The sequence below is a fragment of the Atractosteus spatula genome, chromosome 19 (assembly GCF_055471065.1).
Source record: "Atractosteus spatula isolate fAtrSpa1 chromosome 19, fAtrSpa1.hap1, whole genome shotgun sequence".
Classification (NCBI taxonomy): domain Eukaryota; kingdom Metazoa; phylum Chordata; class Actinopteri; order Semionotiformes; family Lepisosteidae; genus Atractosteus; species Atractosteus spatula.
Window position 1 is genome coordinate 17,762,146 of NC_142724.1, and position 288,358 is coordinate 18,050,503.

A 288,358-nucleotide genomic window follows, 5' to 3' on the forward strand; every position below is an offset into this window, starting at 1 on the left:
AGTGAAAAGATTTAATCATTTAATCTCTTTACTGTGCACATTTTAATCCACTTAGTATTGAATATTTATATGGAATTTTACCACTAAAGGGAAATTTTAGTAGCTAAGCATAAAACGCAGAGGAGCATAACGAAGGTCATAAAGGTCATAAACGATATTAATTTAGGAACATAAACATATTATGTAAACTGTATGTTGCTGTTATTGGTATTTTAAAGAAAAAATACACACCAATACTCAATTTCTCCTAAAGTATATTGACATTTTTTATATTTCAAAATAACACATGTTCGTACCGTATGTACAGTACAGAGCAGTACCGCAGGCTGAACTGTAGGGCACAAATCCACCCGAACCCAAAAGCCCAACATATTAATGTGCATTCGCCTGACGCTGCGCGGTTTTCATCACTCTCTGCGGGAGTGCTGGCTGTGACAAATTAAACCGGTTTCACAGGTATTTTCAACCCCAAGCCACTGTTGTTTCATCGGTTGTTATCCTTTAAAGCGCTTTGAGGAGCCACCTTTAAAGGTGCTATATAAAATAAAGTTTTATTGATCTTTTTTTTCCTCCCAGAACTTGTAAATTGTTGTTGTTATTGTTGTTGTTATCCTGTAAAGTGCTTTGAGAAGCATACTGTCCAGCTTGTCAGGTGCATTCTCTTGTAAAATAATAAGTACAGCTTTGGGCTTATTAGTGCTCCACTTACAGCAACCTAATGTTAATACATTTTGTCCAGGGAACTATTTACATGGAAAACGGGTGATCTCCCCAGACTGTATGCCTGTTTCACTGTTACCTGGATACCTCTTGGGGGATATCCTCTATATCCTCTTGGGGGAAATATCCTCTTGGGGGATATTCTAACAACAAGTGATTATAAGACGATCTGTCAAAGTGCAATGAAATACAATATGCTGGACAGTATGCTTCTCAAAGCACTTTACAGGATAACAACAATAACAACAACAACAATAAGAAGAACAATAACAACAATTTTACAAGTCCTGGGAGGAAGAATATCATCACTATTAATAATAATAATAATAAACTTTATTTTATATAGCACCTTTAAAGGTGGGTTTTTTAAAAAAAAAAACTTTTTTTAAATGCATTTACATTTGCACACAGAGCAGTGTTTACTTGAACATGGAGATGCTATACTGAATAATTCCTGCACACAACCATAGCAGCGGAATTTGCATCATTTGGCAGGGCTATGATTCATACAAGTGGTGGTGGATTTGGAGACAAAATGTATTTACATTGGGTTGCTGTAAGTGGAGCACTAATAAGCCCAAAGCTCTACTTATTATTTTACAAAAGAATGCACCTGACAAGCTGGACAGTATGCTTCTCAAAGCGCTTTACAGGATAACAACAACAATAACAACAACAATTTACAAGTTCTGGAAGGAAAAATATTATCAATATTAATAATAATAATAATAATAAACTTTATTTTATATAGTGCCTTTAAAGGTGGCTCCTCAAAGCGCTTTACAGGATAACAACCGATGAAACAACATTGGTTGGGGGTTGAAAATACCTGTGAAACCGGTTTGTTCACAATGTACTGTAGACACAGAGTGTTACACCAACGCATTAGCATGTTAAAGCGATTCCATTGAGGAGCCGGGAGCGATAATTGTTTTGTTCCTTGATACAGTATCTGATCTGCAAGGCCATTTGGCTGCAGCGAATGTGAATTCTGTCTGGCATTACCAGATTGTGAAAAAATAAAAGTATTTTAATCAAGATTCCCTTATAAAATTAACGTGAAACAAAACAAAAACTAAAAATAAGATACAATCTACAGACATTCACAACATAAACATATCTTAAAACATTTACATATATTGTTAAATTATTATTTTAAATATATACTTTAGGTTACTGAAACAGCCAGTTAATAAAATCGTTGCAATTTTGTTCTTGTTTGGAGGTGGGGATATTCTGACAACAATTGATTTAAAGACAATCTGTCAAAGTGCAATGAAATACAATAATTACGCTGGGTGAATGTTCCGAGGTCAAATTCTTCCGCGACAGGGGTACCTTTAAAGCGCAGACGATGGCAACGAAAAATTTTGGCGCGCCCTCTCTTTAAAGCCCTGGCAAAATACGAAGACAGTACATACAGTTACAGATGCAGCCATTCAAAGTGCGCGGCACAGACACATACCCGAGGTAACTGGCTACGGCCTCACGCATCGTGATGCGCGATGGCGCAAAATACCGCGGTACGTCATTGGTTGACCGACAGGGGCACTCGTGGTGCGTTGGTCGGTCGTAGAAAGATTTAAATGTCTTTACTGTGCCTGTTTTAGTATTGAATATTTATATGGAATTTTACCACTGAAGGGAAATCTTAGTAGCTGAGCATAAAAAGAATAGGAGCATACTGTAACACGTGTGAAGGCCATAAACGATATTAATTTTGGAACATAAACATACAGTATATGGCTGGTCTCGGTACTTTAAAGAAAAAATACACACCAGTATTCCATTTCTCCCTAAACATTTTAAACATTGAAGCCTTTAACTAACGTGATACTGGAGTCAACAAGCATACTTTTAGAATTTGATTAAAAGGGAATATAATATGGAATCGCGTATCTAAAGAAATTAATAATGATATAATTATATTCATGTACCGCAACACAAGCCGGAATCCAGCTGGAGCCATGACTTTTTTTTAACAAACATTTCTTTGGGTCAGAGATTAAATAAAACTTCACTCGCACCAAACAAATTTATATTTCTAAATATCACAACATGATCGAAATTAAGTCATTTTAATAACAATGAATAGTCACCTATGCGTTACAATATAAACATTTATATTGATTTAAATCGTGTTTTGATTTAAATCGCAAACGCGTGTTTAAATATATGTGTTTTTTGATTAACAATCAGACAAATGCAACATAAATTGATATCTTTGTCTTCTAAGTATCTTAATAAACATTCAGCATAGCTTTCTCCCTGTTTAGATTTATTTTTCTTGGGATCTTGGAATCAAACGTGGAAAGATTAGATTGTAATTGTTTTTATTTTTTAAATACATTTTAGAAAAGTGTAATCTATACTAAAAAGCTGTACACCACCTGCTATAAAGATACATATTGTAATACTTTTGGGTTCGGATAGGACGGACACAAGAACTCAGACTTGCGTAGTTAAAGCAAGTTAAAGCCTTGATTTTATATATCACCTTTAAAAGTGGCATCTCAAAGCAATACAGTAGATGTAAAAACAGTTAAAAGGACCACAGATTACAAAGTAAATACCCAACACTGATTGTATCCATCTATCATGCTAATAAAGCACCTTGAATTGAATTGAATTGAATTGAATTGGGAGGGTGAGCGAGAGAGCACAGCCAGGACAGGCAAATAACAGACACCCCACAGACATTCACAACAGCGACATATCATAAAACTTTTGCACATATTGTTAAATTATTACTTGTTTTTCAGGAAGTTAAAAAAACACTTGAATTACTTATCCAGTCTCTCGAAATAAAATTATTTTTCAAGCAATGCAACTAACGTCGGGCAACATGTTTTTTTTAATCCAACATTGACAGCCACATCTTAAATCTTGTCAGTCTTGTCAATTGTGGTGATTCAAACAACTTGGGATAATAAGTGGTCTCAAAGTCACCGAGCTCACAGAGCTTCAACAACAGATGACAATTTCCTTAGTTCTTCCTTAGTCTTCCTGAAATTGTCAGATTATGAGTGAATAAAAGCATTTTATTAAAAACACGTTTGCGTTTGTTTGGGAGCTATATTATGTATTTTTCATATGTAAGATATAATGATGTGTTCCTGCTTACACATCGTACGGCATTAAAAGCTAGAAAAACAGGTTTCGATTCACATTATCTGGCGAGCCTTGTTTTGTCAAAGGACAGCACACTCTCTCTCGCTTGCCCTAAACAGACAATACACAGGGGGGAGGGCAAGCGAGAGGGGGGGGGGGTGATATGTGAATATGATAAAAAAAACTTTTTTTTGACAGCTGGTACAGCACCCCACCACACCCACGCGCCAGCATTATATTCTCATGTACGGGTAGAATGTGTTCATTGTCTTCCAATGAAAGACGGGTTCCTTTCGCCGTAGTCGGGAGACATTAGAAGCTTGCCAAGCCCGGACTGTTACACCAATGCATTAGCATGTTAAAGCGATTTCATTGAGGAGCCTAGCTTTCTTGACTAGTAAGTACTGTACTTACTGGGTTTTGGAGGGGGGGAGGTGTCTTTCGCTGGAAATCTCGCCCCCTTCTACTTTGAAAATACCTGTGAAACTGGTTTAATTCGTCACAGCCAGCACTCCCACAGAGAGGGGGGTTGTTCTCGCAGTGCATCAGTATAGATGGGAAAGCCAGAGCCGACCACTACGCCGCCCCCGTGTTTGGGGATGCTTATCATTCTCAGTGCATAACAAGGAAGATTAATAAACATAAACATAATCTCATGGTTAAATAGTCAAGTCTAGCCATGTGTGAGTCTAGTCTCACTGAGCTTCAACAGCAGATGACAACTTGTGAGTTCGATTAAGAATGAATAAAAGCATTTCATTAATAACGCGTTTGCGTTTGTCTGGGTGCTGACAAAGTAAAAAACAATTACTTTTTGACAATGAAGAACTGTGTGTGTGTCTCTCTCTCTCTGCTGGCGTTTGTAATCGTTTTTATTTTTAAATACATTTTAGCAAAGTAATGTACCATAAAAGTATTGTGAGACATATTTGGGTTAACATGTTCAGTGTTCAGTGTGTGGTAATTTGTTTGGTTCGAGTGAAGTTTTATTTAATCTCTGACCCAGGGAAAAGTGTAGTGTGGACAGCTGAGGAGAGAATGTGTCCGTTATTCTTTTTGTCTTCTTCTGGCTTGGTCGGATAGTTTTTGTTTTTGTTTTATCAATAAAGTTTGATAATCGGCCAGTGAAAGCTCTGTTATCCTTCACATGAATGCCTGAAACAGAGTACCGAACCCAGGATTTTACAGTATTTTTTCTTTAAAATACCAATAACAGCAACATACAGTTTACATAATATGTTGATGTTCCAAAATTAATATCGTTTATGACCTTTATGACCTTCGTTATGCTCTTCGTTAATGTCTAAGCCGGAACACATCATTATATCTCATTTTGTATTTCTTTAAAAAAAATCGTTTGCCCAGCCTAACAGTATTGTTGTTATTGTTTTTATCCTGTAAAGCGCTTTGAGGAGCCACCTTTAAAGGCGCCATATACAATAAAGTTAATTATTATTACTACTGTTAATTTGCTGGACAGAGAGGTGAACATTATTACGCAGAAGACAAAGATAGCGATTTACGTTGCATTGTGCATTGTGCTGCTGTAATACAGATTCTTAGGAATCTGGACTGCATTCCTAAGTGTCAGGAGTAAGTGACTCATATCTCACCTTGATCAACCAATCAGGGATTGGTAGGGCCGAGTAACCCACGATGATCTCTGATGCCCATGAACGTTTCAGCCAATGAACAAGCTGAAGTTCCTCCAGGTAAAAACAGGCAACACAGAGAGCCTGGGGAGACTATTCTAAAGAGAATTCTAAGGAGAATTCCAGGGGTGCGAGACAATTCCAGGGCAGGATGGCCCAGGAGCAGAAGGCTCCCAAGGGCAGGACATTCTTGCAGCGCGCCTCCTGAGCATCCTGAGACTCAGCCCGAACAACCACGGAACGGCCAGTGACTCCAAGTGCCAGAACTTTGCTTTGTTCTAAGAGTCGAGAACGGAGGTTGCCAGAGAGTAACCAGAGGATCCACCCGAGGTTAGCATCAGCAGCAAGCCTCGTGAACAGGTCGGAACTGTGGACAACTGAATCAGTATTCAGAACTAGCGCTTCATCAGGAACGAACCAGTCCTCTTCCTGACTTGCTGGGACTCACAGTCATCTTTTCTCCTGTGCACAAACTTTGCTAGTTAAAGCCAACACTAACTAGCCGGTCAGTGAGCATCAGCAGCGCACCGTCGCAAGCCGCACAGCACAGCCTGGCACGGAGCCAGAAAGCCCGCAGGAGATCTGAATCCCCAGAGATTGGATGAGTATTCAACTTCAATGCATTACAGCTCGAGAATTCAATTGTTATCCCAACCAGTTGATATCAATTTAATTCCTAAGAGTTATGTACTTGTTTTGAGTATCCAATGTAGAAGTTATAACCAAATTCATTTACGAAACGGTCTAAATGAATGATATACTGAACGTATGTCCTCTTGATATATGTAACTCTTCGTAACTGACTGAGTATATATCTTTTGTATTCTGATAACTGTCACGATAAGATCTGTTAGGTTTACATGCATATTCTATGTATTAATAAATGTATCCTCGTGTGTTAGTACCTGTGTGTGTGCGTTGTTTGAGTTATATCGCATGGATGGATTCTAAGGCCATTAAAAGAATCGATTTTGTGATTTACTGCTACAATTAATAATTTTCCCAGTAAATGCCCAAACCCCTACAGAACTGGTGCCTCGTGAGAGCACACTACAGTACCGAGACCAGCCATATACTGTATGTTTATGTTCCAAAATTAATATTGTTTATGGCCTTCACACGCGTTACAGTATGCTCCTATTCTTTTTATGCTCAGCTACTAAGATTTCCCTTCAGTGGTAAAATTCCATATAAATATTCAATACTTAAACGGGCACAGTAAAGACATTAAATATACATATACATACTGTATACAGTACAGTTTGCATACAGTAATATGTTTATGTTCCTAAATCAATCTCTTTTATGAGCATGTGAAAGGCATGGTGAATCGGAGATTCTCAAAAATTACTGTACTTTGCATGATTGGAAACAAATGCGTGATTGCGAAATGCTGTGGTGTTACTTTTACAAAAACGGTCAATGAAAAAAAGAATGTGGACCAGGGCAATACTTTGAGTTTACAGCTTGTCCAAGGTCATTCATTATTAATACTATTAGTGATATCTTCGTTAAAGACTTTGATGGCGACAGCTCAAACATGAGAGGTTGAGCTTTATTAGCTCCACCTTGTGGAAATTCCGGATACTATTATTTTACTTGAGGTACTATACTAGAGTTTATGGTAACTCGCAGTAGGCTGCGTCAAGCGCACCACAAAATAATGCGGTATCGCCCGCTTGTTTTAATTGGCTGCATCTGTATAATTCAAACTAAATTAAAAACTACTCCTATTTGGCATTTTAGTTATGGAGGCGGAAAGACGCCCCCCCATCTCTGGGTGCCTGAGTTGTCGCCATCTTTAACCATTCCGTGTCCGAGTCGCAGCAGGTAGAGACACGTTCGAAAAAAAGTTCACCCCAGCTACAATACATTATTTTAAATATTTTTGTGGTAAGAGGGAGCAAAACATCAGTATTTACTGCTACTAATTAGTGTACGATCTATAGTTGAAATCTGAGCCTAAATAAGAAGAAAAAGCATTTTCAGAGAGCAATTACGCTGTGTTTATGTAGAATAAGTGATTAGGTTTATGAGCAATCTAATTACTTATTCGTTTAAAACGCTATATAAAATAAAGTTTATTATTAATTTGCTGGACAGAGTGGTGAACATTATTATGCAGAAGACAAAGATAACAATTTACGTTAAAAGACATTTAATTAAACACGGGTTTGTGATTTAAATGGGAATGGGGGTGACGGAAACTCTTAATCTAAATAAAAATAAAATAAATAAAACAGGTTTCGATAGTTAATAACTACTTTTTATGCACGAAACACGGGTGATTTTTCTTTCTCCTGATCAGTTTAGAAATCTGTGTACACTGTAAGGTTTTTACTTCTTAATTACTTTTAAAATACACGTTTCGAATAGAAAGAAATCCTTTTCCTGGTACAGTATGTAGAGCAGATCAGCAGGTCTTTTTTCTCCAATCAGAGGGGTGTCAGATGGTGTCAGCCAATCACCATTCTGAAGCCCTACCGTAATCTCTGGTATAGGGAGACCCCAGAATTCTGTCCCATAGTTTAGATAGATAGATGATAGATACTTTTATTGATCCCGTGAGGGAAATAAAGTAAATCATTTTCATTTTAGGAAATTATTAAATGCTCAGTTAAAAGCAAAGGAGATTGTCTGTTATAGTGGACATAAAAACGAGTTTGCTGCGACGTTATTGGAAACCCAAATTTAACAAAAAATCGCTGGCATTATATCCCAGAAGACACAGACCGGCGCCAAACCGGGAGAATGCCCGCAGCGTAAAAGAAAATGCCTGATGAACTAGGGATTGGACAGTTTCCAAGTGCTTGTACAATCGATGGAAATGTTCAAATAAATGTGCAAAAGAAATAAACAAAATAATCATTTATTTCTTTATCATATTGGCTAGCTAATGTCCTCTCTTTGCTAGTTAGTGGCTGTGTTTCTGTGTTGGGTAGCAACGGGTGACTATGTTCTCAGGCGGAAGATGTAAACAGCTTAATTTTCGTGTTAAATAATTTTTTTTAATTAAAATTCATTCTATACAGCAATCGCATATTTGGTACCGTTTCATAAAACTTTCATGCTTAAAATGTTTAGGGAGAAATGGAAGACTGGTGTGTATTTTTTCTTTAAACTACCAAGACCAGCCATACACAGTACAGTTTACATACAGTAATGTTTATGTTCCTAAATTAATATAGTTTATGACCTTCAGATGCATTATGCTCCTCTTCTTTTTATGCTCAGCTGCTAAAATTTCTTTCTAGTGGTAAAGTTTCATATAAATATTCAATACTAAGCAGATTAAAATGTGCACAGTAAAGAGAGTTAATGACTAAATCTTTTCACTGCCGACCAATGCACCACGAGTGCCCCTGTCGGTCATTTTGGCCTGCCAATCACTTACCGCGGTGCCCTGCGGTGGCTTGTGAGTAGTTGCCCGTACCACGGGTTTGTACCGTGCATTTTGAATGGCTGCATCTGTAGCATTGTCCTGCCAACAGCCTGATTTGCTGGTCTAACAATGGTTGTGGTGTTCTGAGGTTTATTTGCGATATTACAGCTCAAGTAGGCATTATACACTGTCTTCATTTTCATTAAAAATACTACCAATAATTACTATTTCTCAAATAGTTAACAATTATAACAACTAGGTAAATGCTTGTTTTACAACATAATCACACCCTATTTTTCCAATTAGGTATTAAGTAACTCACGTAATTGTAAGGTTGTTGCATGAATTACATATTTTCTCCGTGAGTCTTTTCCAGACTAAGAATGGCATCAATTAACCCACTTACAAGTGCAGAGATGCTGATTTCCACCGCAGATACTCCAATTATAGAAACAGACTAGTGGTCTCATCCAAAACTCGGTATGTTCTACTGTACCCAATGTAGGGCCACAGCTTGAACCAAGATCCTTTGACATACTCATCACCAGTGCTGGAAAACAACAGATTGACAACAAAGAACAGAAAAGAGACAGAAAAACTGGATTGAATGTTAGATCTGATTTCACCACTGGATTCCTAACATGCCTACACTTATCAGTTATTGGAAACTTAAGGGACATAGGGTAAATTAACCATAAAAAGATATGTAGATATGTAAAAGATATGTAGTATATACTAATATGTGATGGAACTTTGTATTTTCCTTTTTTAAGCCCACCAGGCACAGTTTGTCTCTTATTTACTTTATTTTGATATATGTTTGTTAGGATGCATGTTTGTATCCTTTTTATATTTAGATTAGAGAGCAGGCACAAATGATATTTTATGCAGATATTTAAAACAGAGTTACTTTTCCTTGATTTGCATCAAAGAGTCCCTAAGGATGGTTGTAAAGTGTTGGGCTTTAGGTTGTTAATCAAACTAGAAATATTATTTTTTATATCTTGTGTGCAATTGCCATGTAATAAATACTATTTTAAACTGTGTATTTATCCAACAACAAATTACTTACAAGAGCCAGGGCATGGCCATGACTTATTGACTGGGAGAAGATTATCACCTACTGGCCACCAATGCAACTTACAGCAGCTATGACTGTCCTGAGAGGAAGTATCGCCCAACCCAGTATTAACTGGGCCGAGCCTTGTTCAGCATCTGAGATCTGATGAGACTGGGTACAAAGGCTACCTCTAAACTTCACTGAAAATTGGGGGATCTCTGTGTAAAATTCATTCTTTCTGTTAAGATAGGAACTTATGGGAAGGAACTTATTTTGACGCTTTCAAAATTGCCTGCGGTTTCCAGTTTTCTAAATTTGCTTATACTCAAAGTGTCAGCACCTTTTAGTAGTATTATAATACTATTTCTTATATTGCTGTTAAGACCCCACCTACCTTACACAGCAATATAGTCGTTTTATTTAAAAGTGGGCAGCTCAATGTTTGCTGAATAAAGTGTATTTTGGTGGTGTGAACACAGACAGCATCAAATATCTTATGACATTTGCTTCTTCCATAAAATCTTACTCTTCCCTCCCTGAGTTCATTTATTAAAAAAAACCCTATGATTAATTTATGATTAATTTAAGATATCTGCCAACATACAGTGTGAATGGCTGAGGATCAAACCATTTATTAGTTGAATCTATCCAGTACTGGAGAGGTTTATAAGTTATGTATTTCAACTCGCATTCTCACAATCATGTTCTATGTTTGCTTTAGGCAAACACAAGGGTGAACTGTGTCCAGGTGAGTAAATTAGACTTGTGGGAGATTTACAGATGCAGCCATTCAAAATGGATGGGGTATTTCGCGGTATACCCCGGTGGGCGTGTCACAGTATCACGCAGTATCACGGGGATAATCGCGTCATTTGACGTCATGCCGGAAAGTATCCGGCATCACCTTGTAAAACCGCCAATAAAGCTTAACCTCTCATGTACAGAATTTGAGCTTTTAAATTTAAACTGTGTATTACAGCATGTTAATCATCAGTCATTAAAAAGTTGGTATATTTTATGAAAGCAAGAGTGCTCAGTTGGACAAAAGTACACAACCTACCTTTATCAGAAATATTTTTGCATCAAAGCCTTTACCGAAGACATTACTAATAGTATTAATAATGAATGACTTTGGACAAGCTGTAAACTCAAAGTATAATTTCTTTAGCACATTTGTACAAGCACTTGGAATCTGTCCAAGCCCCACTTTGTCAGGCATTTTCTTTTACTGCAACGGACATAAAAACTCCCTTGCTTTTAACAGAGCGTTTCATAATTTCTGACTACGAAAATTATTTAAACTGCGACACTTATCATTCAACCAGAGCTCAAAATATCACAAGGATCCTCAAGAGCACATCAAAGACTGTATTAAAAGATACTTGTATCAGATACATGAGAATCCAGGCTTTTTTATCAACGCTTTCTTTTCCATATACCAGATATTATGGAACCACTTCAGAAGGGTGTCAGCCAGGCAGATTCCAGGAATCGGTACTTTAAAGAAAAAATACACACCAGTATTCCATTTCTCCCTAAACATCTTAAGCATTGAAGTATTTAACTAACGTGAAATAGCGTGTAAAAAAGTGGTAGTTTTAACCTTTCTGCTAATACAATATGGAATCGCGTATCTAAAGAAATTAATAACGATATGATTATATTTGTGTACTGCGACATTTCTTTGAAAAAATAGAATAGCAATATTATGGACAATTAATTGACTTTTATATTTCTAAATATCACAACATGATCGAATTTAAGTCATTTTAATAACAATGAATAGTCACTTATGCGTTACAATATAAACATTTATATTGATTTAAATCACATTTTGATTTAAATCACAAACGCGTGTTTAAATATATGTGTTTTTTGATTCACAATGAGACAAATGCAACATAAATTGATATCTTTATCTTCTAAGTATCTTAATAAACTTTCAGCATAGCTTTCTCCCCGTTTAGATTTATTTTTCTTGGGATCTTGGGATCAAACGTGGAAAGATTAGATTGTAATCATTTTTATTTTTTAAATACATTTTAGAAAAGTGTAATCTATACTAAAAAGCTGTACAAATAAAGATAGATATTGTAATACTTTCGGGCTTGGATAGGACGGACACAAGAACTCAGACTTGCGGAGTTAAATCTCAACAAAACAACAACAAATCTCAATATCTTGTACGAATTATTCATAATACAAACCAAAAACTCTCTCAAATTCCTCCAATTATCATAATCCCGCCCCCTTATGCAAAACCAAACCCTCCTCCCATGCCAGTTTATCCTCTTTATCATAAACAAAATCCAGCTCAATTTTCAACATAAAGCATTACACAAAATCAATACCTCAACACTCTATACTCAACAACGATAATTCACAAACAGCCAGAACATGTAACTCCACATTCCCAAAGAGACCACATTTCCATAGCCCCGCCCCTTATGCAAAACCAACATCCCTCCCCTGTTTTCTCTCTCCGCTGGCGTTTGTAATCGTTTTTATTTTTAAATACATTTTAGCAAAGTCATGTATTTTAAAAATCTTAAGATATTTATGTCTTTCTTTAGTGGTTTCATTAGTGACAAAGGCTAAACTTTCTTGGAAAAATGTATTTTATGTAAACCATGTTTGCTATTAATTCATTTAGGGCTAGAATATGTTCATTGTCTTCCAATGAAAGAAGGGTTCCTTTCGCCGTAGTCAGGTTGACATTAGAAGCTTGCCACGCCTGGACTGTTACACCAACGCATTAGCATGTTAAAGCGATTTCATTGAGGAGCCTAGCTTTCTTAACTAGTAAGTACTGTACTTTTGGAGGGGGGGAGGTGTCTTTCGCTGGAAATCTTGCCCCCTTCTACTTTGAAAATACCTGTGAAACCGGTTTAATTCGTCACAGCCAGCACTCCCGCACAGTGGGGGGTTGTACTCGTTAATGTCTTAGCCGGGACACATCATTATATCTCATTTTGTATTTCTATAAAAAAATCGTTTGCCCAGCCTAACACTATTGTTGTTATTGTTTTTATCCTGTAAAGCACTTTGAGGAGCACAGCTTTCTCACCACTTAGATTACTTTTTGATACCATCCTTACACAAAGCAGAAACTTCTTGTATTTTCCGATGACATACAAGTGGAAAGATTACAGATTTTAATCGTCTTTTTTCTGAACCAGGGAAAATATGATCATGTTTCTCTATAACAATAATAAAAAACTTTATTTTACATATCACGTTTAAAAGTGGCATCTCAAAGCAATACAGTAGATGTAAACCACAGATTACAAAGTAAATACCCAGATAAATGCAAACGCGTTTTTAATAAAATGCTTTTATTCATTCAGCAGAGAGAGAGTGTAAAACCTGGGCGTAACAGCTGTTCCTTTTTCTGATCACTCGCTCTCTGGATACACGTCTCACCTGTCCTGTTCTTTGTTTTCCTAATTTGCTGATTATGCCTTCTGCGATCCACTCCTGCCCTCACACCTAAAGAAGACTATTTTAAATTTCTTTGCGCGGTCCATTGTGCAATTATCCCTTGTATGTGCTGTCCTTAAGGTGATATCACATAAAGGTGATATGTAAAATAATGTTTTTTATTATTGTTATAGAGAAACATGATCAGATTTTCCCCGGTTCAGAAAAAAAGATCTAAAGTATACTAGTTTGTCACTAGTATACTTTTAATAGAGTCTTTGCTGTGCTCTTGAGGATCCTTATGATATTTTTAGCTCTGGTTGAATGATAAGTGTCGCAGTTTAAGTAATTTTCGTAGTTAGAAATTATGAAACGCTCTTTTAAAAGCAAGGGAGTTTTTATGTCCGTTACATTAAAAGAAAATGCCTGACAAAGTAGGGGTTGGACAGATTCCAAGTGCATTTTTGCAATTTATGTTGCACTGTGCATTGTGCTGCTGTAATACAGTTTAAAATAATTAAAGGTCTAAACAGTATCAGCTTTATTTATGGGTTGCAATTTAAAAAAAATCAAAAACCGCACTCAAAATGCAATTTAGAGCTTTCTGGCAAAAGGAGACAACCAAATTAATAATGTAACATGCCACTGTTTGTGCATGAACAAGGTTATACTGCTATTTCCTTAGATACGCGATTAAAAAAATAATTTTTATTAAGTTTTTAATAAAATGCTTTTATTCACTCAAAATCTGACAATTTCAGGAAGACTAAGAAAGGACTAAGGGAATTGTCATCTGTTGTTGAAGCTCTGTGAGCTCGGTGACTTTGAGACCACTTGTTATCCCAGGTTGTTTGAATCGCCACAATTCAAATAGAGAAAAAAGAGCTGACTGACAAGATTTAAGATGTGGCTGTCAATGTTGGATTAAAAAAAAACACGTTGCCCGACGTTAGTTGCATTGCTTGAAAAATAATTTTATTTCCAGAGACTGGATAAGTAATTCAAGTGTTTTTTTAACTTCCTGAAAAACAAATAATAATTTAACTATATGTGCAAACATTTTATGATATGTCGCTGTTGTGAATGTCTGTGGAGTGTATCTTATTTGCCTGCCTGTCCTGGCTGTGCTCCTTCGCTCGCTCGCCCTCGTCCTCTCTCTCTCTCTCTCTCAATTCAATTCAAGGTGCTTTATTAGCATGACAGATGGGTACAATCATCAGTGTTGGGTATTTACTTTGCTTTGAGATGCCACTTTTAAAGGTGATATATAAAATCAAGGCTTTAACTTGCTTTAACTCCGCAAGTCTGAGTTCTTGTGTCTGTCCTATCCGAACCCAAAAGTATTACAATATGTATCTTTATAGCAGGTGGTGTACAGCTTTTTAGTATAGATTACACTTTTCTAAAATGTATTTAAAAAATAAAAACGATTACAATCTAATCTTTCCACATTTGATCCCAAGATCCCAAGAAAAATAAATCTAAACAGGGAGAAAGCTATGCTGAATGTTTATTAAGATACTTAGAAGACAAAGATATCAATTTATATTGCATTTGTCTGATTGTGAATCAAAAAACACATATATTAAACACGCGTTTGCGATTTAAATCAAAACACAATTTAAATCAATATAAATGTTAATATTGTAACGCATAAGTGACTATTCATTGTTATTAAAATGACTTAAATTCGATGTTGTTATATTTAGAAATATAAATTTTTTTGGTGCGAGTGAGGTTTTATTTAATCTCTAACCCAGGGAAACGTTTTATTTTTTCAAAGAAATGTTTGTTAAAAAAAAAAAGTCATGACTCCAGTGGGATTCAAACACCATTCTATTCTAGTGTGAGGTGAGAGTCAGGAACCTAACCCACAGCACCACCGGCAAGGTCACATGCAGAGTGCTGAAAAAGCACTACAGTAACATTATCAACAGACAATGTACAGCGTGTACTATTCTTGTGTTGCGGTACATGAATATAATTATATCGTTATTAATTTCTTTAGATACGCGATTCCATATTATATTCCCTTTTAATCAAATTCTAAAAGTATGCTTGTTGACTCCGGTATCACATTAGTTAAAGACTTCGAAGCTTAAAATGTTTAGGGAGAAATGGAATACTGGTGTGTATTTTTTATTTAAAGTACCAAGACCAGCCATATACTGTATGTTTATGTTCCAAAATTAATATCGTTTATGACCTTCACAAGCGTTACAGTATGCTCCTATTCTTTTTATGCTCAGGTACTAAGATTTCCCTTCAGTGGTAAAATTCCATATGAATATTCAATGCTAAAATGGGCATAGTAAAGACATTTACTGTAAACTTTCTACGACCGACCAACGGACCACGGTCAACCAATCATGTACCGCGGTATTTTGCGTCATTTTAGCCAATTACCTCCAGTACGTGTCTGTACCGCGCACTTTGAATGGCTGCATCTGTAAACCTTCAACAATGGTTTAAACTGGGTAAACCAAAACTTTTTTTTTTCTCTATAACTTCTCTCTCATACAAATAAAAGAAAACACACAAACTTCCACTGTGTATTCAGTGTATACAGTCCTATACACACATAACACTGGTGTGGCTCTGTTACTGATTTCTTTTAATTTATTTTAATTTTTTTTAAGTTAAAAAGGATACAAAAGGTAGGCTCAAGTAAAAAGAAAGAGACAGAATTCCATCAACTTAACCTCTCCTGCACCAACCAACAATGGTTCAATCACATCATGCATAAATTTGTCTCATCTAAAGAACATCAGAATTCTCAGTCTGTATTGAATCTCCACCTCCATGTCCTCATATGCACCCAGGGCTGAGCCAGCAAGCTGTCCTCCTACCCACCTCATGCTGTGGGGGATAAGTACATTTCTGGCAGCTGTGATTCAAATCTGACAAGCACAACATTATAGGCTTTATATACAGTTAACTCTTAATGTAACAGAAAGGAAGGAAAAATTGTGTCCATTACTGCCAAATGCCGTTAAATTATGAATTACTTTTTTACCCCCAAAACAATTATATGAGAAACTTTATACTATTCACATGCTATATATATATATGTTTTTTTGATTGTTTGATTTTCACAATTGACATCACCACAGTCAGTTGACATTGTTCCTGTGCTTTTATCATAGATATATAAGCTCTTTAATCCATGTATCAGAAATACACTAAAACATCAAAACACAAATACCCATTGTAAGAAACTGACCTACCCCTGTAGAGCACCATTGATATTCCTGAATGTCAGACCTATGTAGTATTTATTTTTACCTTGTTTGATTATTTGTGCATTCCCCAGTTATCATGGGGGAAATCCAATTTTTCTGATTTTGCAGGTAAAATTCCCCTTTAGCAGATTTTTTTTCCCACTAAATGTGAACTCCATAAAAGTAAAGTCCATTAAACAGAGGGTTTACTGTATATACAGTATATGCACATATGCAGTAGTTTGAATATTAATATCTGGTCTGTTTTCAATATCTGGTCTGTGTATTTTGGATGTATCTTAATAACTACTACAGCACTGCAGTGGTGGACACTTTCATTTTCTATACAGTAATTCAATGAGCCCATTTCTAGATTTTTAACAAGAATCTGTAATGTCTGTGTTGGGAGAGCAGGCAAATGAACTCCCCCTCAACCGTGGCATAATTGTTAGCATCGTTGCCTTGCAGCTGCTCTGAGGCCCTGGGCTCAATTCCTGGGGGGCTGTCTGTGTGGAGTTTGTATGTTCTCCCCATGTTTGCATGGGTTTCCTCCAGGTACTTAAGTTTCCACTCACAGTCCAAAGACATATCGATAATGTAATTCCCTTCTGGGAAAATGGGCCATGGTGTGATGTGTCCATTCTGCCTTGCACCCGTTGCTTGTGGGGATAGGGTCCTGCTCCCCCGTGACCCTGTACTGGATAAAGCAGTTAGAAAATGGAGGGATGGATGTAATTTACAGTACATCCAAAAAATATTGATGTTTACCAGTTATTTAGCCTGTGCTGGTGGATTTCCAAGGCATGTTTCAAGTGGGGGATGCATGCAGACTTACATGTTAGCAAGAAATGAGCACACACACCCAAATATCAAATAGTATAACATACAGGTAGGAGGGACCTGTGATGGAAAGTGTTTCCTTTAAAAGAAAAATGAAACCTATCACAATGTTTAATGGTTTGTTTTTAACGAATGATTATTTTGTCCTCATATTTAATTAAACGTAAAATGTTATGTTCAAATTTTATCATTTTATTTTAGATCTTTAGTGTAATTTTAAAAAAACTATTTTATTTAAAACCTTTAAAAAAAGTTCAAAGCTTTAAAGCAAAGTACTTTGCCACTTTCACACAGTTACTTTTTAGTGATATCAATGAGCACATTCTGTATCGTGCATGTTTAAATAATACACTTTTTAAAGCCCTTCAAACTAAATATCTCAAAATGCTTTGTTTTATTGTACACTCTATATGTGTTTTACATATCACATTATTTTCATTGGTCATTTTGTCATATAATAAATGTACCAGCATGTCCAGCATGTGCCATATTTTTTAATTATGTAAAATACTTTTAAAAAAATTATCCTTTATGGTAAGAAACTGTAAATCGCAGGAGGTCTGTGTAAATCCGTACTATGTGAGGTATTTGTATGTGTGGGTGGTCTGAATGAGATAATAGCAGGAGTGGGCTTGCAGAAAACATTTAAAAACATACAGCACCATTCAACAAGAGAAAAAATAGTGTTTCTTTATAAGGAAACACGTGGCTTAGTGGTTCTTATTGGTTTATTAACAAGCTTGCTTTCACTGTCCTTGGGGACAAAGGCGAATGTATTTGATTTTATATGATTTTATCTTTTACATTACATAACTACTATAATAATAATAAAACAGCTTCTAAAAATATTGTGGAAAATCATCCCTTATCCTGAATCAGCAGAGGTTGGCAATAGAGAAGACATTTTGACCTTTTATTTATAAGCTGTGCTAATCAGGTAGAGATAAGGGGAGGGAGAGACTGCAAGTATAGAGAATGGGGGAACAGCTTGCCTTGAGCTTATGGCTTATGGGGGCTGTACTTTGCTTTAAGATTGTTGTTTTGCCTGAACCACTGTCCTGCCGTGTGGGCCTGCTTTGCCATGAAGTGGTATACCAGCTCCTGGCACTTGTAGCTCTGAGGAATATTCTGGGCCTTGGAATTTTTGGTTGAAGTCTGGAGGAGTGTCCAACATCATCTTCAGAGTGGTCTGCAGATCTCATCCCAGCATGAGGAGGGCTAGAGTCCGAGAGGCCAGGAGCGCCACTGGCAGCAGCTGGTTATCCTCCTACTGGTGCTGGTAATCATGAGGGACACTTGAGTTTCTAGCACTCTGTCAAATTACTCCACTGAGCCATTGCCTTGAGGACACAGTGGGGTAGACCAGGTGTTCTTGATCCCCAGGCATTCACACTTGGTTGTGAATGCCCTGGGCATGATGTTCCTGCCCTGGTTGGAATGGATCTACTGACAAATTCCAAACCGAATTCAGAAGAAATAAGTATCACCAGGTGAAGAGTTTGATACCCCTGATTTTAGTGTTTTTTTTACTTTAAACCAACACCAGGAAATAAACTGCTATTTTAATCGTATATATATATAAATTATCTTAAAACACCCATACATAACCTGCAGATTGTTAAAATATATTTTCCACTGGAACAGTGATTTAGAGTCCCTTTACTAACATGGTGCCATACTTCGTCTATGATTATGTGCAGGGGAATGTCTCCCTTATTACTGCATCATACTGGAGAATCAGAGGAAAAAGACTGCAGAAAGAGAAAGACAGCAAACAAAAAAATCCATTAAAAATTACTGGGTTTACTACAAGCCAATCTCGAGACCATAAGAGTACAGCTTTATAAGACATCTAAGAGTTAACTCCTTCATATTAAATATGTTTATAATAGATGTCATACATTCATGGATGATATATTTCAATATCCTGTTTTATTATTATATTCTTATGACATTGCTTTTCATGTTATACTGTCCTTTACTTAGTTGTTTTATTGCTACTGACTTTAAGTTTGAGTAAAGGACATATAAAATGTTTTTTTTTTCTGTTACTTGTTTTCTATTACTTGATTCAGGTTTGTATTGTTCTATGTTTATAACATCTGTCTTTTAGACCTTCGTATAATTAATTTACTGTTAGTTTACACAGAGGAGCAGTATATTGTAACAGCTTTTAAGTCTCAGGTATGTTGATTTTAGTGCAACTATTCAAATGAGGTACAGCAGCAACTTTCAGGTCAGAATGGGCCTTTTGTAAATTGTGTAACTTAACTTTTATGTAGTATGTTTATGCTGTGTGTTGTTTAGTTTGTGATGTGTCATTATTAATAACTATTTTTAACCCACTGTGCCTGCCTTACTATTTAATAATAATTGCCTGGTGCCAGAGCACAAAGAAATCAGGTGCCTCTAATGATAACGATATACTTGTTATATTATATACTTCGGTGTATTCTTGGCAAAATATTTACAAATAGGGAGGGAGTTATTGTTTATTTTACTTATTGACTAACCAGTTGTGTTAATTTCTGTTATTCTTTCTTTTCATAACCTTTTCATAAGGTTATTGTTGACTGATGGATACTTTCTCCCACCTCACAGTGGAATTCCTCACCAGTTTCCTTCTCAGTTTGGAAAGATGGCATAATCTTCTAGACAGTATCTGGGTGGAATGATGAAACTGTCCTTTCTAGATGAGTAGACAGTGCTCACTGGGATTTTCAGAAATGTTGATATTTTTATACCCTTCTCCTGATCTGCGCTTTCGATGACTATATCCCTAACCTGCTTTAAAAAAAGTTCTTCGTCTTGTGGGTTTCACTGTATGAAAAAGGAAGATAAGTATTTTATTTTGAAATCATGAAAGATGGGTGCAGAAGATGGTTCAGCAGAAAACCAGTGCCATTAATTTCAAATTGAATCCAATTACAATGACCAGGTAGAGACTGCCTAGAAGAGAACAATTTAAAAATCCAGTGATATGAAAAAAGAGTTACTTAGTTCACCTCCCAGAGGCTTCAGATTTGAAGCCACCAATCTTCAGAGATGATGACACAGACAAAAGTAGTGCAAAGGAAAGGGAAGACATTAGAGTAACAAGATGGCGAAAGTAGTGCATTGGAATGGGGGGCGGGGGTGTTTATCTGAGTTATACTTTTGTCAGAGATGGTGTTTTTTTCTCTTTTGACTCTGCTTCCCCTCCTTTTAAAATCTTGCTTTTCTACCACAAACATACATATTTTACTTATACGTACAACAGAAAACTATTATTACAGAGTGAGTGACACACTGTTTGCCTGAACTTACCACACAGTCACAGGTGACACATTTGATTGTTGGTGGTGATGAGCAGGCTGAGACCAGACCTGAAACAGAGGGATAGAAAGGAAAGACAAAGCAGAAAGGAGAGAGAGAAGGTACACTGTGACACATGATCATCTGATAATAGTTCCTCAAGTGGCCCCCCGTTCTTTATGATGCCCACCTCACCATCTGATCATTTCTATGCATGTTTTCCCATTTTCCATTGGCAGATTTATACACCACTCCATACAAATGGAAGGATGCATTCGATTACTGGCTCAGGATAGAAAAGGCTGCAAACATAACAATAGAGTGTTTCAAAGCTAAAAAAACCTGAAAACCTGGGTAAACTGTTCATAGTGAACTGGGCCTGATAATCATAAAAATTAATCAGCTACAACGGAGCACAGGAACTCAACAAAACAATATTGTATTTTTTACAATGTTTTAGTTATTAAAATGTGTTTCTTCCTGTTAGACAAGAGACAAGTCTCAACCAAGAACAAAATACTACACTTGACCAATGTAGCACCTTGGAATCAGGTTGCCATGGATCACTACTAGTGGGCTTCTTAGCAAGACACTCCTACCCAGACCATTACTTTCCTTCACTTGGTCTTCCCTATTGTCTGTGCTGTTCTGTATAAATATAACTTTCATTCTGAATGTCTGTGTCACAATCACTGACAGCCATCCTTCAGGGAGGCTCATACAAAACGTTGCTTCATTGCTAAAATGGGTGAGTGCAACTTAAGTATTGTTTTAACATAAACAAAGGTATTGTTCTCATGGTTCCATTCTTTGTTATTTTTATTTTCATCAGGAGTGGAACTAAAAAGTAAAATTAATTTGCTGCACCCAATCAACTCTCAAAGTACCAAGAATGTTTAGCAATTCTGCAACAAAGTGTAATTCATGATTACTTAAGAAAATGTTATTAATTAAAAGGATACCAAAAGGAATATTTCAATTATCTTGTAGTGATGTGCGGATTTACTAGCACAATTAGAAATTATAATAGCAGATTGTGTGTTTTATTAGATATTATGAATCATCAGTATAACAAGCAATCTTTGCACAGAGATTCCAAATATACAATATAATCAAAACCAGATTTGAGTTATTATTTGAACCTTGTTAAGAGAGCTTACCATTTGTTATTTTAGTAATCTCTTATTTGTTGTAGAATCCCTTGATTAAAACCAGCCTTTCCTGATTAGTGGATGCAATTTTAATAATAAAAATTGGTTTCCTATTCACTTTGTAGCATCCAGATTTCTAGAGAGATTGATAGGAAAGTCATATTCTGCAGGTTGGCAGCTTTTGGCCTTTGCAGGCATTATATATGAGTTTAATACTTGGTAACAGCTGGGGCTTTTCTTGTTGATCAGGATGTAGGCCTCTGAGACCCATTTGCATGTAAGATTGTAAATAGCGTAACTGGTATTTTGTACATTTATGCTGTGTGTTGTTTAGTGTGTAATGTCATTATTAATAACTAATTTAACCCAGTATACCTGACTTATTGCTCTTCAACATTACTGTGTCAGAGAGAAAATAACTCAGATGCCTCTAATCATACCAACCACTTGGATATATTCTTGGCAAAATCTTTACAATCTGGGGTGTAACAATGCAGGAGGGGGAGTAGCCGTGGAGAGCACTGGTAAAGTTCACACTCTGTCTGAAGGGGTGGAGGCACTGGTGTGAGGTTAGTGAAAACCAAATAAAAACCCAAAAAGGGGGAAAAAAAACACAAAAGAACAATCCTTCGCTATACAGTGGTATCCAGACTGGACTTACATTATCTAACGGGGTCCAGTCTGGATACCACTGTACACAGCGAAGCATTTTTCTGGGAGCTGGGAGATCAAGGCCAAAACACAAAGAGAACTCTACCTTTTCTGGTGAAATATGCACGGCAGGACAGGGAATGAAAAGGTCAGCCCAGTGGAGATGCATGATAGGACAGGCAAAAAGAAAAAGTAACTGAAACGAAGGAAAAATGATGACCTTACGCTCACGTCACAGTCCCCTCCGGGACTGTCGGTGGATTACTCCTCCCCTTGTGGGGGCCTGCTCATCCCACTGTGAGGTGTTCAGTGTATCTTAAAGTGCCTTCACACTTGCGGCTTTTCATTAATCAGCCAAAAGAGCTGTGGTTGCAAAGACAATGCGTCGCCCTTAATCCAGGGCTCTGCCTCCAAACTGAACATGTCCTCACGTAATGCCATAGGGGGTTATGATTATTTTTATTATTGATTAATCCTCTTGAGCTCTTACACAACCTTAATCGTAATAATATTTTTATCTCTCCATTTTCCCTTCCAGCATGAAGAAGTAATATTTCCTACTACTTAAACCTTCCATTTTAAAACTCTAATAAATCTGTGTAATATGTTAATTCTAAATGGAATTATTAGCTGAAGTTTGGGAGCGATGACAATGACTAGTCAATCTTACAGTACACAGCTGCACCTAATCACCAACATTACCAAACTGGATACTTATACTGAACTCAAACATCTGCTTTCACACTCATCTCAAGCATTCCTCCTCCACCCCATCTCCTTGGCCTTGCAGCTGCCCCTTGGTTCACTCACTTTGAATTTGGTTTAAGCCTCCTTGTCCTGTGGCCAGAAGGCTACCCACTAACCAATCATGCCAAACATTTCTCAACAAGTATTCCAAGCATTCAATCCTTGGGTTGTTGCAAGTGACACATAACATCACTTTATTAACCCTTTACAATTTCTTGCATTAGGAACTATCTTTTCACATACCCCAGCTTGCTCTCCATGAGACACACAGACAGGGAGAGAGCCTGGGGTCAGAGTGCAGGGTCTGCCATTGTACGGCACCCCTGGAGCAGCTGGGGTTAAGGGCCTTGCTCAGGAGCCCAACAGAGTAGGATTCCTCTGCCAGCTGTGGGATTTGAACCACAACCTTCCAGCCACAGCCACCACTCCGCCACAACATGAGATTGTTGTGGTTGCTGAGCAGGCTGAAACCAGACCTGAAACAAAGGGACAAAGAGAAAAGACAGAAGAAGGATTAGTACACTGTGACACTCGGTCATCTGCAAAAAATTCTTCAAGGGCTTTGAAGATAATTCTTTATGATGTCCACCCTACCATCTGATCATCTCTATGCCTGTTTTCCCACCTTCCACTGGCAGAATGTCTACACCACTCTGCCATACAAATAGGAGGATGAATTTGATTACTGGCTTAGGATAGAAAAGGCTGCAGACATTACAATATAGTCAAAAAACTAAAGTTGCAAAGCTAAAGAACCTGAAAACCAAGGGAAGGTGCTCATTGTGAAGTTAGACTGGCCATGATATCCATAAAAATTAAACTGTTACTGTTGGAAAAAGATTCCTGAATATTTTAACTGATTTCAACAGTAACAAGTGCAAATCTTATACAAAATTTAACAGAACAATACAGATATTTGTACAATATTTTTAGTTATTAACAACTACAATTTAGGCATCTCAACAAAGATTTACAATAATTTCAGAATTGTCCAATGTATGAGCATCAAGTGTGAAAACATTTTAATTAATTTAAAAATAAGTGAAAAAATATATTTCTAGAGATGCTACTACCTACAATTACTAACACAGACATTTTTACTGGATCTTGATTTACCAAAAGATGTTTTGATGGATTACACAAGAACCTGATTATATTTTCCATATTTATATGGTTGGGCAATTCTACAGTTTGAGTCAAATTTTTGCCTTTGTGTTAGACAAGGGAAAAGTCACAACCAGGAACAAAAGATAAGATAAATTATTCAATGTGTATGACCAATAAAACATCAGTTTCAAGGAGCTACTTGACGTGCTTTCCTGTAAAGTCAAAAATAATCTGCAGGAAAGCATGTGAGGTCCCTGCACTTGACCAATGTAGCATCTTGGAGTCAGTTTGCCATCAATCACTACTAGTGGGCTTCTTAGCACTAAGGTACTCCTGCCCAAACCATCACTTTCCTACTTTCCTTCACTTGGTCTTCGCTATTGACCGCTTTATTCTACACAAAAATAACTTTCATTCTGAATATCTGTGTCACACTCACTAACAGCCATCCTTCACAGTTGTTCAGCAAAACATTGCTTCATTGCTGAAAAGGGCGAGTCCAGTTGATGTGTTTCAACATAAACAAATGTATTGTTTTTCCTGTTAGACAAGGGACAAGTCTCAACCAGGAACAAAAGATAAGATCAAATTATGCAATTTGTATGAACACTAAACCATCTGTATTAGGTATTACTTGAAATGCTTTGCTGCAGGAAGAGCAGGATAAGAAAAGATTACTTTATTAGATATATACAATTTCTTGCATTAGGAATTCATCTTTTTGCATATGCCAGCTTGCTCTCCATGAGACACACAGACAGGGAGAGAAGCTTTGGGTCAGAGCGCAGGGTCAGCCATTGTAAAGCACCCGTGGAGCAGCTGGGGTTAAGGGCCTTGCTCAGGAGCCCAACAGAGTAGGATTCCTCTGCTGGCCACAGGATTTGAACGGTAACCTTCCAGCCACAGGCGCAGAACCACCTCTGTGCCCCATATGGACATGAGGTTCCTGCACCAATGTAACATCTTAGAGTCGGCTTGCCATCAGTCACTACTAATGGGCTTCTTAGCAATAAGACACTCCTGCCCAGACTATCACTTCCCTTGTGAGACAATGAATGAAACTTTCATTATTAATAACTTTGTTTAACACAATGTAATTGACTTTTTACTCTTTTCCCCAAAGCTGTGCCAGAGAATGAAGAATTAATGTGCCTCTAACAATACCAATTGCTTGTAGGGGTGTTATGTCGCACATATTATCCACTTATGTTTATGAAGCTTTTGTGCTTCTGTTTTGGGTTACTGCATTACAGCACTTAGGTGCCTTGGTGGATTTTTGGCCATTCTCTGGCAGTTACAGGACATGCACAATAAAGAGCAGGCATCTGCAAAACCTGTCCCTCTCAGTCACTGGTTTTCTGCAGAGTAACATGGGAGTGATGAAAATTTTTTATTGACTAATGTTCGTGGTCCTTTAATGATTTTCTTCATGTATGTAACTCACCTTTGTAACAGTATCGTTAATGACTTTTGGAAATTATTTTTATTCTGAGCTACCAACATTTGATGATTCCATATTAATATTCCATATTAGGTAGATTTAAAAAAATACTACAACTTTTTTACAACAATAACAACAGCAAGTATACATAGAAAATATTAAAAACATAATAGCTTTTTATAAAGTATATAAACTTTATATAGGTAGAACGAGCATATCAAAACTTTACCAAAATAACCATAGTAAGTGACCAAGTTAAAGACTTTGATGCAGAAAATGTTTATGAAGACGGTGGAGTACTATTCTGTTGTGTACTTTATTTTGTTCTGCTTCTGTTATTTTTATTGTCAGCTACTAAAATGTCGCTTTAGTTACACAATTCCATATTAATATTCAATATTAAATGCACAGTAGAGAAACAGATTAAATGAAGCCATAATTTCACTAACATCTAACACACCACATGGGCCACCTATCGATTGTCTTTAGCCAGCGAACCACATTGCGAAGTACTTCATGCTGTGCTGTGCTGTTTATGTTCTTACAGTGTCTGAAAGAATTGGTGCAAAATATATCTGTAATTACTGTACATTGAAACTGGAATCCTGCTAGGTGAGCTGATCAGTGTCTTGATCATAATTATTTCTGTTTGTATTTGATAAAATTGTCTGGATAATTTGAGCAATTGTGTTTAATGTAAAATGCTTGGAAAATATATTTAGCCAATCATTAGAAATATGACTGAATTAGGAAACGTAATAGAGACATGAAGGTGATATTGAGCTGGTAGTTTTCTGTCACAGCCTGAGGAACAGTAAGCCTGTTTCTTACTAATGTTTTGTCCTATATGTTGTAGATGAACGTCCTATGATGTTTTTGTCCTGTAAATGTTTGTAGATATTGTGGTGATTTGAATATGCTTTGGCATATGCTGGGCACACTCAGGATAGTTAATAACACCTGCAATTTTCTTTCTTAGTCTGTCCAAGGGAGGTGGGGGTAGGTGTGGGGCTAGCATCTCCTGTCTCTCTTCCTCTGTTTAATATCTGATGCATCCTCAGTACAAATTGTGATGGAATTGGGTTCATAAGCTTAAGCAGTATCCATGAGAGGTCATAGTCTGGTTCTATAGCCCAGCTTTCCTCTGATTGACATTAACCCATATGCCCTAGCAGGCAAAGTAACCAGCCTGCTACTTGGAAATATTAAGATTACTGTAGCTGATACAAGTGCTCCCTTTGGTGACATCTTCAATATATTTAGATCAAGATATTTTAATTCTTAATATTGCAATTTTCTATTACATTGTTAATCACTGCTCAAAACTTTCAATATAATTTTAATGATCGTTTGCAAAACAGTGATATAAAGCATATAGATGAAGGCAGTCTGCAATAATGGCTGCAAAAGGTTATATATAAATATCTGTGGATGTTACTTCATGGAATTCTTTAATTCTTTCAGTTCAGTTAATGTCCTTTTTACTTTGTGGATTTTGTTTGTGTGGTGTCTAGATCTACTTCTAAACCTACCATTTATTTAAACTTAATTTCTGTCCATAAAAAATGTATTTCCAATCTAAACCTGAACCTTAAAGATAAATAGCAGTGGAAGTATCCTCTATCTGGCCATTGTCATTTGGCTGGTCTTGCTCTATTCGTCTTCTTTTTACTGGCGAGCCCATGATCAAGGCTTCTACTTGTGAGAGCTTTCAGTGCACAATAACCATTTAATATGTAACCAAAATAAAAATAAAAATCTTTATCAGTACATGTCTAGGACTCCTCTACTTTTAGATGACTAACCTTTATGCAACTAAATGTTTGTTTCACCAACCTGAAGACAGTCAGAGCCTCACCACAAAACTGTTACTCACTGACACACCTGACAATCCCCTAAGCTGATAATGAGTGCTATCTCCCTGAAACCTGATATAGGAAAACCTGGCTTCACACAGGTGATGCCAATCACTTGATAACCAAAATGTATAAGGCCTTTATCTCGAAGGTGTCTCCACTGCCCCATTGGGTCAAACCATACCTGGCACTCCAGATCCAGCTGCTTTTTACTTTTGGGTATACTGCTTATCAGGGAGGGCCCATTTCCCATGAATTCCTGCAGTCTTGAATCATTAGGGCTTCTCTGTACTCAAAGCCACAGAGAAGCCTTGCTAAAATTCCTTCCCAATACTTCATCCTCCTCCTTCACAGGACATTCAAATATTTATGAATAATAATTTCAAAGATGCACAGCATTTTTACAAACACTGAACATATCTATTTACCATCAGACCATTTCACAATTTTGTGCACACAAATTTGTGCACACAATTTTGTCATCTTAAGCAGGACACAGTAATTGTATTGGACACGGACTGGGATCCGTGTCAGGTCTTGTAGTAGACCCTATGTAATGCAGTAAGAGCTGGAGAAAACAGGAGGCGTGGTAAAAGGAAACACACAGAGGTTTAGTAGTGCACAAAATAATAGTGACAGTCCGAGAGACAGTGAACGGGGGAGACAAAGAACGGCATCCAAATCCAAACGGGTCCAAAGGCAGGTCAGGGCACAGTCCGGGAGTCCAGCGGCGAGTAAACCTGGGACATGGGAACCTCCATCCTGGGACCCGACAAGGTTAAAATCCCCGGGAACGGGGAAAAGCACAAACAGACAAAACACGGAGGTCCAAGGGTGATGGGGCGAGATCCTCCAGACCCAGGGCTCAGAAAGCGGGAGGTGTCGGGGATGAGGCCTATGCCCTCAGGAGATGGACGTAGGGTTTCCTGGTGCTAGTCGGGCCTCGCGACATCCTTACCTTAATGATGAGCCCCGAGGACTGGAGGAGCTAGTCTTTAAATAATACACCTAAGAGGGTACACCTGGAGAGCTTAATCACAAGGACAATAACGGGAGCAGTGGAGCGCCCTCTAGGGAGGGATGTCAGGCATGATAGTAATAACCTGCACCTTAAGAAGGTTTATTGATTTATTACTAAGAAATAAATCAATGTCCATAACAATGCAACACCCAACAAGAAATGAATATTCAATTTCATTCCATTAAAAATTAATAATCAGAACAATCTGCTGATATCCAAGACTGAGAACAAGAATTAGTTACTGTACATAGCTCAAGCTTTTGAGTAAGAGGAGGAAGATGGTTGTTGTGGGAAATCCTTCATCCAAGGAGCAGGACACAGTCTTTGTGGATTCAGTTGTTTTATTGAGCTCAATAATGACATCAACGTGCATTGGGTCTGCCCCGCAGGACAGACAAACTGCAAGGGTTTCCCAGCTCTTATATACAGTATGATCTCAGGAAGTTGTTTTGTTTCACAGCTTCATGTGTATTCGTCTTGCCCTTTGATATGTAGCATGAGTTGACCGGTTGGTCCCGTCTCAAGTCCTGTCCTTTGATGTGTAGCTGTCCTTTGATATGTAGCATGAGATGACCGGTTGGTCCTGTCTCAAGTCCTGTCCTTTGATGTGTAGCTGTAATTGTTGGAGCTGCTTAAGATATGTTAAAACAGCTGACATATTACACAATGCGCCTGAACCAACACTGTAGTGTTGAATACAGATAAATTATATATATATTTTCCATCAATGATATATATATGTAAGTGTTTTTCTACTTCAATGGTTCATAATGACACTGAAGTTCTTCTTTCACACTTTCTTTTGCTTTTATATTTTGTCTTCTGTATCACTTTCTTCAGTATGGTGTTTTATCATTAACAGTGATTTAACTGAAATCATCAGAAACGCCATTTGTTCAACACCTTCAAAACAATGCCCTTTGTTCAATACCTACTGGCCTGGAAATGCAAAAGTGTAGCTATACATTATTTTGCTCCAACACCCGCCATTGTCAAAACATTTCACTTTGATAACAACATTACAAGGCCTGAATGCTTGTAATTACATTAAGATTATGACCTACAGTTAAACTAATCTCTCTATTAATCTGGATGCTACAAAATGAATGGGAAACCTATCTCTATCTTCTTATTCTAAAATTGCATCCTTTACCCAGGAAAGGCTGCCTGTAATCGAGGGATTCTTTATATAACAAATAAGAGTTTCCTAAAAATAACAAATGGAAAGCCCTCTTAACAAGGTAAAATACTTAACTCAAATCTGATTCTGATTATATTGTATACTTGGACTCTTTGCAAAGATTGCATGTTATTGTGATGGATCATGATAGCCAATAGTGCCAATAAATTCTCACATCACTACATTAATTAAATGTTCTTGGCATCATTACTAACTTTTTCATGAGTAATCATGAATGACTGTTGTAGAATTGATAAACATTTCTGGTTCTATGAGAGTGGATTGGATACATGTTGAAACAACACGTCAAGTGGACTTGCCCTTTTTAGCAATGAAGCAGTGAGTGTGACACAGACATTCGGAATGAAAGTTATATTTATACAGATCAGAGCAGTCAATAGGGAAGACCAAGTGATGGGAAGTGATAGTTCAGGCAGGAGTGTTTAATTGCTAAGAAGCCCATTAGTAGTGATTGATGGCAGCTGAAACTTAAAGGAATTGATGGAAGGGCATCATCAGGAGTGAAGCCTGTGGCTGCATGTTAATTTAACACGGGAAACCTCAACCAGCCTGGACACGAAAAGGATTGATAAAATCTTTCTGTGGGTGGTGGCGCATGACCATTCTTAGTTGTTGGAAAGAGTTGTCTGGTTAATTCTGAAAACGAACAAAATTTGGCATGCTATTTACACGGCCCTGTGCATTTGGCATTCAACTTTTTAGATGCACTAGTGGTGTTCAGCCACATAAGATTGAGAATTAGATGACAAATATAAAATCCCAAAGAATCTCCGTTGGCCAACAAAGATTAATAGGTAGAGCATTAGATGTTAGTGAAAACATTTACTTCATTTAATCTGTTGTCCTACTTTTTTTAAATCCACCTAATATACAATATTAATATGGAATTCTGCTACAAAAGGGAAATGTTAATAGCTGAAAATAAAAATCAGTTTTAAGAATATTTTCACAAATACACAAATAGGGGTTATGAAAAAAGTTAGGATCAGAAATGACCAATGTAAATGAATCGAAGAGAGATCACATTGCCTGTCATAAATATACTACACATCAGAAGTGGGAAAAGTTTTAATGTGCTTGTTTTAATTCGATTTTTGTCATTACTGTTGTAATGGAAAATGAGAAATCTGTAGCAAATGAAAAGTTATACTTTTAGTTTTTAATTTAGCTCATCCAAGTACAGATGTTTTGGTTCTGTGTTCGAATTCTTACCATGGTCCAGATTCTGTTCCCAAATACTCTTCCTCTAATCATTAAATATAATAAATAATATGTTTATTGACATTTCTTGCTACGCATTCCACACGCATCTCTGTCCCGTCTCGCATTCCCATGCACGTTGTGTTTAACAAACGCTCACGCCGCAAGTAATATACCTATCACCGTTCACTCCCGTCACTATTTTAGTTCCCTTCTTTCCTCACTTCCCCGCTCACTATTGCGGATTCTCCTAGAGCTCCCAAGTGCACATTTTCATTACTAGTTTGTATTTGGTATCTGACCTTCTAGCTTGCCCCACGTTTTCGATTTCGTTTTGCGTTTTGGATTGTTGCTCTCTCTTAGTCTTTATCGTTTTCTGACCTTCTTGCTTGTTTCCTGGAATACGTTTTTGCTTAGCGATTTGGATTGGTGTTTTCTCTCTCTCTCCTGAGTCCTGCACAGAATCCATACCTCCTGCCTGCACATTTTTATTATTTCACATGTAGCGGCAATGCTTTTTAATAAGACAGAATTAAGCATTGCTGTGCTTTTCTAAATGAGGCCCCATCTCTCTCTTCATCTATTGAAGCTATTCATGCAGGCTGATTTAAGGTGTTCTCTTTTGATAAGGAACAACTCCCAAATGGGGATGCACTTAGCTAAGCCTGGCTATCATGATCAATGGTCATCCCTGGTGCCTATCTGTCTATAGAGTGCCAGAGGACATCTGGACTGCATTCCTAGGTGTCAGAAGTAAGTGACTCGTCTCTCACCTTGGTCAACCAATCAGGGACTGGCAGGGCATGGTAACACCACGTGGGTCTCCAATGCCCACCAAACTCTCAACCAATCAGCACACATCTATGTTTTGGTCAAAAAGGTAGCACACGCTCAGGTCGGGGCTCTCCTTGGCCATTTTCGCGCACCCTCAGAGACAATCACGTGACAAGCGGTGTTGTCTGCACTGAGACTTGGACTTTGTTCTAAGCGCGAGGCCGAGGATCCCGTACATACTCAGAATTCTGCAACGACCAACGTGAATGCTCCGCTTGATCAATGGCAGCCTACAGTTGGACCCTCGTCGACAACCTGAATAGCTTATTCAGAAGCAGCGCTGGACCGGGAACGAACCAGTTTTCAGCCCATGCAAAAGGGTGACTTGCAAGGACCCGCGGTCACACTCTGTGTATAGAGACTTTCTACTAGTCAGCCAGACTACTAGTAGACCCCTGGGAGCAATGACTGCACTGCGCGCCGCAGTTAGATTCCTCCGCCCGTCCTACTTCGAGCCACACCTCGACTGGTTGGCCGGTAGCCAGAGGACACCGAGACTACGCCTATTGGATGACCGCTGGGACAGAGTTTGCAACAGAGCCTGTCAGCTGGTTTGGTGTTCGTGCCGGGAAATCCAAATCCAAATCCATACATAATGGATTAAACCCCATGTAAACCCCATGTTCAACATTGCATCTCGAGAATTTAATTGTTACCTCAACACAACTTGTTATCAATTTAATTCATGAGTAATGTATTTACCTCCGAGTCTAGTGTAACAGTGGGTAATAACACTGATAAGCGATTTGGTATAGCCGAACGGTATATTGAAGTACCGTATATTCTCTGTTGTGTATCTCTTTGTGTTTGTATCTCTTCGAGATTATATACCTTGTATTTTGATAACCCTCACAGTAAGGTCTGCCACCTGTATCCAGGCAGACTGGTATATGTTTGGTGCACAATTTATGTTTAATAAATGTATCTCATGTATTGAATCCGTGTGTGTGCGTTGTTAGTTGTTCTGACGATTGATTGTCTAAAAGCCATAACAAACCACCTCGTGATTACTGCTACAATTAATAATTGGCTCAGTAAAATCACAAAACCCTTACACAAATATTAAAATCATATTATTAATAATAAACAAATAACATGAATGACTTTCAACTGTGAAGAAAGCACAGTTACATGTCCATACTAATCATTAAAGCCACTATGTATAATATATATTTTTTAATTATAATCTAAAACAACAAACAAATAAAGTGGCATTAAAAAGACAATGAAACAACAAAAAATTAAAATTAGTGATATTAAAAATACTGTGTTCATATCTCTCTTAAATTCCCCTCATCTGTCTTCCCCCTTTGATGACAAGGAGGCTGGGACACCTGCAGAGTGAGAAGTGTGTAAAAGTGGAGGATGGGAACGACAAATGAAAGGTGAAAAAATAGGGATTTGATAGAAGCATTCAGTGAGATTGATCACGCTGTAGTATGAGTTATACTTTACCTGACCATCAATACACATGCACTTATTTACACCGTTTAAATTTAAAGACCAGGATTAGTTTCAAGTTGTTCAACAAATAAAACAGTAATGACAGCAGTAGCTGGAGGTAAATTAATTACTGCTCTTTCAGTTTGTGCTTCTTCAGATATTAAGGACAATAAATGGGATGTGGGGAGGGTTTTTTTGGACTGCGAGTTTACATGTAATGCAATGTAAACTATGTAGGTTCACTTTAGGATAAGTTTGTGAGTTCTGCTTTTCACTGTAGCAACAGGAACATGTTTTACCTTAAGCAATCTTTAACCTTTAATCCTTAGATACTGTTGCTAACTTAGTCATGAAAAAAAAAGCAATGGAAAAACTGAACAAAGCATGAATCTCAACCTTTTTTCAGTAATCTGTCATAAATCCATGTGTGGATTAGGTGAATCGTTGTGACTAGACTAATAGTCAATTGTCCAAATTTGCAGCTGTTAAGCAATGTCTTCCGCTCATCCCCCGCCCGGATTTGGACCAGGTTCTAAGCTCCCCTTAGTTCTATCTTTGTAAAAAACTTGGCCTGATTGGCCATCTCCAGATCAGAGGCAGGTTATTTTTTTCAGCCCTCTGTAGTCAGTGCAGGGAGCTGTCCGTTTTCTGAACAAAAAATAATCTATCATTGGCAGGCAATGTACACAAGTGAATAAAGCGTTTCTGAAGGTTTTCCTTAATCTAGTTACTCATGGTCTTTGTCTCAGGTCAGAGGAGTGCGAACAGGCGGCCCCTCGGGGGGGTGGTTCTAGGTAGGAGGTTAATGAGGCAGTCGTGTTACTGTTGCAGCACAAATGTCTGGGCTTTCGTCTTACATAAGATGTTGGTGAAGTTCTGATGTACTGTGGGAGGGATTGGGGTTTCAGGGTCCGAGGCCTCGAGTGGGTGAGTAACAGTGAAGCAATCATCCTGAGAGTCTAGTCTACAGATGACTAATTCCTTCCAGTCCAGTTCAGGTGTGGATTTTGTCTCTGGAGTAATGGGAATCCCAGGCCCTCCTACCCTTTTTCAAGGGGTTTCCTCCAGAGACAGGAGTGCGCGTTTTCAGAGTAGACTAGGAAGACAGAGACTGGGCCAGGGGAGGCCAATGGTGAGGTCTGGGTCCGAAGAGGGGTACGACCTCTGGTCCACACTCACCTCTTTACAGCACAGCCATAGGCAGAGCTCCCAGGCAGAGGCTCAGCGAGCACTGAAACTGGAAACCCGGCAGAGGAAAGACTCCACTGGAAAGTTATAAGTCAGTTTAGGAATGAAGTGCTGTTAATGTCAGTGCCTGATCACTAAAGAGAGTTTTGAGGACGGTTTAAATGCTCCAGAGCACCAACTCTCATGAGAGCTTTCGCCACAGACAGGTGCTCTGCATGTCCTTTCTCCTCATGGATCAGGACGAGCGGAGGCATGGCCACCAGCCCCTGCTGCTACGACACACCCCGCTGTGCTGCAGTAGGGCAAGTATAACACATACAGCTGACTTTGAGAAAAGGTACATATAGTTCATACTGTGTATGGAAACAGAAAGCAGTTGTTTTGGAAGATAATATTTACATGATACAAGAAAATAAGGATAAGACATGAATACTCAAATTGGGGTGATGTAATTCAAAGGGTATCACAGGATCTATATTAGAACCAGTTTTCTTAATTTATATCAGTGATTTTACTGTGGAAATGTAAAATGATTTAAAATTCAAAAAGATTTAGACAATTCATGATTGGGTTAATGGGTGGTATGGTAGCACCTTGCAGCACTGCGCCCTGGATTCAATTTTGGACCTGAGATGCTCTCTGCGAGGAGATTGTATGTTCTTCCTGTGCTCGGGTGGATTTCCTCCAGGCCCGTTGTTTGCTGGGATAGACTTTGACTCCCCAGCCCTGCATTGGAAGAAGTAGTTAGAAAGTGGATGAATGGTTGACTTGAAGTGAAGAGAATCGCTTGCAAGTAAATACATTGAATATACAAACAAAATGGGAAACAGGGAGCTAGAAGACAATGCTTATGAAAAAAGACTGTGTTTATGTTGACACATTGTCACATATTCACATTGTCCAGACAAATTAATTAAAAAAGCACATTGGTAGGATATGTAGTTAAAAGTGTACAACTTGCACTAGTAACATCTCATTTACAATATTGTTAACGATCACGATGTTATAGAAAAAATATTCTGGATTTTATCCACGACAACCAGATACATGCCAGGATTAAGAACATGCCCTACATAAGTCTTAAGGAGCTGAACCTTTTTAGTTTTGAACAGAGAAGACTATGATGGGACCAGATACAAATATTCAGAATCCTCAAATGCACTGACAAAGTCAATTTCTTCAGAATGTTAACAGATGAACCAAGTGAAAATATAAGAAAGTTTTGTTAAAATCATGAACAGGAGACACCTGTTTACCCTAAGGGTAACTAAACTAACAACTATCTACTGGGCTAGAAGGGCCAAAAAAAGGGCCTCCTCTTGTGTATACCTTTTCTCAATGTTATTATATTGTAATATTATGTTGTAATATTCCTAAAACTTTACAGTCTTGTTTTAAAATGTCATTTTTGTCCTGCTCTCAGTAGCACCATGCAGTACATGTTTTATGTCGAATTTCAACAGCAAAACATAAAAGTAACCCTATTTACAAAAGTTGTAGATCTCTTAATTACAATGATGGTATTTGGAATTTAAACATTAGTCTATTCAAAATGCTGTATTAAAATCTGAACCACCTACTAGAAATGTGGAAACAATACAGGAATTTTTATTTTAAAAGAACAGAGTAACTACTTGTATGTCCGCCATCAAAAGGAGTTGCTTAATATAGGACCTGTATGTAGTATCCATCCATCCATTTTCTTAACGCTTTGTCCAATTCGGGGCCAATTCAGGATCCATATCCATCTCTGCAAGAGACAGACAGGAAACACCCTGGACAGTACGCCACTTCATCTCAGGCACACATAGACACATTCACACCAGAGACATTTTTCTCAGTAGCCAGTTAACATATTGTTGTGTGGTTGGACTGTTGAGGAAACCTACACAAACACAGGGAAAACATACAAAATCTACACAGATAACAGCCTGGGAGTTGACACCAGAGCACTGTCAGAAAGCAATGCTGACCAATGCTGACAGGTCTATGAAAACTGTGAAATAATATAATCTATGTGAGTGTCTAGATTTTGATTGTAAAATCAGAAAAAAAAACAATAGAAACAGTACCTACTGTACAACAACTAAAGTTTGTAGGCCTTTCACTTTTGAATCCCCCTAAAACGCAATCCAATATTAGCTGGTTGGGTGTAACAGTGATGAAAAAATATAAGCACAACCATTGCAGCAAGACAGAAACTGTAATCCCAAACCAAAAATTGATGTAGAAACTACTGTCACTTAGATATGCACCTGCACATTGTATATATTACTAAATGCAATACCATGAGTTACTTCAGGTAAACACGCCTATTTTGTTATGTAGAAATGACGTTAATCCTTTGTTTATAAAAGCAAGTATAAGTTTTGCCTTCCCACCTGCTGATTGAGAAAGAGGAGACTTTAGTCTGAAGTCAGACGACAAGTAATGTATTCAATGTCTTATTATTCTTATTATACAGTATATTATTCTATACTGTAACTATTGTTAAGGTCTAACATAAATGATGTTGAAATTGAGGGTTACACTTTTTTTGTCTCTTTGCAGGTACAGCTCTGGAAAAGTGTGATGGCTTCAGCTTTGGCCTGGACTCTTGCAGCATTTTTGCTCACGGACACTATGGCCTTCTTTCCTGTTCCAATCCCACTTGTAGTCAAATCAACAACTCATGCAGACGTCACCCGGAGAGCCATCCTGCGCAAGACAGCTGAGGTCTGCAGGGACCTGGCCCAGGCACAAGGCAGAGACTTCATCCTGATGGTGAGGACACACATTGTTTTTTTTCTGATATATATGATCATCAAGTTTCTTAAAATTTGTGGCGCACTATATGACAGATGTTTTCATAAGTTGAACATTGTTTCTCTAAATACTTCCATCCATCCTTTCTTTTATTTTTAACACGCAGTTTAGGGCGCAGAGGAGCTTGAGCCTATCCCCGCAAGCAATAGTGCAAGCAATAGTCCCTGGACAAGACAGTTCATCACAGGGCAGACACACAGATGCACACTCACACCAGGGCCAATTTTCCTAGAAGCCTATTAACCTACCAATATGTTTCTGACAGTGGGAGGAAACTGAAGCACCTGGCAAAAACCTACAAGATCATGGAGAGAACATATAAACTCCCTGCAGATACTGATGCAGCCATTCAAAACGAGCAGGGTACGCTGCGGTACAACGCGGTGGGCATGTCGCATCATTTCATGTTATTACACATTTTACCGCATGCAAATAGATTATGTTAATAGTATCCAGAATCACCTTTTAAAACTGCCAGGTGGAGCTAATAAAGCTTAACCTCTCATGTACAGCATTTGAGCTGTCACCAGAAAACACTTGGTTTCAAATCCCGATCACTGATGAGGGACAATCTTTATCCAATTATGAATTTAAGTTGTATACTCTTTAGACTTTTTAATTAAAACTGTGTATAACATCATTAAACATTAAAAAGTTGGTTTATTTTATGAAATGTTCGTTGGACAAAAGTATACAACCTACCACCTTTATCATAAATATTATCATAAATATTTTAATTATGCAGAAATATTTTATGCATCAAAGTCTTTACCGAAGATATTACTAATAGTATTAATAATGAATGACCTTGGACAAGCTGTAAACTCAAAGTATTACTCCGGTCCACTGAATCTCCAATTCTCCATGCCTTTAAAATGCTCATAAACGATATTAACTTTGGAACATAAACATAGTAAGTAAACTGTACTGTATATGGCTGGTATAGGTAGTTTAAAGAAAAAATACACACCAGTATCCCATTTCTCCCTAAACATTTTAAACCTCAAAGTTCAAGTTCAAGTTCAAGTTTATTGTCATTACACTCATATACATGATACAGATGCAGCCATTCAAAATGCGCGGTACAAACCCGCGGTACGGTAACCTACCCACAAGCCATCGCAGGGCACCGGAGGGCACCGCGGTAAGTTATTGGCTGGCCAAAATGACCGACAGGGGCACTCGTGGTGCATTGGTTGGTAGTGAAAAGATTTAATCATTTAATGTCTTTACTGTGCACATTTTAATCCACTTAGTTTTGAATATTTATATGGAATTTTACCACTAAAGGGAAATTTTAGTAGCTGAGCATAAAAAGAAGAGGAGCATAACGCATCTGAAGGTCATAAACGATATTAATTTAGGAACATAAACATTACTGTATGTAAACTGTACTGTGTATGGCTGGTCTTGGTAGTTTAAAGAAAAAATACACACCAGTCTTCCATTTCTCCCTAAACATTTTAAGTATGAAAATTTTATGAAACGGTTCCCAAATATGCGATTGCTGTATAGAATGAATTTTAATTTAAAAAAATTATTTAACACGAAAATTAAGCTGTTTACATCTTCCGCCTGAGAACATAGTCACCCGTTGCTACCCAACGCAGAAACACAGCCACTGACTAGCAAAGAGAGGACATTAGCTAGCCAATATGACAAAGAAATTAATGATTATTTTGTTTATTTCTTTTGCACATTTATTTGAATATTTCCATCGATTGTACAAGCACTTGGAAACTGTCCAATCCCTACTTCATCAGGCATTTTCTTTTACGCTGCGGGCATTCTCCCGGTCTGGCACCGGTCTGTGTCTTCTAGGATATAATGCCAGCGATTTTTTGTTAAATTTGGGTTTCCAATAACGCCGCAGCAAACTCTTGTTTTTATGTCCACTATAACAGACAGTCTCCTTTGCTTTTAACCGAGCGTTGAATAATTTCCTAAAATGAAAATGATTTACTTTATTTCACTCATGGGATCAATAAAAGTATCTATCATCTATCTACATAAACTATCGGACAGAATTCTTGGGTCTCCCCATACCAGAGATTATGGTAGGGCTTCAGAATGGTGATTGACTGACACCATCTGACACCCCTCTGATTGGAGAAAAAAGACATGCTGGTTTGCTATAAATACTGTACCAGGAAGAGGATTTTTTTCTATTCGAAACGTGTATTTTAAAAGTTTAATTAAGAAGTAAAAACCTTACAGCGTTCACAGATTTCTAAACTGATCAGGAGGAAGAAAAATCAACCGTGTTGCATGCATAAAAAGTGGTTATTAACTATCGAAACCTGTCTTATTTATTTTATTTTTATTTAGATTCCCGTCACCCCCATTCCCATTTAAATCACAAACCCGTGTTTAATTAAATGTCTTTTAATGTAAATCGTTATCTTTGTCTTATGCATAATAATGTTCACCACTCTGTCCAGCAAATTAATAATAAACTTTATTTTATATAGCATTTTAAACGAATAATTAGATTGCTCATAAACCTAATCACTTATTCTACATAAACACAGCGTAATTGCTCTCTAAAAATGCCTTTTCTTTTTATTTAGGCTCAGATTTCAACTATAGATCGTATTATTAATAGCCATAATAACAACCAAGCAACAAAAACAACCATATAAACATAATACCAACCAAAAACATAGATAACAACCACAATACAAAATCAAATATATCAAACCATTAAACTCTCACAAATTCCTCCAATTATCATAATCCCGCCCCTTATGCAAAACTAAAGCCTCCTCCCATCCCAGTTTATCCTCTTTATCATAAACAAAATCCACCTCAATTTTCAACATAAAGCATTACACAAAATCAATACCTCAACACTCCATACTCAACAACGATAATTCACAAACAGCCAGAACATGTAACTCCACATTCCCAGACAGACCTCATTTCCATAGCCCCGCCCCTCATGCAAAACCAACATCACTCCCCTGTTCTCTCTCTCCCCTGGCGTTTGTAATCGTTTTTATTTTCAGATAAATTTTAGCAAAGTCATGTATTTTAAAAATCTTAAGATTTCTATATTTATGTCTTTATTTAGTGGTTTCATTAGTGACAAAGGCTAAACTTTCTTGGAAAAATGTCTTTTATGTAAACCATGTTTGCTATTAATTCATTTAGGGCTAAAATATTGTAACGCAACGGGGGCTCAGACGGGCGCCCTTGCCGCATCAGGTCGGCCCCGCACCGTCCGGGGCTCGAACCCGGGACTTCCGCATCGCTCAGCAGCGACTCAGCCCGGTGAGCTAAAGAGAGATCTCTCTACAGCCCAGTAGCTGTAGTCCTGCTATCACAGGGAAGGGCGGTGACGTCACCTGCTCTGGTATGCCGGCTCTTACACAGTACCTGTCGGCCGTAAGCATTACAATATGTTCATTGTCTTCCAATGAAAGAAGGGTTCTTTTCGCCGTAGTCGGGTTGACATTAGAAGCATTAGCATGCTACTACACCAATGCATTAGCATGTTAAAGCGATTTCATTGAGGAGCCTAGCTTTCTTAACTAGTAAGTACTGTACTTACTGGGTTTTTGAGGGGGGGAGGTGTCTTTCGCTGGAAATCTCGCCCCCTTCTACTTTGAAAATACCTGTGAAACCGGTTTAATTCGTCACAGCCAGCACTCCCGCAGAGAGGGGGGTTGTACTTGCAGTGTATACAGTAGATGGGAAAGCCAGAGCCTACCTCTACGCCGCCCACGTGTTATGCTCTTCCTTAATGTCTAAGCCGGAACACATCATTATATCTCATTTTGTATTTCTTAAAAAAAAAATCGTTTGCCCAGCCTAACAGTATTGTTGTTATTGTTTTTAACCTGTAAAGCGCTTTGAGGAGCCACCTTTAAAGGCGCCTTATAAAATAAAGTTCATAAATAAAGTTTACTATTGTTAATTTGCTGGACAGAGAGGTGAACATTATTACACAGAAGGCAAAGATAGCGATTTACGTTGCATTGTGCATTGTGCTGCTGTAATACAGTTTTAAATAATTAAAAGTCTAAACAGTATCAGCTTTATTTATGGGTTTTAAATAAAGCCGATTTAAACGCGATTTAAATCAATATAAATGTATATATTGTAACGCATAGATAACTATTCATTGTTATTAAAATGACTTAAATTCGATCATGTGATATTTAGAAATATACATTTGTTTGGTGCGAGTGAAGTTTTATTTAATCTCTGAGCCATACTGATTCTTATGGAAGCCAGTTTCCGCCAGAGAGTAAAAAAAACACACTATGGTATTCTCTCCGATGCAGTGCAGTTAAAAACATATCTCTGATGCTGTTCCTAAATGAATATCGTTTATGACCATCAGATGCTTTATGCTCCTTTTCTTTTTTCCAGTGGATTGAACAGGGAGAGGCATTTCATGATGTACTTTTCACTGATGAAACAACAGTGGCTCTGGAACAGTTTTCAACCATGTCGTTTTATAAAAAGTTGAGATATGTGAACAAGCAAAACCCAAAACAAACATGTATGCCATACGGCGTACGCATTACTGAAGCTAAAAGTTTAGCCTTTGTCACTAATGTAACCACTAAATAAAGACATATAGAAATACCTACATTACAGACTGTTTATGGCTGGAATTGGTAGTTTAAAGAAAAAATACACACCAGTATTCCACTTTCTCCCTAAACATTTTAAGCATCAGAGTCTTACATGTGGTTATTTCGGAAACGTTTGTACGTGCTCCTTCTGACCATGTTACTGTTTACTGTTACTGACCATATTAAGTTTAAGTGCCTGTGGGCACTTTTCCTGTCCGTGGGGGGCGGGGGGTGGACCGTCTTTCATGAGAAGGTTAGTCTCTTCTACTCTGAGAATGTAGAGGGGGTGGAAAGTGCCCGCGGTCATTTAATTAGTATTAAAATTCGCACTGATTCCCTTGCGAAGATACAGACATAGGAATATTCGTGCGTGGTCAAAGAAATGGCATAAAAACGACAAAGTGAAGGCTGTGAAAAGATTCACAATGTACTTTATACACAAAGCAAGTGTTCTCACAACTCTAGGAGGTTTCGTGAAAATGCTACAGGCGTGCTAAAATCGTTTTTTTAAATTCAAGGTGACTTTACCGCGGTTTTCTTTTTCAGATTGTGAATCAAAAAAGGCATTTAATTAAACATGCGATTGCGAATTTAATCAATTACTGTATTGATTGAAACACACATTCTGTACAGATACAGTACAGTCACATTCTCCTGTCGTCCAGTGGTGTAAAACGAATTAGCAGGTGATTGAGATAACAATGCACCGACCACTGAGTGGAATGTTCTCATTTGTTCTAAATTGTAAAAAGAGGTGATAATTCTTAATAATTCCGTGTCGCATTAACTAACCTCTTCAATTTATTCCGCCAGACAGTACATGAATATAATTATATCGTTATTAATTTGTTTAGATACGCAATTCCATATTATATTCCCTGTTAATCAAATTCTAAAAGTATGCATTTGTTAGATAACAAGCGAATTCAAAGAAAAGGTTAAAAGACTATCACTTTTCACAAAGTATATAATCCTAATATAAGTCTAAACAGTATCAGCTTTATTTATGGGTTGTGTAGTGTGCTCTCTGAAGGCACCAGTTCTGTAGGGTTTGGGCATTTACTGGGACAATTATTAATTGTAGCAGTAAATCACAAAATGATTCTTTTGATGGCCTTAGAATCCAACCATGCGATATAACTCAAACAACGCACACACACAGGTACTAATACACGAGGATACATTTATTAATACATAGAATATGCATATAAACCTAACAGATCTTATCGAAAGGGTTATCAGAATACAAAAGGTATATATTCAATCAGTTACGAAGAGTTACATATATCAAGAGGACATACGTTCAGTATATCATTCATTTAGACCGTTTCGTAAATGAACTTGGTTATAACTTCTACATTGGATACTCAAAACAAGTACATAACTCTTAGGAATTAAATTGATATCAACTGGTTGGGATAACAATTGAATTCTCGAGCTGTAATGCATTGAAGTTGAATACTCATCCAATCTCTGGGGATTCAAATCTCCTGCAGGCACAAAGAATCAGCTGCAGGCTTGTTGCTGTCCAATCCGCGCTCTCTGGCTCCGTGCCAGGCTGTGCTGTGCGGCTTGCAACGGTGCGCTGCTGATGCTCACTGACCGGCTAGTTAGTGTTGGCTTTAACTAGCAAAGTTTGTGCACAGGAGAAAAGATAACTGTGGGTCCCAGCAGGTCAGGAAGAGGACCGGTTCATTCCTGATGAAGCGCTAGTTCTGAATAATGATTCAGTTGTCCACAGTTCCGACCTGTTCACGAGGCTTGCTGCTGATGCTAACCTCGGGTGGATCCTCTGGTTAGTCTCTGGCAACCTCCGCTCTAGACACTTAGAACAAAGCAAAGTTCTGGCACTTGGACACACTGGCCGTTCCGTGGTTGTCCGGGCTGAGTCTCAGGATGGTCAGGAGGCGCGCTGTGAGAATGTCCTGCCCTTGGGAGCCTTCTGCTCCCAAGCCGTCCTGGCCTGGAATTCTTCTCACATTCTCCTTTAGAATAGTCTTTCGAAAAAGTTCACAGAATTCTCTCAGGCCCTCTGTGTTGCCTGTTTTTACCTGGAGGAACTTCAGCTCGTTCATTGGCTGAAAGTTCCATGGGCATCAGAGTCCCACGTGGGTTACTCGGCCCTACCAGTCCCTGATTGGTTGATCAAGGTGAGATATGAGTCACTTACTCCTGACACCTAGGAATGCAGTCCAGATGTCCATCTGGCACTCCCTAGACAGATAGGTGCCAATGGATGACCATTGATCATGATAGCCAGGCTTAGCTAAGTGCATCCCCATTTGGGAGCTGTCCCTTATCAAAAGAAAACATCTTTAAATCAGCCTGCATGAATAGTTTCTCTGTGGCTGCACCACAGAGATGAAGGGAGAGATGAGGCCTCATTTGGGAAAGCACAGCAACACTTAATTCTGTCTTATTAGCAAGCATTGCTGCTACAGTTGCAATTTAAAAAAAGTCAAAAACTGGACTCAAAATGCAATTTAGAGCTTTCTGGCAAGAGGAGACACCCACATCAATAATGTAACATGCCACTGTTTGTGCATGAACAAGGTTATACTGCTATTTCCTTAGGTACGCGATTAAAAAAAAAATTTTTGAATCCCCGGCGGAACACATTCCATAAGAATCAGCGCTTTTACAGTATATATCGCCTTTAAAGGTGGCTTCTCAAAACGCTTTACAGGATAAAAACAACAAGAACAGCAACAACAACAATATTGTATTTCATTGCACTTTGAAAACCAAGTAATAACTTAACTATATGTGCAAACGTTTTATGATATGTCGCTGTTGTGAATGTCTGTGGAGTGTATCTTATTTGCCTGTCTGTCCTGGCTGTGCTCTCTTGCTCGCTCGCCCTCGCCCTCTCTCTCTCTCTCTCTCAATCCAATTCAAGGTGCTTTATTAGCATGACAGATGGGTACAATCAGTGTTGGGTATTTTCTTTGCTTTGTGATGCCACTTTTAAAGGTGATGTATAAAATCAAGGCTTTAACTTGCTTTAACTCCTCAAGTCTGAGTTCTTGTGTCTGTCCTATCCGAACCCGAAAGTATTACAATATGTATCTTTATAGCAGGTGGTGTACAGCTTTTTAGTATAGATTACACTTTTCTAAAATGTATTTAAAAAATAAAAACGATTACAATCTAATCTTTCCACGTTTGATTCCAAGATCCCAAGAAAAATAAATCTAAACAGGGAGAAAGCTATGCTGAATGTTTATTAAGATACTTAGAAGACAAAGATATCAATTTATGTTGCATTTGTCTGATTGTGAATCAAAAAACACATAAATTTAAGCCCGCGTTTGCGATTTAAATCAAAACGCGATTTAAATCAATATAAATGTTTATATTGTAACGCCTAGGTGACTATTCATTGTTATTAAAATGACTTAAATTCGATCACGTTGTGATATTTAGAAATATAAATTTGTTTGGTGCGAGTGAGGTTTTATTTAATCTCTGACTCAGGGAAACGTTTTTCAAAGAAATGTTTGTTAAAAAAAATTCATGGCTCCAGCAGGATTCAATCACAGACCATGGGACGTGGGAGTCAGGAACCTAACCCACAGCACCACCGGCAAGGTCACATGCAGAGTTCTGAAAAAGCACTACAGAAACATTATCAACAGACAATGTACAGCGTGTATTATTCTTGTGTTGCAGTACATGAATATAATTATATCATTATTCATTTCTTTAGATACGCGATTCCATATTATATTCCCTTTTAATCAAATTCTAAAAGTATGCTTGTTGGCTCCGGTATCACGTTAGTTAAAGACTTCGATGCTTAAAATGTTTAGGGAGAAATGGAATACTGGTGTGTATGTTTTCTTTGAAGTACCGAGACCAGCCATACACTGTATGTTTAAGCCTGGGGAGCCTTGTATGTTTAGCCTGGGGAGACTATTCTAAAGAGAATTCTAAGGAGAATTCCAGGGGTGCGAGACAATTCCAGGGCAGGATGGCCCAGGAGCAGAAGGCTCCCAAGGGCAGGACATTCTTGCAGCGCGCCTCCTGAGCATCCTGAGACTCAGCCCGGACAACCACGGAACGGCCAGTGTCTCCAAGTGCCAGAACTTTGCTTTGTTCTAAGAGTCGAGAACGGAGATTGCCAGAGAGTAACCAGAGGATCCACCCGAGGTTAGCATCAGCAGCAAGCCTCGTGAACAGGTCGGAACTGTGGACAACTGAATCAGTATTCAGAACTAGCGCTTCATCAGGAACGAACCGGTCCTCTTCCTGACTTGCTGGGACTCACAGTCATCTTTTCTCCTGTGCACAAACTTTGCTAGTTAAAGCCAACACTAACTAGGCGGTCAGTGAACATCAGCAGCGCACCGTCGCAAGCCGCACAGCACAGCCTGGCACCGAGCCAGAAAGCCCGCAGGAGATCTGAATCCCCAGAGATTGGATGAGTATTCAACTTCAATGCATTACAGCTCGAGAATTCAATTGTTATCCCAACCAGTTGATATCAATTTAATTCCTAAGAGTTATGTACTTGTTTTGAGTATCCAATGTAGAAGTTATAACCAAGTTCATTTACGAAACGGTCTAAATGAATGATATACTGAACGTATGTCCTCTTGATATATGTAACTCTTCGTAACTGATTGAATATATATCTTTTGTATTCTGATAACCGTCACGATAAGATCTGTTAGGTTTACATGCATATTCTATGTATAAATAAATGTATCCTCGTGTGTTAGTACCTGTGTGTGTGCGTTGTTTGAGTTATATCGCATGGATGGATTCTAAGGCCATTAAAAGAATCGATTTTGTGATTTACTGCTACAATTAATAATTGTCCCAGTAAATGCCCAAACCCCTACAGAACTGGTGCCTCGTGAGAGCACACTACAGTACCGAGACCAGCCATATACTGTATGTTTATGTTCCAAAATTAATATTGTTTATGGCCTTCACACGCGTTACAGTATGCTCCTATTCTTTTTATGCTCAGCTACTAAGATTTCCCTTCAGTGGTAAAATTCCATATAAATATTCAATACTTAAACGGGCACAGTTAAGACATTAAATATACATATACATACTGTATACAGTACAGTTTGTATACGGTAATATGTTTATGTTCCTAAATCAATCTCTTTTATGAGCATGTGAAAGGCATGGTGAATCGATTCTCAAAAATTAGTGTACTTTGCATGATTGGAAACAAATGCGTGATTGCGAAATGCTGTGGTGTTACTTTTACAAAGACGGTCAATGAAAAAAAGAATGTGGACCAGGGCAATACTTTGAGTTTACAACTTGTCCAAGGTCATTCATTATTAATACTATTAGTAATATCTTTGTTAAAGACTTTGATGGCGACAGCTCAAACATGAGAGGTTGAGCTTTATTAGCTCCACCTTGCGGAAATTGCGGATACTATTATTTTAATTGCGGTATTATAGGAGAATATATCGCCCGCGCATTTTGAATGGCTGCATCTGTATATGGTATAACGAAATGCTATTTAGCTAGCTCTCGGACCATAAGTAGTACAAAGAGAAAAAAAAAACAACAACAACAATACAATTGTGTAACAAAAGAAAGACAGAGACAACAGGCAGTGTGCAAAAAAACAACAACAGATGATGTGCAAAAACAGCAACAGGCAATGTGCAAAACAACAAAAAGGTAATAGGTTATGTGCAAAAATATGCATCAACAGAATAAAATAAAGGGATAGAAATTATGGGGAGTGAGCTTTTGACATGTATGGTAGAGGTAGATTTTCAATGTGTGTTTGGGTTTTTGGTAAGAAAGAAAGGAAGAAGACACTGTGAGGTTCAGATCATAGGTGAGAGGTGAGGTGAGAGTGAGAGAGGCTGGGAGTTTAACAGTTTGATAGTGCGGGGGTAAAAACTGTCTCTGAGTCTGGTAGTCCGGGCTCGAATGCTCTGGTACCGTTTTCCAGATGGTAGCAGATCATAAAGTCTGTAGCTGCGGTGTGTGGGGTCTTTGATTATGCTTAGAGCTTTCCTCAAACACGGTCTGTCATAAATGTCCTGGATAGATGGGAGGGCAGTGATGGACGGGGTAGTTTTCACCACCCGCTGTAGGGCTTTGCGGTCAGCAGCACTGCAGTTGCCATACCACACTGTGATGCAGCCTGTCAGTATGCTTTCTGTAGTGCATCTGTAAAAGTTAGTGAGGATCTGGGGACATATCTTAGCCTTCTTCAACCGTCTTAGGAAGTACAGGTGCTGTTGCGCTTTCTTGATCAGACAGGTGGTGTTGAGAGACCATGTGAGGTCCTCGGTGATATGGACACCAAGGAATTTAAAGTTACTGATCCTTTCCACTTCAGTCCCGTTGATGTGGATAGGGGCATGTCCAGTTTGCAGTTTCCTGAAATCAACGATCAGCTCCTTGGTTTTGCTGACGTTGAGGGTGAGGTTGTTGTCGTCACACCACGTTGTAAGGAGATTGACCTCCTCCCTGTAGGCCCTCTCATCATTGTCTGTGATCAGACCTACAACTGTGGTGTCATCGGCAAACTTGATGATGGAGTTGGTGTTGTGTTTGGCCTTACAGTCGTGGGTATAGAGGGAGTAGAGCAATGGACTAAGCACACACCCCTGGGGAACCCTGAGGAGCCTGAGGTCTGCCTGTCAGAAAGTCCCGAATCCAGTAGCAGAGGGTGGTGTTGAGACCCAGTGCACTGAGTTTCTTGACTAGTTTCTCTGGGATGATAGTGTTAAAAGCTGAAATGAAGTCGATGAATAGAAGTCTTGTGTATGTGTTCTTTTTGCCCAGATGGGATAGGGCCGTGTGTGTGGCAATGGAGATTGCGTCATCTGTGGATCTGTTGGACCGGTAGGCAAACTGGTACGGGTCCACTGTGTTTGGAATGTGCTTCATGACCAGCCTCTCGAAGCACTTCATGATGACAGGTGTTAGTGCCACTGGTCGGTAGTCATTAAGACATGTCACTGTGGTTTTCTTTGGTATTGGGATGATGGTGGTTGTCTTGAAGCAGATGGGGACTATGGCTTGGGCCAGAGACATGTTGAAAATGTCTGTGAGTTGATGTCAGAGGGGTGTTTTTGGCTCGGGCAAGGGCCCTGTCAATAACACTGCTGGGGTATCCTCTGTTGATGAAAAAGGAGTACATTTTGAGGGCTTGGTTCTGGAAGTCGATGTCATCGCTGCATAATCGTCATAGCCAAAGGAACTGCGAAAAAGGAAGAGAGTTTTTAGTGTGTTTGGGGTGAAATGAGCTATACAGGAGATAGCTGTGTGAATCCGTGGGTTTGTAATAAACCGAAGTGGAGAGTCGGGGGTAGTTGATGGAGAAGTTGATGTCTAGAAATGGAAGAGGGGTGGAAGTTAGTGAAATGATGCAGAAAGCACTCAAGCTGGTCGTTGGAGCATGTGGCGGCACCGATGCAGTCATCAATGTATCGCTTGTAGAGGTCACGGACATAGCCAGTGTAGGAAGTGAAGAAGCGTTCTTCTACCCAGCCGACAAAAATATTGGCATAGCTGGGTCTCATTCTGGTGCCCATGGCAACTCCACTCACCTGTTGGTAAGAAAAGGTTATTGAATGAGAATGCATTCAGTGTGAGGACCAATTCTGCAAGGCTACCAGGGTGTGGGTGGGTGGATCAAGCACTGTGCGTTTGTACAGCGTGTGCTTGAGGGCTGTAAGGCCATCATTATGGGGAATGACGGTGTAAAGAGATGTGATGTCCATGGTAAAAATGTAGCATTCGGGGCCATGAAATTGGAAATCATTAAAAAGTTGGAGCGCATGGTTGGTGTCCTTGATGTATGAGGGAAGACCTTCAATCAGCGGTCTCATGAGGCTGTTGAGAAAGGCTGAGATGTAAGTAGTCGGACAGTTGCATCCTGATACGATGGGGCCTCCAGGGGTGTCCGGTTTGTGGATTCTGGGGAGGAGGTAAAACTGAGATACCTGCAGATGTTCAATGATGAGACGGTTCGCCTCCTGGAGGAGCTCCTTACTGCTGATAAGAAGGGAGATGATGGATACCACTTTCTTTTGGTAGTCAGTGGTAGGGTCCTGTTGGAGAGGGAGGTAGGCAGAAGTGTCAGTTAGTTGTCTAGAGACTTCAAAGATATTTAGGTCCTTACGCCACACCATACAACGCCTCCTTTGTCCGCTGGTTTGATGACGATATCATCTCTGTTGCGGAGAGACTGGAGCGCCTGAGTCATTTAGGTCTACCTGTACTCTGTTAATATTTGTATTTATACATTTTAGATGCTCTTATATTTTTCTGTTCACTTGAGTTGCTTCTTGATTTACTTTAATCAAGTCACTAATGTCTAGCCAGTCTGGCTGGCTAAACACATACTCTTATTTTGAAACACGCAGTCACACACTGAGCTCTTTCACCTACACACACGCACACATACACACACATACGCAGGCCGGCACACAAATTAATAAAAACACGTGTACACATCTATAGTGTTTTTGCATTAAATTTGAAAATTGTTGGATCATGTCTTGTATTTCACGAACATTTTAGTTATAATTTTTTATTATACTTTTAGTGTAAGCGCGGTATACATTTTACTTTTACATGTATCTATTTTAACAGCTGTGTAACTTTTAATAAACACAGCATCACGTATTCCATTTAGTTTTTTTTTTTCAACAGGCAATGTTTGTTACTTCCAATCAGGTTGCAATCCATTTTTTTTTACTTATCGTACTTTTGCGCACGTTCTGTGTTATTGTGTGCTGTATTATTCTTTCTCATCTCACCAGGGTTATGCGGTGGAAGGCAGAAGGTTATTCTTCACATTTATAATCCAGTTCTTTCTTCTATCACCCATCCAAACTTATATTTCTGTCCTCTCCACACCTCGCATTCTTCTCCGTCATCGCTACATCTTGCAGCCCGTCACTCCCTGTTTTTTTTACCCTTTTTGTTAGTCGCACAACCCCTTCTTTTAACTTTGCCTTTTTTAAAGTTGTTTGACTTCTTTTCTTGACTTAGCATTGCTAAACAACATTCATATGAATTCCCTTTCCATATTCTCATAACTTAACAACACTACTATTACCATTCTGTTTTATTTCAATCTTAATACACACCTTATTTTTCCATGTTCCCTGTACCATCTTTTCTTTAGTCCTTATAATACTCCTCCTTAAGTGGTCTAGAACCAACCCTGTTTTATCTGGACTAGACACCATCTCCAGATCTATCAGTGCTGCCAGCAGAGCTGCCGGCACACTTTCAAATACCCTTGTGAAGCAGTCAATTAGTGAATATGAGTCTGATGTTAGCATACAGGGCCAACTCCTTGCTTACCACTCAGCTCAGCAGTCACTGGTGATTAAACTGCTAGCACAACTAGTCTATACTCATATTATTAATAATATAAGCCTAATATTATCAACTTTAGCTTCCTTACGGGGGCCTGCCCGGACTCAGAGGGAATCTTGCTGGCACTATACCGTCGCGCAGCTCACCTTGTTCCATTTAGGGACTTTGCCTCGCCCCAGGGGGAAAGTGCCCTGGTTTAGTGGGGGCAGACCCAGCGCGCGTTGTCGGACTTATTGAGCTCAATAAAACTGAATCTGCACAAGACTGTGCCGTGCTCCTCTGACGTAGAATTTCCCACAACAGATGCATTATGCTCCTCTTCTTTTTATGCTCAGCTGCTACAATTTCCCTTTAGTTGTAAAATTCCATATAAATATTCAATACTAAATGGATTAAAATGTGCACAGTAAAGAGATTAAATCTTTTCACTACCAACCACAAGTGCCCCTGTCAGTCATTTTCACCAGCCAATCACGTATTGTGGTATGCCGTGGTGGCTTGTGGGTAGTTGGGTGCGGTACGGGTTTGTACCTCAAAGTTTGAATGGCTGCATCTGTAGCTAACCAAGTCTAGAATTCTAACCAGGACTTCAGCACTGCGAGACAGCAATGCAAACCACAGTGCCACTGTGCTGCCCATCTCAAAACACTTTTACAAGTTTTTCTTTTGTATGCTGCATAACAAAACAATGCAGATTTAGTGCATAACTAACAAGTACTGTAAATTAAAAAATTTAAATAGGCAAACACTTCACTAGGAAAGGAATGTTTAATGTACTTCTTTGTTCCTGGCACAGTGGGATCACAACTTTAGGCATAAATATTTTTTTAAGAAGTACACAAAATACACAGTCTACTGTATAATTTACAAATATTTTGAGTATGTGTGAGTATTTGTGACTAAACTATTAAAAAACCAAGATCTTTTTTTGGGAAAGGAAGTGTCTCCCATTCTCATTTTAAATGCATTTCTGTGTAGTTTTCACTTATTTTCTCTGGTTTGGGTTTTGCTGTTCATTTAGAAAAAGTCCACTATGTTGACTTTGTGAATGCTTTTGAACATTTTAAATTCTATATAAAGTTCCCTTGTAGTCGTCAAGACTAAAAAAGGCCCACCTTCTCATCCTGTCGTGTAGGATATTCCTTTAATTCCTGGAATATGGAAGTAGCCTCTTCTAGTTTAGTGCTCAACTTTTATTTATTTTATTTTTATTTATTTACTTACTTATAGGTAATTTTTACTACCTGCATGCCAACCTCTGCACTTGTTAATTGTACTAATGTAGTATACAGATGCAGCCATTCAAAGTGAGCGGTACAGACACGTACCGGAGGTAATTGGCTACGGTGTCGCACATTGTGACGCACGATGATGCGCGGTACCGCGGTACGTGATTGGTTGACCTCGTGGTCCGTTGGTCTGTCGTAGAAAGATTTACAGTAAACGTCTTTACTGTGCCCGTTGTAGTATTGAATATTTATATGGAATTTTACCACTGAAGGGAAATCTTAGTAGCTGAGCATAAAAAGAATAGGAGCATACTGCAACGCGTGTGAAGGCAATAAACGATATTAATTTTGGAACATAAACATACAGTATATGGCTGGTCTCGGTACTTTAAAGAAAACATACACGAAACATGGTTTCATTATGACCAGAATCGGTCTTGAGATATTTTTAACTTGATTTACAGTATTTGAGAGGTATGTCTTGACACCGATACTACGTAAATACTGCTCACGTATATGTTTCTAGGTTTATATTATGCATTTCATACGGTCAAATTACTTTTGAGCAACTGATAAGAAGCGCGAAACGGTATGCCCAGGGCATTTTAGTTTTCGTTTTGTTTTAATGCAGTGCGGGGACTCTGCTTTAACTATATCGCCATGGATTGATTAGAGATATCAAGTACATACAAGTCATTTTTTAAATGTTGTAGTTCGTCTTGTAAAAATGTTACGTGTACATCATCTGTCAACAATTACACAGGTTCTGTTTCCATATTGCGGATTTTGGTTACATAATATTATTTTCTAATTTCACGTTGTGAATATATGATTTGGGCAAACAGAGCCGCAAAGAAGTACATTATGGGTTGTTTTTTTTTGCAGTTCTATCTAGAACAAGCGATGCTTAAACCTTTGTCTGATTCTTGTGAAACTATCCACACGACAGTTACCTAGGAGTTGACTTCAGTGATGTCACTGATGGGATGTTTCTAAAAATCCTTCCACTGTAAAACGTCTTCTCCAGTTGTCCTGCATATGTATTTGCTAATGAAGCTGTTTGTTCTGAGCCTGGTTTTCTACATTTCTGTATGAACCAGCTTAGAGGGCTAAAGACAGCTTGTGTTTAAATTGAGTGTAAGGTAATTTATGCTTCTGTGTATAATGTTTCTGTAGTGCTTTTTCAGCACTCTCCATGTGACTGCACTGGTGGCGCTGTGGGTTAGGTTCCTGATTCCCATGTCACACGGTCTGTGATCGAATCCCACTGGAACTATGACTTCTTTTCTTAACAAACATTTCTTTGAAAAAATGAAACGTTTCCCTTGGTCAGAGATTAAATAAAACCTCACTCGCACCAAACAAATTTATATTTCTAAATATCACAACATGATCAAATTTAAGTCTTTTTAATATCAATGAATAGTCACCTATGCGTTACAAAATAAACATTTATATTGATTTGAATCACGTTTTGATTTAAATCGTAAACGCGTGTTTAAATATATGTGTTTAAAGGCGATATATAAAAGTGCTGAGGAAAATAGCAGTATAACTTTGTTCATGCACATCATTATACAGTATCTCATTTTGTATTTCTATAAAAAAAAATCGTTTGCCCAGCCACTATTGTTGTTATTGTTTATATCCTGTAAAGCGCTTTGAGGAGCACAGCTTTCTCACCACTTAGATTACTTTTTGACACCATCCTTACACAAAGCAGAAACTTATTGTATTTTCCGATGACATACAACTGGAAAGATTACAGATTTTAATCGTCTTTTTTCTGAACCAGGGAAAATCTGATCATGTTTCTCTATAACAATAATAAAAAACTTTATTTTACATATCACCTTTAAAAGTGGCATCTCAAAACAATACAGTAGATGTAAACCACAGATTACAAAGTAAATACCCAGACAAACGCAAACGCTTTTTTAATAAAATGCTTTCATTCATTCAACAGAGAGAGAGTGTAAAACCTGCGTGTAACAGCTGTTCCTTTTTCTGATCACTCGCTCTCTGGATAAACGTCTCGCCTGTCCTGTTCTTTTTTTTCCTAATTTGCCGATTATGCCTGCTGCGATCCACTCCTACCCTCACACCTAAAGAAGACTATTTTAAATGTCTTTGCGCATCCTTAAGGTGATATCACATAAAGGTGTTATGTAAAATAATGTTTTTTTATTATTGTTATAGAGAAACATGATCAGATTTTCCCCGGTTCAGAAAAAAAGATCTAAAGTATACTAGTTAAGAAAAATAAATCTAAACGGGAAGAAAGCTATGCTGAAAGTTTATTAAGATACTTAGAAGACAAAGATATCAATTTATTTTAGTTAAAATTTTATATATCACCTTTAAAAGTGGAATCTCAAAGCAAAGTAAATACCCAACACTGATTGGACCCACCTGTCATGCTAATAAAACACCTTGAATTGAATTGAACTGAGGGAGAGAGGGGGGGAGGGCGAGCGAGATAACCAGGACAGACAGGCAAATAAGATACACTCCACAGACATTCACAACAGCGACATATGAAACGTTTGCACATATAGTTAAGTTATTACTTGGTTTTCAAAGTGCAATGAAATACAATATTGTTGTTGTTGCTGTTCTTGTTGTTTTTATCCTGTAAAGCGTTTTGAGAAGCCACCTTTAAAGGCGATATATACTGTAAAAGCGCTGATTCTTATGGAATGTGTTCCACCGGGGATTTTTTTTTTTAATCGTGTATCTAAGGAAATCTCAGTATAACTTTGTTCATGCACAAACAGTGGCATGTTACATTATTAATTTGGGTGTCTCCTCTTGCCAGAAAGCTCTAAATTGCATTTTGAGTGCGTTTTTTGACTTTGAAACTGCGACACTTTAAACTGCGACACTTATCATTCAACCAGAGCTCGAAATATCACAAGGACCCTCAAGAGCACAGCAAAGACTGTATTAAAAGAATCGCAGATCTAAAGAAATTAATAAGATATAATTATACTGTATGTTACACCTACAGTAGTTCACTGCTTTAAATACATCGAATTAAGAAAGTTAGGTGTAGCACTTTAGATCTTTTTTTCTGAACCAGGGAAAATCTGATTATGTTTCTCTATAACAATAATAAAAACTTTATTTTACATATCACCTTTAAAAGTGGCATCTCAAAGCAATACAGTAGATGGAAAAACAGTTAAAAGGGACCAAAGTAAATACCAGACAAACACAAACGCGTTTTTAATAAAATGCTTTTATTCATTCAGCAGAGAGTGAGAGGGACATCCAGCAGAGAGAGACACACACACCGGTTTCCATTGACAAAAGTAATTGTTGTTTTTTAATTAGTACTATAGTTTTATATTATATTCCCTATTAATCAAACTCTAAGAGTATGTATCGGCTTGTCCCCTCCTCCCGCCCCTCTCTGTGTACAGTAGAGCCTCCTATCCAGCCAGCACATGTCCACAGACATTCACAACAGCGACATATCATAAAACGTTTGCACATATAGTTAAATTATTAGTTGTTTTTCAGGAAGTTAAAAAAACACTTGAATTACTTATCCAGTCTCTCGAAATAAAGTTATTTTTCAAGCAATGCAACAAACGTCGGGCAATGTGTTTTTTTTAATCCAACATTGACAGCTACATCTTAAATCTTGTCAGTCAGCTCTTTTTTCTCTATTTGAATTGTGGCTTACACATCACACGACTTTAAAAGCTAGAAAGACAGGTTTCGATTTAACATTAGCTGGCGAGCCTTGTTTTGTCAATGGACAGCACAAAAAAACAGACAATACACAAGGAGGGGGAGGTCAAGCGAGAGAGAGAGTTTTTTACCCTCTGTCAAAAAACCCAAATAACCCGGGGCAGAGACTCTGGGGGGATCATTGCGTGGTACAGAGCGGAGCTCAGTCAATTCTTATGGAATGTGTTTTCTTTCTTCTTTTTTTCAGCATGGAATAAACCTTTTCCGGTTTTTGACTTTTTTTAAATTGCATTTTGAGCGCGGACAGCACATACAAGGGTTAATTGCACAATGAACTGCGCCAAGAAATTTAAAATAGTCTTCTTTAGGTGTGAGGGTAGGAGTGGACCACAGCAGGCATAATCAGCAAACCAGGAAAACAAAGAACAGGACAGGTGAGACATGTATCCAGAAAGCGAGCGATCAGAAAAAGGAAATGGTGTTACGCCCAGGTTTTCGACCCAATTGTTTTAACTTGCTAATGTATCAGACACATTTCCTGGTGTATTGTGTTTTAAATAAAATAGGAGTGTCTTTCCCTGGTATTAGCTCATCGGTATGGTGTAAGTTTTATCTGTACCATACCATACAGTATATAGGTACAGAATTCAAGCTGCACCACTGTATCGCTTTGGTAAGGAGACGGACAATGGCCAAAATCACGAAGACTCTCTCACACCAAATAATGAAGATGAAAAGAAACGGGAAGTCAACACGGGACATTGTACAGCAGTTGGCTTCAATGGACATCTTCGTTTCTGAAAGCACAGTGAGATGGCATTATAAAGGGGAGAGGAGGCAAAGAGAATCTAAACCGAGGATGATTCAAAGGTAAATACATTTCTAAAAATACCTTTCTTGCATGTAAATACAACTACACACATTATTTTTAAAACTAACTGTTGATCTCTTTTTTTTCAAGTCCTATTGTGCGAGCTATTGACAAACTGACTGATGAAAATGATGAGCTACCGGTGATGCAAGTCCAAAGACGGCTATGGGCTGACCTCGGTGCGACCGTTAGCCCGACATCGATAAGATGAGTACGCAGGAGGCTTGGATGGAGATACAGAAAAACCAACACATGCCCCATGATAAGGCTAAAAAACAAAGAGGAAAGACTCAAACAAGCACTCCAATGGATTGAACAGGGGGAGGCATTTCAGGATGCACTTTTCACCGACGAAACAACAGTGGCTCTGGAACAGTTTTCAACAATGGCATTTTGCAAAAAGGGGAGATATGTGGACAAGCCAAAGCCCAAACATCCACTGAAGGTTCACGTCTGGGGGGATATATCTAGAAGAGGCCCGGGACCACTTCTTATTTTCGAAGGAATTATGGACCGTGAATTCTTCGAGGAAGTCGTGGTCACACAGCATGCCGCCCCATATATCAGGGAGCAGTTTGGATCAAGGCACCGTCTATTTCAAGACAACGATCCGAAACACACAGCAGCAAGGGCGAGGCCTATAGCAGAAGAAGTGAACTGGGTGAAAACTCCAGCCGAATCCCCAGATCTAAATCCGATAGAGATGGTTTGGCATTCGTTGAAAGACAACGTTCGGAAAACTGCTAAGCCCGTCACAAAGCAGGAACTGATCGATGCGATCTATAAATTCTGGGAGGAAGAACTGACCAAACAAAATTGTAACAATTTTATTAACAGGCTGTTTCATGATCTTCCTAGGATTGTTGACCGGGGCGGGGGACATTCGGGAATGTAAGTCTGAGAAAGACAGTCTCACCTTTGTGGACTTTACAATTTGTTGATAATAGAAATGTTAGGTTCTCTAAAGCTTTGTGATAGCTGACCCACCCAGGCAGCAAAAGATCAGCTGCACTGGTAAGATGCGACACCGAAGATATGATTAATAACCTTTTAAATCTGAAGGGAGATCTGAAGGGATCCCCCCCGCCCCCCACACACACACAATAGAAGCAGGAAGCAGAAGCAGGGACCGTTGTTAGAAGGGAAGAAGGTGACTATTCATTGTTATCAAAAATGACTTAGAATCGATCATGTTGTGATATTTTGAAATATAAAAGTCAATTGATTGTCCATAATATTGCTATTAAATTTTTTCAAAGAAATGTTTGTTAAAAGCACCAGCTGGATTTGAACCCACAACCCATGAGTTGGTAATCGGGCACATAGACCAGTGGGCTACAAGGGAAGTTGCATGAAGAGAGAGGCGAAACAGCCCTACACAGCCCTGTCGCAGTACACGAATATAATCATATTGTTATTAATTTCTTTAGATACGCGATTCCATATTATATTAGCAGAAAAGCTTAAAACTACCACTTTTTCACACGCTATTTCACGTTAGTTAAATACTTGGATGCTTAAAATGTTTAGGGAGAAATGGAATACCGGTGTGTATTTTTCCTTTAAAGTACCGATTCCTGGAATCTGACTGGCTGACACCCTTCTGAAGTGGTTCCATAATATCTGGTATACGGAAAAGAAAGCGTTGATAAAAAAGCCTGGATTCTCATGTATCTCATACAAGTATCTTTTAATACAGTCTTTGCTGTGCTCTTGAGGATCCTTGTGATATTTTGAGCTCTAGTTGAATGATAAGTGTCGCATTTTAAATAATTTTCGTAGTTAGAAATTATGAAACGCCCTGTTAAAAGCAAGGGAGTTTTTATGCCCGTTGAAGTAAAAGAAAATGCCTGACAAAGTAGGGCTTGGACAGATTCCAAGTGCTTGTACAAATGTGCTAAAGAAATTATACTTTGAGTATACAGCTTGTCCAAAGTCATTCATTATTAATACTATTAGTAATATCTTAAGTAAAGGCTTTGATGCATAAATATTTCTGATAAAGGTAGGTTGTGTACTTTTGTCCAATTGAGCAATCTTGCTTTCATAAAATATACCAACATTTTAATGACTGATGATTAACATGCTGTAATACACAGTTCAAATTTAAAAGCTCAAATGCTGTACATGAGAGGTTAAGCTCCCCCTGGCGGTTTTACAAGGTGATGCAAGATACTTTCCTGCATGACGTCAAATGACGCGATTAACCGCGTGATACTGCTTGATACTGCATGATACCGCGACACGCCCACCGGGGTATGCCGCAAAATACCCCACCCATTTTGAATGGCTGCATCTGTAATTGCAAACGTGACTAGTTTACAATCATAAAATCAAGATCATTTATATACATTACATTAGGAAGAGCAGTGGTCCTACTACAGATCCCTGCCATGCTCCACTAATTACATCACCCTGATATGAATATTTACTCCTTATCTATAGTCTTTATTTCCTATAAATTAACCCAATCCCAAACCAATTAGAGAATTTCCCTGAATGTCTGTAATATGATGATTAAGAGGAACTTTATCAAAAGCCTTCTAAAAATCTAAATATATCACATAATTTGCTCTGTGTGTATCCATTGTTGTCATTGCTTATTTAAAGAACTCTAACAAGTTATTTTCAAAATCCATGATGACTGTTCCCTAAGGTGTTATTTTCATATAGGCAATCTTGTAGTTATAATGATTGTTTTTATAACCTTAAATGTAATTCAAGCTACAGTATATATATTTGTCAAATATTGACCTGGTGGGTTTTGTTGCAGATTCATATCAATTCAGAGCTCTTGATTCCAGAATCTGACTGCTATATCTGTTTGATACTGTATATAGTGCTACCCTCGTTCTTTTCTGTCTTTCCTGTTTTCAGAAAACAGCTTGTATTTGCTGATGTTACATGAGTTTCAATTGTTTTCAGTTAGTCATGATTCTGTGATCCCAGTCATTTTATAATTACGTGCTAATTTGGTAGCTTCTTTCTTTTGGAAGGTCTTTGGCTTCTCCCCTTCCTTCCTATGGACTAACCCACAGAATGAGCTTGAGCCTGATTGTGACGTAACTATGTCGTGTACAACACCTTCTCCAAATCATGCAGATGTCCTGTGGAGCAACCCACTTACTACAAATTCAAAATGTGACTATTTGATTTTACTGTCATCTGCGTAATATAGCAACATTGTGAAAAGAAGCACGGAGCCACAGCTATCCAGCTTCTCTGTGTCATTGACCAATCAGTGACAACACATTGAGTCGATGCTCACCACTGGCTGTATTTAGTTTTATAATTCATTTTGTGAATTTGTACCTTGGAATCTATAGCCTCTTATATTGCATTAATTTTCATGGGAAACATTTTAGAATATCGATTAATACAATATTTAAATTTAATTGTGATACACATTATAATACCACCCTGGTTAATGTAAGTCATAGTATTTAATGTTAGGGTGTGGTTTTACTCAGTTCGTGCTAACAAATAAGTCCTCATGCCTGCATCTCTGAAAAATCTGGGATTTGTTATTCCTCGTGGCTCCACAAAGGCTATAACAACTGTGAACCACTCTCTCAAGGAGAGATAAGAGTTGCACAGACACGGCCAGAAAACCATTTGGCCAACATACATTTAAAACATCCATATATATGTAGCGGCAATGCTTGTTAATAAGACAGAATTAATTGTTGCTGTACTTTCCCAAATGAGGCCCCATCTCTCTCTTCATCTCTGTGGTGCAGCCACAGGGAAAGTATTCATGCAGGCTGATTTAAAGATGTTTTCTTTTGATAAGGGACAGATCCCAAATGGGGATGCACTTAGCTAAGCCTGGCTATCAAGATCAATGGTCATCCATTGGCACCTATCTGTCTAGGGAGTGCCAGATGGACATCTGGACTGCATTCCTAGGTGTCAGGAGTAAGTGACTCATATCTCACCTTGATCAACCAATCAGGGACTGGTAGGACCGAGTAACCCATGTGGGACTCTGATGCCCATGGAACTTTCAGCCAATGAATGAGCTGAAGTTCCTCCAGGTAAAAACAGGCAACACAGAGCTCCAAGACTATTCGAAAGACTATTCTGAAATGGGGAATTCTAAAGACTTTTCTAAGGAGAATTCTAAAGGAGAATTCCAGGGCAGGATGGCCCAGGAGCAGAAAGGCTCCCAAGGGCAGGACATTCTCGCAGCGCGCCTCCTGACCATCCTGAGACTCAGCCCGGACAACCACAGAACGGCCAGTGTGTCCGAGTGCCAGAACTTTCCTCTGTTCTAAGAGTCGAGAGCGGAGGTTGCCACGAGTAACCAGAGGATCCACCCGAGGTTAGCACCAGCAGCAAGCCTTGTGAACAGGTCGGAACTGTGGACAGCTGAATCACTATTCAGAACTAGCGCTTCATCAGGAACGAACCGGTCTTCTTCCTGACCTGCTGGGACCCACAGTTATCTTTTCTCCTATGCACAAACTGTGCTAGTTAAAGCCAACACTAACTAGCCGGTCAGTGAGCATCAGCAGCGCACCGTCGCAAGCCGCACAGCACAGCCTGGCACGGAGCCAGAGAGCCCGCAGGAGATCTGAATCCCCAGAGATTGGATGAGTATTCAACTTCAATACATTACAGCTCGAGAATTCAATTGTTATCCCAACCAGTTGATATCAATTTAATTCCTAAGAGTTATGTACTTGTTTTGAGTATCTAATGTTGAAGTTATAACCAAGTTCATTTCCGAAACGGTCTAAATGAATGATATACTGAACGTATGTCCTCTTGATATATGTAACTCTTCGTAACTGATTGAATATATATATATCTTTTGTATTCTGATAACCCTCTCAATAAGATCTGTTAGGTTTACATGCATATTCTATGTATTAATAAATGTATCCTCGTGTATTAGTACCTGTGTGTGTGCGTTGTTTGAGTTATATCGAATGGTTGGATTCTAAGGCCATTAAAAGAATCAATTTTGTGATTTACTGCTACAATTAATAATTGTCCCAGTAAATGCCCAAACCCCAACAGAACTGGTGCCTCTTGAGAGCACACTACATATATATCTTATGTAACACAAACACCATGTTTTGCCACTCTATTGATATTAAATAGAGAAATCACATGGTTATACCAAAAAGAGACATAACCAACTGCATTAAACCTCAAGAAACAAGGGATGTCTGAGCAAATACCCGTAGATATCACTTGTTTGGTCTTAAATTAAAGAACACTTTATAATAAAACAGAGGAAACAGTCAGAATTCTGATTGCAACAAGCATTATTAGAAGGATTCAGAATCAGAAAACACATTATTCTGATCCATCCACATCAGTTGAGGGTCCCACTTAGGAAAATCGAGTCACCCCTCTTAAATGGGCAAAATGGGACACAACCCCCTCCCATTGATTGTGTAGCAAATTAGTATTTTGACTCGAATAAATAGCATCCTTCGTTCCATATTGATAAAAGACTGTATAAAGTACTGGCTGAATTGCCACATCACATATTTCATTCAAATTAAAATACAATATTAGGCATCATAATTATTCCAGGATGAAGTGAACCATGTTTATTTGGTATCAAAAGAATAGGCAGAATTCGAATTATCAAACTTGTAAGTATTACTCAGAAGAAGTTGAGCTTTCCCAAATATTGGACATTTTATAATGTCTCCCCAGATAGAAGCAATAAAAATTCCTGAAGGAGAGATATGCAAGATGCAGATCTGAATTAGCCAACCAGAACCCTGGCAGGCAAGACATTGGAATATCTTTGTCAGAGGCTAATACACAGGGCAAGCCAAGAACCACACCTGGGATGTTAGTCCCAGGAAGTTAGGATCTCTGGATGTTAGGCTCAAGAAGACTAGACATCATGACCCAAGAAAGCCAGTATACATAGGCAACTGGACCAGGTAAGCAATTTAGAATATCAGTAATAGGAACATACCATGGTCTCTCAATTCCACATCTCTTTCCATAAGCCTTTGCTTGTATTAATTTTATTTCTAATAAACTTACCTATTTTAATAAACCTAAGTAGTCCTGATTTGAATTCACACAGATCAACCTCACCACTATCTTGAATTCGGGTTGTTAAGCATTGTGTTAATTATCACAATAATCTGGCCATGTTTTCAGAGGATATGGTTGTAGGCATCCTCTCAAAAGACACCAATAAATGTAGGGGTTTGTGCATTTACTGGGACAATTATTAATTGTAGCAGTAAGTCACAAAATGATTCTTTGATGGCTATTAGAATCAACCTTGCGGGATAACTCAAACAACGCACACACACAGATACTAATACACGAGAATGCATTTATTAATACTGTAAGAGGACCAGAGGGAGGGTCATCCAGGACAGGTATTTTAGGAACGATCTGCTCACTGTACTCGACTTAGACCTGACCAAGATGGCCGCTAAGAGAAACCAGCTGACCCGCAGATGGAAAGGGCTCAGGCTGAAAGACAACGAGACGCAGGTGGGTCTCATCAGGAAACAAAATATATATGCCCCGGAAACAGTGAACAGGCGTGGAAGCCAGTAGGTGAATGCGTGTTGGAGAGGAAAGGGGAGTTTGGTTGGAGTGAATAAAGATTTAAGGACAACGGATTTTCAGAACAAATAAAGGATAACGGTATACGGCTTGTGATTTGGACTCGGCGCGGATTTGTTGGATTTTACGAACTTTTGGAACACGGACTGAACAAGGACAGAGAAAACGGATTGCGGACTGGATTGGAAGACGGACGAACGAAAGAAAAGGAAGAAACCTCACGAATATAAAAGAAGAGTTTGTGGTGTGAGTACTTTCGTACTTATTACATTTATCTATTCCCCCGGAGACACCACAATACATAACGTGCATATAAACATAACAGATCTTATCGTGAGGGTTAGCAGAATACAAAAGGTTACAAAGAGTTAAAGAGTTACAAACCAAGAGGGACATACATTCAGTATACCATTCATTTGTACCATTTCGTAAATGAACTTGGTTACAACTTCTACACTAGATACTCAAAAGCAAGTACATCATTCATAGGAATTAAATTGATATCAACTCAGGTTGAGGTAACAATTGAATTCTCGAGCTGTAATGCAGAAGGTTGAATACTCATCCAATCTGGTGGATTCAGATTTCCCATTGACAGATCTGGCAGCTGGCGGTATGGGAGAGAGAGGGAGAGATTTCTGCTGCGACGCGCTGCTGATGCTCTCTGAAGACCGGCTAGTTACTTCTGGCTTTACTAGCGAGTTTGTGCACAGGAGAAAAGTGACTACGGGTCCAAGCAGGTCACACTCTTTAGACAGGAAGAAGACCGGTTCGTTCCTGATGTAGCGCTAGTCCTGAATACTGATTCAACAGTCCACAGTTCCGACCGTAGTTCACTTGTTGATCAGGTGAGCTTTTGCAGTGGGTTCACAAGGCTTGCTGCTGGGCTAACCTTGGGCGGATCCTTTGGTTACGCACTGGCAACCTCCATTATCAACTCTTAAAAAAAAAAGGAAAATCCTGGCACTCGGACACACTGGCCTTTACGTGAATGTCTGAGCTGAGTCTGAGAATGTCCAGGAGGCTCTCTGAGGAAGCCCTGTGCTGCCTGTTTTACCTGGAGGAACTGCAGTCATTCATTGGTTGAAAGTTTCATGGACATTAAAGACCCATGTGGGGTTAATCTGCCTTACCAGTTCCTGATTGGCTGATGATGAGTAACAATGCACTTTGACCTTAGAGTTGTAAACAACTTGGGATGAGACTCTCCCAGACAGTAAGGTGCCAGAGATGACCATCTATTAGGGTCGCTGGAGAATCTCAGCATTGGGAGTTGTTCCTTATCAGGACACTCTATCAGCTAGAAAAACACCTTAGATGTGAACCAAATGGAATGGCCTCTGTATCCAGCACCACTGAGATGAAGGAGAGAGGGGTTGGCAACGGAGCAGCAAACTTAATTCCTGTACTTTAATAAGCCTTGCCGCTACATAGTCATATAAGGGTTGGTTTGATGATTATCACTAGATTACAGGACCTGTAGAACCTGTTTTATACCTGCTCTTGGTGTTTCAGAATCCCAGGACACATGGGTTCAGAATAATTAGGTGACAATTTTATGTCCTGGGCATGCATAGGAATTTCTAGAACTCACTCTTCTGTTTTTGTTGTGAAGTTACTGTGTTTCATGATGTGCAGCAGCACAAGAATTCAGAAGTTTACAAAAACTTTTTTGTCTTCTTCTGTAGATTAAAGTATTCTCTGTAATAGTGCTACGAAGTAGGTAGTCTGCACAAAGTGGACAGTCTTATATTAATTTCCAGGTTTAGGTTCAACTGGGCATCATTTAACATAAAAAAATAAGTCAGAATATCCCAAGAATAGGCAAGAAATCCAAGTATCTGCAGTAATGGCTTGGCAAAGTATCAATTCTTTACACAAAGAGTTTGATGAGCTCAATGAGCTGCAAGCTTCATGCACAGTAGTTAATGTGATTGATTTACAGTAACTTGAATTCACTGGGTTACACACAAAGCATGTTATTGTTCTAATATGAATGACTACAGACCAGTGGCACTGACATCACACCTAATGAAAACTCTGGAAAGGCTTGTACTGGACCACCTGTGGTGTCGCCGGGGGAAAACAGGTGTAAAAGAGATGTAACTCGCACCACACTGATCTTCTTTGTTCTTCGTCCGTATGTTTCCCAAATCCGTTCCGTAATCCGTTGCCAGTACCCTTAAACGATCCAAATTTCCTAGCCTGTATGTCCACGCTAAACCGCACCGTATCCAAGTCGTAATCCATAAATCTTTGTTATATACTGATCCAATAGTCCGTTATTCTTTAATTCCTTCCAGCACAATCCTAAACCTCTCCTTCCTCCAAAATGCTTTCACCTTATCGGCTTCCGCGCCGGCTCATCGCTTCTGGGGCATTTATATCCTGTTTCCTGATGTAGTTCAGCTGTGTCTCCTTGTTTCGCTGCATAGGCCTTTTCCAATAGCAGGTCAGCTGGTTATCCTGGGTGGCCATCTTGCCCAGGTCTATATCGAGTATTTTCAGTGTTTCGTTCCGGAAACACTGGTTATAAACGACCCTTCCCCGGGTCCTCTTACACACCTCAGAACCCTGGTGAGTACAGCACTGGACTCCCTGCAGTTCGCCTACCGGGCACACTTGAGAGTAGAGGATGCAGTCATCTATCTGCTACACAGAGCTAACTCTCACCTGGAGAAGAAGGGGAGCATTGTGAGAGTTATGTTCTTTGACTTCTCCAGTGCCTTTAACACCATCCATCCACCTTTACTGAGAGATAAGCTAAGGGCAGCACAGGTGGAAACTCCCCTGGTGTCCTGCATTATAGACTATCTGACCTGCAGGCCACAGTATGTACGGCTACAGAGCTGTGCGTCCGAACGGGTTGTTAGCAGTACTGGGGCTCCACAGGGGACTGTCCTTGCTCCATTCCTGTTTACCTCTTACACCTCTGACTTCAGGTACAACTCATGTCATCTGCAGAAGTTTTCAGATGATTCTGCAATTGTGGGGTGTATTAGAGATGGGAGGGAGGAAGAAAATAGGAGCTTGATTACCAACTTTGTGGAGTGGTGTCATCTTAACCATCTCCAGCTAAACAACACCAGCAAGACCAAAGAAATGGTCCTGGACTTTCGAAGGAATAAGTCTCCGCTGAACCCTGTTTCCATCCAGGGTGAGGACATAGAGGGGGTGCAGTCCTACAAGTACTTAGGGGTACACCTGGATGATAAGCTGGAGTGGTCTGGTAACACTAACTCCCTGTACAAGAAAAGTCAAAGCCAACTCTATTTTCTTAGGAGGCTCAGGTCCTTTGGTGTGTGTGGAACACTGCTACACATTTTTATGAATCAGTGGTGGCAGTGACCATCTTCTACGCTGTTGTGTGCTGGGGCAGCAGCATCATGACAAGAGATACAAATAGGCTCAATAAACTTATCAAGAAGGCTGGCTCTGTGTTGGGGATGAGCCTTGACCCCCTGGAGGTGGTGGCTGAGAGGAGAATGCTGCCCAAGCTCACAGCCCTCAAGAACAATGCCTCTCGTCTGCTTCATGGGACTGTTATTGGGCAGCGGAGCAGTTTTAGCAACAGACTGCCCCAGCTACGGTGTTCAAGGGAACATTTCCGCAGGTCTTTCCTCCCGGCGGCTGTCAGGCTGTATAACACTGCCCTAGGCTAGGACTGTTAGCCCTTCATTTGCTCGTCTATGGACAGCATGTTGCTCCATTGTACTTTTTGGACACTCAATCTGTATATACCTATGCACATTTTGCACATATTTTATTGTTTTTACAATGACTATGATCATATTTTGCACCACCTATGTATTTATTTTTATTTATTTATTTTATTTTATAAATAAAGTGTTATCTATCTATCTATATGATATAATGTAAATAGACATTGTAGCATTGTGGTATAGTGGTTGGCATTACTGCCTTGCTACAGAGGGATACTGGGTTCAATTCTGGCCCTGGCGTGTTTTCTGTGTAAAGTTTGTATGTTCTCCCTATCTTTTCATGGGTGTCCTCCCACAGTCCAAAACATCATGGTAGGTTAATTGACTTCTGACATGAGTGTGTGTCTGTGTGTGTGACCTGTGATGGACTGTCATCCCATCCAGGTTGTACTCTGCTTACACCCAATGCTTGTCAAGATATGATCGACACTCCAGCTGAATTAGAAGATGGTGTAAGAAAATGGATGGATAGATCAAGGTTTTGCATCGTTTTACCATATGTGTCATTTATGTTAATCTGATTATTGCAAATATATACGTTTCTTGACTGGCATTTTTTGATTGTCCCAATACCTTCTAAGGACTCTGTATATTAACAATGTTAATTGATAAATTTAACACAGTTGTTAAATTTGCAGATGCTAGAAAATAGGGGGCTAATAAACATATACAGAGGTAAGGGAATTACAATGAAACTTACATACTGGACCAATAAAATTTAGTACAGAATTATTATACCATCACATATACATACTTTATCACTAATATATTCTTGTGTATGTGCATCTATCAGCATTTATATGATGTACTGTATATATGTACAATAATTATATACATATGTTTTTCTATATTTTTTACAAATGCAGATTGATGACAATATCACCCCAAAGCAAGTGATCCAGGCACACTATAACTCGATGAATGAGAAGGTGTCTTCAGAAACATTTGAGGAAGCTATCCAATCGATTGTTTTCAGCAATGCCCGGGTGGATCTGGAGCACGTGTCAAACGAAGAGTATCATTTTGACAATGAGTCCTTTCTGAAGGGAAAAAATCTCATTACTGCTGGGCTAGCCTGTGTGAAAGCCAACATTAGGCAGCAGAACTTCTATACAGCAAGAAAGATTCTGGGGCAAATTTTCCATACTCTGCAGGTGAGTAAAACTTTTCATCTTTGGGTTGAGTCTCTCTTCTTCTGCACCCCTCTTCTATGTGCCTACTAGGTATGTATTGTTGATAAAACAAATACAGAAAGAGGACTTGAAAGAGATGAAAGACTGAAGCTAAAAACATAATCTGAAAAGCTTGTGATCTTTTTGACAGGTGAGGGAAATGGATGGAGAAATGCATGTCTTTGCCAAGTGTCTAAACTGATGCATTTTCTTTCTGATGCACAAGAGAAATGCAACAAAGAAGTATATTGGAATTAATTAAATGGTATTTCAAAATGTATACCATCAAAAATCACACAGAGAGAGAAGAGAAAGAACTGTATAAAGATGGGATTCCACAGAAAACCAGAAAACAAGAAAGATGAAAGAAACACATAGACATCTTCTCTAAGTATATAAAGCAAATAGTCTGCTCGGGTGTTTGTCAGGTTGCTATTAATAAATCATCTCCGGTAGAATAAACAATAGTTGCTCCCTGAGTATTGACATGTTTCTTTGTTATCATTTTCTTCCCAACACGTGTGCTTGTATTTCCTAGGATTTCTACACCCACAGTAATTGGATTGAGCTGGGATACAAGACTCCTTTTTCCAACTTGATCCAACCAAGTGTCTTGATAAAAAATGTTGCAGGTAAGCTACTGCTGGTTCTTTTGTGCAGACACACAGAGTGAAGACTAGTCTTCACTTCTGCTGCTGCAGCACAATGCAGAACCTCCCAGTTTCCAGAAAAGAATCTTGATAAGATATGTAAATCAGTTGGTTGCTTTAAATACAGGCTAAGGCAGGAGATCCTGTTCTTTGCTTTGACTATGCCTTTGTGCCCATTGTGCTTTAAAGCATTGATTTGTTGGCTCTGATCCTGTTTGCTTTATTTTTCAACTATTGTATATCTTTGGATTGCATTTTCTGTTTACTTGTTTGCCATGCCAGCTAGCCTGCTTGCCTCACCTGCTCTTGGTTTCTCGTCACAAGCCTAGGAGGCAGCTTTCATTCAGATATAATGACTGTAGGAATGTAGGAAGTTTAAGAAACTATCTTGTCCATCGCCTTGTGTCCCCTCTCTTGGGGACAGTTTTTATCATTAAGTGTTTGAATAGACCAATTGACTTTTTAAGAGCCTGGATAATATACATACAGTGTATTCAAACATTAATATTATCACATAATGAAAACAAACATAATTTCTTAATTTTAAGAAGATAATCCAGTTTTACCGTGAACATCTTTTTCCAACTCCGATATCTCAAAACACATTATAAAGTACTTGCCTGTCCATCAGATAGGATTGTTTATTGCTATTTGATTGCTTTTTCAAAGTTCAAAGATTGAGCAAAGCAACTGTGGTAAGGTTTGATGTAAAAATTATTTAGAATAAATCCTTAATCTGTTTTGGATTTGTATACAATTTATTGTGATAAAGTAATAATAGCAAGGAACAGTAGCAAGCTTTCAGATTCTTTGTAATTCAAATAAATGCTACTTTCAGATCTTTCCTGTAAAGAGCACTTGATTGCAAATTTGCTTCATCAGGTTGGCTCCTAATCCACTTTTCCTGTTTGGTTAGTGTTTGATTTATTTTTTTAAACCTTTTCTGTCTGACACTTGGACTTGATAATACTTCCAAATCCTTTCAGTTTTGTTTAATGATGCTTGGAGAGATTGTTGATGCAAATTACAATTTGTTCTCGGCAAAGGATTATGTGTACAGAGTGTAGTATGTACCTCCTGTTAAAGGATGCTGAATATAATCAGTTCTATGAGGCACACTTCATTAGCCAGACATTGATTTCTTCATGTCTGTTATCCATCCATCCTTTTTCCTGTTCAGAGTTGTGTGGCAGCTGGAGCCTATCACTGCAAACAATGGGCCTAAGGCAGGGTGCAGCCTAGGACAGGACACCAGTCCATCACAGGTCAGACACACACACACTGACACCTAGGGCAAATTTCCCCAGAAATCAATTAACAGGATCACCCAGAGGAAACCGACACAGACACGGTAACAAACAAGCTCCTTGCAGATAGCACTCCAGGTCTGGAATCGGGGGCCCTAGCACTGTGAGGCAGCAGTGAGAACCATTGTGTCACTATTCCACCCTCGTGCTTGTCATGTTACATTTTACTCTCAGGAGTAATAGAAAACTCTATATAGTAGTATCACCACCTGAACTTTAAACGTGCTTACAAATATGTCACATTTAAAGATTTCCTGCACGACAGCCAGTCATCATATATTGTCTAAAGAATTCACTATGTAATATAAGCATTATGTTTAAATTACAATTTAGATTGTAGTACTGTAGGTTAGGTTTTCATGTTTCCTCAACAGCTTTTCACTACGTTTCCCCAAAGGAAACAGGTAATAGGAGTCTTTTTTTCTGAGAATTATTCAAATGTACAGTAGGTATTAAGAAAAAAAGGATTTTGAGAAATATCCCCAAGAAATAAGACACAGTGCTGTGAAAAAGTATTTGCCCCCTGCCTGATTTCCTCTATTTTTGCATATTTGTAACACTGGATGTTTTCAGATATTTAGACAAAGAGAAGCTGAATGAACAAATAACACTTTTTATTATAACTTCGTTTATTTAAAAAACAAAGTAATCCAACACCATATCCCCTGTGTGAGAAAGTAATTGCCCCCTTAATAATTGGTTATGCCACCTTTAGCTGCAATGACTGCAACCAAATGTTTCCTATACAGATGCAGCCATTCAAAATGGGTGAGGTATTTCGCGGCATACCCCGGTGGGCGTGTCTCAGTATCACGCGGTATGACGCAGTTAACGTGGTGTCACGTGGTTAACTATCCGGCGTCGCCTTGTAAAACCGCCAGGGGGAGCTTAACCTCTCATGTACAGCATTTGAGCCTTTAATTTTGAACTGTGTATTACAGCATGTTAATCATCAGTCATTAAAATGTTGGTATATTTTATGAAAGCAAGATTGCTCAGTTGGACAAAAGTACACAACCTACCTTTATCAGAAATATTTATGCATCAAAGCCTTTACCGAAGATATTACTAATAGTATTAATAATGAATGACTTTGGACAAGCTGTATACTCAAAGTATAATTTCTTTAGCACATTTGTACAAGCACTTGGAATCTGTCCAAGCCATACTTTGTCAGGCATTTTGTTTTACTTCAACGGGCATAAAAACTCCCTTGCTTTTAACAGGGCGTTTCATAATTTCTAAATACGAAAATGATTTAAAATGCGACACCTATCATTCAACTAGAGCTTAAAATATCACAAGGATCCTCAAGAGCACAGCAAAGAGTGTATTAAAAGACACTTGTATTTATCAACGCTTTCTTTTCCGTATACCAGATTTTATGGAACCACTTCAGAGGGGTGTCAGCCAGTCAGATTCCAGGAATCGGCACTTTAAAGGAAAAATACACACCGGTATTCCATTTCTCCCTAACGATTTTAAGCATCGAAGTATTTAACTAGCATGTGAAATAGCGTGTGAAAAAGTGGTAGTTTTAAGCTTTTCTCCTAATATAATATGGAATCGCGTATCTAAAGAATTTAATAACGGTATTCGTGTGCTGCGACAGGGCTGTGTAGGGCTGTTTCGCCTGCCTGTTCATGCGAGCTGTATTGTAGCCGACTGGTCTAGGTGCGTGACTACCAGCTGGCAGGTTGTGTGTTTGAATCCAGCTGGTGCTGGACTTTTCTTTTAACAAACATTTCTTCGAAAAAATAGAATAGCGATATTATGGACCATCAATTGACTTTTATATTTCAAAATATCGCAACATGATCGATATTTGCGATATTTTGAACATATCTTCCCTTCTGACAGCGGTTCCTGCTTCTATTGTGTGTATGTGTGCAACAGAGTAAATTTTTATAGAGAAATGGAGGCTGGACAGTATGCGTTACAATATAAACATTTATATTGATTTAAATCGTGTTCTGATTTAAATCGCAAACGCGTGTTTAATTATATGTGTTTTTTAATCATAATCAGGCTAATGCAACATAAATTGATACAGTATCTTTGTCTTCTAAGTATCTTAATAAACTTTCAGCATAGCTTTCTACCCATCAAGATTTATATTTCTTGGGATTTTGGGATCAAACGTGGAAGGATTAGATTATAATCGTTTTTATTTGTCAAATACGTGATTGTATTTCTGAATGTTATGTGACACCTACAGTAGTTCACTGCTTTAAATACATTGAATTAAGAAAGTTATGTGTAGCACTTTAGAACTTTTTTCTGAACCAGGGAAAATCTGATCATGTTTCTCTATAACAATAATAAAAAACATTATTTTACATATCGCCTTTAAAAGTGGCATCTCAAAGCAATACAGTAGATCGAAAAACAGTTAAAAGGGACCAAATTAAATACCAGACAATCGCAAACGCGTTTTCAATAAAATTATTTTATTCATTCAGCAGTTTGTGAGAGGGACATCCAGCAGGGAGAGACACACACACCGGTTTTCATTGACAAAATTGTTTTTTTTTCAATTCCTCTTGTCTAACAGGAATGTTTTGTTTGTGGACAGACTGTTAGACAAGAGGAAAAGACCGCCTCCTCCTACGAAGCATTAATCGCGTATCTAAGGAAAATTGCAGTATACCTTTGTTCATGCACATCATTATACAGTACAGTATCTCAATTTGTATTTCGATAAAAATCGTTTGCCCAGCCACTACTGTTGTTATTGTTTTTATCCTGTAAAGCGTTTCCTTTTTCTGCGTTTTCCATTTCCTTTTTCTGATCACTCGCTTTCTGGATACACATCTCACCTGTCCTGTTCTTTGTTTTCCTGGTTTGCTGATTATGCCTGCTGCGGTCCACTCCTACCCTCACACCTAAAGAATACTATTTTAAATTTCTTGGCGCAGTTCATTAACCCTTGTATGTGCTGTCCGCACCCAAAATGCAATTAAAAAAAAGTCAAAAACCACGCTCAAAATGCAATTTAGAGCTTAATAAGATACACTCCACAGGCAAAATTAAAGACGATTAAAATCTGTAATCTTTCCACTTGTACTGTGAGTCATCGGACAGTTTCTGCTTTGTGTAAGGATGGTGAGAAAGCTGTGCTCAATGTATTTAAGGGACTTAAAAGTAAAAGGAGATGCTTCATATTGCTTGACTAATTTTAAAAACCAAGTTATAAATGCAGACGCTCCCTCGGTGCCGCGCCGGGTGTAAATATCAAAGTATACATTCCCAACAAGAATTGTACCCATCTGTCATGCAAATAAAACACCTTGAATTGAATTGAGGGAGAGAGGGGGGTAGTGGGACAGAGATACTGTAGACAGACTCAAGGCAAATAAGATACTTATGGGTACGCAGGCATTCACGACAGCAACATACGAAACGTTTGCACGTACTGTATAGTTAAGTTATTACTTGGTTTTCAAAGTGCAACGAAATACAATATTGTTGTTGCTGCTGTTCTGGTTGTTTTTATCCCGTAAAGCGTTTTGAGAAGCCACCTTTAAAGGCGATATATACTGTAAAACCGCTGATTCCTATGGAATGTGTTCCGCAGGAGATTCAAATTTTTATTTATTTTTTAATCGCGTATCTTAGGAAATCTCAGTATAACTTTGTTCATGAACAGTGGCATGTTACATTATCATTCATTTTTTTAACAAGGCTCGCCAGCTAATGTGAATCGAAACCTGTCTTGCTAGCTTTTAAAGTCGTGCATGTGTAAACTGTACTAGAGGGCATGCAAGTTACTCTGCCCCTTTCAGCTGCAGGGAGTCCCTCTGCTGCAACACACAGCAGACAGAACGGGAGACTATTGCCTTTCATATCTGACACCAGTGAAGTAAAAGGGGTGTCTAAAGGGGTGATTTCAGACCACATTTTAGTTACTTTATTTTGTTTACTTTTAACATTTCTGTAATTTACAGTAGATGTCACAATAGAAGCCCAAAGCCTATTATACTCAGTCTAGCCTTGGATCCTCTGAGTCCCATGACTCAGTCTTGTCTGCTTTCCTAGAATAAAACCAGTTAAGTCTTGTGTACTATGCAATTTATATTTTCCGATTCCATGCATTCCCTTAATGTTTAGAGTTTACTATATTCTCCAGACTCAAACACATAAGTACTAATAGCTCTGTCCCTTTAGGAGACTCTTTGCAGTACTGTGTCCCACTACCCCCATGAATTCTTTAGGTTGGGTCTAATATTTTCCAGTAATATACAGAATGGGATACAAAATGCTGTCAGGCAGGTAACAGAAAAGAGAAAAATATAAATATTTCCATTTTACAGACGTTCACACATTTATAACATTTTGGCTCAATAAAAAGCTAACCCAATAATTAAATGTGATAAAGTATAGTTTGGATGTTTATACATTCATGTTAATCGTATTCTTGATTTATTTCAATAAGTGTTCATGTTTCATTTGCTAACTTAGAGCATATTGTGCAATGAAGAATAAAATAGCTGCATGACAAGTGACTTCCTTCTCTCAGTGGAAATTAAAAGGTAGCCTGATAAATTATAATAAGACAGTAAGAAAGGTTCCAATCAGGAGGAGAAAATTCTTTCCATTTTTTTTGTTTGATTGCTGGTAGCAAACTGATCTGAGGATCTACTCCAGCTCTTTCTCTTTTTATCATACAGTAAATCTTATTTTCTTGCTTTCTGAAACACAATATAACAAAAAATAACCTCACAAACTCAAAGAAAAAATCCTTGCTCCCCCCCCTCCCCTTGGCAGTATTTCCTCCCATGCTTTTAACTAAGGGCATCTAAAATACTGTCAAACAGCTACAATGGTATCTCTGTACAAGGCTTTGACTGTGTCAATCACAGCACCTACAGTTCCCTTACCAGCAACAACATGGATTCTAACACTCAGACATTAAAAAAAGTCAGGCCAAGAGAGAAAATACCGAGCTTTACAACATGCGGTACCAGTAACATTTTACCCACAGTAGACTCACCAACCAGATGTGTTTCAGTTTCTGTGATAAGCCTAGATTAATCATATCCTCTCCTCTAGTAGGAGCACCAAGTGTAAACATGTAACGCCCCTATTAAAAATAATGGCAAAACAGAAGTTCATTCTTTCTAGAACATACCTTCCTATGGACACTCCTAAAATGTATAAAATAGTGTCCACAGCATCTCATAATAGAGGCAAATGGGGAACTACAAACTCATTTCATACAATGCCATCCATGAGGGGTTAAATACACCCTGAGAGAAATTAATTTCTGGATAATTCAACGGCTGTGATTTCTGGAATATGTATTATCCCAAATATTTTCAAAAGAAATTGAATCATTTCAATGAATCTGTGCCATTCAAGTACCTGCTCCAGACAGTAACCACTGCTAAGGGTTTATATGAAGCTTGCATTAAAAGACTTTAAAAAAATGTCATGTTCCCATAAAAAAGTCATGCCTTGGAGTATAGACCCCCAAAGGAATGCCATAGACTCAAACTGCAAAATAAACACATACAGAAAGAAAGTATTTGTATTGTAATTGCAAATCCTGGTATGAGTGATTGGTATGACTTTCCTCATTACAAATCTCTTATTAGAATTTAAATTTCTCTGTAACTCCAGGTCAGAACAGAGAAAATATAACTGCCTTAAGGAGTTTACGATTATGAAAAATAGAAGGATAAGCATGATACGTATGTCTTCTGTCATTTTCTAAGTCATGTTACTGAGCACCAAATCTTATTGAGAATATGAATCCATTTAAGGTTTATACCATTAAAGTAAAGGTTTATTCCATGCTGAAAATGTTTGTACCAGACTTTTTTGAGGCCTGTTTAATTGTGTCTGAAGTCTGATGTTGTAAATTTTATTGTTAAAAAGATCCATGAAAATGTCACTACTAAAGTTAGCTGGTACTGTTGGTATTGTAAGTGGCAAGTAGAGCTCATATTTTAGATTTTGTGTAGTTGCTAGCGTTGAACTGTGTGTTGGATGCACATGAATTGAAGGAATGGGCAAACATAGCTGATGCGGATCCACAGAGCCAGCATATTAAGATGTTTATAATTAGAGGCAATTTGTTTAAATAACTAGGTATGGATACTGATGTGCAAGAGAGGTGGAAAGGCTGTTTCCTTAAGCCAGCACTATAAAATGTTTTATTCTCAGTGAGATGCTGCCATTTCATAGTGGGTTTCTAACACTGTGTATAGTTCCATCCACACAGTGCCTTTACTTCCATCCATTTCTAATCTCTTTATCCAGTACAGAGGATTTGGAGCCTATCCCAGTAAGCGACGGACACAAGGCAGAATACACCCTGGACATAGCGCCAGTCCATCACAGGACAGACAGACACAAACACACACACACCAGGGCCAGTTTAAATCTAACCTCAGAACCTTTCTTTTCAGAAGACTTAGTGTCTGTATCTGCTTCATTTTCTAATTTTGGTAGCACCTCTAACTGCTTGTCTTTCTTATATGCATTTACTTTGTAATCTGTGGTCCTTTTATCTGTTTTTACATCTACTGTATTGCTTTGAGATGCCACCTTTAATGGTGATATATCAAATAAAGTTTTTTATTATTGTTATAGGGAAACATGATCAGATTTAAAAAGATCTAAAGTATACTAGTTTGTCACTCTTCTCATTCCCTTTGCTAAATGACTTTTCATACTAATCTGATCAATCTAACTGCCAGTTTTCTGTGCTTTCTCTATCCTGCTAGATTTGCAATTATTCTGAAAATTTTCATCTTGAAATAACTCATTTCTAAATACCTTTTTCACTGTTAACATCTTGCAGCAACTCTGCGACAAAATATACACTGACAGTTCATCCTGCTACCAACATTAAATAAAACAAATCTTAAGATTTCTATATTTATGTCTTTATTTAGTGGTTTCATTAGTGACAAAGGCTAAACTTTCTTGGAAAAATGTTTATGTGTTGCAGAAAAAACTGACTCGCTTTAACAAAATATGTTTACAAATCCTTTCACCTGGCATTTTCGTAGTTAGAAATTATGGAACGCTCTGTTAAAAGCAAGGGAGTTTTTATGTCCGTTGCAGTTCTTTTGCAACATGAATATAATTATATCATTATTAATTTCTTGAGATACGCGATTCCATATTATATTCCCTTTTAATCAAATTCTAAAAGTATGCTTGTTGACTCTGGTATCACGTTATTTAAAGACTTCGATGCTTAAAATGTTTAGGGAGAAATGGAATACTGGTGTGTATGTTTTCTTTAAAGTACCGAGACCAGCCATATACTGTATGTTTAAGTTCCAAAATTAATATCGTTTATGGACTTCACACGCGTTGCAGTATGCTCCTATTCTTTTTATGCTCAGGCACTAAGATCTCCCTTCCGCTTTGTGTAAGGATGGTATCAAAAGCAATCTTAAGTGGTGAGAAAGCTGTGCTCAATGTATTTAAGGGACTTAAAAGTAAAAGGAGATGCTTCATATTGCTTGACTAATTTTAAAAACTAAGTTATAAATGCAGACGCTCCCTCGGTGCGCTGCTCTGGTGCGCCGGCTCTTAAATAGTGCCTGTCTGCCGTAAGCGTTACAATATACATACCCAACACTGCTTGTACCCATCTGTCATGCAAATAAAACACCTTGAATTGAATTGAGGGGAGCGGGGGGGAATACTAAAGCCAATACTGGCTCAATACCCTCAATGGGCTTTGACGTGCTAATGCGTTGGTTTAACAGTCCGTGTGGCAGGCTTCCAATGTCAACTCGACTCGATTGGAAGACAATGAACGTATTTTAGCCCTAAATGAATTAATAGCAAACATGGTTTACATAAAATACATTTTTCCAAGAAAGTTTATAATAATACAATCTATAGTTGAAATCTGAGCCTACTTTAAAAATAAAGGAAAAGCATTTTCAGAGAGCAATCACGCTGTGTTTATGTAGAAAAAGCGATTAGGTTTATGAGCAATCTAATTACCTATTCGCTTAAAACGCTATATAAAATAAAGTTTATTTAGAGATGAATGATCAGTGTCGCAGTTTAAATAATGGGAGTCAGGAAACTAACACACAGCGCCACCGGATTTAATAACACCATAAAAACGCTATAAAATAATGTGACTAGGCACAGAAAAAGTTTACAGCACAGTACAATAATAAATGCTGACCATGACTTTAGAAGCATAAATTACCTTACACTCAATTTAAACACAAGCTGTCTTTCTGTATGAACCTCTAAGCTGGTTCATACAGAAAATGTAGAAATGCATTAGCCTGATTATGATTAAAAAACACATAATTAAACACGCGTTTGCGATTTAAATCAGAACACGATTTAAATCAATATAAATGTTTATATTGTAACACATACTGTCCAGCCTCCATTTCTCTATAAAAAATTTACTCTGTTGCACACACACACACACAATAGAAGCAGGAACCGCTGTCAGAAGGGAAGATATGTTCAAAATATCGCAAATATCGATCATGTTGCGATATTTTGAAATATAAAAGTCAATTGATTGTCCATAATATCGCTATTCTATTTTTTCGAAGAAATGTTTGTTAAAAGAAAAGTCCAGCACCAGCTGGATTTGAACACACAACCTGCCCGTTGGGAGTCATGCACCTAGACCAGTCGGCTACAAGACAGCTCGCATGAACAGGCAGCCGAAACAGCCCTACACAGCCCTGTCGCAGCACACGAATACCGTTATTAAATTCTTTAGATACGCGATTCCATATTATATTCCCTTTTAATCAAATTCTAAAAGTATGCTTGTTGACTCCGGTATCACGTTAGTTAAAGACTTCGAAGCTTAAAATGTTTAGGGAGAAATGGAATACTGGTGTGTATTTTTTTTCTTTAAAGTACCAAGACCAGCTATATACTGTATGTTTATGTTCCAAAATTAATATCGTTTATGGCCTTCACACGCGTTACAGTATGCTCCTATTCTTTTTATGCTCAGCTACTAAGATTTCCCTTCAGTGGTAAAATTCAATATCTACAACGGGCACAGCAAAGACGTTTACTGTAAGTCTTTCTACGACAGACCAACGGACCACGAGTGCCCCTGTCGGTCAACCAATCACGTACTGCGGTGCCACGCGTCATCTTGCGTCACACTGAGCGACGCCACCTGCGGTACGTGTCTGTAACGCGCACTTTGAATGGCTGCATCTGTAATTCAATATCAGTCTTTCACATCACTGTGGAGGAATTTTAGCCCACTCTTCATCGCAGAACTGTTTTAATTCAGAAACATTGGTAGGTTTTCAAGCATGAACTGCTCGTCCAGTTCCCGCCACAGCATCTCTATTGGGTTTAGGTTGGGACTTTGACTAGGCCACTCCAAAACTTTTTTGTTTCTTTTCAGCCATTCTGATGAGGAGTTGTTTTTGTTTTTTGGATCATTGTCTTACTGCATGACCCAACTACGCTTCAGCTTCAGCTCACGGACGAATGACTGGACATTCGCCATAAGAATTTTCTGATACAGAGCAGAATTCAGGGTTCCTTCAATTACGGCAAGTCGTCCAGGTCCTGAGGCAGCAAAGCATCCCCACACCATCACACTACCACCACCATATTTGACTGTTGGTATGATGTTCTTAATGTGGAATGCTGTTTTAGCCTTACGCCAGACATAATGTGACACATGTCGTCCAAAAGGTTTCACTTTTGACTCATCTGTCCATAGAACAAGATGAGTCAAAAGGCTTGGGGATCATCCAGGTGCTTCTTGGCAAATGAGAATGAGCATTTGTGTTCTTCTTGAGTCATGAACACTGATCTTAGCTGAGGCAAGAGAGTTCTTTGGATGTTTTTTAGGATCCTTTGTGACTTCCTGGATGATTTTATGGTGCTACTTGGGAGGAATTCACTACTGTTCCAAGTGTTCTCCATTTGGAGTTTATGGCTCTCACTGTGGTTCAGCGGAGTTCCAGAGCCTTAGAAATGGCTTTGTTACCCTTTCCAGACTGGTAGATATCAAAAGCTTTTTTTCTGATCTCTTCAGGAATTTCCTTTGATCATGGCATAATGTGGTTGTTGAATCTTTGTGCTTTCAACTTGACTCTGATGGTAAGGGTCCAAACACAGTAAGTGCGTTTTATATTGAGCAGGGCTGGCTGTAATCAAGTCTGGCTGTGTTCAATCAGCTGACTAATTATTCCGATTGGGTTGATTTAACTAGGGGGAAATTAATTTTTTGCACAGTGCCAGTAGGTGTTGGATAACTTTGTTAATTAAATAAGTGAAATAAGCAAAAACAAGTGTTATTTGTTCACTCAGATTCCCTTTATCTAATATTAGATTTTTGGTGAACACCTGAAAACGTTTAGTGTAAACAATTTGCAATAATAGAGGAAATCAGGAAGGGGGCAAATATTTTTTTATGGCACTGTATTATACAGTAGGTCTTTGAATCAAAGCTTGAAGACATAAAAAAAGATTATTTAGTAGACTGTAAGATGTATATTATACACTTTTGTTTTACTGTACATACATTTTAGAGCTTATTGTTATGGACAGAATCTGCAGTCCATGTCAGGTTTTGTAGTAGACCCTATGCGATGCGGTAAGAGCTGGAGGAAACAGGAGGCGTGGTACGGGGAAACACACAGGGGTTTAATAGTGCACAAAATAACAGTGACAGTCCGTAAGACAAAGAGTGGCGTCCAAATCCGAGCTGGTCCGAAGGAGGGTCAGAGCACAGTCTTAGAGTCCATTAGCAAAAGATTCATCCTGAGACATGACATGGTTAAAATTCCTGGGAATGGGGAAAACACGAACAGACAACCAACATGGAGATCCTGGGATAATGGGGTGAAGTCCTCCAGACCCTGGGCTCAGAACACGGAGATGTTGGGGATGAGGCCTATGCCCTCAGGAGATGGGCGTACAGATGCAGCCATACAAAACAAGTGGGTTATACCGCGGTAAAACGTGGTGGGCGTTTCTCGGTATAACACGGGTTACCGTATAATACTGCAAAATACCGCAAGTAAGATAATAGTATCCGGAATTACCGCCAGGTGGAGCTCAACCTTTCATGTACAGCGCTTGAGCTGTCGCCATCAAAGTCTTTACCGACGATATTACTAATAGTATTAATAACGAATGACCTTGGACAAGCTGTAAACTCAAAGTATTACCCTGGTCCACATTCTTTGTAACCGTCTTTGTAAACGGAAATACTTTATTTTTTCATTGACAAAAAGTAGCACTACAGCATTTCGTTGATCCAATCACGCATTTGTTTCCAATCATACAAAGTAATTCTTGAGAATCTCCGATTCACTATGCCTTTCACATGCTCATAAAAGATATATTAATTTAGGAACATAAACATATTATTGTATGTAAACTGTACTGTATATGGTTGGTCTTGGTATTTTAAAGAAAAAATACACACCAGTATTTAATTTCTCTCTAAACATTTTAAGCATCAAAGTCTTACATGTGTTTATTTCGGAAACGTTTTTACATGCTCCTTGCTCCTTCTGACCATGTTACTGTACGTGTATACAGTATACAGTACTTTGTGAGAAAAGTGATAGTTTTAAGCTTTTCTGCGAATACGCTCGATATCAGAGTAAACAGAAGCATACTTTTAGAACTTGATTAATAGGGAATATAATATGGACTCACGTATCTAAAGAAATTTGTCACATGACTGCCTTGGTAGCATGACAGCTTAAGTGACTGACTTATAACCCTGAGGTTGAGTGTTTAAACCCAGCTGTTGCCATCAGTTTTCTTTTAACAAATAAAAATTTCTTTGAAAAACTAAAATAGAAAATAGTATTGGCATTATATTGACATTTTTTATATTTCTAAATATCACATGTTCGTACTGTATGTACACATATCTTTCATCTGAAATCCTGCTTGAATCCTGCTAAACTACAAATTAGACACAAGAAGAGAAGAGGCTCTGGTGAAATTTCTCTGTGAACCGAAGAGTTAAAGTGTAAAGTGTCTCCTCCTTTTAACGGGAAGAGACGTGGTTTAAACAAGAGAGTGTGGCGCTACTTTTTGTCAATGAAAGTGTGTGTTTTTTTTTTTACTCCCTGGCGGAAATGGGCTTCTATAAGAATCAGTATACCGTAGCTTCTGGGAAATACATTTTTCCTGCATTAAAGTTTAACCCGTCCAGAGCGCCCTACATTACAAACTCCAAGCGTTTCATTTTGAGCTGAAGACCCTCACATGTGAAGAAGGATTCACAGCCGAAATGTTACAGTATTGTATTGCAGTAAATGTTTATATCATTATATCAAATTTTTTATTTCTTTTTTAAAATTTGACATGCTCTCATTGACAGCTGACACCCCTCCATACACTCAAGTGAAAAATTAATAATGCCAATGTAAACGTCGTATTTACAATTTGTTGATGATAAAAATGTAAAGTTCTCTAAAGCTTTCTCAGTCAAGTATGATCATTTACCTAGGGAGCTGTGTAAGCATGCGTATGCAGCAAAAGATCAGCTAAACTGGGAAGATGCAACTCTGAAGATATTATTAATAACCTTTTAAATCTGAAGGGAGATCTAAAGGGATCCACATGATAGAGGTTCCTGCTACTGGAGCGATTCAGAGGGAAAGATGGTGACTATTCGTTGTTATTAAAAAATGACTTAGATTCGAACATGTGATATTTAGAAATATAAAAAAGTCAATTAATTGTCCATAATATTGCTATTTTAGTTTTTCAAAGAAATGTTTGTTAAAAGAAAACTTGTGGCAATAGCTGGATTTGAATAGCCAACCTCTTGCTTATAAGTCAGGTACTTAAACCATCACACCACTAACACAGTCACATAAGCAGCAGTACATGAATATAATTATACTGTTATTAATTTCTTTAGATATGCGATTCCATATCATATTCCCTATTAATCAATTTCTACTACTCTGGTATCGAGCGTATTCGCAGAAAAGCTTAAAACTATCACTTTTCTCACAAAGTACTGTGTACTGTATAAACGGTACAGTAACATAGTCAGAAGGAGCAAGGAGCACGTAAAAAGTTTCCAAAATAACCACATGTAAGACTTTGATGCTTAAAATGTTTAGGGAGAAATGGAATGTGTATTTTTCTTTTTTCTGTGTATATTTTTCTTTAAAATACTGTATTTTTCCTTTAAAATACCAAGACCAGCAATATACAGTTTACATAATATGTTTATGTTCCTAAATTAACATCGTTTATGACCTTCAGATGCATTATACTCCTATTCTTTATATGCTCAGCTACTAAAAATTCCCTTTAGTGGTAAAATTCCATATAAATATTCAATATTAAGCAATTTAAAACATGCACAGTAAAGACGTTTTATGATTAAATCTTTCCACGACCGACCAACGCACCACGAGTGCCCCTGTCGGTCATTTTGGCCAGCCAATCACGTACCGCGGTATGACGCGTTATGATGTGCTATGATGTAATGATTTGCTCGTGCACTTTGAATGATTGCATCTGTAGGGTATCCTGGTGCTAGGCGGGCCTGGTTACATCTGTGCCCAAATGTTGAGCCCTGAGCCCTGGAGGAGGTAAGAATAAATAGGGGGAGACACAACAAGGCACACCTGGAACACATATGAATGATCACAGGGAACTATTGACAGGAGTAAAATGGAGTGCTCCCTAGGGGAGGGATGTCAACCGTAACATATATTTGTGCATTAATATTCTTTCTCTACCTAATGTCTAATAGATTCACATGTCAGGACTGTGTCATTTTTTCTGAGTTTCTGTGACTGTCATCTGGCTGTTCCACCCATTAGCACTACTTACAAAACTTGTCATCTTTTCCTTCAGCTAAAGGTGAGCCAACATGCAGTGACTGTGCTAAGGGGACATGTCCAACCAACATCCTCGAGAGTATATTACAAAGAAAGAAGCTCACGTCAGGGTATTATGATCTCAATCCTTGGGCATCAAAGCCAAAAGGTATTGTAAACCAGTTACACCTGTTATAATAAACTAAATAAAAATAATTAAACTACAACTATATATTTAATATTATTTGTTGATTCTAGTGCTTTTGTTTCTGTTAAGCTTTCAGTCTTAATATTCCTCAAGTATTTCCTTCATCTTGATAAGGACAGATATTTATTGGCATTCAGTCCAAACAAATTACCATGTCAACCACTATTTTTTCTTATTTCTTGTCCATAAACATCCATCTACTCTTTGTCAAAACACTACATCCAATTTAGAGTTGCAGGGGAGCCAGAGCCTTTTCTGGCAATCAATGAGCACAAGTCAGGATACACCCTGGAGGGGGACACCTGTCCATCACGGGACACACACAGACAAGCACAGACACACACATGGGGCAATGATTTCCAGAAGCCATTTAACTTACTAATACAGTATGTCTTTGGGCTGTGGGAGAAAACCGGGTTGTGTTTATAAAGTTAATGATTGGTATGTCTACACTGAGACTGAACACAAACAGCATGTGACAGATTGCTAGGAATGTTACCATGTCCAGTGAAACATTGCAAAAATATTATCTACTCTCTTACCACAAACTTTAACTATACTTATACAGTGGTGCTAGAAAATTTTTGAACCCTTTAGAATTTTCTGAATTTCTGCGTAATTTTGACCTAAAATGTGATCAGATCTTCATCTAAGTCATAAAAATAGAGAACCCAATAAAACAAATAACACACAAAAGGATATACTTTATCATTCATTTATTGATAAGAATGAAAAGACATTGAATATCTTTGTCGAAAAAAGTATGTGAACCTCTAGGATTGTCAGTGCAGTTAAGGGGATAATTAGAGTCCGGAGTGTCAATCAATGGGATGAGTGAGTTTTGGTGGCCCTGCCCTATTTAGAAGAGAAACATGAGTCATGCCATGCCTTGATCAAAGGAGATTTCTGAGGACCTCAGAAAAAGAGTTGTCGATGCTCATCAGGTTACAAGAAAAGGTTACAGAAAGATTTCTAAAGACTTTGGGCTTCACCAATCCACTGTCAGGCAGATAGTGTACAAATGGAGAAAATTTAACACCATTGTTGGTCTCCCCAGGAGTGGTCGTCCAACAAAAATCACTCCAAGAGCAAGGCATATAATATTCCCGGACATCACATAGAACCCCAGGGTAATGTCTAAGGATCTGCAGGCCTCTCTTGTACTGGCTAATGTCAGTGTTCATGAGGCCACCATCAATCCACCATCAGGCAAGCACTGAACAAGAATAGTGTGCATGGGAGGATAGCAAGGAGGAAGCCACTACTCTGCAAGAAGAACATTGTTGCCTGTTTAAAGTTTGCTAAACACCACCTGGATGAGCCAGAAGACGACTGGAAGAATGTTCTGTGGATGGATGAGTCGAAAATATAACTTTTTCGCTTAAATGAGAAACGTTATGTTTGGCGAAAACTGCTTTCCAACATAAGAACCTCATCCCAGCCGTGAAACACGGTGGTGGCAGTATCATGGTTTGGGGCTGTTTTCTGCCACGAGACCAGGAAGGCTTGCCATCATTATCAGAACTATGAATTCGGGATTGAACCAGCAAATTCTACAGGAGAATGTCACGCTCAACAGTAGGTGGGTCTTGCAGCAAGACATCGACCCTAAACACACAAGTCAGTCTACCAAATAATAGTTGAAGCAGAAGAAATTTAGCCTTTTGAAATGACCAAGTCAAAGTCCAGAGCCTAATCTAATAGAAATGCTGTGGCAGGACCTGAAGTGCAGACTTCAGGCAAGAAAGCCCACCAACATCACTGAGTTGAAGCAGTTTTGTAAGGAGGAATGGACAAAAATTTCTCCAAGCCAATGTGCGGGACTGATCAACAGTTACCGTCAACGTTTGGTTGAAGTCTTTGCTGCTTAAGGGGGTCACACCAGTTACTAAAAGCATAGGTTCACATACTTTTTCCGACAAAGACATTTAATGTTAGATCATTTTGAATGACAAATTATAATCTTTTCTGTGTTATTTGTTTTATTGGGTTCTCTATCTATTTTTATGAATTAGATGAAGGTTTGATCACATTTTAGGTCAAATTTATGCAGAAATTCAGTTAATTCTAAAGGGTTCACAAACTCTCTAGCACCACTGTATATGTAAATATATTGTTTATTCTCTCTCCCTGTTTGTTCCTCTGTCTGTCTTTCCCTCTCTTTCTTACTTTTATACTCTCTATCTCTCCAACTCTAGGGAAGTGTAGCCATGGCGGTTTGTCTGATTTTACTAGCGATGATATCCCCCGTGGAGGTATCAATAAGGATACTTACAGTTCAGATCATGGCACTCTGCATGAAATCGCTGCACAAATAGCCACCACAGCTACTATGGAACTGCTGCAGGACATCCGCAATGCAGCTGGAGATGATGAGTTTCTATGGTATGAACAGTTCTGAACATTCTTATTTTTAACGTGTCATGGTGCCAATCATTCAGGGTGACAATACATCTAATTGAACAATGCTATGTCATATAGGCCATCGAAGTGCAGTTCTGTATATCACTTTCTAAACCCCTACTTTCACTTTTCATTTCTAATGTTTCTCACACATGCCTCTTCCTCTGTCTTTCAGGTTGATGGGAATTTATCGTCCTTTTGTGCTCTGTTTTGTCATTGACACCACAAGCAGTATGTCTGATAACATAGAAGAAGCGAAGAGAAGATTCTTCTCCATTATAGACACAAAACGTGGAACCCCCAGTGAACCCTCTGCTTATATTCTGGTGCCCTTTAATGATCCCGGTGGGTAATGTATGATAATATACTGATACATAAATGCAGCACACAAGTATTATGTATTTAATCAAATTATTTAAACAATTATCAGATACAACCACTAGAAATCATGAATACAAATACACATCAAATAATTATTCAGTATTAGAACTGTCCAAATGAATGTTACAAAGGAAATATCAGGTATTGTATGACCTTGCTCAGCACTGTAGAGTTGATTTGAATTACTGGAACAATTAGTCAGTGGAACATTAAATGGGGGAAGCGTACTTTAAGGGCTACTAGGAATCAATCTGACAAAATGAAAAAACAATTTATGCAGATAAAATCAAAGTTTACAACATACAGTTGACTTCATACATCAATAAATGTGCAAAACATCAATTTAAATCAAGTAGGCAGCTGTGTCAGCATGCGTAGGCTGCAAAGGAACAAGTAAAGGTTTATTCCATGCTGAAAAGAGAAGAAAGAAAACAACGTTTAGGCTGTGGAACCTTCTCGGGTGTCAATTGCAAAAATTATTTGGGTATGCGCCTTTATATTGATACACTCAAAGTATAGTTCTCAAGGTTTATTCTGTGTACACTGAATTTATACTGATCAAAAGCTAAATACTAGCCAAGCTGTTCTAGAGTTCTAGTTTCTAGAGTCCCACAAAGAGATGGAGCTGGATTAGTCACAGCTGTCCAGTCTTTCTTTGCTGATTGCATGCCAATGGTTTTCCCCTCCATGCCAGAAAAGAGGTAGTTTCACTTAGCCTCACACTGAAAGAATTACAGATGCAGCCATTCAAAATGGGTGAGGTATTTCGCGGCATACCCCGGTGGGCGTGTCGCGGTATCACGCGGTGTCACGCAGTGTCACGTGGTTAATCGCGCGTCATTTGACGCTCTGCCGGAAACTATCTGGCGTCACCTTGTAAAACCGCCAGGGGGAGCTTAACCTCTCATATACAGCATTTGAGCCTTTAATTTTGAACTGTGTATTACAGCATGTTAATCTTCAGTCATTAAAATGTTGGTATATTTTATGAAAGCAAGATTGCTCAGTTGGACAAAAGTACACAACCTACCTTTATCAGAAATATTTATGCATCAAAGCCTTTACCGAAGATATTACTAATAGTATTAATAATGGATGACTTTGGACAAGCTGTATACTCAAAGTATAATTTCTTAAGGAACATTTGTACAAGCACTTGGAATCTGTCCAAGCCATACTTTGTCAGGCATTTTGTTTTACTTCAACGGGCATAAAAACTCCCTTGCTTTTAACAGGGCGTTTCATAATTTCTAACTACGAAAATGATTTAAAATGCGACACCTATCATTCAACTAGAGCTCAAAATACCACAAGGATCCTCAAGAGCACAGCAAAGACTGTATTAAAAGATACTTGTATGAGATACATGAGAATCCAGGCTTTTTTTTATCAATGCTTTCTTTTCCGTATACCAGATTTCATGGAACCACTTCAGAAGGGTGTCAGCCAGTCAGATTCCAGGAATCGGTACTTTAAAGGAAAAATACACACCGGTATTCCATTTCTCCCTAACGATTTTAAGCATTGAAGTATTTAACTAGCATGTGAAATAGCGTGTGAAAAAGTGGTAGTTTTAAGCTTTTCTGCTAATATAATATGGAATCGCGTATCTAAAGAATTTAATAACGATATGATTATATTCGTGTACTGCGACAGGGCTGTGTAGGGCTGTTTCGCCTCCCTGTTCATGTGAGTTGTCCTGTAGCCTACTGGTCTACGTGCCTGGCTAACAACTCGCAGGTTGTGTGTTCAAATCCAGCTGGTGCTGGACTTTTCTTTTAACAAACATTTCTTCGAAAAAATAGAATAGCGATATCATGGACAATCATCTGACTTTTATATTTCAAAATATCGCAACATGATCGATTCTAAGTCATTTTTGATAACAATGAATAGTCACCTTCTTCCCTTCTGTCGGCTCTTGTATTTCTGAATGTTATGTTACACCTGCAGTAGTTCACTGTTTTAAATACATCGAATTAAGAATGTTAGGTGTAGCACTTTAGATCTTTTTTTCTGAACCAGGGAAAATCTGATCATGTTTCTCTATAACAATAATAAAAACCTTTATTTTACATATCACCTTTAAAAGTGGTAGTACCTTTTTTAGTACTATATTTTTGTATTATATTCCCTATTAATCAAACTCTAAGAGTATGTATCGGCTTCTCAGTCAGGTCTATTTTCTCTATTTGAAATACTGAGATTTCCTTAGATACGCGATTAAAAAATAAACGTTTCATATGTTGCTGTTGTGAATGCCTGTGGAGTGTCTCCTATTAAGCTCTAAATTGCATTTTGAGCGCGGTTTTTGACTTTTTTTAAATTGCATTTTGGGCACGGACAGCACATACAAGGGTTAATGAACTGCGCCAAGAAATTTAAAATAGTATTCTTTAGGTGTGAGGGTAGGAGTGGACCGCAGCAGGCATAATCAGCAAACCAGGAAAACAAAGAACAGGACAGGTGAGATGTGTATCCAGAAAGCGAGTGATCAGAAAAAGGAAATGGTGTTACGCCCAGGTTTTCGACCCAATTGTTTTAACTTGCTAATGCATCAGACACATTTCCTGGCGTATTGTGTTTTAAATAAAATAGGAGTGTCTTTCCCTGGCATTAGCTCATCGGTATGGTGTAAGGTTTATCTGTACCATACCATACAGTATATAGGTAAAGAATTCAAGCTGCACCACTGTATCGCTTTGGTAAGGAGACGGACAATGGCCAAAATCACGAAGACTCTCTCACACCAAATAATGAAGATGAAAAGAAACGGGAAGTCAACACAGGACATTGTACAGCAGTTGGCTTCGATGGACATCTTCGTTTCTGAAAGCACAGTGAGACGGCATTATAAAGGGGAGAGGAGGCAAAGAGAATCTAAACCGAGGACGATTCAAAGGTAAATAAATTTCTAAAAATACCTTTCTTGCATGTAAATACAACTACGCACATTATTTTTAAAACTAACTGCTGATCTCTTTTTTTCAAGTCCTATTGTGCGAGCTATCGACAAACTGACTGATGAAAATGATGAGCTACCGGCGATGCAAGTCCAAAGACGGCTATGGGCTGACCTCGGTGGGAATATTAGCCCGACATCGATAAGAAGAGTACGCAGGAGGCTTGGATGGAGATACAGAAAAACCAACACATGCCCCATGATAAGGCTAAAAAACAAAGAGGAAAGACTCAAGCAAGCTCTCCAATGGATTGAACAGGGGGAGGCATTTCAGGATGTACTTTTTACCGACGAAACAACAGTGGCTCTGGAACAGTTTTCAACAATGGCATTTTGTAAAAAGGGGAGATATGTGGACAAGCCAAAGCCCAAACATCCACTGAAGGTTCACGTCTGGGGGGGTATATCTAGAAGAGGCCCGGGACCACTTCTTATTTTTGAAGGAATTATGGACCGTGTATTCTTCGAGGACGTCGTGGTCACACAGCATGCTGCCCCATATATCAGGGAGCAGTTTGGATCTAGGCAATGTCTCTTTCAAGACAACGATCCGAAACACACAGCAGCAAGGGCGAGGCTTATAGCAGAAGGAGTGAACTGGGTGAAAACTCCAGCCGTATCCCCAGATCTAAATCCGATAGAGATGGTTTGGCATTCGTTGAAAGACTACGTTCGGAAAACCGCTAAGCCCACCACAAAGCAGGAACTGATCGATGCGATCTATAAATTCTGGGAGGAAGAACTGACTGAACAAAATTGTAACAATTTTATTAACAGGCTGTTTCGTGTTCTTCCTAGGATTGTTGCATTAGCCTGATTATGATTAAAAAACACATATAATTAAACACGCGTTTGCGATTTAAATCAGAACACGATTTAAATCAATATAAATGTTTATATTGTAACGCATACTGTCCAGCCTCCATTTCTCCTATAAAAATTTATTCTGTTGCACACACACAATAGAAGCAGGAAACAGAAGCAGGGACCGTTGTCAGAAGGGAAGAAGGTGACTATTCATTGTTATCAAAAATGACTTAGAATCGATCATGTTGCGATATTTTGAAATATAAAAGTCAGATGATTGTCCATGATATCGCTATTCTATTTTTTCGAAGAAATGTTTGTTAAAAGAAAAGTCCAGCACCAGCTGGATTTGAACACACAACCTGCGAGTTGTTAGCCAAGCACGTAGACCAGTAGGCTACAGGACAACTCACATGAACAGGGAGGCGAAACAGCCCTACACAGCCCTGTCGCAGTACACGAATATAAGCATATCGTTATTAAATTCTTTAGATACGCGATTCCATATTAGCAGAAAAGCTTAAAACTACCACTTTTTCACACGCTATTTTACATGCTAGTTAAATTTAATTTATTTATATATTATATATTTATATCTCTGACCAAGGGAAACGTCTCATTTTTTCAAAGAAATGTTTGTTTGTTTGTTGATTGTTATCAAAAATGACTTAGAATCGATCATGTTGCGATATTTTGAAATATAAACGTCAGTTGATTGTCCATGATATCGCTATTCTATTTTTTCAAAGAAATGTTTGTTAAAAGAAAAGTCCAGCACCAGCTGGATTTGAACACACAACCTGCTAGTTGTTAGCCAGGCACGTAGACCAGTAGGCTACAGGACAACACACATGAACAGGGAGGCGAAACAGCCCTACACAGCCCTGTCGCAGTACACGAATATAATCATACCGTTATTAAATTCTTTAGATACGCGATTCCATATTCTATTCCCTATTAATCAAATTCTAAAAGTATGCTTGTTGACTCCGGTATCACGTTAGTTAAAGACTTCGAAGCTTAAAATGTTTAGGGAGAAATGGAATACTGGTGTGTATTTTTTTCTTTAAAGTACCAAGACCAGCTACTGTATATACTGTATGTTTATGTTCCAAAATTAATATCGTTTATGGCCTTCACACGCGTTACAGTATGCTCCTATTCTTTTTATGCTCAGCTACTAAGATTTCCCTTCAGTGGTAAAATTCAATATCTACAACGGGCACAGCAAAGACGTTTACTGTACGTCTTTCTACGACAGACCAACGGACCACGAGTGCCCCTGTCGGTCAACCAATCACGTACTGCGGTGCCACGCGTCATCTTGCGTCACGCTGCGCGACGCCACCTGCGGTACGTGTCTGTAACGCGCACTTTGAATGGCTGCATCTGTATATAGAGTCATGTTGACGTTGGCTTTCCTAGAATCTGTGCAAAAAATAGACTTGGGTCTAAACTGCAAGTGCAAAATATGTGTGGAGAAAAACAGTTTGATCCTTTTGTTGCAGCTGCTACTCTAAATGAACATTGATATTCAGACTTATCAGCAACAGTCCAACTGTATTAATTTAGTCGATCAGATCAAATTACAATTGCAGTAATTAGTGGCAAAACTTTTAGTGTTGCAGAGAAACTCTTAGGCAGAATACTGTTGACTTAAAGAGTCACTCTCTAAGCCTGGTTCTTTAGCTTGTAAGGTTGCCAGGTTTTGATTAATAGTTACAGTGCGTTTCTATTGCTATGCATTACATTTTAATTATAATAATCACAGATAGTGCTTGGTTGTGACATAATCAAGTGTGGTGTTGTTCCCCGCAAATCAGGGTGCTCATTGGTTGCTCATACTTGCCTGGTTGACAGGTGACTTCCAGCTAGAGTGCCACACCAAATGTTTTCCCCAAGATATTAATAATTGTTACAAATGGGGGGTATATGAAAATGGTGAAAATTAGGATATGACCGAACGGTTTAGTCAATAAGTAAAATAAATATTCATAACTCCCAACTTGTAAGTGATTTCTCCAATATACCAGAGCAGGTATACATTAATTCTTTATTCTCTGGCACAACTTTTCTGGAAAGAGTAATAATCCAGGCACACTTGATTAAAAAAAATATTAATGATGATAATATAGACACTATACTACACACATCAAAACATACAGGTTACTGTATGCATATAGTATTTACAGACAATGTGTTTCAGAGGTCTAACATCCTAATCACCCTGAAAAACCCTAGACTTCTACTAGTATTAAACTCTTATTTTTAAACTATTAATACTTACAGTATTAAAGTCTTAAACTCTTAATGCTTATGGAGGCCAAATTTAGATATAAGCTGCTTTTCTAAATGAATGCAATACACCCTGCAGTTAAATCTCTCTCTCTGCAAACCCATGTGCCACAACATAAATAGGAGCCTATTTCCTTATTCTACAAATGCACCCTAAGCAGGAAACACATCTCTAACCGAGGTATCTTTTAACCAGGAAACCCAAGTTCCCTAAAACACAGAATAGCAAGCTCTCTCTAGCAAGATTGAGATATTTAGCACCATCAAGTTTAATTTGGATGATCATGAGGGGCTCTCATCTGACGCAATCTTTAAGTTCCAACTCCCCTGGTGTGGTCTGACCTTCTTTCTCTCTTTTTTCTTTATCTTCTTCTTATCCTGTCTCTGTGGTCTTATTGTGTTTCTGTACTGCTCATTCACAAACATTAGCCCATGACTTAATTGCCTAGGTATCACAAGGTAAACTTTACAATTGTTTTTGATCAATGTTTTTGATCAATGTTTTTGATCAGGGGATCCCCCATATCTCAGCAAACATCCCCTCTGTCTGGAATCTAGAAGTGTTTACTCTGCCAGGTTGCACAAACTTTATCTAAACTCTTCAAGACTCTTCTTAGTCACCTAAAGTTGTAACATAATATTTCTGAACACTTAATTCTGAGTGTAATAACAAGCCTTGTTGCTACAGCATTAACACTGTGCTGATGCATGGAAATGATTAGCCTTTGATATGCCTCTGTGGGATTGTTCCTCCACACATTCTATACAGCTTTTGTCAGAAGCTGAAAGTTGGCCAATCATGGTTGTCTCCTGGCGATGGTATTGGAAAGCTGATCCTAAAGACATTCTGATCTGAATAAAAGACTGATCATGGCAAGACCGCTACATAGTAATCATAGTAGTGTGCAATCTTGCTTTGTCTGGCTTAAACTCCACCCTTCTGGACTGGCTTTCAGGAATGGGACAAAGGAACTCTGTCAAAGTGACACTGAGGAGGGAGTTTCAATTGCCCTCAATCACCAGTGATAATAAAATATTTTCACTGCATGACTAGATGGCTTAAAATGGTCAACATGATACTCAAAATGCTTAGTGCACAAAAGCAGTCTGGTTTCAGGTCTGATTGTAGAGGCAAAACTGTGATAAATTTTCAGAAAAAATAACACATGAACTTAAGGCTGGTGTTTCCATATTGGGGAAATATGATGACAGCTGCCCTGGTCGACCCTGGTACCCTAGGTCTCCATGCCATTGTATCAAGGCTTCATTTTGTCAGCATACAGTTACAGTTACAGCATTCAAAATGCTCAACGTACACTGCGTTTCAATGCAGTAGGCGTGGCGCATCATACCGCATTATACTGCATGCAAATTAGATTATGATAATAGTATTTAGAAACACCTTGTAAGACCTTGTAAAACCTCCAGGTGGAGCTAATAAAGCTTAACGTCTCATGTACAGCATTTGAGCTGTCGCCAGAAAATGCCCAGTTTCACTACTGAGGCACAATCTTTTTCCAAAAAAGAATTTAAGTTATATACTCTTTAGACTTTTACTGATTTTAAACTGTGTATTAAAGCATGTTAATCATTAAACATTAAAAAGTCGGTATATTTTATAAAAGCAAGATTGCTCAGTAGGACAAAAGTACACAACCTTCCACCTTCATCATAAATATTTTAATTTTGCAGAAATATTTCATGCATCAAAGATGCATCATGCATCTACGGATGATATTACTAATAATGAATGACCTTGGTCAGTTTAAGTGTTGCGACACGAAAAGACTATTTTTTCATTGACAACAGCATTTCGTTGATCAGATCACATATTCGTTTCCAATCATACAAAGTTTTGATAATCTCTGATTCACCATGCCTACAATGGTTTCCCAGAGATTGCTCATAAAAATAATTTAGGAACATAAACATATGATGTAAACTGTATATGGCTGGTATTGGTATTTTAAGAAAAAATACACACCAGTTTTCCACTTTCTTCCTAAACACTTTAAGCATCAAAGTCTTACATGTGGTTATTTTGGAAATGCTTTTACATGCTCCTTCTGACTATATTAAGTTTATATACTTTGTAAAAAGTTATCATGTTTTAACCTTTTCTGCGAATACTTACACTCGTTATTGCAGTAAAAAATGCATACTTTTTAGAATTTGATTAACAGGGAATGTAGTATCCTCTCACAAGGCACCAGTAATGTAGGGGTTGTGCATTTACTGGGACAATTCGTAATTGTAGCAGTAAGTCACAAAATGATTCTTTTGATGGTATTAGAATCCAACCTTGCGGGATAACTCAAACAATGCACACACATGGGTACTAATAGAGATACATAGATAATACTTTATTAATCCCGTAGGGAAATTGATGTGTTACAGCAGTCCAGCCCAAGACAAGCAAAACAGACATCAGAATAGTTATAAAACAAAAGACAAACAAAATAAATAAAAATAAATAAATACATAGGTGTGTGCAAAATGTGCTGATCATAGTCGCTGTAAAAACAATAAAATATGTGCAAAATGTGCATAGGTTTATACAGACTGATTGTCCAAAAAGTACAGTGGAGTAAACATGCTGTCCATAGAGTAGCAAATGAAGGGCTAACAGTCCTAGCCTAGGGCAGCGTTATACACCCTGACAGCGTATAACGCTGCCCTAGGCTAGGACTGTTAGCCCTTCATTATAATATATGAGAATACATTTATTAATACATAAAAGGTGCATATAAACATAAAAGATCTTATAGTGAGGGTTAGCAGAATACAACAGGTATATATTCAATCACGAAGAGTTACAAACCAAGAGGGACATACGTTCAGTATATCATTCATTTAGACCGTTTCGTAAATGAACGTGGTTACAACTTCTACACTAGATACTCAAAACAAGTACATAACGCTTAGGAATTAAATTGATATCAACTGGTTGAGATAACAATTGAATTCTCGAGCAGTAATGCAGAATGTTGAATACTCATCCAATCTGTGTGGATTCAGATCTCCTGCGGACAAAGAAGCAGTGGCAGGCTGTTGCTGGCTCGGTGATGGGAGAGATTCCTGCGATGCGGTGCTGATGCTCTCTGAAAACCAGCTAGTTAGTTCTGGCTTACTAGCAGAGTTTGTGCACAGGAGAAAAAATGACTACGGGTCCCAGCAGGTCAGGAAGAAGACTGGTTCGTTCCTGATGAAGTGCTAGTTCTGAATAGTGATTCAGCTGTCCACAGTTCCGACCTGTTCACGAGGCTTGCTGCTGATGCTAACCTTAGGTGGATCCCTTGGTTACGTGCTGGCAACCTCCGTCCTCCACTCTTAGAACAAAGGAAAGTCGTGCACTCGGACACACTGGCCATTACGTGGTGGTCCGGGCTGAGTCTGAGGATGCTCAGGTGGAGCCCTGAGGCTGAATGTCCTGCGCCCTTGGGAACTGTTCTGCCCTTCGGAACCTGTTCTGCCCTGCGAACCGTGCTATAGGCGCTCGTGTTGCCTGTTTTTACCTAGAGGAACTGCAGGTTGTTCATTGGTTGAAAGTTTAATGGACATCAGAGACCCACGTGGGGTTAACCTGCCCTACCAGTTCCTGATTGGCTGATGATGAGTAACCATGCCCTCTGACCTTAGGGTCGTAAACCAACTTTGAATAACACTTTCCCTTGGAATCTCAGACTTTTAGGCACCGAAATGAGCATTTACTAGGGTGGTTGATGTGTACCAGCTTTTGGGAGTTGCTCCTTATCAGGACACTCTATCAGCTAGAAAAACACCTTAATTTTGAACTGTATCAGGCACCACTGAGATGAAGGAGAGAGGGACTGGCAAGGGAACAGAAAACATAATTCCTGTATTTTAATAAGCCTCGCCGCTACAGGAATATAATATGGAATCGCGTAACTAAAGAAATAAATAATGATATAATTATATTCATATACTGGAGCTCAAATTATCACAGTAGTACTCTTTCTTTGGAAATGTCTGCATCAGTTGAATTCATTCCTACATAATTACATGTGTGGCGTAATGGCTTACGTGAGCCCTTTACATGTCCAAGGGCAGGTGTTCGAGCCCAGCTATCACCATGAGACTTCTTTTAAGAAATAAACATTTCTTTGAAAAACTAAAATAAGCAGGGACGCTATATTGACATTTTTGATATTTCTAAATATCACATGTTCGAAGCTAAGTGATTTATTAATAACAACGAATAATTTCAAACTGCCACTACTGTAGTTATTACTGATCATAAATATTATCGACACTATATTGAATTTGTTGGTATTTCTAAATATCAAGAAATGTTCAAAGTTCACATCCTTGCGAAACAATCATGATGTTCTCATCCAATCTAAGATTTGAGTTTTTTTTTTATTTTGAAACTGTGATCTTGACAAACCCGCTCATAGTGCCCTACAGACGCAGTCATTCAAAATGAGCAGGGTACGCTGCGTTACAATGCGGTGGGCGTATCGCATCAAAACCTGTCATATCGCATCATTTCGTGTCATACCACAAAAGCATACTTTTAGAAATTGATTAATAGGGAATATAATATGGAATCGCGTATCTAAAGAAATTAATAACAATATAATTATATTCATGTACTGTAGCACAAACAGTAGTATAAGACTTTCTATTGATATGTGTGGCTGTTTCAGTGTTTATGCTGTGTCAGGGGTGTGATGGCTTAAGTGACTGACTTATAACCCTGAGGTTGGGTGTTCAAATCCAGTTATTGCCATGAGTTTTTGTTTAAGAAATAAACATTTCTTTGAAAAACGAAAATAGCAAATATTATGGGCACTATATTGACATTTTTTTATATTTCTATGTTTGAAGCTAAGTCATTTATTGATAACAACGGATAATTTCAAACTGTACTGATATTATGACTGACAATAAATATTATAGACACTATATTGAATTTGTTGGTCTTTCTAAATATCACAAAACATTTAAAGTTAAGTGATTACCATTTTCCAGGAATACTTGCGCTCGTTATCACAGTAAAAGAAACTCAAACTTTTCAGACTTTAATTATTATTTTGGAAACATTTTTTACGTGCTCCTTCTGACCATATTGTTTATACACTTTGTGAGAAAAGTAATATTTTAACCTTTTCTGCAAATACGCTCACTATCGGAGTAAACAAAAGCATACTTTTAGAATTTGATTAATAGGGAATATAATATGGAATTGCATTATCTAAAGAGCATGCTTGCCAGCGTGGTGATGTCACCTTATTTCCTTCTGAATAGCTACTAAATAGGCAGTGAAAACATTTGTCTGTCTTTCCGTGGGGGGAAGGGGGACTGTGTTTCATTGGAAAGTATGCCTGTTCTACTCTGAGAATGCCCGTGGTCTTTGCACTGATAAACTTGTGTTAACATAAACTACAGTATGCTTAAGAGTTGTTAAACCGGTTTTTATTTATTTTTCGGCACAGCCAGCCGGCTGTGCCTGCCAGAGCACCACAATTCACACTCAACCACATCACAGATCACAGATCAGTCCCAGTGTGTGAGAAATTGCTGTTTGATCTGTGCTTGATCTTTGATATGAGCTTTAATAGAGAGCTTATCTCTATTAATATAACTATAGAGTGGTATTAAATGCAACTTGTATAGATGACACTTTTCTAAAATGTATTTAAAAATAAAAATGATTACAATTGGCACGCCTGTAGCTTTTTCACAAAACCTCCTAGAGTTACGAAAACACTTGGTGTGTGTACAAAGCACATTGTGACTGTTTTCACAGCCTTCACTATGTCGTTTTTAAGCCATTTTTTTACCACGCTCAAATATTCTTCTGTCCATATCTTTGGAAGGGAAACACAGAAAGCCTTCAAATGAAATGCATTTTAAAGACCACGACTTGTGAAAATTTAGCAGCCTCCAGTGAGCTGTGAGCTGATTCCCTTTTTTCAAACCTCTGGTTTTTCATCAATGCGTAATTACGTACTAAATGGAACCCGGGGGGACCGCTGTGTACACACAATCACAACGCAAGAAATACTGCTCAATACAGCTTTGTGCGAAAAACCCGTATATATCACCATAGGAAGCAGAACAGCGCAGCCTGAAACGACCGAAACGTTGTGTTGTCTTTCTTCTCTTTTCAGCATGGAATAAACCTATTGTTTCTTTGCAGCCTACACATGCTGTACGTGGCTACCCACCTGTATTAAACCTATTTCACTTAGTTTAAACTAAGTGTAAAGTGCTATGAGGAAAAAAGGTCTCCGCAGGAGCACATCTGCAAAAGAAAGCAACCGGTTTGACATGTACAGTAAAATGTGACATCTCTGGAGTGTCGAGTATATATCCAACAGTGTGAGCTCATTTGCAAGGCTATTAAGTTACTGTAACACTCCAGGTGTGGCGAGTTTCTACTGTTGAAAGGAACCTGTCTTTCGTTGGAAGACAATGAACCTATTCTACTCGTACATGAGAATATAATATAAATACAGCAAGGGATTGGGCTGAGTTCATATTACAAAAAAATCCACGAGCATGCACTACAGCAGCCATAGTATGGAGACAAAGACTTTTTACGGGCAGAGACGTGGTGCTTCAGCTGTCTGTGTGCGTTAAACAAGAGAGTGTGGCGTTCATTTTTCTCAATGAAAAAGTGTGTGTGTGTCCCTCTTTCTGCTGGCGCGCGGGCACGGGGTGCTGATGTGCCAGCTGTACTGAAAAATAAAGTGCCGTTTTTCATTCAACGAGTGCCTGAGTCACTGTGTCCGTCCTATAAAATAATGCCACAATATTATAAACACCCTTAGTCTGGGCAATCGAATTTTTTAATTTAAAAAAATAATAAAAAATGAGATGTAATGATGTGGTCCTGCTTAACTTAGAAATTGCATGACTTTAAAAGCGATAAAAACAGGTTTCGATAGTTAATAACCACTTTTTGTGCATGATGCTTCTTCCTTGTCATCAGATCTTTCTTGGAAAAATGTCTTTTATGTGTCGCAAAAAACTGACGTGCTTTAACAAAATATATTTACTAATCTTTTCGCCTGGCAATCTACCTGAATGCCCAACTATCTGAGAAGCACTCCGTGAAACCAAAAGAACCACAACTGAACAAGTTTTGACAATAAGAGAGAGAAGAGAGAAATAATAAGAGAGTCCCCATTAGCCCCATTTTAAATTAAAACATAAACGCGTGATTAATTAAATGCCTTTATTGATTCACAATCTGACAATGCAACGTAAATCATTATCTTTGTCTTCCAAGTATCTTAATCAACTTTAAGCATAGCTTTCTCTCCATTTAGATTTATTTTTCATACCATCGCTAAGCAAAGCAGGAGTGTACTGTGATTCCTCTTGGGATCAAACGTGGAAAGATTAGATTGTAGTCGTTTTTATTTTTTAAATAATTTTTTAGAAAAGTGTAATCTATACTAAAAAGCTGTATTTATTTAATACCACTTGATAGTTATACAGATGCAGCCATTCAAAGTGCGCATTACAGACACGTACTGCAGGTGGCGTCGCGCATTGTGACGCAAGATGACACGCGGCACCGCGGTACGTGATTGGTTGACCGACAGGGGCACTCATGGTCCGTTGGTCTGTTGTAGAAAGACTTACAGTAAACGTCTTTGCTGTGCCCGTTGTAGATATTGAATTTTACCACTGAAGGGAAATCTTAGTAGCTGAGCATAAAAAGAATAGGAGCATACTGTAACGCGTGTGAAGGCCATAAACGATATTAATTTTGGAACATAAACATATAGTATATGGCTGGTCTTGGTACTTTAAAGAAAAAATACACACCAGTATTCCATTTCTCCCTAAACATTTTAAGCATCGAAGTCTTTAACTAAAGAGATACCGGAGTCAACAAGCATACTTTTAGAATTTGATTAAAAGGGAATATAATATTGAATCGCGTATATATTTTATGAAAGCAAGATTGCTCAGCTGGACAAAAGTACACAACCTACCTTTATCAGAAATATTTATGCATCAAAGCCTTTACCGAAGATATTACTAATAGTATTAATAATGAATGACTTTGGACAAGCTGTATACTCAAAGTATAATTTCTTTAGCACATTTGTACAAGCACTTGGAATCTGTCCAAGCCATACTTTGTCAGGCATTTTGTTTTACTTCAACGGGCATAAAAACTCCCTTGCTTTTAACAGGGCGTTTCATAATTTCTAAATACGAAAATGATTTAAAATGCGACACTTATCATTCAACTAGAGCTCAAAATATCACAAGGATCCTCAAGAGCACAGCAAAGACTGTATTAAAAGATACTTGAATGAGATACATGAGAATCCAGGCTTTTTTTATCAATGCTTTCTTTTCCGTATACCAGATTTTATGGAACCACTTCAGAAGGGTGTCAGCCAGTCAGATTCCAGGAATCGGTACTTTAAAGGAAAAATACACACCGGTATTCCATTTCTCCCTAAACATTTCAAGCATCGAAGTATTTAACTAGCATGTGAAATAGCGTGTGAAAAAGTGGTAGTTTTAAGCTTTTCTGCTAATATAATATGGAATCGTGTATCTAAAGAATTTAATAACGTTATGATTATATTCGTGTACTGCGACAGGGCTGTTTCGCCTCTCTCTTCATGCGACTTCCCTTGTAGCCTACTGGTCTACGTGCCCGCTTACCAACTCACCGGTTGTGTGTTCAAATCCAGCTGGTGCTGGACTTTTCTTTTCACAAATATTTCTTCGAAAAAATAGAATAGCTGTATTATGGACAATCAATTGACTTTTATATTTCAAAATATCACAACATGATCGATTCTGTCATTTTTGATAACAATGAATAGTCACCTTCTTCCCTTCTGACAACGGTCCCTGCTTCTGCTTCCTGCTTCTATTGTGTGTGTGTGCAATAGAGTAAATTTTTATAGAGAAATGGAGGCTGGACAGTATGCGTTACAATATAAACATTTATATTGATTTAAATCGTGTTCTGATTTAAATCGCAAACGCGTGTTTAATTATATGTGTTTTTTAATCATAATCAGGCTAATGCAACATAAATTGATACAGTATCTTTGTCTTCTAAGTATCTTAATAAACTTTCAGCATAGCTTTCTACCCGTTAAGAGTTATATTTCTTGGGATTTTGGGATCAAACGTGGAAGGATTAGATTGTAATCGTTTTTATTTGTCAAATACGTGATTGTATTTCTGAATGTTATGTTACACCTACAGTAGTTCACTGCTTTAGATACATCGAATTAAGAAAGTTATGTTTAGCACTTTAGATCTTTTTTTCTGAACCAGGGAAAATCTGATCATGTTTCTCTATAACAATAATAAAAAACTTTATTTTACATATCACCTTTAAAAGTGGCATCTCAAAGCAATACAGTAGATCGAAAAACAGTTAAAAGGGACCAAAGTAAATACCAGACAAATGCAAACGCGTTTTTAATAAAATGCTTTTATTCATTCAGCAGAGAGTGAGAGGGACATCCAGCAGAGAGAGACACACACACCGGTTTCCATTGACAAAATTTTTTTTTTTTCAATTCCTCTTGTCTAACAGGAATGTTTTGTTTTTGGACAGACTGTTAGACTAGAGGAAAAGATCGCCTCCTTCTACGAAGCATTTCGTTGATCCGATCACAAATTCTTTTCCAGTCGCACGAAGTAAGGGTAAACTTACACCATACCGATGAGCTAATACCAGGGAAAGACACCATTTCCTTTTTCTGATCACTCGCTTTCTGGATACACATCTCACCTGGCCTGTTCTTTGTTTTCCTGGTTTGCTGATTATGCCTGCTGCGGTCCACTCCTACCCTCACACTTAAAAAATACTATTTTAAATTTCTTGGCGCAGTTCATTAACCCTTGTATGTGCTGTCCGCGCCCAAAATGCAATTTAAAAAAAGTCAAAAACCGCGCTCAAAACACAATTTAGAGCTTTCTGGCAAGAGGAGACACCCAAATCAATGTAACATGCCACAGTTTGTGCATGAACAGGGTTATACTGCCTATTCCCTTCGATACCCGATTAAAAAAAAAAAAATGTTTTGAATCCCCGGCGGAACTGGGCATCCATATGAATCAAGTAACAGGTTTATTCCATGCTGAAAAAAAGAAGAAAGAAAACACATTACATAAGAATTGATTGAGCTCCGCTCTGTACCACGCAATGATCCCCCCGGAGTCTCTGCCCTGGGTTATTTGGGTTTTTAGACAGAGGGTAAAAAACTCTCTCTCTGGCTTGACCTCCCCCTCCATGGGTATTGTCTGTTTTTTTTTGTTAACAAGGCTCGCCAGCTAATGTGAATCGAAACCTGTCTTTCTAGCTTTTAAAGTCGTGCGATGTGTAAACCACAATTCAAATAGAGAAAAAAGACCTGACTGACAAGACGATACATACTCTTAGAGTTTGATTAATAGGGAATATAATACAAAAATATAGTACTAAAAAAGGTACTACCACTTTTAAAGGTGATATGTAAAATAAAGTTTTTTTATTATTGTTATAGAGAAACATGATCAGATTTTCCCTGGTTCAGAAAAAAAGATCTAAAGTGCTACACATAACTTTCTTAATTCGATGTATTTAAAGCAGTGAACTACTGTAGGTGTCGAGAATCGTTTTGTGGTGTTTGTTTAGATGAAACGTTCCTAAAACGTATAACGTAACAAAATTAAAGACGATTAAAATCTGTAATCTTTCCACTTGTACTGTAAGTCATCGGAAAGTTTCTGCTTTGTGTAAGGATGGTATCAAAAAGCAATCTTAAGTGGTGAGAAAGCTGTGCTCAATGTATTTAAGGGACTTAAAAGTAAAAGGAGATGCTTCATATTGCTTGACTAATTTTAAAAACTAAGTTATAAATGCAGACGCTCCCTCGGTGCCGCGCCGGGTGTAAATATCAAAATATACATACCCAACACTGATTGTACCCATCTGTCATGCAAATAAAACACCTTGAATTGAATTGAATTGAGGGAGAGAGGGAGGAGGGGGAGAGAGATAACCAGGACTCAAGGCAAATAAGACTCCACAGGCATTCACAACAGCAACATATGAAACGTTTGCACGTATAGTTAAGTTATTACTTGGTTTTCAAAGTGCAATGAAATACAATATTGTTGTTGTTGCTGTTCTTGTTGTTTTTATCCTGTAAAGCGTTTTGAGAAGCCACCTTTAAAGGCGATATATACTGTAAAAGCGCTGATTCTTATGGAATGTGTTCCGCCGGGGATTCAAATTTTTTTTATTTTTTTTTAATCGCGTATCTCAGGAAATCTCAGTATAACTTTGTTCATGAACAAACAGTGTCATGTTACATTATTATTAGTTTTTTGGTTAACAAGGCTCGCCAGCTAATGTGAATCGAAACCTGTCTTTCTAGCTTTTAAAGTCGTGCGATGTGTAAACCACAATTCAAATAGAGAAAAAAAGACCTGACTGACAAGATTTAAGATGTGGCTGTCAATGTTGGATTAAAAAAAACACATTGCCCGACGTTTGTTGCATTGCTTGAAAAATAACTTTATTTCAAGAGACTGGATAAGTAATTCAAGTGTTTTTTTAACTTCCTGAAAAACAACTAATAACTTAACTATAAGTGCAAACGTTTTATGATATGTCGCTGTTGTGAATGTCTGTGGACATGTGCTGGCTGGACAGGAGGCTCCACTGTACACAGAGAGGGGCGGGAGGAGGGGACAAGCCGATACATACTCTTAGAGTTTGATTAATAGGGAATATAATACAAAAATATAGTACTAAAATTAAGATACACTCTACAGACATTCACAACGGCGACTGTCAGAAGACAGGACACAGCGGCTCAGGCACCCGCTGAATGGAAAAGGGGCACTTTAATGTTCTGTATGGCTAATACTAAAGCCAATACTGGCTCAATACCCTCAATGGGCTTTGACGTGCTAATGCGTTGGTTTAACAGTCCGGGTGTGGCAAGCTTCCAATGTCAACTCGACTCGATTGGAAGACAATGAACGTATTTTAGCCCTAAATGAATTAATAGCAAACATGGTTTACATAAAATACATTTTTCCAAGAAAGTTTATAATAATACAATCTATAGTTGAATTCTGAGCCTAAAAATAAAGGAAAAGCATTTTCAGAGAGCAATCACGCTGTGTTTATGTAGAAAAAGCGATTAGGTTTATGAGCAATCTAATAACCTATTCGCCTAAAACACTATATAAAATAAAGTTTATTTAGAGATTAATGATCAGTGTCGCAGTTTAATGCAGTTTAATGCAATTTAGAGCTTTCTGGCAAGAGGAGACACCCAAATTATAATGTAACATGCCACTGTTTGTGCATGAACAAAGTTATACTGCAATTTTCCTTAGATACGCGATTAAAAAAAATAAATTTTTTGAATCCCCGGCGGAACACAATCCATAAGAATCAGCGCTTTTATACAGTATATCGCCTTTAAAGACATATATTTAAACACGCGTTTGCGATTTAAATCAAAACGCGATTCAAATCAATATAAATGTCTATTTTGTAACGCATAGGTGACTATTCATTGTTATTAAAAAGACTTAAATTCGATCATGTGATATTTAGAAATATACATTTGTTTGGTGCGAGTGAGGTTTTATTTAATCTCTGACCAAGGGAAACGTTTCATTTTTTCAAAGAAATGTTTGTTAAAAAATAAAGTCATACTGTAGAGTAGTTCCATGGGATTCAATCACAGACCATGTGACATGGGAGTCAGGAAACTAACACACAGCGCCACCAGATTTGATAACACTATAAAAACGCTATAAAATAATGTGACTAGGCACCGAACAAGTTTACAGCACAGTACAATAATAAATGCTGACCATGACTTTAGAAGCATAAATTACCTTACACTCAATTTAAACACAAGCTGTCTTTAGCCCTCTAAGCTGGTTCATACAGAAATGTAGAGATCCAGGCTCAGAACACACAGCTTCATTAGCGAATACATATGCAGGACAACTAGAGAAGACGTTTTACAGAGGATGGATTTTTAGAAACATCCCATCAGTGACATCACTGAAGTCAACTCCTACTGTGGGTAACTGTCGTGTGGATAGTTTCACAAGAATCAGACAAAGGTTTAAGCATCGCTTGTTCTAGATAAAACTGCAAAAAAAAAACAACAACCCATAATGTACTTCTTTGCGGCTCTGTTTGCCCAAATCATATATTCACAACGTTAAATTAGAAAATAATATTACGTCACCAAAATCCGCAATATGGAAACAGAACCTGTGTAATTGTTGACAGATGATGTTCTCGTAACATTTTTACAAGACAAACTACAACATTTAAAAAATGACTTGTATGTACTTGATATCTCTAATCAATCCACGGCGATATAGTTAAAGCAGTCCCCGCACAAAACGAAACTAAAATGCCCTGGGCATACCGTTTCGCGCTTCTTATCAGTTGCTCAAAAGTAATTTGACCGTATGAAATGCATAATATAAACCTAGAAACATATACAGTATGTGAGCAGTACTTACGTAGTATCTGTGTCAAGACATACCTCTCAAATACTGTAAATCAAGTTAAAAATATCTCAAGACCGATTCTGGTCATAATGAAACCATGTTTCGTGTATGTTTTCTTTAAAGTACCGAGACCAGCCATATACTGTATGTTTATGTTCCAAAATTAATATCGTTTATGGCCTTCACACGCGTTGCAGTATGCTCCTATTCTTTTTATGCTCAGGCACTAACATTTCCCTTCAGTGGTAAAATTCCATATAAATATTCAATACTTAAACGGGCACAGTTAAGACATTAAATATACATATACATACTGTATACAGTACAGTTTGCATACGGTAATATGTTTATGTTCCTAAATCAATCTCTTTTATGAGCATGTGTAAGGCATGGTGAATCGATTCTCAAAAATTACTGTACTTTGCATGATTGGAAAAAAATGCGTGATTGCGAAATGCTGTGGTGTTACTTTTACAAAGACGGTCAATGAAAAAAAGAATGTGGACCAGGGCAATACTTTACAGCTTGTCCAAGGTCATTTATTATTAATACTATTAGTAATATCTTCGTTAAAGACTTTGATGGCTACAGCTCAAACATGAGAGGTTGAGCTTTATTAGCTCCACCTTGCGGAAATTCCGGATACTATTATTTTGCTAGCGGTATTTACCGGTAACTTGCGGTAGACTGCGTACAGCGTACCGGAAAATAATGCGGTATCGCCCGTGCATTTTGAATGGCTGCATCTGTATTAATAGAGATAAGAATTCAGGTTGATACTGTTTAGACTTTTAATCAGATTAAACTGTATTACAGCATCTTACACATCAAACATGAAAAAGTCGGTATATTTTATAAAAGCAAGATTGCTCAGGTGAACAGTATAAAGCAAGTATGTTTTTTAATGTTTTGTAATCGCTATTCTTGCAAGTACAAACACAACATTAACTGTAATGCTACAGAACCCTAAACAGGTAAACACACTAGCCAAATATACAGTAGCTGTGTCAGTCTTCTGTGTAAAAAAATCACGGACATCATGATTTGAACATTATTGGGTGCTGTTTTGAAAAAGATGTTGAGTAAAGAATATGAATTTTCATGTGTGTACGTTCTGAGTTTCACTTTGTTTCTTTCTCATACGCTGCGATTTGGGCACAGAAGGATTAAAAAGGAAGTCAGACAGGCAGGGGGAAGGGTGAGTTGTGAAAGTGTTACCTGTCCTGGATAAAGTGGTTAGAAAATAGGTGGATTTACACCTCTGAAAGCGTTCCAATTTTAATGCGATATGGAAGACATTATTCATAAAAAATTATCTTGTATGGTCTGTAAACTGAAAATTTATGAAGGAGACACGTTGAGTATCGCCACTTTTTAAACTTGGAAGAACATTCCAATGTTAATGCAACACTGAAGATATTACTAATAACCTTTTAAATCTGAAGGGAGATCTAAAGGGATCCACACAGTACAGATTCCTGCCAGCTATTCAGAGGAAAAGATGGTGACGTCACCGCACAGGTGAGCAGACACACCCTCTAATGTCAGGCGTATGCGTTAAATATATTTAGATCTTTGAATTAATATCGTTATTGATTTCTTTAGCCTCACAGCATTGTCCAATAATACTCTTCTAGTGTTTAATTTTCAGTTAAGCAGGATTTGAGCTACAGACCATAAAAAAACAGGATTCACTTTTTTCACATATTGATGATAATGATATCAGTAGCAGTTTGAAACTATTCATTGTTATTAATATATAATAAATGACTTAGATTCGAACTTGTTGTGCTATTTAGAAATATAAAAAAGTCAATAGAGTGTCCATAATATTGCTATTTTAGTTTTTCAAAGAAATGTTTATTTGTTAAAAGAAAACTCATGGTGATGCTAGATTTGAACACCCAACCTCAGCATTATAAGTCAGTTACTTAAGCTATCACACCACTGACACAGTCGCATAACAATTACTGAAACAGCCATACACATATCAATAGAAAGTCTTATACTACTGTTTGTGCTACAGTACATGAATATAATTATATCGTTATTAATTTCTTTAGATATGTGATTCCATATTATATTCCCTATTAATCAAATTCTGAACGTATGCTTTTGTTTACTCCGATATCGAGCGTATTTGCAGAAAAGCTTAAAACTATCACTTTTCTCACAAAGTACTGTATATAAACATACAGTAACATGGTCAGAAGGAGCAAGTAAAAACGTTTCTGAAATAACCACATGTAAGACTTTGATGCTTAAAATGTTTAGGGAGAAATGGAATACTGGTGTGTATTTTTTTCTTTAAACTACCAATACCAGCAATGTACAGTTTACATAATATGTTTATGTTCCTAAATTAATATCGTTTATGACCTTCAGATGTGTTATGCTCCTATTCTTTTTATGCTCAGCTACTAAAATGTCCCTTTAGTTCTAAAATTCCAACAGTTAAAACAACTGTTCAATACTAATTAGATTAAAACATGCACAGTAAAGAGATTAAATGATTAAATCTTTTCACTACCGACCAATGCACCATGAGTGCCCCTGTTGGTCATTTTGGCCAGCCAATCATGTACTGTGGTATGGCGTGGTGACTCGTGTGTAGTTGTGTACGGTATGGGTTTTTGCCGCGAACTTTGAATGGCTGCATCTGTACGCTTTAAAAACAGCACCCAATGATGTTCAAATCATGATGTCTGTGATTTTTTTACACAGAAGACTGACACAGCTATATTTGGCTAGTGTGTATTGTAGGTTTAGGGTTCTCTAGCATTCCAGTTTATGTTGTGTTTGTACTTGCAAGAATAGTGATTACAAATATTAAAAAACATACTTGCTTTATACTGTCCAACTGACCAATCGTGCTTTTATAAAATATACTGACTTTTTCATGTTTAATGTGTAAGATGCTGTTGTAACAGAAAGAATAAGGTTCTGGATCCCGAGATGAAGTTAAACAGATGAGTTTATTGCATGCAAGGGACAATAAAACCAAAGTCTTGTTTCCTGCAAGAAACAACAAAACCGAAGTATTGTTCAAAGTACCGGTAAAAACTTTCAGTTTATATAGGGTTTTTCTGCCGCTTCTGACGTCGCTCTGTTCTATGGTAATGGGGAGTGGTCACAGTGTTTGGACAGTTTACAGCCTTTTGGCCAAATGGTCAGGGTTTTAGATTACCTTCCCTCTGGCATCTGGAATCCTTATCAGTTCTCCCTTTCCTGCCATAAACTCTATAGCTTGTTGCTTAGAAAGAAGTCAGTTAACCCCTCTTCACATCTTGTATCTTTCTTCATGCTGTAATACAGTTTAAACTGATTAAAAGTCTAAACAGTATCAAATTGAATTCTTATCTCTATTAATATAACTATCAAGTGGTATTAATAAATACAACTTTTTAATATAGATTACAATTTTCTAAAATGTATTTAAAAAATAAAAAACTATTACAATCTAATCTTTCCACGTTTGGTCCCATGAGGAAATACAATACGCTCCTGCTTTGTTTAACAATGGTATGAAAAATAAATGTAAATGGTGAGAAAGCTATGCTTAAAGTTAATTAAGATACTTAGAAGACAACGATAACAATTTACGTTGCATTGTCAGATTGTAAATCAATAAAGGCATTTAATTAAACACGTATTTGCAATTTGAATCAAAATTGAGGTAATGGGGTTAGACCATTAGACATGCAATACACTTCCTTGTGATCATCTTAGAATCTTTGAGATTCTAAGTGAAACAGACGTACACATATCAATAGAAAGTCTTATACTACTGTTTGTGCTACAGTATATGAATATAATTATATCATTTTTAATTTCTTTAGATATGTGATTCCATATTATATTCCCTATTAATCAAATTCTAAAAGTATACTTTTGTTTACTCCGATAACGAGCATATTCGCAGAAAAGGTTAATACATTATCACCTTTCACAAAGTATATAAACTTAATATGGTCAGAAGGAGCACGTAAAAACATTTCCGAAATAACCACCTGTAAGACTTTGATACTTAAAATGTTTAGGGAGAAAGAGAAATGCTGTTGTGTATTTTTTCTTTAAACTACCAATACCAGCCATATACAGTTTACATGATATGTTTATGTTCCTAAATTAATATCGTTTATGATCATCAGACGCATAATGCTCCTCTTCTTTTTATGCTCAGCTACTAAAACTTCCCTTTAGTTGTAAAATTCCATATAAATATTCAATACTAAGCAGATTAAAATGTGCTCAGTAAAGAGATTAAATGATTAAATCTTTTCACTACCGACCAATGCACCACATGTGCCCTTTTCAGTCATTTTGGCCAATCACATACCGTGGTACGCCGCAGTGGCTTGTGGGTAGTGGCATGCGGTACAGGTTTGTACCGTGCATTTTGAATGGCTGCATCTGTACCGCATGCTTTTTAAATAGGATAATAGTATCTGGAAGTACCTTGTAAAACAGCCAGGTGGCACTAAGAAAGCTTAACTTCTCATGTGCAGTGTTTGAGCTGTGGTTTCGAATCCCAGTCACTGCTGAGGGAGAATCTTTTTCCAATTACAGAATTTAAGTATACTGTATAGACTTTTAACAATTTTGACTGTGAATTATAGCACGTTGAACATTAAACTGATTATTATATATTTTATAAAAGGAAGATTGCTTAGTTGGACAAAAGTACTTCCACCTTCATAAATATTTTAATTATTCATAAATATTTTATTCATCAATGTCTTTAATTTGGTAACTTACAGTGGGTCGTGGTTTAATATCACTTGATAGTAATATTAATATGGAATCCTGTAACCAAACAGCTAAAACATAAAACAAAACAAAACAAAAGTTTTATTGTCATTATATAAAAGTGGGTAATAGACTGTAATGTAGCACAATGTAACGTAGGCAGTTCAAAGCCTGATCAGAAAATTACTTTTGGTTTGTTTCTTACATAGCCGAATACACAAACATAGTCCATTATTATTCATGTAGCTGTACATATACATGTTGTTCGCTCTGGTATGAGTGTGTGTATCTGGATGAATTATTATAAGTGATGGCTTTGTGATTATGGAAGTAATTTTTTGCAATTACCAACAACTGTTGAAACCCATATCATGACAGTGAAGACAGATGTGTTACAACGTGACCCACACATTGTTGTTTACTATGTTGTGACAATGTTGTGTGGCTCTGCGGGAATTATTCTGTAAACTGAAGATTTCTAGATGAGAAACATCTTGTATTGCCTCTTTTTATATTTTGTAAAAATGTTCTAATACGGAGTGTATTATTAATAATATCAATAATGAATGACCATGGAGGACCTGTAAACTGAGAAGTTACAGAGAAGACACATTAAGTCTTGTCAGCTTGGAATTTAAGTTAAGTTCACTTTATTGGCCATATACGTTTTTTTTGTATTAGGAATTTGTCTTTTCACATACCTCAACTTGCTCTCCATGAGACACATAGACAGGGAGAGAAGCTTTGGGTCAGAGTGCAGGGTCAGCCATTTATACAGCATCCCTGGAGCAGTTGGGGTGAAGTTCCTTGCCGAGGGGCTCAACAGAGTAGGACTCCTCCGCGAGTTGCAAGATTTAAACCAGCAACCTTCCAGCCACAAGCGTAGATCCTTAGACACAGAGCCACCACACCTTTACAGCAATCCTTTTGGCTATATTTTTACATAGCCGGATGTGTAAAATTAGATTGGATTAATAAATTGAATAAAATATGTCACATATACTTTGTCTGGAGACAATATGGTATCTAACTGTACATACAGTAAATTTACACAGTATATGATTACTCTGCCGTGTGCACTACTGTTTCAGTATATCTGTGGATCTAAAGAATTTAAAATCTATCTGACTGTACTTTGGATCTTGTGTAACTGAGCAGACATTTACCTCGCTCTCACAAGCGGCTCTGTTAGAGTTTGTGTTAATGCACTCCATCCTTTTGAATGGATTTTTATTGCCTTTATCCCCTTTGTCTGTGGGGGTGAAGGTTGAATGCCTTCCTCAGTTTAACATGTGATATGTCCCCAGTAAACCAAAACTTAAACTCACTGTCTGCTTTGCAACATTTCTCAGACAGTTCCAAAGTCCAGCACAGAATAAAATACACTAAACTCAAAGCCATGATGGACACCACAATTACCCATAATACAAACTACAGTACCGCAATACCTGTAGTACAAAGACTGCTAAAACCAGCAGCATTGGTTCACATTCAACCAGTTTGAATCAAAGGAAATATACTGACTCCGCAAAACAAATCAAAGATCCTGAAAAAGCCCCCAAATATGCTCCATTCCCGCTATAGTTACGGTAAGGTGAAAGTGGGAAGCTGATTTTTTAAACATTTTAAGAAAATCAAAAATAAGAAACAATGGCATGTTCCTGCCTAACTTAGACATTGCATGCCTTTAAAAGCTTAAACTTTAAACAGTAGAACCTAAATTACGTCATTGTATTTCCAGTTACAACAGATACAGATCTTAACATAAATCCAAAACCTTTTAAAACAGAAGCTGTTAACTCTACTTCATATGTGCATGTCACCCAGCAGCTCTTTTGTTTGTATTATACTACGAATAAATCCCTAGGGCATACCATCCAAGGTTTTGAAATTTAAAAAAAAAATCAGACCTTTGTTTGGATGAGAGAAACAGGTACATTATCTTTTGAGAAGTCGTGTACTGATTGCAAAGAATCTGATTTTGACAAACCTTAAAGAACTAATTATACTTGAAGAATGTAAAATCTGTCTACCTCACTGTATTGAAGTTTTATTTCGTTGAACTGTTCCAACACCTACGGAGATACCCAATCTAAATTTAAGGTCTGCTTCTTTTATGGTTTTGTTATACAACTTGTTTTGCACGTTACACTCCGAGATACTGCTTGATTTGACTTTATATTTGCCCCATTAAGCTGAAACAGAAAAAGAAGACGTTCTGTAGTTAATTTTTTTGGAATTCAATTTGTTATATTATTTGGTTAATTAGTATTATTGTTAATAAATAGTATTATGTTATTTATTATAAAACCACTGACACCGACACAGGTTGCTGATGCTTTTCATAGGCTCTGAGTAATTTAAGATGAACTCTGCCAGACACTTTTAACATCTCAGTACCTTGCTATGAGAACCATTCCCATCCCACAAGCATGTTCTACTCTACATACACAACGGGGTTTTGTGACAACAGGGAGTTTCACAAATTAACCCTAACCCACTCATGTTGATCTAATTTAACTTTGAACACATTGTGATATTTAGAAATACCAAACAAATCAATACAGTAACAAGTAATAGGTTTATTCCATGCTGAAAATAGAAGAAAGAAAATTTCGGCTATGGAGCCTTCTTCAGGTGTGGAGACCTGAAGAAGGTGAAGAACGACACCTTCCACACCCAAAGAAGGCTCCACACCCGAAACGTTGTGTTGTCTTTCTTCTCTTTTCAGCATGGAATAAACCTATTACATGTTTCTTTGAAGTCTATGCATGCTGACACAGCTACCCACCTGAACTAAATCAATATAGTGTCCGTAATATTTGCTATTTGAGTTTTAAAAAATATTTATTTGTTAAAGGAAGACTTGTGTCGTGAGCAGTAACAGAACCTTGGCTTCCAAAATGCCAATGATGCACTGAAGGCATTGTGCCACCTGACAGCTTAAGCTGTAGTTGTAAAGGACAGGCAAAATGTTTCCAAGTAATCATGAGTGAATGAGTCAAATTGCTGCAGATGTTAACAAAGAAAGTGGACTACGGTAATACAGTTCTTAAAGCTATATATTTAGATCCTTAAATTAATATCATTATTAATCTCTTTAGATACGCGAGCAGATTGTAAAATGTTCATGTTTTTTACCACGATAACAAACACAAGTATTCATTGAAAACTTAATACATTTTAACTTTTTATTAAGTATTGTTGTAACAGAAAAATAAGTCCTGGATCCCGAGATGAAGTTAAACAGATTACTTTTATTGCATGCAAGGAACAATAAAACCGAAGTCTTGTTCCTGCAAGGAACAACAAAACCAAAGTATTGTTCAAAGTGCCAGTACAAAACTTTCAGTTTGTATAGCCCTTTCCAGCCGCTTCTGACGTAGCTCATTATTATAGTAATGGGGGAGAGGTCATGGTATTTGGACAGTTCACAGACTTTTGGCCAAATGGTCAGGGTTTTAGGTTACCCTCCCTGGGGGTTTCCTTGCTGGCATCTGGAATCCTTATCAGTTATCCCCCTTCCCTGCCATAACTCTAGCCTGTTACTTAGAAGTCCAGTCCTCATGCAGAAAGGAATCAGTTAACCCCTTCTTCACATCTTGTATCTTTCTTCAGTATATAAACTTAATATAATCAAAACGAGCACGTCAAAACTTTTCTAAAATAACCACAGTAGGTGAAGGACTGATGCATAAAATGTTTATGAAGAAAGTGGAATACTGTTGTCCATTTATTTAAACTACCACTACCAGCCTTGACATTCAGAGCCGTTATGCTCCTCTTATTTTTATCCTCCACCACCAACCCTTTAGTTGTAAATCACCATGATTGAATAGTGCAGTACACCACCTGGTAATTCTCAAGAGTGTTTGGATTTCGTAGTGACTATTGGGTGCAATCATCTTTGACCATAATGGACAGTCAATGACTGAACATTTACTTGAAAACGCACAAGCAACAGAAAGACATGGTCATGATATGTTAATGTTTTTAATTAATACAAAAGAGCAGTTTTGGAAAGCCTGCTAAAATTGGTAACTGCCAAGACATCCTTTGCAACAGTGTGCTGTACTTCTTATGACACAATCCAGCTACACCTGACACTTGAGACAGAAACTTAAACTAAAGAGCCAAATGTGACCTTATGATGTTGTTCTTACAAGTGTACAGGTGTACAGGTATTTTGTGTCAGAATTCAAGACGTTTAAGTTAAATTTAGGCTCCTTTGTAGACATACAGTATAGTAGATTGTGATGTAGTAAGTACTAATACATCCAATTTATTATAGTGAGGCTTTATGGCTGTATTACTTTAGAAGTTTTTTACCATATATGTAGTACTGTAATGACTTTCCAACTTTCATTTTCACTTAGACATAACTGTTCCTCACTGCATTGTATGGACCCTGCCATTCACCCATTCATTTCCAGATTATGCCCTGCAGTCCTTGTACCTGCAAATTTCTGTGACTGACACTAAATGTGCTGAAGTAAATTTCCTCTGTAGTATTCAGCTGTACATGGCTAAAATTTAGACATAATGTATTACTTTATTAATGCATAGGTATGTTTGCATTTTGGCTTTAGCTTGGCTAGATTTAAAACTGGTTGAGACTACCCTGAATGCTTAGAAGATTAGAACATTTTTAAATGACCAATTAATTATTTCTGTAGATCTGTAGACTTTTTTAAATTGTTAGAAAATAATGTTTGACTGATATTAATTCTGTGTTGTGTAGGTTATGGACCAGTGACAAGAACGAAGGACCCAGAAGTTTTTAAAAAGAAGATAAATGCTCTTAGTGCCAGGGGAGGAGGTGATGAGCCAGAGATGTGTCTGTCTGCCCTTCAGGTGACTATATATTGGAGTTCTCACAGACTCAGCAAAAAGCAGAATACAACATGTTCTCTCCCAGTCAAAAAGCCCATGAAGGTATGGCATAGTAACCAATGGCATAACACAATGTGAAACAACAAAGCATAACTCTAAACAAAGACATTATAAATTAGTAAGGAACAGAACACGTAAGATACTAAACCATAGGATTCTAACCTATGGAACTGTGACAATAAGAGACAAAATAAAAAAGAATAACCAAGCATTACATGAGCAACAAAGTATCACATTTAAACAACTTTAGCCATGCATGGAGCATATACCAGCAGTTGAAAGCAGACTTGTGCTTTCAATGTTATTTTTATCCTGTTTTACTAATATTTCATTAAATAATAAAATGAACAATTGTGAACCTCTGTTATATCCTTCCTTCCTATCCTTCCTTCAAAGTCTTTACAACTGCATTTTAACTAATTCCACCTTCACTGTTCAAGGATTACCAAGACTCCTATACACGTGTCACATGTGGCATTTTGGTAACGCATCAACTCCAGATCTTCAGGACAGTATGAAGAGACTTGTGTGTAATTGAATTTAAAGTGTAGTTCATCAAGGGGTAAGCTCAGAAGTGCAGCAGAAAATAACTACATGTAGTAAATAACAGCATATGTTATTAATTGCTTTTACATTGACATTTTGAATCAATTCAATTCAATTTATATTTATATAGTGTCTTTCACAACAAGGTTGCCCCAAGGCACTTAACAAAGCTGTGTGACAGTACATGACATTATAATACAGGAAGAGAAAAAGCCAGGAGACAACAGAGGAGAGAACCCAAAAACTCCTCTGTAAGGAGACAAAAAACCTCTAGGGGTCCAATGTCAACGGGCTGCCCAACCCCTCTGGGCATGCTAAGATTATACAATTCTAAAAAAGTACTAAATGTGGAGTGTTGTCTTCCATCATGTCCTTCTGTGTGCCAGTACTCCATGCAGTTCTCTGTAGACCAGCAAATCCTCCTAAATCATAACTGTATTTGCGATGTCCCTCTTGGATCCATAGCATGCAGTATCCAACTCAGATGGTGCCCAGCTCGGGCACCATCCAGACATGTGGGGAGGAGAATAGGATAGTTTGGTCAGAACAGATGTATCTACAGATGCAGCCATTCAAAACGAGTGAGGTACACCAAGGTACAATGTGGTGGGCGTGTCGCATCGTAACGCAGTATGACGCAGTGTAACGCGTCATATGGCGTCATATCGGAAAGTATCCGGAATCACCTTGTAAAACCGCCAGGAAGAGCCAATAAAGCTTAACCTCTCATGTACAGTATTTCAGCTTTTAAATTTAAACTGTGTATTACAGCATGTTAATCATCAGTCATTAAAAAGTTGGTATATTTTATGAAAGCAAGATTGCTCAGTTGGGCAAAAGTACACAACCTACCTTTATCATAAATATTTTAATTATCCAGAAATATTTTATGCATCAAAGCCTTTACTGAAGATATTACTAATAGTATTAATAATGAATGACCTTGCACAAGCTGTAAACTCAAAGTATTACGCTGGTCCACATTATTTGTAACCATCATTTTAAATGAAAAGACTTTATTTTTTCATCGACAAAAACTAACACCACAGCATTTCGTTGATCTCACTAACAAGGACGGGACATTAGCTAGCCAATATGATAAAGGAATAAATTACTTTTTTTATTTCTTTAGCACAATTATTTGAACATTTCCATCGATTGTACAAGCACTGAAAAACTGTCCAATCCCTAGTTCGTCGGGCATTTTCTTTTAGTATAACAGACATAAAAACTCCCTTGCTTTTAACAGAGCGTTTCATAATTTCTAACAAGGAAAATTATTTAAACTGTGACACTTATCATTCAACCAGAGCTCAAAATATCACAAGGATGCTTAAGAGCACAACAAAGACTGTATTAAAAGATACTTGTATCAGATACATGAGAATCCAAGCTTTTTTATCTACGCTTTCTTATCTACGCTAAGAAGTAGTCTTTAAAATCTATCACACAGTAAAAAGTCAAATTTCCGGGGTGTCCGTATACCAGAGATTATGGTACCGCTTCAGAAGGGTGTCAGCCAGTCAGATTCCAGGACCGGAATTATCTGTTTTATGATCGAGAATATAATATGTAATCATGTATCTAAATAAATTAATAATTATATTAATTTAAGGATCTAAATATCTAAATCTATGTATCTATATAGCTGGTAGTTTTACTGTATTTCACTTTCTTTGTAAACACGTTTTGTTAACACCCGAATCGCAGGTGGATTCTGTTTCTTGGTCTGTTATGGTCTGTAGCTCAAATCCTGCTTAACTAAAAATTAGACACAAGAAGAGTATTATTGGACAATGTTGTGAGGCTCTGGCGGAATTTCTCTGTAAACTGAAGAGTTATAGAGGAGACAGGTTGTGTATCGCTTCTTTGACACTTGTAAAAAAACATTCCAATGTTAATGCGACACGGAAGATAATGTGGTGTATTGGTTGTTAGTGAAAAGATTTAATCAATTAATCTCTTTACTGTGCACATTTTAATCTGTTTAGTATTGAATATTTATATGGAATTTTACCACTAAAGGGAAATTTTAGTAGCTAAGCATAAAACGCAGAGGAGCATAAGGACCATATTACTGTAATATCTGTATTGCTGTTTCAGTGTGTGTTATATGACTTGCCTTGGTGGAGTCATGGCTTAAGTGACTGATTTACAGTATTGTATAAACATGAGGATGAGTGTTCAAATCCAGCAATTGCTGAGTTTTCTTTTAACAGAAACACTTCTTTGAAAAACTAAAATAGCAAATATTATGGACACTACAGTATATTGATTTTTTTTTATATTTCAAAATAACACATGTTCGTACTGTATGTACAGTACACAGGGGTACCGCAGGTTGAACTGTAGGGCGCAAATCCACCTGAGCCCAAAAGCCCAACATATTAATGTGCATTTGCCTGGCGCTGTACGGTTTTCATCACTCTCTGCGGGAGTGCTGGCTGTGACGCATTAAACCGGTTTCACAGGTATTTTACCTGTGTAAGTAGAAGGTGGCGTGTCTTCCAGCGAAAGACACCTCAGGATAACAACAACAACAATTTTACAAGTCCTGGGAGGAAGAATATCATCAATATTAATAATAATAATAAACTTTATTTTATATAGCGCCTTTAAAGGTGGCTTTTTAAAAAAAAAACTTTTTTTAAATGCATTTTCATTTGCACACAGAGCAGTGTTTACCTGAACATGGAGATGCCATACTGAATAATTCCTGCACACAACCATTGCAGCTGAATTTGAATCATTTGGCAGGGCTATGATTCATACAAGTGGTGGTGGATTTGGAGACAAAATGTATTTACATTACACAGAGACTCAGTAGCAATAGCAATTAGCAATATCAAAATAGCAATATTATGGACACACAATTGACTTTTAAAAAAAAAAACTTTTTTTTGACAGCTGGTACAGCACCCCACCGTGCTCGCTCGCCAGCATTATATTCTCATGTACGGTTAGAATGTGTTCATTGTCTTCCAATGAAAGACGGGTTCCTTTCACCGAAGTCGGGAAACATTAGAAGCTTGCCACACCTGGACTGTTACACCAACGCATTAGCATGTTAAAGCAATTCCATTGAGACAAAGATAACGATTTACGTTGCATTGCCAGATTGTGAATCAATAAAAATATTTAATTAAACACGGGTTTGCGATTTAAATGGAAATGGGGGTGAAGGGAACTCTTAATCTAAATAAAAATATAATAAATAAAACAGGTTTCGATAGTTAATAACCACTTTTTATGCACGAAACACAGGTGATTTTTCTTCCTCCTGATCAGTTTAGAAATCTGTGTACGCAGTAAGGTTTTTACTTCCTAATTAAACTTTTTAAATACGCGTTTCGAATAGAAGCAGCATATGCTGTTGTCTTCCTGCTATGTAGAACAGATCAGCAAGTTTTTTTTCTCCAATCAGAGGGGTGTCAGATGGTGTCAGCCAATCACCATTCTGTAGCCTACCGTAATCTCTGGTATAGGGACACCCCAGAATTCTGTCACATTTTCATTTTAGGAAATTATGAAATGCTTGGTTAAAAGCAAGGGAGATTGTCCATTATAGTGGACATAAAAACAAGAGTTTGCTGTGGCGTTATTGGAAACCCAATTTTAACACAAATCGCCGGCATTATATCCTAGAAGACACAGACTGGCGCCAGACCAGGAGAATGCCTGGAGCATAAAAGAAAATGCAGACGAACTAGGGATTGGACAGTTTCCAAGTGCTTGTACAATCGATGGAAATGTTCAAATAAATGTGCAAAAGAAATAAAAAAATCATTTATTCCTTTATCATATTGGCTAGCTAATGTCCTCTCTTTGCTAGTTACCTGTGGCTGTGTTTCTGCGTTGCGTAGCAACGAGTGACTATATTCTCAGGCGGAGGAATGTAAACAGCTTAATTTTTGTGTTAATTTTTTTAAATCAAAATTCATTCTATACAGCAATCGCATATTTGGGGACCGTTTCATAAAACTTTAAAGCTTAAAATGTTTAGAGAGAAATGGAAGACTGGTGTGTACTTTTTCTTTAAACTACAAAGACCAGCCATATACAGTACAGTTTACATACAGTAATGTTTATGTTCCTAAATTAATATCGTTTATGACCTTCAGATGCATTATGCTCCTCTTCTTTTTATGCTCAGCTACTTAAATTTCCCTTTAGTGGTAAAATTCCATATAAATATTCAATACTAAGCGGATTAAAACGTGCACAGTAAAGAGATTAAATGATTAAATCTTCTCACTACCGACCAATGCACCACGAGTGCCCCTGTCGGTTATTTTGGCCAGCCAATCACTTACCGCGGTAGACTGCGGTGGCTTGTGGGTAGTTGCATGCGGTACGGGTTTGTACCGTGCATTTTGAATGGCTGCATCTGTACCTGGAAGGCCAACACTAAGACACACAATGTTATGTACAGCAGCACCAGCAGCCATAATTACAACAAGCTATGATGTAAGGTGTGAGTAGGCTGGTTTAACTAATAGGTTTTCAGTTTGGATTTAAATCCTGAGATTGACTCAGTTGAATCACCTGTGTATGTACCTGCATTTCATTATTCCAGAAACCCACGTTCACTGAGGGAAGATAGTAGCTATCTGCCAATCAGATATCACTTCCCTCCTGGTGAAAGAATGAGTGTTTATGATAGGTCAAAAGTGTGACATTGAGTGGTTCAAGGACCCAGTCACAGTAAGGCTGAATTTCAAATATATGTTTGGATAAGTTACAGATACAGATGTCATATAGAAAAGTAGGGCACATAATATAATTATGCTTTCACTGATGTGCACTTCTACCCCCTCTAGGAATTAGCAATGTGTGGAATGTGTAAACCACATTCACAATCCAGTGAAAATGGTGACTTTTCTGTGGGGTGTAAGCCAGCACCCAGGGATAATAAAAGACGAGTGGGTGGTCAGAAAGGCATGTTACTCAAGTCAGGTCTATCTAACAGCACCAGACCGATAATGAGCTTCAATCAAAATTGAAAAACCTTGGGGTTATATTCGATTCTGGCTTAACATTCGACCCACATGTACAGCATACTGTCAAAACATCTTTTTTTCACCTTAGAAATATCGCAAGACTACGCCCTATGCTATCATTAACTGTGGCTGAAAAGCTGATCAACATATTTGTATTCTCTTGAATTGACTACTGCAATGCTCTACTCCCTGGGGTATCTAAATCTACTCTGAACAAGCTGCAGTATGTCCAAAATTCAGCAGCCAGAATCCTGACCAGGTCTAGTGCAAGTGTTCACATTACTCCTATCCTGGAGTCCTTGCACTGGCTTCCGGTCAAATTCTGCGTAGACTTTAAAATCCTCATGCTCACCTATAAGGCTTTACATGGCTTGGCACCTCAATACCTGTCTGAACTTTTATCGCCCTACTCCCCACCTCGCAACCTCCGCTCTTCAAATTCTGCCCTCCTTACTGTCCCCCAAGCCCGTCTACATTGTATGGGTGACAGGGCCTTCTCCTGCTATGCCCCCAAGCTCTGGAACTCTTTGCCCAAGGATATTAGAGAGTCATCTTCTCTAAACTCCTTCAAATCCAGACTCAAAACCTTCTTCTTCAGAAAAGCCTTTACTTAACTGGTTCCATTCTTCACCCCTCTGCTCTTCTTAATACCACCTTCCACGGTCTCCTCTATTGTTATTGTTGTATTGTTGTAATTATAATTGTGTCCTATCTTGTGAAAACTTCGTATTTATTGTTGTAGTCTTCTTATTTATTGTTATTGTCATCCTGTAAAGCGCTTTGAGAAGCCACCTTTAAAGGCGCTATATAAAATAAAGTTTATTATTATTATTATTATTGCACTTTGTTCAGACACATGGGTTGGGCCATAATTACACTCTATATGATTTACTGGGGAAATGTAGACAATCATTCAAACATCATAAGCATATGGAGATTAATATCATTTTCCAGAAACAACAGCAAGCGAAAACATTGTCTGGATATACAGAAAACGGAGATCCACTATTTAGTGATATTCTAATGGATCTAAAAAAGAGAACAACAGACCTGAGCTCATTTTTTGATAAAAGATAGTGTATGAGCTTCAACAACATGGCAGAGCAGCTTGTTCCATACTCCCACAACCCTTTGTGTAAAATTGTGAAACTTGCATTTCCTTATATTAATTCCCTCTACTTGCCTTGGTTCATGTTTTACTGTTGATTCTGAAGAAGTCTGTGATTCTTCATACTGTTCATAAAATTTTCTTTATTCTGCCTGTGTATGGTTCTCAGCTGGCCCTCACCAGTGCCCCCCCTTCCTCAGAGATCTACGTGTTCACTGATGCCTCAGCTAAGGACTCCTACCTGAAGAGCACCATCATTGCACTGATTGAGAGCACCAAATCTGTGGTCAGTAGTTCTAAATGTGTGTCCTGATTAAGGAAAACAGATATCCTTTGCAGATGTATGTGTGAGGCCAATAGTCCAATGGGTGCTAATGCCTTGATTGAACTAACTAGGTTCACAGTTATTAGGAGTAAGGTTAAGTAGATCAATATTGCCAATAATACTGACTAGATTCTTTGCTTTGCTTCTAATATCTGATGAGATCAAAGTGGTAATATTGCTGTAAATAATAATTATTACTATTGTAACTTTAAACTACCACCACACCCCCTGGCAACACAGCAACGCCAGCAAAATCCTAACTGCTTGCAGTTATGGAAGGCTTTCAGTGAAAGATTTACCTCTCCTTCAATTAGCAGTGATCTTTGGGCGGTGTTGTCTGGGATGAGTCAATACACAAACAGTTTGAAGGTGGGCGTGAGTCTATCAAAATTTCCTCATTCTCTCTTGTGTGTCACAGGGGTTGGAGCTGAGAGTTGAGACATAAAAAACATATAATTGGTATTTCTAAGTGTTTATCAACTTAATGTTGATGGCAATAATCATGCTGTTGTCAGACACACAACCAGCCATAGTTTAAGACAAAAATAAAAACTTCTCAGGATAAATGAAGCCAGATCATGAATCAAATTCATTTTATTCAGCATACTAAACTCTCATTTCTTTCTGCTTATCTAGAATGATTAACTTTGAAGTACATTGTAAGATAATCAATAAGCTCCAATGTCTTATTCTTTGTAGAAGAGGAATTGACCATATAAACAGTAGTTCAAGTAGCTACATGAAGTAGAACTCCATGTAGCTACTTGAAGTACACCCAAAGAAGGCTCCATAGCTGAAATGTTTTGTTTCTTTTTTCTCTTTCCAATATGGAAAAAACCTTTACTTGTTCATAGAAACAGTATTTATTAACAAGACTATTGTGTAGAGACAACATGGTGTCTGAAATAGATCTGCTGTGTAATGGCAATTTCTGTTTCCTTTTGTGCAAAATATCAAGACAACTATCATACTATCTAGCACAATTCAAACCACATACAGATCCAGCCATTCAGAATGCACATCAAATAATGCAGCAGATTGTGGTTTAAACACCACACCACACTTTTTAAAAAATATTCTGTTGAGGGACTGCATTATTTTGTAAAACCACAAGGTGGCGCCGTTGAATGCTTAATGTGGTGTGTGGAAGCCAGAAAAAGCCTGGTTTTGAATCAATGCCTAGTTTCTTGGGACAATCCTTTATCCAATTATAGAATTTAAGTTGTATGGTTTTTAGACTTTTATTAATTTTATATTGCATCTTACAGTATGTAAAATATTAAATTGATTTTCAAAAAGTAGGGTTATTATACAATAACAAAATTGTTAGATATATAAAAATAGTTTATTATTATAGCTTGTGAATGTGTTGTGATGTGCATTTTTCAGGATTACATCTGCATTTAAATAATCTATATTTTGTTTTAATTAAAGAAAAAAGCAAACAGGAACCAATTTTAAAGTTTAAATTTTTATTATAAAAAAATATATTTCACACCTACTATACTCTAGTGGCTTTAAAACCATAAAGAATCATACTGTATATACAGTATGTTTATACAGTATACCAATCACACTACAGTTCAGTGACATGCACACTACTATTTTGGCATATCTGTGGATTTGAATGTGTTTTGAACTAAATTACATGCTGTTTACCCCCCACTGCAAGTTGTGAGAAAGCACTTTAACAATTTAAAAAATCCTGATTGGGAGAAAAAAGCCCTGTGTATGACTTTTTTTCCGCATTGCAGTATATTGTATAACAGTGTGACTTTACAATATGCAAGACAAACTATTCCACGAATAAATAAAAATGCGTTATTCGATTTATTGTAAAACCACTAACACTAGCACATGCATATTTTTTTCAATGTGAGAACATTAAGATTGAACCTGTGAGTAACCCCAACAGCTACATCTCTTGTACAACACACATGTATAACAAATTGCAATATTATATATAAAGGTAGTAGAACCACAATAATATTCACCATTGTATGAACAGTTACAACAGATACAAAACAAATCTGAAACCTTTTCAAACAAACCTTGGGGATGCAATACACTTTCTCAGTGGTCACTATTGCAGTTTTAGTTTAGGAACTCCAATTCCCATGGACCCCATAGGACTACTTTCTGGCAGTGTCTACATCTCCTGGTTACTAAGTAATTCCTAGATTTAATCTGGCCTTTTAAATCAGAATCTTTTTTAGGTAATTATATTTAATATATTTCTACAATTATTAACAATATATTCACAGTCTTGTGAAAATGTTTATAGCAGTATTGGGGATGTAACAGATGCTCCCTAGACAGACTAAGAAAGGTGTAATATCCAGTTAAAAGGTTGTAGTGTCGCAAGGTTCAGTGCATTTGCAAGTTTATGAGAGGCTATGGACTGCAGAGCCACAAGTCCTGTTTCTGTGTGTTACAATGCGTTAATCAGGACCCTATGCAGACGGCAGAATCTGGATGGGGGTAAAAGACACCATGAGGAACTGGGCTGGTAGCCGAACATGGGAGTGTGACGACAATGCACAGGTGCTCGGTGGGGGGGCGTTGTCCAGGTGAACAAGTCCAAGCTAGAGTATAGCAAGAGTCCAGAGCCGGGTGATCTGTCCAGGACAAAACAAGACAAAGTTAAAAACCGGATCCGGTGCAGGGAGATGGATTAAAAATTGGAATAATGGGAGCAGGCACTCTGAGCCCCGGACTCAGCTAGGTTGGGACGCTGGTAGGAGGCCTATGCCCTCAAGCTGCTGGTGTAGGGCAACTTGGTGGTAGGCCTCCAGGCATCTGTCTTCCAATGCAGAGCGTGGAATAGAGTGAGCGTCTGGCTCTTAAGAAGGGGCTGGATTGGAGACAGGTGCACATTATCAACTAAAATGTGAAAGAGCCGGACCGCCCTTAAGAGGATGGATTACAATACTGACACTATGCCTAGGTTATACTCACGATGGCAAGCATGCTGGTCATACCAGAGTTTTTGAGCACGCTGTAACTTAGCTTGGTTTTCTCTAGCCTCTTCTCGATATTTCTCCAGGCAGTTTCTCATTGCCAGTACATACTGCACAATCCCCTCTCCAGATGTTGTAGGTGAAGTTGCCTCCCAGGTGGTTCCCAGCAAATCTAACCGCTCTTGAACAGCTCTTCCATATAGCAGCTCAAATGGAGAGAATCTGGTTGAAGCTTGTGGGACCTCTCGATATGCAAAGAGAAGAAAAGGTAACCATCTATCCCAATCCTTTCCAGTATCAGACACAAATTTCTTTAGCATGTTCTTAAGAGTCTGACTGAACCTTTCCACAAGTCCGCCTGTCTGTGGATAATAGGGACTGGTCTTTATCGCTGTAATACCTAACTGTTGATGGAGTTGTTTCATCAGTCGGGAAGTAAAGTTAGTTCCCTGATCAGTCAGGATTTCTTTTGGAATTCCCACCCTAGAAAATAGTTGCACAAATGCACTGATAACTATTGGTGTTGTTATTGAGCGAAGTGGAAATGCTTCAAGAAAACAGGTTGCATAGAGTTGCATAGATAACTAATATATATTGGTATCCTGTACTACTTTTCTCCAAAGGTCCAACTATATCCATAGCTATTATTTGAAATGGGGTGGAAATTATTGGCAACAGTTGAAGAGGAGCTCGATTAGATCTATATACTGATTTTCTGGCACTTGGGGCATGTTTGACAATATGTTTGCACATCTTTGTAGTGTTGGCCATTAAAAGCGTGAGCTCATACTCAAGTATGTTTTTTGATGTACTAAATGTCCTGCCCATGGAATTGTATGTGCAAGGTGTAAAATCATTGACTTACAACTACTGGGTACGACCAAGTGCTTGTCAGTTTTCCTGGCAATATATAACACATCATCTTCTACAATATACTTCTCCCCTTCACACATTTTCATCTCATCCCCATAAGCTTTCTTAAATAAAGGAACAAGAGATGGATCTTCCTTCCATAATTTCCTGATGTCATTTGGGATTTCCCATTGCCCTGGACTCAGCTCAGATCCATCTACTTTAGGTATAGGGCTACCTAGCTGTTTTGGTCCTTTGGTTCCTCCCTCACACAAACTATCACACAAGTTTGGCAGAGGTTGTAAACCAGCTTTTGCTTGAGCCCTCTTGACTACTGGAAATGAAACTTGATTTTGTTAAACTCTCTACATTGGCATTTTTTTGTAGAAAGTCATTTAACACTGGTAAATCTCTGCCTAAAGTCATGCCACCTGGTAAATGTTCCACTACACCCACTGTCATCAAATACTTTTGATCTTCTACCACCATTGTCAGTTCTGCCATGGGGTAGTGCTTCTGATCACCATGTCTTTTAGGTTTCTCAAAGGACACACTGATGCTTTGTGCCCTGGCTTTTGACAATAGAAACATATAAAGCCCTTGTCATACAGTCTGCATTGTCCTTTTCTTCTCCTTTGGATGCCTTCCAGACTCCGACCCCCCCAGAGGTACTTACAATGTTCTGGCCATCTTTAGTGTTTTTAGATCCTCTGGGTATAGTCTGCTGGAGTCTTGATGGCCCCCCTCATCGTGCGTTAAGGTACTAGGTACTATGGGGCTAATTTTGTTGGTGTTAACCCATCCTCCGATTCATGTCCCTTGGCCCAGGTCCTGACGTCATGAGGAAGGATTCGAAGCAGCTGCTCAAGAATAATTGCTTCTCCTATTTCTTCCTTTTTTGATTTTTGATCAGGACGAATCCAGCGCCGGTATAATCCTTTGAGATGGTCGTATGTCTCAGTTGGGATTTCTTCTGGTGGTGTTGTGACAGCCCTCAATCGCTGTCTATAAGTCTCAGGTGAAATATCAAATTTAGCCAAGAGAGTATCCTTAAGGTCGTTGTAGACATTGTATACATCCTCATTCATTGCTGAGTATGCTTCCAAGGCCTATCCCATAAGCAGAGGAACAAGGAGACACAGGAAGCCCTGTGACTCCCTTCCATGGAAGTGTCCAGTTGCGCTTGCTCCACATGACCGATGAGGAGCTGGAGTGGGGAGCTGTAGTCTTGGGCTTGGTCCAGTATCACTAGCTGTGTCTGCAGCAGGTGCAAGAGACAACACTGACCTTACGTCACACAGTTCCTTTAGAAACCCTTCATCTCGCTTTTGATGTCCTGTCAAAAAATCTTGGAAAAAAGATACCAGTTTTGTTTCCTCCATCTGCTCCAACATTCCTGGTTGCATTTAGGGCATTGCCTGCCTCCTTATTTGGGTTCTCCTCTGAACCATCTGAATCAACAGTATCCTAGGCCTCCATCTCTTCCTTGATCGGGATTTTTGAGAGCGCAGTTCAGGCCTCCCTCTTTGGGAACATAGCACTCTGTGGATTGCCACCCCACTGCTACCACCATAAATGTCACAGTCTCCTCCTTGAAAAGTTTAGAGGCGTAGATGGAATGTAACAATAACGATGGCACAGCCACAATTGCAAAGACGTGCAATGGTGTTTATTAAGAGGAACTGTGTTCCCAAAGTGAAAAACACAACTAGGAAAAAAACCCACAAAGCTATTGTACATTAATTGGTGTAAAAAATAGATTGTTGTAGGCAGCTCCTATTCTACCCCACAACCAACTTTCTCCTATCTCCCCCTCCTAACTTGAAGAGCTCCTTTTCTAGGTTAAACTCATCCCCCTAGAACATTCCACTATAAAGCAAAACATAATTTTGCAAAATAATAATCAGAATTCTGATATACACCATTAAGGAACAAGTAATAGGTTTATTCCATGCTGAAAAAAAAGGGAGAAAGAAAACACAATGTTTCAGCCGTGAAGCCTTTTTCAGGTGTGAGGGTCCTGAAGAAAACACAACATTTAAATACACAACACTATTCCTTTGCGGCCTACCTTTGCTGACGCAGCTATCTACTTGAACTACTTATGTATAATATATTTATATTCCTAAATAAACATTGTTTATGACTTTGAGAGATGTTATGCCTCTGTTATTTTTATTGTCAGATACCAAAATTTCACTTCAGTTACAAAATCCCATATTAATATTCAATAATATGTGGATTTAAAGATGATAAACAGTAGGGAAACAGATTAAATGAAGCAATTGTTTCATTAACATCTAACACACCACTAGTACCACCTATCGATTGTCTTTGGGCAGTGAAACTTTACAGGTGGTGCCTTATTAACAAATGACTCTTGTTCTGAGTAAATGAGATTTATTGCATCTGAACTTTCCAGGATGGTAAAGTAGTCAGATGTATCAAAAATAAACTCCAGGTCCATCTATCCATTTTCTAACCACTTGTTTCAATTCAACCTATCACAGCAAGCAACTGGCACAAGGCAGAGTACAAGCTGGATGGGGTCCATCACATGGCAGACAGACACAAAGACAGATGTGCACACAATGATGCCAGGGCCAGTTTTCTCAAGAGCCCATTAGTCTAACAGTATGTTTTTGGACTGTGGTAGGAAACTTGAGCACCCAGAGGGAACCCTTGTGAACTCAGAGAGAACATACAAACACCACACAGCACATCAGGTCCAGTATTGAAGCCAGGTCCCAACTGCTGCAAGGCAGCATTGCTAACCACTGCGCCACCATGCTGCTCCAAAAAAGATATACAATACTGTAGAGGATTTCTTTTCTAACAACTGTCTAGTAACACACACATTTGTGGGGTACTTGAAAGTAAGATTACCCTCTGACCTTGATTGTTTATGATACTTTCCCTCTGGAAGAACAGTGGGTAAATGCAAAAAATATTTTAAAAAGACTAATGCAGGATGAAAGTTATCTAGTTATCAGCTAGGTTTGCAATTACCTAGCTGTAATAATCACATGAAATGAAATGTTTTCTATTTATAAGATGTACTCTGTGTCCCACTTCCATATCTTCCTACATCATATCTTACTACATTTATTTCTCATAGGTTTCATTTTTAATAAGCTTTAAGAATTCATATGTTCTTTCCTGAAAATAAATATTTGGAATTCCTATACAATTATAAAGTCATACCGCGGTATTTCAGCAGGTCCCCAATAGCTCTCCCAATTCTGTTTTTCTTTAAAAAATTTAAAAGACAAGACTGATAGTGTCATTCCTTATGATATAAGTGCTCTTTCAAACTGAGTACAGGAAGCAGGTCACGGTCATGTCTACATTTTATTTTGGGGTGCTGAAATCCCTTATGAGGTTTCCTAATCTTTTTTGAGGCAAATTTAAATCTCATATTAAAACCTTTTTTCCTATCTACATCCTTGATTTCATTATTTAAGAGTGCATTTTAATTACTATCTGAATTTGGTTGTCAACAGTATACTCATAAAGCTTTTACATTTAAAGTATTAATCATAATCAGTGTCTTGCAATAGTATTCACACTCTTGCATAAATTTCACATTTTGTGGTTTTAAAGCCTGAAGCCATGATACCAGTAGCAATTAATGTTTGGTGTATGCACAACCTAATGCTCATATTCAAAGACATATACAAGAAATACGTAAATGCCAAATCAATATGACTCCATCTCTGAATTTCCAGTAAGAAATTCTGTCTCTGCCATCTTCCTTATTTCTTCAGAATGATAAGTTAATTCTATAGCAATCCCTATCATGTTGTTATTTTTTAGAGATTTCAGTTACATTGTAATCACCTACTAAATGCAGTTGCTTCATTCTTTTGCATTTTGTTTCTAATACTCTTTGTATTTAGCAATGTACAACTAATTATCTGATGCATTTTACTTCTCTCTTGGGTTCTTTGTACCCCCACTCTCTTTTTTTTCCTTTAAAACAGAGGGTGTAGGCTTTATTTGGATACCCACTCCATCTCATTAATAAAATGTATTTGTATCCAGTATGAAACAAAGATATTGAAAACGAATCTAATTTTCCTTTAATTCAGCTGTGTTGGTTGGTAGTCCAGACTACCCTTTTCTCTTTAAAGAGTAATCGATAGATTGAGAAATGTTGATGAAAACAATGTGTGAAACAAATAGTATTACTTCAAAATAACACCAACTTTTGCAGTTGCAGTATTATAGTATTTTTTTTTCAAAGGAGTGACAAATGTAGACTTGCTTGAACTCCACATGAAAATCATGGAATAAACAACAGAGCAATTAATAACCATTACATTGTACTCTATAATAAACATAATAACTCCTTACACTTATATAAAATGTTCTAGATATTTAACTTAAAGAATTTTAAATTAATAGTTATCAATGAGATTAGGTTTCTAGTTTACTTGGGGTTCTATAATAACCCTCTGCTGTTATTACTATCCCCAACCCTCTCTCTGCTTTACACTCCAGGTCAGCTTCTTGCTCACAGCCAGCCTGTCTCGGCGGCGACAGAGGAGCAGCAGTGGTCAGGAACACAGGCAGCTGATTGCTGGTCGAACCTCTCAAGATGCAGCCCTGCTGTACCAGGACCTGGCACAGACATCAGGGGGGCAGGCAGTACGCGTCAGCAAAGTTCACGGTCGGATGTCAGAGGCCTCTGCTATCATTTCCTCCAGTGCTGCTATGGTAAAACATGCTTTCAGTGTTGGATCTCAGTTGATTAAAATTTGCAATTTGTTTTCTATATACAGTACCTTAGTCTCATAGTCCTGACTGTCGTTGTGTGTGCTGATAGTATACTTATGTTCCAAAATGTTTGTTCCTTATTTTTCTGCTTTTTCTTGAAGTATTTAATGAATGGATTATTTTTGTCTTTAGGAAGTTTATCTACAGGGATATTTCTTCTCTGTGCTGATTTTTTGGATTAGTGATTATTACCAGTAAGATCCAAAAGAAAGCCCATTCAGATTTTTCTCAACTTACATTAATACATGGTGTCAAGATCAATGTTATTGTGACTGTCCTATTATAAAAATGTGTTGCACATGAAGAGAATAATTGGAAAAGTAATAAGATGTGGAAACATAACATCAGTCTCAAGAACAAATGCAGATATTTAGTACATTCATTCCTCCTTATATACTGGGGAATATGTGAATATTAGGGAATTGAGTAGAGTGCCTGTTGCCTGTGTGGAGCAGAGAGCTAGTTTTGCTAGGGGAATTAGAGTGCAGAGTCAGAGGGCAGAAGTGGAAAACAAAAAAAGACAAGTGCAAGCAGACACTGGTGAGAATCAAAGTCCACACATATAAGTAGTGCAAGTGGTAACTGCTAAGGACAGTCATTTTTATTACTTTTTTAAGTTTTGTGTGTCTAGAGCTATGTCACACTGATTAGCTGTAATAAAGATAAACAAAGCTTTCCTTGCTTGTTTACTTTAATGTAAGTACAAATTATACGTCTCCTGAGATGTGTATGCTTTCTAGTGAAATGGTTAACTGATATCAAATTTTGGTCATTTTCATTTTATGGTATTCATCCACTTAAACATTTATTGCTCTTTGATTCTAGGTGACACTGTTCCAGTCTGTGAGTGATCCAGGAAAAACAGAGGAAGTATTTTCATTCTATGTTGACCCCTCGGTCAGTAACCTCACTCTCTACATCACAGGAAGCTTCCTCAACTTCAAACTGCACAGCCCTGCAGGTAAAAATAAAACTAGCATTTCATCTCTGCCCTGTACAAAAGGCACCAGCTAAATTCTGATCTCTACAAAGATGGGGATTATTAAGAGGCCATGATTGGTAAAGGCTAGGCCAGGGAGAAATTTGACCAGGACCAGGATAAGACATCTACTCTTTTTGAGAAAGTAGCTGAGAATATTTTATGACCATGGAGAGTCAGGACCTTGGTTTTACATCTCATTCAAAGGACCACACAATTTTTCACTACAGTTTCCCTGTCACTCGGGCATTAGTACAGACCATAAGATGAGGGCTTCCTTCTAGTCCCACTAACACCCCTTCCAGCAGCAGCCTTAGCTTTCCTGGGAAATTTTCAATCCAGGTACTGACCAGGCTCACACCTGCTTAGTTTAAATAATGTTATGGTTCCACCATCTTGCCACCAGAGGGCACCCCAACCTATAGTGCCTGCTCTAACTGTGCAGCAGAGGTCCAGAGCAAGCAAATGTCAGTAACTAATCCTTGCTTGCCTAGTGCATACCCTCAGTATGACTTGGTGACCCTAACTCACCATTCCTCCCATCATAAAGCCTACTTAAATCCTGCTCATGGTTCAAACAGTGCTTAGTATTGTTGTCATTACTCTGAGCTCTAGATCTAGCCTTTGCTACATTCTTCTCTTGTTCCTGCATTTGTCTTCTACTCCTGTTTACTTCCCTGTTTATCGTTTGCCTTATCTTTGTCCTGAGATTTGTCTGCTTGTTCTTCCTGGACTCCTAACCTGTTTTTTTTTATGATTTTGGCCTGTTTCTTGACTTTGACTATTGGATTGTGTTCCTGGACCTTGACTCTAGACTCTCATTCTGGCTCTGGATTCTTGTTCACCTCTAGACCCTGGCCTTGGATTTCCCTCATTCACTGTCTTGGAGTTTTGTGACCTTTGTGAACAATCTAGAATGTGTGTCAAGACTTGTCTTAGTTTTAAGCAATGTGAGGTAAATTGTGGTATGTTTCTGCATGCTGCATTTAGTGCTTCACTGTCCAAAGGTCAATAGGTGGCAACTGTGGTGCGTTGGATGTTAGTGAGAAGGCAGATTCATTTAAGCTGCTTTAATATGGAATATTAATAATATTAATGTTGACTTGGGTAATGGGAAATTAAAATAACTGGAAAATAATATTCCCAAATGTTATTTATGATATTAATGTATTAATATCAATAAAATATATTTGTAGCTGGTAGGTGGAGCTAAAAAGAAATGCTTTAATGAGCTCTTGCTGTGTAGTTGATTTCACATCTTTCAAAACACTATCTTTGAAGGAGTGCCATCATATCAGGAGATTCTGCTAGTGTTTTCACCCAGTTTACTACCTCTGATTTAATAAAAAAAGATTGATATATTTGACATTTTAGATTTTAATTGAAAAATATATTTATATTTAAGATATTATCAGTAATACATGTAAAAATATCAATTGTGATGTCTGTTTAAGGACATCTTTAAATTCCCTTACCCTTTCCAAGTATCCCAAAGATTGTAGGTCTGGTGGTCAAGTAGTCTGGTGGTCAAGTAGTTTTCTTTACCTTCCCTGTAGGAAGTTTCATTTGTTTCCTTTTTTTCCCTACAGCCTGTATCTAATTTTTTACAAAAGACTACAAAATAGTTATTGCGTTAAATTAAATAAAATTATATTTAATTATTAAAGCCAATTACAATTTTGATTCATCGAATGATTCCATTCCTGTTTGGTCCTGAAGAAGACCAAGATTTTGTCCAAGTAGACCACTACAAACTTCTATATGAAATCCCTGAATCAGATGCGGGAAAATGCCCAGGGCATTGCACAGACTGAAGAGCATCACCCAGTACTTAGGATGCAGCCCAAGTTGTACACTTCCACAGACAAGTTTGTAAAAATGCAAGCTTGGCTGGTCTTCTCCAGCAGTGAAAGAATGAGCAACATTTATACCGATTCTTTCAGAACAAAGAAGAAACCAGCTCCTTCAGGAGACATTGATAGCCAGATGAATCCCGATTTCAGATTTTCCTGGATGTATTCTTTCAGGAGAAAACTTGGCAAAGAGACACGATGTTTCCCAGTAGCTGTCTTTGTTATTACTGTTTTGCCCCAGTCAAGTGACAGCCAGTGGTGTGGTGAGGAATGTTTGCGTGAAACAGCCTGGTTTATTGTGGATATGGAAATGGAAATACAAAGAAGATAGATGCAACTGAAGAGATTTGATTAGACACAGGATCCAAAGTTGCTTGGAGATGCAGACAGGCACAGCTGGAGTCGTTCTAATGAGTGTCTGGAGGATGAAGTGACATAGAACAGGGTTGCCAGCAGCAGGATGAGAAGCAGGACAGGACTGGAAACTTTAAAGTTAACAGGTGGCAGGTGGCTGAGAGAGCTAGTGTGTGTAGCACCAGGCAGGGTTAAGCTCCTTGTGTGAATTCAAATGGTCTCCGATGAGACTGAGGGCTGAGAGCTCGGATCCACTCGGGCATAACAGAGTCTTTAATATCTCAAAAGGGCAATTTGTGAAAGAAAGTACAGCTTGTGCATTGGTCAGAAATCGGACCCAGGCCTCTTGTGTGGCAGATGAGAATTATACCACTGAACTACCAAAGTGTCACTCTGATTGAATGATTGTGTGGGATACTGGGAAATGTAGTTTGTTACCTCATTTATTTAGTGTCACAAGCTAAATTAAAACTACCAGTGTGGGTTTATTAGTTTATTCATCAGAACTGTCTTTCCATTACACTGAAAAGAAATAATATATAATAAATATATAATATATAATATACAAGGGAGTTACCACAATGGTGAAAATCAACAACAGGCTGAGTGGGTTAATCAATATGTAAATTACCCCCAAATAACCACCAAATTGAAAATGTTTTGCCAACAAAATACTCACGTTGTAGGTAGAATTAGATTCAGCTTTGGTTAAAAGAGTAATGAAATGCGATGAAACGGCGGCAGGAAAAATGGCGGCCTCTGTACGTAATTTGTATCTTTGTTTTGCTCTTTTGTCCTTGTTATTCGTTAGGAAGATATTATGCATTCTGAAATATGATCGCATGGAATTGCTATCCATCAGAGAAGCATTAAAAGGTAACGAATTAAACACCTTCTCCTTTCCCAAAGAACTAATAACAAACAACATTCCAGGCCTCTTATTACCTGTTGCTGGGGCTACATTGGAGCACAGAACAGTTAGCAGGCTTGCTGGAGCGCTATCCAGGTTCAGGAAGTGTCCGTACCGACCCTCTTTGCCTGCACTGCTACTATCAAATGTCCGCTTTCTAAGGAATAAAATTGACAACCTTCTGCTTCTTATATCTGCTTCTTATACTAACCAATTGGAACTATCGTGCTAACTGGAATCAATCGTGCTAACTGGCGTTTACATTCAACCTCAAACAAATGCTAGTAGAGCCGTATGTGAACTAGCACAACATATTGCTGCTGTGGAAAGGTCCAATCCAGACTGCACAGTTACAGATGCAGCCATTCAAAGTGAGCGGTACAGACACGTACCGCAGGTAAGATGACACGGGGTACCGCGGTGCGTGATTGGTTGACCGACAGGGGCACTCGTGGTCCGTTGGTCTGTCGTAGAAAGACTTACTGTAAATGTCTTTACTGTGCCCGTTGTAGATATTGAATTTTACCACTGAAGGGAAATCTTAGTAGCTGAGCATAAAAAGAATAGGAGCATACTGTAACGCGTGTGAAGGCCATAAACGATATTAATTTTGGAACGTAAACATACAGTATATAGCTGGTCTTGGTACTTTAAAGAAAAAAATACACACCAGTATTCCATTTCTCCCTAAACATTGTAAGCTTCGAAGTCTTTAACTAACGTGATACCGGAGTCAACAAGCATACTTTTAGAATTTGATTAAAAGGGAATATAATATGGAATCGCGTATCTCAAGAAATTAATAACGGTATGATTATATCCGTGTACTGCGGCAGGGCTGTGTAGGGCTGTTTCGCCTGCCTGTTCATGCGAGCTGTCTTGTAGCTTACTGGTCTAGGTGCGTGACTACCAACTGGCAGGTTGTGTGTTCAAATCCAGCTGGTGCTGGACCTTCCAGTTTTATTTATTTATTTTTTAATCACGTAACATAAACATATTACCGTATGCAAACTGTACTGTATACAATATGTATATGTATATTTAATGTCTTAACTGTGCCCGTTTAAGTATTGAATATTCATATCTAATTTTACCACTGAAGGGAAATCTTAACATAAACATACAGTATATGGCTGGTCTCGGTACTTTAAAGAAAAAAATACACACCAGTATTCCATTTCTCCCTAAACATTGTAAGCTTCGAAGTCTTTAACTAACGTGATACCGGAGTCAACAAGCATACTTTTAGAATTTGATTAAAAGGGAATATAATATGGAATCGCGTATCTCAAGAAATTAATAACGATATAATTATATTCATGTTGCAAAAGAACTGCAACGGACATAAAAACTCCCTTGCTTTTAACAGAGCGTTCCATAATTTCTAACTACGAAAATGCCAGGTGAAAGGATTTGTAAACATATTTTGTTAAAGCAAGTCAGTTTTTTCTGCAACACATAAAATACATTTTTCCAAGAAAGTTTAGCCTTTGTCACTAATGAAACCACTAAATAAAGACATAAATATAGAAATCTTAAGATTTGTTTTATTTAATGTTGGTAGCAGGATGAACTGTCAGAGTGTATATTTTGTCGCAAAGTTGCTGCAAGATGTTAACAGTGAAAAAGGTATTTAGAAATGAGTTATTTCAAGATGAAAAAGAAAACATACACGAAACATGGTTTCATTACGACCAGAATCGGTCTTGAGATATTTTTAACTTGATTTACAGTATTTGAGAGGTATGTCTTAACACCGATACTACAGTGCTTAAGTCCTGCTCACGTATATGTTTCTAGGTTTATATTATGCATTTCATACGGTCAAATTACTTTTGAGCAACTAATAAGAAGCGCGAAACGGTATGCGTTTTACTTTCGTTTTGTGCTGGGACCCGTGGATTGATTAGAGATATCAAGTACATACAAGTCATTTTTTAAATGTTGTAGTTCGTCTTGAAAAAATGTTACGAGTACATCATCTATCAACAATCACACAGGTTCTGTTTCCATATTGCGGATTTTGGTTAGGTATTATCAAATCCAGTGGCGCTGTTAGTTTACTGAGTCCCATGTCACATGGTCTGTGATTGAAACCTGTAAAACCGGTTTAATTCGTCACAGCCAGCACTCTTCAGGTGTGAGGGTCTTCTGCTCAGAATGAAACGCTAAAATGTTTGTGTATGTTCTAATGGTAGTGGGGGCAGGGTGTGTGGGAACAGGTTTGGTTGAAATTGCATTGGAGATCTATGTTCTTCACACCTGAAACATTTTCTCTGAAAGCATTTTCTTCGCAGTTTAACCGATCTTGTTACAGCATGTTACAGTTTACTATTATTAACCATATTAATTTTAAGTGCTTAATGTAAAATCTTGTAAAAATATATTTTCATTGTTCAAATATACATTAAGTCTGACTATCATATAATAAGTTAAATACAAAACTAAAGAAAAAATAGGGTTAAATATAATTCAAAATATTTTGCTAACAATGTTAACTGTTTATGAATAATAAAATGTATTAACTAAGGAGTAGGATGGCACAGTTGTTAGTATGTTTTTTGTTTTGTTTCTTTTTCATAAATACAACAGTAGTACCTGATGTCTCAGTGGTTTTCAAAATTAAATTATGCATGCAAACCTGTGAACTAGAAAGATAACTAAGATATCCATCCATTATATTCCATAATATCCATGAAATATATGGCGCTGAAATACAGTATGTGTGACGCAGTGGTGGCCTGACACGGTGAGGTGCCCTGGCAGCTGTGTGATGCAGTGGTGGTCGGGTATGTAGAGGTGCACTGGCAGCTGTGTGTTGTGACGCAGTGGTGGCCTGGCACGGTGAGGTGCGCTGGCAGCTGTGTGATGCAGTGTTGGTCGGGTATGTAGAGGTGCACTGGCAACTGTGTGTTGTGACGCAGTGGTGGCCTGGCACGGTGAGGTGCGCTGGCAGCTGTGTGGTGTGACGCAGTGGTGGCCTGGCACGGTGAGGTGCGCTGGCAGCTGTGTGATGCAGTGGTGGTCGGGTATGTAGAGGTGCACGCAGCTGTGTGTTGTGACGCAGTGGTGGCCTGGCACGGTGAGGTGCGCTGGCAGCTGTGTGGTGTGACGCAGTGGTGGAAATGTTCACCATGTTTCACCATGCTGAAAATGTTTGTACCAGACTTTTTTGAGGCCTGTTTAATTGTGTCTGAAGTCTGATGTTGTAAATTTTATTGTTAAAAAGATCCATGAAAATGTCACTACTAAAGTTAGCTGGTACTGTTGGTATTGTAAGTGGCAAGTAGAGCTCATATTTTAGATTTTGTGTAGTTGCTAGCGTTGAACTGTGTGTTGGATGCACATGATTATATTCATTATATGCCAGCGCACCTCACCATGCCAGGCCATCACTGCGTCACACCACACAGCTGCCAGCGCATGTAACTGTGCCAGGCCACCACAGCGTCACACCACACAGCTGCCAGCGCACCTCACTGTACCAGGCCACCACTGCGTCAAACCACACAGCTGCCAGCGCACCTCACCGTGCCAGGCCACCACTGCGTCACAACACACAGCTGCCAGTGCACCTCTACATACCCGACCACCACTGCATCACACAGCTGCCAGCGCACCTCACCGTGCCAGGCCACCACTGCGTCACATAGCTGCAAGCGCACCTCACCGTGCCAGGCCACCACTGCATCATACAGCTGCCAGGGCACCTCACCGTGTCAGGCCACCACAGCGTCACACCACACAGCTGCCAGCGCACCTCACTGTACCAGGCCACCACTGCGTCACACCACACAGCTGCCAGCGCACCTCACCGTGCCAGGCCACCACTGCGTCACAACACACAGCTGCGTGCACCTCTACATACCCGACCACCACTGCATCACACAGCTGCCAGCGCACCTCACCGTGCCAGGCCACCACTGCGTCACACCACACAGCTGCCAGCGCACCTCACCGTGCCAGGCCACCACTGCGTCACAACACACAGCTGCCAGTGCACCTCTACATACCCGACCACCACTGCATCACACAGCTGCCAGGGCACCTCACCGTGTCAGGCCACCACTGCGTCACACATACTGTATTTCAGCGCCATATATTTCATGGATATTATGGAATATAATGGATGGATATCTTAGTTATCTTTCTAGTTCACAGGTTTGCATGCATAATTTAATTTTGAAAACCACTGAGACATCAGGTACTACTGTTGTATTTATGAAAAAGAAACAAAACAAAAAACATACTAACAACTGTGCCATCCTACTCCTTAGTTAATACATTTTATTATTCATAAACAGTTAACATTGTTAGCAAAATATTTTGAATTATATTTAACCCTATTTTTTCTTTAGTTTTGTATTTAACTTATTATATGATAGTCAGACTTAATGTATATTTGAACAATGAAAATATATTTTTACAAGATTTTACATTAAGCACTTAAAATTAATATGGTTAATAATAGTAAACTGTAACATGCTGTAACAAGATCGGTTAAACTGCGAAGAAAATGCTTTCAGAGAAAATGTTTCAGGTGTGAAGAACATAGATCTCCAATGCAATTTCAACCAAACCTGTTCCCACACACCCTGCCCCCACTACCATTAGAACATACACAAACATTTTAGCGTTTCATTCTGAGCAGAAGACCCTCACACCTGAAGAGTGCTGGCTGTGACGAATTAAACCGGTTTTACAGGTTTCAATCACAGACCATGTGACATGGGACTCAGTAAACTAACAGCGCCACTGGATTTGATAATACCTAACCAAAATCCGCAATATGGAAACAGAACCTGTGTGATTGTTGATAGATGATGTACTCGTAACATTTTTTCAAGACGAACTACAACATTTAAAAAATGACTTGTATGTACTTGATATCTCTAATCAATCCACGGGTCCCAGCACAAAACGAAAGTAAAACGCATACCGTTTCGCGCTTCTTATTAGTTGCTCAAAAGTAATTTGACCGTATGAAATGCATAATATAAACCTAGAAACATATACGTGAGCAGGACTTAAGCACTGTAGTATCGGTGTTAAGACATACCTCTCAAATACTGTAAATCAAGTTAAAAATATCTCAAGACCGATTCTGGTCGTAATGAAACCATGTTTCGTGTATGTTTTCTTTTTCATCTTGAAATAACTCATTTCTAAATACCTTTTTCACTGTTAACATCTTGCAGCAACTTTGCGACAAAATATACACTCTGACAGTTCATCCTGCTACCAACATTAAATAAAACAAATCTTAAGATTTCTATATTTATGTCTTTATTTAGTGGTTTCATTAGTGACAAAGGCTAAACTTTCTTGGAAAAATGTATTTTATGTGTTGCAGAAAAAACTGACTTGCTTTAACAAAATATGTTTACAAATCCTTTCACCTGGCATTTTCGTAGTTAGAAATTATGGAACGCTCTGTTAAAAGCAAGGGAGTTTTTATGTCCGTTGCAGTTCTTTTGCAACATGAATATAATTATATCGTTATTAATTTCTTGAGATACGCGATTCCATATTATATTCCCTTTTAATCAAATTCTAAAAGTATGCTTGTTGACTCCGGTATCACGTTAGTTAAAGACTTCGAAGCTTACAATGTTTAGGGAGAAATGGAATACTGGTGTGTATTTTTTTCTTTAAAGTACCGAGACCAGCCATATACTGTATGTTTATGTTAAGATTTCCCTTCAGTGGTAAAAATAGATATGAATATTCAATACTTAAACAGGCACAGTTAAGACATTAAATATACATATACATATTGTATACAGTACAGTTTGCATACGGTAATATGTTTATGTTACGTGATTAAAAAATAAATAAATAAAACTGGAAGGTCCAGCACCAGCTGGATTTGAACACACAACCTGCCAGTTGGTAGTCACACACCTAGACCAGTAGGCTACAAGACAGCTCGCATGAACAGGCAGGCGAAACAGCCCTACACAGCCCTGCCGCAGTACACGGATATAATCATACCGTAATTAATTTCTTGAGATACGCGATTCCATATTATATTCCCTTTCAATCAAATTCTAAAAGTATGCTTGTTGACTCCGGTATCACGTTAGTTAAAGACTTCGAAGCTTACAATGTTTAGGGAGAAATGGAATACCGGTGTGTATTTTTCCTTGTGATATTTTAAGCTCTAGTTGAATGATAGGTGTCGCATTTTAAATCATTTTCGTAGCTAGAAATTATGAAACGCCCTGTTAAAAGCAAGGACGTTTTTATGCCCGTTGAAGTAAAACAAAATGCCTGACAAAGTATGGCTTGGACAGATTCCAAGTGCTTGTACAAATGTGCTAAAGAAATTATACTTTGAGTATACAGCTTGTCCAAAGTCACCATTATTAATACTATTAGTAATATCTTCAGTAAAGGCTTTGATGCATAAATATTTCTGATAAAGGTAGGTTGTGTACTTTTGTCCAACTGAGCAATCTTGCTTTCATAAAATATACCAACATTTTAATGACTGATGATTAACATTCTGTAATACACAGTTCAAAATTAAAGGCTCAAATGCTGTACATGAGAGGTTAAGCTCCCCCTGGCGGTTTTACAAGGCGACGCCGGATAGTTAACCACGTGACACCACGTTAACTGCGTCATACCGCGTGATACTGCGACACGCCCACCGGGGTATGCCGCGAAATACCTCACCCATTTTGAATGGCTGCATCTGTATAGTCCTGGGTAACAATAACAACTCAGGAACAGTTTGGAGGAAAATTCAGGAAATTACCAACTACAGGGAAATAAACTCAATCACCTTACCAGATGAAGACCCTGTTATATTCTTTATTTGTGTTCTTATCGGCAGTCATTAACCACACAGGTTTTTGAATGATGAACATGCACTTTATTAACACAGTGCTCTTTAACTCTTACAACACTAACTCAGTAGATGCATTACCAACTGCCCCTCAATCTATTACTCTCTATATATACACACAATATTTACATCTGTGCAGTACAGCAACCCGTAAGGATCACACTCTACCAATATCTTTACAGACCCAGTCTCCCAGATAAACTCAACCAGTTTTATGCTCACTTTGAAAAATCTGACGTGAAGGCCTCCTCATTGCCTTCTACCCCTTTGCCTCCCCCATTCTCCATCCATATGGACGAAGTAAGAGCACTCTTCAAAAAACAAAATAAAAGAAAAGCCACAGGCCCAGACAATTTGTCAGCTGCAGCCCTCAGCTATTTTGCTGATCAACTACCTCCTGTGTTTACCAACATTTATAATACTTCACTTCTTCAGCAGCAAGTCCTTCACAGTTTTAAAATATCCACTATAGTTGTATTGTCTCTTAACAAGGTTCAATACTTCACTCCAGTCTGGTCTTTTTGGATGATACACCTTCTGTCTTCCTCTCCTGTCCTTCTCTGTGTCTTTCTGCCCCTCCATTCTGTACCTGCCTTTTTTATGCTGCCTTCCTAGATTTTTGATGACAATTTATGATTTGATTAACTAAAGTAACTGTATGATTGCTTTGATCACTGAATCTCAGCAAATGTCCCCTTGATTTGAAACTGGAAATGTTGACACTAACCAGGTGTTGTACCAGTTTGTGTAATTAAAAGTAGTTTTTTGTGCTGCTTTTATTACCTAGATATAGCACCTTTATTGACTTTCAATAATATTTAGAATTTGGGGGGGGGGGGGGATTTCATTCCAGGTCCAGTCTTCACAAATTTCCCAAATTTTTATCCAAGCTAGTAGACTAGGGCATTTTCATCTATTTATCTTTGAAGACAGGAAACAAATTTTGCCTGCTGTTTTTTTCTGTAGATTTTTGTCTGCTGAATGGACACATTAAGAGATAAAAGAAATGTGATTATTTATACTTAATGTCAAGGGGGTTTGCTTCAATTTAAGACTTGAACCAGGCCTCTGCTATATTCTGCTGCAGAGATATAACAACATGTTTAAGGGGTGAAAATTCCAGGCGGAAACAGGCTCTGGGGGCCAGTTACAGTAAGGTGTAATCCTCTTCAAACCACTCCAATCTGGTTTTCCAACAGCTTCACAGCACAAAAACTGCCTGGTTAAAGTCACTTACAATCTTCTAATTGCTTCTGATTGTAGTCCTCTCTGTATCCTTATTCTTCTTGATCTCAGTGCTGCTTTCGATGTTGTTAACCATGGTATCACACTGAAGCTCTGGAACTCATTAACAATGAGATGGTTATTTAATTGACATGTAACAGCACATTCTAGAATTTCTGCAAGAAAGGGTAAGTTGAAAATGTGGTGAAAATTGTTTAGATTGTCCAGAGCCATTTTTGTTTGTTTTTTGGCAGAAGGATAATAGATGCAGTTTTGAGGACCGTTGGTACAACACCAGTGCTCAAGGATTCATTTATTAGATTAAGGACAACAGAGCAGAGAGAAGTGAAACAGGACTGAAATGGGATCTAATAGGCTGGGGGTGGTGTCACCGGGAGGGCAGGAGGGGTGCCCAAGTGAGTCCTTTTTAAAACAGAATGATGGCTCAGCCACAATTGCACTTAGGTGCAAAGATGATGGTATATTATGACAATGCTTCCCACAAACAATTATATATATAGTAAAACAAAAAAAAAACAACAAAATTGAACTAGTACACACACAAAAAAACAAACCCTTTCTCTAAGAAAGAGATCAGGAGTTCTACCACACTTAGGTCCTATCAGCTCCACACTATAGCGATAGCAAGACTAAGCCCAGTTAGATCTCTCTCCCCTTCCTAAATAGGTACCATATAGCCCTGCCCCTTTGGACTGTACCACTGTTACAAAATTATGGAGCTGCATTTCAACCCAGATAAACTAATTTCCCTAACATGGGAATTCCTTCTTTCTTTTAAAGAATATTGTAAACAGAAAGAAAAACACCAACCCTGTATACATTTAACTTATTTTTAACCTCATGTAAAAGGAATGGTACTTCCTTTACTGGAAGATGTGCACATGCACCTCTCCATCTTGACATTATAAAGCCAGGCTGAAAACGGGTATCGGGTTTGGACCCATGAGGCCTCCATACCCGGAAGTCGGACAGCCACACGGAAGAGACAAACAAACAGACAGAGCGCTCTCTCACACAGATAAGTACAAATAAAGAGAAACAGAGTTTGTGTTTGTGTCTCTTCAGGTAACAGAAACTGATTTTGAAATAAGAGGTGATAATGTATTGCGTGTATGAAAATAGGAAACTGCTAGCCAAGCCCCGAGTATGCACCCTCATGAGCTAGCTAGCCGACAGGAAAGTGTATGCGAGATCTTGTGTAACTTAAGATGGATAATGATAATGTGTCTTGTAATGTACTGTCTGCGGATTGTGACAGAGATCCCTCTGTCACAGGTGGATTTCATATGTGAAACCAGTTTACTAATGGATGCAGTGTCAAGAAGAGAGAAGATAGAGAGAAGGGAACCAGTTAAGCTAGGCAAGCAGGAAGGAGGTGTGGTGGTACAATGCATTGTGGAGAGAATGTGATTCTGGATGTTGTTGATCTTGGAGCTAAAGAATTAAAAAAATATGTTGCAAAGTTGCAGTGAGGCAGGTAATGTGGTGGGGCAGTTTGGCTGGGTTGTTATGGTTATTTTCAATGACGTAAGAGAAGTTTCTGGATCTAGCAGACTCTATTGTATCCTTATTTTCAGACAGTGTGTTTGTTCCAAGCCTGATAATGTATGGTTGTATGCAAAAATTTTGCACCTCTGGCCAGATAACATGTCTTGTTGGTTTTCTAAGTGAAAAGAAGTTAATGCAAACTCTGCCAAAGGAGGTGTTACTAAGTACTGCCCAAACTTTTGCACATACCACATTCACTGTTTTCAATCTGTTAAATTCAGCAAATAAATAGTAACTGTGCATTAAAATTTGCAGAAATATGTCAAGTTTAATTTTGTTCGCTGCAGAGGTTGTGTTAACTTCTTTTCACTTAGAAAATCAACAAAATCTGTAGTTTGGCCAGGGGTGCCCAAACCTTTGCAACTGTATGTGTATGCCAGAAACACACCACCTACATTCAAGTTTCTGGGAAACCGGGGTACCGGGGACAGAGTGAGAAAAAGAGATGGTTCGAGTTTTTAAAGGAGCTAAGGTTTCCTTCTTCTACACTGTGTCTTGCAAAAGAAATCAGCCCCTTCCAGCAGTGTCTTATTTTGGTGACTTAGAAATGATCTAAGAAAAACATTTAAGCAGGTATTTAATCAAAACTTAAAAGCTCAAACTAAACATTTTTTTGGTGTCAGCAGAAACTACAATGAAAAATATAAAACTAATATTTTCTTACATAAAAAGGAATTCAACTCACATTTCCTTTATAAAAATCATTTCTGTCCTCTGGGAACAAACACTATCACCATCCTAATACAACAGGCAAATAACATCTCTGTTATTTTTTTGCCTTTCCATTGTGAACTGTTACAATGAGTAAAGCACTCTATTCCACGCAAGTTTTAACAAACCACTGGTGGCACCACAAGTAATGTCTGATGTCAGTTCTCTACTACAGTCAAAATTCTTCACCTCTAAAATTTATCAGCAAAAGCACCTCATAGCTGATATACAAAATGTTATCGCTGTTCTGTACAGCAGACAATACATAACATCTCTATAATGACACACTTTCCCTCTGTCCTGTACAACTCAAAACAATAGTGTTGTGTTTATTGTAATGTGACTCCTGCAGGTTTATCTCAGAACAGTTCTGTGATAGAAGGACCTTTAGGCAGGCTGCATGCTGTGGGGAATTTATACACTGTGTACCTGGAGAACCAGACTGGACTGTGGGAGATCAGTATCACATGTTCAAGGCCCTGCACCATCAAAGTCACAGGTGAGCTGTCGCACAGTCTATGTACTGATTGCTAGCTTTAATGAAGTCTGTGTTTTTGATCATGAATGCAGTTTTACATCTTTTGAATTAAGGATAGTATGTTGTGTATAATACAGCTTGCATTATTTGTAGAAGTTGATAATGTTGCTGGGGCTTTTTTTCATGGCATCACTACACATTTCTGAGTAGTAATTATTTTCATTGGCTTACTGTTTTTTTTCTTGTTTAAGAATTCTCTTTTCTCTTTTCTATAATATTTTTTCTGAAATTGTTCCTATGGATCAGTTCCTGTGCATCTTCACATTCACTAAGTTTCTTTTAGGATTACAGACTGTTAACAGAGATGATTTTGTGTTGTTAAGTTCTTCAAAGTAGAACTAGGTTAAGTGTGTATGGTAGCGCAGTGGTTACCATTGCTGCCTTACAGCTACAGGGCCCCTTGGTTCCATTTCTGGGTGTTATAGCCAGTGCTGCCCCCCAGAAATTTAGGTGCTACAGACCCAATAGCTAGGCTTCTGGCTCACACCACAGGCACAAGACAATCTGGCACCAAGCCAGCCCGAGGCAACACTGTTCGCTTGTGTCCACAGCTGGAGTCCAGAAGCAAGGACTGCAGGGTGTTGCTCTTATTAGATTTGCAGAGGATTACTGCAGCCAGTCTTCTGAGGAAAAAAGGCCATGCAGGATGGAGGACATCCTGCTGGAGTCGCCCAGGGTGAAATTATGCGGATTGACTGACTGGAGAGCTGGAAGAGCAGTCCAGAGCTGTGCTTCATATAGAAAGCATTGCAGGGACGAGGAGTCTAATTTTCCTGGCTGGCAGGAAACACCCAATAGGGGAGTCTTATCCACAGACCAGGCCACATTTGCACTGTCAGCCTGGTCTCCTGGAAGACAGTCCTCAGGGGAAGCACTGTCTGGAAAAGGACAGAACCAGATTTCCAGGCACCATCAGGACTGGGCAAGGAGACATCTGCTGAGCTTCTCTCTCAACCACTGGAATCCTCCAGGCAGCACAGCCACAGGCAGAGCTACCGCCGAAGCCCCAGGGAACTAGAAACCAGGAACATGAAGGGCTCCACTTGGACACTGGAAGGTGGCTTAGGATTAAAGTGAAAAGGAGTCATCAATCACCAAGGAGAGATAGTGCAGGGTTTAAATACTCTCAGAGCACCTGCTGCAGTAAGAGCTCTTACTACAACCAGGTGCCCTGCATTGTTACACTGGCCCGTGGATTAATAACACAGCGAATAATAATTATCGGAGTTGGTTCAGTGGTGAAAGGTTTATGGTTTTATTGGAAGATTAATGAATTGATAATAGAAATAAGAGTGGGAGTCGTGGGAGGAGTTTGAGGAGGAGTCCTGGGAGAGTTCCTGGGAGAAAAGTAGCTACAAACTCCTAATGTCTCAATGTCTCAGGGCTTAAATAGTGTTTGAGGTTCCCTTAACGATGCTGATAGGCCTGGCCTGATCTCATTAAGGATGGCCCTGATAAACTCCTTCCACATGTGGAATGTGAAGCAGCTGCCCTGGAGCTCATCAGGCCATCACACCTGGGGCAGAGGTGGCCCCTGATCTGGAGCCTGGGGTGCAGGTGGCTCCTGACCTAGAGCCCAAGGCACAGGTGGCCACTGACCCGGGACTTGGAACTGAATCCTGAATCCGGTTGCAGAGGTTTGGTGCTGTCTCTATGGCCCAGGGTCCTGCAGTCTTCAGCCACTGAACTCCAATGTGTAGAGTCTCAGATGTTCTGTAACGCTGGCCCCATGGATAGAAAGGAGCTCGTCCGACACCGTGGAGGAACATTTACTGGGGCTTGATGGTATTTTCCCTGTCATACTTAAGAAAATGAGAAATGTTTTTCCTGTGCTCCTTGCTAGAATTTCAATTTTATATTTCAGCCCTCACTTAGAATGGGAGAGTATCCAAAAATTGGAAAATTCAATCTATATCACTCCACCATAAGAGGTGTAAAACAGAACTGGAAGACTATTATTGATAATGTAATGGAAATGATTGTTAAGGATAAATTAGAAGAATACATAGATATAGAAAACACAAGTAGACAGGATTAAACTAAGGGAGTGTTACACACTCAGTAATGACACACAGGGAGCTGGGGCTACAATTGGAAATGTTAGGTAAATTAATTTAGACCAGAAAATGGGAAATAATTGTTTACTCAGCTAGTAGTAGATATATGAAACAGGCTTCCCATAATAGAAGTGCCAGATACTCACAGCATGCTGCAGTATATTCCATGCCAGAAAATAATTTAAAAATAATAACAGAGCTGTGTGACACATGTTTTCTGGACTTAAATTAAGATATTAAGCATAAGATACCATACAACATTTTTAGAATTATTTGAGTACAATTTGGCGGTCCCCCTGTTTGCAGATGTTTCCAAACTGCAGCTCATAGCAGACTGATAATAAGACTGACACTGAGCTCTGTGAGTAGGAGTCTTATCAGTTAAGACTGGATGGATATCAGGATTGGTTAATGTGTGTGAAAATCCTGAAGAGAAACAAGGAGCCATTGTTAGAGGCCCCAAATTCCAGATTTCCCATTCCTGACTAGGTCACAATTTGAGGCATTCCAGGAATTGCATAAGTTGTTGCTGTACTCATGTATACAATATGGGTCCCCTTTGTCTAATTAGAGGATAGTCCTTCTTGCCTTATGCCTTTCCCACTTCAGGTTAGGGATGGCAGTGACTTATCATGCTGTGTCAGAGATTCCTGGGACTGATGGCTGACTAGTTATACCTGCTCTGAGCCTTTATCTATCTTCATCTCTTGCTGAGAAGCCTTCCCTGCGTAAAGGGATCCCACCAGTCTCTCTGTTTCCATAGAAAATTTGTAAACACACAGGATAGGATTCCACAATCGGTTGGAAAGTCTTCCCCAATGGAAGTCAGTGCACTCAGGTGCTCTGGAGCTCAGAGTAGTTTTTATCCCTTCAGCACACCCTTCCTTTGTTTCAGTAATGGCATGTACACGTTTTCTTTACATTGGCCCATTTGATAAGAACTGTAAAAATGGAATTTAATCATTTATATGATGACGGAAGATGATAACATGACATGATTGTTTTACATTAGGATAACATATTGTAAAATTTGTAATGTGTCAGTAATGTTCTACATTATAGTGCAATATGGAAAACAAGATCTAGTAATTAGTACTGCTTAAGTATTATATGGGTAGGAAGTCTAATGAGCATTACCTTTCCATGCAATCAGGGATGTTATTCGCAGACGTCTAGCCAAGATATGTCAACTCTTTGTTGGAATGGGAGCACACATTAACTTGATACAAAATACCAATGTATAAAAGGGGAGAGAGTGAAAAAAGGCTACAAAAACGAAAAGATCTCAGGTCATTGTCATGAGGAAAGCTCTTCAGTCTAATACAAAGAAGATTAAGAGATTTGGTTTGACTGGTTTGAACAATTTCAACACAATTGTTCCCACTAAGCTGGTCCTGAAACTTTAGAATCTGGACTTGTGCAATTCCATCTGCAACTGGATACTGGAGTTTCTGATGGGTAGACCACAGGTACAAGAATGTACGGCTTGTTCATCTATGACTGTACAGCCATTTACAACAGCAACCACATTATTAAGTTTGCTGATGACACCACAGTTATTGGGCTGATCACAATGATGAGTCTAGATACAGTAGTAAGGTGGAGCACCTAATAAGGATTAACAAGACAAAAGACTCATTGTGGACTTCAGGAGACCCAGAGGCAGTCTCGCCCCAATCAGTATTGAGGGCAAACTGCCAACTGCTTCAGATTCCTCGGACTGCAGAACTCCGCCAGCTTGGCTTAGCCTCACAACACAAAAGCCAATCTGAAAAGGCCCAACAGCGCCTCCACCTTCTGCGGTGCCTAAAGGAATGCGGTATGGGGAAGCAGCTACTCTTGAACTTTTATTGCAGTACCATAGAAAGTGCCCTTATTGGTGGAAAGCTTTTTTGAAATTATAAATATAAAAAATGAAAGCTGTATTTATCAATTTCTATTACAGTAACTGCCAACAAATGAAGGGTTTTTGAAAGTTTTCAGATCCTGATAATTCGATTGAAGACTTTGCATCACATTTATTTGGGCTGATGACTGTGTCTGTTCACAGGTCAGAGTGTCATCGGTTTCCTGTATTCCTTTGTGCAGCTCTTTCAGGGACCTCACCCTGGCTTGGCATTGATAGAGGGGCGCCCCCAAGTTGGTAAGATAGGAAAGTCAGTTGTTTCAAGTGAAAATGGGTACATAATAAGTGAAATGCTGATGGTGGCATGTGGTTGCTTTAATGTTCTATTAAGTTTCTTTTTTTTGTATTGACACACAGTTTACCTGTATCAATTTCTCTCATCTCTGTTTCTCTTTCATCTTAATTTCTAAAAATATTTGGATATTTTTCCTATTTTTTTCAGATTTGTGTCTGAATTTGAATGTATTATCCTGCTTTATAAAACAGTGCTGCAAAAGAAAAATCATATATTTCTTCTAGAGAGACAACATTTTCTTATCTAGACATGACTAAGCAGAGAACGTAAATCTCCAAGTAGATTCTCAAATTTAAAACTCCTTTTTTCAGGATTTAGGGCTTCATTAACTCAACTGCAGTAGTACTAGTTCATGCATGTATTAAATTTGATTAAATATAACAATACATCATACAGCAACGTTCCCAAGGTACAATATGGAATATAGCGTGAACAGAAAAAATGATATTTAGTACAATATGTGAATAATTTAAATACATCGAAATTTTTCAATTATGATTTCTGGAAATGTGTGCAATATCTGGATGTCATTATCCTCATTGTCACCTATAATCTAGCTCTCAGCCTTTCTCATTGTTTTTTTTCCACAGGCAAGAATGCCACTCTGTTAGTGTCAGTAACGGGCTCTGAGTCTCTGAGAGTGACAGAGGTCTCTCTAGTGTCGGCTTCTGGTTCAAGAGTGCAGAGGGGCAGTGTTACTCCACTGGACAGGAATGACAGGAGAGAATATCTGGTGTCAGTACCCAGTGTACCTGCAGGGCAGTTCAGTGTCTTACTGATTGGGGTGGACAATACTTCATCCACACCCTTCCAGAGGCAATCCAACACTCAATTTACATCCACCAGCATTGAGGTCAAGGCAAGTAAACACTCTTACCAGCAGTTTGGTGGGTAAGGTTGGGTAAACAAATGTTCAACTGAAATGTGTCTATTTATAATTGGTTTAAACATGACAGATACAGATACTGTCTTTTATTTTCATTCTTTATATATTTTTTTTTCCTTTGACCTCATAAAGCTAAAATTAAGAGAAAAGAAGTCTGATGTCCTAAGCATGCAATAAACAATATCCTAAGCAGTTGAGAGTAACTATAGTGCTGGTATGATTGTGTTACTTTGTGGGTCGATTCACTGGTGAAATAACGTAGACTGTTTACCTCACAGGCTCAGGCCAACACAACTCTGGAGCCTGGGAAAGATTTCATCATCCCCTTCACTGTAGCGACCAATGGGATGGGAGAAACATACACCATCAATGCACGAGATGACAAGGGATTCGTCAAAGCATTCACAGACAAGTGAGTACAACAAAAAAAAAAAACAGAGGAAGAGAAACAAACAAATAAGAAGTCATATTACTTTTCTTCTGACATAAATAGTTTAAAATAAATTACGCAATAGATGCGTCAGTAATATTGCCCCAACCCCCGGAGCACTGGATTATTGTTAATAAAAGTCTTGGTACTTAATAGAGTTTAATTTAGTTTTGATTCTTTTCCAAACTTTGCATATTAGAGGGAGCCTATTTCCTCTGTCACCTGGGTCATGCATGACAATTTTAATGTCAGCAGCTCCACTATAAAGTAATTCTGGAAGACAAAAGTGAGAAATTGCCTCACCAGTTGAATTAAGGGGAAACCTTTGGGAGGCCAGAAAGTCCAATTGTATAGATAAATTTAACAGGGGTTATTTGTGGAGGATTTTCTTGTCCACAGGGAAATGTGACACTTTACTGTATTGTAAGCACTACTGCAGTAAACTGGATTTGCTTTGTTGACTCCAGTACTAGCACATACCTTAACCTGCTTAGCTTTTGTGATCTGAAAGGGTACAATAATGCTATTCTGCATTGCAAACATGAAAATGTAAATATATAATAAAATAGTAGCTAAATATAGCCAAGTAGTTTTTGAGATTACAAGCTATGGAGAAGAGCTTATTCTTATTAAACATGTCTTTATTACTCCAATGTATTTAGCTACAGTACTACATAATTACATCTTAATGTCATGATGCTGGTGTCTCGGGGTTACACAAAAAATAAAAAACTACACAAAGTAAACAAAATTTGAAGTTTTTTTAACTGGAAAGTTCACACGGTAGAACAGAAATATATGAATGGTTACAAACAGCAGGAGGCCATTTGAGCCATTTTTCCATTGGATAGTTAGTATTCAGGGTTAGTAACATCTTAACAAAAAGAACCATGTTCAATCACCATGGTTTGACATCAGGATTTTCAGATCCACGAATGCTCACGAAGAGTGACTTGTATCTGGTTACATACAGATGCAGCCATTCAAAACGAGCAGGGTACGCTGCGGTAAAATGGGGTGGGCGTGTCGCATCACAATGCGTCATAACGGGTCATATCGCATCATACTGTATAATACCGCAGTTATGATATTAGTATCCGGAATCACCACCAGGTGGAGCTAATAAAGCTTAACCTCTCATGTACAGATGCAGCCATTCAAAATGCGTGAGGTATTTCGCGGCATACCCCGGTGGGCGTGTCACAGTATCACGCGGTATGACGCAGTTAACGTGGTGTCACGTGGTTAACTATCCGGCGTCGCCTTGTAAAACCGCCAGGGGGAGCTTAACCTCTCATGTACAGCATTTGAGCCTTTAATTTTGAACTGTGTATTACAGCATGTTAATCATCAGTCATTAAAATGTTGGTATATTTTATGAAAGCAAGATTGCTCAGTTGGACAAAAGTACACAACCTACCTTTATCAGAAATATCAAAGCCTTTACTGAAGATATTACTAATAGTATTAATAATGGATGACTTTGGACAAGCTGTATACTCAAAGTATAATTTCTTTAGCACATTTGTACAAGCACTTGGAATCTGTCCAAGCCATACTTTGTCAGGCATTTTGTTTTACTTCAACGGGCATAAAAACGTCCTTGCTTTTAACAGGGCGTTTCATAATTTCTAGCTACGAAAATGATTTAAAATGCGACACCTATCATTCAACTAGAGCTTAAAATATCACAAGGAAAAATACACACCGTTATTCCATTTCTCCCTAAACATTGTAAGCTTCGAAGTCTTTAACTAACGTGATACCGGAGTCAACAAGCATACTTTTAGAATTTGATTAAAAGGGAATATAATATGGAATCGCGTATCTCAAGAAATTAATAACGGTATGATTATATCCGTGTACTGCGGCAGGGCTGTGTAGGGCTGTTTCGCCTGCTTGTTCATGCAAGCTGTCTTGTAGCCTACTGGTCTAGGTGCGTGACTACCAACTGGTAGGTTGTGTGTTCAAATCCAGCTGGTGCTGGACCTTCCAGTTTTATTTATTTATTTTTTAATCACGTAACATAAACATATTACCGTATGCAAACTGTACTGTATACAATATGTATATGTATATTTAATGTCTTAACTGTGCCCGTTTAAGTATTGAATATTCATATCTAATTTTACCACTGAAGGGAAATCTTAACATAAACATACAGTATATGGCTGGTCTCGGTACTTTAAAGAAAAAAATACACACCAGTATTCCATTTCTCCCTAAACATTGTAAGCTTCGAAGTCTTTAACTAACGTGATACCGGAGTCAACAAGCATACTTTTAGAATTTGATTAAAAGGGAATATAATATGGAATCGCGTATCTCAAGAAATTAATAACGATATAATTATATTCATGTTGCAAAAGAACTGCAACGGACATAAAAACTCCCTTGCTTTTAACAGAGCGTTCCATAATTTCTAACTACGAAAATGCCAGGTGAAAGGATTTGTAAACATATTTTGTTAAAGCAAGTCAGTTTTTTCTGCAACACATAAAATACATTTTTCCAAGAAAGTTTAGCCTTTGTCACTAATGAAACCACTAAATAAAGACATAAATATAGAAATCTTAAGATTTGTTTTATTTAATGTTGGTAGCAGGATGAACTGTCAGAGTGTATATTTTGTCGCAAAGTTGCTGCAAGATGTTAACAGTGAAAAAGGTATTTGGAAATGAGTTATTTCAAGATGAAAAAGAAAACATACACGAAACATGGTTTCATTATGACCAGAATCGGTCTTGAGATATTTTTAACTTGATTTACAGTATTTGAGAGGTATGTCTTAACACCGATACTACAGTGCTTAAGTCCTGCTCACGTATATGTTTCTAGGTTTATATTATGCATTTCATACGGTCAAATTACTTTTGAGCAACTAATAAGAAGCGCGAAACGGTATGCGTTTTACTTTCGTTTTGTGCTGGGACCCGTGGATTGATTAGAGATATCAAGTACATACAAGTCATTTTTTAAATGTTGTAGTTCGTCTTGAAAAAATGTTACGAGTACATCATCTATCAACAATCACACAGGTTCTGTTTCCATATTGCGGATTTTGGTTAGGTATTATCAAATCCAGTGGCGCTGTTAGTTTACTGAGTCCCATGTCACATGGTCTGTGATTGAAACCGGAAAAAACGGTTTAATTCGTCACAGCCAGCACTCTTCAGGTGTGAGGGTCTTCTGCTCAGAATGAAACGCTAAAATGTTTGTGTATATTCTAATGGTAGTGGGGGCAGGGTGTGTGGGAACAGGTTTGGTTGAAATTGCATTGGAGATCTATGTTCTTCACACCTGAAACATTTTCTCTGAAAGCATTTTCTTCGCAGTTTAACCGATCTTGTTACAGCATGTTACAGTTTACTATTATTAACCATATTAATTTTAAGTGCTTAATGTAAAATCTTGTAAAAATATATTTTCATTGTTCAAATATACATTAAGTCTGACTATCATATAATAAGTTAAATACAAAACTAAAGAAAAAAATAGGGTTAAATATAATTCAAAATATTTTGCTAACAATGTTAACTGTTTATGAATAATAAAATGTATTAACTAAGGAGTAGGATGGCACAGTTGTTAGTATGTTTTTTGTTTTGTTTCTTTTTCATAAATACAACAGTAGTACCTGATGTCTCAGTGGCTTTCAAAATTAAATTATTTCTCCCTAAACATTTTAAGCATCGAAGTCTTTAACTAACGCGATACCGGAGTCAACAAGCATACTTTTAGAATTTGATTAAAAGGGAATATAATATGGAATCGCGTATCTCCAGAATTTAAAGACCAGACAATCGCAAACTCGTTTTCAATAAAATTATTTTATTCATTCAGCAGTTTTCATTGACAACATTGTTTTTTTTTCAATTCCTCTTGTCTAACAGGAATGTTTTGTTTGTGGACAGACTGTTAGACAAGAGGAAATTTGTCTAACAAATTAAAAAACTCCATCCCGGCCTCTCAGTTCACCACCGCGCAGGACTCTGTTGATGCTGTCCCCGCCGGCTATCTCCCCCCAGGAAGCACAGCGGAATTCACAGATGCCAGTGGGACGAATAATTCTCCCAGATGTCCAACTGCTACCCATCACCCAGGAGATGGAGGGGGGGTTGTACTTGCAGTGCATCGGCATAGACGGGAAAGCAAGAGCCGACCGCTACGCCGCCCTCGTGTTTCGAAATCTTGTGACTTTTGAAATTTACTGGGGGTGGACCACGTCTGTAAATTTCGATGGGTCCAGAGGCAAAAGTGCCTTGCCTTGCAATCTCCGGGAAACCATTAGTACGATGGTGAATCGGAGATTCTCAACCCTTGCTGCGTACGACTGGAAAAGAATTCGTGATCGGATCAACGAAATGCTTCGTAGGAGGAGGCGGTCTTTTCCTCTTGTCTAACAGTCTGTCCACAAACAAAACATTCCTGTTAGACAAGAGGAATTGAAAAAAAAACAATGTTGTCAATGAAAACCGGTGTGTGTGTCTCTCCCTGCTGGATGTCCCTCTCACAAACTGCTGAATGAATAAAATAATTTTATTGAAAACGAGTTTGCGATTGTCTGGTCTTTAAATTCTGGAGATACGCGATTCCATATGATATTCCCTTTTAATCAAATTCTAAAAGTATGCTTGTTGACTCCGGTATCGCGTTAGTTAAAGACTTCGATGCTTAAAATGTTTAGGGAGAAATGGAATACTGGTGTGTATGTTTTCTTTAAAGTACCGAGACCAGCCATATACTGTATGTTTAAGTTCCAAAATTAATATCGTTTATGGGCTTCACACGCGTTGCAGTATGCTCAGGCACTAAGTAAAAGGAGATGCTTCGTATTGCTTGACTAATTTTAAAAACTAAGTTATAAATGCAGGCGCTGCTCTGGTGCGTCGGCTCCTACACAGTGCCTGTCTGCTGTAAGCGTTACAATATACATACCCAACACTGCTTGTACCCATCTGTCATGCAAATAAAACACCTTGAATTGAATTGAATTGAGGGGAGAAGGGGGGGATACTAAAGCCAATACTGGCTCAATGGGCTTTGACGTGCTAATGCGTTGGTTTAACAGTCCGGGTGTGGCAGGCTTCCAATGTCAACTCGACTCGATTGGAAGACAATGAACGTATTTTAGCCCTAAATGAATTAATAGCAAACATGGTTTACATAAAATACATTTTTCCAAGAAAGTTTATAATAATACGATCTATAGTTGAAATCTGAGCCTACTTTAAAAATAAAGGAAAAGCATTTTCAGAGAGCAATCACGCTGTGTTTATGTAGAAAAAGCGATTAGGTTTATGAGCAATCTAATTACCTAATCACTTAAAACGCTATATAAAATAAAGTTTATTTAGAGATGAATGATCAGTGTGGTAGTTTAAATAATGTGAGTCAGGAAACTAACACAGCGCCACCGGATTTAATAACGCAATAAAAACGCTATAAAATAATGTGACACAGTACAGCACAGTACAATAATACTGACCATGACTTTAGAAGCATAAATTACCTTACACTCAATTTAAACACAAGCTGTCTTTCTGTATGAACCTCTAAGCTGGTTCATACAGAAAATGTAGAAATGCATTAGCCTGATTATGATTAAAAACACATAATTAAACACGCGTTTGCGATTTAAATCAGAACACGATTTAAATCAATATAAATGTTTATATTGTAACGCATACTGTCCAGCCTCCATTTCTCTATAAAAATTTACTGTTGCACACACACACACAATAGAAGCAGGAACCGCTGTCAGAAGGGAAGATATGTTCAAAATATCGCAAATATCGATCATGTTGCGATATTTTGAAATATAAAAGTCAACTGATTGTCCATAATATCGCTTACCTATTTTTTCGAAGAAATGTTTGTTAAAATAAAAGTCCAGCACCAGCTGGATTCGAACACACAACCTGCCAGTTGGTAGTCACGCACCTAGACCAGTAGGCTACAAGAGAGCTCGCATGATCAGGCAGACGAAACAGCCCTACACAGCCCTGCCGCAGTACACGGATATAATCATACCGTTATTAAATTCTTGAGATACGCGATTCCATATTATATTCCCTTTTAATCAAATTCTAAAAGTATGCTTGTTGACTCCGGTATCACGTTAGTTAAAGACTTCGAAGCTTACAATGTTTAGGGAGAAATGGAATACCGGTGTGTATTTTTTTCTTTAAAGTACCAAGACCAGCTATATACTGTATGTTTATGTTCCAAAATTAATATCGTTTATGGCCTTCACACGCGTTACAGTATGCTCCTATTCTTTTTATGCTCAGCTACTAAGATTTCCCTTCAGTGGTAAAATTCAATATCTACAACGGGCACAGTAAAGACGTTTACAGTAAGTCTTTCTACGACAGACCAACGGACCACGAGTGCCCCTGTCGGTCAACCAATCATGCACCGCGGTATCCCGTGTCATCATACCTGCGGTATCTGTACCGCAGTGTCTGTACCGCGCACTTTGAATGGCTGCATCTGTACAGCATGAGAAAGTGCCATGTGTTTTCTGTCACCAGAAAATGCATAGTTTCAAATCCCAGTCACTGCTGAAGGACAATCTTTTTCCAATAAAGAATTTAAGTTGTGTACTCTTTAGACGTTTAAGAATTTTAAACCGTGTATTACAGCATGTTAATCATTAAACATTAAAAAGTCGGTATATTTTATAAAAGCAAGATTGCTCAGTTGGACAAAAGTACACAACCTACCACCTTTATCATAAATATTTTAATTATGCAGAAATATTTTATGCATCAAAATCTTTACAGAAGATATTACTAATAGCATTAATAATGAATGACCTTGGACAGGCAGTAAGCTCAAAGTATTGCTGTAGTCCACTTTCTTTGTAGCCTTTCACATGCTCATAAACAATATTAATTTAGGAACATAAACATATTATGTAAACTGTATATGGCTGGTATTGGTAGTTTAAAGAAAAACTACATACCAGTATTCCACTTTCTTCTTAAACATTTTAAGCATCAAAGTCTTACATGTGGTTATTTTGGAAATGTTTTTACATACTCCTTCTGACCATATTAAGTTTATATACTTCATAACATCACTTTATTAGCCCTATACAATTTCTTGCATTAGGAATTCATCTTTTTGCATACCCCACCATGCTCTCCATGAGACGCAGACACGCAGTCATTGTACAGCGCACCTGGAGCAGTTGGGGTTAAGGACCTTGCTCAAGGGCCCAACGGAGTAGGATTCCTCTGCCAGCTGCAGGATTTAAACCAGCAACCTTGCAGCCACAGGGGCAGGTATTTAGCCACAGAGCCACTGCCACAATGTTTTAACGCTCGTTATTGGAGTAAACAAAAGCATAGTTTTAGAATGTGATTAATAGGGAATATAATATAGAATCGCGTATCTAAAGAAATTAATATCAATATAATTATTTTCTGTACTGTAGCTCAAATAGTAGTATAATACACTTTCTATGGATATGTGTGCTTCAGTTTCACTCCTTCCCATGTGATTATGTCTGTGGTGTGATGGCTTAAGTGTGTGCCTTGTAAGCCTGAGGTCTGGCATTCGGACCCAGTTGTCGCCATGGGTTTTCTTTTAACAAATAAACATTGCTTTGTAAAACTAAAATAGCAAATATTATGCACATTATATTGGCATTTTTTATATTTCTAAATATCACAACATGTTTGAAGCTAAGTCATTTATTAATAAAAACGAATAATTTGAAGCTGCTACTACTGTCATTCTTACTGATAAAAAATATTATCAACGCTATATTGAATTTGTTGGTATTTCTAAATATTACACAATGTTCAAAGTTAAGTGAGTTAAATGATTACCACTTTCTATCAATACTTTCTCTCCTTATCACAGTAAAAGAAACTCATACTTTTCAGAATTTAATTATTAGGGAATATAATATGGAATCACACATCTAAAGAAATTATAACTGTATATGTATTTATATAGCTGGTAGTATTACTGTATTCCACTTTTTTTGTAAACACGCTTTATTAACACCTGAATCGCAGTGGGTGAGAAAGAGACAGAAAAAAAGTGAATCCTGTTTTTGTTTAATGGTCTGTAGCTCAAATCCTGCTTAAAATTAGACACAAGAAGAGTATTATTGGACAATGTTTTGAGGCTAAAGAAATTAATAACGATATTAATTTAAAGATCTAAATATAGTGAAACGCATACGGCCAACATTACAGTTGTGCAACCCGGCTTGCCAGCGCAGTGACGTCACACAACCTGTCCTGAGGCTAGCTGGTGTCTGTGTGGCTCGGGCCACACATACCTCAGGATGATGATGTCACTGCCTTTCATATGAATCCTTTCATATGGAAACATTTTGACACTGCGCTCAACAATCTTAGGAAGAACACGAAACACCTGGTATTAGATTAATTAAAAAAACTTTTTTTGTAAAAACTGCACCAGGTAGTAGAACTTGTTTATAGGTCTGAAGTAGAGTTAACAGCTTCAGATTTTAAAGGTTAATAATAATATCTTCAGTGTCGCATTAACATTGCAATGTTCTTCCAAGTGTAAAAAGAGGTGGTACACAACATGTCTCCTCTATAAAGTTTCAGTTTACAGTTTAAAGACTGTCCAAGATAATGTATTATGAATAATATCTTACGTATCACATTAAAATTGGAACGCTTTTCATAGGCGTAAATCCACCTATTTCCTAACCGCTTTATCCAGGACAGGTAACAGTTTCACCCCTTCCCTCTGCCTGTCTGATCTCTTTTTAACCTTTCTGTGCCTGAATCGCAGCGGGTGAGAAAATAGAAAAAAGTGAATCCTGTTTTTTTTTTATGGTCTGTAGCTCAAATGATCTCTAGGAAAGGCTGTGCTCCCACTACCAGTAGGCTGAGTGAATGATTTTTTTTAATTTTTAAAAAATAAATAAAAAATTAGATATAATGATGTTGTGAGGGTCTGGTGGAATTTCTTTGTAAACTGAAGAGTTTACGTATCGCCTCTTTTTACACTTGTAAAAAAGAACATGCATTGTTAACTATATCACCTGCTACTTCATTTTACACCACGGGAAGACAGGAGAATGTGATTGTACTGTATCTGTACAAAATGTGTGTTGCGTTTAGAAAATTAAAATGTTTAATTAAAAGGTAAAAAAAAACTTACAGCTTACACTAAGTTTCTATGATGATCAAAAGGAAGTGTACTGCATGTCTAATGGTCTAACCAAATTACCCCCATTTTGATTAAAATCGCAAACGCATGCTTGATTAAATGCCTTATTGATTCACAATCTGACAATGCAATGTAAATCGTTATCTTTATCTTCTAAGTCCCTTAATTAACTTTAAACATAGCTTTCCCACCATTTAGATTTACTTTTCATACCATCGTTAAACAAAGCAGGAGCAAATTGTAGTTCCTCATGGGATCGCACGTGGAAAGATTTGATTGTAATCATTTTTTAAATAAATTTTAGAAAAGTGTCATCTATACAAAAAAGTTGTATTTGTTTAATACCACTTGATAGTTATATTATTAGATATAAGAATTCAAGTTGTATACTGTTTAGACTTTTAATCATTTTAAACTGTATTACAGTTCGAGGTGTATTTATATAGCTGGTAGTATTACTGTATTAAAATATATATATAAATATAAATATAGTTGACCCTTACCTGAATAAAAACAGGACATAAATAAAGGGTTTCAGAAATAAAGCACAGCTTAATTCCCATGCTTACAGTCTGGGTAATTGGAGTGAAGGCCGTGAAAACATTTGTTAGTCTGTCTGTGGGGGGAAGGGGGACTTCGCCTATTCTGCTCTGAGAATGTAGAGGGGGAGGAAAAGTGCCCGCGGTCATTTTTTTTCGCTGACAAAGCTGAGTTGTGTTAACAAAAACTACAGTATACTTAACAGCTGTTCAATCGGTTTAATTCAAAACACTTTATTCAGTGGGACAATGTAAAAGATGCCTCAAGCCTTAAAAGGAAATCATACATATTGTAATTGGAATCAAGAATAACAAAGCGGTATTAAAAATACCACTGAAACAATAATAATGTGTCTGGTCATTCTTAACAGTAACTTAACTGTCTTGCATTGTCAGATTGTGAATAAATAAAAGCATTTTATTAAACACGTGTTTGAAATTTTAATCAAGATGGGGGTACTGGGGACTCTCTATTATATTGTAGCGCATTCACCTTGCACTGTGGCTGAAGAGAGCCCGGCTAAAGTACGCACCTTAGGGGCAACACGGGAGTAGTAGTGGTCGTGGCAGGAACTAGGAAAGGCGCTGATCAGTGCAGCTGACCCATTGCAAAACAGACGTACAGTTTGGTGAGATCGCCCAGATTCTTTTAAATAGTTCCCTGGTTTCACATCCCTGTTAGTACGCAATTGCCACCCTATCCCTGTGTAGCTACCTGAATAGACCCCTGTGTGTGGCTGGCTGTGCTGGCTATGCCGAAAAATAAAGAGACGTTTTTCATTCAACAAGTGTCTGAGTCACTGTGTCCGTCCTCGCCAAACCCGAAAATACCACAATATAATAAATGCCCTTAGGCTGGGCAAAAATTAGATATAATGATGTGTTCCTGCTTAACTTAGATATTGCATGATTTTAAAAGCTATAAAAACAGGTGGCTATTATGCACTTAAAAACAGGTGATCTTTCTTCTTCGTGATCAGCTTAGAATCTTTGTGTACACCGTAAGTTTTTTTCTTCTCAGTTAAATGTTTATTTAGTGGTTACATTAGTGGCAAATGCTAAACTTTCAGCTTCAGTAACACGTACGCCGTATGGCCGACATTACATACGTGTTTGTAATGACAATATAGAGTGGATTATATTTATTAGCAGTAATAATATCAGTGGCAGTTTAAAATTATTTGTTGTTATTAATAAATGACTAAGCTTCGAACATGTTGTGATATTTAGAAATATAAAAAATGTTAATATAGTGTCAATAATATTTGCTATTTTAGTCTTTCAAAGAAATGTTTATTTGTTAAAAGAAAATGCATGGTGACAGCAGGGCTAGAACCGCAGACCTCAGGCATATAAGGCACACACTTAAGCCATCATGCCACAGACATAATCATGTGGAAAGGAGTGAAACTGAAGCACAGATATCCATACAAAGTGTATTATACCACTATTTGAGCTACAGTACATGAATACAATTATATCGTTATTGATTTCTTTAGATACGTGATTCAATATTATATTCCCTATTAATCAAATTCTAAAAGTATGCTTTTGTTTACGCCGATAACAAGTGTATTCGCAGAAAAGGTTAAAACATTGACAAAGTATATAAACTTAATATGATCAGAAGGAGCACGTAAAAACGTTTCCAAAACAACCACATGTAAGACTTTGATGCTTAAAATGTTTAGGAAGAAAGTGAAATACTGGTGTGCATTTTTTCAGGATATTTGAGGCATAAACCATCATTTTCTATGACACCATAAAGTAATGCTAAACTTGTTAAGAGTGTTGAGACGAATTAGCTATCAGTTCCAAAGATCTGCAGAAAGGATGAGAGCAGAATGGGAAAGGAGAGTTTAGATGGATTATGCATTTGAAGCCCCTGGAATGACTAAAAAAATTGGAATATTGCTTAGAATAGGGGGTGAAAAAAACACATAGTGAGCAAGAAGTTCACTAAATAGATAGGCTGAAGGAGATTACTTAGTGTAATAGTACAGTATGGAATGAAACACTTCCTTGCTGGACATCCACAGAAAGACTCATTTGCTTTATTATGATGAAGCTGAGTAAATGGCTGACTAAATTTGTAACATTTCTTGTTCTTTGTTAGTCACAGTGAGTTACAGTACTGTACAGGGGTGCGTTTCCCAAAAACAATGAATCTTAGAGATTAACGAGCAACTTTATGATGTATGTATGTAACATACGTGCTACTTTTTCAAGCCTTTCTCAAAACCTCTCTTAATCGGTCATTTTATGAGCGAGTATAAAGTACTTCTTTGTTATCCCCGCCTCTGAAGTCGCTTAGCAAAAAAGCATCACAAGTCGATTGAAAAACAATTGATTGACAATACTTTCATTACATGGTGTCGTTTTTGGTCATTCAGTGGAATGAAATAAAGTTCTGAAAAGGAATAAGAAGTAAACATGACATCATAATTTAACAACAAATTTAGCGAAAGCATATAGATAGGCACAAAAGCGGACACCTATTGTTTCTAAGAGAAAATAAAATAAATGATTGACATGCCGTAAAAGAAAATTAAGATTGGCTGCATGGACAGTGTATGCATCCTGCACAGCGTCTTTGATTTAAAGCAAGAATTTTTTTGGCGCACTGCCATTGTTAAGAATCAGTGTTTCATGAGAAAATACTGCTGTTATTGGGTTGAAGAAACATTAAAATGACAAAATTCAGATGTTGGTGAAAGAAGAGCTGTTTATTCGCACACACACGGGAGAGCAGCTTGCAAAAGATAGTCTCTCCGAAAGACATTGCTCAGCACTTTTTATACACAGTAACAGACAAGCTTGCTACTTTTGACATAGATTACCTAATCCCTAAAATGAACCATCAGTTTTCAGTCCAACTCAGGTAGAAAAATAACTCCTTATTAAGACTTCAGTTATTGCTTACAGTTGCAGAACAGGACATTCGACTTCACTTTTAATGCATTTAAGACATGAGCTGTATTTTTCCACTGACCTATAGATACCCCCTGGTATGTTTCCACTTGCCAGGGTTCTAAGCAGTTAGGAAGATAAAAGACAAGCAGGTTGTTAGCTTTTATAAAATTTATAACATTCCTTCAGTGTGTATTGAAACCACATTTTAAGGTCTTATTAACATGACATCTGGAAAAATTAACTACTAAGCTTGGCATGTGTCACTCAACAAATACAGGACCTATAATCAAATTTAAAAACAAGTAGGTCTAAGTATAAATCTTAGCATTTTTTTAAAATGAAATGTATTGTAACGGATTGGGGCTCTCTGGGCATGTGCCCTCGCTGCAGTTCGTCCCACCTCCGCATGGGATTGAAGTTGAACCGAAGTCTCCGGCGTCATGCAACAGGAAACTTGCCAGGCATATTCATTACAATATAACAAATTTACAAATGCAAGTAGAGGAGAAAATACAGATAAAAGAAAGAAAACATAAACAGAACAAAAAAGCAATTAACTGCCAGCAGTAATGATGTAAATAATTGTGTAACCAAGTTATATTTTTACATATATCAAATGTTTTCCTTGCTTTAGCATTTTTCACCTCCTTTATAGAATTTAAATAAAATTTCAACTCCACCTCAAAAGTACTAAAAGAGGGAGTATTATTGGACCATTTGACTTATGAATTGAAATTTACCCAGGATGACTAACAAATTAATTACTGTATAAATAAATGTTCTTTTTCCAAATTTCCTCTTACATAGTACAACAAAATATCAAAATCCTTCATATAAAATTTTACTATTCTAAATTTCAAAAGAATTGTCATGACGTGAACTTAATGTGCTCTGTCTGGCAATCTCTGTCACTAAGATTGGCGCAAGAGGTAGCCAGTTTAAGAAACACTTAGTGATTAACGAGTGGGTCGGGGGTGTGTAGATTTCGAAGGATTTAACATGCTACTTTAGTTACGATGATTTTGGTGAACACTGGTAAATTAACGATCGATCTTAAGATCGAGTTTACGATGTTCTTAGTGCTACGATACTTTCGGGAAACTCACCCCTGTACAGTTAAGAGGTTAAATTAGCAAAAAAATTTGGCTAATTGTCTATTTACTTAGACACTCTTCTCTTTCCCAGGTTTTTAAATTGTTAAGAATTGTTGAGACCCCCTTCTTTCTGGATGCTTCTCTTTATACTGTAATTGACCTTCCAATTCTCATAAGGACCTAGCAATTTAGGAACGTACATTCCACTGTAGGAACAAGAAAGAGTACCCCATCTCCTGGTTTATTGATCTGGTGTTTTACTTGTACCTGTCTTAGTTGCTCTCTGACAATAAGTATTTTTCTATATTGTTGTCTTCCAGTCTAAATCTGACCAATGGGGGCAGTGCTGAGGGCTCAGTGACACTCGTAGCACCAAATGGCACAGAATCTGGAACAGACGTGTCACTCACCATTGAGGTGGCATCTTCATCCACTGGCGATTTTAACTACATTGTTCTGCGTATCACTGTTGCCAGTAAGGTAAGCCTAAAAGATTAAATATATAAAGCTTGTCTGGTCTTAGTTTAAAATTCAACAGAAAGACTATTGCTGTGCTGCACCCAAAACAAAGTGTGCCATTTGCAGATAGTATTGTTGTCTGAAAGAGTTAGCGTTTAATTGTACTACACTATTCTAATACATTCATATCAGCATGATTCAGGACCGTTGTATAGGCATTTTCCATAATGTCCATAATGAAGGACAGTAGATATACAGTAATATTGTGACAATAATATTTTCAAAATGAGTGAGATTTGTATTGTGTTGTCTTGCAAGGAAAATTAAGCGTTTTTTCACCGTTGCCCATTCAGGTGACAGACTTCCGCCCGCCAGTTTGCAACATAACTTCGGTGACAGCAAACTGTACAGAGGACTGCAGCCTAAAAAACTGGGAACTCTCAGCCAACCTGAGTGACGGGAGAGGGTCAGGAATCCAGAGTGTTTACTCCCGCCTGGGCAATGGCTCACTCAGTATCACACGATCACTGAACACAGAGGGCATCAATGTCACTGTGGCCACCTACAGTGCCACCTGTTGCTCCCCAGATGTAGAAATTATTGCAGTGGATGCTGTGGGCAATGTGGGTACCTGCAGACACTATATCAGGACCTCAGAAATATCAACTACTCGTCCCTCCTCCCCCACCACTACTACCACCACCAGATTCTACTCCACTAACACCACTATCTCTGTCTCAAGTTCTACTCTGTCTATCTCTTCCACAACTGGGGGCTTCTCCTTCACTCTCAAACTGTGCTTAATGCTCTTCCTCACCATCACACTGTCACCTTGAGCTTTTAGCTCATGAACAGATAAAAAGCAGTATGTTACATACACACATGAGAGAACACTATGTACATTTTAAATTCTTTATAGAAAAATACATTGAAAAATAAATATAAAGAATAAAGCATTACAGCAATACAGCATTACATAAAGCATAAGCATGTAATCTTAAAATAAAAAAAGTAAAAATAAAAAGAATGAAGCATCAGCAATCTGTGCAGTTCTGTTGTGCCTCTGTTCCTTATAGTGTGCCTTTGTGTTTGGAGAACTGGACAAAACTAGATGGTATCTGTCTGTGTTTCTGTCTGTTTGGATGCTGGCAGTGTTGGCTGCAGAGAAAGCTTGAATGTTTAGCTGAGGAGATGGTGATATGTGTTTCAAGCAAGCCTTTTGGATTCCTTTTCTCTGATCATTAAGAATTAGATAAGATAACTGATATTATTACAACCAGTGGGTTACAAAAAAAGTGAATAGCAGAAATTGACCAAGCGGATAAATCAATAAGTTTATTAAATAAATAATCATAACTCCTGACTTGTAAATGATTTTGCCAATAATATACCCTTAGGTTGGATACTGAGTTTGTTTCCTGGCACAGCTTTGGTAAAAATTGAAAAGTAATTATTCAGGCACACTGGGTTAAACATTTGTTTATTAACAATGACAGTACTCACACTAAACAAAACACAACATAAACACTGTACAACACACAACTTATAATATTTACAAATTTTCAAATAAGGCACCCCAAAGTCTTAATGTCCTAACTACACAGAAAAAGTCCATACTGCTACAAAGTATTTGATTCTTATATAACACCTACAAAGGCCAAAAGAAAAGAAAAGCTGCCTTCTAAACTAAACAGAATACAACCTGCAGTTAAATTTCTCTCTACACACCTGAATGCTACAAAATGAATTAACCTATCTCTCCATTCAAAAAGTCTACCCACTAAGCAGGAGAGGCTGTTTTTAACTAAGGGATTCTTTACACAGGAAATCAACGTTCAATGTTTTCGGTAACAACAGAATAGCAAGCTCTCTTAACAAGGTTAAAATATTTGACTCCAATCTGGTCTTTCTGGATGATAAGGACAAGGAGCTCTTGCCACCTGTCTTCCTCTCCGGTCTCGTACTGTCTCATCTTGTTTTTCTTTTTTCCTGTTTGTATCTGCTTGTTTTCATGCTCTGTTTTTGGACTCTTGATTGACAAGAATCATCTTTATCTAAGGTAAACCAAGGTATACTTTACAATTGCTTTGATCACTGAATCTGGACCCCCTACATCTCAGCAAACATCCCTTTGTTTTGAAGGTAGAAATGTTGACACTAGCCAGGTGTTGCCCTAGATTCTTAAAAACACTTCAGGACAATATTTTAAAGCTGAACTAATAGGAAGGATGTCAGAGTGCTATTTTTTTATTATTTTTTTAAATTGTGCGTATATAGCACATGCTGATCCAGCCATTCAAAAAGCATCAAAATGCGGTAGGCGTGGGGCATCACAATGCATCATACCACATGTTATGATAATATTATCCGGAATCACCTTGTAAAACCCCCAGTTGGAGCTAATAAAGCTTAACGTCACATGTAAAGCATTTAAACTGTCGCTAGAAAATGCCTGGTTTTGAATCCCGATCACTGCTAAGGGACAATCTTTTTCCAATTAAGAATTTAAGTTGTATACTCTTTAGACTTTTAATAATTTTAAACTGTGTAATACAGCATGTTAATCATTAAACATTAAAAATTATATTTTATAAAATCAAGATTGGTCAATTGGACAAAAGTACACAACCTTTCACCTTCATCATATATATTTTAATTATGCATAAATATTTTATGCATCAAAATTTTTATGGAGATATTACTAATAATATTAATAATGAATGACCTTGGATAGGCTGTAAGCTCAAAGTATTATAGTGGTTCACTTTCTTTGTAACCGTCTGCATCAGTTTAACTGTTGTCACATGAAAAGACTATGTGTTCATTGACAAAATGTAACACCACACTCTCTTGTTTAAACGGATTGTTTTGTTGCTGCACAGACTGTTAAACAAAAAGAAAAGAGCGCCTCTTTCTTCGAAGCATTTTGTTGATCCGATCACGTATTAGTTTCCAATCATACAAAGTAAGTTTTGAGAATCTCTGATTCACCATGCATATGTTGTAACAGAAAGAATAAGGTTCTGGATCCCGAGATGAAGTAAAACAGATGAGTTTATTGCATGCAAGGAACAATAAAGCCGAAGTCTTGTTTCCCGCAAGAAACAACATGTGCCGGTACAAACTTTTAGGTTATATAGTCCTTCCTTGTTGCTTCGGACGTCATTCGGTGTTATGGGGGGGGGGGGGGTCATGGTATTTGGCCAGTTAAGAGGCCCTGGCCAAATGGTCAGTTTAAGATTACGCCCCCAGGGGGTTCCTAGCTCCCATCTGGAATCCTTATCAGTTAACCCCCTTTCCTGCCATAAACCCCTGTTGCTTAGAAGTCTAATTTTCATGCAGAACTGACTTAAGTTAACCCTTTTTATATCTTGTGTCTTACTTCACATATAATGCAGACATTGCTCATTAATTTAGGAACATAAACATACTATGTAAACTGTATATGGCTGGTATTGGTAGTTTAAATAAAAAATACACACCAGTATTCCACTTTCTTCCTAAACATTTTAAGCATCAAAGTCATTCGGTTACATACTGTGGTTATTTTGGAAAAGTTTTTACGTGCTCCATCTGACTATGTTAAGTTTATATATTTTGTAAAAAGTTATAATGTTTAAACCTTTTCTGTGAATACTTACGCTCGTTATCACAGTAAAAAAAATGCATACTTTTTACAGAACTAAAATAATGTTTTCTCCAGGTGTTAAGCAGATCAACAGGTTGCTGACAAAATATTGCACCATCCACCACTGCCCAGTGATATAACTTTAATATAAACAAGATCTTGTACCTGGTGAAGTTTTTCTTAATTCTTAATTATTTTGAATTAGTCGAATCCCAGGTGTGAGTTCATAAAGCCAGAATTACGTACTATCCCTAGGTCTGTGAAACACCTAATCATCTACTGTAAGACTTTCAGTGCTTTGTTTGTGTATATTCTAATCGCAGTGGGGGCAGGGTGTGTGGGGAAAGGTTTAGGCTGCAATTGAATTGGGGCTCTGTATTCTTCAGACCTGAAACATTGTTTTCTCTGAAAGTGTTTTCTTCCCTGTTTAGCTGATCTTTTGCTGCCTACATACACAGCTCCCTGGGTGAATTCTAGTACTTGACTGAGAAAGATTTATAGAACTTTACATTTTGATTTTTGAACAAATTAGTAAATATGACGTTTACATTGGTGTTTCAATTAATTTTTCACTTAAGCACATGGAGGAGTGTCAGTTGTCAAGGAGAGCACCCCACCCCCCCTAGGCTGGGCAAATGATTTTTTTTTAATTTTTAAAAAAGAAATAAAAAATAAGATACAATGATGTGTTCCTGCTTAACTAAGACATTGCATTTCTTTAAAAGCTATAAAAACAGGTTTAAATAGTTAATCATGATTTTTCTTCCTCGTGATCAGCTTAGAATCTTTGTGTACGCTGTAAGTTTTTTACTATTAGTAATAAAAAATATTAAACTTAGCACTGTAATAAATTGTTGCACTTTTCCCTGCCTCTTGTAAAAATATATTTTTATTGTTTGAATATACATTATATCTGACTATTAGAAAGTAAGTTAAATACAAAATTAAAGAAAAAATAGGGTAAAATATAATATAACAAAATATTTTGCTAACAATGTTAACTGTTTATAAAAATAAAATGCATTAACTGTTATGTCATACAAAGTTCAGGTGTCTGTGAAGCAGAAGTCTCTTTATTTTATATGCATATGGAAGTCCACCAGACTTAAAAATAAGTAGCTGAGAATGGTCCTTTATACCTTAAAACAAACCAGTTACTATGACACATTCTAAACAAATGATAAGACAGCAACACATGCCAATTAATTATATCTAAGCTGCGTACTAGACAACAGTTAGTTCTTTTCACATTCTGGGCATACAGCCAGCTTACCAAATACATGCCCTTTATCTTAGTGACCAAGGACAGGCAGCATCTTTATATATTTGGGCGCAAAGTCAACTTCAAGCCACCAGACTGCATAGTTTGCTAAAATATTAAAACAGGAAATTATATTATTATCTCACTTCCCAGGTGTCTCTCTTATCTCTTCATAACTAAGGAATAGGATTGCACAGTTGTTAGCATGCTTTTTGTAGGTTTTTTTTCCAAAATACAACAATAGTACCAGATGTCTCAGTGGTTTTCAAAATTAAATTATACATGCAAACCTGTGAACTAGAAAGATAACTAAACAATCCATCCATTTCTAATGGTGGTGAAGTGGTTAGCGTTGCTATCCCTGGGCCCTAGGTTCAATTCCTGCCGTCCTCTGTGTGTGGAGTTTGCATGTTCTCTCTGAGTTCTGTGGGTTTTCTCCATGTGATAAAATTTCCTCTCGCAGTCCAAAACATCTGGTAGGTTAATTGGCTTATGGGAAAACTGGCCTTGGTGTGTGTGTGTTTGTGTCTGTTTGTCTGTCCTGTGATGGACTGGCGCTATGTCCAGGGTGTATTCTGCCTTGTGTCCGTTGCTTGTTGGGATAGGATTCAAATCCTCTGTACTGGATAAAGAGATTAGAAAATGGATGGAAGTAAAGGCACTGTGTAGATGGAATTATACACAATGTTAGAAACCCACTATGAGATGGCAGAATCTCACTGAGGATAATTTATTTTATAGTGCTGGCTTAAGGAAACAGCCATTCCACCTCTCTTGCACATCAGTATCCATACCTAGTTAGTTATTTAAACAAATTGCCTCTAAATATACTGTGCCTCAGTGGATCAGCATCAGCTATGTTTGCCCATTCCTTCAATTCATGCAATGCTAGCAGCTACACAAAATCTAGAATACAATCCTCAATTAAATTCCTCAATTCCTCATTGCAGTATCTATGTAAATATACATTCTGTAAACTTCATCATCTTCCTCTGCAGTCTATAACATCTACTGTCATTTTGGCCAAAGTATGCCTAACCCTATTAGGAAGTGATCTTGTTATCAGTGTATTCCTCAACTTTCCCCAAATTATCTTTTTCCTACCTACATCTCTAGTCTTACGTCCTACAATAACTCAGCCAACACTTAAATCCTCAAAAACTGTGTTAATTTGTTCAAATCACAAAATATCATATGTAAATACTGGCCATGTAGTACTCTGCATTGTGGAATAATAGTTTCTTTTAAAGGGAACTAGAGAAAGGCTTTTTTTCTAGAATTAATAAATGCACATCCTGTTCACTGGGGTTATTAAATCCACATTGACGAATTTCCAATATGTTCAGAATTTGACAGCCAGAATCCTAATCAGGTTGCATTACGCCTGTCTTCAATTCCTTGCACTGGCTTCCTATCAGGTTTCAGACCTTCTCTAGCTGCACCCCAGAGCTCTTGATTTGTATCCCCAGTGATATCAGAGTCACCTACCCTGAGTGCATTTAAATCTAACCTCAAAACCTTTCTTTTCAGGAGACTTAGTGTCTGTATCTGCTTCATTTTTCTAATTTCTGAAGCACTTCTAACTGCTTGTCTTTCTTATATGTATTAACTTTGTAATCTGTGGTCCTTATAACTGTTTTTACACCTACTGTATTGCTTTGAGATGCTACTTTTAAAGGTGCTTTATAAAATAAAGTTTTTTATTATTGTTACAGAGAAACATGTTCAGATTTTCCCTGGTTCAGAAAAAAAATCTAAAGTATACTAGTTTGTCACTTTTCTCACATCCTCTTTGCTAAATGGCTTTGCATACTAATCTGATCAATCTAACTACCTAGGATACCTCTATCCTGCTAGATTGATAATTATTCTGAAAATCTTCTTGAAATGAGTCATTTCTAAATACCTAAATTTCTAAATGTTAACATCTTGCAGCAACTCTGCAACAAAATATACACTTAGCTCAAGCTGACAGTTCATCCTGCTACCAACATTGAATAAAAAATGTTAAGATTTCTATATGTCTTTATTTAGTGGTTTTATTAGTGACAAAGGCTAAACTTTCTTGGAAAAATGTCTTTTATGTGTTGCAAAAAAACTGACTTGCTTTAACAAAATATATTACCTGAATGCAAACTATCAGAGAAGCCCTCCATGAAACCATGTTTGCTATTAATTCATATAAGGCTCTCTGCCAGAATTACTGTTTTTTATGTGTGCTAATTTTCTGACTCTATCCCATCAAACCTTCATACTCTCCCTGCCAGAAATGCACCTGATTATTCAAGTCCCTCACTGTCTTCCAAATCTATTTCATTTTTGCATGTTCTTTTGTAACACACACCTTTCTGTGATTTTTTTGTACATCTAAGCTTTTGCAAGTGTTTCTGCATCCCTCTTCTGCAATATGTCTAGTCATGACTTTTTTTGTTTGCTTATTTCAAAGTAACACCTGCTCCATTTCTAAAACTTTTTGCTCATGTGTATTTTTGTATTTTTAGATGTATTTACACCTCTAACACTTTAACATCTTAAATTTTCATTTGCCTTAATTTGTAGACTGAATTTTTGGTTTTAGCCTTAAAAAGCTTAAGTTTTCTCTATCTTTTGTTTCTTGTCCTACAACTGTTATTATTGATTACCGGATAATTGCACTTGAAATGATGTCTTTCATTCACCTTTTCCTGAACGTCTTTGACAAGCAGAGATAATGCTGTCTCTGGTGCGATCTTTTGCAGCTGAAATTTCACTGTTTAAACGAATAAGAAATTAGATATTTAATTAGATAATAAATCACTTTTGAACGTTTGCCCAGCGTACGAGTCCCATTTCCCCCCGTGGACAGACTGACAAAGCAATTGAGAAATGTTAACTGTCCAGCCACAAATAAATACAAAATTAACTTTTCTTTCTCCTGATGGTAACTGTAACAAATTGTCACGTTTCACATCCTTGTGAAACAATCATGACGTTCTCATCCAATCAAAGGTTTGATGTTTTTTTATTTTGAAACCGTGATCTTGGCATGCAGGTGTGAAGCAGAGTTAACAGCTTCAGATTTAAAAGGTTATTGTGATGCATATGGCCGACATTACAGGTTGTGCGAGCCGTGTCGCATTAATATTGGAATTTTCTTTTTTACAATTGTAAAAAGAGGTGATACACAACATGTCTCCTCTATAACACTTCAGTTTACAGAGAAATTCTGCCAGAGCCTCACAACATTGTCCAATAATGCTAAGCACATTGTTTAATGGTGATGACATCACCCACGTCTACATCACTGTACAAGACTTGTTTGAGTCGGAGTGTCTGTTAATAAAACAGAGTGCCTTGCAATACATATACAGTGGATATAAAAAGTCTACACACCCTTATTGAAATTGCAGGTTTTTGTGATGTTAAGCCAGAAATCAAGATAAGTCTTGTCAGACATTTTTCCATCTTTAATGTGACCTTGCAAACAACAAAATTCAAGAGAAAAACAAATAGATAATTATTAGGAAAAATAACTGAAATTAAAAAGCCTACAACACCCTGGTTGCATAAGTGTGCACACATCCCCAACTAATACTTTGTGGAAGCACTTTTTCCATTTATTACAGCAGTATGTCTTTGTGAATAAGTCTCAATCAACTTTGCACACCTGAACTTTGCAATGTTATACCATTCTTCCTTGCAAAAAAGTTCAAGCTCCTTCAAATTGCCAGGGCATCTCATGTGCACAGCCCTCTTTAGGTCTGTGACAGAGGGATCTCTGTCACCGTCCGCAGACAGTACATTACAAGACACTCATTATCCATCTTGAGTTACACACGATCTCACATACACTTTCCTGTCGGCTAGCTAGCTCATGAGGGTGCACACTCGGGGCTTGGCTAGCAGTTTTTATTTTCATACACGCAATACATTATCACCTCTTATTTCAAAATCCGTTTCTGTTACCTGAAGAGACACAAACACAAACTCTGTTTCTCTTTATTTGTACTTATCTGTGAGAGAGAGCGCTCTGTCTGTTTGTTTGTCTCTTCCGTGTTGCTGTCCGACTTCCTGGTATGGTTGCCTCTTGGGTCCAAACCCGATACCCATTTTCAGCTTGGCTTTATAATGTCAACGTGGAGTGGTGCATGCGCACATCTTCCGGTAAAGGAAGTACCATTTTTACGGGAGGTTAAAAATAAGTGAAATGTATTCAGGGTTGGTGTTTTTTTTGTACATTCTGTTTACACTATTCTTTAAAAGAAAGAAGGAATTCACATGTTAGGGAAATTAGTTTATCTGGGGTGAAATGCAGCTCCATAATTTTGTAACAGTGGTACAGTCCAAGGGGGCAGGGCTATTGGTACCTATTTAGGAAGGTGGGAGAGATCTAACTGGGCTTAGTTTTGCTATCGCTACAGTGTGGAGCTGATAGGACCTAAGTGTGCTAGAACTCCTGACCTCTTTCTTAGAGAAAGGGTTTGTTTTTTTGTGTGTGTACTAGTTCAACTTTGTTGTTTGTTTTTTTTGTTTTGCTATATATAATTTGTCTGTGGGGAGCATTGTCATAATATACCATCATCTTTGCACCTAAGTGCAATTGTGGCGAGCCATCATTTAGTTTTAAAAGGACTCACCTGGGCACCCCTCCTGCCCTCCCTGTGACATTTTGGTGGCAGCGGTGGGATGGCTAGCCGCAAGACAGTGCGTCCCTGGAAAAAAACGTGCAGGCCTGTGTTCACAAGGAATGGCACTGCCACAGCTCAAAGCAGATGAGCCTTGGGACACGGTGGCCTCATCAGAGGAAAAAGAATGCTGTGAAGAGCTGGGAGCTAGACCTAGAGTCACCTCTCAACAAGTAACAGGTGAGAGACATGCGTCCAAGACAGAACCTCAAGGGGAGATGGTGAGCCTGCTCCGAGACTTTCTGTCTGGGCAACAAAAGAGAGAGGAGGGATTGTTTGAAGAATTACATGGACTTAAAACCTCCCTTCAGGAGATCTTAATTGTACCCAGGATTGTACCAGCATCGCAGGCTCAGGGAGCAACACCTGGAAGCATGGAGACAGCAGAAAGTCCACAGCTTGCTCTTCCTACACCAGCACCACGACAACACACTACAGTGACAACGGGTCAGGACCAGGGTCCACCAAGTTCAACACCCATGTCTGCTACACGTGCTTCAGCAGAGGGCATGTTCCGTAAAGATCCTAAGATGCCCCCCTACCAGCAAGGTGAGGACATTAAAAACTATCTCCTGTGATTTGAGCGCATGGCCAGAACCTGGAAGTGGCCGGAGGAGTGGGCCTGTCGGCTAGTGCCTCTGCTTACAGGCAAGGCCTTGGAGGCTTACAGTGCCATGGATGAGGACTGATCTAACATATACAGTGACCTGAAGGAGGCACTACTTACTAAATTTGACATAACCCCAGAAACATACAGACAGCGCTTCAGGATGACCACAGTTTCTCCAGGAGAAATGGCTAAGGAAACCTACTACCGCCTGAGGGGTCTGTACAGAAGATGGACTCTCACAGAACAGCATTCCAAAGAGGAGATTGGTGAGGCCATTATTTTGGAGCAGCTGCTACGTGTCCTCCCCTATGACACCAGGACTTGGGTGAAAGAACATGAGCCAGCTGATGGGTTGACAGCAGCTAAACTGGCTCTACAATATATCAACACACGACAAGGGGGCCCTCCACGACATCCATCTTCTGTGTCAAGAAGGACCAGAGATAATCAAGAGCCCAGAGGTAACTCTGTTGAGGCAAGGAGGGCACAGGGGGAGGTCAAGGACCCTAGTTTGTGTGGTACCAGTAAGGGCCTGGTCTGTTTTTATTGCCAGTAGCCAGGACATAAAGCTTCCACCTGTCCAGTGCGCAAGACAAAACTGACTGGGTTTTGTTATGTCCCAAGAGAGGATGACATCACTGGATGGGAAGAAGGAGGAGAGAATATTAGCAGTTTTGCAAATTTTTCTGTTCTAATTTATGGTCAGACAGCAAATGCTTTACTGGACACTGGCAGTTCAATGACTTTTGTAAAAAAATCCCTGATTTCGGATAATAGAATCAACTTTGAAAACCAAACGTCTGTACAATGTATACATGGAGATAAAAGGAAATACCCAATGACAAAACTTACTGTGGGGATGGATGAACAAATGTATTTGTTAAATGTAGGGGTTGTTCCAGAGTTGCCAGCAGACATATCTTGGGGAGGGATCTGCCAGTGTTAACAGATTTGTTGAAAAATATCAACTGTTCTAAGAAGCAAAGTGGGGCACAAACATCATGTGCGGTTGTTACAAGAGCCCAAGCAAAAGCTGGTTTACAGCCACTCCCAGACTTAGATGATAGTCTATGTGAGGGTGGAACCAAAGGGCCAAGAAAAACGCGCTGTCAGCTGCTCATTGCAAAATGCCTGGGTACTCCAATGCCTAAGATTGATGGGTCTGGTCTTGCTGTCCAGGGATGGGGGGTCCCAGCTAACATTGCCTCTTTACAGCTGGATGACTTATCTTTGCAACCCTTGTTTGTAAAAGCAGGTGTGGAGAGTGGGAAACCTAATACAGAATATCACTGCGGGGATGTTTATTCCATTGATAATGATATCCTATATGTCGGGGAGACGGGAAGCAAACGTTTGGTTGTACCTAAAATATGTAGACCATTAGTACTTCACCTCGCACACACAATCCCCTGGGCAGGTCATCTAGGACAGCAGAAGACATACAGGCGCATCAGTTCAAATTTTATTGGCCCACCATGTACACTGATGTCCAAAAATACTGTACTACTTGTGCAGTTTGTCAAAAGACAAGTGCTGTCCGGAGATCTGATAGAGCTCCATTGTATCCATTGCCGGTGATCTCCATTCCTTTTCACCACATTGCGATGGATATAGTGGGACCATTAGAGAAGAGCCATACAGGATATCAATATATCCTGGCTGTATGTGATTATGCCACCCGGTTCCCAGAAGCTTTTCCACTTCGCTCTATCACAACACCGAAGATCATAAGCGCTCTGGTGCAGTTATTTTCCAGGATGGGCATTCCAGATGAGATAATCACAGACCAGGGAACTAACTTCACATCCCGCCTGATGGGTCAACTCCACAAGCAGCTTGGCATCACTGCTATCAAGACCAGTCCCTATCACCCACAGACAGATGGCCTGGTTGAGCGCTTTAACCAAACCCTCAAAAATATGCTGAGGAAGTTTGTCTCTGACACGGGTAAGGACTGGGACAAGTGGTTGCCATTCCTTCTCTTTGCGTGTAGAGAAGTGCCACAGTCCTCTACTGGGTTCTTCCCCTTTGAGCTCTTGTATGGGTGGACTGTCCAAGGACCTTTGGATCTTCTGCGGAAGACCTGGGAAGCCACTCCTGTTATAACTTCGGAGAAAGGTATTGTGCAGTATGTGTTGCAGATGAGAGACCACCTTGAGAAGTATCAGGAAGAGGCTCAAGAGAACCTAAAAGAAGCCCAACAGGCCCAGAAGCGTTGGTATGATCAGAATGCACGCCACCGGGAGTACCAGCCAGGACAGAAGGTATTGCTCCTGCTTTCCTCTGCAAACAGTAAGATGCTGGCCAAGTGGCAAGGGTCTTACACCATTCTCCATAAGGTAGGGCCGATTACATATGAAGTGCACCACCCAGACGAGGAGAAGGAAAAGCAGACGTACCACATTAATCTCATTAAGGAGTGGAAGGAACGGGAGTCTGCGACCTCACTTATGGTGTGTAAAGTGGAGGAGGAAAAGGATGACTTTGCCGGCTTAGAGGCATGGAAGCAGCAGACAGAAATGAACCTAAAACACCTGACTGGGGGCCAGGTAGCAGAGTTGCAGCAACTGTTTGTGGAGTTTCCTGTCCTGTTTGCTCAGAAGCCTGGGAAAACCAGCATCCTTCACCATGCCATTCACCTCAAGAATCCTACACCAATTCGCCAGAGACCACATCGCGTGCCTGAGAGGCTAGCTGGAGCACTGAAAGAAGAGATCCAAACCATAAGAGACATGGGAGTTATTGAGCCATCGACCAGTGAATGGAGTAGCCCCATAGTCATTGTGCCCAAGAAGGATGGGTCACTAAGAGTTTGCTTGGATTTCCGTAAGCTCAACGCTGCCTCCCAGTTTGATGCTTACCCAATGCCCCGTATTGATGACCTCCTTGAGAAGATAGGGGCTGCCAGTTTCATTACCACCTTGGATCTCTGTAAGGGGTATTGGCAGGTACCTCTAGATGAAGCATCCAGACCTTACACCGCATTCCGTACACCATTGGGATTATACCATTTTACTGTGATGCCTTTTGGACTACATGGAGCAGCTGCAACATTCCAACGGCTTATAGACCGGGTACTAGAAGGCTGTGAGGATTACAGTGCGGCTTACCTGGACGATGAGGTCATTTTTAGCAACACCTGGGAGTACCACCTCAAACATCTCCGCCAGGTCCTGGGGAAAATACACAGTGCCGGACTGACACTCAATACCCAAAAGTGTGAATGGGCCAAAGGAGAGGCCCGGTACCTAGGATACCACCTGGGGAATGGCCAGGTCCATCCACAAGTTGACAAAGTGGAGGCTATTAGGAATAGCCCTCGTCCCCGGACCAAGAAACAAGTAAGATCCTTCTTGGGTTTGGCTGGGTGGTACCAACGGTTCATTCCACACTTTGTCTCCATTGCTGTAGTGCTGACTAACCTCACTACTAAGGTGTCCAAAAATCCCGTTGTATGGACAGAAGAGTGTGAAAGAGCATTTAACGCCCTCAAGAACCATCTTAGCTCTGCCCCAGTGCTTCGTAGTCCAAACTTTCAGGAGAGGTTTTTGGTACAGGTGGATGCCTCCGCGGTGGGCATTGGAGCGATGTTAGCTCAAGGGATGGAAGGGGAGGAGCAACCTATCTTGTATTTGAGCCGCAAGCTCCTGCCCCGAGAAGTCAGGTACTCCACCATCGAGAAGGAATGTCTTGCCATCAAGTGGGCCCTTGACAGTCTCCACTACTATTTGCTGAGACGAGAGCTTGATTTGGACACTGACCACCGAGCACTCACTTGGTTGCAGACCATGAAAGATCATAATGCTAGGGTGATGCGGTGGTACTTAGCATTACAACCATATTGTTTTAAAATTCGTCACAAAGCTGGCAAGATGAACATCACTGCGGACTACTTATCTCGATTGCCGACCTTCGTCAATCCTGAAGAGGAGGGAGGTAATGTGACAGAGGGATCTCTGTCACCGTCCGCAGACAGTACATTACAAGACACTCATTATCCATCTTGAGTTACACACGATCTCACATACACTTTCCTGTCGGCTAGCTAGCTCATGAGGGTGCACACCATTTTTACAGGAGGTTAAAAATAAGTGAAATGTATTCAGGGTTGGTGTTTTTTTTTTGTACATTCTGTTTACACTATTCTTTAAAAGAAAGAAGGAATTCCCATGTTAGGGAAATTAGTTTATCTGGGGTGAAATGCAGCTCCATAATTTTGTAACAGTGGTACAGTCCAAGGGGGCAGGACTATATGGTACCTATTTAGGAAGGGGGGAGAGATCTAACTGGGCTTAGTCTTGCTATCGCTACAGTGTGGAGCTGATAGGACCTAAGTGTGCTAGAACTCCTGACCTCTTTCTTAAAGAAAGGGTTTGTTTTTTTGTGTGTGTACTAGTTCAACTTTGTTGTTTGTTTTTTTTGTTTTGCTATATATACATTGTCTGTGGGGAGCATTGTCATAATATACCATCATCTTTGCACCTAAGTGCAATTGTGGCTGAGCCATCATTTAGTTTTAAAAGGACTCACTTGGGCACCCTTCCTCCCCTCCCTGTGACAAGGTCATTCCACAGGTTTTCTATTGGATTGAGGTCTGGGCTCTGACTGGGCCATTCCAAGACTTTGGTCTTCCTTTTCTAAAGCCATTCCTTGGTTGACTTAGATGTGTTCTTTGGGTCGTTATCATGTTGGAAGTTGAAATTCCTCTTCATCTTCAGCTTTCTGACAGAGGTCAGCAGGTTTTGTGCCAAAATATCTTGATATTTGGAGCTAGTCATTATCCCATCTATCATGACTACAGCCCCTGTCCCAGCTGAATAGAAACAGCCCCAAAACATGATGCTGCCAGCACCATGCTTCACAGTAGGTATGGTGTTCTTTGGATGATGGGCTGTGTTGTCTTTGCACCAACCATATCTTTTAGAATTCAGACCAAAAGGTTCAACCTTTGTCTCATCAGACCATAAGACATTTTTCCACATGGTTTGGGGTGATTAGAGGGGTTTGGATGTTTTTTTGTGAAAAATGGCTTCCATCTTGCCACCCTACCTCATAGCCCAGACATGTGCATAATACATGAGATGGTTGTCACATGCAAAGAGTGACCAGTACCTGCCAGAAATTCCTGCAGCTCCTTTAATGTTGCTGTAAGCCTCTTGGTAGCCTCCCTGATAAGTTTTCTCCTTGTCCTGTCATCAACTTTGGAGGATTGTCTTGATCTTGGCAATGTCCCTGTGTCTCCACTTATTGATGATAGTCTTCACAGTGCTACATGGTACATCCAATGCCTTTGATATTCTTTTATACCCCTCTCCTGATCGGTACCTTTCAACAATAAGATCCTGTAGATGTTTTGTCAGCTCGTTGTGGACCATTGCTATCCCAGTAGGATTAAGCCCAAAACTTTCAAGAAAATCCTACAGGAACAGCTGATTTTTATTTGGGGTTAATCAGAATCACTTTCATTGATGGCAGGTGTATGTTACTTACCTTTGGACATGATTTTGAATGTGATTGGTTAACTCTGAACACAGCTACAGCCCGCATTATAAAAGGGTGTGCACAGTTATGCAACCAGGATGTTGTACAGAAGCAGCCATTCAAAACGAGGGAGGTGTGTCACATCATAATGTGTCATATCACGTTATACCGCATTATACCGCATACAAATTAGATTATGTTAATAGTATCCAGAATCACCTTGTAAAACTGCCAGGTGGAGCTAATGAAGCTTAACCTCTCATGTATAGCATTTGAGCTGTCACCAAAAAACACCTGGTTTCAAATCCTGATCACTGCTGAGGGACAATCTTTATCCAATTAAGAATTTAAGTTGTATATTCTTTAGACTTTTAATTTTAAACTGAGTATATTTTATGCATCAAAGTCTTTACCGAAGATATTACTAATATTATTAATAACTTTGGACAAACTGTAAGCTCAAAGTATTACCCTGGTCCACTTACTTTGTAACCGTCTTTGTAAACGAAAATACTATTTTTTCATTGACAAAAAGTAACACCACAGCATTTCATTGATCTGATCACGTATTCGTTTCCAATCATACAAAGTAAGTTTTGAGAATCTCCGATTCACCATGCCTTTCACATGCTCATAAACAATATTAATTTAGGAACATAAACATATCATGTAAACTGTATATGGCTGGTATTGGTATTTTAAAGAAAAAATACACATTTGAACCTTTTCTGCGAATACGCTCGTTATCAGAGTAAACAAAGCATTCTTTTAGAATTTGATTAATAGGGAATATAATATGGAATCGCGTATCTAAAGAATGAATAACGAAATGATTATATTCATGTAATGTAACACAAACAGTAGTATATACACATATCAATAGATATGTGTAAGGCTGTTTCACTACTTGTCATGTGACTGTGTCAGTGGCGTGATGGTTTAAGTGACTGACTTATAAGCGAGAGATCGGGTATTCAAATCCAGCTATCACCACGAGTTTTCTTTTAACATACATTTCTTTGAAAAACTAAAATAGCAATAGCAAAATAGCAATATTATGGACACTCTATTGACTTTTTTATATTTCTAAATATCACAACATGCTCCAATCTAAGGCAATTATTAATAACAACTAACAATTTCAAACTGCTACTAATATCATTATCATCAATATGTGAAAAAATGAATCCTGTTTTTTTATGGTCTGTAGCTCAAATCCTGATTAACTAAAAATTAGACACTAATAAAAGAATATTACTGGACAATGTTGTGAGACTAAAGCAATCAATAACAATATTAATTCAAAGATCTAAATATATTTAACGCATACGCCTGACATTAGAGGGTGTGTCTGCTCTACTGCCCGATGACGTCATCGTCCAGCTAGTAGGAATCTGTACTGTGTGGATCCCTTTAGATCTCCCTTCAGATTTAAAAGGTTATTAATAATATCTTCAGTGTTGCATTAACATTGGAAGTTTCTTCCAAGTGTAAAAAGAGGCGATACGCAACGTGTCTCCTTCATACATTTTCAGTTTACAGACCGTACAAGATCATTTTGTATGAATAATGTCTTCCGTATCGCATTAAAATTGGAACGCTTTTCACAGGTGTAAATCCACCTATTTTCTAACCGCTTTATCCAGGACAGGTAACAGTTTCACAACTCACCCTTCCCCCTGCCTGTCTGACTTTCTTTTTAACCCTTCTGTGCCCGAATAGCAGCAGGTAATCGAAACCTGTTTTTATTGCTTTTAAAGTCATGCAATTTCTAAGTTAAGCAGGACCAATCCTTACATCTCATTTTTTATTATTTTTTTAAATCAAAAAATTTGATTGTCCAGCCTAAAGGGGCGTTTATAATATTGTGGCATTATTATAAAGGACGGACACAGTGACTCAGGCACTCGTTGAATGAAAAACGGTGCTTTATTTTTCAGTACAGCTGAGTACAGAGAGACACACACACACTTTTTCATATATAAGATATATTATATATTTTTCATATATAAGATATAATGATGTGTTCCTGCTAAGACATTGCATATGCAATAGTCGAGTTTTTATATCGAGCTATAAAAACAGGTTCGATAGTTAATAACCACTTTTTTTGCGCGAAACATGGGTGATTTTTCTTCCTCCTGATCAGCTTAGAATCTATGTACGCTGTAAGGTTTTTACTTCTTAATTAAACGTTTAAAATACATGTTTTGAATAGAAAAAATCATATTTTGTTGTCTTCCTGGTATGTAGAACAGATCAGCAGGTCTATTTTTCCCCAATCAGAGGCTCACCACAATTCACACTCAACCACATCACAGATCTGCCACACTCCTCAGGACGGTGATGTCACTGCCTTTCATATGAATCCTTTCATATGGAAACATTTTGACACTGCACTTAACAATCTTAGGAACATCACAAAACAAGACTATAAGCCTGGTTTTTGCCTAAAAAAATCACGCCCGAGAAAGTGAAGTAGTATTAACTAGCAAAGGTGTTTCACAGACGTAGGCATAGTACGTAATTGAGGCTTTATGAACTCTAATAATTAATAACCCTGATTAATCGAATCCCAGGTGTGAGTTCATAAAGCCTGAATTACGCGCTACGCCTACGTCTGCGAAACAAGATTACTCTAAAGATTTCATTGCTTTATGTATATTCTAATCGCAGTGGGGGCAGGGTGTGTGGGGACAGGATTGGTTGAAATTGCATTGGAGATCTGTGTTCTTCACACCTGAAACATTTTCTCTGAAAGCGTTTTCTTCCCAGTTTAGCTGATCTTTTGCAGCCTACGCATGCTTACACAGCTCCCTAGGTAAATTATCATACTTGACTGAGAAAGCTTTAGAGAACTTAACATTTTTATTATCAACAAATTGTAAATACGACGTTTACATTGGCATTATTAATTTTTCACTTGAGTGTATGTATCTGTCAATGAGAGCAGACCCCCCTCTTAGGCTGAGCAAATGATTTTTTTAATTTTTAAAAAAGAAATAAAAAATTAGATATAATGATATAAGCATTTACTGCAATACATTACTTTGGTGGGTAGCTGCGTCAGCCTGCAACGTTTCGGTTGTGAATCCTTCTTCAGGTGTGAGGGTCTTCAGCTCAAAATGAAACGCTTGGAGTTTGTAATGTAGGGCGCTCTAAACGAGTTAAACTTTAATGCAGGAAAAATGTATTTCCCAGAAGCTATACTGATTCTTATGGAAGCCCGTTCCAGCCAAGGAGTAAAAAAAAAAACCTGCTATGGTATTCTCTCCGATGCAGTGCTGTTAAAAAATATCTCTGATGCTGTTCCTAAATTAATATCGTTTATGACCATCAGACGCTTCATGCTCCTTTTCTTTTTTCCAATGGATTGAACAGGACTGGGGTAAAGTTAGCTTGAAGTTCAAAAATGATATTGGCATGCCTGCAGCTTTTTCAGGAAACCTCCTAGAGTTACGAAAACACTTGCTGTGTGTACAAAGTACATTGTGACTGTTTTCACAGCCTTCACTATGTTGTTTTTAAGCCATTTTTTTACCACGCTCAAATATTCTTTTGTTCATATCTTCAGAAGGGAAACACAGAAAGCCTTCAAACCAAATGCATTTTAAAGACTTGAGAAAGTGTTCACAGCTTGCACATAAAACTATCAGTGAGCTAATTCTCTTTTTTTAAACCACCGGTTTTTCATCGATGCGTAATTATGCACTAACTGGAACCTAGGGGGACCGCTGTGTACACACGTTCACAACGCGAGAAATACTGCTCAATATGGCTTCATGCAAAAAACCTGTATATCACCATAGGAAGCATAACTGCATAGCCTCCAATTACACCGACCATAAAACAAAGGAAAAAAGCTCTGTTTGATTTCAGAAACCCTTTCTTTACGTCCTGTTTCAGGTAAGGGTCAACTACAGATGCAGCCATTCAAAGTGCACGTTACAGACACGTACCGCAGGTGGCGTCGCGCAGTGTGACGCAAGATGACACGCGGCACCGCAGTACGTGATTGGTTGACCGACAGGGGCACTCGTGGTTCGTTGGTCTGTCGTAGAAAGACTTACAGTAAACGTCTTTGCTGTGCCCGTTGTAGATATTGAATTTTACCACTGAAGGGAAATCTTAGTAGCTGAGCATAAAAAGAATAGGAGCATACTGTAATGCATGTGAAGGCCACAAACGATATTAATTTTGGAACATAAACATACTGTACAGTATATGGCTGGTCTTGGTACTTTAAAGAAAAAATACACACCAGTATTCCATTTCTCCCTAAACATTTTAAGCATCGAAGTCTTTAACTAAAGAGATACCGGAGTCAACAAGCATACTTTTAGAATTTGATTAAAAGGGAATAAAATATTGAATCGCGTATCTAAAGAATTTAATAACGATATGATTATATTCGTGTACTGCGACAGGGCTGTGTAGGGCTGTTTCGCCTCTCTTGTCATGCGACTTCCCTTGTAGCCTACTGGTCTACGTGCCCGCTTACCAACTCACGGGTTGTGTGTTCAAATCCAGCTGGTGCTGGACTTTTCTTTTAACAAACATTTCTTCGAAAAAATAGAATAGCGATATTATGGACAATCAATTGACTTTTATATTTCAAAATATCACAACATGATCGATTCTAAGTCATTTTTGATAACAATGAATAGTCACCTTCTTCCCTTCTGACAATGGTCCCTGCTTCTGCTTCCTGCTTCTATTGTGTGTGTGTGTGTGATAGAGTAAATTTCCATAGAGAAATGGAGGCTGGACAGTATGCGATACAATATAAACATTTATATTGATTTAAATCGTGTTTTGATTTAAATCGCAAACGCGTGTTTAATTATATGTGTTTTTTTAATCATAATCAGGCTAATGCAACATAAATTGATACAGTATCTCTGTCTTCTAGGTATCTTAATAAACTTTCAGCATAGCTTTCTACCCGTTTAGATTTATATTTCTTGGGATTTTGGGATCAAACGTGGAAGGATTAGATTGTAATCGTTTTTATTTTTCAAATACGTTTTAGAAAAGTGTAATCTATACCTGCCCAGACTGTACGCCTTCCTAAACCCCGCCTTTCACTAGTGTCCTGCCCTTCCCCGCGCACCCCAGCCGGGAGCTCTTCGGCCTGTGCCCGGGACGAATGTATATTTTGATATTTACACCCGGCGCGGCACCGAGGGAGCGTCTGCATTTATAACTTAGTTTTTAAAATTAGTCAAGCAATATGAAGCATCTCCTTTTACTTTTAAGTCCCTTAAATACATTGAGCACAGCTTTCTCACCACTTAAGATTACTTTTTTGATACCATCCTTACACAAAGCAGAAACTTTCCGATGACATATGGTACAAGTGGAAAGATTACAGATTTTAATCGTCTTTAATTTTGTTACGTTATATGTTTTAGGAACGTTTCATCTAAACAAACACCACAAAACTATTCTCGATTGTATTCTGAATGTTATGTTACACCTACAGTAGTTCACTGCTTTAAATACATCGAATTAAGAATGTTAGGTGTAGCACTTTAGATCTTTTTTTCTGAACCAGGGGAAATCTGATCATGTTTCTCTATAACAATAATAAAAACCTTTATTTTACATATCACCTTTAAAAGTGGCATCTCAAAGCAATACAGTAGATCAAAAAACAGTTAAAAGGGACCAAAGTAAATACCAGACAAATGCAAATGCGTTTTTAATAAAATGCTTTTATTCATTCAGCAGAGAGTGAGAGGGACATCCAGCAGAGAGAGACACACACACCGGTTTCCATTGACAAAATTGTTTTTTTTCAATTCCTCTTGTCTAACAGGAATGTTTTGTTTGTGGACAGACTGTTAGACTAGAGGAAAAGAGCGCCTCCTTGTACGAAGCATTTCGTTGATCCGATCACGAATTCTTTTCCAGTCGCACGAAGTAAGGGTTGAGAATCTCAGATTCACCATGCGACTAATGGTTTCCCAGAGATTGCAAGGCAAGGCACTTTTGCCTCTGGACCCATCGAAATTTACAGACGTGGTCCACCCCCAGTAAATTTCAAAAGTCACAAGATTTCGAAACACGAGGGCGGTGTAGCGGTCGGCTCTTGCTTTCCCGTCTATGCCGATGCACTGCAAGTACAACCCCCCCTCCATCTCCTGAGTGATGGATAGCAGTTGGATATCTGGGAGAATTATTCGTCCCACTGGCGTCTGTGAATTCCGCTCTGTGAACGGTGCTTCCTGGGGGGAGATAGACGGCGGGGACAGCATCAACAAATTCCTGCGCGGTGGTGAGCGGAGAGGCCGGGATGGAGTGTCCTGAGGCGGTGTGTGCTCTGCGGGGGGCACAGCTTCCGCCAGGCATTGCAACCTGCGCGGCGGGGAGAGGCACTTTTCGGGAGACAGCTGCTCAACTGTTTCACTGCTGGAACATACTGTCTCCTTCCTCTGCATTTTCAGGAGTGTCTCTAGCCTCCCAATCCTCCCCAGTAATGCATCGTAATGCTCCCGCTGCTGCCGAAATGTCTCCACACAGATGCTGCTTCTACATGTTGGCACCCTGGCCAGTGGCCGAGAGCGGAGACCCACGGCCTGTGGCAAAATAACATAATTCATGTAAGAAATAAAGTCACACAGTAGTATTCATCAGTCGCGGAACAGACGTCAAAATAAACTTTTCTTTTTTTCCGTCTTACTGCTTTCTTTTTTACTGTCCTGGTGGTAGATTTCGAAGATCATTTCGCCCATGCGGTGTTTTCTTGAAGAACAGGCTACGAAGAAATAATTATAATTGAATTTAAAATTAAAAACGGCAATAATACCTTGTAATATGCGCTGTAATTGCGTATTTCAGATGAAGTCTGCTGTATTTGCTTACCCTTCGCACTTTGGAAGCTGGGGCAGCAGAAGCACCCCGTCTCTTCCCGTAAAAGGTCTTGGTCTCACAGTTTTTTTTGTGATGGGAGCTCACCCAATCCCTTGGTGTATTTATGCTATATTCACATGTACGGCTAGAATGTTCATTGTCTTCCAATAAAAGGCGGGTGCCTTTTGCCGAAGTCGGGAGACATTAGAGGCTTGCCACACCCGGACTGTTAAACCAACGCATTAGCACGTCAAAGCCCATTGAGGACCCGGGCGCAATAATTGTTTTGTCCCTTGATTTACTGATCTGCATTAATTATGGAAATCGAGTTCCTGCTCTGTGCAGACAACCTGGTCCCGTTGTCGCCCACAGAACAGAGGCTGCGCCAGAACCTGGCACTGCTGGAGCAGCACTGTCAGACCTGGGCGGCGACAGTCAATCTGGACAAGACCAGAGTTATGGTTTTCCAGAAAAAAAGCCAGACCTCAGGGAAACAGGTACAAATTCACACTTAACAACACATTAACACCTAACAACAGGAGCAGGGACGAATTAGGCCAGTACCCACTATTGTTAAACATACAGAAAAGGATATTAAAGTATTGAATATTAGTATTGGCTTTAGTATTAGCCATACAGAACATTAAAGTGCCCCTTTTCCATTCAGCGGGTGCCTGAGCCGCTGTGTCCTATCTTCTGACAGTCGCCGTTGTGAATGTCTGTAGAGTGTATCTTATTTTTAGTAAATAAAGTGCATTTTTGCACACTATATGTGCAAACGTTTTATGATATGTCGCTGTTGTGAATGTCTGTGGACATGTGCTGGCTGGACAGGAGGCTCTACTATACACAGAGAGCTTAGAAGACAAAGATATCAATTTATTTTAGTCAAAAATTTATATATCACCTTTAAAAGTGGAATCTCAAAGCAAAGTAAATACCCAACACTGATTGAACCCATCTGCCATGCTAATAAAACACCTTGAATTGAATTGAATAGAGGGAGAGAGGGGGGGAGGGCGCATGGCAAATAAGATACACTCCACAGGCATTCACATCAGCAACATATGAAACGTTTGCACATATAGTTAAGTTATTACTTGGTTTTCAAAGTGCAATGAAATACAATATTGTTGTTGTTGCTGTTCTTGTTGTTTTTATCCTGTAAAGCGTTTTGAGAAGCCACCTTTAAAGGCGATATATACTGTAAAAGCGCTGATTTTTATGGAATGTGTTCCGCCGGGGATTCAAATTTTTTTTTATTTTTTTTAATCGCGTATCTAAGGAAATCTCAGTATAACTTTGTTCATGAACAAACAGTGGCATGTTACATTATTATTAGTTTTTTTATTTCGAGAGACTGGATAAGTAGTTCAAGTGTTTTTTTTAACTTCCTGAAAAACAACTAATAATTTAACTATATGTGCAAACGTTTTATGATATGTCGCTGTTGTGAATATCTGTGGACATGTGCTGGCTAGACGGCAGAAGGAGTGAACTGGGTGAAAACTCCAGCCAAATCCCCAGATCTAAATCCAATAGAGATGGTTTGGCATTCATTGAAGGACTACGTTCGGAAAACTGCTAAGCCCGTCACAAAGCAGGAACTGATCGATGCGATCTATAAATTCTGGGAGGAAGAACATGACCGAACAAAATTGTAACAATCTTATTAACAGGCTGTTTCGTGTTCTTCCTAGGATTGTTGACCGGGGCGGGGGACATTCGGAAATGTAAGTCCGAGAAAGACAGTCTCACGTTTGTGGACAGTCTGTCCACAAACAAAACATGTAAAAAAAATGTAAAAAAAACAATTACTTTTTGTCAATGGAAACCGGTGTGTGTGTCTTTCTCTGCTGGATGTCCCTCTCACTCTCTGCTGAATGAATAAAAGCATTTTATTAAAAATGCGTTTGCGTTTGTCTGGTATTTACTTTGGTCCCTTTTAACTGTTTTTCGATCTACTGTATTGCTTTGAGATGCCACTTTTAAAGGTGATATGTAAAATAAAGTTTTTTATTATTGTTATAGAGAAACATGATCAGATTTTTCCTGGTTCAGAAAAAAAGATCTAAAGTGCTACACCTTACATTCTTAATTCGATGTATTTAAAGCAGTGAACTACTGTAGGTGTAACATAACATTCAGAATACAATCGAGAATAGTTTTGTGGTGTTTGTTTAGATGAAACGTTCCTAAAACGTATAACGTAACAAAATTAAAGACGATTAAAATCTGTAATCTTTCCACTTGTACCGTATGTCATCGGAAAGTTTCTGCTTTGTGTAAGGATGGTATCAAAAAAGTAATCTTAAGTGGTGAGAAAGCTGTGCTCAATGTATTTAAGGGACTTAAAAGTAAAAGGAGATGCTTCATATTGCTTGACTAATTTTAAAAACTAAGTTATAAATGCAGACGCTCCCTCGGTGCCGCGCCGGGTGTAAATATCAAAATATACATTCGTCCCGGGCACAGGCCGAAGAGCGCCCGGCTGGGGTGCGCGGGGAAGGGCAGGACACTAGTGAAAGGCGGGGTAAAGGAAGGCGTACAGTCTGGGCAGGTATAGATTACACTTTTCTAAAACGTATTTGAAAAATAAAAACGATTACAATCTAATCCTTCCACGTTTGATCCCAAAATCCCAAGAAATATAAATCTAAACGGGTAGAAAGCTATGCTGAAAGTTTATTAAGATACCTAGAAGACAGAGATACTGTATCAATTTATGTTGCATTAGCCTGATTATGATTAAAAAAACACATATAATTAAACACGGGTTTGCGATTTAAATCAAAACACGATTTAAATCAATATAAATGTTTATATTGTATCGCATACTGTCCAGCCTCCATTTCTCTATAAAAATTTACTCTATTACACACACATACACAATAGAAGCAGGAAGCAGAAGCAGGGACCATTGTCAGAAGGGAAGAAGGTGACTATTCATTGTTATCAAAAATGACTTAGAATCGATCATGTTGTGATATTTTGAAATATAAAAGTCAATTGATTGTCCATAATATCGCTATTCTATTTTTTCGAAGAAATGTTTGTTAAAAGAAAAGTCCAGGACCAGCTGGATTTGAACACACAACCCGTGAGTTGGTAAGCGGGCACGTAGACCAGTAGGCTACAAGGGAAGTCGCATGAAGAGAGAGGCGAAACAGCCCTGTCGCAGTACACGAATATAATCATAACGTTATTAAATTCTTTAGATACGCGATTCCATATTATATTAGCAGAAAAGCTTAAAACTACCACTTTTTCACACGCTATTTCACATGCTAGTTAAATACTTCAATGCTTGAAATGTTTAGGGAGAAATGGAATACCGGTTTGTATTTTTCCTTTAAAGTACCGATTCCTGGAATCTGACTGGCTGACACCCTTCTGAAGTGGTTCCATAAAATCTGGTATACGGAAAAGAAAGCATTGATAAAAAAAGCCTGGATTCTCATGTATCTCATACAAGTATCTTTTAATACAGTCTTTGCTGTGCTCTTGAGGATCCTTGTGATATTTTGAGCTCTAGTTGAATGATAAGTGTCGCATTTTAAATCATTTTCGTAGTTAGAAATTATGAAACGCCCTGTTAAAAGCAAGGGAGTTTTTATGCCCGTTGAAGTAAAACAAAATGCCTGACAAAGTATGGCTTGGACAGATTCCAAGTGCTTGTACAAATGTGCTAAAGAAATTATACTTTGAGTATACAGCTTGTCCAAAGTCATTCATTATTAATACTATTAGTAATATCTTCGGTAAAGGCTTTGATGCATAAATATTTCTGATAAAGGTATGTTGTATACTTTTGTCCAACTGAGCAATCTTGCTTTCATAAAATATACCTACATTTTAATGACTGATGATTAACATGCTGTAATACACAGTTCAAAATTAAAAGCTCAAATGCTGTACATGAGAGGTTAAGCTCCCCCTGGCGGTTTTACAAGGTGACGCCGGATAGTTTCCAGCATGACGTCGATTAACCGCGTGATACCGCGACACGCCCACCGGGGTATGCCGCGAAATACCCCACCCATTTTGAATGGCTGCATCTGTATATACAGAATACTGCTGACACCAGGAAAATTCTTATACTTTACTCAGCAGCATCTTAAAAACAGCACCCATGGTGTTCAAACCGATTTTTTTTACACTGAAGACATATTGCAGACATTTACAACAAATACATATCAAAAAACATTTACACTCCTGCTTCTGCTTATAGCAGAAGAAGTGAACTGGGTGAAAACTCCAGCTGAATCCCCAGATTTAAATCCAATAGAGATGGTATGGCAATGCGATTTACAAGTTCTGGGAGAAAGAACTGACAGAACAAAATTGCAACAATTTTATTAACAGGCTGTTTCGTGTTCTTCCTAAGTGTTGAGCGGGGTGTGGGGGCATTCGGGAATGTGAGTTATTTGAGTCAGATTATGAATGAATAAAAGCATTTCATTAAAAACGTGTTTGCGTTTGTTTGGGCTGTACCAGCTATACCAAAAAATAAAGCGCTGTTTTTCATTCAATGAGTGTCTGGGTCACTGTGTCCGTCCTATATAATAATGCCACAATATGTGTTTTATGTGTCGCAAAAAACTGACTTGCTTTAACAAAATATATTTACTAATCCTTTCGCCTGGCAAACTACCTGAATGCCCAACTATCTGAGAAGCCCTCCGTGAAACCAAAAGAACCACAACTGAACAAGTTTTGATAATGAGAGAAGAGAGAAATAATAAGAGAGTCCCCGTTACCCCCATTTTGATTTAAATCGCAAACGCGTTTAGTTAAATGTTTTTAAGGATTCACAATCCGACAGTGCAACGTAAATCATTATCTTTGTCTTCTGCATAATAATGTTCACCTCTCTGTCCAGCATATTTGATTTCATTGCATTTTGACAGATCGTCTTATAATCAATTGTTGTCAGAATATCCCCCCCTCCAAAAATCCTTTTTTTTGTTTTGCTTACAGTGAGGTCAATCTAAACATCACACCTCTGTAATAAAAAGTTCTATACAAATGCAGACAACCATCATTACATACTGTATCACTATATATGTGTTTATTATCTGAGCTTGTAATACAAAGTTGATCAGTTCTCAAATGACTGATCTTGTATTATCTGATCAGTAATTATTTATTATTTTATTGATTTCTATATTGTTTTTATTCATTGAGTATGTCAACTATGTTTTTCACTTGCATTTTTATAGAATAAAATTGTGAATAATAAGTAAAATAATATTCGAGTGGTAGAACTGTGTCGGTGTTCATTGGCTGCAAAGAAACAAGCAAAGGTTAATTGCACTATGAACCACATAAAGAAATGTAAAATAGTCTTCTTTAGGTGTGAGGGCGGGAGTGGATGGTAGAAGGAATAAACAGTAAATCACAGGAGAACAAAGGGCAGGACAGGTGAGAAAGAGTATCCGAACAGTGAGAGATCAGTGGGAAGAGGTGTGAAGATGAAACCGGTAAACAAAAGCAGTGATTTAAAAAATAGTGGGTAGCCGTGTCAGCCTGCGTTTCGGTTATGAATCCTTCTTCAGGTGTGAGGGTCTTCAGAGGTGTGAAGATGAAATCGGTAAACAAAAGCAGTGATTTAAAAAATAGATCAGTCTGTTATTGAGAGCCGGCGGAAAGTGTAATCTGCCTGAAACAACTATTAAGAATAATATAAGAATTTAATCTTAAACGAGGTAACGAGTTTTGATAATAAGAGAAGAGCGAAATAATAAGAGAGTCCCCGTTACCCCCATTTTGATTTAAATCACAAATGCGTGTTTAATTAAATGTCTTTATTGATTCAATCTGACAAATGCAACATAAATCATTATCTTTGTCTTCTAAGTATCTTAATAAACTTTCAGCATAGCTTTCTCCCCGTTTAGATTTATTAAACAAAGCAGGAGCGTATTGTACTGTACTTCCTCTTGGGATCATACCTGGAAAGATTAGATTGTAATCATTTTTATTTTTAAAATATTTTTTATTTTTTTAAAATACATTTTAGAAAAGTGTAATCTATACTAAAAAGCTGTATTTATTTAATACCACTTGATAGTTATATTAATAGAAATTATTTTAAACTCTATTATAGTATCGTACACATTAAACAAGTCGGTATATTTTATAAAAGCAAGATTGCTCAGTTGGACAGTATAAAGCAAGTATGATTATAATGTTTATAATCGCTATTCTTGCAACTACAAAAATAAACTGGAATGCTACAGAACCCTAAACAGACAATACACACTTTTAGTTTAGCAGGATTTGCGCGATAAGCACATTGTTTAATGGGGATGATATTACCATGTCTATTATCACTGTACAAGACTACGTAATCTGCAAAGGAACAAGTAATAGGTTTACTCCATCCTGAAAAGAGAACAGAGAAAACGCAATGTTTCGGCTGTGAAGCTCAAAATGAAACACTTAAATGTAATGTAGGCTCTGAACGGGTTAAACTTTGATTTGGGCTTGCTTGACGTCACTGCCTTCCATCTGAAATCCTGCTTGAATCCTGCTAAACTAAAAATTAGACATGAGAAGAGAAGAGGCTCTGGTGAAATTTCTCTGTAAACTGAAGCAGAGAAGAGTTAAAGTGTAAAGTGTCTCCTCCTTTTAAACTTGTTAATGTGACACAGAAGATATGACTGTATTAATGATGTAGAGTTTTCGGCTCACGTGGATTTGCGCCCTACACCCTGTGGTACCACTGTGTACATACAGTACGAACATGTTGTGATATTTAGAAATATAAAAAATGTCAATATACTGTAGTGTCCATAATATTTGCTATTTTAGTTTTTCAAAGAAATGTTTGTTAAAAGAAAACTCATGGCAATCGCTGGATTTGAACACCCGACCTTAGCCTTAGAAGTCAGTCACGCCACAGATGCAGTTATGCACCAAACAGTGAAACAGAAGTACACATATCAATGGAAAGTCTTATACTACTGTTTGTGCTACAGTACCTAAATATAATTATATCGTTATTAATTTCTTTAGATATGCGATTCCATATTATATTTCCTATTAATCAAATTCTAAAAGTATGCTTTGTTTACTCCAATGAGCTTATTCGCAGAAAAGGTTAAAACGATCACTTTTTACAAAGTATATAAACGTACAGTAATATGGTCAGAAGGAGCACATAAAAACGTTTCCGAAATAACCACATGTAAGACTTTGATGCTTAAAGTGTTTAAGGAGAAATGGAATACTGGTGTGTATTTTTTCTTTAAACTACCAATACCAGCAATAAACAGTTTAGAAAATATGTTTATGTTTCTAAATTAATATCATTTATGACCTTCAGATGCATTAGCTCCTCTTCTTTTTATGCACAGCTACAAAAATTTCCCTTTAGTTGTAAAATTCCATATAAATATTCAATACTAAGTGGATTAAAATGTGCACAGTAAAGAGATTAAATGATTAAATCTTTCCACTACCGACCAACGCACCACGAGTGCCCCTGTCGGTCATTTTGGCCAGCCAATCACGTACCGCAGTCTGAAGCGGTATGACGTGTTATGACATAGTGACATATGACATAGTGAGTTGTGTGCAGTACGAGTTTGTACTGTGCACTTTGAATGGCTGCATCCATATGTCCCTCTTGGTTTGTAACTCTTCGTGATTGAATATATACCTTTTGTATTCTGCTAACCCACACTCTTAAGATCTGTTATGTTTATATGCCCATTTCATGTATTAATAAATGTATTGTCATGTATTAGTATCCATGTGTGTGTTGCTGAGTTATCCCCCAAGGTCGGTTTTCTAATCATTTTGTGACTTACTGCTACAATTAATGATTGTCCCAGTAAATGTGCAACACCCCTACAGTGTTATACTTCTTTTGTTATTATTTTCAGCTACCACAATTACATTATATCTATAGATTACATCTAATAAAATTGTTTGTTTCTAGTACAGTAGGCATAAAGAATGATTAGTGCTAGAATGCACTTCTGAATTAATTAATATTTAATACTATAATGGTCTGTCTTACAACCACAAGCAGATGTGGTATGTTAAGCTTTCACAGGGCCTCCCGGCAGTTTTACAGACTACAGACTACAGCCAACTACAGTATACAGACTGAAATCTCCCGCATTCTAGATGGCTGCATCTGCAGGCCTGAAAGCACAGCTAGGAGGAGATAAGACATCAGGAAAAAAGGAAAGACATGCAACCGGAACACTCTGTTGCATGGTTTATTCTCATTTAAGTTATGAGAGCAAGACAGAAGGAGACAACTGTCTCCGCTTCTCCAGATATGACACAGATCATCCACTAATAATTATTTGATTTATTGAAGGATGTGCTTTGAAACAGAATTCATTTTTTATTAAAATGCCAAATGTATTTACAGTACTTTACAGGACTGGTCTAGCACAGATAAATGGAAGCTTATATGTACATGGAAAGTCATTCCAATGACTGTTACCTAGAAAAAAAAGAAAAAAATATTCTGTGCTTTCTTACAAATAAAAATATTTTATTGTATGGGAATTACATGCCTTCTTTCTTTGAAATAACATATCTTTGATATTCCCTCATAATGCCATAGTAGTGCAAATCACCTGCTTATAACATTCTGCAATAAACTATAGAGAAGATAATGACACCTCTTATTTCTGTACATTATATATTAAACATCTATGTAATAAAAGCTCATTCAGTACCTTATTTTCATTTAGAATAAATTATGTAATATCAAGCTTTGTTCAGTGAAATGTTTTGAGAGATTTTCTGTGTCACAGACTTTTTAACAGCATGATAGTTCATATGCAAACTGAAAGGAAAAAGCAATTTAATCACCACTGCTTAAAGATGTATTTATTAATATTGTTTAACCTGACTTCTATTAAGTATCAACTGTTCCTTTGTTGAATACACATTGTTCTGTGAAATGACTTTTACTTTATTCTCTTAAACATGATTCTTTTAAATATCTGTTTTGAGATCTAAAAATATTCTGAGGGTGAGAATTAGGGGTCTCTATCTACAAATACAGTATGTCAGCGTGTATCCTTCAAGAATCATATATTTAGATACCTATACGGTATCTAAACTGCAGGCCAAAAGGAAGTTGCGCTGTAAATTGTGCTAAGTACCTACAGAAATCCTACAGGAATCTTTGATGATAGTTTGGAATATTTATTTGTAATTGTAGAAGAAACAAGCTGAGTGCATGTCTAACAAGCAACGATGTAAAATATGACATGATCTGTTACCTTTCCAGTTGAGTTGCAGGCAGTTTTCCTGTTGGTAGTTATTGGGCTCTCCAGTGGCCCAGAGTGTAAAGTTCCATTGAGTCCTATCACCCCAGGTCCACGTCCCTTCCTATTGAACAAGATTTTAATTTTTATGTATTTTAATTTTTTGTCTATTCTGATGTCTGTTTTGCTTGTCTTGGGCTGGGCTGCTGTAACACATCAATTTCCCTTCGGGATCAATAAAGTCCTATCTATCTATTTAAGATGAAATACACAAGTAAAACTGTTAACTTAGCCCGGATTGTGGTCGCTGACGACCACGCCTGTCACTTTTTTTTAAGACAAACGCAAGATAAACAATGTTTTTTTCAAACCACTCCACAAATTTTCTCACATGCAAGTATTCTCCAATATCATCACAAGAAAACCATTAAGTTTGTTTCCACAGATGTGACACTATTGTGCAATAAACCAATAAATTAATGAACTAGCAGAACCCCAATAAAAACACCCAGCCACCCGGCCAGCACAGCATGTAAATATCATACATTTTTACCAACAAAACCGCAAAAGCAAAAACCAGCAAAATATATACATATCCCATGTTTTTACCTTATTCTGAAGCATGATATATATCCAAAATAACCCAGACTAGTTTATCTCTAGACCTGGAGGCTACTGACCATAGCCTGTGTTGTAAATAGTAGTACGTTTGCAGCAGGACCGAGAGAAATAAGGCGATTTGATTGGTAAAAAACGCTGTCAGTCATTGTATTTTCAGCCATTCAGAGCCCTTAGGGGGTAAGACTTCCTCTAGAAGCCTCAGGCTGCATTCCGCCTGCCTTTTAGCTGTCAATCAATTGACTCAGAAGGGGTAATCAATCAGTTTTTTATCAGTTTCTTATCAGTGCTCCTTTTTTTCACACCAGAAGGCAACTCCATTGCATAACAGCAGATAAAGGCTCTCTAGCAGTGTCTAAAGGTTTTTATAGCAATTGCAATGGTTTTTATTCTTATTTTTTCAATATTTTTATGATTTTTTATTATAGGCGTGAAATTTCATTCCAGGTCCAGTCTTCACAAAACATGATGTAGAATTTTTTCTAATTGATCAATTTGTCCCAGATTTTTATCCAAGCTAGTAGTCACCTAGAACAAGGGTTTCAAATCATTCCCAGGCCTTTTTACATGCATATTAGTTGAGAAGTCTGACCTCTGAAGACCAAAAAAACATTTTCGCCTGCTGTTTTTTGGGGTTGTTTTTCATATGTTTGCCTGCTGAGTGGACACATTAAGAAATATAAGACATTTGACTGTTCACACTCAAAGCCAAGGGGGTTAGCTTCAATTTAAGACCTGACCCAGGCTCCTGCTATGTTCTGCTGCAGAGATATAACAAATGTTTAAGGGGGAGGAAATTCCAGGCGGAAATTGGCTAAATGGACATAAGTGGTTTTAACTGACTTTGATGTGATTTGCTGACACTTGACTTGTTCTTTAAGCATTAAAGTTTCAATTAAAAATAATCACTTTAAAAAGATATATACACATCATTTGTATTTCAGCAAAGGACATCATTAGAAGGAAGTGAATACCTTTGCAAGGGACAATGAATGAATGGATGAATATAAAAAGAGAAGAATTGAGAGATGGGTGGATAGATGGATGGATTTTGCTCATTTGAAGGTAGCTCAGTAAAACTTAAATTTCATCCAACCCTTTCATATTGGTAACCAGAGTTTGAACCTCACCCACTTCTCTGGGAAGCATGTTCCAGCTCTTTCCGTTAAAGAATATTTGCTTTTTTTCTGTCCAAACTGTGACCCTGTGTCTTGGTTTTGCTACTGAGTGTGAAATAGTGTCCTGAGTTGAACCTACTGTAAATAAACCCAAATCCCTTTCTTGTGTAGCCATCTGCAGCTCGATATCACCCAATGAAATGTGTACAGTATGTGTTCCAATTGCCCGTGGGCATCACGTTATGTTTGTCAGTCAATGTTATATTTGTCATGCCTGCCAAATACACAATGTATTTACTAATTCCCATATTTTTTAATCATGTGCATATTGGATGGAATTAATATATTTACTATATAACAGTATCCAGACAATTTATGTAATGCAGGGAAAACGCTGGGCCCTAATGATACCCTTGAGGTACTTCAGTACCTTTATGCAATCCATGCCTCCCAGCCAGACTGAGTGCTCCCTGTCATCCTCACTTCTGATCAGGGTCAACAGGAAGTTGTTAACATGCTCATCGTGCACTGAGGGCAGAAGTGACCTCAGCTTATGGCAGTGGAGCTGAGAGGACAAGAAAAACAGATATATCATCATAAGCACTGATAGTGGATAAACATACAAGATTTATTCTGTGCTTTTTCTTCTAACAGATTTAGTATGGTTTGTACTTTACTACAGTATAACTCACTAGTATATCTACACATGATATTACATATCATATGTCCAGACTTTTATTTCTTGTTTTGTAAGGACTGCTGTAAGAACAATATTGTCCTGGTTATTCCAAGACTGATGTCTGATCTTGAATTTTCTAATATCATCTGAATAAAAGCCTATGAAACTAGCAGGGCAGATTAATTAACTGTATAATTTTCGCCAATAAGTGTAAACATTTAGGAAAACACATTTGAACAGGGAAGTATCTTCTTTTTTTAAATGTACATAAATTAGGTATTTAAGAGACTCTTAATAAAATGTTAATAAACTGACGAGAAGCAACTACTGTATTAATAATTAATTGCTTCTCTCATAAACGTTAAGATAAGTCTATAATGTTATGTAATTCATAACTTTGTGCTAATAACTTACAGATGCAGCCATTCAAAACACGTGGGGTATTTCGTGGTACACCGCGGTGGGCGTGTCGCATCAAAACGCAGTATCACGTGGTTTAACGCGTCATTTGACGTCATACCGGAAAGTATCTAGAATCACCTTGAAAAACCGCCAGGAGGAGCCAATAAAGCTTAACCTCTCATGTACAGCATTTGAGCTTTTAAATTTAAACTGTGTATTACAGCATGTTAATCATCAGTCATTAAAAAGTTGGTATATTTTATGAAAGCAAGATTGCTCAGTTGGACAAAAGTACACAACCTACCTTTATCATAAATATTTTAATTATGCAGAAATATTTTATGCATCAAAGCCTTTACCGAAGATATTACTAATAGTATTTATAATGAATGACCATGGACAAGCTGTAAACTCAAAGTATTAGACTGGTCCACATTATTTGTAACCATCATTTTAAATGAAAATACTTTATTTTTTCATCGACAAAAAGTAACACCACAGCATTTCGTTGATCTCACTAACAAGGACGGGACATTAGCTAGCCAATATGATAAAGGAATAAATGACTTTTTTTGTTCATTTCTTTAGCACATTTGTACAAGCACTTGGAATCTGTCCAAGCCGTACTTTGTAGGCATTTTCTTTTACTATAACGGACATCTGTTTTATAATCGAGAATATATGTAATCACGTATCTAAAGAAATTAATAGTGATATTAATTTAAGGATCTAAATATCTAAATCTATGTATCTATATAGCTGGTAGTATTACTATATTTCACTTCCTTTGTAAACACGTTTTGTTAACACCTGAATCGCAGGTGGATTCTGTTTTTTGGTCTGTTATGGTCTGTAGCTCAAATCCTGCTTAACTAAAAATTAGACACAAGTAGAGTATTATTGGACAATGTTGTGAGGCTCTGGTGGAATTTTTCTGTAAACTGAAGAGTTATAGAGGAGACAGGTTGTGTATCACTTCTTTTGACACTTGTAAAAAAAACATTCCAATATTAATGTGACACGGAAGATAATGTGGTGTATTGGTCGTTAGTGAAAAGATTTAATCATTTAATCTCTTTACTGTGCACATTTTAATCTGCTTAGTATTGAATATTTATATGGAATTTTAACACTAAAGGAAAATTTTAGTAGCTAAGCATAAAACGCAGAGGAGCATAACGAAGGTCATAAAGGTCATAAACGATATTAATTTAGGAACATAAACATATTATGGGAACTGTATGTTGCTATTATTGGTATTTTAAAGAAAAAATACACACCAGTACTCCATTTCTCCCTAAACATTTTAAGCACCAAAGTCTTACATGTGGTTGACCTTCTGACCATATTACTGTAATATCTGTATTGCTGTTTCAGTATATATCACATGACTTGCCTTGGTGGCGTCACGGCTTAAGCAACTGATTTACAGTACTGTACAAGGTTGAGGTTGGGTGTTCAAATCCAACAATCGCTATGAGTTTTCTTTTAACAAAAACACTACTTTGAAAAACTAAAATAGCAAATATTATGGACACTAGAGTATATTGACATTTGTTATATTTCAAAATAACATGTTCATACTGTATGTACAGTACACAGCGGTACCGCAGGTTGAACTGTAGGGCACAAATCCACCTGAGCCCAAAAGCATTCGCCTGGTGCAGCGCGGTTTTCATCACTCTCTGCGGGAGTGCTGGTGTGACGAATTAAACCGGTTTCACAGGTATTAAGTAGAAGGGGTCGAATCTTCCAGCGGGAGGGGGGAACAAGCTGCCCAGCCGTATGGAATGCTACAGAACCCTAAACAGACAATACACATTAGCCAAATATTTGACCAAGATATCCAGACACAGCTGTATGAGCTCCACCAGTAAAACTCTACATATTACGCTGGTCCGCACTATTTGCAACCGTCATTATAAATGAAAAGACTTTATTTTTTCATCGACAAAAAGTAACACCCACCACAGCATTTTGTTGATCTAACTAACAAGGATGGGACATTAGCTAGCCAATATGATAAAGGAATAACTTACTTTTTTGTTTATTTCTTTAGCACATTTGTTTGAACATTTCCATCGATTGTACAAGCACTGAAAAACTGTTCAATCCCTAGTTCATTGGGCATTTTCTTTTACTATAACAGATATAAAAAATCCCTTGCTTTTAACAGAGCGTTTCATAATTTCTAACAACGAAAATGATTTAAACTGCGACACTTTTATAATTCAACGAGAGCTCAAAATATCACAAGGATCCTCAAGAGATCAACCAAAGACAACAGAAAAAGATGTGTATAAGATACTGTCCATGGGAATCCAAGCTTTTTTATCTACGCTAATAAGTAGTCTTTAAAATTTCTTCATTACACAGTAAAGTCAAAATTTCGGGATGTGCCTATATTAGTACGCTGGGCAAACGTTCCGAGGTCAAATTCTTCCAGTACGGGGGTACCTTTAAAGCGGAGACAACGGCACCGAAATTTTTTGGCGCGCCCTTTCTTTATAGCCCTGGCCAAATATGAAGACAGTATGTACAGTTATAATTCAAACTGAATTAAAAACTACACATCCCAGTTATTATGGTGGTGCTTGTGATCATTGCGTTTAACCATTGAAACAGGGCGAAAAATCAGTCACATGACTTTGAGGCTGAGTTTCGAAAGCTTAACCTATCAGCAACAAAGCGAAATTTACATGATAGGCTACCTCAAACTGTCAGTTACACGACTGTGTATGTCGCTTAAGCCACTCCTATTTGGCTTTTTAGTTATGGAGGCAGGAAGACGCCCCCCCCCCCTCTCTGGGTGCCTGATTTGTCGCCATCTTTAACCCTTCCGTGTCCGAATGGCAGTAGCTACGCGTACAAAATAAAGTTCATCCCAGCTACAATACATATATATTTTTGTGGTAAGAGGGAGCAAAACATCAGTATTTACTGTTATTAATTAGTGTACGATTTATAGTTGAAATCTAAGCCTAAATATAAAGTTAAAATCTGGACAAAGCAATGTAGGAAATGCGCACACAGAAATACAGAGAAAATAAATCCTTTCTGACATCTAAAATCAGTTTCGATCAAGGTCTCTAAAACGAACAAGAAAAAGAGAATTTTCGGAGGGCAAATACGCTGTGTTTATGTAGAATAAGTGATTTATGAGCAATCTAATTTCTTGTTCGTTTAAAACAGTGAAATGTCAGCTGCAAAAGATCGCACCAGAAACAGCACTCTCTCTGCCTGTCATAGACGTTCAGGAAAGGGTGAATGAAGTCATGTCAAGTACAATAATTCGGTGATCAATTATAACAGTTGTAGGACAAGAAACAAAAGATAGTGAAAACTTAAGCTTTTTAAGGCTAAAACTAAAATTCATTCTACAAATTAAGGCAAATGAAAATTCAGGACGTTAAAGTGCTAGAGGTGTAAAAAATACAAAAATGCACATGAGCAAAAAGTTTTAGAAATGGAGCAGGTGTGACTTTGAAATAAGCAAACAGAAAAAAAGCCACGAGTTTAACCATCCACACAGTAAAGACATTTAAATCTTTCTACGAACGACCAACGCACCATGAGTGCCCCTGTTGGTCAACCAATCACATACCGCGGTATTTTGCGTCATCGCGCGTCCCGGTGTGTGATGACGTAGCCAATTACGTGTCTGTACGTGTCTGTGCCGCGCAGTTTGAATGGATGCATTTGTATGTAACCATAGTATAACAGGTAATCTGTAGTGTATCTATCATTGATTAGTCTGCAATCACAGGTCACTGGGATTGACTCCATTTAAAATCAACACTTTCACAATAGTTTGCTTTCATCACAATAAATAAAAACAAAATCTGAAAACTGCCTGTAACTCGCACGATACATACATTTGCATCAGCCCACGTTACTCTTTCCGTGAAGAACTTGTAGCAGAATCCATCAAACTTCATCCAGCCTGTTGGACATGTGCACTGGCAGTCATAGGTTCCTGAAAAGGATACTTGTGAGGCTCATATAATTTTTCAGGTGAAGCATCTGGTTATCAAAGCTAATAGAGAAACTGAATTCATATTTGGATGGAATCATAGTGCACAGGTTAAATTTCAATTTCTTGTGTACTAGCAAAAGTATAATGTAGCACACTCATCAGGCGGTGATGGGGCACTAAATGAATGCATGATGGGAAACATGGGACAGTCAAACCCGTATACTAACACTATATGTGCATAAACCCCTGTCCTTCCCCCCAAATCCCAGGAGTTAACGATGTCCCTGCTAGTGGTCTGGTGCTGCGCTGGAAGACATAAAGGAGCCGGCTATCGCGGGAAGATATCGTTTCTCACTCCAAGGCAGTTAAAGCACTCTGTACACTCTGGGATTCCTTGGTTGTGAAGGAGGGGGTGTTGTGTTGGGGTTGACAGGCACCCTCCGGTGGTGAGAGACGGTAGCAGCTAGGGGTACTTGCCTCTCTGCGGGATGTTGTGCTGTGAGCAGTGCATGGGCAGCCAGGAGTGAGACATTTTGGTACTGCCAAGACCCTAGGGCATTTCCGGGACCACTTCTACTGGAGACAGTGTCACCAGGACATGGTGCTGAGCTTGTGATGTGTGCCTGGCACAGAAAGGTCCCCCTGACTGCTCCCGTGCCCCCCCTATAGCAACATCAGGTGGGAGCTCCTATGGTGCGAGTGGAGGTTGATGTGCTGGGCCCACTCCCTCGTTCAGATTCTAGCAACCGCTTCATTCTGGTGGCTATGGACTATTTTACAAAATGGCCTGAGGCATATACCCTACCAGACCAGAGCACCACCACTGTGGTGGATGCACTGCTGGAGGGCATGTTTACCAGGCTGGGGGCACCAGAGGAGCTCCACAGTGACCAGAGGTCCCACGTTTTCAGCCTGGTGTGCCAGCACCAGGGGATAAAAAACACGGCTGACCCCCCTGCATCCCCAGAGCGATGGGTTGGTAAAGCTTTTTCACTGCACTCTCTCCACCCAACTGGCTGCTTTGGTGTCTGAAAATCAGCGGGACTGGGATCAACATCTGCCCTTGGTACTATGGGCCTACAGGACATCTGTCCACATGTTCACGGGGTGCATACCAGGCTCCTTGATGTTGTGGAAATTCACACCCCAATAGCCCTGGCATTTGGGACACTACCAGGAGACAGCCCTTCTCCCCCCCCCCCCGGCCCGGACTACATGCGGCAACTTCAGTGAAGCATGGAGCGCGTACATACTTTCACCTGGGCCCACCTCACCCAGGCTGGCATGCATCAGAAGCACCAATATGACATGCACTATCAGGGACCCACATGCTGGGGAACTTTTTAGGGTGTACAGCCCCCAACAGCAGAAAGGCCTCTCCAACTTGGGAGGGCCCTTGTGAGGTGTTGGACTCAGTGCGTGAAATGTGTTATTGTGTCCAGTTAAAGACCTGGGGGTGTATGGTAGTGCTCCACCAGGACAGACTTGCTGTAGCTCGCTCAGCCTGTTTCTCCCGAAGACAGTGATGATGTTTCCCCATTCTGCTCTGTTTTCTCAGGTTCCCAACATGAACCGTGTGGCTTGTATTAGTTAGGACCCTGCACCTTCACTCTTACTGGCTGGTGAGAGTAGTCCTTTTAAGGATTGTTATCCTATGCCTTTCTGGTCAATAAAAGAGCATGTGTGATTATTGCTCATATTGTAATGACAACACTACAGTTATTGCTTGTAAAAGGTGTCTGAAGCAGTCAGGCCATAAAGAAAAAAGAAAAAATAACACTTATCTTACAAAGTAAACATTTACGTTTGACTCTGATCACATTATTGGATACATTTTAAAATAAATAAGAATAAAAAAGCCACAGTGGACTTGACCTCATACTATACAACAGGTCTTCATTACCCAATAAAATGAAGGCCAAGACATATACTTCACAAAGCAATAATTGTGAATGACAGGTGGAGATGAAAGAAATTCGTTCCAAATTATATTTTACTCATTTGAGAGTATACAGTGATAGAATGCCTTACCTGTCACCACACTGAGAGTGAGTAAAATGCAGATCAGAGCTGAAAACACACACCTCATGTTGCCAGCTTTCTAAAAGAACAAAAATGGGCAGAACAGTGTGAAGTTAATGTGCAGGATGCCGAATGGAAAGGCATTGCAGTAGGATGTCAATGTGATTCCCTTTGCCAGGGAGTGGAGAAGCTGTATAATAGAGCAGCATGATATTAGTGTGCACATACTGTAGGTAGGTGGAAGGGAGGCTGGGCAGTATCATTTACAAGGTCATTCAAAGCCTGGAAAAAGACTCAGAAGGCAGATTTGTTTTAATATCAGGTTCTATATTTGGACAACATCTCACTATTCTAAATATTTGTGCTCCTAATGAAGATTCTCCCAAATTTATACTTTTGTTTAACCAACACTGCCCTTGTTTTAAACTAGATCATCATTTGCTCTCAAAAACATATGTAGGGACTCGTGGTCTTGGGTCTTGTGGATATATGAACAGAGCTGAATCCTTTAGTTAAAAACTATACCTTTTACTTTTAATTCCCATGCCTCTTATTTTTTGTATTTTATACCCAGTATGTATGTTTATAATGTTTTATCCTGTCATATTGGTTCAATTATCCTATCTGATAATTCTCATGATTGATACAATTAGATTTTAATTTTAGTATTGCCATAGAGCGAAGTAGATTCTGGAGGTTTAACACCTCTCTCTTAGCAAATGCTGTGTTTTGTGATCTTGTACAGAAGTGGATCCTTCACTATTGTGAAGATGACAAAAATCACTAGTATCACCTGCAATAATGTGGGATGCTGCTAAAACAACTATTGGGGGGCATATCATTTCCCTCAATCCTCAAAAAATCTCAATTGAAAAGAGATGAAATTTAGAAGCAGAGGTATCACACTTAGAGAACTTACATAAAAAATAAAAAACACCTAGAGAGGTCACTTTATTAGCCATATACAATTTCTTGCATTAGGAATTCATCTTTTCACATACCCCAGCTTGCTCTCCATCAGACACACAGACAGAGAGAGAATCTTGGGGTCAGAGCGCAGGGTCAGCCATTGTATAGCATCCCTGGAGCAGTTGGGTTTAAGGGCTTTGCTTAGGAGCCCAACAGAGTAGGCTTCCTCTGCAGGATTTAAACTGCCAACTTTCTAGCCACAGGTGCAGATCCTTAGCCACAGAGCCACTGCTCTGCCCCTAATTAGTTGCTCTAGTTGGGCAGCGTTATGTTGATCAAAGACAGAATTAAATTTAGAACATTCAGAACATAAAAAATATTTGCTTTTCAAACAGAGGTATTACAAATATGTAAATAAGCCAATTAGATTACTCGCCCACAAGATAAAAAAGAAACAAAATGAGTGTTTCATTAAGTCTGTAAGGTTAACAGATGGTTCATAAACATATGATCCCAGGTCAATTAACAACATTCTGTCTGTGTTCTCAAAGATGGTTTTCTGAACTCATACATCAGAAAGACTACAGAAACCAAAATTATCCTGCAGCTACAGTAGGATCACACCTTCCCCCTTCTCTTAACGACAGACTACTTTTCTTCTAAATTGTCTCCATTCATTGGAAGTTTCATTTCACACCTCTCTACACCTATTCTGACTTCACACCTCTTGATTGGCCTCTCTTTCTGTCCCCTGCTCCCACCTCTCACTCCTCCTCTCTCCCAGCTGTTGTTCTCCCGCTACATTACCTTTGCTTACTGCCTTGTCTTTCTCACACCTGAAGAAGGCTCCACAGCCGAAATGTTGTGTTTTCTTTCTTCTCTTTCCAGCATGGAATAAACCTATTACTTGTTCCTTTGCAGCCTACACATGCTGACGCAGCTACCCACCTGAACTACAATTAACAACATACTGTATTTAAAAACTTCTATAAGGCACTTTATGTATTACAAAACAATGTGGCATAAGTTGATATAACATCATACTTGTAAAAGGTATTTATTATATTACAACCTCATTTCTGAGGTTCATAGGAATGCTCTTAATGCACCTTTTACCCCTGGAGAGGCTCTGGGTGCAATTTTATCTGTGCCCTCGGGCACATCACCATGGCTGGATTTGTACCGTCTAGAACTTTATTTAAAAATTTGGCCTGAGCTTCACCCAATCCTGTTACCAGTATTGAAAAATCTACTAGATCAAGGCTCATTACCTGAGACTTGGAATAAAGCCTCTATCTGTTTGCTTTTGAAAAAAGATAAGGATGCACAGGACTGTGCATCATACAGGCCTATAAGCCGATTTAATTCTGATTTGCCAAAATATTGGCAAAGGTTCTTGCTCATAAATTAGAAAACATATTACCAAATATTATTAAACCTGATCATACAGGGTTTGTAAAACCCATTACAATTTCTAGCCTTTATTAACAATGTTAGTCTATTGAGAAAACTGTTAGACAAATTTGTAGAAAACAATACTCTCCTGGATTGGAGGGATGCTAGATAATACCTTAATATACCCATTTGTTTGTCTCTATTATCTCCTGGCATTCTCAATCCTATTTCCCTATGCAAATGAAAAATATAGGACTTCTAGACAGGACCAGAAAGTGGATTTTAGATCTTTACTGTTTATTCTCACAAGAAATTTTAAAATATTTTGATCAGATCAAAACTGAATATAATATTCCCGCATCTGAATTTTACACATTTCTTCAAATACGCCATTGTAATATATCTCGTCTCAAAGGAAATAGATTGAGATTGGTTCTATTGAAATTGAAAAAAAATTAAGAACTCCTGGTACCCCAAGGGAAATGTTATCAAAATTATATAATATATTAGTTACTCACTGTAAATCTTCATATACAGCCCTGAAAACTACCTGGGAGCAAGATTTGGGGCACTCATTTACTGACTAGGACCGTATAACTATGTGTGTGTAGCGGCGAGGCTTATTAATAAGAAAGAATTAAGTGTTTCTGAGCTTTCCCAAATTAGGCCTCATCTCTCTGTTCATCTCTGTGGTGCAGCCACAGAGAAACTATTCATGCAGGCTGATTTAGGGTTCTTTTGATAAGGACAGCTCCCAAAGGGGGATGCACTTAGCTAAGCTTGGCTATCATGATCAATGGTCATCCATTGGCGCCTATCTGTCTAGGGAGTGCCAGATGGACATCTGGACTGCATTCCTAGGTGTCAGGAGTAAGTGACTCATATCTCACCTTGATCAACCAATCAGGGACTGGTAGGGCCGAGTAACCCACGTGGGACTCTGATGCCCATGGAACTTTCAGCCAATGAACGAGCTGAAGTTCCTCCAGGTAAAAACAGGCAACACAGAGATTCAGTAAGATTCAGTGGACTTCTGTGGACTTTTCTAAAGGGAATTCAAAGGAGAATTCCAGGGCAGGACAGCCCAGGAGCAGAAGGCTCCCAAGGGCAGGACATTCTCGCAGCGCCTCCTGACCATCCTGAGACTCAGCCCGGACAACCACGGAACGGCCAGTGTGTCCGAGTGCCAGAACTTTCCTTTGTTCTAAGAGTCTAGAGCGGAGGTTGCCAGAGAGTAACCAGAGGATCCACCCGAGGTTAGCAACAGCAGCAGGCCTCGTGAACAGGTCAGAACTGTGGACAGCTGAATCATTATTCAGAACTAGCGCTTCATCAGGAACGAACAGGTCCTCTTCCTGACCTGCTGGGACTCACAGTCATCTTTTCTCCTGTGCAAAAACTTTGCTAGTTAAAGCCAACACTAACTAGTCGGTCAGTGAGCATCAGCAGCGCACCGTCGCAAGCCGCACAGCACAGCCTGGCACGGAGCCAGAGAGCGTGGATTGGATAGCAACAGCCTGCAACTGTTTCAGAGAGCCCGCAGGAGATCTGAATCCCCAGAGATTGGATGAGTATTCAACTTCAATGCATTACAGCTCGAGAATTCAATTGTTATCCCAACCAGTTGGTATCAATTTAATTCCTAAGAGTTATGTACTTGTTTTGAGTATCTAATGTAGAAGTTATAACCAAGTTCATTTACGAAACGGTCTGAATGAATGATAAACTGAACGTATGTCCTCTTGATGTGTAACTCTTCGTAACTGATTGAATATATACCTTTTGTATTCTGATAACCCTCTTGATAAGATCTGTTAGGTTTATATGCATATTCTATGTATTAATAAATGTATCCTAGTGTATTAGTACCTGTGTGTGTGCGTTGTTTGAGTTATGTCGCATGGTTGGATTCTAAAGCCATCAAAAGAATTAACTTTGTGATTTACTGCTACAATTAATAATTGTCACAGTAAATGCCCAAACCCTACAGAACTGGTGCCTTCAGAGAGCCACTACATTTACATTTTGGCTATGGCAACGTTACATGTGAAAAGCTGCACTGAAAGTACACTTCTGTTATCATACAAGAGCTTAATTTCAAATCTCATAACAAATTTTATCTAACCCTAGTTTGTTTGCAAAAGCTAAACCCAATGTTTAAGTGTCGCTCTCAGATGAGTACCTTTATTAATTTATTCTGGCAGTGTGATAAAATTAAACAATACTGAAAAAATTTACATTCTGTCATTAAAAAAATCTTGGGTGAACATGTTACTATGTTTGCAAAATTGTGTTTTCTACACAGTGATTATCGCATTAACATTGGAATGTTTTTTTTACAAGTGTCAAAAGAAGCGATGCACAACCTGTCTCCTCTATAACTGTTCAGTTTACAGAGAAATTCCGCCAGAGCCTCACAACATTGTCCAATAATACTCTTCTTGTGTCTAATTTTCAGTTAAGCAGGATTTGAGCTACAGACCATAACAGACCAAGAAACATAATCCACCTGCGATTCGGGTGTTAACTAAACGTGTTTGCAAAGAAAGTGAAATACAGTAATACTACCAGCTATATAGATACATAGATTTAGATATTTAGATCCTTAAATTAATATAATTATTAATTTATTTAGATACGTGATTACATATTATATTCTCGATCCTAAAACAGATAATTCAGGTCCTGGAATCTGACTGGCTGACACCCTTCTGAAGCGGTACCATAATCTCTGGTATACGGACACCCCGGAAATTTGACTTTTTACTGTGTGATAGATTTTAAAGACTACTTCTTAGCGTAGATAAGAAAGCGTAGATAAAAAAGCTTGGATTCTCATGTATCTGATACAAGTATCTTTTAATACAGTCTTTGTACAGTCTGAGGATCCTTGTGATATTTTGAGCTCTGGTTGAATGATAAGTGTCGCAGTTGAAATAATTTTCGTTGTTAGAAATTATGAAACACTCTGTTAAAAGCAAGGGAGTTTTTATGTCCGTTATAGTTAAAGAAAATGCCCGACGAACTAAGGATTGGACAGTTTTTTCAGTGCTTGTACAATCGATAGAAATGTTCAAATAAATGTGCTAAAGAAATAAACAAAAAAAGTAATTTATTCCTTTGTCCTATTGGCTAGCTAATGTTCCGTTTTTGTTAGTTAGATCAACGAAATGCTGTGGTGTTACTTTTTGTCGATGAAAAAATAAAGTCTTTTCATTTAAAATGATGGTTACAAATAATGTGGACCAGCGTAATACTTTGAGTTTACAGCTTGTCCAAGGTCATTCATTATTAATACTATTAGTAATATTTTCGGTAAAGGCTTTGATGCATAAAATATTTCTGCATAATTAAAATATTTATGATAAAGGTAGGTTGTGTACATTTGCCCAACTGAGCAATCTTGCTTTTATAAAATATACCAACTTTTTAATGACTGATGATTAACATGCTGTAATGTTAAATGTTGGAGAGGGAGTTAGGCAGTTGTGTCAGTTAGTTGTCTAGAGGCTTCAGAGATGTATAGATTCTTACGCCATACCACAACAGCGCCTCCTTTGTCCGCTGGTTTGATGACGATATCATCCCTGTTGTGGAGAGACTGGAGTGCCTGATTTTCTCCTTGGGTGAGGTTGGACCTGTGTTTACTGGGTATAGAGAGTGCCTTTGGAGCTTGATTGGTGCATTGGTTAATGAAATAATCGACTGGTGGAAAATGGCCAGAAGGGGGAATCCATCAGCTCTGTTTGGGATTAATGTTGTTAATGACATCAATAACCGGGTTGTTATCAGCTGCCTGTGAAGAGGAATCGTCAGCAAAATGTGCTCTGAGACGGATCCTGCGGTAAAAGCGGTTAAGGTCGACATTGGTCTGGGGGATGTCCAGCTTCCTGGGAACTGGTACAAAATTGAGGCCTTTGCTGAGGAGGGATCACTCATCCTGTGAAAGGGAAAGGTCAGAAGGTATAGTGACAACAAGGTTAGGACTGGTGAAGGTGTTTGGGGTGTTGATGGTTTTCTTCTGTAGAAGATGACTGAGTTTTTTGTCCTTCTCTGTAGTGAGAAACTGGTAGAGTTTAGAGTTGAGAGATCTAATGAGGTTAGTTATAAAGGGAAGATGATGTGGAGCTGTCAACCATAGAAATTCCTTAGCCTCTTTGATGTTGTTGTCGGAAAGGATAATCTGTTTTGTTCATATATTTATAAATATCATATATTTTATGATATGTCTTTGTTGTAAATGTCTACATTTTATTCAAGGTGCTGTAATGTTTCATAGCCGTTCAGGGAAGCCAAATATGTAACGTTGTGGCTCTCTGAAGGCACCAGTTCTGTAGGGTTTGGGCATTTACTGAGACAATTATCAATTGTAGCAGTAAATCACAAAGTTGATTCTTTTGATGGCTTTAGAATCCAACCATGCGACACAACTCAAACAACGCGCACACACAGGTACTAATACACGAGGATACATTTATTAATACATAGAATATGCATATAAACCTAACAGATCTTATCGAGAGGGTTATCAGAATACAAAAGATATATATTCATTCAGTTACAAAGTGTTACATATATCAAGAGGACATACGTTCAGTATATCATTCATTTAGACCGTTTCATAAATGAACTTGGTTATAACTTCTACATTAGATACTCAAAACAAGTACATAACTCTTAGGAATTAAATTGATATCAACTGGTTGGGATAGCAATTGAATTCTCGAGCTGTAATGCATTGAAGTTGAATACTCATCCAATCTTTGGGGATTCAGATCTCCTGCGGGCACAAAGAAACAGTTGCAGGCTGTTGCTGTCCAATCCGCGCTCTCTGGCTCCGTGCCAGGCTGTGCTGTGCGGCTTGCGACGGTGCGCTGCTGATGCTCACTGACCGGCTGGTTAGTGTTGGCTTTAACTAACAAAGTTTGCGCACAGGAGAAAAGATTACTGTGAGTCCCAGCAAGTCAGGAAGAGGACCGGTTCGTTCCTGATGAAGAGCTAGTTCTGAATAGTGATTCAGCTGTCCACAGTTCTGACCTGTTCACGAGGCCTGCTGCTGGTGCTCTCTGGCAACCTCCACTCTAGACTCTTAGAACAAAGGAAAGTTCTGGCACTCGGACACACTGGCCGTTCCGTGGTTGTCCAGGCTGAGTCTCAGGATGGTCAGGAGGCGCGCTGCGAGAATGTTCTGCCCTTGGGAGCCTTCTGCTCCTGGGCCGTCCTGCCCTGGAATTCTCCTTTGAATTCCCTTTAGAACAGTCCACAGAATCCTCTGAATCTTACTGAATCTCTCAGGCTCTCATTGAATCTGAATCTCTCAGGCTCTCTGTGTTGCCTGTTTTTACCTGGAGGAACTTCAGCTCATTCATTGGCTGAAAGTTCCATGGGCATCAGAGTCCCACGTGGGTTACTCGGCCCTACCAGTCCCTGATTGGTTGATCACGGTGAGATATGAGTCACTTACTCCTGACACTTAGGAATGCAGTCCAGATGTCCATCTGGCACTCCCTAGACAGATAGGCGCCAATGGATGACCATTGATCATGATAGCCAGACTTAGCTAAGTGCATCCCCGTCTGGGAGCTTGCTTCTTATCAAAAGAAAAACATCTTAAATCAGCTTGCATGAATTCTTTCTCTGTGGCTGCACCACAGAGATGGAGGGTGAGATGGGGCCTCCTTTAAGACAGCATACCAACGCTTAATTCTGTCTTATTAACAAGCATTGCCGCTACAGTGCTTTATTAGCATGACCGATGGGTACAGCAAATAAAAATAATAAAATTAACATGAAACAAAGACGTATCATAAAATATTTACATATAGTGTAAACATACTGATTCACTGTTCCTCAGGCTGTGACAGGAGATCACATACTGGGCTGTCAGTTCAACTGAGTTCCCGCCTACCTCTCCAAGTAGGACTGGGACCCGTTGTGATTCTGGCAGGTTAGATCTCTGGGATTAGATTTCTAAAAATTAGGGAAGAATGTTTCTCTAATCCCAGAATATCTGTCACAGTGCAGTAGGAAGTGCACCTCTGTGACTATTTCTCCCCGCTGGCAGTGGGAGCACAGCCTGTCCTCTCTGGGCAGCCACGTCTGTCTGTGTCACCCAGTTTCTATGGCCAGGCTGTGGTCACTGAGCCTGTACTTTGTCAGGGTCTGTTTCTTTTTGCTGTTTCTTATTTTGGTCAAATATTCGGCTAGTGTGTATTGTCTGTTTAGGGTTCTGTAGCATTCCAGTTTATGTTGTGTTTGTGTGTGTGTGTTCCAGTGCGTGAGATATTGCTGTTTGATCTGTGCTGTGATGTGGTTGAGCCTGAGTTGTGGTGCTCTAGCAGTGCTGTCCTGATGCTGGATAGTGCCAGTGTGGCTTGGTTCAGTGACATTATTACATTATTAATAATATCTTCTGTGTCACATCAACATTGGAATGTTCTTTTTTACAAGTGTAAAAAGGAGACACAACGTGTCTCCTCTATAACTCTTCAGTTTACAGAGAAATTCTACTAGAGCCTCTTTGTCCAATCATACTCTTCATATGTCTAATTTTTAGTTTAGCAGGATTTGAGCTACAGTATATAAATATAATTATACCGTTATTAATTTCCTTAGATATGTGATTCCATATTGTATTCCGTATTAATCATATTCTAAAACTGTCAATATAGTGTACATAATATTTGCTATTTTAGTTTTTCAAATAATTTTTTATTTGTTAAAAGAAAACTCATGGCAACAGCTAGGCTTAAACACCTGACTTACAGCATAGAAAGCACACGCTTAATGCATTATGCCACAGACATAATCATGTGGGAAGCAGTGAAACTATAGCAGACATTTCCAAAGAAAGTGTACTACTGTGATAACTTGAGCTACAGTATATGAATATAATTATATCGTTATTAATTTCTTTAGATAAGCAATTCCATGTTATATTCCCTATTAATCAAATTCTAAAAAGTAAAAAGTATGCTTTTGTTTACGGCGATAAAGAGCATATTCGCACAAAAGGTTAAAACATTATAACATTTTACAAAGTATATAAACTTAATATAGTCAGAAGGAGCAGGTAAAAACTTTTCCAAAATATCCACAGTATGTAACCGAATGCAAGACTTTGATGCTTAAAATGTTTAGTCGTGTTATGCTCCTCTTCTTTTTAGGCTCAGCTACTAAAATGTCCCTTTAGTTGTGAAATTCCATTTAAATATTTGATACTAAGCAGATTAAAACATGCACAGTAAAGAGATTAAATGATTAAATCTTTTCAGTGACAACCAATGCACCATGAGTTCCCCTGTCAGTCATTTTGGCCAGCCAATCACGTACTGCGGTACAACGCAGTGAACTGTGGGTAATTGCATGCGGTACGGGGTTGTACTGTGCATTTTGAATTGCTGCATCTCACTGAACTTGAAATCAGAGCACTTTTGGAAGATCTGGTCTCCACTTTGCACTTATATGCAAAACCACCTTTCTTAATTCATATTGTTTTTTTCTATGATTATTTTAGTACTGAAGGACTGTGCAATTTTGTCCCAATATGCCCTAACACATCATTATGTAATTTATTTCCTTTTGTATTAATGGATGATCATATTTTACCTTGAATGATGAATATGCTATAAACTGACTACTTACTGTTGTTAATGTTATAAGCAAAATAATAAAATAAAAAATGTCATGACTGTAAACTTTAAAGCACTAAAATGTGAAACCTTAGTAGGCATACTCAAAGAATACTTTTGCAAGAACTTTAACATGGTAGGAACAAACAGTTTCCTATTTGACTCAAATGACTTTCTAGTCCCTTTCCAATTTGCAGTCTAGATAAACAAAAATCGTAATGAATCATTTTAAAAAAAAAGTGGAATCCTACCTTTGGACAATGAAGCTGAGCAGTGTCGCTCACTATGCAGCAATGATTGGTGAGCTATGGTAAAGCAGTCTGTGTATGTGAGATTCACATTTGTTATGCCTTTTTATACTGGGTATAAAGGAGGCTGTGTCCCAGTCATACACTTTTTTATTTGTTTTCTATTGGATATTTTTAGAAATTGCTTCATACTGAAGTTCACATTGAGACACTTCAGTGTTTAATATTTAGAATTTTGTAATGCCTCATGTTGTCAATAAGTAACTTAAGAGGTTCACTGCACCTTAATAAAGCAGAGTTTGTTACCCCTCCTGAAAACAACTTTATAATTATAACTTCATAACCATTATTTCCAACCTTATTATTCAAAATATTAACCATGTTCTCTTCCACAGATGACTACTTTCATTATAATTAAAATATGAAAAACAGTTCATAGTAAAACAAATCAAAAGGATTCTTTATGATAATACACAAAAGTATTTAGAATGTTATACATTAGTATTAAGTCATATACTAAATGTATTATATAATTTAAAACAGTTAAACTTAAAAGTGTAGATGACTTCCTTGAAAACAGTTATCCAAAGAATATTAATTAATAGTTACTATTACATTTTAAAAATATAGATGTACAAGATTTCATTTTTATTTCCAGCAGCCTTTGCTTTTGTTATTGTCATTGCTATTAATAATTATATTACTATATATAATTAATAACTAATAATAAAAACAATAGTAATAATAATAAGAAGAATAGTTATAATAATTAACCATGTGTACAGATCAATTTCATGTTGTTTCATTCTTAATGTTATACTAAAGTTGAAATAAAACTCAGCCCAATGAAAAGATAAGCAAAATCCTTTTGTCATTGTTTTCTCATGGCAAACATTTGGCACAGCAGCCTGTCAGACAACAGTGGTGATGTTATCTGTTTCTGGCTTTGGTTTTACGCAATGTGAGGCAAGGTCCACCATACAGTAAATGATGATGGGGTGTAGAAACAGGCTTTGCTTGGACAAGGATCTGCTCTGGGCTTAACACAGCTACAGTGTCCTTTCAATCTGATGCAATAGGAACAGAAAATAGTTTGAGACAAGATAATGTGTCTTCCTTAAATAATTATAAAAAATATCATACTCTTAACAGAATTGCAAAAAAGTAAAGCAAAAACATAAGGGTCACATTCATTCACACCCCTGTAATTATTTTATATAAACTCTTTTGACAATTATGCTGAAAAGATTCCTCCTGCAGTCTTTGATATGAGGGTCTGTAACTTCTGAAAGGGGATTTGATATCAGTTAAGAACATTTAGATTGTGTACTTTTATTTACTTTTTTGTTGATTAGGATATTTTGCTTTCCATCATTGTCATCCTGGATTTTCCTTCAGTAACACCGTAAAATATATGAAACACTGGATCATAGTGGAAAAACAGTGTTTTTATTACATTAATTTAATATTTTTGTAGTACTGATATTTAGTATTTGGTTTCATGCCGAATACTGAAGAACATGTTTAAAAAGCTCATGTTTCATTTAATATGATTCACATGGTTAAAATTGTGATATGAAAATTGTGTTTGACAAAATTAAATTACTTTTATATAAAACCCTAGGAAGGGGATTATTTCTTACATCTCTGCAATGAATGTCACTGTAGCAAGATACCAGCCAGTGTCTATAACATCTCTTAACTCAATCTACTATACAACACCAACTTACTAAGTAGTGCATTAAAGAGACTTGTAAAAAACTGAGAACAACCTTACACTTATTGTTCACAGTGCCATGTTGTTGAAGCCAAAGCCCTAACGTTTTTCAAGAAACTGGTAAAATACTTGGATCAATTAGCTACTAAGAGTCAAACAAAATAAATGTGTTAAATACCCTTCTCTTCCTTGGAAAGTTTATTATGTTCTTAACACACACAGCAAGAAACTTGCTAATGGCAGGTAGAGTCTTCGGTAATAATGGAGCTGTATATCAGAAGGTGCTTTTATCATTCTAAAGCACAATTTGAAATGTAATATAATCACAACCTTGTTTCAAGGGGAAGCTTTTGGATGCAGCATTAAAGAGAGTATCAATTTCAGCCCAGACACTGACACCCAGTATGAGCTCAAATCATGTAATCTACTGTATGTTTGCTTGTCCTTTCTTCAAACATATATGTTTTGATATATGACAAACTTGATTGCTGGATTGACTGGGTACATCTGAGTGCAACTTGTGCTAGGCTGGTAAATTCCAGTGTCTTGCTTCATGTTTGTGGGAAATTGCAGTGTTTACTGTAAAGTCCTGATTCGTGGGACAGCCAAAACAAATTCTAGTGGCACTAATGTTGTTGTAGTAAATCATACAATATCTCTGCACCTCACTTTCCAGTTAATCTGAAGAAGAAAATAGATTTATTGAATCTATCAGTTTTTTTCATCAAATAATTCAGATTTCCAAATATGTTATATATTTTTATTTTTGGAAAGTCTCAAAGTCTGCGGCTAGTGGATTTTAAGTTCTTTATATGTATTTCAAATCGTCGCTGAGAAATTTGGTTTCCACATGAGCAACAGTGGAGGCTGGAAGAGATGATGCAGAACATTTTTAAAATATTTTAAAATCAAGATTTGCAGATGCTTCTCTTTTAAATATACAGATATATAAATATAACTTTTAAGTATACAGATAAATATATACAAATATAAGTTGACAAGGTTAACTAAATGCATCCATTATTAATTTAAATTATAATATAGTAAAACATAACATGGCAACAACAGTTTGAAGAATTCTTGAATGTTACTTTACCACACAGAAATCATTACAACCGTTAAATGTTCATGAACTCACTAGTGCTTTCCTGCACTAATCATTCTGTATGTATTTCAGTTGGGTAGCTGCAAAGGAACAAGTAATAGGTTTATTCCATGCTGCAAAGAGAAGAAAGAAAACACAATATTCTGGTCGTGAAGCCCTGAAGAAGGCTCCACGGCCAAAATGTTGTGTTTTCTTTCTTCTCTTTTCAGCATGGAATAAACCTATTACTTATTCTGTATGTATGCCTAATGTACTAGCAAACAAACAATTTCATTAAATACAAGGTATTCTGTTATTACATTGTTGAGACAGGATGTTGTTACCATAGCTCTAAAATGAGATAATGATGTACAGTGTGTGATTCATTAGCTACAGGCAATTGATACGTGGCACCTGTGTTGCTATCAATGTTAGTGATGTTACTGAAATGATTGCTTCATTTAATGTTTCTCTACTGTGCATCTTTAAATCCACTTAATATGGAATATTAAGATGGACTTATATAACTAAAGGGAGCTTTTAATCAATCAATCAATTAAGGATTTTTTTATCAAATGCACAACAATGCAGCATACAGTGGTGGTTGTCGGCAATGAAATGCCTTTTATGCAAGCTCAAAGAAGAGACAGGACAGAAGTTGATAGAATAAAGGTTACAGAGTAGAATAAAATAAATTATACAATTTATAATTTACAAGATTTGAGCAATGAATAACATAAGGAGATATGGTAGGGATGGGAGGTGTCAGGGAAAGAAAAAAAACGCAGGTGCACTTTATCTGTTTCAAGTGGACTGACTATTTATCAGCGACGTTTGGGTAATTGCTGGGGGCTGCCTTGGTTGGCTGTTTAGCAGTCTTATTGCCGGAGGGTAAAAAGCTGTTTTGAAATCTGTTGGTTTTTGTTTGTGTGCTTCCGTATCATTTTTCAGACAGTAGAGAAAACAGATTATGGTTGGGGTGACTGGGGTCCTTGAGAACTGACCTGGTCTTCTTGAGGCATCTAACATGTAGCATGCAGCCAGTGATAAACTGTGCTGATTTCACCACTCTCTGCAGTGCTTTGCGCTCTAGGGCGGAGCAGCTCCCATACCAGGCCGTGATACAGCCGGTTAGGATGCTTTCTGTGGTGCAGTAATCAACAAACAGCATTCTCACATACTTTCCTTTGTCTAGCTGTGAGATGGTAGTGTGTAGAGCAGTAGAGATGGCGTCCTCAGTTGATGTTCTATTGGTATGCAAATTGCAGTGGGTCCAAGGTGTCAGGAAGTGAAGAGATGATGTGTGCTTTGATCAGCCGCTCGAAACATTTTATTTTTAGTAGCTAAAAATAAACAAAACAGAAGTATAACATCTCTGAACATGTTATAAAAAGCTATAATTTTTTCATCTTTTCTTTGCCAGCAGCCATATCACCCTGCAACTCACAACTGGCAGCCCACTGAAGCTAAGCAGGTGTGAGCCTGGTCAGTACCTGGATGAGAGACCTCCTGGAAAAACTAAGGTTGCTGCTGGAAGAGGTGTTAGTGGGGCCAGCAGGGGGCACAACCTGTGGTCCATGTGGGTCCTAATGCCCCAGTATAGTGACGGGGACATTATACTGTAAAAACAGGTGCTGTCCTTCGGATGAGACGTAAAACCGAGGTCTTGACTCTCTGTGGTCATTAAAAATCCCAGGGCATTTCTCGAAAAGAGTAGGGGTGTAACCCCGGCGTCCTGGCCAAATTTCCCATTGGCCCTTACCAATCATGGCCTTCTTATAATCCCCATCTATGAATTGGCTTCGTTACTCTGCTCTCCTCCCCACTAAAAGCTGATGTGTAGTGAGCGTTCTGGCGCACTATGGCTGCCGTTGCATCATCCAGGTGGATGCTGCACATTGGTAGTGGTGGAGGGGAATCCCCATTACCTGTAAAGCGCTTTGAGTGAACTGTCCAGAAAAGCGCTATATAAGTGTAAGCAATTATTATTATTAATTATTATTAATTTGAATACTTGCTGTCATTGTTGTGAAAGATGTAGTACTTTTTAAATTCCACTTAATAGGGAATATTAATATTGAATCATGTAACTAAATGGAAAATTTGGCAGCTAAAACTAAAATTAACCAAAGTATAATAATGTCACTAATGATATTTATTTAAGAATAATAATGAAAAATAATACACATGTATTGTGGTATCTAAAAACAAAATAAGGTGAACAGCAGTATTCCACCTTCTTTTTTAACATTTTCTTCATCAACATTTACAACCCTGTCACTTGCTGTGGTTACTTTGGGAAGGTGTTAATGTGCTTCTTTAAATACATCTGTTGTAATAGATATTCAAACTCCCTTCAGAGCATTGGTGATTCAATGGTAGAATCTGGCACTATCACAGAACAGGGTCTGAGTTTGCTTTCAGCCAAAACCCATGTTGTCTTTTTAACAAATTGCCCCACCCATCATCAAATAGAAAAAGTGATTTAGGAAAAACAGAAAAAGTACATGTTAATGTTGGCTTTCCACCACATCATGCTGCTGTGGTATAGAAAGAGTTGGACTGGAATACAAAATAACAGGTGTGCTCTAGAACCCAGATAAATGGGAAAAAGACAATAAACACAACCTATTTGGTAGCTGCTTATGGTGGAGAAAAAAAACCTAAAGGTGGTAAAAGGTTTTACAGATGCAGCCATTCAAAATGCGCGGGCGATACCGCATTATTTTCCGGTACGCTGTACGCAGTCTACCGCAAGTTACCGGTAAATACCGCAAGTTACCGGTAAATACCGCTAGCAAAATAATAGTATCCGGAATTTCCGCAAGGTGGAGCTAATAAAGCTCAACCTCTCATGTTTGAGCTGTAGCCATCAAAGTCTTTAACGAAGATATTACTAATAGTATTAATAATAAATGACCTTGGACAAGCTGTAAACTCAAAGTATTACGCTGGTCCACATTATTTGTAACCATCATTTTAAATGAAAAGACTTTATTTTTTCATCGACAAAAAGTAACACCACAGCATTTCGTTGATCTAACTAACAAAAACGGAACATTAGCTAGCCAATAGGACAAAGGAATAAATTACTTTTTTTGTTTATTTCTTTAGCACATTTATTTGACCGTCTTTGTAAAAGTAACACCACAGCATTTCGCAATCACGCATTTTTTTCCAATCATGCAAAGTACAGTAATTTTTGAGAATCGATTCACCATGCCTTACACATGCTCATAAAAGAGATTGATTTAGGAACATAAACATATTACCGTATGCAAACTGTACTGTATACAGTATGTATATGTATATTTAATGTCTTAACTGTGCCCGTTTAAGTATTGAATATTTATATGGAATTTTACCACTGAAGGGAAATCTTAGTGCCTGAGCATAAAAAGAATAGGAGCATAATGCAACGCGTGTGAAGGCCATAAACGATATTAATTTTGGAACATAAACATACAGTATATGGCTGGTCTCGGTACTTTAAAGAAAACATACACGAAACATGGTTTCATTATGACCAGAATCGGTCTTGAGATATTTTTAACTTGATTTACAGTATTTGAGAGGTATGTCTTGACACCGATACTACGTAAGTACTGCTCACGTACTGTATATGTTTTTTAGGTTTATATTATGCATTTCATACGGTCAAATTACTTTTGAGCAACTGTTAAGAAGCGCGAAACGGTATGCCCAGGGCGTTTTAGTTTCGTTTTGTGCGGGGACTGCTTTAACTATATCGCCGTGGATTGATTAGAGATATCAAGTACATACAAGTCATTTTTTAAATGTTGTAGTTTGTCTTGTAAAAATGTTACGAGAACATCATCTGTCAACAATTACACAGGTTCTGTTTCCATATTGCGGATTTTGGTTACGTAATATTATTTTCTAATTTCACATTGTGAATATATGATTTGGGCAAACAGAGCTGCAAAGAAGTACATTGTGGGTTGTTGTTTTTTTTTGCAGTTTTATCTAGAACAAGCGATGCTTAAACCTTTGTCTGATTCTTGTGAAACTATCCACACGACAGTTACCTACAGTAGGAGTTGACTTCAGTGATGTCACTGATGGGATGTTTCTAAAAATCCATCCTCTGTAAAACGTCTTCTCTAGTTGTCCTGCATATGTATTCGCTAATGAAGCTGTGTGTTCTGAGCCTGGATCTCTACATTTCTGTATGAACCAGCTTAGAGGGCTAAAGACAGCTTGTGTTTAAATTGAGTGTAAGGTAATTTATGCTTCTAAAGTCATGGTCAGCATTTATTATTGTACTGTGCTGTAAACTTGTTCTGTGCCTAGTCACATTATTTTATAGCGTTTTTATAGCGTTATCAAACCTGGTGGCGCTGTGTGTTAGTTTCCTGACTCCCATGTCACATGGTCTGTGATTGAATCCCATGGAACTACAGTATGACTTTATATTTTAACAAACATTTCTTTGAAAAAATGAAACGTTTCCCTTGGTCAGAGATTAAATAAAACCTCACTCGCACCAAACAAATTTATATTTCTAAATATCACAACATGATCGAATTTAAGTCTTTTTAATAACAATGAATAGTCACCTATGCGTTACAAAATAAACATTTATATTGATTTGAATCGCGTTTTGATTTAAATCGTAAACGAGTGTTTAAATATATGTGTTTAAAGGCGATATACTGTATAAAAGCGCTGATTCTTATGGAGTGTGTTCCGCCGGGGATTCAAAAAATTTATTTTTTTTTATCGCGTATCTAAGGAAAATTGCAGTATAACTTTGTTCATGTACAAACAGTGGCATGTTACATTATAATTTGGGTGTCTCCCCTTGCCAGAAAGCTCTAAATTGCATTTTGAGTCCGGTTTTTGACTTTGACTGCAACCCATAAATAAAGCTGATAAAGCTTAGACTAACTGTATTCTAAACTGTATTACAACGTAAATTGCAAAAATGCACTTGGAATCTGTCCAAGCCCTCCTACGAAAATTATTTAAACTGTGACACTGATCATTCATCTCTAAATAAACTTTATTTTATATAGCGTTTTAGGCAAATAGGTAATTAGATTGCTCATAAACCTAATCGCTTTTTCTACATAAACACAGCGTGATTGCTCTCTGAAAATGCTTCTCCTTTATATTTAGGCTCAGATTTCAACTATAGATCGCATTATTATAAACTTTCTTGGAAAAATGTATTTTATGTAAACCATGTTTGCTATTAATTCATTTAGGGCTAAAATACGTTCATTGTCTTCCAATCGAGTCGAGTTGACATTAGAAGCTTGCCACTCCCGGACTGTTACACCAACGCATTAGCATGTTAAAGCGACTTAATTGAGGTGCCCAGCTACCAGTTAACACTGTACTTTAAAAATACCTGTGAAACCGGTTTAATTCGTCACAGCCAGCACTCCTGCAGAGAGGGGGTTGTACTCGTAAAGTAGAAGCAGGCGAGATTTCCAGCAAAAGACACCTCCCCCCCCCTCAAAAACCCAGTAAGCAGTAAGGCTTTATGTTGAAAATTGAGGTGGATTTTGTTTATGATAAAGAGGATAAACTGGGATGGGAGGAGGGTTTGGTTTTGCATAAGGGGCGGGATTATGATAATGGGTGGAATTTGCGAGAGTATAATGGTTTGATATATTTGATTTTGTATTGTGGTCGTTATCTATGTTTTTGGTTGGTTTTATGTTTATATGGTTGTTTTTGTTGGTTGGTTGTTATTATGGTTATTAATAATATGATCTATAGTTGAAATCTGAGCCTAAATAAAAAGAAAAAGCAAGTGATTAGGTTTATGAGCAATCTAATTATTTATTCATTTAAAACGCTATATAAAATAAAGTTTATTATTAATTTGCTGGACAGAGCGGTGAACATTATTATGCATAAGACAAAGATAACGATCCTGATCAGTTTAGAAATCTGTGTACGCTGTAAGGTTTTTACTTCTTAAACTTTTAAAATACACATTTCGAATAGAAAGAAATCCTCTTCCTGGTACAGTCGCATGAAGAGAGCGGCGAAACAGCCCTACACAGCCCTGTCGCAGTACACGAATATAATCATATCGTTATTAAATTCTTTAGATACGCGATTCCATATTATATTAGCAGAAAAGCTTAAACTACCACTTTTTCACACGCTATTTCACATGTTAGTTAAATTTAATTTATTTATATATTATATATTTATATCTCTGACCAAGGGAAACGTCTCATTTTTTCAAAGAAATGTTTGTTCACAACGGCGACTGTCAGAAGATAGGACACAGCAGCTCAGGCACCCGCTGAATGGAAAAGGGGCACTTTAATGTTCTGTATGGCTAATACTAAAGCCAATACTAATATTCAATACTTTAATATCCTTTTCTGTATGTTTAACAATAGTGGGTACTGGCCTAATTCGTCCCTGCTCCCGTTGTTAGGTGTTAATGTGTTGTTAAGTGTGAATTTGTACCTGTTTCCCTGAGGTCTGGCTTTTTTTCTGGAAAACCATAACTGGTCTTGTCCAGATTGACTGTCGGCGCCCAGGTCTGACAGTGCTGCTCCAGCAGTGCCAGGTTCTGGCGCAGCCTCTGTTCTGTGGGCGACAGCGGGACCACGTCGTCTGCACAGAGCAGGAACTCAATTTCCATAATTAACGCAGATCAGTAAATCAAGGGACAAAACAATTATTGCGCCCGGGTCCTCAATGGGCTTTGACGTGCTAATGCGTTGGTTTAACAGTCCAGGTGTGGCAAGCCTCTAATGTCTCCCGACTTTGAAAACGAAGTAATAACTTAACTATATGTGCAAACATTTCATATGTTGCTGTTGTGGATGCCTGTGGAGTGTATCTTATTTGCCGCGCGCCCTCCCCCCCTCTTTCCCTCAATTCAATTCAATTCAAGGTGTTTTATTAGCATGACAGATGGGTTCAATCAGTGTTGGGTATTTACTTTGCTTTGAGATTCCACTTTTAAAGGTGATATATACATTTTTGACTAAAATAAATTGATATCTTTGTCTTCTAAGCTCTCTGTGTACAGTGGAGCCTCCTGTCCAGCCAGCACATGTCCACAGACATTCACAACAGCGACATATCATAAAACGTTTGCACATATAGTGTGCAAAAATGCACTTTATTTACTAAAAATAAGACAGAGATACTGTATCAATTTATGTTGCATTAGCCTGATTATGATTTAAAAAACACATATAATTAAACACGCGTTTGCGATTTAAATCAAAACACGATTTAAATCAATATAAATGTTTATATTGTATTGCATACTGTCCAGCCTCCATTTCTCTATAAACATTTACTCTATTACAAACACACACACACAATAGAAGCAGGAAGCAGAAGCAGGGACCGTTGTCAGAAGGGAAGAAGGTGACTATTCATTGTTATCAAAAATGACTTAGAATCGATCATGTTGCGATATTTTGAAATATAAAAGTCAATTGATTGTCCATAATATCGCTATTCTATTTTTTCGAAGAAATGTTTGTTAAGAGAAAAGTCCAGCACCAGCTGGATTTGAACACACAACCTGCAAGTTGTTAGTCAGGCACGTAGACCAGTAGGCTACAAGACAACTCGCATGAACAGGGAGGCGAAACAGCCCTACACAGCCCTGTCGCAGTACACGAATATAATCATATCGTTATTAAATTCTTTAGATACGCGATTCCATATTATATTAGCAGAAAAGCTTAAAACTACCACTTTTTCACACGCTATTTCACATGCTAGTTAAATACTTCGATGCTTGAAATGTTTAGGGAGAAATGGAATACCGGTGTGTATTTTTCCTTTAAAGTACCGATTCCTGGAATCTGACTGGCTGACACCCTTCTGAAGTGGTTCCATAAAATCTGGTATACGGAAAAGAAAGCATTGATAAAAAAAGCCTGGATTCTCATGTATCTCATACAAGTATCTTTTAATACAGTCTTTGCTGTGCTCTTGAGGATCCTTGTGATATTTTGAGCTCTAGTTATGCCCGTTGAAGTAAAACAAAATGCCTGACAAAGTATGGCTTGGACAGATTCCAAGTGCTTGTACAAATGTGCTAAAGAAATTATACTTTGAGTATACAGCTTGTCCAAAGTCATTCATTATTAATAATATTAGTAATATCTAGTAATATCTTCGGTAAAGGCTTTGATGCATAAATATTTCTGATAAAGGTTGTGTACTTTTGTCCAGCTGAGCAATCTTGCTTTCATAAAATATATACGCGATTCAATATTATATTCCCTTTTAATCAAATTCTAAAAGTATGCCTGTTGACTCCGGTATCTCTTTAGTTAAAGACTTCGATGCTTAAAATGTTTAGGGAGAAATGGAATACTGGTGTGTATTTTTTCTTTAAAGTACCAAGACCAGCCATATACTGTATGTTTATGTTCCAAAATTAATATCGTTTATGGCCTTCACACGCGTTACAGTATGCTCCTATTCTTTTTATGCTCAGCTACTAAGATTTCCCTTCAGTGGTAAAATTCAATATCTACAACGGGCACAGCAAAGACATTTACTGTAAGTCTTTCTACGACAGACCAACGGACCACGAGTGCCCCTGTCGGTCAACCAATCACGTACTGCGGTGCCGCGCGTCATCTTGCGTCACACTGCGCGACGCCACCTGTGGTACGTGTCTGTAACGCGCACTTTGAATGGCTGCATCTGTATGTTCACACTAGATAAAACTGGAACTTTGTGGTTTAATTGCAAAATGTTATATCTGACGCAAACCCAACACAGTGCATCACCCAGTCATCACCATCCCTACTGTAAAATATGTTGGTAGCAGCACTATGTTAATTTAATGCTTATCATCAACAGGGATAAAGATGCTTTTCAAGATTAGGTACATAGATAGAGCAAAGTACTGGCAATTCATAGAGGAAAACATACTTCAGTCTTGTAAAAATGTAAAATTGTGATATAAACTCACCTTTCAGAAAGAAGATACACTGGAGTGGCTTAGGAATAATGAAGTGAATGTCCTTGAGTAGGTCACTCAAAGCCCTAAACCCAACTGCTAATCTGTGGAAAAAATTGAACTTGAACTTTACTTTATTGCCATATGTAACCAATAGATGTACTGGTACAATGGAATTCTTACTTTCAGAAAGTCACTTGATTGTTAAAAAGTGTAAAAAAACACAACGTGCAGACAGTGCATCAAGACAATATATAAACAAACAGTTGACAATGTACTAGTAAACAATTTGAATGTAAACAATGACTGCAGATGTGCAATAAACTATAAAATAAATTATAATGAGGTAGATGGTGTAGGTGTGGTCCGAGGGTCATGGCCAAATGTGTTCGCATTGCTTGTAGGTAGAAGCTATTGAAGAATTTGGTGGTAAGTGTCCATATGCTCTTGTATCGCTTGCCTGAGGGCTGTGGGGTGAAGAGCTCATGCCCGGGGTGGTGAGTGTCCTCTCTGATGGCCAGAATTCTACCATGGCTGTTTAATCCCTGTGAGACTACAGCTGATAATCTTCTGGGCCACATTCACAGCTCTCTGCTGTGCCTTTCTCTCTTGAGAAGAGGTGTTGCCGTACCAAACAGTGATCCCGTTGGTGAGGATGCTCTCGATGGTGCAGTGGTAGAAGTTCACAAACCCAGGTACTGCCATCCCCCATCGTTTGAGGCACCTCAGGAAATAGAGGCTCTGCTAAGCCTTCTTCAGACAGAGTACGTGTTCACAGCCCAGGTTAGGTCATTAGAAATGTGACTGTTTCCACTTTCGTTCCATCAATACTGAGTGGGCTGTGAGTGTGCAGCTTGTGTCTCTGAAAGTCCACTATTAACTCTTTTGTTTTATTTATGTTCAAGTCCAGGTTATTGCTACGACATCACCTCAGTGGATCAACAGTGTTTTTTTTTTAAGCAGATTGGAACAGTGGACTGCGACAGAGAGATTTAAAGACTGTAAACACTGTGGTCAGCTGGGCTGCAAATGTCCTAAGGACGCGGGGTGGTATCCCATCAGGCCCTGGAGCCTTACGGATTTTCACCCTACTCAGAGTCTTCTACATGTCCTGGTCTCAGAGTTTCAGAACAAACTCGTTCTGTACACTTGGGGTCTTCTCAGCCATGTCCGTGTTCAAAACATAAGCGGGCATAGAAATGGTTCAGCTCGTCAGGCAGGGATGTGTTGTTCATGTCAATCTCCTGGCTGCAGCCCTTGTAGCCTGTGATTGATTGTAATCCCTGCCACAGCCTCCGGGTGTCAGTGCACTGAGTATCAAGCCCCACTCCGTAGCTCCGTTTTATAGCTTTCTCTAATGCATACTGTGATTCCCTGTACAGCTCTTTGTCCCTCAATTTGAATGTGGTGGATCTATCTTTTATTTTATTGCAAATGTCGTTGTTGAACTACGGTTTCTGATTGGGAAATGTCCTAATTTTTTTTCTGGTAAAGAAATGTCGGTGCAATATTTAATATAGCTGGTGATCTTGTCCGAATACTAATTTAAATCTATGTCGGGAGCTCTGAATGAGTCCCAGTCTGTACAATCAAAGGAGTCTATTAACCTACATTCTGCCTCCTCAGACCAACAGACCTGTTCGCAATAGGAGAGGTCTTCAGCTTCTGTTTGTAGTCTGGAAGCAACAGGAGAGTGATATGGTCCAGGTTTGGTTTGGGAAGTGCTTTGTATGCTCCTTTTATTGTTGTGTAACAGTGGTCCAAAATGTTGCCTCCTCTTGTCGCTACAGTGACATCCTGAATGTATTTTTGCAGTACTTTCCTCAGATTGCAGTGGTTGATGTCCCCGACTACAACTGAGGCTTCTGGGTGGGAATTTTTGTGCTTGCTGATAATGTCGTGGAGTTTGCTGTGTGCTTCTTCCACGCAAGCTAGAGATTGAATGTAAATGGATGTAATCATGGTGGTGGAAAACTCCCTCAGCAAATAAAAGGGTTGACATTTTATGGTCAGGTTTTCTAGATTCGGTGAGCAGGATTTAGAGATTACCTCCACATCGGTGCACCATTTACTGTTGACCAGGAAGCCAATGCCTCCACCTTTGTGTTTGCCGCTTGCTTGGTGGTTTCTGTCCATGCGATAAACTGTTACGGTGCGGAAGAATATTTTTATTTTAGCATTTGAAGTGCTATATTTCTATTTACATATTTCTTAAGCCATCAGGCTTCTACTCTAGAGCCTTAAATATTTAGTAATAATAATTGCTTACACTTAAATAGTGCTTTTCTGAACACTCCACTCAAAGCACTTTACAGGTAATGGGGACTCCCCTCCACCACTACCAATGTGCAGCAACCACCTGGATGATGCAGCGGCAGCCATAGTGCGCCAGAACACTCAACATACATCAACTATTAGTAAGGAGGAGAACAGAGTAATGAAGCCAATCCATAGATGGGGATTATTAGGAGGCCATGATTGGTAAGGGCCAATGGAAAATTTGGCCAGGATATAGGGAAATAGGACCCACATAGACTGCAGGGTGAGCACCCCCTGCTGGCCCCACTAACACCACTTCCAGCAGCAACCTTAGTTTTTCCCAGGAGGTTTCCCATCCAGGTACTGACCTGGCTATTTATGGTGTTTAGGTTGTAAAAAAAAAGGCTCCTTGTTAGCCATTTGCTGTGTACAGTCAGACAACAGTCTAAGTGACCTTAATTTGATTGACAGACAAAAAAAGACAAATTTTCAGGATGTCTATAAAACTCCACTAAATCTCTGAATGGTCACAATTCACTGAAAGAAAGATGACATTCTCCTTAAGCGGGTAGTTTGAAAATAGCCTTAGAACAACGAGGTTATTATCCAGCACATTCAAACTCATCCACTCATTTTAGTGTTTGTAGTGCATGCAAATTACATTTTCACAAGTACATGGAAGGAACATTGTAGCACTTAAAAGTGCTGTGTGTGGGTTACCAGTAATGGAATTTTTGCTCAGTAGGAAAAGACACCACTGAGAATGACCACAAGGTATTATACTTCAATTTCAAATAATTTCATTTGCTTTTCACAAATAAATACAGAGAATGACATAATAGAAAACTTTAAATTAATACAGATGCAGCCATTCAAAATGAGCGGGGCACGCTGCGGTACAACGCGGTGGGCGTGTCGCATCCAAACGCGTCATAACGTGTCTTTTCGCGCTATACCACATTTTACCGCATGGAATTAGCTTGTTAATAGTATCCAGAATCACCTTGTAAAACCGCCAGGTGGAGCTAATAAAACTTAACCTCTCATGTACAGAATTTGAGCTGTCACCAGAAAACACCTGGTTTCGAATCCCGATCACTGCTGAGGGACAATTTTTATTCAGTTAAGAATTTTAGTTGTATACTCTTTAGACTTTTAAATTTAAACTGTGTATTACAGTATGTTAATCATTATACTGTAACGCAACGGGGGCTCAGACGGGCGCCCTTGCTGCATTAGGTCGCCCCGCACCGTCGGGGGCTCGAACCCAAGACTCCCACGTCACTCAACAGGGACCCAGCCCGGTGAGCTAAACAGAGATCCTGGGTTTGAGCCCCCGACGGTGCGGGGCCGACTTAATGTGGCAAGGGCGCCCGCCTGAACCCCCGTTGCGTTACAATACATTAAAAAGTTGGTATATTTTATGAAAGCAAGATTGCTCAGTTGGACAAAAGTACACAACCTACCACCTTTATCATAAATATTTTAATTATGCAGAAATATTTTATGCATCAAAGTCTTTACGAAGATATTACTAATAGTATTAATAATGAATGACCTTGGACAAGCTGTAAACTCATTATAAGTATTACTCTGGTCCACTGAATCTCCGATTCACCATGCCTTTCACATGCTCATAAACTATATTAATTTAGGAACATAAACATATTATGTAAACTGTACTGTATATGGCTGGTCTTGGTAGTTTAAAGAAAAAATACACACCAGTATTCCATTTCTTCCTAAACATTTTAAGCATCAGAGTCTTGTGGTTATTTCAGAAACGTTTTTACATGCTCCTTCTGACCATATTACATTTATATACTTTGTGAGAAAATTGATAGTTTTAACCTTATCTGCGAATACGCTCATTATCGGAGTAAACAAAAGCATACTTTTAGAATTTGATTAATAGGGAATATAATATGGAATCGTGTATCTAAAGAAATTAATAACAATATAATTATATTCATGTACTGTAGCACAAACAGTAGTATAAGACTTTCTATTGATATGTGTATGGCTGTTTCAGTGCTGGTTACCTCCCTGTGTCTGTGGTGTGATGGCTGACTTAGAAGGCTGAGTTCAGGTGTTTAAATCCAACTATCACCATGAGTTTTCTTTTAACAAATAAACATTTCTTTGAAAAACTAAAATAGCAAATATTATGGACACTATATTGACATTTTTTATATTTCTAAATATCACATGTTCGTACTGTATGTACTCAGCAGTAATGCAGGGTGTAGGGCGCAAACCCACGTGAGCCCAAATGCACTACATTAACGTACCCTCGTTTTGAATAGCTGCATCTGTACAGTACAGTTTACATAATATGTTTATGTTCCTAAATTAATTTCGTTTATGACCTTCAAAAATGTTATGCTCCTCTTCTTTTTATGCTCAGCTACTAAAATTTCCCTTTAGTTGTAAAATTCCATCTAAATATTCAATACTAAGCGGATTAAAACGTGCACGGTAAAGAGATTAAATGATTAAATCTTTCCACTACCGACCAATGCACCACGAGTGCCCCTGTCGGTCATTTTGGCCAGCCAATCACGTACTGTGGTACGGCGTGGTGGCGCACGCATAGTTGCCCGCGGTACGGGTTTGTACCACGAACTTTGAATGTCTGCATCTGTATGATAATTCACCCAGGGAGCTGTGTAAGCATGCGTAGGCAGCAAAAGATCAGCTAAACAGGGAAGAAAACGCTTTCAGAGAAAACAGTGTTTCAGATGTGAAGAATACAGATCCCCAATTCAATTTCAGCCTAAACCTGTCCCCACACACCCTGCCCCCACTGCGATTAGAATATACACAAGGCACTGAAAGCTTCACAGTAGATGATCAGGTGTTTAGTAGACGTAAGCATAGTACGCAATTCAGGCTTTATGAACTCACACCTGGGATTCGATTATTTAAATAACAGTTTTTTTGTAAAAACTGCACCAGGTATTAGATCTTGTTTATATTAAACTTATATCACTGGGAAGTGGTGCGCTGTTTTTTCAGTAACCTGCTAATCTGCTTAACAACTGTAGAAAATATGATTTTATTTCTGTCAATCATATTCGTAGAAAAGGTTAAAACATTATAAGTTTTTACTAATTATAGAAACTTAATATAGTCAGAAGGAGCACGTAAAAATGTTTCCAAAATAACCACATGTAAGGCTTTGATGCTTAAAATGGTTAGGAAGAAAGTGGAATACTGGTGTGTAACCAAGTGTTTTACACTCTAGACAGGCTCTCTGACCTTTCACAACCTTGTGCTGGTTTGTGAATCTTTTCTGATCCTTTCTTTTAGGTCCTAAAATTTATATCGTTATTAATTTCTTAAGATAATCGATTCCATATTATATTCTCTATTTAGCTGATTCAAAAAATTATTTCTGTATTTCTGCGAATACGCTCATTATCTGAGTAAACAAAAGCATACTTTTAGAATTTGATTAATTCTAAAATTAATTAATTTGATAGAATTGATGGTATTTTCGGGTTCGGAGAGGACGGGCACAGTGATTCAGACACTACTTCTCGTGTATAATCTTTAGTTTAGCAGGATTTGCACGATAAGCACTTTGTTTAATGGGGATGACATTACCCATGTCTATTATCACTGTACAACACTACTTCAGGTGGGTAGTCATGTCAGCCTGTGTAGTCAACAAAGGAACAAGTAATAGGTTTATTCCATGCTGAAAAGAGAAGAGAGAAAACGCAATGTTTCGGCTGCGAAGCCTTCTTCAGGTGTGAGGGTTTTCAGCTCAAAATGAAACGCTTGGAGTTTGTCATGTAGAGCACTCTGAACAAGTTATACTTTGATGCAGGAAAAATGTATTTCCCAGAAGCTATACTGATTCTCTCCGATGCAGTGCAGTTAAAAAAATATTTCTGATGCAGTTCCTAAATTAATATCGTTTATGACCATCAGATGCTTTATGCTCCTCTTCTTTTTATGCTCAGCTACTAAAATTTCCCTTTAGTTTCCCTACCAGCCATGTAGTACATAGCATTGTGGAATAATAGTTTATTTTAAAGGGAACATAGAGAAACTAGGAACTAGAGAAATCAAGAAAGGCTTTTTTCAATAGAATTAATAAATGTACATCCTGTTCACTAGGTTATTTAAATCCACACTGAGCAATCTCCAATATGTTCAGAATTTGACAACCAGAATCCTGTATTGCTTTGAGATGCCACTTTTAAAGGTGCTATATAAAATAAAGTAATATATTTACAGTAATTTAAAGTATATATTTAAAGTAATAAATTAACAGTATATGTAAATGTTTTATGATATGTCTTTGTTGTAAATGTATGCACTATGTCTGTAGATTGTATCTTATTTTTATTTTTTGTTTTGTTTTTATGTCAATTTTATAAAAGTGAGTATAATAGAGAGTCCCCCCATCTCCATTAAAATCGCAAACGTGTGTTTTATAAAATACTTTTATTTATTTACAATCTGACAATGCAAGATAGAATTCGCATCCACTGCGCTCAACAGCCTTATAGATCAGCAAATCAAGGAAGAAAACAATTATCTGCTGTATGCTGCTGAGGCTGGGAGTGAAAATCACGCCCAGCTTTTCAATGGAATTGCTTTAACTTGCTAATGCGTCTATTTCCTGGCATATTGTGTTGTCAGTGTTTTAAAGAAGATAAAAGTGTGATATCAAACTATCAGTGAGCTAATTATCTTTTTTTAAACCTCTGGTTTTTCATCGATGCGTAATTACACACTAACTGGAACCCGGGGGACTGCTGTGTACAGACGTTCGCAACGCGAGAAATACTGTTTTATACAGCTTCGTGCGAAAAACCCGTTTATGACCATAGGAAGCAGAACAGCGCAGTCTCCAATTACCCAGACTGTAAGCACAAGAATAAAGCTTTGTTTGATTTCTGAAACCCTTCCTTTACGTCCTGTTTTCATTCAGGTAAGGGTCAACTATATTCACAATACTACTGACAGCAGGAGGATTAAAATATTCTTTACTCAGCAGCTTATTAAAAACAGCTCCCGTGATGTTCAAAATGATTTTTTTACACAGAACACTGACACAGCTTTGCGTTCTGAATCTCTTTTTCTCGTGCTTTTATTTAATGTGGCACAGTGCACTGGGATAGGGGTATGCTGTTCATAAACCAATAGCACCCACAATGGTTAGTGTTTTACACACTAAGCAGGTCCTCTGATCTTCCCCAGCTTTGCTTTGGCTTGTGAAACGTCTTTCATTTTTTTATGATTTTTTCAATACGGCACCATTAGACATGCAATACACTGGGATAGGGGGTCTTCTTCATGACTCAATAGCATTTCAAGCACAACAGCCACAGTGCTGCAACCAAGTGTTTTACACACCAGACAGCCCCCCTAACCTTATACAACCTTGCTGTAGGTTGTGGCACCTTTCTTAATTTTTTTATGATTTTTTGAAGATAACACTACAGGTAAGACACTGGGATAGGGGGTCTTCTTCATGACTCAAAAGCATTTCAAGCACAACAGCCACAGTGCTGCAACCAAGTGTTTTACACACCAGACAGCCCCCCTAACCTTATACAACCTTGCTTTGGGCTGTGGAACTTTTCCCTATTTTTTTTATGATTTTTTCAAAATGGCAACATTGGAAATGTAATACCAGTGTATATGGGGGTGCTATTCATGAGTCATAAGCTTCATCACAACATCTGAAAATTTTAGATTTGACATTCTTTTTATTTCCAGTGTTTTCTTTTTTTTTCCTAATTTCACATTTTAAATAAGCCGTATCTGTAGCAAATCACAATGAAGGTGTGGTATGCAGTCTTGATGATGTGGCTGTGTAACCATCAGACATGAAGGAGAGAAAAACAAAAAACTTCAAAGGAGAAAAAAAATCTCTGGGGCTCCAAGGCCTGATGGTTAACCTCCCCTCCAGGTCCTTGCTGTGTATGACAAGTAGTTACGTGAAACAGTTCACATGCACAACCATGCAGATTGACACGGTGAATTCTATTTCATATATTATGTCAGACTAGATGTTAATGTTGAGTGTGTCCCAACCATTGGGTTGAGCAGTACAGGATCTTGAGTTTTGTAGGGACTCATATCGGCTGGGTTCCTTGCTTCAGAAATCCAGGAGGATCCCTTGTCATGGGGGACGGAGCTCGATATCAACCAATGGCACTGAAGAGAGAACAGTGGCAGGCATGGTATGGAGAAAAAAAAATGGGTTAGACACAGAAAAAACAATTGCAACATGGTTGTCTACTTACCCACTTGATATCTATGTTTCTGCACCTCCTAAAGAATTAGATCACTCTGGATAAATAAGACTACAGAGACGATATCGAAGACTACAGCATTGTTAAATATGTTTGTAGGTATGGGGCATCCTTAATAAGGTCTGACATATATTTCCACAATTTAGGGGCTGTGTGCCTAAATGCTCTGCTACCTGCTCGCTATTGTTAACGTAATCTGTTCATTGATCTAGACAGCATCCTGCAAATGCCATAATCTTACTGGACTCGCTTTGGTATCTAGGCTGTTCTTTTTGGTGAGTCTCCAAGCCTGGAGATGTACATGGTATGATATTGAAAGCCAGTGGGGTTCGGACTTCGATGATGTGATTATGTTTTATTGTTCCGATTAGAATCATTTTAGCACTGTGCCCTGTCTGAAGGTTGATAGAGTACTGTTTGGGAAACCTAATAATAAGGAATCACCCTAGATACACCTCTATTTGATAGAAGCCAGTTTTCTTTGATCTTTCTCACAATGGAGTGGAATTTCTTGATTGATCTATCTTTCTGGGATGGATACAATTTCATCTGGAAATCTTTCACATAAATCATGTCATGGTGACATACTGTCGATTTACAATTCTTTGCACTACTACTGTGATGTTAACAGTGTGCAGTGATCATATTTAAAAGGGACTGTGTTGTGTTATAATGAACTTTTTTACTGTTTTCATACAGACTTTGTTTGGTTTCTGGCAATAGATAACAAATGGTTTCTAGTGATTTTGTGTTCTAGTGTTTTTCATTATTTTTTCGCAAAGTGTCTGAAAGTTTACTCTTACCCAAGATAATTTTTGGGGGGGATATTGAAACTTGTACTTACGTGTCTTTTGGAGGCGAATTCTGCTGAGAACACGTTGACAGTCTTCTTGAGTTTCCAACATGTCTATTATGTAATGCTCGGGTGTAGGTGGTGGTTGCTCACTCATCAACGGTGCCTGAAATATAAAACCATAAGAAGGGTTACGAACTGCAAAGAATCCAAAGAGTATAAATGGGTCACAAATCAAGATCTAGGTATTTGCAGAATTTGCCAGATCTCTCTTAATCAAATTCCTTTTTTCTTACTTTGTGTTTTTACAGCAAGACATTATATTGTTTCTGTGCTAAATGGCAAGCTCTTTTAGGTGTTCATGGTCGTGCCTTTGTTTCTATATTATTAGAAAGAAACCTAGTAATTGATTTGATGCATCCATATCGAATCATCAATCTGACACACAGTATTTCTATCTTTGAGATGCCTGTGTCATGTAATAAATTGCACAGATTATCAGTAATCTTTTATGTGTGCCTTCTTTGGTGTGTTTTTTGAAAAGTTATCTCTAATTTATAGAACCATTAATGCCAGAAGATAACCCTGCAATCCAAACGTCCTAACAATAACAAACAATTATAAAGTCCACTGAAATATGTCATCCTATGTTTCTGTTGAATCTAACACTACATGTCCTGCGTAAAAAACCCTTTCATAGTGATAGTTTGCATGCAGAGCATACTCACCAAACTGGGGTTGGCAAAATGTACATATCCACGTTACTTCATTCTTTGCGCTTTCATACTCTTCTTTTGAGATGCACAATTCATGGAACCAGTTTTCACAACTGTCACAGTGAATCTACGCAGATAGTAAACCTTATATCAGTTCAGCTATCACATTTCACTGGCATGTTTTGTTATTATGTGCGTACATTACACATACATTACACATACAGATAGAGATGATGTTCACTTACCCAGTTTGTCTGCAGCACCGGTGTTACTCCACATATCAGACACATGTCCTGGAGAGGAGCTATAATAAACATGCCAAATAGATTGATTTTTCCAATGTTGTAATCTACAGATCATTGTTGCATAATTGAAGACAGTTTGATAGAGACCTTTTCATTTGCACTTTCCTGATTAGGTGTTCTACTGCTTCTTAAACCGCACATTGTCATGTCTCAGAATACTCCTGTCAACACCTGTTACCCTTTTTTGGGTCAGCGTGTGTTGCTATGACTTTAAGGGGGCACATGATAACACAGCTATGTTCAACCAGCTTGTTTCACTATGGGCAATCAAGACCCACACTTTTCCCAGACAATGGTTGTGTCAACCACGACGAAGGCCAAAGTGTCATTGAATTTTAACTATGCAAAATGTGATTTAATTATCTTTTCATCTCTGTGTTATATAGTACAAAAAGAATACCCAAATGAGTTCTGCATATAAATAAATTGAGAATCTTTTTTCATTCAGACTTGTTACACAGACAGAACATGCTTCAGGAAAACAACATACACCAATAAACTTAGGCAATGAGGATCAAATGGTACAATACCTGAGGCTTCAAGAAGTCTGATTGACATGTCTTCCCGCAACTTTCTTATTTCTTTGGCGCTGCTGTTCATCTCGATGTATGTTGGAATATCCGGGAAATTGTTCATGATGTCTGCGCCCATCTAACAGACAAAAGTTTGTCACAATTATTATTTCCCTAAAAATATCTCATACAATAGTTTTGAGACAGTCCAAAATTTCTGTGTGGAAAGGTTATGCTGAGCTGCATCACAAAGACCCCTCACCTTGAGGCATCTGCTTGCCTGGTGTGACCAATCATGCTTGGTTTCCAGTTGATATTCAACCAGTCTTTTCCTCGGACGTTCCTTCGCATCTTGAAAAAGTCCCTGTGAATCAAAACAATAGGTTATTGATAAATAAGGAAATATTTGTCATGCTGAATTTGAACGTGAAATGTATGTGTGCCCATGCAGAGTTTCACCACGAAACCAATGCCTGATTTCTTACCTGAACCTTTTTGCCACTGCAGTGGAGTCTGCCATCTCGTCACTCCCCATAGGGTCGACCACAAAGACTTTCTGGGATGGAGCATACAGATACTGCAAGAAACAAATGGCCCATCATCAGACATGAAATTGCATTTAATGTGGGGCCAGACACACAGGCAGTTTCAGGAATTTTATGTTGTGAAAACAAAAGTTTTTAATATTTGAATGTTTTATATATATATACTATTTATATTTATATATTATTTAACATTTAATATTTTGCAAACCTCAGCAAGGACAGTCAGGAAATGACCTAACAGTACTTTTTTTTCTACCTGACACTTTGACCTGCTTGGTTGTCTGATCATTACACAGCAGTATTCACAATAATAATTTAGGAAAAGTGCACTTTCACCATTGCCTTGGATACTCACTATTCATGTCCGCCTTTTTTAACAGGAGAGGAACACATACATTGTGACTTTGTAATTTTTTTAGATGCAACAGGAATAATCACTTGAACTGTGTAATGGTTCTAAGTCTAATTGTAAACCTACACTGTTTTGGATTACCTGCACCACACTTACCAACAATTTCCAATGGACACCAGTGTTAAAAAGCTAATTATGGCTTCATAGTTTTCAAAGTTGGCCTGTAATGAAAAGAATGACAAGATTAGCACAACAGGCTGCCTCACATGGATGATGTGCTACCTTTGAATTATGATTTCTGACTAGAAAGTTAGTTTCTTTAGGCAGCACCATGGGCACAGCTGTGACCTGTTTTGATTGCTTGTAGCTCTCCTTGTTTCTCCATTGATAAAACAATCATCAGTTAGTAAAAAACCATGTTTGCCCCTCACTAATGTAATCCATCAACATTTGTGTTTGATGTCCTTACCTTGGACAAACGTTGTCTAGCCATGAGCTCTCTATTCCCACTCATGATTACACCAGTATTGTAGTGGTTCATTAGGAAAACCTTCTTCCCCATGTCCATGGATTCTTTCACTACTTGAAAGTAACACTCAATGGTCTTATGAAAAAAGCAAACACAATTGAAGAAGATGTGATTTCATGCACTCACACACATTTGATTACACAAAAGCTCAGAAACCTTAACAAATGCATGCAATCAAACACTTTCACCTTACCTCGCCTATGAGCCACTCATCTGGTTTCAGAGACACAAACTCCGAGTGTCTGAGAATATATGTGTCTGCACTGTGCATGGATGGCAAAACTGCAACCACTAATTCACTCAGATTGATTATCCAAAGGACATGAACCTAAAAAAGATTTACCAAGCCAAAAGTATACACAAGAGATCACTGGAGCTAACATAATGAAAATTGAGATTACACACCACTGTCAACAAGTATAACATGTTAGAGAGAAATGACAAAGAACACCTACAGTAGTAGAAGATTACATTCATAAGCTCTGAAAAAGAAGTAAATGTCCACACAGAGAAATATTTGAAATACAAATCCTACCTTCTTTCTGAAATCTGTTTTCTCCCTTATAAGTTTTGAAATGGGGCGTGCATCACAGTGTGGTGTGATCACTTCAGCCATGCCCACGGCAGCTTGCTTGGGTGACACTTTCCCTTCTTCTTTGTGCTGCCATTCTTTACATTCTGTGGTTCCTGCTTTCCCCTGCTGTACTTGCATGCCGTTCCTGTCATCTGGCGATTTTTCACTTGTTTCAATATTTCTATAGCTAACTTTTTTTCCCTGTTCTCTCATTTTTTGGGGGATTGGAATTTTCTGTGGTGCGCTGTAGAATTTATTTTTTGTTTCTTTGCCTACACCTGGTGCTCTCTTTGCCCATTGTGCCCATTGTGCATGTTCATGAAGTGTCTTAGTGGTGATCAATGGTGCCGTCAAAACCTTTATGGGGAGAGCATTTTGGATTATATGTTCTCTGTACCGGCCTTGGAGGGGTTTTCTCATTATCGTAATAAACTCTGCTGGTCTCAGTTTCCTCCTGTGCTGAAGTATTGAATGCTTAACAATGCCAAACCAGGTCTCAACATGACAATTAGGGGCTCTTGTTTGTGCTACCTCTGACATTGATATGTCTTTTTTGCTGTCTGAAGCATATCTTGCCAGGTCACCCAACAAAATTCCACTCCACAGTAGAAATAATGCCATGTATCTTTGCAACAGAAATCTAATTATGTCTTCACAGAAATAGGGGTTCACATTGTGTTTTGTCCCATAGTCATCATGTCCTTGAGCTGATATGCTGTCTTCATAAATACCTTTGAACTCCACAGCGAAAAGAGAGCAGCCCAGGCTGCCTCTCATTTTTGGGTACAGTACCTCATCTGTGTCTTTGACTTCTGCTTCCTTTTCCATCTGGTCTGGTATCGTTGTTTGAGAAATGTAAGCATTAAGGAGGCAGACACTAGATTGGACTTCAGTTGTGAACCTCCTGCTTGAGAGTACAATGCACATGTGTTTGAAAACATTTCTGGCGACACTAAGTTGTGCTGTTTTGCAGGATGGCAAAGGAAAATGTTGCAAAGTCTTGCCGTCCTTTGTCTGTTGTTTTTTTACTAATTGCTTGAGAGACAGCCTTTATGACATGGGCAGAGCAAAGGTGCAGAACAGTGAACATCTGAAGTTCTGTGTACTTAAGTTTGCCTTGGCAGACTTTCATTGCACGATTTTAGTATGCATGGATGGTGTCCCCATTGTAAGAAAACCGGCTCATAGCCGTTCAGGGATGCCAAATATGTAATCATAGCCGGCCAAAATGTAAATGTAGTGGCTCTCTGAAGGCGCCAGTTCTGTAGGGTTTGGGCATTTACTGAGACAATTATTAATTGTAGCAGTAAATCACAAAGTTGATTCTTTTGATGGCTTTAGAATCCAACCATGCGACATAACTCAAACAACGCGCACACACAGGTACTGATACACGAGGATACATTTATTAATACATAGAATATGCATATAAACCTAACAGATCTTATTGAGAGGGTTATCAGAATACCAAAGGTATATATTCAATCAGTTACAAAGAGTTACACATATCAAGAGGACATACGTTCAGTATATCATTCATTAAGACCGTTTCATAAATGAACTTGGTTATAACTTCTACATTAGATACTCAAAACAAGTACAAAACTCTTAGGAATTAAATTGATATCAACTGGTTGGGATAACAATTGAATTCTCGAGCTGTAATGCATTGAAGTTGAATACTCATCCAATTTCTGGGGATTCAGATCTCCTGCAGGCACAAAGAAACAGTTGCAGGCTGTTGCTGTCCAATCCGCGCTCTCTGGCTCCGTGCCAGGCTGTGCTGTGCGGCTTGCGACGGTGCGCTGCTGATGCTCACTGACCGGCTAGTTAGTGTTGGCTTTAACTAGCAAAGTTTGTGCACAGGAGAAAAGATGACTGTAGATCCCAGCAAGTCAGGAAGAGGACCGGTTCGTTCCTGGTGAAGAGCTAGTTCTGAATAGTGATTCAGCTGTCCACAGTTCCGACCTGTTCATGAGGCCTGCTGCTGGTTACTCTCTGGCAACCTCCACTCTAGACTCTTAGAACAAAGGAAAGTTCTGGCACTCGGACACACTGGCCGTTCCGTGGTTGTCCGGGCTGAGTCTCAGGATGGTCAGGAGGCGCGCTGCGAGAATGTCCTGCCCTTGGGAGCCTTCTGCTCCTGGGCCGTCCTGCCCTGGAATTCTCCTTTGAATTCCCTTTAGAACAGTCCACAGAATCCTCTCCAGAATCTTACTGAATCTCCCGAATCTGAATCTGAATCTCCAGGCCTGTGTTGCCTGTTTTTACCTGGAGGAACTTCAGCTTGTTGATTGGCTGAAAGTTCCATGGGCATCAGAGTCCCACGTGGGTTACTCAGCCCTACCAGTCCCTGATTGGTTGATCAAGGTGAGATATGAGTCACTTACTCCTGACACTTAGTAATGCAGTCCAGATGTCCAACTGGCACTCCCTAGACAGATAGGCGCCAATGGATGACCATTGATCATGATAGCCAGACTTAGCTAAGTGCATCCCCCTTTGGGAGCTGTCCTAGGACCTTAATGGTCACTAATGGTCTCTCTGTGGCTGCACCACAGAGATGAACAGAGAAATGGGGCCTCATTTGGGAAGCTCAGAAACACTTAATTCTGCCTTATTATTAAGCCTCGCCGCTACACCATTGAAGGTAAAAGGAGCACTGTGAATCAGGGCCCAGCTGTAGTCAGTTTCGACATGCTGCACTCTCTTGGTAGTACATGTTGAGATGTCAAACATGAATTTCCAGAGCCAACGTTCTATATTGACAACGGTGTGGTCATTTGCCAACAATTCAGACACTGGTAATTTTCCACCTCCGGGTAACGTAAGACTGTAGTACAGAATTATTTTGTTCTCCGATGGAATTTTTCTGACTACCCCTCCTGTCGCATCCAGGTAAAGGCTGACTTTCTCCTTCATCTTTAAATGGGCAATAAGAATTCGCATACTCTGTTCTGTGTAAAGATAGGCAGAAAATGTGTCTAACTGCAAAATCTGTACATATCCTGGAAAATGGACAGTTTCAAAGTCGCATGCTTTCATTAATGTTTGTGTCATATGTAATTCAATCACTGGATCATAGTGAAGGCGTTTACTGTTCCTGAACTCTGATGAGATGACTTTCAGGATATTCCGTGTTAGTGGCTTAGATAAATTGCCTGCTGCAATTTCAGCAAGCGGAGTTCTGCTCAGCTGCCTGTAGTACACATTGCTGATTCCTTTTGTGAGGAATCATTCAACGATAAGGCTGACGTGCTTGTTGAAATTTTGTTTCCTTTCACTGTGCTGTATTTGCCCTACTCGTACAACATCAATTGTGATGTCATCATTGCCCATTGGTTTGTTTCTTGTTGTCATTATGTATTTTACATTACAGGAACTGAAGGTACAGATTGCTTTTATCATCAGAAAGTTTTTTTTTCTGCTGTTCTCTTTCCTGATGTATTGGTATTTGAAGGCTATTGGGCAGCAAGGATTTATCTTCCTGAACTCACTATATAAGATCTGGGTCCATGGTCGTCTTAGTTTAGATGTACCTTTTAGAGGTGCTATTTTTCTCCATTGTTCAGCCTTTAGACATACTTGGAACGTTTTAGGCACAGACATAATCTTTCTTAATCCCCTTTTATCTTGAGGTGACATCCCAGACAAGCTTGCCCCCTGGGAATATTCACAGATTTTTTCTCCCTCAAACATGTCACCACTGTCTGTGCTGCCGTGTGCTGCCCATGCATCTTCTGTATCTTCTGATGAACTTCTGAGCTCTGTGTTGCCTTTCAAACTATGTCCCTCACTTAGACTTGAAATATTGACTATAGATTGTGTACTGTCATCTGGTTTGGAATCCTTACCAATACTCTCCTCCTTCTGCGCCCGAAGCACTTGTTCTTACTTTTTTTCTATCTTCATGCCAAATCACTGATAACCATTTCTTGTTGCTGGGGCAATCCTCTCCAAGGACTCTGTTTGACAGTGTTGACCACATATTGTCATGCCACCTAATTTTTTTTTCGAGCTTAGAAAACTTCAGAAATTCTTTGATCACATTCGCTACTCCACCAGCCCTTGACCACAGGTCTGGCCTCCTACTCCTCTGTCCTCCTTTAACATGTGGCATTGCCAACAATCTGAAAAATAGAAAACACATCTGAATGAAGTGGAAACATAATTGAAATTCAACTCCCAATGGATGTTAATAGTGTAGGAGTGCAACAGATGTACAAGTCCATTAAATTTTTTTATTTTTGTGTTTAATTTTACAGGCCCTATATTTTGATATAGCATCAATCACAAAGCAGCATTCTGTCACTGTCACGACCACCAGCTAGCGGGGATCAACTTACAAAAGAACTAACCAGTACTAGCAGCGGGTTAATAATAACATGCGCCGCCGCACATGTTAATCCATCAGCACACGCTCTACTGTGCGGCAAGCAGCACTATTTTAACCCTCCAAACCTGCTTCCCGCTACTCGGTATTGAGTCTTCTCTTTGAGAGCTCTACCTCGCGTCTACTCTGAATCTCGCTTACTGGTTACTGAACTTTCTTTTGCTTCTCGACCTTGGACCTCACCTGACATTCTGGATTGTTCGTCTGTCTCAATAATTACTTGCTCCTGCGTCTGCACAGGATCTGCATACCTTTTCACCGAGGATTCCTGACAGTCACCACATAAAAAAACTAGAAAAGAAGTATGTGTTTCTTAAAAAAAATACCCCAAAATTGTTTTTAAAAAAGTCAACATATCTGGGTTGTGTTTGCAAGATTTAAAAAAATTGCAAAGTTTGTGTGGGTATGATTGTAAAAAATCAAATCATAACTGAAGAAGGCTTCATGGTCAAAACATTGTGTTTTCTTTCTTCTTTTTTCAGCATGGAATAAACCTATTACTTGTTCCTGGGTGATTACCATGTGCCGATAAGATATGATTACTGTATTGACCATATACATTTTCTTGCATTAGGAATTCATATTTTGCATACCCCAGCTTGCTCTCCATGAGACACACAGACAGGGAGAGAAGCTTGGGGTCAGAGCACAGGGTCAGCTATTATACAGCGCCCCTGGAGCACTTGGGGTTAGGGGCCTTGCTCAGGGGCTCAACAGAGTAGGATTCCTCTGCCAACCATGGGATGTGAACCAGCAACCTTCCAGCCACCGGTGCAGATCCTGAGCCACAGAGCCACCCAATTCTTTAAAATTAGTCCAAAAAGATGCAATTTTTTTTAAAATAACTGTTGTAAATAACATCAGTGGCTATTGAGAAGTACATAGAAAAACAGATACAAGTTAATAAACTTGGAATGACTACTTACAGCTCTAGAAAGACCGAAGATAGTGTTTCTGGTTGTTGTCCTTTAATTGATCCGCCACCAAAACATTAATCCTCAACAGTCAAACAAGTCCATGTGATGAAAACCCTTATGTTCTTTAATGTTTTTTTATGGATTGTGCATCTGTACTAAATTTTTTTCCACTCATCAGCTTTTGGATGAGAGATTCTGACCACTGTATAAGATCAGAAGCAGTAGAAGACACAGGCTTCTTTTCTGCTTATTTAACACACTCATAATGCAAACAACACATTACGAATACAGTGGACAGGTTGCACCCAATGGGACCAATCAACTTAAAACATATGTTCAGGGGACAGGAAAGTTGTTATAGAGATGAATGGTATTCATGAAACAAATAATGTTGCAAAAAACTTTGCCAAAAGTCACAATCCGTTTAACATTTGTCAGACAGGTTGAATCAGTTGGATATCTCTTAGGCTTTGTTGTAACAGAAAGAATAAGGTTCTTGATCCCGAGATGAAGTAAAACAGATGAGTTTATTGCATGCAAGGAACAATAAAGCCGAAGTCTTGTTTCCCGCAAGAAACAACAAAACCGAAGTATTGTTCCCCGTACTGTTACAAACTTTTGGGTTATATAGTGTTTTCTTCTCCGTTTCTGACGTCACTCGGTCTGATGGTAGCAGATGGTAGCTCTGGTAGCAGAGCAGGATATAACACATTAACTAGTGCAGTGCGACCAGGAACTAATTCTTCTTTTAGTTTCCGATTCTCCTGCACTGCCTCTTTTCGCTTTTGTTTATACTCTTTCGTAGCGGGTAAAGTATCTTTTCTTCCGGGTTTTTGTTTTCCCCGTAAACACACTTTTAAGAAGTCCCATCCCAATTTCTTTCTTTTTTTTTTTTTTTTTCATGTATCTGCCACCACTGGTGCCGGCTGTGCACCAGGGTGGGAGCTACATGCTTGTGCTTTTGCCAATCAATACGCATATGCTTTCTTTACAGGCGTCTTCGCCCCAAACTCCTTCTGACAAACTCAGTTTTTCCCATATTTTTCTCCTTCTTTTCCGTCAACTTACACTTTTCCGATATATAAACGGACCCTTCCACAACTTTCTCAAACCATCAGTTAGCACACATGTTCGGTCTCTTTTACTTTTGTCGTGTGTGAGGTAACAGCTCATTCAGTAGGGGGATGTTTTCACTTGGAAAAATCTGTGCATTACTGCACTCATTCAGCTAAGGGCGTCTGTTACCTCCAGATCTAAATGCCTCTCCGAGACTTTAGAGAGGACTTACACCGCACTGTTCACAGGTAAGAAACGAGACCTCGAAAACCCCCTTTCTTGATCAGTAATTCACCATCCCCAGAACGCCAGCATCGCTGCTTTTGCCCCTGGGTGGACTTACGCACTGAGCTCAATCAGGGCGATTCTCGGGTCTCAACGTCCTTTAAATCCTGCTACTTAATGCTTTGCTCTTTTATTATGAGGTGTGTTTATGTTAGTGTCGTGCGTGTGTATATGTATTTCACAAACAAAGAAAACACCAAAAACATACATGCATATACCTCCTACTTCTGTTTCCTTTTAAAACAAAAAACCACGCCACGCCAATCCGTGCACGATCAAGGCGTAGCTAATCTCAGGACCCCGGGCGCAATTAAGGCCCACACCAATCCTGGATTATACGTGCATTTAATGCAGCACTCAGCTCCAGAACCCCGGGCGCAATTAAGGCCCACACCGATCCCGAGCCACAGAACTCCGGGCGCAATTAAGGCCCACACCAGTTCTGACCTTCAGAACTCCGGGCGCAATTAAGGCCCACACCAGTCCTGAACTACGTGCATTTAATGCACCATTTGCTCTAGAACCCCGGGCGCAATTAAGGCCCACACCGATTCTGAGCCTCAGAACTCCGGGTGCAATTAAGACCCAAACCAGTTCTGACCTTCAGAACTCCGGGTGCAATTAAGACCCACACCAGTCCTGAACTTCACGGTAAGGGTCCAAAACCCGTTCAAAACTCCACGCGCAATTAAGGCATACACCAGCTTCGAACGCCTGTACACAATACCGCGGAACCCCTGCCAGACCAAATTCTGGGCTTACAGCAAACAACCCATTACATACACCGGTGTCTTCCCCGGGCCAGAGGAATTCAGAAACTCACGTTTACTCCGTCATCTCGGGCGATTCTCGCAGGGAGCAGAGATTTCCCAATCGGTCAGAGAGAGTCGGGACTTTTAAATAAAAGAGGAGTCCTTACCTCTTAGTTATGTGCGCGCTGACCGTCTCTCCTGCCGATGGGAAGTTCTGCGCCTTCTGGAGCATCCGCCGACTACGCCAAATTTGTTGTAACAGAAAGAATAAGGTTCTTGATCCCAAGATGAAGTAAAACAGATGAGTTTATTGCATGCAAGGAACAATAAAGCCGAAGTCTTGTTTCCCGCAAGAAACAACAAAACCGAAGTATTGTTCCCCGTACTGTTACAAACTTTTGGGTTATATAGTGTTTTCTTCTCCGTTTCTGACGTCACTCGGTCTGATGGTAAAGAGGGGGGTTCATGGTATTTGGCCAGTTTACGATGTTCTGGACAAATGGTCAGTTTAACATTACACCCAGGGGGGTTCCTAGCTTGCATCTGCAATCCTTATCAGTTAACCCCCTTTCCTGCCATAAACCCCAGCTTGTGACTTAGAAGTCTAAAACCCCCTACAGAAAAGATTAAATTCAAACCCCCGTCTTCACATCTTTCTTCAGCTTGAAATGCACTCCAAAGGCTGTATGATGCAAGCTCAAGAGTCAAAAGAACAGTAGTGAACTACAGTTCTTACAATAATAACAAGCAGCTGTGTGCTCTTGTGAATGATCTACATCATACACCCTTACAGACTTGGAAGTTTGCACAGCTTGTAGTCTTTCTAATCCAAAAATTTTTAAGTGTGAAATAGACAGAATGGTTTAAGTAACCAGACAAAACAAACATTCCTTACCTTGGTCTCACATGGCGCAGTTTGTTTATTTCAGGCTTTACTTTTTACTTTTAAATCCCTTCTAAACACAACATGTCCCATAACTCCCTATGTACTGGGTGAGGCCTATTTATCATTTTACTTAATCTTTAAGTTGTTAATTCCATACAGGAGCAAGCAGCTTGGAGCATGCGGTCTCAGCACTCCACCTGCCACACAGAGAAAGGAAAACTTTTTAATGTTGTACATTACAGCTACATGAGTTTAGCTTTTGAAGGCTGATTTGTAGAACGGTAAAAATAAATTAAACTGGTTCATGACAGATTGAAAGTTCAAGAGAAAAATGTTGTATTAAACTGTCTCTCAGAAATCAGAGTATGCCAGCTTGAGTGCTGTAAAGGTATTTAAAAAATAACAATACCTCTTGGTTATATTATATTGCGAAACCCCAGTGTAACTAATATTTAACAGGTAATAGTTTAATTCCATGCTGAAAAGAGAAGAAAGAAAACACATTGTTTCGGCCATGGAGCCTTCTTCAGCTGTAACCCTTGAAGAAGGCTCCACAGCCAAAATGTTGTTTTCTTTCTTCTCTTTTCAGCATGGAATTAAACTATTACTTGATCCTTTGCAGCCTACACATGCTGATGCAGCTACCCATCTGAACTAATATTCAACAGGTTCCACTCACATAGAGATTCAAAATGCTTTATTACCATGACTGTTAAATCACAGAGTTGCCAAGGCCTATACAACACCCAAAAACATTCACAAAGCAAATACAACATAAGCAGATATTCTGCTACAGATTGTCTATGTGGCATTCTAGTTTGTGTTGTGTTTGTGTACCCCTGTGGTTTTAGAAGTGATTTTTCTTGTTTTTTTCTGTGATTTGGTACATTTAGAATTGTGTTCTTTTTGTTGTGCTATACTTCCTCCTCTGTATGCAATTGCATTCAACCTCAAGTACAGGCAGCAAAGCTATTATCAATCTTTGGTTTTGATCTTAATGTCATCAGAGGGGTTTCTGATTTCCTAACAGACTTAGAGTATGAGAGTCAACAATGTATTATCCAACAACAAGTATTGTTTTACTGGTTCCCCCAAGGATGCATATTGTCTCCCTTACTCTTTGTCCTATAAGCAAACACCCTCAAGAACTCTCACCACTCCAGACACTTAATAAAATTTGCAGACGACTGTTTGTCTGCTGCAAGTAAATAAGTGTAGCTATGGACATGTCAGATGAGTATGATAGGAGATGTGATGAAAACTTCCTGAAGACAAGTGTGCACAACATCAAAGAAATGATAACAGGTTTCTGGAAAAACCCCATACCACCACCCTTACCTAAATGAGGGGAGATTCAGCTAAGGTGGTAGAAAAAAAATTAGTACTTGTGAAATGTTCTGAACCCTAAGTGAAAATTCAAAACAACTTAAAAAAACAAGTCCAATGTGGACACGATCCTCACAAAAGGACAACATTGTCTTTATTATAAAGACAACCTAAGCATTGTAATGTTAATGATTCATTGTTGATCTTCTCCTATTGGTCCTTACTTCAATTTGTTTTAATTTACACTCTGATGTGCTGGTTTGGCAAGGGCAAGAACAAACTGGGCTGTCTTGTGAAATTATGTCTGTCTATTGTTCACTTGTTTTGCGTACAGCAAAATCCATCTGTAACGAATCTTCACAACCCTTGTCTAACAAGTTCCAAGTACTACCATCCGAATGCAACCCCCCAACTACAAAACCAATAGATTAAAATTCTGATTCATAGCTGCAGGCATTTCCTTACTTCATACTTGATTTCTGGGCTATTTTTTATATACATGTTATTAGTAATTTATGTATGTTATTGTTATCGTAGACAGTAGTTAGTACACCACATTCAAAGACTTTAAAAAATAACCTTAGGCCTTCAAGGCTTGAATATATAGAGCTCTAAAATATTGGAATTATTTGAAGACAGTATCAGGAGTGCAAGTGGCAGGAAAGAGATGAGCACAACATGTATTCTTATATTATTTAGTATGTAGTTTAAGAATAAAATAAACTATGTGGGAAGACTGCAATAACAGCAATAGTACAATAAAAAAGGAGAATAACAATGGAAAAAATAACAGGATTACTAAAAAATAAGGAACTTAAAATGCAATCCAACATCAGACAATGCTGATAACAGGGAAGAAAGTGCAAGAGACTCAACAGCTGAGGAGAAGGGCAAAATATCACATTGAGCTAAATAAAGAAAAATGGGTGACAGGAAAAAATTAAATCAAAGAGCAAAAGCCAGCAGAAATTCTAGCACCAGCACAAAAACAAGGGTACAAAACAGGAAGAATACAAAACTGAACAAAGGAACAAGACATGGAAGAAAAAAAAGCCCATGCATTCCTGAACGTACACCAAAGAAAAGAAGATAAAAATAGCTTATCTCCACAAAGAGTTAAAACCCACCATAACCATAAATACTGTAGGAAAAAAAAAGTCCCTTGAAAGGCTGTGTTCTGTTTTCTCTGGTTATCTCACCTTTTGGAAAGGGTGATTGTATGCAAAACATTAATGATTAAACCTGTTTACATATACTGTATCTACCTTCCTGCCTGGGCAGATGGCAGATCCACCACCATTCACTTCTGTCAGACCTCCCCTTGTAATCCAGTACCATGAAGAACTCAAATCAGCCCAGGTCTGGAAACAATGCAAAAGGAGACATACTGTATGGAGAGAGGACCCAGAATCCCCCCTATTGTAGACTGTTACTGGGCAAGGGGACAAAACAAATAGAAAACCAACCTATTCCTTTTTAAAAAAAAAAACCTAGTAGCAGGCACACAGGCGAGCTCAATTTCTAACATACATAAGCAAAAGAGGCATCTATAAGGGCAGGTGACTGGAGATCTCAATAAGAGTCAACACAAACCCAAATGATACAAAAACCAACACCGTCTTCCTAAAATGATTTATGTAAGTATTTTCAAACCGCTTGTACTTTCCGAGTACACTAAAAAAATTCAGTTGTGGACTGTACCTCTTACCCCACTTTGAAAGTTTGTATATTTATCATTTGTTCAAAATAGAGCTTATTGATTTTTAGAAATCAAAGACACAGGTTACTATTTTTCTGTTTTCACAGACATGTTCATTTAAAAGTGTGTGTTGAGTGCATATGTGGTCAGATATGTGCCAGCTTCATATGAAGTCGATCTAACTCCTATTCAGGACACTGAGTTTGGTAAGGTGCCAGTAATAGGGTATTGAAGATACTGGTGAATAGCTAGTCCAGGTTACTGTTCACACAAATGCCCTGGCAGTTGTTAGGGTCAGGTGTGTCTGTACCCTTATAGATGGATGTGATCAGTCCTGGATGCCAGGCCAAAGGGAAACATCCTTACTTCAGGATGGGGTTGAGTAATTTAAACTGGGCTTGTCACACCTCCGAGCTGCTATGTCACATGATAGTAGTTCAGGTGGGTAGCTGCGTCAGCATGCGTAGGCTGCAAAAGAACAAGTAATAGGTTTATTCCATGCTGAAAAAAAGAAGAAAGAGAACACAATGTTTTGGCCTTGGATCCTTCTTCAGATGTGGGACAGGAGGTCATGAGGCCTGCCTTGTGTGCACAACACTTGATAACAGTCAAAAAATCATAAAAAAAAGTTCCACAACCCAAAGCAAGGTTGTATAAGGTTAGGGGGGCTGTCTGGTGTGTAAAACACCTGGTTGCAACATTGTGGCTGTTGTACTTAAAAAGCTATTGAGTAAAGAAGAAGACCCCCTATCTCAGTGTATTACCTGTAGTGTTATCTTCACAAAATCATAAAAAATAAGGAAAAGTTCCACAACCACAAAACAAAGTTGGGGAAGGTCAGGGGACCTGCTTAGTGTGTAAAACACTAACCATTGTGGGTGCTGTGGTTTAAATGCTATTGGTTTGGGAACAACATACCCCTATCCCAGTACATTGTGCCACATTAAATAAAAGCACGAGAAAAAGAGATTCAGAACGCAAAGCCGTGTCAGTGTTCTGTGTAAAAAAATTGGTTTGAACATCATGGTAGGTGTTTTTAATAAGCTGCTGAGTAAAGAATATTTTAATCTTCCTGCTGTCAGTAGTATTGTGAATATAGTTGACCCTTACCTGAATGAAAACAGGACGTAAAAGAAAGGTTTCAGAAATCAAACAAAGCTTTATTCCTGTTCTTACAGTCTGGGTAATTGGAGACTGCGCTGTTCTGCTTCCTATGGTCATATACGGGTTTTTCGCACGAAGCCGTATACAACAGTATTTCTCGCGTTGTGAACGTCTGTACACAGCAGTCCCCCGGGTTCCAGTTAGTGTGTAATTACGCATTGATGAAAAACCGGAGGTTTAAAAAAAGATGCACCCACAACCATTACACACCGTGCCTACAGTAACAGCAACCGTTCCGCTTTCTGTGTGGTATTCGACCACACCATGAGGAGCCGCATCAGCTTGCAAACCACAAACGGACAAAATATGGGCTGGGATGATGCGGCATCTTATGCAATGCAAAACGCAAATTTGACACAGAAAGAGACTCCAATTTCAAGGGCAGGTCAACAACTTCTCTGGCCCCTTCCTCGTAGGCCTGTACATTTCAACTCTCCTTATGTACTCCCCGTGCTAAAAAGCCTAACACGGCTCTCGACAATCTTAACACTTTTCGCCCCATCTCTAACTTACCCTTTCTTGCAAAAAGTCTAGAACGTGCTGTCACATTTCAGTTACATAACCACCTCGTGACAAATAACCTTTTTTGAACCCCTCCAATCTGGCTTCTGTCAACTTCACAGCACAGAAACTGCCCTGGTCAAAGTCGCTAACAATCTTCTAATAAATTCTGATTCTGGTTCATTCTATACTCATCCTTCTTGATCTCAGTGCTGCTTTTGACACTGTTGACTATGATATCTTACTTTCTCATCTTGAGGCTGTGTTTGGAGTTTCTGACACTGCTCTCAAATGGTTCAAGTCTTACCTCACTGATCACTGTCACTTTGTCTCTCTTAATGGGTATAGGTCTGAAATTGGTCTTGTTAAGTCTGGTGTTCCTCAGGGCTGAATACTGGGCCCCTTGCTCTTCAGCATTTACATGTTTCCACTTGGTCAGCTTTTAAGATCACATGGCCTCAGCTATTATTTCTATGCTGATGATACTCAAATATACATCCATACCAAACCTGACACTGATGTGACTGTCTCTATCCTATCTAACTGCATCTCAGAAATAAAAACTTGGATGACTCAAAATTTCCTTAATCTTAACTGTGACAAGACTGAAGTCATGCTTATTGGCACCCCCCATCAACTTCGTGAAGCCAATCCTGTAACCCTATCTGTAGATGGTTCTGTACTTGAGCTTCAGTCTAAAACCTTGGGGTTATATTAGATTCTGGCTTAACATTTGACCCACATGTGCAACATATTGTCAAAACATCTTTTTTTCACCTCAGAAATATCGCTAGACAATGCCCTATGTTATCACTAACTGTGCCTGAAAAGCTGATCAACACATTTGTGTTCTCTTGAATTGACTACTGTAATGCTCTACGCACTGGGGTATCTAAATCTACTTTGAACAAACCGCAGTATGTTAAAAATTCAGCAGCCAGAATCCTGACCAGGTCTAGTGCAAGTGATCACATTACTCTTATCCTGGAGTCCTTGCACTGGCTTCCTGTCAGATTCCATGTGGACTTTAAAATCCTCATGCTCACCTATAAGCCTCTGCATGGCTCGGCACCTCAGTACCTGTCTGAACTATTATTGCCCTACTCCCCATCTCGCAACCTTCGCTCTTCTAATTCTGGTCTCCTAACTGTTCCCCAAGCCCATCTACATTCTATGGGTGACAGGGCCTTCTCCTGTTATGCCCCCAAGCTCTGGAACTCTCTGCCCAAGGATATCAGAGAGTCACCTTCTCTAAACTCCTTCAAATCCAGACTCAAAACCTTCTTCTTTAGAAAAACCTTTATTTAACTGGTTCCATTCTATACCCCTCTGCTTTTCTTAGTACCACCATCCACGGTGTTATTTTCATTCTGTAAAGCGCTTTGAGAAGCCACCTTTAAAGGCGCTATATAAAATAGAATAGAAAAGTTTTTTTATTATTATTTTTAAATAGAAAACCAGGAATTGAATAAGTATGAAATTACTAATTAACATGGAACATAAAGAGGGGACAAGATACACCCACTAGCCAAAGGACGCTGTAGGATGGCTGTCATGACAGTTGTAATTTCATTTTGTGAACATGTAATTTTCACAATTTCAGCAAATCTGGGTTGTAAAGCTCAATTCAGTTGGTAAAGTACATTTCTACTTGAACTGTTGTGTAAGGGGACAGCTGTTGAAAAATGGCTGCTGTGTGACACAAATAGCGCTACAGCATAGTGATGGATGAGTTTGTCCAATCCCATATATTAACACATTTTGAATACTTTAGCATAAAAAATACTATATAGATGCAATTATTTATTAATCTTATTGTTCTAAATATTATTGAGGCAAAATCCATTTTCAGAGTTCAATTCTTTAAATTAGATGTTGTGCCATTTCAGCACTTACTGAGCTATTTCTTTATAGAATCATATAGCAGCTATTCTGAATATTCTCAAAGCTTCACATATTATCAGCTGTGCACCCAATGTTGTGATCCCTCTCTATTTCTAACCGATCATTTTACAGCTGTTTTATTTTACAGCAATTTTAAATTTACAACATTTAAAATTGAAGATTCGGTTTATTGGGTGTAAATATCAGTAAACAATTGTTTTGGTAATCCTAAATTTTAGTGACCTTGAAAGTTTAAAGAAAAAATGAACAGAAGTCTGATATATCTGCCTCATACACATGGTCTGAATCTTCCACCAGGGTTGTGGATACTGTATATAGACATTTATCAGTACCTCCTGCCACTATTTAATGGGTACTGTTGTAACAGACAAATAAGTTCTGGATCCTGAGATGAAGTTAAACAGATGCGTTTTATTGCATGCAAGGAACAATTAAACCGAAGTATTATTCGAAGTGCTGGTACAAAACTTACAGTTTATATAGCACTTTTCAGCCGCTTCTGATGTAGCTCATCACCATGGTAATATAAAGAGGTCACGGTGTTCGGACAGTCCCCCAGGCTTTGACCACTCTTAATGGTCAGTTTTAGGTTTCCTTTCTTGGAGGGGGTTTCTAGCTGGCATCTGGAATCCTTATCAGTTATCCCCCTTTCCTGCCATAACTTAAAGCCTGGAATGTCTTGTGTCACAAGAAGTCCAGTCCTTGTGCAGAAAGGAATCAGTAAACCCCTTCTTCACATCTTATATCTTTCTTCAGTACTTAGCTTGTAACATCAAATATTTTAAGAGATTTTTGCTACGGTCTTGGGTTGACGGTTGGCTGTGTCACATCTGATACATGAGGATCAGACTTGTGTGGTGAAAAGCAGACAGGTGAAGTGGAATCTTCAGCATGTGGTTTAATGGGTGGAGGACAAAGAATCACCCCTGATGTTGGTTAACCTCGATCAGGATAAAGCATTCGATCGGATTAACCACTCTTTCTGTGGAAAGTTTTGAGGAGGATGGGCTTGTTTGTGTCCTTTGTAAGTTTGATACAGACATCATATAGAGGAGTTGTGACAAGTATCTGTGTCAAGGGCAGGATGGGAGTGGGAATCCCTGTTGGTAGTGGAGTGAGGTAGGGTTGCTCCCTGTCCCCTTTGCTGTATGTTTTGTACAGATGCAGCCATTCAAAACAAGCGGGTTATGCTGCAGTATAACACGGTGGGCGTCGCAGTACACCGCATCATACCATATGCAAATTAGATTATGTTAATAGTATCCGGAATCACCTTGTAAAACTGCCAGGTGGAGCTAAAGGTTAACCTCTCCTGTACAGCATTTGAGCTGTCACCAGAAAACATTGGTTTCGAATCCCTATCACTGCTGAGGGACAATCTTTATTCAATTAAGAATTTAAGTTGTATACTCTTTAGACTTTTACATTTAAACAGTGCATTACAGCATGTTAATCATTAAACATTAAAAAGGCGGTATATTTTATAAAAGCAAGATTGTTCTGTTGGACAAAAGTACACAACCTACCACCTTTATCATAAATATTTTAATTATGCAGGAATATTTTATGCATCAAAGTCTTTACCGAAGATATTACTAATATTATTAATAATGAATGACCTTGGACAAGCTGTAAGCTCAAAGTATTACCCTGGTCCACATTCTTTGTAACCGTCTTTGTAAACGAAAAGAGTTTATTTTTTAATTGACAAAAAGTAACACCACAGCATTTAGTTGATCCGATCACGCATTCGTTTCCAATCATACAAAGTAACTCTTGAGAATCTCCGATTCACCATGCCTTTCACATGCTCATAAACGATATTAATTTAGGAACATAAACATATTACTGTATGTAAACTGTACTGTATATTGCTGGTCTTGGTAGTTTAAAGAAAAAATACACACCAGTATTCCATTTCTCCCTAAACATTTTAAGCATCAAAGTCTTACATGTTGTTATTTGGGAAACATTTTTACGTGCTCCTTCTGACCATATTAGGATTATATACTTTGTGAAAAGTGATAGTCTTTTAACCTTTTCTGTGAATTCGCTTGTTATCTAACAAATGCATACTTTTAGAATTTGATTAACAGGGAATATAATATGGAATTGCGTATCTAAACAAATTAATAATAATTATATTCATGTACTTTCTGGCGGAATAAACTGAAGAGGTTAGTTAATGCGACACGGAATTATTAAGAATTATCACCTCTTTTTACACTTGAGAACAAATGAGAACATTCCACTCAGTGGGCGGTGCATTGTTATCTCAATCACCTGCTAATTCGTTTTACACCACTGGACGACAGGAGAATGTGACTGTACTGCATCTGTACAGAATGTGTTTCAATCAATACAGTAATTGATTAAAATCGCAATCGCGTGTTTAATTAAATGCCTTTTTTGATTCACAATCTGAAAATGAAAACCGCGGTAAAGTCACCTTGAATTTAAAAAAAAACGATTTTGGCACGCCTGTAGCATTTTCACGAAACCTCCTAGAGTTGTGAGAACACTTGCTTTGTGTATTAAGTACATTGTGAATGTTTTCACAGCCTTCACTTTGTCGTTTTTATGCCATTTTTTTTACCACGCACGAATATTCCTATGTCCGTATCTTCGCAAGGGAATCAGTGCGAATTTTAATACTAATTAAATGACCGCGGGCACTTTCCACCCCCTCTACATTCTCAGAGTAGAACAGACTAACCTTCTAATGAAAGACGGTCCACCCCCTCCCCCCCCCACGGACATGAAAATTGCCCACAGGCACTTAAACTTAATATGGTCAGTAAAAGTAAACAGTAACATGGTCAGAAGGAGCACGTACAAACGTTTCCGAAATAACCACATGTAAGACTCTGATGCTTAAAATGTTTAGGGAGAAAGTGGAATACTGGTGTGTATTTTTTCTTTAAATTACCAATACCAGCCATATACAGTCTGTAACGTAGGGATTTCTATATGTCTTTATTTAGTGGTTACATTAGTGACAAAGGCTAAACTTTTAGCTTCAGTAATGCGTACGCCGTATGGCATACATGTTTGTTTTGGGTTTTGCTTGTTCACATATCTCCCCTTTTTATAAAACGACATGGTTGAAAACTGTTCCAGAGCCACTGTTGTTTCATCAGTGAAAAGTACATCATGAAATGCCTCTCCCTGTTCAATCCACTGGAAAAAAGAAAAGGAGCATAATGCGTCTGATGGTCATAAACGATATTCATTTAGGAACAGCATCAGAGATATGTTTTTAACTGCACTGCATCGGAGAGAATACCATAGTGTGTTTTTTTTTTTACTCCCTGGCGGAAACTGGCTTCCATAAGAATCAGTATGGCTCAGAGATTAAATAAAACTTCACTCGCACCAAACAAATGTATATTTCTAAATATCACAACGTGATTGAATTTAAGTCATTTTAATAACAATGAATAGTCACCTATGCGTTACAATATAAACACTTATATTGATTTAAATCGCGTTTAAATCGCCTTTATTTAAAACCCATAAATAAAGCTGATACTGTTTAGACTTTTAATTATTTAAAACTGTATTACAGCAGCACAATGCACAATGCAACGTAAATCGCTATCTTTGTCTTCTGTGTAATAATGTTCACCTCTGTCCAGCAAATTAACAATAATAATAATAATGAACTTTATTGTATATGGCGCCTTTAAAGGTGGCTCCTCAAAGCGCTTTACAGGTTAAAAACAATAACAACAATACTGTTAGGCCGGGCAAACGATTTTTTTTTAAGAAATACAAAATGAGATATAATGATGTGTTCCGGCTTAGACATTAACCAAGAGCATAACACGTGGGCAGCGTAGCGGTCGGCTCTGGTTTTCCCATCTACTGTATACCGATGCACTGCAAATACAACCCCCCTCTCTGTGGGAGTGCTGGCTGTGACGAATTAAACTGGTTTCACAGGTATTTTCAAAGTAGGAGGGGGCGAGATTTCCAGCGAAAGACACCTCCCCCCATCAAAAACCCAGTAAGTACAGTACTTACTAATTAAGAAAGCTAGGCTCTTCAATGAAATCGCTTTAACATGCTAATGCGTTGGTGTAACAGTCCGGGTGTGGCAAGCTTCTAATGTCAACTCGACTACGGCGAAAGGAACCTTTCTTTCAGTTGAAGACAATGAACATTTTCTAGCCCTAAATGGTTTATAATAAAGTAATATAAAGTAATATAAAGTAAATTATAATAAACTATATAATATAGTTTATAATAAAGAGGATAATCTGGGATGGGAGGAGGGTTTGGTTTTGCATAAAGGGTGGGATTATGATAATTGGAGGAATTTGAGAGAGTTTAATGGTTTGATTTTGTATTGTGGTTGTTATCTATGTTTTTGGTTGGTATTATGTTTATATGGTTGTTTTTGTTGGTTGGTCGTTATTATGGTTATTAATAATACAATCTATGCCTAAGATTGCATAAATAAATCTTAGCCTAAAAGATTGCATAAATAATCTGAGCCTAAATAAAAAGAAAAAGCATTTTCAGAGAGCAATTACGCTGTGTTTATGTAGAATAAGTGATTAGGTTTATGAGCAATCTAATTACTTATTCGTTTAAAACGCTATATAAAATAAAGTTTATTATTAATTTGCTGGACAGAGTGGTGAACATTATTATGCATAAGACAAAGATAACGATCCTGATCAGTTTAGAAATCTGTGTACGCTGTAAGGTTTTTACTTCTTAATTAAACTTTTAAAATACACGTTTTGAATAGAAAGAAATCCTCTTCCTGGTACAGTGTGTATAGCAAACCAGCACATCTTTTTTCTCCAATCAGAGGGGTGTCAGATGGTGTCAGCCAATCACCATTCTGAAGCCCTACCATAATCTCTGGTATGGGGAGACCCCAGAATTCTGTCCGATAGTTTATGTAGATAGATGATAGATACTTGTATTGATCCCGTGAGGGAAATAAAGTAAATCATTTTCATTTTAGGAAATTATTAAACGCTCGGTTAAAAGCAAAGGAGATTGTCTGTTATAGTGGACATAAAAACAAGAGTTCGCTGGCATTATATCCTAGAAGACACAGACCGGCGCCAGACCGGGAGAATGCCCGCAGCGTAAAAGAAAATGCCTGATGAACTAGGGATTGGACAGTTTCCAAGTGCTTGTACAATCGATGGAAATGTTCAAATAAATGTGCAAAAGAAATAAACAAAATAATCATTTATTTCTTTATCATATTGGCTAGCTAATGTCCTCTCTTTGCTAGTTAGTGGCTTAGTGGTTAGTGGTAAATTAAAATTCATTCTATACAGCAATCGCATATTTGGGTACCGTTTCATAAAACTTTCATGCTTAAAATGTTTAGGGAGAAATGGAAGATTGGTGTGTATTTTTTCTTTAAACTACCAAGACCAGCCATACACAGTACAGTTTACGTACATACAGTAATGTTTATGTTCCTAAATTAATATCGTTTATGACCTTCAGATGTGTTATGCTCCTCTTCTTTTTATGCTCAGCTACTAAAATTTCCCTTTAGTGGTAAAATTCCATATAAATATTCAAATCTAAGCGGATTAAAATGTTTTTCACTACCAACCAATGCACCACGAGTGCCCCTGTCGGTCATTTTGGCCAGCCAATCACTTACCGCGGTGCCCTGCGGTGGCTTGTGGGTAGTTTACCGTACCGCGGGTTTGTACTGTGCATTTTGAATGGCTGCATCTGTATATGGAACCCTTTTTAAGTAGAATTAGGGGGTATCTGGCAGTAGATAGAATGATTGTGCCAGGTAATGGTGGTTTTAATGTGGAGGTTGCAGCCTATTTTACTGTTTTTGTGTTCTGATAGGAGTTTGGGTAGGGAGTTGCATATCGCTGGTAAGTTTTCTGCTGGTACTGGGGCACATTTGAACATGTCTAAGTGTACTGAAAAGTACTTTGGCGTATGGAAAAAACAGGATGGAGGTGGTGGGTGGGTTATTGCTGGTGTAGCAGCAATGCTTGTTAATAAGACAGAATTAAGCGTTGCTGTGCTTTCCTAAATGAGGCCCCATCTCACTCTCCATCTCTGTGGTGCAGCCACAGAGAAAGTATTCATGCAGGCTGATTTAAGATGTTTTCTTTTGATAAGGGACAGCTCCCAAACGAGGATGCACTTAGCTAAGCCTGGCTATCATGATCAATGGTCATCCAGTGGCGCCTATCTGTCTAGGGAGTGCCAAATGGACATCTGGACTGCATTCCTAAGTTTCAGGAGTAAGTGAGTCATATCTCACCTTGATCAACCAATCAGGGACTGGCAGGGCGTGGTAACACCACGTGGGTCTCCAATGCCCGCAAAACTCTCAACCAATCAACACACATCTGTGTCTTGGTCAAAAAGGGAGCGCAAGCTCAGATCGGGGCTCTCCTTGGCCATTTTCGCGTATCCTCAGAGACAATCACGTGACAAATGCTGTTGTCTGCACTGGGACTTGGACTTTGCTCTAAGCGCGAGGCTGAGGATCCCGTACATACTCAGAATTCTACCAATGTGAATGCTCCGCTTGATCAACGGCAGCCTACAGTTGGAACCTCGTCGACAACCTGAATAGCTTATTCAGAAGCAGCGCTGGACCGGGAACGAACCAGCTTCTTCCCGGGCAAAAGAGTGACTTGCGAGGACCCGCGGTCACACTCTGTGCATAGAGACTTTCTACTAGCCAGCCGGACTGCTGGTAGATCCCCTCGGAGCAACAACTGCCCTGCGCGCCGCAGTTCGATTCCTCCGCCCGTCCTACTCCGAGCTGCACCTCGACTGGCTGGCCGGTAGCCAGAGGCCGCCGGGACAATGCCCATTGGACAACCGCTGGAACAGAGGCTGCAACAGAGCCTGTCAGCTGGTTTGGTGTTCGTGCCGGGAAATCCCAAATCCATACACAGTGGATAAGTAAACCCCATGTTCTACATTGCATCTCGAGAATTCAATTGTATCTCAACACAAGTTGTTATCAATTTAATTCATGAGTAATGTATTTACTTCCGAGTTTAGAGTAACAGTGGGTAATAACACTGATTAGCGGTTTGGTAACTCTGTTGTGTATCTTTTTGTGTTTGCATCTCTTCGAGATTATATACCTTGTTATATTGATAACCCTCACAGTAAGGTCTACCGCTTGCATCCAGGCAGACTAGTATATGTTTGGTGCACAATTTATATTAATAAATGTATCTCGTGTATTGAACCCGTGTGTGTGCGTTGTTAGTTGTTCTGAAGATTGATTTTCTAAAAGCTACAACGTACCACCTTGTGATTACTGCTACAATTAATAATTGTCTCAGTAAACCCATCAAACCTCTACACTGGTAACGGGACCTGTTAAGATTTTGGGGATTCTTTTACACTGATGTGGTTTGGCAACATGAGGTTAAGTTTGTGATTTTTCAATATGTAGTGTAATGGAGTGCCTGCTTATCTTAAAGCCAGTTTTTGCACCTTTTTTTTGGTGGCCTGTGGCTGGGTTTCTTTCTATGGCCCTGTCGCTACACAGCTCTGGTGACTTTACGTCAAGTCTCTAACCCTGTCCCAGAGCATGCATTTTCCAGGACAAGTTACCCAGCCTTCTGAAACCTTAGATTTAACCTTATCTTCGTTAGCTATTAACACATTTCCCAGTCTTTCTATGATAATATGGCTTGGAGTATGAACAGGACTAGGACTGTGGAAACACCCAGTGGTTTCTTTATAACTGTACTAGACCCTCTAAAGCCTTGGTATCAATCATCCTTTTTCCGAACTGCTTTATCTACTACAGAGTTTCAAGGGAGCCTAATCCAGAAAGCAGTTGGCATGAGGGGGGATACACCCTGGAAGGGGTGCCAGTCATTCGCAGGTTACACAGGCACACACACGCACCCACGCAAAAGCAGGGAGAACTTGCAAACTCCATGCAGTCAACACCCCTGAAATTGAACCCAGGGCCCCAGCACTGTGAGGTAGCAATGCCAACCACCGTGTCACCTCAGTATGAGTTATTTTCAAATTGGTAAGAACTTGCCACTCTCCTTTAACAGCAGCTGTGGCATAGCCCTGGGTGTGCAAAGTTGATAGAGACTTAACCAGAAAGACTCAAAGCTGTAGTTGCAGTCAGAGGTGCTTGCACCAACTACTGACTGAGGGGCAGAATACTTATGCAATAAACATATTCATTTTTAGTTTTGCTTTGAATATTGTGCTTGTTATGACCCCAGTTGTCTAGGAGTAAAGGGATGTAACATTTCGGATGGGTTTGGATGCAGGTGGATTCCGGTGAGGGAAGCGTGAGAACAAGTTTGGTGCAAAAGTCATTTATTTTTAAGAAAGTGAATAAGTGACTGTTACGTATACAGGACATAGTATCACAGGGAAAAGGAACTTGAGCGGTGCCAAAGGAAAGAAAATAATAAACCCAAACGGATCTGGCTAATACGGTGAGGTCTATCCTAACTAACCCAAACAAACAAAAATCAAAAGGGTCTTCTGCGTCTTCAAGCTTCCTAACTTCCCTACACTGAACAGACCAGAATCAAAACACACGAGTGGCACACGCCCCTAATCTAGTGTGTCTAGACAGAAAACAGCCCTACGAGTGCACAATGTAACCCGACCACTTTACCTATACGTTTTCCCCTGGTGTACAACAAGTTCACAGTTCACAATAACACGACACAAGTGAACCAGTTGCACAATTATGGGAAAACGGGTAAAACTGAAGAAAATACACAAGCAAGGAATAGGGTAACAAATGAGCACAAGCAAAGTAAAAAGGAAAGTAACAAGGCGAGGTAATAACAAAACATAGGTAATCAAAACCAACCAACCATCAAACAAACGAAGCCGAAGCTAACAACGAACAAACACAAACACTAGAAAGCGAATGCAAACATGAGCCGAAGCAAACCGAAGTTTTGCAAGCTCTCGAGGTCAGAACTTCTTTGGTATTAAACTGTAGATCTAGTTGCTGATATGTCAGGAGTTGACTGATGATGTCACAACTGCAATGATGGTGTAGTTACAGGTTACAGGAAGTACTTTGAAAGGATCACCACTAGGCAGGTGAATCCAGAAGAAGGAGTGAAATGATCTCGATGTGTGTGGCACCCACCGTAAGAGAGAGTGGGATGGTTTGCCAAGTAATCCATCCAGGAGCGAGCAGTGATCCATCCAATGTTTGGATGCAGACGGGGGGGGTGAGACGGGAGCCAGAGGAATGTTCCACTTTTTCGCAAATGTGGCGTCTACAAAGTTCCTCGCTGCCCCTGAGTCAACAAAAACTGAAAGGGGAAGGTGCATATCAGTCCATGCAATCTCCGCCGGTAATAAAGACCCAGAAGAGGATTGTGAAAAAACAACACTACTGACTCTAACGGTAGGCTGTGGGAGGGCTCAAGATGGGTGCGGGGGTCTCGAAGGACAAGCAGGGAGAAGGTGATCCGAAGCAGCACAGTACTGACGCCATCCCTCCCAACGGCGCCTTTCCTTTTCCTCCGAGGAAAGGGGTGCATGTGGCAGAGCAGACACCAAAGGGAGAGGGCCATCAGGACAGGTCTGCTTCCTGGGTGTCTCTCTGTTTTCTGAAGCTTAATGCGAGTGTCCAGTTCAACCACTTGAGTGATCGCCACCTCAAGAGACCGGGTGTGTTGTGGCATGAGCACCAGTTGGTCCTTCAGTTCCTCCGAGAGACCCTTACTGAAGAGGCAAACCAGGGCTTCGGGGTTCCAGGCAGACTCTGTGGCAAGGGTTTGGAATTCTGCCACATAACCTTGCAGTGGTCTGTTGCCCTGGTGAAGCGAGGACAGCCGAAGGTGAGTCAGGTCCGGCTTGGTTTGAGAAAAACACACCTGGAGTTGGTCCACAAAAAGTTGAAAATAGGAGAACTGCGAATCTCTTCTAGCCAGCAACACCGCTGCCCAATCCAATGCTTTGCCTGTGAGCAAGGAAAAGGCAAGTTCGATCTGCTCCCGGGGAGTAGGAAGTTGCTCTGGATGCAGCTGGAAAGCCAAGAAGCATTGAGCAATAAAGCCTCTGCAGCCTGCAGGATTGCTGTCATATTTTTCCGGAAGAACAAACGGTAAGGTTGGGGGAGTGGTGGGCAGGACCGAGGGGAACGGAGCAGGTGTTTGGGCAGAAGGAGTTGCAGGAGTCGGTGCGGAGCCGGAGTGACGGGGGGAGACGAAAGCCAGGCGACGTGATTAGTGAGATGCAGGAGTGAAGCGTGGAGCTGGGTGAGGGCTTGGAAATGGTGATTGAAGAGAGAGCAAAAAGATTGAACATCCTTGGGATCCATCTTGCTGGCTCGGTATTCTGTGAGGAATCCAAGTGTTGAGATATGTTGTTCCTATGCAGACGAAGGAGAATATAGATCCTGAAGCAGGTGTCCAATCCAAGACGTTAGGCAGGTTCGTAGTCAAAAGGCGAAAGGTAGTTCAAAAGCCGAGAGGTACTGAAACAGGCATCCAATCCAAAACGTAAAGCAAATCTGTGGTCGAAAGGCAAAAGGAAGTTCAAAAGCCAAAAGAAATATCGCTAGAGGGTTTCAAGCAATGCAAGGTAGGAGCTCTCTAAGACAGGAAACAATACCGAGCAGCAAGAAGCAGGTTTTGATGGTTTAAATAGCACTGCAAATAGCGGTGCTTGCTATTATTAACCTGCTGCTGGGACTAGTTAGCTCTTTTGTGTGTTGATCTCAGTTGGCTGGCGGTCATGACAAGTTGTAGCCTCAAACCTTCCCTGCAAATCCACTCTTTTTCAGGCTGCTTCCTATTCAGTTTCTCCATAAGAGGCTTCCTTTTTTTTCTGACCATTGAGCTGTACAGCAGCTTTTTACCTCAAGCCTGCACTCCTCAGTTTCCAGCTTGAAGCCTTCCTTGCAAACTTGTTTGGTCTCCTTTCTCAGGAGGCTCACTATATGGTTTCTCCCTTACCTGAGTCTCTGACTGCCAGACTGTTTGGTTTACCGGCAGCGATTTTGACAGCACTTTGCTTTTTAAGAGGCTCGTCATTTGGTTTCTCCATACCTAAGGCTCCCTTTTCTGACCGAAGGACTATGTGGAGCAGCCTCAATTTCCTGTCTGCACACCACCGTGCACTCCAATTTGCATGCCAGTTACTGACTTCTTGCCTGGAACCCTGGACTCTTCCTGCTGGCCTCCTTTCTTGCAGTTCCATTCTGGTCCTGGAGGCAGCTTCTCTTGTCTAGGACCCCAGGGCTTTTCTCTTTATGTTTGGGGCACCTTCCTCTTTTTCACTTTTTGGGCTGTCTGGGTCAGTTATTCTTCACTGTTTTGTTCCTTTGTTTGGCACGTCAACCCTCCAGCTTGCCAACCTGCACCCCTGGCACTCCTCAGGGCTGCTCTTCTCTACCCATTTGCCATTATGTTTCTTTCTTTACCCAGGACTCTCCTTTTCTGACCAATATGCATCTTTTCAACAGGGATGCAGTTATGATTCTAGGATCTTAGGATCCTAAAATCGACGTACATCCTCATTTCTTTTCTGCTGACCAGCTGATAGCATCCCTATCAGTCAGGCCTGTTTGGGCTATTCGCCACTCTTGCACTGACAAATCTATAGCCGGGATTTAACAACCATATAAAAAGAGGCATTGAAGCACATGTAGTGGGAAATGAAAATGGCTGACTTCAAAACAATAGGGTTCCTTTGTATATTGACTGACTACCTATGGAATAGCTGACATAATAGCTAGAAGTAGCCACCGTTCAGTGAATTCTGACCATTCCAAGTCTTAGGGGAGGTTCTTAGTTGTCCCTTTGTTTTTTTTATTTCTGCCCATCAATGAAGTGAAGATCACATAGCATCTTATTCCACTTCTGGTGTGCCTAAAAACACATTTTCTCCATAAACATCATAAAGAGCCTTTCTAGATCTGCCAGTAGTCAATGCAATATTAAAAATAATAAATTAATGTTTTCATTACTGATGGAGCCTGCTAGCAGAATCTGTGTGTTACTCTTTACCCATATAGTGGTAGCAGCTGTGAACTCCTGCTGAATTCACATGCTGAACTCTGACCGTCACACCTGTTTAAGCACAGATGCTCCCCCCCCCCCGTACTAAACCCCAAATGGTGAATGTTTACACTAAACTCCTGATGAGAAAGGATGTTTAAGTGCTTTTGAGTCCCGGAGTGTCGTGAGAAAGCTACCTCAAAGACAGGAGGGGGAGGGTGTAGAGAAACGTATATATAAGCTGTGTAGAGCCATATCCACTTTGAGCTACGATAGATACTAAACCTATTATGGTCCTTATTGTGGTTCCTTGTATGCATACAATAAAGCCTGGTTGGATGAACGAACACTTCAGGCTCGAATCTCTTGGTTTCTACAATTACTCTCATATTATTTATTTTACATTTTTGGAAGGCAAAGAACACCATTCCAGATATTGACTTTATATGCAGGTTTTTTAAAAATATATTTGTTCAATCAATTTTATTCAATAAATCAATAAAATCGATTTTATTCAAAAATAGACATATTAGAGAAGACCTGAAAAGAGAAATGTATGTCCTTGGTGTGCTACAACTTGAGAAATTATCTTTTGAACAAAGAATATAATGAACAATGAACATAAAATGCATGTGTTGTTTTTTTCCTGTTTTTTTCAGGTTATTTATTTCTTATGTGTGTACTGAATAATACATATAAACAATCAGAAGGTTCAGACTTGATGTCCAAGGACCTGCCAACATAATTCAGGTTTATTACAAGATTAGTAAAGGCTTCAACCATTCCAGGGGGACATTGACTTTGGGTTCCATGTGAGGGCTGGGTTAAAAAGGTTTGCCTTATCATCTGTTACAACAGTGTCCCCATACTTTAATATTGGTTTTGGAAACTGAGGTGCTGAGTGAATACTGCCATCTACTGGAAGACCAAACCTGGTTTACTTTAGACATTTCCTATTCCAAGGTTGACCAGACCCAGAATTGCTAACCTCTGAAATCTAACATGACCGGGTTACAATGTATCTGTACTGCTATCAATATTCTGCTGAATCTGAAGTTAGAGCCGTTAGTAGAGTTGTTATTGTTTTTAGAAAATAACCATCTACCATCTGAATAAAGATTGATTTTATAATGTATACATTGAATATCTTTTATTAATTTATTTAACTAACAAATTTAATAAATGGCAGCTATCAGCAGTTAGCATTGGGTTTCAGTAAAGTTGAACAACAGCTAGGAAGGATGCTGGGACTCCTTTCCTTACTGCCTGCATAGCATGAAGGCTCACAGAATTAATAATCTTGTTATTACAGATGACGAAGAAGGTCCGTGTGTTTTAATCCATTTTACTAACAGTTTAACAAGTTAAATATTCTCTATTACTATAAATAAGAATGATTAACCAAACTTGGTGAACACCTTATGATGAAGTCATTTCTCTCGCTAGAGCATAGCACAAGGTTCTTTTTTAAAAAATGAACAAATAAGAAGAGTTGTCAGATTATAAGATTCTGTAAGAGGAAATATCATCTTCAACTAATTTTCTAAAAAAAAGGGAAGGATCTTTGGCCAAAAAGAAAAATCTGGGTATCCTCTATTGGCTATTTCTCAGTGTATTTTATGAACTGTAGCTCATAAGTGGAAAATGGACTTTCCTAAGTCATTGGCTCTTACTGCATTGTTGCCATTTCTGTTCTGTCTTGAAATGTTCTCTAGACTGACATTAATACACATTTTGGTTATCATCTATTAGATCTACTATATAATCCACTGTCAGTGGACTGAGTTTTGAAATTATTTGAGCCTTTAAAAAATGAATAGAAAACATACTGCTGGAAATCTGAAATATTTGAATAAAACTTCTCCTAGATTGAGGAAATCCATTCTTTTCATGGCATAGTTCTGGGATGTGATATACAGAGATATTATGTGATCTTCAAAAAACATTGGTGCCAGTCACTGAATTTTTTTTTTGGCCATGTTACATCTATCCCATTACAGGAAGCAGTGTGATTTCCTACAAACATGAAGCAAGACTCTGGGTTTCCCCATGTACCAGCCTAGCACATGTTGCAATTACAGTAGATATACCTGCACAGTTTTTACATTTTGATGCTTTAATGTTCAGCAGCCATAACACTTTGAAGTTGTGATTAATATTTGTTTAACCTCATCCACACATTTAAAACAAAAAAAAGAAAAGGAAGAAACAGATAATGTGAAAGAAAAAATGTTAATATTATGATTGCATAAGAATTCAAATCCTATGCCGTGGAAGACCTACATTAAATTAGGTGTACAAAAATACCTTAATGAGCCACAAAGTTAGCTGAGTGGCCTCCGCCTGTGTTGATTAATAGTGGTTCACATGATTTTAAAATAAATACACCAACCTCTATATGGTCCCTTAGACAGTTATTGAATTTCAAGGAAAGATGCAACCATGAAGAATAAGGATCTTTCAAAACAACTCAGATATGAAGTTATATAAAGGCACAAATAAGGAGAAGGGTAAAAAAAGCATTTCAAACATCATTAGTATGTCTTTGAGCATGGTGAAGTTCATCATAAAGAAGCGGAGGACACCCAGACAGTCCTTAGATCAGGCAGTCTCTCCAAACTGAGCAAGAAGCAAACTGGTTAGGGAAGCCATTGTCAATAGTGACTTTGTGTTCAGAATTAAATGGCCTAGATGGAGAAAATGTCCATGAGTCACCAAAATCCCAGTCACTTCACAAAGCTAGACTTTATGGCAGAGTGAAAAACTCATCTAAATTTCAACAAAGAGATTCCAGCAATGTATATGTGGTACTGCAAGCCATGCTGTCAAGCATGGCATTGGCAGCATAATGCTATACAGCAGCAAGGACTGGACAGCTGTCATGATGGGAACACATCCATCCATTTTCTAACTGCTTCATCCAACTCAGGGTCATACGGGAGGCAGGGACTATTCACAGCAAGCAATGGACACGTCCAGCACAGGGCAGAGATATAGACACAAACACACACACACTCACACCAGGGCCAATCTGCCTTGAAGCCAATTAGCTTACCAATATGTCCTTGGACTGTGGGAGGAAACCAGAGCATCTGGAGGGAATACATGAACACGGGGAGAACATACAAACTCCACACCGAAAGCACCTTATGTCTGGAATTGAAACCAGGGCAGACTACTGCGGCATCATAGTATCATGATGGGAATACAGATGAAGAAAAATACTGGGAAATCTTTAAGGCAGGCCTGCTTTCAACCTTAAAGTAGGATAGGGATCGAAAATACATGAACAAAGCACAATGAAGTAGCACAGTCAAACTCCTAGCTTAAATTGTATTGAGAATGGCACCAAGGCAGTGTAAAAAAAAAGTTAGAGAATTATTCAAAAATACTTGCATTGTAATTGCTTCCAAAGGTATTTCAAGGATAGAGTGTGTTCATGAGTCTGAATACTTCAAAACAAATAAATTCAACATATTTGTGAAATGTTTTTTTTTCAGGGCCTTCAATGACATTATGTGAATGCCCTGCACAGACTCTCCCTCAGTTACCTAACACTAGTAACATTCAGCCCCCTGCACACCAACATCATACTACACTTCCCCTCCATTCAGTCCTGTTCACACTAACCTCACACTCCACTCTTGTTCTTCTAGAAAACTGGAAACATGAAGTGTTTGTTATCTGCTCTGCTGTGCACTTTACTCACTCTCAGTGTGGTGACAGGTAAGGCACCTGTGGTGACACTCGTTCACTGATATTCCCACCTGAGTAAAAAAGTAATTTAGAACAAATTTCTTTCATCTAAGTTTCTTGCCCTTCACAATTATTGCTTTGTGAAATATGTGTCTCAGTCTCTCTTCAATTTTATTGGGTAATGAAAAGTTGTTTTACAGTGTGAGGTCACTATGGCCTTTTATTCTAATGTATTTAAAAATGTATCCAATAGCAAAGTTAAAGACAAAGTAATTGGTTTATTCCATGCTGAAAAGAGAAGAAAGAAAACACAATGTTTCGGCCGTGGAGCCAAGGCTCCACAGCTGAAACGTTGTGTTTTCTTTCTTCTCTTTTCAGCGTGGAATAAACCAATTACTTGTTCCTTTGCAGCTTACGCATGCTGACGCAGCTACCCAGCTGAACTACTTATTTTTCATTCAGTTTGATTGGGAGGATAGGTACTTTACTCCAGTTTCTGTATGGCATGGCTGTCTCATACATTTTTACAAGCAATAAATGGACTTCTGTACCTGTTTGTGTCACGATTGTAGTCCCTCCTCCTTAAGGGCGCTCCGGCTCTTCCTTGTTTGTCTTATTCCCCGCACCTGCCCCTTGTTCCAGTCTCCTTCCTGTCCCTTTAAAAGCCAGACGCAGTCGCCAATCGAGGCTCTGCATCTGATTTCCACATCGCGCGAGCCCGGGACCTGGTTGTGCCTGGCTCCGTTATGGTTTTAGCTTCCTGCTCCTGTTCCTGTTCCCCCCGCCGGTCCCGACTCGGCACCTGTTTTAAGTCCCTTGTTTTTGATGGATTACCCAGCCATGGACTCTTGCTTGTTTTTTGGATTCTCCCCTGGACTTATTCGTTGGATTGTTTGCTTCGGCCACACCTCCCCGGACCACCAGCACTGCATGGACACGCCCCCCCTGTTTTCATCCTCGTATTCCTGCATGACTTTTTCCCCAGTGTTTCCTCACTATTTCGGATTGTGTTGTCTGAATAGGGTCCGGAAAGAACTGTTTGTTACAGTTTGTACATAAGAAACTGATATTTAAACTGTGCAAAATGATTACATCCACACAGAAATTGGTCTTGTTGGTTGGATGCTTCACCTGAAAAATGATATCAGCTGACATGTCTCCTGTTTCAGGAACATATAACTGCAAGTGCACGTGTCCAACAGGCTGGATGAAGTTTAATGGCTTCTGCCATTTCTTTACAGAAAGAATGACATGGGCTGATGCAACAGTAAATACTGTCCAAGTTCCAGGCAGTTTCAGATTTTGTTTTTGTTTACTGTGATTATTCAAGTAGACTACTGAGAGGTGTCAAGAGCTGATTTGTAATGGAGTCAATCCCAGTGATCTGCGAAAAGACAATAAGGCTACAGATTACCTGCTGGGGCTGAAATGCTATGGGTGCATTATAGGTTATTAGAACTGAGTTGTGAATTAAAGAAACATAAAATAAAGGATTATCTGAGATGTCTTATTTTAGAAAAAAATGTCTTAATTTACATCCCCTAAACAAATGTGTTGTTAAAAATGTTTAGACTTATTTGAAGAAGATATTCAGTAGGTATACAGTCAGTTCATAGGCCTAGCTCTATTCACAGGCACTGATGTGCAGATGACATTAGCAAGTTAAAGATCAGGGTTCGGTTTAGTAATAACCACCAACAGCAGTTATGGTCAGGTGGCCATTATTAAACATATGCCAGCCAGACAACTCATTGTCTCACAGCAGTCCTTGCAAAAGCAGTAAATAAAAGTCTGGCCATATAATTTGTAATACTGTGTGTGGACATACTAGTGTGTCATAGTAAACTACAAGCTATACTAAACACAAAGTAAGTGTCTTATCTTTATCCACTCTCAGTACTTCTGATGGTATAACTGTGTCTCTGTTTCTGTCCACTAAGCACCACTGCCATCAGCTGAGGACACTTCTGCCCTCAATGCCTGATGAGCATGTTAACACCTTCCTGTTGAACCTGATCAGAAGTGAGGACGACAGGGAGCAGTCAGTCTGGCTGGGAGGCATGGACTGCAGAAAGGTACAGAAATACTCAAGGTTATCTTTTAGGCCCAGTGTTTTTCCTGCTTTAAGTACATTGTCTGGATTCTGTTATAGGAAATATAATAGATCCATCCAATATACACATGATACAAAAAATGCAAACACAATGTGGATTTGGCAGGCGTGAAAAATAAAATTTAACGTTGTCAAGTGTAAAGTGATATCCATAGGTGATAGGAACATATACTGCTCACATTTCATTGGGTGATATCGAGCTGCAGACAGCTACACAAGAAAGGGATTTTGGTTTAGGTTCAATTCAGGACACTCTTTCTCACTGTGTAGAAAAAGCAGGACACAGGGTCATAGTTTGGACAGAAAAAAGGAAACATTTTTTAATGCAAATAGCTGTAGTTATCTGAAACAGAGAAGTGGATGAGGTTCAAACTCACTAATATGAAAAGACTGGATGAAATTTAAGTTTTACTTCGATACCTTTAAATGAGCAAGATCTATCAATCCATCCATCCATTCATTGAACTTTGAAAAAGTATTCACCTTTATTTTATAGTGTATCTATATATTGTTAACGTGAATATTTTTAATTGAAACTTGAATGTTAAAAGTCATCAGTTTTAATTGTGTCTCACATCTTGTTCAATAGGAAGGGATGTGGACCTGGGCTGATGGGACCCCATGGAACTATACACTCTGGGCCACTGGAGAGCCCAAGAACTACCAACAGGAACACTGCTTGCAACTCAACTGGAAAGGTAACAAACCAGCATGTAATATTTTACATTGTTTTTTGTTAGATACGTATTTAGCTTGTTTCTTCTTCAATTACAAATAAATATTCCAAACTATAATCAAAGATTCCTGCAGGGTGTCTGTAGCTACAAAGCACAATTTTATGGGCAAATTACTTTTGTCCTGCAGTTAAGATATAGGATTCCTGAAGGATATCCGTAGACAGAAAACCAGAACCCTAACCCTCAATTTTCAGGACAGATATTTCAGACAATGAAGAGAAGCATTCATTTCACATTATTGTGTGTGTAATACAGAGAACAGTTGATACCTGATAGAATCTGCTGAAACAATATTAATAATACACCTTCAAGTAATGGTGATCAAATTCCCTTTTCATTTAGTCTGTGTATGATTTTTGAACTATCATGCTGGTAAAAACTCTGTGATGCTGTAACCAGAAAACCATTGATCATTGATTTTTGTGAATACTTTCTCAAATGCTTCACTGAGCAAAACTTTATTTCACATATTCTGAATTATATATATTATGTACTGAATGAGTACTGAATCGGCTATAATTACATTTCTATATATAATGTACTGTATGTCCAAAAAAGTTGTCATTGACTTCACTATAAATTAAACTATAAAAAGCACCAGAATGTTTTAAGTAGCTGATTTGCACTACAATGGCATCCTGTGTTAATGACAATGGATATGTTATTTCAGAAAAAGAAGATGCGTGAATTCCCATACAATGCAATATTTTTCTTTGTGAGAAATTAAAAACATTTTTTTCTTTTTTCTAGGTAGCAGTCTTTGGAATGACTTTCCATGTACATATAAGCTTCCATTTATCTGTGCTAGGAGGGTTTCTGTGGAGTAACTAACTTTGGCATTTTAATAAAAAATGAATTATATTTAAATTATTTTTAGTACGTTTTCAATAAATCAAACACCTATTAGTGGATGATCTGTATCATATCTGGAGAAGCAGGAGTCAGTTGTCTCCTTCTGTCGTACTCTCATCAGTATTGCATCTGATGAATAGCTCTTAGCACTAAAGAGCCCTTCGAACCCAAACATCAAAGGAGTAAACATCCCATCCAACTTCAGTTCCACCTTCTCACTCTGTAGCGCCATCAGAACACAAGGAAGGTCACAAGGGCCCATTTAGCCCCATTGGTTGCTAATTTCGAATTAATCCAAGGATCTCATCCAATTCCCACAACACTTTGAGTAAACAAGTGTCTCCTGTGCTTTGTGTTAAATGCACTTCCACATAATTTCCACTTGTGCAATACACTCATATCCTGGTATCTAAACCTAATTTGTTCCTGAAAATCTGTTTAGATGGCAGTAGATCGAAAAATTGAAAATAAAAATTCCATTATTTCTAATGGGAAACATTACACCCCATTCTGAACCAAAGAGAAGTTCACTCAAAAACCACCCTAAACATATAATACCATACTGACTATTATAGCAAGTATACCGAACAATACACTTCTACTCAAATAAGCCCAGTATAGCTGTAAAATAATTAATATCATATTTACATTTTTCATTCTTACGTAATAGATCATTATCCAAGAGATCGGCTACAACGATGTGCATACTGTTGTTGACTATTATGCTCAAAAATATTTTTCTCTTTCTTAAGACCCCATAACGAACAGCAACTACAAAACAAACCCAAAAAAACACTTTGAAAATGAGATCACAAGATTTCACTGTGATCGTAAACAAAACACCGCTGCCTCATGGTGACAATGCCTGTCACATGCATAGAAACAAACAGCAGTTTGGTGTTGCTGAATTCAAATGTTCTCAGCCAAAATAAGTCACTTTCGAACTTCAAAGTTTGGATTACCGAAATTACATTCTTAGAATTAATTACAAGGTACAAATTCTTCATGTTCGGATTAGTTATAATATAAATAATATAATATTAACTTATATAAAGCTTTGCTGGGCACTCCACTCAAAGAGCTTTACAGGTAATGGGGACTCCCCTTCACCACCACTGTGCAGCCCTGCCTGGATGATGGCGACTGCAGAACGTTCACCACTCACCAACTATCAGTGAGAGAGTGAGTGATGAAGCCACTTCATAGATGGGAATTATTAGGAGGTCGTGATTGTTAAAGGCCAATGGGAAATTTGGCCAGCACGCCGGGGTAACACCCCTACTCTTTTCGAGAAACGCCCTGGGATTTTTAATGACCAGAGAGAGTCGGAACCTAGGTTTTATGTCTCATCCGCAGGATGGCGCCTTTTATTTAGTATAGTGTTCCCATCACTATATTGGGTCATTAGGACCCACACAGACCACAGGGTGAGGTCTACTGACCAGGCTCACACCTGCTGAGCTTGTCTGCCAGTTGTGAGTTACAGGATGAAATGGTTGCTGGCCACATTCACTAGCAGGTGCTTCAGTTTGCCTGCTCCCTGGGCTATTCTAGAAGCTTGTCAGCCTGGTCCATGCTTCCTCCTTTCCTTGGGAGCCCAGCCATAGGAATCCACTCTGAAGATGAGGAGGGCAACACCCCAGTTAACTACGCTCCCTGACTTTGTCAGCGAACTTTGGTGGACAGCTTTGCCTAAGACTGGCATTGTGCTTTGGCAGTCTCTTTTCTCCACCCAAGGTGCAGTGAGCCTGTCTCTCCTAGACTGCTGCACACTAGCTTTTTTTCCTTGTTGTCCAGCTATGCAATCAGGCCAGTACTTAGTTATGTAATTCTCACCTCATTCCCTCATCACTTTTCCTCTCCTGTTTCAGAGTGCTAGTTCCCCTAATACTTGAGTTTTATTGAGCTTCTCTGGAACTTCCCTGTCTCTTGTGCTGGGTTATGACCAGTCACACCTGTCGCAACGCCTCATGTATAGCTACAGTGTGTCAATAACACAATTTTTTTTTTCTCCGTGGTCTTTGCACCAAGACTTCTGTAAATACATGCTTTTGTAGGATTAAGAACCCTCTGTATTAGACTCACATGTGATAGCACACTTCATCTGGACAGGCAATATCGTTTCATGGTGACATTTGAAAGTCTAGCAGACAGAGAATCAGCTTGATTTTTCCTGATGAATCTCCTGTCATTGCCCTCTGGGCACTATGCCACCATACTGTCCTTTTGACAGCAAGGAAAGCAAAGAGTTTCCTTGCTTGATGGATCACTTCTTCCAACACCTAGACTTGAATACGAGTCTCATACTGCACCAGCACAACATCTCAGGACTTGGGACTTGTTTGGGGAGATAATGCATGTGGATCAGGTGGTTTTGGAGGGGTGCCTGACCCTCCAGTCAATCACATAGATATGTATGGAGAATAGCATAAGTGACTAAACCTTAGAACCTATTGTAAGCACTTTAGAACACAAGACCCATACCACGTGACCTAGGTTACTGGAACACCAAAGGAAGGTATAAGATGGGTCTTCTGAGCTTGTGATAATCACTACACCAACCCTTAAGAGACTGAGTCCTATGAAAATACAATTATGTGCTTGTATCATAATAATATAATAAGTGCTTATTATCACATTGCTTAACAACCAGAATTCAAGCTTGTGGTGAGATTACTCTCCATGAATTCAATTCAGGACTGCTTTGGTTTGTTAAAATAGATGAGATTATTAGAAACAAAATAAATATAAGCAAAGGTTTATGGAAAGGGATGAGGAAATGGATGAAAATAAATAATTAGAAAAGTGCAAGTTGCTAAGATATAGAGCAGCCAAGTTAATAAATTCTATTTGAGGCAAAAGCATGAAGTCACGTTAAGTTCTCATTTAGATAACCATTTTACGCTTTCAAGCACTGAACCCTTCAAGAGGTGTACAAACGAGAGAGCCTGGTATGTTTCTATTGCTTATATTCTGAGTAGAGGGGAAGTAGGCATCACCTGATCCATAGAGATTTGTTACGGTGAGGAGTGCTGTGACCCTGTTCAGGAGCTTATCCAGCGTTGCTGTGGAGCACAAGTAGATGGGCTGCTGGCTAGAGAGGCTGGAGCAGAGTATTGGACTTCCCTGGTCCAGTTGAGCTCTTTGCTACTTCTTCTCCTTTGTGTGGTGGCTTCCTTGGGTCTTGACCACCCGTCCCCTAACTTCCTTCCTCACAGGCCTCACGACCCCGGGTCGTAACATAAAGTATCACAACTATTTCACAAAGAAGTGGACTATGCTTATTTGGTATCAAAAGAATGGGCAAAACATGAGTAGCTCAGAAATCTAATGATCAAACTTGTATACAGATGCAGCCATTCAAAGTGCGTGGCACAAACACATACTGCAGGCATTATCCTACATCATAATGCGTCATAACGCGTCATACCACGGTAAGTGATTGGCTGGCCAAAATGACCGACAGGGTCACTCGTGGTGCGTTGGTCGGTCGTGGAAAGATTTAATCATTTAATGTCTTTACTGTGCACGTTTTAGTATTGAATATTTATATGGAATTTTACCACTGAAGGGAAATTTTAGTAGCTGAGCATAAAAAGAATAGGAGCATAACGCATCTAAAGGTCATAAACAATATTAATTTAGGAACATAAACATATTATGTAAACTATAGAAAAAATACACACCAGTATTCCATTTCTCTCTAAACATTTTAAGCATCAAAGTCTTACATATGTTTATTTTAGAAACGTTTTTACGTGCTCCTTGCTCCTTCTGACCATGTCACTGTACGTTTAAAAGCATACTTTTAGAATTTGATTAATAGGGAATATAATATGGAATCGCATATCTAAAGAAATAACAGTATAACTATATTCATGTACTGCTGCACAAACAGTAGTATAAGACTTTCCATTGAGAAGTGTTTGTCACATGACTGCCTCAGTGGTGTGATTGCTTAAGTGACCCAGGTGTTGCCATCAGTTTTCTTTTAACAAATAAAAATGTCTTTGAAAAACTAAAATAGCTAATATTATTGGCATTATATTGACATTTTTTTATATTTCTAAATATCACAACGTGTTTGTACTTTTTCTTACTCCTTGGCGGAAATGGGCTTCCATAAGAATCAAGTAATAGGTTTATTCCATGCTGAAAAAAGAAGAAAGAAAACACATTCCATAAGAATCATTATACTGTAGCTTCTGAGAAATAAATTTTTCCTGCATTAAAGTTTAACCCGTCCAGAGCACCCTACATTACAAACTCCAAGCATTTCACCCTCACACGTGAAGAAGGATTCACAGGCGAAACGTAGCAGTATTGTATTGCAGTAAATGTTTATATCATTATATCTATTTTTTTATTTCTTTTTAAAAAATTTAAAAAATCGTTTGCCCAGCCTAAGAGGTGGGGGGGTCTGCTCTCATTGACAGCTGACACTCCTCCACACACTCAAGTAAAAAATTAATAATGCCAATGTAAACGTTGTATTTACAATTTGTTGATAATAAAAATATTAAGTTCTCTAACATTTCTCAGTCAAGTATGATAGTTTACCCAGGGAGCTGTATAAGGTTAGTAAACAGGGCAAGCCAAGAGCCACACCTGGGAAGTTAGGCCCGAGAGAATCATAAGACTGGAAGTGAGGCCCGTGATGAAGGAAGTCAGACCCATTAGGCTGAAGTCAAGGTCACATTACCTCCCTTTGTACTGTTCTCTCCCATCTCCACTGGGTCAAAAGACGAGACTCACCTGAAAGTTCGTCTGGCCCGTTTGCAAAAGGAGGCGCAGGAAAAAGCCCAGGCATGCCAGGCAGAATTTGAGTTTTGCCTTGTGATTTGTAAAATGGAGATTGAGGCACAGAAAGAAGGCAAGTTGCGACAGCTTGAACTTGAAGCAAAAAGGAATGCTCCTGCTGTGCAGCCGACCCACTCCGAGGCCTCTAACATGTCTCCTGTGCAAGATCCACTCTCGACCACCTTTGATGTAAGTGAGCAGATTGCTTTAGTTCCTCTATTCAGGGAGTCGGAAGTTGATTCATACTTTGGTGCATTCCAGAGAATTGCCACATCGCTTTGCTGGCCTAAGGAGGTCTGCTATTGCAGTGTAGACTAGTGAGCAAAGCTCAGGAAGTTTGCTCTACACTCGCTTTAGAAGAAAGTTTGCACTACGATGCTGTGAAGGCTGCAATCCTATGGGCATGTGAATTAGTTCCTGAAGCTTATAGACAACGATTCCAAAATTGTAAGAAAGTGTCAGGCCAAACGTTTGTTGAATTCGCTAGAGAGAAGGGCATTCTCTTATATAAGTGGTGTGTAGCCAGTAAAGTGTGACTTTAATGCTATTAGAAGAATTTAAGAACTGTTTGCCTGAATGTGCTGTTCTCTATTTAAACTAACAAAAAGTAAATTTTTTGTCACAAGCAGCTGTTTTAGCAGATGAGTTTGTGCACATGCACAAAAACATTTTCATGTCTGCGCGCGCAGAGAAGACATTGTCTACCCCAGTAAAAACTAGTCCCCCACATCCTAAAGAGGAGCGTGAAAGTTTTTACTGTCATAAACAAGGTCATCTTATTGCAGATTGTATGTCTTTAAAACGTAAACAGCAGGAGCAACAATCTAAGAGGGCTGGGTTTGTCAAGACCATTTCCCGTTCTGCTATTCCTTTGTCTAGCAAAAACAATCTCCCTGAACCTAGTTATGAACCATTTATTATGGAAGGATTAGTTTTGCTAACGGGTAAACCAGAAGACCAGAAAACAATTCGAATGCTAAGAGATACAAGTGCAGCCCAGTCATTCAGTGTTGCAGACACACTGCCATTTTTGGGGCAAACCTCCTGTGACTGTAATACATTAGTTCAAGGAATTAAAATGGGAATGGTAAAAGTACAGATGCAGCCATTCAATGCGAGGTAGAAACCCGTACCGCATGCAACTACTCACAAGTCACTGCGTTGTACCGCAGTACGTGATTGGCTGGCCAAAATTACTGACAGGAGCACTCGTGGTGCATTGGTCGTAAGTGAAAAGATTTAATCATTTAATCTCTTTACTGTGCACATTTTAATCCACTTAGTATAAAATATTTATATGGAATTTTACCACTGAAGGGAAATTTTAGTAACTGAGCATAAAAAGAAGAGTAGCATAATGCGTCTGGTGATCATAAACAATATTAATTTATCAACATAAACATATTATGTAAATTGTATATGGCTGGTATTGGTGTTTTAAAAAAAATACACAACAGTATTCCACTTTCTTCTTAAACATTTTAAGCATCAAAGTCTTACATATGGTTATTTTGGAAACGTTTTTACGTGCTCATTCTGACCATATTAAGTTTAGTTTGTGAAAAGTGATAACATTTTAACCTTTTCTGAGAATATGCTCGTTATCAGAGTAAACAAAAGCATTCTTTTAGATTTTGATCAATAGGGAATATAATATGGAACTGCGTATCTAAAGAAAAGTATCGAAAGTATCTAAAGAGCCGGCTTGCCAGCACGGTGATGTCACCGCCTTTCCCTCTGAATAGCTAGCAGGGACCTCAGCCACAGGGCTGAGGAGAGATCTCTCTTTAGCTCAGCTGGCTGACACAGCTGGCAGTGACATTGAAGGCCCAGGTTCGAATTTTCAGTTTACAGAACGTCCAAGATTATTTATTATGAATATTGTCTTCCGTATTGCATTAAAATTGGAACACTTTTCACAGGTGTAAATCCACCTATTTTCTAAATGCTTTATCCAGGACAGGTAACAGTTTCACCCCTCCCCCTTCCCTCTGCTTGCTGATCTCTTCTGTGTCCGAATTGCTTACAGCTTGTCCTTGTCCTGTCCTGAGGCTAGCCACTGCCCAGTGATATAACTTTAATATAAACAAGATCTAGTATCATGTATGGAATCTAGTATCTAAAGAAATTATAAATTATAAATTATAACACGATATTAATTTAAGGATCTTAATACTGTATACAGTATGTATTTATATAGCTGGCTGTATTAATGTATTCCACTTTCTTTGTAAACACGTTTTATTAACACCCAAATTGCAGTGGGTGAGAAAAGACAGAAAAAAATGAATTTTTATGCACAAAATTTTTTTGATTTTTCTTCCTTCTGATCAGCTTAGAATCTGAATCTAACTGAACATAAAGCAATGGTCTCGTAACTTTAGAAGGTCAACAGGACAGCTTTGTCAGTTTAAAAAAATGACTGCGGGCACTTTTCATCCCCCTCTACATTCTCAGAATAGAATAGGCAAACCTTGAACTTGAGCTTGTACTTGAACTTTATTGCCATATGTAACCGGTACATGTACTTGTATAATGGAATTCTTACTTACAGAAAGTCTTTCGATTGTTAAAACAAGTGTAAAAACACAAAGTGCAGACAGTGCATCAAGACAATATACAAACAAACAGTAGACAATGTACAAGTAAACAAGTAAACAAGTTAACAATACAGACGTGTAAACAATGACTGGAGATGTGCAATAAATAAGAAATCATAATGAGGTAGATGGTGTAGGTGTGGTCCGAGAGGAATGGCTAAATGTGTTCACCAATCTCACTGCTTGTGGATAGAAGCTATTGAAGAATCTAGTGGTAAGTGTCCATATGCTCTTATATCTCTTGCCTGAGGGCAGTGGGGTGAAGAGCTCATGCCGGGGGTGGTGACTGTCCTCTATGATGCCAAAATTCTACCACGGCAGCGGTCCGCATAGAGCTGTTTAATCTCGGTGAGACCACAGCCAACGATCTTCTGGGCCATATTGACCATTCTCTGCAGTGCCTTTCTTTCTCGAGAAGAGGAGTTGCCGTACCACATGGTGATCCCGTTGGTGAGGATGCTCTTGATGGTGCAGCGGTAGAAGTTCACCAACACAGGTACTGGCATCCCCCATAGCTTGAGGCACCTCAAGAATTAAAGGCGCTGCTGAGCCTTCTTCATGATAGAGTCAGTGTTCACAGTCCAGGTTAGATCTTTAGAGATGTGAATTCCCAAAAATCCACTTTCCACTTCCGTTCCATCAATACTGAGTGGGCTGTGAGTGTGTGGCCTGTGTCTCCGAAAGTCCACTATTAGCTCTTTCGTTTTATTTAAGAAAGTCCAGATTATTGCTATGACACCACCTAAGCAGCTGTACGACTTCATCCCTGTAAGTGGACTCGTCATCATCACTGATCAGTCCTATTATAGTGGTGTCATCCGCAAACTTAATGATGCGGTTTTTGCTGTGTCTTGCTGTGCAGTCGTGAGTGAACAGGGAGTACAACCTTGGACTCAGACAGCAGCCTTGTGGGGTTCCAGTGCTCAGGGTGGATGGTGTTGACGTTTTATTGCCTATCCGCACCACCTGTGGTCTCTCGATAAGAAAGTCCAGCAGCCAGTTGCAGACAGAGTTGCACAGACCTAATCCCCTGAGCTTTGTCACCAGTTGACCGGGTATGATGGAATTGAATGCTGAACTGTAGTCCACAAACAGCATTCTCACATACGAGTTCTTAGTGTCCAGGTGTTTCAAGGCTGTATGTAGAGCCAGGGAGACAGCATCATCAACTTATCTGTTGCTCTGGCAGGCGAACTGCAAGGGGTCCAGGGACTCCTTGATGGAGGAGTTGATGTGTGACAACACCAGCTTCTCCAGGCATTTCATCACCACAGATGTTAATGCTACTGGGCGGTAATTGTTCAGGCACGTCACTTTTGCCTTTTTGGGGAGTGGAACAATACTGGTTTTTTTAAGCAGGTGGGGACAATGGACTGTGACAGGGAGGACTTAAAGATGTCCGTAAACACTGGTCAGCTGGGCTGCACATGTCCTCAGGACACGAGGTAGTATCCCATTAGGCCCTGCAGGCTTACGGATTTTAACCCTGCTCAGAGTCTTCTGCACGTCCTGCTCTGAGAGTTTCAGAACAAACTCACCCTGCACACTTGGGGTCTTCTCAGCAGTGCCCGTGTTCAGAGCATCAAAGCGGGCATAGAAATGGTTCAGCTCGTCCGGCAGGGATGTGTTGTTCGTGTCGGTCTCCTGGCTGCAGCCCTTGTAGGCTGTGATTGACAATTGACAACCTTCCAATGAAAGACAGTCCCCCTCCCCCCCACGGACAGACTGACAGATGTTTTCACAGCCTTCACTCCAATTATATAAATATATATATATTTTTAATACAGCAATACTACCAGCTATATAAATACACCTCGAACTGTAATACAGTTGAAGATGATTAAAAGTCTAAACAGTATACAACTTAAATTCTTATCTTTATTAACATAACTATCAAGTGATATTAAATAAATACAACTTTTTTGTATAGATGACACTTTTCTAAAATTTATTTTAAAAAACAATTACAATCTAATCTTTCCACGTGCAATCCCATGAGGAAGTACAACATGCTCCTGCTTTGTTTAACGATAGTATGAAAAATAAATCTAAATGGTGAGAACGCTATGCTCAGTTAATTAAGGGACTTAGAAGACAAAGATAATGATTTACATTGCATTGTCAGATTGTGAATCAATAAAGGCAATTAATTAAACACGCGTTTGTGATTTTAATCAAAATGGGGTTAAAATCACAAACGCGTGTTTCATAAAATATTTTTATTTATTCACAGTCTGACAATGCAAGACAGAACTCACATTCACTGCTCTCAACAACCTTACAGATCAGCAAATCAAGGAAGAAAACAATTATCTGCTGTCTGCCGCTGTGGTTGGGAGAGAAAATCACGCACGGCTTCTCAATGGAATTGCATTAACTTGCTAATGCATCTGAAATATTTCCTGGCACATTGTTTAACAGTGATTAACAGTCTGTCCAGAAACAAAACAACCCTGTTAAACGTGGCGTGGCGTTACTTTTTGTCAATGAAAAACATGCTCCTTGTAACTGCATTGCTGTCGATATTGAAGCGATAGACAAAATGAAACGCTTGGAGTTTGCAATGTAGGAATCTCTATATTTATGTCTTTATTTAGTGGTCACATTAGTGACAAAGGCTAAACTTTCAGCTTCAGTAATGCGTGCGCCTTATAGCTGACATTACATACATGTTTGTAATGAAAATAGTGTCAGTAATATTTATCGTCAGTAATAATATCAGTAGCAGTTTGAAATTTTTCATTATTATTTATATCTGTTTATCTGTACCATTTGTTGGGACAGACAACTTACCGTTAACCCTACTTCAGACCCTCAAACCTCCACACCTGAATGTGGTTCATCATGCGTGAATGAGTCAAATTAAAAATAAAACATATTTACAAAGAAAGTGGAATACAGTAATCAGGTTGGAACTCGAACCCAGGCCTCTGATGTCACTGCCAGCTGTGTCAGCCAGCTGAGCTAAAGGGAGATCTCGCCTCAGCCCTGCGGTTGAGGTCCCTGCTAACTATTCAGAGGGAAAGGCGGTGACATCACTGTGTTGGCAAGCCGACTCTTTAGATACTTTCGATACTTTTCTTTAGATACACGATTCCGTATTATATTCCCTATTAATCAAATTCTAAAATTATGCTTTTTTTTTACTCCAATAACGGGCGTATTCTCAGAAAAGGTTAAAACTATAACTTTTCACAAAGTATATAATTAATATCGTTTATGAGCATGTGAATGGATTGGATCAACGAAATGCTGTGGTCAATGAAAAAATAAAGTGTTTTCGTTTACAAAGACGGTTACAAAGAAAGTGGACCACGGTAATACTTTGAGCTTACAGCCTGTCCAAGGTCATTCATTATTAATACCATTAGTAATATCTTCCATAAAGACTTTGATGCATAAAATATTTCTGCATAATTTAAATATTTATAATAAAGGTTGTAGGTTGTGTACTTTAGTCCAACTCGGCAATCTTTCTTTTATAAAATATACTGACTTTTTAAATTAAACTTAAATTCTTAATTGGAAAAAGATTGTCCTTCAGCAGTGACTGGGATTTAAAATCATGCATTTTCTCGTGACAGCTCAAATGCTGTACATGAGAGGTTAAGCTTTATTAGCTCCACTTGGTGGTGATTCCAGATACTATTATCATAACTGCGGTATTATACGGTATGACACGATATGAAGTCTTATGACGCGTTGTGATACGACACGCCCACCGCGTTTTACAGCAGTGTACCCCGCTCATTTTGAATGGCTGCATCTGTACCTTTACACCGAGTATACTTGGAGTGTGACCTAGTTAAGGGGTTTGTTAAGGTTGGGGTACGCCCTTTGTCCTTTGTTACCTGTTAAAGGTGTAAGTTTTATCCTAGGAAATGACCTAGCAGGTGGCAAAGTAAAGCCTCTGTTAGATGTGTTGAATCAGCCAGAAGCTATCGCTTTCCCAAGACATTCCCTGCCTATGTTGTCACTCGTGCGCAGTCACGGAAACTGGGTGACTTAGTTGATTTAACTGAAACTTTACTTGCACCAGAACATATAGACCAATTATCAGATTCTGCGACTCACTCTTCCATAAAATAGCCCTCAGTTAATAAGTTAGATATTGGGAAGAGTTTTAAAGGAGAACATTTTAAACATCGAATCAAGTCCTAAGACTAATGTGCTGATTTATGTTAGTCAATTCTGAGAGCACCTACAAAATGCTTTATCTCCGGCAAAGAAACCACTAAGAGTTGTACAGAAAGGCATGAAATTTCGTCATGATAAGAAAGCTGTTTTCTGTTCATTTCAACCTGGTGAAAAAGTTTTGGTTCTCCTGCCCATTCCTGGTTCCGCACTTTCAGCACGCTTTTCTAGACCATATACTGTAAGGGAAAAACTGAGTGAAACGGACAATGTCATTTGCACACCTGACTGAACAAGATCGACTGGAGTATGTCACATTAACATGTTAAATCTATAATGTCCTCACTTTGTTGATCTGATAAATGACTAAGAAATGGTGATAGATTTTGTAGAAATTCAGAGTTAGACAGTCTAGCAAACTGTTGGGGAGCCATCCTTATCAGTCACAATGACATTTG

At 38.5% G+C, this 288,358-nt stretch overlaps 3 protein-coding genes across 5 annotated transcripts; 2 read left to right on the forward strand and 1 right to left on the reverse strand.

The window, feature by feature from the left end:
• The first annotated feature begins 37,236 nt into the window (after window positions 1-37,236).
• LOC148818160 (von Willebrand factor A domain-containing protein 7-like) lies at window positions 37,237-167,803 on the forward strand. Its single transcript, XM_088937429.1, has 16 exons — window positions 37,237-37,303; window positions 68,207-68,494; window positions 69,051-69,144; window positions 84,297-84,428; window positions 86,666-86,852; window positions 87,046-87,215; window positions 116,306-116,418; window positions 123,281-123,397; window positions 131,752-131,967; window positions 132,853-132,988; window positions 146,833-146,979; window positions 151,126-151,218; window positions 151,867-152,135; window positions 152,441-152,574; window positions 166,627-166,786; window positions 167,119-167,803. Exons 1-16 carry the CDS (start codon window positions 37,301-37,303, stop codon window positions 167,599-167,601), a joined length of 2,742 nt encoding a protein of 913 aa, XP_088793555.1. The 5' UTR covers window positions 37,237-37,300; the 3' UTR covers window positions 167,602-167,803.
• A 20,469-nt stretch (window positions 167,804-188,272) lies between these two features.
• LOC148818161 (C-type lectin lectoxin-Enh5-like) lies at window positions 188,273-217,587 on the reverse strand. Of its 3 annotated transcripts, none has more exons than XM_088937603.1 (6): window positions 217,508-217,587; window positions 207,331-207,400; window positions 205,199-205,299; window positions 200,673-200,807; window positions 198,522-198,630; window positions 188,273-188,990 (listed from the first exon to the last, which is right to left on the reverse strand). In XM_088937603.1, exons 2-6 carry the CDS (start codon window positions 207,386-207,388, stop codon window positions 188,944-188,946), a joined length of 450 nt encoding a protein of 149 aa, XP_088793729.1. In that variant the 5' UTR covers window positions 207,389-207,400; window positions 217,508-217,587; the 3' UTR covers window positions 188,273-188,943. The 3 variants fall into 3 exon arrangements, with proteins under 3 accessions (XP_088793729.1, XP_088793727.1, XP_088793728.1); XM_088937601.1 differs by lacking the exon at window positions 188,273-188,990 and adding an exon at window positions 189,018-189,169; XM_088937602.1 differs by lacking the exon at window positions 188,273-188,990 and adding an exon at window positions 197,576-197,731.
• Window positions 217,588-272,636: 55,049 nt separating this feature from the next.
• LOC148818162 (galactose-specific lectin nattectin-like) lies at window positions 272,637-276,341 on the forward strand. The gene is made up of 5 exons (XM_088937254.1): window positions 272,637-272,694; window positions 273,834-273,931; window positions 274,605-274,739; window positions 275,367-275,475; window positions 276,265-276,341. Exons 1-5 carry the CDS (start codon window positions 272,637-272,639, stop codon window positions 276,339-276,341), a joined length of 477 nt encoding a protein of 158 aa, XP_088793380.1.
• The last annotated feature ends 12,017 nt before the right edge of the window (window positions 276,342-288,358 follow it).

Coding starts and splice junctions, on each gene's coding strand:
- LOC148818160 (XM_088937429.1), top strand. Junction 68,495..69,050: donor AAATTTTCCATACTCTGCAG/GTGAGTAAAACT, acceptor TGTATTTCCTAG/GATTTCTACACCCACAGTAA. Junction 131,968..132,852: donor TTTCCTCCAGTGCTGCTATG/GTAAAACATGCT, acceptor CTTTGATTCTAG/GTGACACTGTTCCAGTCTGT.
- LOC148818161 (XM_088937601.1), bottom strand. CDS start 207,388: ATGAGGTGTGTGTTTTCAGCTCTGATCTGCATTTTACTCACTCTCAGT. Junction 205,300..207,330: donor CACTCTCAGTGTGGTGACAG/GTAAGGCATTCT, acceptor TATCCTTTTCAG/GAACCTATGACTGCCAGTGC. Junction 200,808..205,198: donor TAACGTGGGCTGATGCAAAT/GTATGTATCGTG, acceptor TTGTCCTCTCAG/CTCCACTGCCATAAGCTGAG.
- LOC148818162 (XM_088937254.1), top strand. CDS start 272,637: ATGAAGTGTTTGTTATCTGCTCTGCTGTGCACTTTACTCACTCTCAGT. Junction 272,695..273,833: donor CACTCTCAGTGTGGTGACAG/GTAAGGCACCTG, acceptor CTCCTGTTTCAG/GAACATATAACTGCAAGTGC. Junction 273,932..274,604: donor TGACATGGGCTGATGCAACA/GTAAATACTGTC, acceptor CTGTCCACTAAG/CACCACTGCCATCAGCTGAG.